We start from the raw sequence: 288358 nt of genomic DNA, 5'->3' as shown, positions 1-288358 counted from the left end.
GATTGGGAATGAGATAGTAGATGTGAGGCGGACCCCGAGATTAGGCTAGATCTCAGGCCACTGCTAGCCCCTGACTTGCCTTTGTAAGAATTAGAGCCCCCAACCGTGCTCCTGTGCAGCTCTCCTGAGCAGGGCGCAGTCTGTAGAGCTCCAAGTGAAGGCCCTGGGTGGGCCCTCTACCCTCTTTTCTTATAGTCCAGTGGAATTTTCTCTTATCTCACTTATTACGATTTAATGTCTTGACCACCTTTGTGTCCATGTGTGTCTCCTGTCTCTCCCGGCTGCTAGGCTGTAAGCTCTGTATAGGCAAGGACCACTTGTCTAGGTCTGTCTTGTTCATTGTCGTAAGGCCACCTCCTGGCCCAGTGCCTTGGGCAGAGGAGTTGCTCCATAAACGTTTGCTGGACGATTAAAGGAATGACCAGGATAGGGCTGTGTGTGTTCACATGTGTGTATCTGCCTGCAGAAGTGTGGGCCTGAGCCAGGTGTTGGTGTATATCTGGTGGGTGAGTGTCATTGTCGTTCCCAGAAGGCTCTCCTCTCCTGTCTCCTAAACCCTCACTCCCAAATAGGCCAAGGACAGGAGTGGCCTGGAGACAGGAGGACATTTGAGAAGGAGGCCAGCTCTGCCTTTACACTGTGACTGGGCAGGGGTGGAGGGAGCAGCAGGACTGGGCTTGTTGGCTGGAGGGACAGCAAGGGGTCAGACCCTACCCCACCCATCTGGGTGCTTCCCTGCCTCATCCTCCAGGCTTGTTTGAGGCTCTGGGAAGAATTCTTGCGTCGGACCACAGGCACCTGGGACTGGCCGGGCCCCGGCAGCCTTTCTAAGAGCTGAACTCAGGAGAAACTCCTACCCAGGCTGTGCAGGCTCCAGTCCCCCACCAGCCCTTGACACACCATATGCCCCACCCTGGGGTTCAGACCACCAATCCTGCTTTGGTCCCCACGTGACTTAGGGACATACTGAGGTAGACATAGGATTCCTTTTTCTTCCTGAATGTCACACTAGCCCCATGCCCTAGGCCTGGAAAGGCAGATAGCTTGCCGTTTGTTCTGGAATCTGACCTCAGGAGCAGGCCATCCCCTGCCTCTGGCCTCTGCCTTCTCTCCTAGGACCCTCAGTGCTTCCTCCACTGGGAGTGGTTTCCAACCTGTACAGAAACCAGCCTAGCTAGGAGAAGAGGTAAAAGATATTTTCTCTGCTCTGGCCCTAGGATACCACACCTCCATAGATGACTGGAACCAATTGTAGGTAATATCCCTGTCAGGGCATAGCTGTATTCATCCATTACCTGCCGGAATCTCACCCACTGCCCTCTCAGGGGGACTGGTTCAGGCATGTGGTTGACCCTTGACAAGATGGAAAGGCCAGGGGCATTTTTTTCTTCATTTCTTTTCAGTGACAACTATAGATTCCTTAAGGTTAAGAACCAAGTCTTATTCATCTTTGTGTCTCCAAGGTCTAGCTCAGTGCTCAGCACATAGTAATTGGTCAATGAAAAGGTAGAACAAATGAATGAATGAGAGAGTGGAGAAGGAATTACCCTCTCCTTCCTACATCAAACCCAGCCCTCTGATAAATATCATTCAGATCTAGAGATTGGAGAGCCATTACTTTTAGATACATGATCAGGTCAAGAGATGCACATTGGGATCAGAACTCAATCCAGATGCACATCCATTCTATCCCCATGAACCACATATAACTGGAGGGGTTGACTACCTGCAGAAAAGAAAACCTGAGTGCCTGTGGATCCCTGGGAGGGTATGAAGGTAACTGGAGCAACTGTAGCCAGAGTGCAGGGGTGGGGAGAGGTGAGAGCTCCTGCTGTCTCTGACATGGTCACCACCATCAGGAATACCAGAGGCAGTCCCTCTCCCAAAATGCTTTAGACCCAAGATCTCACTGTCCATGGAAGAGATGTGAATGTCTAGGGTCTCTCTACAGCCAGCTTTCCATAAAGAGCAGTGTCATCTCTGAGGTCAGTCAGAGAAGCATATTAGGACAATGGTCTTATTGTGTTCTCTGTTGGACAAACCAGGGAGAGCAAAGAGCTTGTCCCTCCCTCCCGACCTTTCCTCCTTCCTCTGACATTTTCTATCTACCAACTTCCTCTGTTGGTAAGTCCTGCCAAGAAATACCCTTTCCTAGCTTCCTCTGGGCTTGGGAGTCACCAAACCAGCCTTCAGGGACCAACTCTACAAATCCAGCCTGTTTTCACTCAGCAGAAATCCAAGAAAAGATGTTGGCAAGATGTTGGTCCCCTGAGAGCATGGCAATGCTGAGCTCCCCAGGCCTAGCCAGAAGACCTCTGTAACTGATGGCAGAATGCCCAGGGTTAAGTGGCCATGAGTTAGAGATAAACAACGGGTCCAAAAGCGAGAGAATCCAAGCAGGCAGAAAGGGATTGCAGGTTTCAGTGGACAGGGCAGGACAGGCAAGAGTCCAAAATCCAAAAGGTCAAATAGGGCAAAGAGAACTTGACCCTGAGGCAAGAATGGTTGAGTTAGGGGGATGCTGGGACACAATGGCTACGAGAGGTTATTTTGACCAGGTGGAAATTTGGGGTATACTCTGAGGATTTCTAGATAGGAAAAGGAGAGTCTGGGGGTGACCTTGCAAAATAAGGTGAAGGAGATGTTGGAGGTTCTAATACTTATTGTGATGGTGGAAGTGGCTGTCGCAGTGAGGCTGATGATGATAGGGATTGTGTGATGATGGTAATAGCAGCAGTGGGGTGGTGAGTGGTCATGCTGTTGTTATGATTTGTTAATGATCACTACCATGGTGATAAAGGGAGTTAAGTGATGGTAATTGTCATGGTGAAGGAAGTGGTGAAACTGAAGCTCACAGTGACAAACAATATTGGAGGGTGATGGTCGTATCAGTGGATGATGGTGACAATAATTATGGTCAGAAGTGAAGAAGGCTGTGACAATGCTAGAAATGTTGAATTGTTGTAAAGATGAGAGAGTTGGTAGTGAGGATTACGTTGGTAAATATGGACTCTTCATGCGGTATTTTTCTTTCCTTAATACCAATAAGTATATGAGGTAAGCCTGACCCTGTAGGCAAGCTCAGGAGAGACACGTCATGGCTCAGGGTCTCCCTGAGCTGGGAGGGAGGACCCCCTTCTCCTAATGCCTCTGTAATCAGACCTGCGCTCTTTCCTGTTCCACTCTGTTCTGATTACAGACAGAATAGAGGTTGGAGGGTAACCCACACTACACCTTTCCCTTCCCTTTCTCCATCTTCCTAGGGGTCTACTTGTTTCCTAAAATACCCCTTCTCCAGGGTCGAGTATAGAAACTAAGGCTCAGAGGCTTTTTCCTTGTGAGCTGGAGCCAGAGTATGATGGGTGTGCCAGACATCTGGCTGGAAATGGAATTTCTGCCAAAAGGCCCTCCTCACAGCAGTAGGAGCAGTGGTGACTGTGGCTGCTATATTTAACTCAGAGCTGGTCCTCAGTTCCCAACTGGTTCAGCCTCTGGCAGCTCCCTTGGACCTGTACTGGCCAATCCTGTCAGTATTAGCCAAATGTGGCTGTTGAGCACTTGAGAGGCAGCTAATCCAATTGAGATGGGAGTGTAAATATACATTGGATTTTAAAAACTTAGTATGAGAAAAAGAATGGAAACTGTCTCTTTAATAATTGTTTATATTGATCGCATGTTGAAATAACATTTTGGAAATACTGGGTTAAATACGAGATATTAAAATTAATTTTGCCTGTTTCTTTTAGTTTTTTACGTGTCTACTAGAAAATTTTAAACATACGTGGCTCACATTATGTTGGACAGGGCTGCCTTAGATCATTGCTTTTCCTTTGTTCAGGGAAGCAAAAGGGAAGAAACAAAGCAAATTACAAAATAACAGTGGATTAGGCACATAATGAGTTTGTTTCTCTCTCCCATAAAGTCTAAGCAGAAGCACTCCAGAGCAGACATGGCACTCCATCCCACAGTGTCAAGGCCCCAGTCTCCTTCTTTATTGTTGCTTCACCATCCCCAACACATAGCTTCCATCTTGAGCTCTAAGATGGATTCTCTAGTTCCTACGTCCATTTCACACCTAGTGAAAAGGGAAGAAGAGGATGTGGAGGGTCAGCTCCTTCTTTTGAAGGGCAGAGCCCAGAAGGTATAACATTACTTCCGCTTGCATCTCATTGGCCAGAATCTAGTTAAACTGAACAGACACACCTAGCTGCAAGGGAGTCTGGGGAACATAGTCCTAAACTGGGTGGCTAAGTTCCAGCTAAAACCTGGGGGGTTTATTATTTTTAAAAAGGGAGAGTGGATATTGGAGGACAACCAGCAGTCTCTGCTACACCCAGAGTGGGGTTATGCCCCTAGGTTCACACATTCTACACATAGTCTGAGGAGTGGCTAGCACCACTGAGCTAGAGCTTTGGCAGCAGGAGAGTGGAGCAGATAACTTTCAAGAAAAACCTGCTCGTTTTAAAAATGCTATTAATAAAGGCAGCCCAAGTCCCAGCATGTTGCCAGACGTTCCTTGGTCAGAAAGCTTTTAAGAGAGGGAAGAAAGAGGACAGTTTGACAGGAATGAGAAAGGGGGAGAAGGGAACTCTATGTGGCTGACAATGATTATTTGAATTCTAAGCTTTCTTGCCTGGGACAGTGACTGTGATTCTAATAATTTGGATGTTTATAGTCAAGGTCTTCACTGGTCATGTGACATAGGAACAGTGTTTGCAAACATTTGTTACGTTGGTTCTGTTCAGTCAAAGCCTGCTAGCCTACCTTCTTTCCTTCCACCTATGACCATTTCCACCTCTATCAGGTGCCCAGGACTGGCAGGGAGGTAGACCCAGGAGATACACAAGACCTGTGTTTAAGGGAATGGTCCGAATGGGGAGTCAGAGAACAACCAAGGACCACTGTCTAAACAACCAAGGAGTAACCACAGGCTATAATGGGACACTGGGCATGGCTTTGACTTTCTATTTTATCCAAGTCTTCTCAGTTAAAAGATACTCAAGAAAAGTAAACTATGGACTTCCTAGGTAGCGCAGTGGTTAAGAATCCGCCTGCCAATGCAGGGGACACAGGTTCGAGCCCTGCTCTGGGACGATTCCCCATGCCATGGAGCAACTAAGCCCATGCACCACAACTGTTGAGCCTGTGCTCTAGAGCCCGTGAGCCACAACTGTTGAGCCTGTGTGCCGCAACCATTGAAGCCCATGCACCTGGAGCCCGTGCTCCGCAACAAGAGAAGCTACTAAAATGAGGAGTCCGCGCACCACAATGAAGCGTAGCCCCTGCTTGCAGCAACTAGAGAAAGCCTGTGTGCAGCAGCAAAGACCCAACACAGCCAATAAACAAAGTAAGTAAATAAATAAGTAAATAATAAAATAAATTTATAAAAAAGAAAAGTAAACTAGGTCTCCAGGAAAGTAGGGTCTGTGTGTCCTCTGGCAACAAATGTAGTCCTGTTGCTTGGCACCTAGTAAGAGTTTGATAAGCATTGGGTTACATGGATGAACACTGGTCTTGAATTTAGTCTGGAGTCAGGTTCAGAGTTGAGCTGTGAGGAGAGCCTGGGAGAATATTTGGGTTTTGAGACTGGGGACTCCACAGCTGCCCCCCACCCTGGACACATAACCATCTTTCTCAGTGGCCCTGTCTCTGGCTCTGCAATGCCATCTTTCCCAGAATCTTCCTTTTGTGACTGTTGAACTGATGGCTCAAGCTCAGCATAGGCTGCTCACTGGGAACTGGGCATGTTGAGCAGAGAGACGGGGCAGGTGTGGGCTGTTCCTAGGAAGCCTGCTCTCCAGAACCCACCTCCCTGGCAGACCTATCTTTGTTCTTGGCCTCAGACAGGGCTTCCATGACTGTTGCCTCCTCCGTGCAGCTAACGTCTCAGTGAACAAGGGTCAGATAAGGAGACCAGAGTTATCTCTAGGAAAAGGCCTGGCCGGATGGAGGGGCCCACACTCTGGACGTCCCCCCACTCCCATACATCTTGGTGTCAAATACATTTTATTTCCTCACGTCTGGGGACTCAGGGCCTTCCCCTCCAGGATTACTTCCTCCTCTGGTTTGTTTTCCAGCTGGAGACTCTAGGAGCCCCACGGCAGGGGGGCGGCTCCTCTGCTGTGGCCCAGGAAGCTTCAAAGGGCCCAGAGTCGAATGCCAGCTGGGGAGACTGCCGGCCTGGAGGAGGGGCCCAAGGTGTGGGGCTCTGGATGGGGTCCCCCGCTCATTTTCAAACCCCCCATCACTGACTGAGGGGCTTTATCTATGGGCAGAAGGTAACTTCAAAGGTTAGGAATGGGGAACTCCTGCCACCCCCTCCCCTGGGGCTTGGGGCGGGGGGCAGGAAACGCCCCCCCCCCCCATGATGGATTAGGTGCCTAAGATCCATGGCGAGCTCATGGCTGGGGAGACCTTCTCCCTTTTCATGGGGCTCAGATTTCACGATTTTGGGAGGGAGGAGGGGGTGAAATAATTAGTAATTTGTGATTAAGCCTTTTCATGGATATTTTGTTTCTTTGTTCTGTGATGTCGCCTGGAGCCATTTAAAAAATGACTTAATGACAAAAAAAAATAATTGCTCTTTGTAACTAATGACTGTGTCAGAACTTAGAAATCACCAAAGCCTCAGAAAGTAGAAACCAAGACACAGACGGGGTGGGGTGCTGTCCTCCAAGGAATCTGATCGGCTATCGTAAAGTGGCCAGGGATCTGTTTGTAGCCGGGCGGCCCCCTTCTCTTGAGCCAGCCAGCACCCCACACTCACCCTCAGCCCGAGGGCTTCAGGCCTAGGATCCCCCAGGAGCCTTTGCTGCTAGGTCCAGAGGAACAAGCAGAATGCCTGACGGCAGCCGAGACTGTCCCAGGTGGCCTAGCCTTGGAGTCACTCCCTCCTCCATAAAACCCTCTAGGAGGGAATCCCCCCTGGGCGGGGGGTGGAGAGGTAGTCATGCCCTCTCCCCTCCACCCCAGCAGCCCAGACGGAGCCCCACGGTTGTCCTGGGATTGTCAGGTCTTGATGGATATACGCTAACAGACAGCTCTTCCTTAGACAGACTCCGGCCACCTGAGCAAGGACGTGCCAGGGCCCAAGCCCCAAGGACTCAGCTCAGCCCACGCTTCTTCTGCCACCGCAGCCTCTGGGGAGAGGGCTGGAGCTGGGGAACTGCTCACGCAGCAGATTCCGCTCCTGTGGCCTTCCCGGCCCTCGCTCTGATCTCTCCCGGGGGAAATGCTTGAGGGGGAAAAACCCGTTAACTTGTGCCTTCTATTTGGTTTTCCTCTGGTTATTGTTTAAAATGCAGAGATTATGAGGTCAAACTCTCCCAGCCAATATTTTTCTAATGAAAAATGTAGTAAGGCACGACTGAGTAATCTAATCTATAAGTTAAGCGTTCCACACAGCAGTGATTTTCACCGACAGAACTTCAATAAATCTTGTTTTGAGAAAAATGATATGAGGCTGATGTTCTATTTTTGTCAATTTGAATGGACTCCCCTCCCCCCACCCGCCCCCAAGTCCCCAGAAACACTGCATTGCACCCAGCCGATCTCCTTCCCTCCCCCAGAGCTGGCTGGATGAAAACGGGGACAAGCATGAGTTCTGGTCCAGCCAGGCTCCAGAGGTGTGGGGCCAGAGGCATCTGCTTCAGCCCACCTGGCCTCTGTGGCTCTCCTCCTGGTGAGGGGATCCTGTGACGGCGCTGGAGGTCTTGAAGGAAGAGGCAGCCCACAGTCTAGGAGATTGTGTCTTCCCTAGCCACAGGGTCAGGTTTACCCAGGTAAGCCTGTCTCCCCCAGCTGCCTCAAAGAGGAGCAAACAGCAGGCCTCACACCTTTCCTCAATCCCCAACAAGCCATTGATAGATTTGGCAAGAAAGGCCTCACCTCAGGCAGAGTTCTTTAGACCCATGCTTGGAGCCGCTGCTCCCCCCCAGTCTGACTTGAACAGAGTGGGCGAAGCAGAATGAGGTGAACCCCCCTCAGTGCGTGTGTGTGCGCACGTGCACGTGTGTATGCACCTGTGTGAGGGCTCTGGGAGGTAGGCTCTCCTGATGGACATGTGGGTCACAAGCCTGTCATGGATGATGGCTGCCAAGAAAAAAATCAGGAAAGAGATTTCGAGCCCAGGGAATATGTGGGAGGCCAGGAGAACGGGTATGGAGAGGCTGTTTCAAGAAACTGGAGAGGCAGTAAGGGCAGCCAGAAAGGATTACGGCACCTCATCAGAGAGAAATCAATTAGGAGAGGTTTCAGAATGCGATACTCCCTCCCTCTTCCCAATGACAGTCCACTGAGGGGAATGTACTGAGACAAATGCCAGGACAGAGAAAGGGTTTCCCAGTGAAGACCCGGCAGCATTTAGGTTTGAAAGAGCTGCCTCCGTCTGAAATCGGCAGGCATGGAAAGCCAAAACAGAGGACCTTGATCGCTCAGTGTCCAGGAGAGCTGAATATCGAGGAAGTGGGAGAGGTCCGCAGATCAGATAAGTTCTGTGGCCTAAGTTCTGATATTCCCAACAGTCTGACCTCGGGCCTCAGTTTTTTCATCTATAAACAAGGAAAGTAAGACCAGTCCTACTTACCTGATAGCAGTGTAAGCAGATCAAATGAGAAGATGTGTGTAAACAAGAACTGTTACGTTAAAGTGCTGCACAAAGTGAGCTCTTGACAGATGTTACTGCACTGGGCTGGGGGAAAAGACCCGGGGACAACTCTCAAAGCCTCGTTATTTCACTGAGCCAGGTTAGATTGAATGTGAGGCTGGGTATCTGTCACTGGACCTGCCTTTAGAGTTTGGGCTTAGCGATTTCCTCATGGGAGGGGGAAGTTCTCATTGGTCCATTGCTGCCCGAGTGTGCCAAGGCTCTAAAACATGGAGATCATCCTGGGAGAGGCTTTGTGCTGGTGGGGATGCAGTCAAGACAAGGGATCTAGGGGGGCTGGGAGGAGGGCTTGGGAGAGGAGTCTTCACTGAGTGGGGAGGGAAGGGCAGGGCCCCTTCATCTCTGCTGGATAAAGTTCAGGCACCAAGAGCGGGCCCATTTCTCCCCAGGTTTTACCAACCCTTCTGCCCTTGGTGTCATCGCAGGGCCATTCTAAGGCTCCCGGGCACCTTCTAGGTTGGAGGGGCCGGGGCTGGGTAACTACAAATGTCAAGTGCTGGCTCCAGGTCCTCTTTTGTCTTCTGATGCTTGCCCACAACACCCTCCCACTCAACTGCCCACTGACAGTGCTTCGGAAAAGGGAGCCCCAGCCCAGGGCTGCCTGAAACAAGGGGAGGTGGGGAGGTGGTTTGGGATGGTTAAGGCTGTTCAGAGTGGCCAGGAGCTGCCTGCAGCCTCAGAAACCCTGGACACCCACTTCTAAGGAAAATGGGGGGTGAGGGAAAACAGAGGACTGACCTCACGCATGACTGGGGGGGGTGAACACAAAGCAACATTTCCTCTCTAATTTCTCTCTGCCTGAGGGGGGTGAGTAGGTACAGCAGGGTCCAGAGCTAAAGGGATCTGCCCCCAGAATGTGTCTGAGACTCCTGGGGGCCTAGCCTCGTCCTCCTTTTGCCCCCAGAGAGGTCCCAAGCCCCTGACTAGAAAAGTTACCACAGTTATAGCTCCACAGGCCATATATTAGGACCTCTTGAAAACTGAGGGATGGAGGCGGGGATTGAGGTTGCAGGAGAGGGGAGCTTGTGGACTTTATGCTAACCTATATCCACTAAAAATCAGATTTTCAAGAAACTTTTAATCACACAAAGAACATTTGCGGGAGATGAGGGTGAACAGAAAACTAGGATACAAAGCATTAGGCAGAGAATGACCCCATTGATGGAGCAAAAATAAATTCATAGATTAAACAAAAAGACGAGAATAAAACCAGTAGAAGTATAGACAGTGATGGTTTCTAGGTGGTAAGAAGATGTGTGACTTTATTTTCTTTATATTTCCTATAGTTCCCAAATTTCTACCATGAACATATACATTTATAATTTAGAAGTTATGAAAAAGGTTAAGAAGATGACTCTGGAGTCAAGCTGGCACCCCAAAGGCAGACCCAGAACTTTTGCAGACCCCAGGCCCTCTGCCTACTCCCCAGGTCTGCTTTGGTCATCCTGGGCCGGCTTCTTTTTCGGCAGCCCTTGGGGGGAGGGGCTGAGGCCCAGCAGTTGGGAGTCAGCTGTGCCTGGAGACAATCCCGTGTCCAATGGGAGGCAGGGGGCTCATTTCCAAGCTGGACAGGGGCCAGGTTTTAGGGACCACGTCTGCCAAGCAGCTACCTGAGGCACCAGTATTTATAACTCCTTTTCAACATCTGCGCAAGGGTCTCCACCCGCTACCCCAGTGACTGGTTCTGGCTTTCAGATACAGGAGAGGGGGTAAAGGCAGCCTTATCCTTAGTTCCGAGTTCAATGAGAACCTGGATTTATGGACATACATTCAGGCCTATATTCACCCCTTTCCCTTGCTTCAGCTCCCTTCTGCCTCTGGACTCCCAAGGCCATGGACTCTGTCAGGGGAAGAGAATGGCTGGCTAAAGCTGGGAGGGGGCTCCACAGAATCTGGCCAAGGGGTTTTGGACCAAGGAGTCTCAGTTAATCCAAGCCTGGGGGATTAGTAAAAATATGGCTAAGAAATTCTAGCCCACCTTCAAGTATTCGGTTGTGTTAAAGAAAAAGAAAAAACACATAAAAAAGCCTTTTTAGACCATTTATTTATGAGCATGTGTCAAAGTTTTATTTCAGTCTTGCTGCAAGTGAAGAGACCTCTAAGAAGCCAATACAAGGATTACCTCTTGGTAGACACATTTTGAGGAAAGAAGAGTGGTTACAGTCATTGTTAAACTGGACATACAAAAATAATGTCTGGATAAAATGCATTAAACTCTCACTGACGACTGCAGAGGTAGATGGGAAACTGGTTTCTGAGAAGAAATCTGAATCCACGTAAAAGTTTATCAGAAAATTGCTTAAGTTTTGGGGTTTTTTTAAATTAAGAATGTTGTTTTCTTCCCCCAAAATGGATTGCATTGAGCAAAAAGGCTCTGTTTAGAAAGGTTTGGGAGCCTTTTGTCTTACGATTGGGAACATTGGCTTGGCTCCCTCTCCAAGGCTGGCGGCTCAAGCACGAAGCAATCAGTATAGAAACTCTGGATTCTGATGTGCCCAAGCCCGTGCCAGACACCAAGGCAAGAACAAGACAGTGGGCAGGATTGCAGGGAGGCTGAATTCTCTCCATGCCAGGGAATATTCCCTGACAAAAAAGGTCTGTCCCGGTAAGTATCTTCAGAAGTCCATGAAGTTTCCTCATATTGGAGGTAAGCAAAATGGCAGAGGAAGCAGGCAGCCTCATGATAGAGATATTTTAGAGCTGTTTCCCCAACTGTAGAAATTGGACCTCTGGCACAATGCCAGGCAATTTTTCGATGGTGCATTGACAAGACATTAAATCACACTGAATCCCATAGTGAGAAAGTTATTTCCTTGTCCATTTCTTTCTTTCTTTTCCTCTTTTTTCCATTGGACCCTGGGTTCACAGAACTGGATTAATCATATTCCTCTGTTCATGACACAATCTCACCTTGATCCTTGCATGGACCACTTTATTATATATTTAGTTAGTTTTTTAAATTAGTCACTTTTAAATAATATTGCAAACACCCCATGAATTTGTCACCCAAAACAAAATCTCAGACCTTGACAATATTAGCAACTAACCAAATGGTCCCTGTGTTCCCTTCCCTGCTTCTAACCTGAGGCAACTGACATCCTGAATCCCATATTCATCATTCTCTTGCTTTCCTTTTAATATATTTAATATAGTTAATATAGTGTATTATATTTGCACCTAAATGTATTCCTAAAAAGTATATTTAAAATTTTAATTTTATTAAAAAAATGGTGTCAGGCTGTATATAATTTTCTTGGACTATTTCACATATTGTATTGAGTCATGCATACTGTTTCACGTCACTTAAGTTCCTTTTTTTTAAAAAAAAAAATTTATTTATTGAGCTGTGCTGGGTCTTAGTTGTGGCAGGTGGGATCTTTAGTTGTGGCGTGCGGCATCTTTTAGCTGAGCATGCAAGATCCAGTTCCCTGACCAGGAATCGAACCCAGGCCCCCTGCACTGGGAGCTCAGAGTCAACCAGTGGACCACCAGGGAAGTCCCAAGTTCCTTTGTTTTGACTACAGTATAATATTACACTGTGTGAGGGAATTCCCTGGCGGTCCAGCGGTTAAGACTCAGCGTTTTCACTGCTGTGGGCCCGGGTTCGATCCCTGGTTGGGGAACTAAGATCCCACAAGCCACACAGTGTGGCCAAAAAGATAAATAAATAAATGATAATAATAATATTCTTCTGTGTGAGGATACCACAGACTATCGTAAAAGATATCACTTTCCTTACATCCATATTCTTAGGAGCATTTTTCATGAGAGCCAAAGTTAGAAGCAACCCTTTGGCTCTTGTGAATAATGCTGCTAAGAACTGTCCATTGACAGATGAATAAACACAATGTGATGTATACATACAACGGAATATTATTGAGCTTTTAAAACGAAAGAAATTCTGACACATGCTGTGACATGCGTGAACTTTGAAGAAATGATGCCAAGTGAAATAAGCCAGGCATAGAAAGACAAATACTGTATGATTCTACTTATATGTGGTACCTAGAGTAGCCAACTTCATAGAGACAGAAAGTAGAGTGGTGGTCAAATGGCTGGGGCAAGGAAGGAAATAGGGAGTTGGTGTTTAATGGATACAGAATTTCGGTTTGAGAAGATGAAAATAATTCAGGAGACGATGGCAGCAATGGTTGCACAGTAATGTGAATGTAGTTAACACCACTGAACTGACTGAACTGTACACTTAAAAATGGTTACAATGGTAATGTTTTAGGTTTTGTATATTTTATCACACACACACACAGATATTTCTTTCACATTGATGGGCATTTGGGTTATCTGATGCTTCCAGTTTTATCAAAAAGAAAGTCTCAGTTTGGTGCTAGTATTTTTTCAATCCCTTTGTGACATAGGTTTCTCTTCTTTCCCTTTTTAACAGAGAAGAGACCTTAGGCTCAAGAGTTCTCAGCAGGCAGTGGTATCCAGCTGGAATCGAATTTCATTGTTTTTTTTTAAATTAATTTCATAATTAATTTCTATTTCTGGCAACTGATGGTTGGTTTTCCAGTTACTGTAGTGCTGTAGGGTTTCTTTTTTTAAATAATAAATATACTCAAGTAGAAAATAGGAAGTTTAAAAAAAAAAAAGAAAATAGGAAGTTTATTTAAAGAAAAATATCAAGTAAATAATGTTATTGGCGGTACATGGATATGGCAAGAATTGTGAAGCTGGTGCGTGAATGCTGAGCTTGGGAAATAGATTTTAGAGCTTGGTCAGACTTTGGTTGAAACTGTGGCCCTTCCAAGGTTGACAGTCTCTGATATTCTGGATGTACAGACAGTACAGGCCATGGGAGCTCAGTGAGTGCTAGAATGGTCAGGGAAGGCTTTGTGTAAGAACTGGGATGTGATCCTGGCCTTGACGGGTGAGTAAGATTTAAGTGAAGATGAGGGAGGAGAGCCCTTCCCAGCAGAGAGAATGCTGCGAATGCAGGTGTGAAGGTGAGGCCAATTAAGGCATGTTTAATGGGCTACTGAGCTTGCTTGGCGGAAGCGAAGGGTAGTGATAGAAAATACAGAAAATAAATTTGGATTGAGTGGAGGAAGCTAGATTATCAAAGCCTGAAAAATCCAGAGAAGACTTTAGATGCAGTTTGTGAGGTAATAGGGGGCCACAGAAAGTTCTTGAGCAGGTAAGTAACATGATGAAAGGTACTCAAAGAAAGCACTATTTGATTTTCGGTGAAACTTCTCTTTGCCTGGCTTGAGACTGCTGATTAATTCATTCATACCTCACATATTTATCAAAGACCTCCCATGTACCAGATACTGCCCTGTGGATTCAATGATACACAAAAACATACTCTTTATTCTCCAGAGCTCTAGTGGGTGAACCAGACATTGAAGAAATTATCACATAAATAAATGTAAAATTATAAAAATAGACCAACCAAGCAGGTGTTCCTGATGCTATGAGCACATGTAGTAGGGGGAAGCCTTACCCGATTTAAGAGGCAAGGCAAGGCTGTTCTGAGGAAGTGACATCTGAGTTGATATTGGAAAAATGAGAAGGAGTTGAATAGGTGAAGAAAACAGAGAAAAGCATTTCAGACAGAGCAAGCAACATGCCCAAAGCCCCATGGCCTGCAGAGGAGGCCTGGAGAGTCCCAGGGGTAGAAAGATCCTTAGGAAGGTCATTGTGGCTGGAGTGCACAGAACATGATGGAGAGGAGGATGGGAGGTCATCAGAGGCCAGGCTATGCCAGAGCCCACCAGGCTTTAGGAAGAGTTGGGGCCTTTATCCTAGAAGAATGGGGAGCCATTGACAGGGCTGTGACATGATCGGATCAGTGTGGTGTTTTTGTTTTTGTTTTTTAAGAAGAAAAAAAAAGAAAAAGAATGGTGAACTTTCAGGAAGAATTTTTTTTAATAAATTTTAAAATTTTTTTGAAAGGAAAAAAAAATCAAACATTCTGGCACATGTAAGGAGGACAGGCTGACTGTGAGTGGCTCTCTCTGAGGCAGACCCAGAACCCTCCAGGCCCCAGGTGATTGGGAAGCTTGTCTAATGAGGTGTGCCTGGGGTGGTGGTGGAGGAGCAGCAAGGGGGAGGCAGTGACCATGAGGATCAGATGGAGGATAAGTCCGGGAGGGGCCAAAGGACACCTGCATGACTGGGGAAGGGCGACATGGAGAGGACTCAGGGGCCAGATCCTGCTGGTCAGTGAGGAGAGAGGCCAGAGCTTGGCTGAAGTCACCATCAAGAGGCAGAAGGCTGCTGCAGTGACTAAGTTTGCCCAGGAGAGGGCTCCACTTTGGGGAAATGGCTGCATCTCCACGACTCCGACGATCTCTGAAGTTCCCTAGAGAAAAGACGTCCAAGGGCAGGGCGGTGGGGGATCCCTGCCACGGATGAGGAAAGGGAGCCTAAGACAGTGACTGGGAGCTGGCCAGATGGTGATCGTTGAGCAAAGACACCAGGTTAGAGGCAAGAAGGGGGTCAGGAAGAGTACGGAGCCACAGTGGCCAGGATTCAGGAGTGGGGACAGAGAGGTGGCCCAATCAGTGTAGGCCATCAGCAAGCCTGGGGGCCTCTCGGGGGCCCTAGGATTTCCAGTCCTCAGAGGGCAGAGGCTGCTGTGTTTTGGTTTTGCTTTCTCCTAGATGTGGGTGGGGGCAGGACGTGGTGGTGGAGGGCAGGTGGAAGCTGGGAGCACACTGACCAGGATCATAGGAGCAGAGCTGGCCTGAAGTGAGTCCTCCTCATCTTACTCCACCGCCACCCCTCTTTCCTTCCTAAGGGTCCCTGGGCTGCAGAAAAACAGGGAAACTGAGGACAAAATTTCTCTCTAAAAGGAGCCAGACCTTGGGGGGGGGGGGGAGGATTTTTAAGAAGATGGGGAATAAGGTAAGTGTGGGGCATCCAAGGCTTGGGTGCCCGTGCATGCGTGTACACACGTACGTATACTCGCTCAGACACTCACCTGCACACTCATTCACACATACTCACCCGCGCTCAAACACACATGCCCTCCCCCTTCTTCCCTGACACACACACAGGAGGACCCCAGGCAGCTGGGGGGGGGGGGGTGTCACAAGCAGCCACTAGCACAAGTGAAAGCCTCCATAGTGTGCGGTGTGTGTGTTATTGTGAGTAAAAGATGCAACTCAGAGGGGTGATGGGGAGGAGGGGTAGGGATGGGGGATATCCCAGGATGTCATGTGTGTTTCTGAGACGAATGCAGTGATGTATGCATTCAATCATCTCTTCATTCATTCATTCAGTCCGTCGGTCACTGAACAAGGTTATGGGGGAGCCACCATGTTCCCCAAGCAGTGTGCTTGCTCAATGATGAACCACAGATGCTACTCTTGCTCACAATCTAACGGGCTTCAGAGAAGACAGACCTCAGGACACAGGCAATAAATGCTGTGATGAGGGCGTGCCGTGTGCTGTGGGAGCCGGGAAGAGGAGAGCTGACCCAGAGCGTTCCCAGAGAATGGGGTGTGTACCTTGGTGGGGTGAGTATAGACAGCGGTCAGGGGAGTGGCTCCAGGATGTGAGATGCATGTTCGCAGGTCGGACTGTGGGCATGTGGATTGGGAGGTGTGGGGTGTGACACGTGCGTGTGTATACGGCAGTGTGTGTGCGTGGGAAGATGTGAGGTGTGTATCATTATCAGAATTATCAGAGCAAACCAGCTCTTTATTACACGTATAATGTCCCTGCGTCCCATCGGGTCCCTCTGTGCAGGGGGAGCTGGAGTGGAACTAAACCAAATAGAGGATTTAGCAAATTCAAGGGACTGCGGCAGAGCTTCAAGTGCTGCTGATGGATGGTGTCGGCAGGCAGGGGAGGGGAGCGGGTGTCCAGCGATGGAGAGAGAATGGAGGAGGCGGTAGAGGGGAGTCCTGGCAGGGGAGAAGAGGGTGTTGGGGGAAGGGAAGTCAGCCGTCTGGGAGGGTGGGAGGCTGAGGCAATGTTGACTGGATTGGGGACAGGGACGGGTACCTCGTGCCTGTGCCTGCCGTTAGGGAGGAGGTCTGGGGACAAGTCCAGAGACTGGCAGTTCCCTGCAATAACCTTGGGGGAGAGAGAGTGCCCAGCTCAGCCCAGTCCTACTTAGGGTGGGGGGTCTGGGCCTGAGGGCCGGGCTGCCCAGCACCATCTCTTTTAGAGGTATTTCCTGCACCTCACATGTGGCATATGGCCTGGAGAGTTAGTGGAAAGCAGTCATTCAACACTGGGTTCAGATCTCAGCTTTGTGGTAGGACCTTGGGCAAGTTACTTCTCAGAATGATGTAACAATTAGAGTAATAATATTTACCTTGCAGGGTAGTACCGATGATTAGTTTAATATATAAAAACTCTGACACCTAGTAAGCACTCAGCGAATGATGACTTTTTATTAAAGATGTTGGATTTGTTTGTAGAGCTGAGTCATCGACGTGCTAATCAGCCTGAACCTCTCCTACTCTTTAAGGTTCAAACACAACCCCCTTCTGTGCTCAAGCCTCTGAGCTGAGCCAGGCCTATGGGGGTAACCCCTTCTCCCCGCTTGGAGGCTGGGGAAATGTTTCTGAGTAAGAGTGTCCATTTCTCTGGCTGCGCCTTCAAGCATGTTTCTATCACCAGTTTCTTTTTTCTTCCCTCTTTTACTTAATTTTTTTCCCTGCTTAGCCAAGTAATCCACGCTTATTGCAGAAAGTAAGTGTAAAGAAACAAGAGAAAGAAAACCTTTAACCCCACCCTCAGAAGCAACTATGCAAATCACTAACATTTCTCCAGTGCTACTATACATCAGGCCTTATTTCAATTTCTTTGGGTGCTTTATTTCATTTCATCTTCACAGTAACTCTGGGAAATGCGTACTATTATTATCCCCACTGACCTAGAAGGAGCCAAGGCACAGAAAGTAACTTGCTCAAGATCACACAGCTGTTAAGTGATATAGGAAAAATGCAAACTCAGGCAAACTACACTTCACTTCTTTTCAGGTTTCTGAGGACTTTCCTGCTGTCTTAGTTGAGCCAGACTCAACTAAGACTTCACTTTATAAATGTTTATTACTCATCTTCTCCATCCCTGGCACAGTGCTGGGCTCTGCTAGAAGAGAGAAGACAGGCACAGAGGAGCACTTTCCAGGCCCAGCTTCCAACAGTCCCTCAGATCAAAGACAGAGCTCAGTGCTCTGTGCCCAGTGCTGAAGGAATGCAGAGGAAGTGGCAGCATATGCCCCAGTGAAGGTTTGGGGAGGAATGTGTCTCCCTGAGGACCCCACCCTCAGCTGAGCCATCTCCTGATGCCCACTTCTCCTGACTCCCATCACTGCACCATGGCTCTTCCTAGGGCATGGCCCTGCCACCTAAAAGGACTGAGGTCCAGGATCCCAGAGCCCTCGAGACTGCAGCAGGCCCACAGGCCGTCTCACTGGGACACCCTGCCTTTTTCCCCTTCATTCAGCCAACCCACTTGCCGCCAGATGAATTTTGTTTAAGCACACTCCATTAAGTCCCTGTATTGCTCAAAACACTGTGGTGCCAAGTTAGGTACAAACTTCTCTGCTGGAGAACTCAGGGAGGGTCTTGCTGGTCTAATCTCAAACTGCCTCTGCAGCCTTCTTCCTCCTGTACACCCTTCACACAAGAGCATCCCAACTGGAAAATGCCTTTTTTTCAACAGCTCTTTCCCTCTCTACCTACCAATGCCCCATCTTTTCTTCAAGTCCCATACTAAATGCCTCTTCTTACAAAATCTTTCCTGATCATCTGCCTAAGCGCGATGACCATCAGGTCTGCCTCTTCCTTTGAGTTCCACAGTCCTTTTTACTCCTCTCAAGACATCGATCTTAAGCTGCCTGATAGCATAATTATTTTTTTAATTAACTTGTATTGTAGTCTAGTTGCTTTACAATATAATTATTTTTAATTGAAGTATAACATATACAGTCAAGTGTAGTAATCGTAAGTGAATTTTAAATGAGTTTTTACACACACACACGTAACCTCTAAGATCAAGATATAGCTCATTTCTAGCACTCCAAAGGATCCTTTGTGCCCCATTCCCTACTATCTCCTAAGTAAAATCATCCTAGAATAATTTTGCTTGTTATTAAACCTTATTTAAATGAATTGTACAGCATAAACTCTTTTGTGTTCAGCTTATTTCATGTAGCATTATATCTGTGAGGTTTATCTACATCCATGCATATTTCAGAAGTCCATTCTTTTTCCTTGCTTTGTAGTATTCCATTGTATGAATATATCAGATTTATTTACCTGTTCTCTTGTGGATGGACTTTGGGTTGTCCCCATTTGGGACTATTACAAGATCAGCTGCTGTGAACATTCTTGTACATGACTTTTGCTGGGCGTAGCATTTATTTATTTCTCAAGGGCATATACCCAAGAGTAGATTTGCAAAGTTGTAGGATATACATAGCTTCAGTAAGTACTGCCAAATATTTAGTCCAAAGTGATTTTACCAACTTTTACTCCCAACAATGAGTGTGAGTTCTAGTTGCTCCAATATTGTCAATCTTTTTAAATATAGCCATTTGGGCAAATAGAGTTCTTTCTTTATATTTCAAATAATAGTAATCATATTTACCATCCATTAGATGTGGCACTAGGAACAACTCTAGAAAGCTGGTATTATTATCTCCATTTTACAAGTGAGGCTCCGAGCAGCTTGTAAGTTGAACAAAATGACATGGATGATATATAGTAGAACCAGAATACAAATGCAAAACTACCTGACACCGAAGTCCCTATTTGTCCAAACACATCACGTTGCTTCTCTCTTGCCACATAGTAGAGAGCAATACTCTTGTCTTATTCCTCTTGAGATGCTCTATAGTGCTTAAGTAAGAACTTAATAAGGGATTGTTAAATTAAAGGAATCGATATCCAAGAAGAGGCTGAGCTTGGAAGCAGATGTCACAAATGAGGGAGCTCTTGCATCAGGGCAGACCCATCTAGGTGTTCTAAATTCCAGTGACTGACTAGATTCTGTTGGAATCTGACAGGCTGCCCTTGGAATCAGGAGACCTGGTTCCTTGATTAAAAAAAAAAAAAAAAAGAGAGAGAGATAGAAGAAGGGAGGGAGGGAGGCAGGAAGGGAGGAAGGAAGGAAGAAAGAAAGGAAGGAAGGGAGGAAGGAAAAACGACTACCTTTAATCAGCTTGGACCACAGTTTCCTTATCTATAAAATAGAGATAATAGTGTCTAGCTAAGGAGAGAACAAGAGGCAGTGCTTTGTCACTTGTAAATTGCCATATTAAAAACTGATAGAATTTTTAAACTATAGCCATCATCTTGTGGATGGACATTTGGGGCTTTATAAAATACACGGATTCCAGGGACCCAGCCGTGGAGATGTAGATTGGCTTGATCCAGGGTGGAGCAGGGGCATGGACATTTTTTTTTTTTTTTTTTGGGAGAAATTTTTTTATTTTTATTTTTTTTTTGGGGGGGTACACCAGGTTCAATCATCTGTTCCCATACACACATCCCCGCACTCCCTCCCTTCCTCGACTCCCCTCCATGGACATTTTTTAAGAGCTTTTCTGGTGGACCTCACGGCTTGGCTAAGGATGAAAGCTGCTAGAGTAAAGATATGTGTTATTAGCACTATCATTAAAGTATTATCATCTTTGTTACCTTCTGGGGGGTGGAGATGGGGAGATGCCTTTCAGAGGAGTCTTCTGTAAAGCACGGAGATCCTTTGTAGTCCTCAGATGAGGAACACTGCCAATGTCTTTATACCCTGGCCATCTCCAGCCTGGAGTCTTAGAGGCAGGTTTGTGAGTAAGGGTGTGTGTGTGTGTTTCAAGAATACGTGCCTGGAAAGGGCAGTGAGAAAAGAGCCAATCTGGGGGTTTCTATATTGGGGGCAGAAAGAACAAGCAGTGGAGTCCTGGGGGGCTCAGGCCCATGGACTTTTATCCTCAAGAGACAAGCAAAAATGACCCAAGGCTTGGCTCCTGGAGGGGCATGGCTGTTCCTGTCACCCTAATTTGGCCACAGCTGGGATCTGAGTTCACCACAGTGTCAGCCCTGTCTGCCCCTGAGTGCTGAGCTGGGGAGGCCTGGAATCCGGCCTGGAATCCAGCAGCCATCCCTCTTCCTGTTAGTTCTCTGCATGTCCTATGCACCCAGGAGACTGTCCATCCCTGAGAGGTCAGAGAGGGTCAGAGTAGGGCGAAGACCACCTTACCTATCCCCTTCCTGCCCAGAGCCCTCCGTCCCACTGCGCCGCTCCCTGTCCAAGGCCAGGAGTCCACGTCCTGGGTCTCTTCCACTATTTATACTCCGAAGAGGGACCCTGGGGACTCTATGGGCTCAAGCTACTGCCCCTGCTTGTCCTGGGGTGGGAGGGAGTAGAGGTCCTGCTAAAGCTTAGAAAAGGATGTGGGAGAGAAAAGAGGAAATAAAACAGAGGGCAGGATTAATGAAGTGGCTTCAAGAACTAATAGTGCATTTACCAACATCTCCTCCTTTGACTCCCATCCAGGGGGAACCTGGCCACAGCCCTGAGGCAGGCTGCCCAGCTCCCAGTCCACCTCTTAGGGATCCCAGGGCTGGAAAGAGGCAGGCAGTCTCTCAGATGATGGAGACAACCCCTCTTCTCTCACACCGCAACCTCTGGAAATGAAACTCTGGATCTCAGCCCCTCCTGTACAGTGCAGGCCTTCCCCAGAGCTACCCAGCTTCCAAATAGCCTGTGGGAGGTGCATTATTAGGCAGTGTTTTGGGGATCCTGCCTCTCCCCAGCCCCCAGCCACAGGGATACAGCCCTGGCCACCTTCAATAATTTCTTTCAGTGTGTCCCCATCCTATGCCCTCCTATTTCCCAGGCCTCCTCCCTGGAAGCTGACCTGGAGCTGAATTCCCAAATAAACAGTAACTAATTGGATTAGGAGCTGATAATATTGTTGACCTTTCTTAATGTCTGCTGGCTGTCTTTCCACCACACTGAGGCTTAATTGTATGGGGTGGGGGGAGGGTGGGGGACTTCCAGGAGTGAAATGTGACCCCTGTTAACCTCAGATAAAATGGGCTCAGCGTCTTCCCAACTGCCTGTCATCCCCCATGGAGCAGGAACACACACATGCTCCCACTCTCATCAAATAATTACACAGATGATACACATATGCATAGGCATGCATGCAGAGATGCAAACACACCCAGAGGCACACAGGCATCTCACCCAAACGCACACACAACTTTGAACACAGATCATACATGTACACAAGACATACTCAACTGCCACACATGCAACATCATGTATATGATAGACAAGTATATGCACATACACAGACACACAGTCACAGAATGTAAGCACAGGGATACATTTAGGCAAATATAATTACATGCCTGATGCAAATACATAATAGATTAATAGGTGTACACATGAATGCACACAGATACACACGCACACACTGACGTGCACATATACTCATACACGTGATGCTGAAATAAATGAGCGTGCCCAATACATGACACGTCTCCACACACCTGCTTGCCATGCACATACCCTTGCCCTGGCAAAACAGCCCCTGCCCCACTCCACATAGGTAGTCTGACCCACCCCACACCCCATCTCTTTCACAATCTCTGCTGCTTCGTCATTCCGCTTGTTCCTGTGTTCCCTGGCTGTGCTTCTGGGACCCTGAGTTTATGGGTCTCTTGGAGCCCGGCCCCGCCTCTCTGAGTGCTCCATCTCTCAGTACCTCTGGGGCCCTGCCTCTATGTGGATCTCTCTTATCCTGGGATGCTGAAGTTGAAAAGGGCCTGGCTGGCAGAGTGGCGGGAGGGCACGAAAAGAGATGAGATTAGAAGAGGAGGGTAGGAGCGGGGGCGGGGGGTGGGCAGAGAGGGTGGAGAAGGGGTCGGGGGAGAGGACCCGGAAAGAGGGGAGCGGCGAGGCAAGGGGAGCGAGGGGCGGGGGAGGGGCGCCTGCCTGCGCACAGCAGATGTTGCCTCTCCTCGGATGGAGCTGTTAATGTAAGTGGAGTTTGTGCAGCGGTAATTAGGAGGGCCCTCATTACCCTGGCGGAGCCGGCTGAGAGCCGATAAAGCCGAGGGGGAGAGGGGCCGACATCAGGGTAATGGGGGAGCAGGGCCATTGAGGAGCTGGAGCCGAGCTGGGACCGCTCCGCGCGCAGCTGGAGGCCGGCGAGAAGGCCGGGGAGGGGGGCGCGGACCCGGCCTGCAGCCCCGGGAGGAGCGGGGGTGAGAGCGGCGAGGGGTGCGAGCGGCTGGCTCTGCGCTGGCCTTCGTGCCGCGGCGCGGGAGAGGGTGCCCCGGAGCGCGAGCTACGAGGGCTGGAGCTGCCTGTCTCCAAAGGGGAGGCGGCGAGGAGGGTTGCAGGCCGGCGTGCCCGCCTCGAGCGCAGCCCTGGGTGGGGACAGTCCCCAGAGGCCTCTGCACCCATATTCAGAGACCCCTGGTGGGCGGACAGCGGTGGGGACGGAGAGTGGGGATGTGAAAGAACACCCTCCTCCTCTTGTGCCTCGCCTCCCCCTGCCCCAGTGCCTGCGGATCTAGGATACTCATCCAGAGTGACCAAGACACAGACTTCAGAATAGAATAGCCAGGACAAAAGTTAACGTCCAGATGGAAGGTTCCAGAATGTTAGGTCACAGACTGGAGGAGACCAGCATTCAGGGGTGAAGTGTAAACCCTAACTCCTGCTTCCTTGGTTGCGGGGGAAGACCAGTCCCCCCTCCTTCCCCTCACAGATCCTCTTCCCTCTCCCTCTCCCGAGACCCTAGGGGAGGGCCCCAAGCAGTGAGAATGCTGAAAGCAGAGTCCTAGCATCATTTCTAAGCACCTTGCTTCCCTTCCCTGCTTTGTAGAAAGGGGAAGGAAGTCAGGGAGAGCACTGACAGCTGAGCACCTTGCAGCTCTGCTCCCCAGCCAGGAACACTGGAGCCCCTCGCGGACCTCCAGATTGGGGTCCAGAGTTGGGGGCCCATTTTGCTGTTTACCCTCTTCATCCTGCAGGATAAGCCCCCAGTGCTTTTCAGACTAAGGAGTGAGAAAGCCCAGTCTTCTCAGCTGACTTAGAGCCATCTCTACACAACAGGTCAAGTCCCCCTCTCCTCCTGCTCACTTAGCCTCAAGGCCAGACAACCCTGGGAAGACTTCCAGGAGGCAAGGAATCTGCCACCATGGTAGGAAGAGGAGAATTGTGGGGGTCTTTGCAACCTCAATTCCTCCATTGGAGGGCCCATCATCCACTTTTTAAATCCCTTCTTCACACAGCCCCCACATGCAGCTGCTTTCCGAAGCCCAAGGTCATTGACTCCTGCCACTCTGGTCTGCCAACTTCCCAAGGACTGCATAAAGCAACCTCCCTGTCCGCCCAGGGCCCCCATTATGGAAAGGGTGCAACAGAGAGGGGGCTTCTTTTTCTTCAGGCTTTGAGGAAGGGAAAGTCCTGCCACTACCATACCAACCCCAGAGGTAAACACATCTCCCAGAGAACCAACGGGGATGTAGTATCTCTGAATAGACGACAGCTGAGGGGAGATCCCAGCAGCTCCTCCCCTCTTCGGCAGCGTGGCAGAGGAGGGGTTAACAGGGAGAGGCTGCGAGGCTGGAGCAGGCGGTGGCTCCCGCCTCCCCCCCCCCCCCCCCCCCCCCCGAGTTGCTGACTCTTCCTTTTTGTTCGGGCTGACAGCGAGCACCTGGTGTGCTCGTGCAACAATATTGTTCCTGCCTCCCTCCCCCCAGGCCCCAGGCTCCCCTCTCTCTCCCCCTCCCCACCCGCCAGCAGCCTTCTCCTCCGCCTCCTCTTCCCCCAGCCCCCTCCTGCCAGTGGCCTCCTCGGAGCTGCCCCCCCCAACCACCACAAGCACGGACCCTGCGGTGTCAATAAACACAACATATGCTGCCATTAATGTGAAAATCGTGCCCTCTACTCCATTCATCCCCTCAGCCTGCCTGCCCGCTGGGGGCAAGGGTTGGGGGGGGGGTTTTGAGGAAAGAAAGGTCAAGTGGGAAACATTAACTACCCTCTGTTTTGATCGCTTAGCCCCCACCCCCACCTCCAGCCTTGGGAGAGGGAGAGGAATTGGAGGAGCACGGTCGGGAAAGGGATAGGGGTGTTCTGAGACTCGTGTGCTTCCCAGAGCCTCCCTGATGGAAACAGGTGAGCACCTTCCTTCCTCCAGCCCACGCGCCTCTTGAGCTTCAGGGGGACAGGAGTAAGGCCCCATCGGCCTTCCCACAGACGGCCACGTTACTGACAGGTTTCTGGGGGCTGGGGTCGTCACGGGGGTCCCTATCTCTTGCAAGTCCAGCAATAAGCGCCTGGAGACGTTCTATCTACCAGGATTATAAAAGACAAACCAGAAGGGTTCTCCAAGCGGACTGGGCTTCAGAAGGCCCTCGTGAAAGGAGCCAGATACCTCAGATGGCGAAGGGAGTGGCCTGGCCTCAGTCTCCTCAGCTAAATCACCAGTTCCAAGGCAGCAGGGAATAATAAAGATAAAAATAATATAATAACAGCTAACATGTATTGAGGGCTTATTTATGTACCAGACATTGTGCTAAGCACTTTACAGGCTTTATCTAATTTGTTCCCCATAAGACCCCTATGGGGAAGTTACACCTGATATCCCCATTTTACAGCTGAGGAAAACAGGCTTGCCAAGGATAGCTAGCATGTACTGAGTGCTCACTGCACTCCAGGCCCTGGTTGGAGTTCTCTATGTATAATGTCGATGACCCTCCGAGGTTAGCAACACTCTTGGTGCCATTTTACAGACGATGAAACTGAGGCTCAGAGAGGTTCAGTAACTTGCCAAAGTTGCACAGCCAGTAAGCAGAACTTGGCTGGGAATTCAGGTCTGACAGCAAAGTTTATGATCTTAACCCCTACACTTTACCGTCTCCTTTCTCTATTTTTCTCCATCTCCAGAAGCCCCACAGCACATACACACACAGCCCACCCAAGCCCACCCTCAAGATTAGACACATAGTGGGACAATGGGGAAAGAAAAGCCAGAGAGTGGACAGAGCATGAGACAGAGTTGAGACTCCCCTTCTCTACCCAGGTCCTCGCTGGTTCCACTGTCACTCCCTGCTGCCTCTGAGCTGTACCCGCCCAGCCTGTATGCTCACTCTCCCCCCACCCCCATGCCCAGCCTCATTCTGGGGAGTCACTGTGGACAGGCAAAGTGCCCCTCTAGGCTCCCAGAGCACAAAGACATTGTGCTTGGCTCTGCAGCTCCTCACTTCTGAGACTCCAGTTGCTTTATTGATATTAACTTAACACATCCCCCACTTCCCCACCCGCCCCGGCCCAGTCTGACGGGCAGAAATCTGCTGCCTGGGCACCACCCTGACCTCTCTTTTCCTCTTTCATTATCCACTCCGGGCACCAGGGAGCCAGCACCAAAATTAAAACAATAACTAAGCCCGAAGTGGACCCAGCAGCCCCCACTCCCACCCAAGGGAGGGAAAAAGCCACAAAAACACCTGGAGAGGAGAATAATCAACGGAAGGGGAGGGGGTGACCCACTCCCATGCCAGCACCCCCCACCGCCTTAACCCTTTATCCCCTGCGCAGTACCAGGACTCCCCAACCCCATCCTATAAAGAAGCAGCAGCTTCTGGCAGCTGTTCAGACATTTAGTGCTTTGGGGTTTGAATAAACAAATCTGAGACAGGGAGGTTCCCCAGAAGACCACAGTTAAGGGCTAAGACCCCTAAAGGAAGCCAGTGTTACCATAAGCAGGAAGTTCCTCCTTGGGCAAATTCCTGGAGAACTGGTTGATCACTTAGTGGTGTGTGCTAAACACTTTATACAGTGCACTGCCTTATTTGATCTTCACAACAACCTCACCCGTAGGCATTCTTGTTCTCATTTTTCAGATGAGGAAACTGAGACTAAACAAATGAAATGACTTGCCCAAGTTCATCTCAGCTAATAAGTGGCAGAATCAGGTTCAAACTTACTCTCAGGACTGTTTTCAGAGCTTACAACTTAATCATCTTGCTGAGTTTTCTGCCTGGACCTTTCCCCAGTGTTACTGGAGCCTGGGTAGACAAGTAGGCTCCGTTCAGGGATCTTCCAGCCCTCAATCTTCCAGGCTATAGGATGGGCCTCCTGTAACAATCTCATCTCAACTCTGAACTGTCTGGAAGGAAGGGAGATCAGTGGAGGCAGGGCCCAGGTCTAGCCCTGCCTGAGGCCAGCAGAGGGGGCTGCTGTAGCTGAGGTCAAGTGTGAGAGAGGGAAGTTGGATGGACCTATCCAGGAAAGCAAAGGTGTTCAGCAGGGCTTCTCATGCACCCCTCTCCCTGCAACATCTATGGTGCTACAGCAGGGGCGCCCTTCCAGGGGAAGGGGTCAGACTTAGCGTGCTGAACTGTCCTAACTGTCCTAACTGTGGTGAGCACTGCACAGAGGACCTCTCTCCCCTCTTTGTGTTTCTGCCCTCAGCCTCCCCTAGAAAGAGTGTCTCAGCTACCCCATGCACCGCAAACCAGGATTCCCATATCCCCCAGCAGGCCCCATCACTGCCCTGATCCAACACACTCCAGCCTCTCAGCATCTTCTAACTGCCCCATTACCTTGTCCTTTTTCATTTTAATTCTGCTGACATAAGAATGGGACTTTTCCAAAGGCACTATACCAGAAAACTGAAGGAAAGATGAGAAAAGCCAACACGTATGTCCAGCCACTGTTCTAAGGGCTTTGCCTAAAATTTGCACAACAATCCTAAGAGATAGGTACCCCTATTTTACAGATGGAGGAAAGGAGGGCCTGAGAACTCATAAACTGAAGCTGGGAAATGACACAGCTAGCATTTGAATCCAGGCTGTTTGCCCTTATGCAACACTACTTTTTTCAAAAAAAGGAAGGAAGAAAGAAAGAAAGAGAAAGAAAATTCTTTATTCTGCTTCAGTCTGTAAGCTGCCTAAGGGCCTTCTTGCCCATCTTTACATTCCTATAGGGTAAAACAGAGTGGGACCTCCACAAAAGTGCACCAAAGGAATTCTAAAACAAAGGCCAAGGAGGACTGCCTGTCACAACCCACAGGGAGATGGCATAATGCTTCCCCTTGCCACAACCTTGGCTGACATGGGTGCTAGACCCAGCCACACAGACTCCCAGCCAGAGAAAGCCTCAGCCTAATAGGAGAGCCAGGTCTGATGAGGTCCTCAGGCCTTCCCATAACTCTTCCCATTGTCTCATTACTCTCCCTTGACCCTGTAGGTACTGACCTAGTCTTGGCTTCTAAGTCCTTACAGTCCCCCAGATTCCTGCCTCTACCTCCCTCCAAAGACTAGTCATGAGGGCCCCTCATGGCACTGCCCTTCAGAGGTCCCGGCTCCCCTGGCCCAGTTCTCTCTGCTCTGCCTATTACCCTGGAGCATAGCTGTGGTTAGGACTGGCCCTGCCCATCAGAAGCTTAGCTCACTCACCCCACAGCCTGGTTTCAAGTTGTCCTGAGGACAGATGCCTTGGTCCCAGGAGCCCATCCACTGCACACCTGCCCCCTGCCCACAGCTGACCAAAGACTTTTCTTTGCTACCCCCTCAACACAGCCCTCTATTGCTTTGTTCCTGACATGAGAGTTTCCTCCAAATCCCCACACTGCCTCCCCTGACCCACTTAGAATCCTAACTCTCCAGACTTAAAATAGAAAACACTCAACACAAGCTTTTACACTTCCCCGCTACCAGCTGAATAAAGATTGTGTCTAGCAAAAACAATAACCACCTATTGCTAATAATAGTTGCCCACCAATTCAGAACGGGTGGCCATTCATTTGCTCAGCTCTCCCCAACAAGCACTTCCTACCTGTACTCAGACTGTATAAGTGCCTTGGTGGGTCTTTCTTAGTGTGGGACTTGGGTGTGACAGTGTGCTGTGAACGACTGTTGTGTGCTATGTGTTTTCTTCTCCTTGGGAACAACTCTGAAGTGGCTGCTGGCCCTGGGCTCATCTGTAATCTGGGGCATTGATCGGGGTTCATTGATAGCTGATTGTTTTCACACGTGACTCGGTCACATTCCTCTAATCTCCATCCTTCTGCTCAGTTTGCATGACAAGAAGCGGCCTCAGTGGGGAGAGGTCGCTCACCTCTGACCAGGATATAATTGGAAAAAGAAGGTCATTGCTGCCTTTGCTTCTGGGGCAGATCGGCTTCGTTCCATTTGTGTCATGAGCTCTTGCCGGCACACATTCTCTGTGACATGGAGACAATGGCTGTGCCCCACAATGGAGCCCACAGAGATGTGCTTGACACAAACCACGGGACCCACATTTGCTCTCATCAGGACAGGCATGTACGACAACACACACACAATAGGTGCTCTCAATTAATGCTGAGGATGACACCAATGACACGCAGGACAACACGTGACATCTACACAAAGAGGACGCACAAAGAGATGCATAAAAACAATGCTTACTCAATGACACAGGTACCCAATGACATACACATAGTGAGACACATATAGACGTTTCCATGAGGGCAAAGAGCCCAGGCTAATCTACCATACCCAACATGAAAAAATGTTCAATAGTCATACCTTTCTTCAGGCAATGCCCATGTGGGAATATATCAGAATTACCTGGGGAGCTTTGACAAAGCGCATGTTTCCAGGAACCCCTGCCAGCCCACACACCCCTTACAATACGAGTGCATGTGGGTCGACACATTTACGTTGAAAAGCTCCCTCAAGTAATTCTGATATGCCCCCAGGTTGAGAACCATTGAACAAGGCTCCCCTCTACTGGGTGGCAGAATTTGCCAGCAGGGATGTTGGGCTGTATTTTATTTTCTCACTCAGTTTGGGAAGAGACAGGCAGGAAGTGAGAAACGGATCCTCCTATAGCCGGAAGATTAGGGGCCAAACAATGGCCGGGAACCGAAAGAGTTAAAACTGGGCATTGATCCCGGCGACCTTGGCTGGCCTCGTTAGCGCCCGCAAAGCACACGCAGAAGGACCCTTCGCGCAGGGACTGTCCCAAAGACTCGCCTGCGCTCCGCCGCCAGGTTGTGAAGGCCCAAATCCCACACCGCCGACGCCGTGTCGGCCGGAACCTTGGGTATCTCGGGGGAGGGGGGAGGTGCTGGTCAGCCCCAGGCCCAGTGATCCAGCCCCTGGGGCACTTTCCCGCCCCAGCGTCCCAGGGTGCCATGCTGGACACTATGAAAGCCAGAAGCTTCCTTCTGTTCGGGGCGCGGGGAGGGGGCGAGCTGCCCTACCCCCAACCCTGCCACGCAGGGAGGCCTCCGGGAAAGGGCAGGGGGCACCGCGCGGGGACCGGGCGTCGGAGGCGGCGGGTCACTCGAGCCCCAGCGAGGTGGCGCGGGGTCCGCGGGGACAGCACGGGGTCGCGCCGCCCCCTGGCGGCTCAGTGGCAGGGTCGAGGCCGGGGGCGGGCGGCAGCGGGGTCTGACAGCTCCGGGACAGGTTCCTTGTTGCCAGCGTTGAGCCGCGGGAAGGATGCTGAAGAGACGCCCCCGCGAAGACTCTGCTGTCCTGTCCCCTCCCTTCCGCTCTCCCTCTGTCCCTTTTTCCGTTTTTTCTCTCTCCCTCCTCCCCCCATCTCGCCCACTCTTCCTGCCCTTCCCCCTCCCCTTGTCCTGACTCCCTCTCCTACCCCCCCTTCCTTTCTCTCGTCCTTCGCCCGCCCCCTCCCGCCCCCGCGGGGCAGCGCCTCGGTGCGCCCGCTTGGCAGTTAGCCCATTAGATCTCGTACTATTGATCCGCTCCTGAGCTGGAGCTGACAGCCCCCCTTCCCGGTCTCTCCTCGTCCCCATTCCCGGCGCCCCCCACCCCCATCTCCCGGCGGTCCAGGCCTGCGCCTTCCCCCAACCCAAACCCCCACGCGGGCCGCGCCGAAGTCTCGCCCTCACGAAGGACAAGAACAAATGTAATTAAAGCGACCGGCGAGGGGGGTGCGCCCCTACCGGCGCGGGCTCCAGCCGGGGTCCCAGCGGCCCGCCCTCTGCCCGCCGCCTCCCTCCCGCCCCCGCCGCCGCCCCCGCCCCCCGGAGCGGGAGCATTTGGGTTGAGCTGCGCCTGTCCTATAAATCCACATGTAATTCTCGCCTTTCCTGTTCAGCTAAGGAAAATAAACGTGTAAGGCTGTTTCTGGGAGCCCAGCTCAGGGACCGCTCTAAATTCTCCTCTTATTGAGTCCGGGCTGGAAATCATTCAGTTCGGCGGCGCGCTCCCCCCTCCACCCCACCCCCCCGCCCCGGTCCCCCTCCGCCAGCCCGCGCCCGCCGCGCACACGCACGCGCGCACACGGAAGGCAGGAGCCGGGTATATAAATATCTCCAGCTCTCCCCATAGCCGGGCAGATTTATTCCGCTGCCAAGCCTGCAGAAAATTGACTTGTTCATGGAGGCGGCTATTGACACATCAACCGGGGGGAGGGTTAGGGGAGAAAGCAGTGGAGCCGGCGCCCCTCCATTATACGTTAATGTAATCAGCAGTGTGCGAAATGACTGCGCGGAAAATAGCATCACTGACATTTATATTAGAGGATATTGATGGCAGGAGCTGTGACCGCATCACTCTGCCTCCCGTTTCCACGGATTGACACAGGAGCCTCTTGTTGGCTCCATCCACGCTCGCCTCCCCTCCCCCTCTCCCCCTCCCGCGCCCTCTCCCCGGCTCTCCACCCACTGTGTCTCTCCTCGCCTCACCCCCACCCTCCCAATTCGCTCTTCCAGTCACTCATTTTCCAAATAATTCTTGAGCACCTGCTGGGTGCCACGTGCAGGGTCTCTCCTGCATGCCTCTCTCTAGGTTTCTGCCTCTCCCTCTCCCCCACCATGCCCTTGCCCTCTTTCTCCCTTCTCCCCAGCTCTGCCTCCCCCTCCCCCTTCCTTGGCTCGGTGGCTGGACCGCTGCTGTCACAGCAGATAGATAATTGAAAAATGGGCCTCACCTTTGCAGCCAGCAGGAGTGGTTCAGGCAGTTACAGCCAGGGTTACCTACTCCATCTCAGGCCCAGGCTCCAAAAGAGATTCTGAGGAAATTGGATTTTACATGGATGTTTTATTCGAGCAGAGGCTTTAGTGTATATAAATACAGGCGAGGGAGGCCTTGGCGGCAAGGATGAGTGAGGCGAGACAATCCCGCCTGGGGCCTGGAGGCTCAGGGGAGGCAGGCAGGCCATGTGCTCAGCTCTGGGTCCCAGACCTGGACATCAGTGCATTTCCTCCTCAGCATCTGAGACTAAAAGAGGTTAATGTCTCTGAACAGCTCCTCAAAAGCTGCCTTGGGAATTGTTGTCAGGACGATGTACTGAGAAAAGAAGGAAATATACTGAAGAAGTTTGAGGACGGATTCTTTCAATAAATATTTATTGAACCCTTAAATTGTGAGGTATTGTGTTTGGGGCATAGGAGTAAGTTAGACATGGTGCTGCTTTCAAGGACACTTTGGAGAATGACAACCTGGGATTTCAAGTTAGGGACAAGGAAGGGGAAAGTGGGTACAGAGATCAATTCTCTGACCATTTGATCACGTGAGAAGCCTGGTTGAAGAAGCAGAAGGGAAGAGGGTCAAGTTAGAGGATGGTAGGGAGGGAGGGTCCCACCAACTCTCCATTCTGTCCTGAGGCTGATTAGCAGAGCTTCTCAGAACACTTTAGACAATTGTGGTCATCAAATCTATAGGCAAGTTCACATCCAAGATGTTCACAAGGAATCTGGTGAAAGTCTGGAGGGCTAGGATGATAGATGGAGGGCCAACGTGAGGCCTTCCAGGTACAAGGTGTGAAGAGGGCTTGAATGAGAAACCCTTTGGGGAGGCCTAAATTGAAGGCACATGAGCAAGTGAGGGGCATCAGAAGACCAGAGAGGTGGGGATGTGGGTGTGGGAAGGAGGGAGTAGAAGCTTGGGGGCCTAGAATAAGGAATCCTCCAGTGTCTGAATGACCCTGTCCTCGTAGGAATGTCTTCATCTCAGTCACGGGCAGGGTCTTTTCTGTGCCTTGTCTGATCTCTGATTAGAGTCTGTGTGGTTGACAGATGTAGCTTGAATCATTTTTGTTTCTTGGAAGGAGAGCTCATGAACCACCCCATGATTGAAGGACTGATATTAAGGTGAGTATAACCAGGCTGAGCGCTCACTGAAGGGGCAGGGGCTCCTTCTGGGCTCAGAGCAGAGACGACAGCTGCCTTATCCCAGCCACATCACTGGGAACTGGACCAGTCCTCCCCCAGATTCCAAAGCCCCCCTTCTCCTCTGCCACATTGTTCTACTGTTACATCATCAGCCTGTGGGGGCAGGACAGGTGCTGGATAGATCATGGTCATCCCTCCAGCTGCCCCACACATCCCAGGCACTTCCAGATGGCTTCTGGGAGCTCCAGTCCATCTATAGGATGGGAGTACTTTGGGGTAACTGGACTTCCTGACTGACCTCCATCAGCATCTTCCCTCTTTCCTATGGATTACATTCACTCTGACAACCCAGTGGGGACAGACACCCTTCCCAGCTATCAGGGAGCCAGGCCACTCCCACTCACCTTAATTACCTGTATCTCCTCCTCACCTCTGCCGTCAGAGAACCACAGGAACTCATGTCTCCACCCCCCAAATCTGTTCCTGGATTTGTCTTCCCTTCCTTGTGACTCATTTGACATGAGATTCTGTGACCTGAGATTCTGGTCTCACTCCTAGTCTAGGAACCCTTGAACACGTTGGTGATGAGAACACGAGTATGTGTGTGTGTGTGCGCACGTGTGCGTGCATTTACCTGTGCTCACTTGGACGTTGCATGCCCAGGGCACTGGAGACATCATTCATGGAGCAGGACTTGGTCCCACCTTGCCTTCCAAATTAGGGAATTGACATCCAGAAGAAAAATGAAGGAGCAGCCAGGGAAGTAACTTCCCACAGCAGGAAGTATGCCTTTCAGTCCTCCATGCCTTATCAAACTGGAATTCTGGAAAGTCATTCCTCCAGGATCATCTGCTCCGTAAGTCATCAGAGAGGACCAAGTGAAATGGGGGGAGGGGTGTGTGTGTGAAGGTACGAGAAACAGCCATGTAAGGCTCAACCATTCATTATGATTCAGAGCCTGTCCATTCCTTCCCTCTGTATGAGAAGTCAGCTAGAGGTAGGGCTCAAAGGAGAATGGACCTTTGAAAGATATTTCTGGGGGCAAAGGAAGCCATTAGGAGCTGGAAGTTGGAGGTCTGGCTGGAGAAGCCAGGCTTCACAGAGGAGCATTTCCACCTTAGCAACAAAGCCAATGTTAGCTGTGTGACTATGGTGACAGTCACCTAAACCCTCTGGACTTCAGATGTCTCGGTTTAAAAAAAAGGGGGGTGTCCTTTTCAGCTCTAATTTCTGTGATTCTAAACTGGTGAGTATGTTTGGAGAGCCCAACTTGGGATGAAAGAAGGAATTTCACAGTTAAGGATTCAGTCTTCCAAAAGGGATGAAGAAAGGTCATTGTGGAGCCAGTGGGGTCTGAAATTGCTCAGAGAACTCCCTGGAGGCTGGGAACCTGCTGGAGCCAGGACAAGTACAGAGCAGAAAAGCAGACCAGGCTGGGGCAGAGAGAAGGCAGGGACAGATCTAGAAGGCAGTGCCCCCTAAATTGTCTCAAGCTCAGAGTCTCTGCTTAGAATCCAGCTAGTACAGCCCAGAGGTCTTGGGGAGAAAATCCAAGTGCCCTGGGAGCTATCAATCGATCCAAATGACAGTAATCTGTGCACTCTTATGTTCTGTACTTTGGAAGGGAATGGGTTACTTTGTTTCTCCGGAGTTTCTTATGAAGTTTCCTGGTTGAGAAATGTTAGCATCACCTGGGCTATCAGGATGGAAAAGGGGTCAGGGCGCCCCTAGTGGCAGAGCCTGGTGGTTGGTAGCAGCCGCACCTCTTCAAGAAGCTGCAGAGGCTGCAGACAGTGAAGCAACCAGAGAGACGCAGTGGGGGGCACTGTGAGTAATGGAGACACCACCACCCCCTTCCCATCTTGAGTTGGAAGAAACAGGACAGAGTGACCGGGGAAGCTTTGCAGCAGAAAGCTGCCTTGGAGGATAATCCCCCGAGGGAAAAGACTAGAAGCCCAGAGCACAGGAAGCTAGAAGCCTGCAGGCAGGGGAGGAGAGAGGAGGAGAGGGGAGGGAAGATATCCCTTTCCACGGATGTGCCTTGGCCCCTGCCCAGGGAAAGAGGGGCATATTTTCTGTCTTGTCCCAAGCCCCTGCATCTGCCACCTTGTTTACCTCGTGCCTATTTATAGTTGCAGGCTCCGAGCCCAGCATGGGACTCTGCGATTTATATGACTGTAAACCTCCAAAGGGCACTAAAAGCTGGCAGGGCATAGATAAAGACAGGGGCAGGCCTCCCAGGGTCAGAGTGGCCACCCTCCCACCCCAGCTGACCTTACACCCCACTGAAGGGCAAGAGGCCATAAGGCCAGGCTCAGGCAAAGAAGACATGGGCGGAAAACCATAATCACCTCTCCCACTCTTCCTACCCTGAGCTGGTTCAGTTTAGGATTGCAAGCAATTTAGAGAGGACCTGTTTGCTTTGATTTGGTTTTCCCTTTGGGAGGGGCTGGGGAAGCTCAGTGTGGGAGGGTGGATCTCAGCAGGGGATTATTGAATTTGGAGAGAGTGGCTGAATCTAGCCTTCCGGGAGGGCGAGGGGAAAAGGGCTCTGCAGCCCAACTCCCACATGCCCATCCTCTTAACAGCAGAAGGGAAGAAAAATCACTACCTGGAGCACTCCTGGCCCCTGGCTGTCTTCCAGAGGTGTCTTTGGAGGCCTGGGCCAGCCCACCTCTCACTTAGGACAGGGTATGCTGGTGCTCCCAGAGCCTGGGCCCCTGATTATCATGGGATTCTGCTAGAGCAGCTCATCGCCCAAAGCCTTCCCTTTAGAAGCAACCCATCCTTAGCCTCTGGCTGACCCTCTACTTTGTGTCCCTCTCCATGGCCGCAAACCCTCCAGCCCCCCATTTTCACCCCACTGCTTCCCCCCAAAGTATCCCACACTGTGCCTGCCGGCCCTGCTCCCTCTGCTGAGCATCCCAGCCTCCTGCTCGGCCCTCCCCCTCAAACCCTTTGCACCAGTCCCAGCCCCATGATTTATCACATGAGCATTAAGGCTGGCCATAGCTCAGCTGTGTGTGTGTGTGTGTAAGGATGTACTGGGTAAGTGGACAGTCACAAATCAGAGGCCAAATGAGTGTGAACAGGAAGGAGAGGAGAAACTCAGAATGACTTCCTTGACAGTTTTTCTCATTAACCTCTGGTCTGCTGGACTAAATCTGAGGGCTTTTAGAGAGGAAGTGCCTCTCTTAGAGTCCATGTGACCCATTAGCCATTTCTGGCCCTCCTTTTGCCTTCCCCTCCTCCTCCACCATCTTGGGTCTCAGCCCCCTCAGGACTGGACTATATCTGGTGGGAGGTAAGCAGATCTGGGGATCAGGGGGATGCCCAGCTGGGATCAATCCACCAGTGGTGGGAGGGGCACTGAAGGACAATGAACCATCAGTTAACATTGACTCCCTTCTGCCTGGGCCTGGCCTTGGTTTTGGCCTCAGAGAAGGATCGGGCTGTGGGTAAAGTAATACTCCAGGGGAAAGAAGAGGTCCCAGGGAGATAGATGAATTCTCCAGCCCGCTCTTCTCTCACCCTTTCCCATTGCAGCCCACGGGGGATGCAAATGAGTGAACCAAGTCAAAGTCTTTTCCTCCTCTGAGGAGGGGAGGCAGGAATAGAAAAGATTCCAGACTCCAGAGAGTGCCTTTCTGCTCATCTATTAGTCCGCTTTTTCTCTCATGCCTTCTGAGGGGTGAGGGTGGGGGATCTGGGGGACGGAGGTTAGGGGAGAGGACAGTGCATGAGGACCCGGGGAGAAATCATGGACTCAGATGGGGGAGGGGTTCAGTGAAGAGGAGCCAAGCCAGGAGGAGGGGCTGGGAGAAGGACAGGGCTGGTCCTCTTGCCCTCCCCCAGAGGGAGGCAGCAGAGGACCATGGGAATTGCCCCATCCAGTGATCAGCAATTCAGTTCCCTTGTGTCTCCTGTCCATCATGGGCCCTATTCCAAGGGACTCACTTGGATGGAGTTTGTACACTTCCAGCCCCTGCCCCTCTGCTGGAGAGAGATTTGGGGCAGTCGGCTTGTTCTTGATTTGGGCCCCACAAACCCCTCTGTTTATTCCTAAGCAGGGACTCCTCTCCTTCATGTCTAGAGATGAGAAAACATACTTTTGTCTGTTCCTCCACCTCCTCAACCTCCCCAATACCTACCTCCCCTTGGAGGCCATGATCCAGCCCTGAGTCACCACACTGAAAAGGCCCAGTCTGCCTGAAGGAACTGTGCTGGCATGACCGTGACAATTGGGCCCCAGTCTTCCCTAGGGAGTTTTGAATGAGGGTCAGGCCCACATACTCCTGAAGTCTCTTTTCTCCTACCCACATTTAGGTACTCACCAGGCCTGCTTACCTGGGTATGAGGACCAAGTCTGGACCTGGAGATGCACAAGGGCAGCAGCTAGGTGGAGGAGGTGGGAGCTGTAGCCTTGAGTGAGATGAAAAACCAAAGTCTCCGAGCCTATCAACATTCTCCTTTCTGCCAGCATGGCACCTCTCAGCCTGGTTGGAAGTGTGGGATGGGCAGAGCATAGCAGCTGGGGAGGGTGCCTAGCGGGGAGAGGAGGGCACTGATCAAAGAAACTAACATCTCAGTTGCTGGCAGCTCAAAGTTAGGAAATTAGAAGGAACCCAGAGGCTTCAGAGTTACACCCTGGGGTAGAGAGAACATCTCCTGAGGGGCCACCTGGGCATGGGATAGAAGGAGCTAGAGACAGAATGGCCTTCGTTTGAGGATGATCTTATCCAAAAGGAAGGTAAGACTGACCAGGTTTTTCAAGAAGAAAGAGGGCCAAAGAGTTCCTTTTGAACACTAACTGGGGTATGAGTGGCTGAGAGAAATGAAGATCTGAACTCTGGGAATCAGAGCTGGGATCCCAGTGGAAAGAAGCCCACGTGTTTGTAAACCAGTACAGATACAGGAGGCAGGGTGGTGGAGTGGCAGGATGGCACTTGTCTCTCTCACTCAGTCTCCTGTTGTTGGTTCTAAGAAACCTGGGGCTCAGAGCATCCAGGTGTAAGGCAGCAGGAACCTTACAGAGCATCTAGCCTAGGCCCATTTTATAGATAGGAAAAGAGAGGCTCAGAGGGGAAAGGGAGGCCATAGTTCCCAGACTGTACTGCCATCTTCAGTCCTGCTTGGCCATCTACCAGCTTAGTTCTCAGCCAAACCCCAAACTGTTCTGCTTCCCCATAGATTTGTTCCCAGATTAAGTACCCCCCCAGCCCCGCCCACCCCGTTGATGCTCTAGGTTTAGATTCTAGGGTCTGGCTGAGCGAGGAGCCCTGGTTGGGAAATCTCCCCTCTCTTTCCTATTCCAGACCGAGGTTTCTTCGGGGATCCCTTTGCACTTCGACATGTCACTGTCTTTCCATTAAAATGTCTTTCCCACTCTGCCTCTGCCTTTCCCTCTTTCTTTCTTCTCCAACCCTCCCCCACCCCGCATCCATTCCTCCTCTAGATAGAGCCCCTGAACTGCTGAGATGAATTCCGAGCTCGTGGTTCTGGCCTGTGTTCCTGGTAATTGAGCTGTGCTCCCTGGTCATGATGGGGGAGGGGGGAAGTGGCTGCCTGTGGTCCAGGCCACCTCCCGCCACCTGCCTGCCCCACTGTGATCCAGCAGAGAAGGTGAGGAGGAGAGAGGTGGTGATGCTTCCTCTTCCCCGGTCCGCCTTCTCAGCTCTCTGTCTCCCCCCTCCCCCTCCCTGCTTCATCTCCGGCACAAATCACATGGTGACAGCCCCATCCAACCTTTGGGGAAGGGTTTGTAAATGTGTCTTCCTTAGCTCTGATCTCCAAATTGTTCCTTTTATTGCATTTGTCACGGTGAAGATTAAAGTCCCTGGGTGGCCTGTACCACAAATCACAGAGTCTGCTCAGGGAGCAACTGCAGGTTGGGAACCAATGGAGGGGTCTGAGCCCTGTTACTGCACGCGTGTGTGCGCGCATATGTGTGTATGCACACGTGCACACACACGCACACACTCCTATCTGTGCTATGGACTTTTACCCAGGAACAGGAAGATGTGCTCTTGGTATCGTCATTCTGAGCTGTTGACCCCCCTTTATAGCACAGTTTGTCACCTCTTCCTCCAGGCTGTCTTCCAGGATCACTCTGTCCATTCCATGGTAGGCATTGCTGTCTCCATTGATCTTTCCTGTATCTTCCTTTAGACAGGAGGGGAAGCTGTGTTCACATCACAGATATTTCAAAATATCCCTCTGGATCTCTGGCTGCATCAGTCTCTAGATCCTATCCTGGGAAGACTCTGAATGGGTCAAGGGCAGCTTAGCCCAAAGTCTCCAAGCAACCCACATCCAGGCCCCCAAAGAACAGCTGAACTTACCCTGCCCCAGCACCCTAGACTCTGACTTTTTTCTCACCCTGGGATATAACTGGGTACACCGGGGGCACAGCTGAGACAGAGGAGACACAGCTGAGGGACCCAGAGGACAAAAGCTCCCTTGTACACATGCACTGAAAAACAGTCCGTTTCCTTTCCCCTTACGAGGTAGGCTTCCTGCTTGTCCCTCATGCACATTCATAACATTCAAATTTATGCCGTAATCTCCGCCACTCCATATGTATGAGCCTTTGATGGGTGTTTGGGTTTATGGGATGCACCCAGCCCTCCTTTCCCTTGCCCGCCCACCGCCTCCAACCACTGCAAAGACGCTCGTGCATAATTGACATCGGCAGATTCTTTCATTATACAAGATTTAGCATCTGCTCAGGGATCGCTCGCTCCTCACTCACTATAGATGACTTTTCCCTGCGTTTCCTATTATCAATTCAAATTAGCCCCATTTCCCCACCGACCAGTGCAGCGTTTACACTTGACAGTGAGAAAACAGCAAGGTTGTAATGGGCTCCTCAATTATTTAGGCCCAGTTAGGCCAGGACCCAGCAGGCCTCAACAAGGGGGTGTGCGGACTTGGGGTCATCATAGCAGGAGGGATAGCGTCGCCACTACTTGGTCTCTGGCCTTCTTACAGCCCTGCGCCCTCACTTTCCAACCTGGGGAACGCTTCCTCTCTCATCCAGGTCTCTAAGAGGTGGGGTAGTCCCTTCCTGCGCCCATGCTCAGCAGCAGCTTTTCTGCCTCCACCCCACCTTCCCCATTCCCCCCACCCCCATCCTGTATTTGCTCCACATGTGTACCTAAAGGGCTACCAGCGTAAACCAAAGAAGAGGTTAGCAGCAGCAGCCCGGCTGACCCCCTCGCCTTAAAATATCTATCTTCAAGCGCATCTCTGTGAAGGTTTGAGGTGGTGGGCTAGGAGTTCAGAGACAGTGGCCGAAAAAAGACAGACGGACATCAGGGAAAGACATTGAAATCGTGCTCTGGAGCCCTAAGAGGAGAGAGAAACGCAGGCCCAGAAATGGAGAGATGTGTGAGAGCCTAAGGGAGCTGACAGGCCACTGGGGCTTGGGGAGAAGTCACAGGGAAGCGAAAGGCTTGGGCAAGGCCCTTTTTCAGACCACGAAGGCTGTGCAGAGCTGTACTTGGGTCAGTGCTGCCCACCCACTGGTCTGACCAGTCCACGCCCAGTCTCCTGTAATAACTCTTGGGCCCAGTGACTATTCAGGAATCATGGGCCCCCCGAGCCCACTAAAGGGCCCAAGTACAGGGCAGAAGCTCCAAGCCAGCGTGGCGCTGGGCCTAGGTCCTGACTCCAGTCAACCCATCTCAAGGGAGGGGGAGGGGCCCTCCCTGACCCCCTCCTCGGTCCCTCCCCTCTCTTCTCTAGCCCCCAGCCCCTCCCCTTCCCCAGCCCAGATCAGTTTCCAAGGGCAGTCACGGGGGAGGTGGCAGGCAGGGTCTGAGAGGCTCTGGGATTAGAGGTGTCTTTCCCATGCTCGGCTTCCTCGGAATCAAAGAATTCCTCCGTCTGAGTGGATTTACCCTAAGTCACAGGCGTGTGGGACCTTCTTTCCCTCAGCAACAGCTGGAAACAGGCCTAAATATGATTAATTAATGCTGTAAAAAGCCCCGGACACAATTAAGATTTATGTGTGTGTGTGTGTGTGTGTAGGGGGTACAAGAGTAGGGGGAGACGGGTGGATTACCAACTACCTCTAGGGCCCTCCAAGGAGAATAGAGTGACATTTCCTCAGAGACATTCCTTTGACATCCATCTCAGGCAGGGGTCATTTTATCCAGCCTCCAGCTTTTGAGCAGATAAGCCCCTTCCTTTGCCCCAGGGGTACCGGGTGATTTTCTGCTTTATTCCTTGAGAGGGCAGAGGATGGGCGGGTTCTGGGGCAGGTGCCTCATCTCTTTTCTCTACCACAAGCAGAATGTTCTCTGCCAAACCTCAATTCCTCTTGCTGGGTCATTCTAGGGCTCAGGGACATATGCACAAATGCCAACATAGCTGCATAGACACAAGCCCAAAGGGATGTAAAATAGGAACCTCAGGGGAAGCTGAATAAATGAGCTTCCAGCCAAGCTTCCTGCCCTTGGAGATATCTCACTTTCACCCTCAAAGACTCATGCCTCCAAGACAGGACAGAGGTCATCTCTTTGGACTTCCCTCTGCATCTCTAAGATGACAAAACCTTATTCAGTGGGTCCTCTCCTGCCTCCTGTGAGATTTGGGTAATCATTCCCTAAGGTGTGGATGTCCCAGCTTTGATAAGATGCTGGTGATGATCAATGTTATTTATAATCCTGAAAGGGAAGGAGACAGGAGCACAGACAGACAATTCCCAACAGTGAATCATCATCTGAAAATCGGTTCTCAAGAATCTTTGAAAGAGCACTTGATTTTAATTTATTTTCTTTATTACAACTGATTGATCTTCTGTTTTGCTGAAATGACTGAGCCCAGGAAGAGGCTGCCCAGGTTCTAGCACTAATGGCCAAAGATGGAATGGACCAGAGGAGCATGGAAAAGTCTCAGACTTGGCATCCCCTCTCAGGATCCTTCTAGAGTTCATGGCCTGAGTGCCTGGGGCCTCTGCTTTATGGCTTAGTCCCCAGAGGAGGGACCCAGGAAGGCTTAGGGCTGCTGAGTGGTCCTTGGGAGAGGGCCATCACACATCCCGATGGAGTTTATAACAGGCAGGGACCTAAACCACTGGGATTGTAGTTCAACTTCCTGATATCAAGGCCAAGGAGTATGTGGACACTTCTTGTCAATCCCCTGCCCCAATACAGGCTTGTTGTGAGGATCAAAAGCAAGAGGGGTATTCCACGGGCCCCAGATGCATGTGTGTTGGCTCTACCATATGGGTTAACTGTGTGGAGTGCTCCCCCACCATTTCCATTTATACCCTTTGGGCTCTACCCTGGGTATCACCACCAGGGAGAGAGGGGACTGGGTGCGACAGAGGGGACTGGGTGCAACAGTGTAAGCAGCAGACTTGGGTCCCAGTGGGCAAAGACAAGGAGGAGGAGGCAGAGGATGGGAGGTTGGCAAGAGGCGGGCAGGAAGGCAAGCTGGGAATGAGCAGCTCTGTGAATGTCCTATGCTCTGCTCCTTTGGGTCTGATATTGGTGTATACACAGATGACTGCATGCATCTTTGTAGGTCAGTGTGTCTCTGATGTGTTGTATCTCTACTCTGTGTCAATACTTTGTGACCCTATGGCTAGGGATATGTGTGCCACCAAAAAGATCAAGAAACTAGGGAGTTACCCAATAGACCAAAATCAGACCCACCTGGGTTTTTGGTTTGCTGAGCACAGTACTTAAAACAAGCAAACAGGGCTTCCTAGGTGGCGCAGTGGTTAAGAATCCACCTGCCAATGCAGGGAACACAGGTTCGATCCCTGCTCCAGAAGATCCCACATGCTGCGGAGCAACTCAACCCGTGTGCCACAGCTATTGAGCCCGTGTGCCACAGCTATTGAGCCCGTGTGCCACAACTGTTGAGCCTGTGTGCCACAACTACTGAAGCCCATATGCCTAGAGCCCATCCTCGGCAACAAGAGAAGCCACGGCAATGAGGAGCCAGCAGACCACAATGAAGTGTAGCCCCCGCTCACCACAACTAGAGAAAGCACATGTGCAGCAACTAAGACCCAACACAGCCAGATAAATAAATTTATTTTAAAAATAAAAAAATAAAATAAAATAAAACAAGCAAACAAACATGAAATTGAGAGGCAGTGCTTTTGAGCCACAGACCCCACCACTCCCTATTACCTTTCACTGGCTGCTTCACATTTATATAATCTGCCTGGTACTGTAGTCTTGAGTCTTGAACAGAAGGAGACATGCTACTATTTCCCCAAGAATTGTCTCCAGAATAATTAGTTTCCTTCAGAGACAAAGGCTGTAGTCCAACCACCAGACTCCCTGGGAATGAGGGGTACTGAGAACTACTTTTTTTTTTTTTTCAGAATTAGGAACACCTGTATTGAGGGAAGGAAACAAGTTCCATCTTTCTGTGAGAGAGAGGTTCAAGATCATACAGATGGGACTGGAACCCAGGCTGCCTCAATGGGACTCTTCACACACTGCCTCTTCTCTTTACCAAGTCAGTTCTGAGCTGAGGCTGAGATATGAGAGAGGTAGAGGGAGAACAAACACAGAGACCCTGAGGGACTCACTAATTTCAAGCTGGTGTGTCCTGGACATGGACATCCTCTGCCAGAGGATGGATAGGGGTTTGGGCTGACATCCTGAGGGGATGGCTGTTGGGCAGACTGGTTGCTCAAACAGCCCATTCTTTGGCATCACAAGAGGGCAGGGCCCACTTCCTGTCCAGTATCATATCACCACCCTGCTCCACCGTCCATCTTCTTGGGAAAAAGGAAAACTTGGGAGCCCAAAGGAAGGTAGACTCTATTTTGTTCTCGAAGCTTAGAAGAGGTAGCTGGGAATGTGTGAGGCTTGATTTGGAGCTTGGGTTAGGACTTGCTCTTTGTTCCTGCTCCACCTTTGCAATCAGCCTTCCAGAACTCTCAGTGGATCCTGTAGGTTAAGGCCCCTGGGGGGACCATAGTAGGATCAGATCTCTCCCTGGGATCCTCCATTCAGCCAGCAGCTTCCAGAGTAGGAATCCTGATACAAGCCTTTAAGTTGACTTCCAAGAAGCCTAAGATAGAGATGGGAAGGGACTAAAGGGTGCCTTAGAGGTTATGTAAGGGGGGTGATATTTTGTAGTTATCATTTATTGAGTGTTTATTTTGTGCCAGATAGTGGACTGAGTATTTTACATACTCATGAATTTTACATATTAGATCTCAATTATCCTTTGAGGAAGGTATTACTATCTCCTAGTGCTCAGATAAAGGAAATTGAAGGTCTAGAAAGCTAAAAGCCACACAGCTATTAAGTGGTGAATCTGATTAAATTTGAATTTCAAATAAACAATAGTATCTTTAGCATAAGTATGTCCCAAATATCCCAAATACCCCAAAAAGCATGGGTATACTTATGCTAAATTTGTTATGTATCTGAGTTCAGATTTAACTGAACATCCTGCATTTTCTCTGGCAACTCCAGGGTGGGGCCCAGCCCTGCCCCGTTCCCCTAGAAAGCCCTGAGGGAAACAGGCCTCAAGTGAAAGGTGGTCTGAGCTCAACAGACTCCTCTGGCTGCAGTGACAGCCCTTGTCTCTCTTCCTGATTGTGGCTGATGCCTCCCAGAGCAGTCAGGGCTTGGAGTCTGGGCTCACCTGCCGCCCAGCGCCCCCCCCACCTCGCCCCCCCCAACCCGCTCTGCACTGGGGGAGTCAGAGATCACACCCCTTCACCAATCAGTAGAGATGGGCTGCTCAGTAGGAAGCAACAGACCACAGGTGGGGCACCAGCACAGCAGGGAAAATTTAAAATTAAGAAATTTCGAGAAATGTGAGATGGAAAAAAGCGTCTAAGCAGTCATCATGGGAACAGTGAAATCTTCCTGACACTTATTGTCGGGTTTAGCACTGAATTATACAATGTGGGTCGGGTAGGATCAAATTGGAGACTCCCTCAAGGTTTCCAGCCTCTGAAGGTAGCCCAGCCCTGGGCTGGCCTGGGGGGTGGAAGATGGTGGGAGCTACTCCTTGGCCCCATCCCCAGGCTCTCGCGCCCCACTCTCCCCCTTCACCTTCCGTCAGGCCTCGGTCTGGGCCCAGGCCCTGGTTCTGCCCGAACTCCCACTCCCTCCGCAGCTCCACGCAGCTCAACCCCGGGCTCCATCGCCCGCTCCAGCGCCCGCTCAGGCGTCAGCTCGCGTTCAGGCTCCGGTTCCCACTCCCGGCACGGCTTGCTCAGCTTGCTCGGGGCGTCTCCCTACTGAAGAATTATGTTGCATAAAGCAGCCGCCACCATCTTGAACTGGCAGTGAACTTTGCTTTCTACATATAAATACAGATAGCAATCACACCCCAATCAGCTCTGAGGCTTCAGGGCATCATCTCAGCAACTCTAACTTTCCCATTACGATAATGTGATTTTCACTCAGTCTGTAATATCACCAGCCATGAATAAAGCAACTGGCTCTTTCTGTCTCTCTCCTCCCTCCCCCCTTCCTCTTCCTCTCTCCCACCCTCCTCTGTCTCTTTTCTTTTCCTCCCTCACTCTCTCCTCTTCTGTCTCTCTCTGCAACCCCTCCTGGCGTCAGCTTTCACCTCTATCTCTGCATCTCTGAGCCTCTCAGCCTTCCTCTTCCAGTCTCCCTCCCTTGTCCTCTGGGACTCACCTTCCCTAAATACTAAAGGCAGGGATTTGCAGTGCCCCGAGGGCTCAGTTAAGTTCTGTTCCCCACCTCTGCCATCATCTGCCTTTGCCTGAAGGTGAGAAATTCTGTGGGGTTGGAGGTGGTGGGGGCGGCCTGCAAGGCTTTGGGGAGGGTGAAGAGATGTGGAGGGGAGGCCAGGAATTGGCTGTTTCCCTCCCCTCTCTCTCTTTCCTTAGGTAACAGGATGGCTCAGTGCAAGGATTCCCATCAGGAACTAAAGGATCCAGCAGGGAGAGCTGAAAACTACCTTCCTAGGAGAGGGTTCTGGAGGTTTGCTGGATATTGAGGCCCCAAACCCAATCAAATTCCACGGGCCAGACTGTTGTGAGTAGATACACCTGGTGAGAGAGTGCTCTGGAGAGCTCCCCGGGGGAAATGGAGGACCTGGCCCAATCTTGTAGGGCTACTTCTGAGTACACTGCGCTGTGACCTTGGCAGACCTATCCAGGCTGGCTTTGCCTTTGCCAGGACATGGGTTAAAAGTCCACTGACAGCCTTTAACGAGGTGTCAGCCACCTTGTCAGAGCTCCTGGAAAGGCCTTCTCTTGGCTTCGTGGGCATTCTCTAGGATGGTGGTGGTGCTGGTGGGGGAGTTGTCTATGCTGGTTGTTCATTTAGCCATCCCGCTGGGTTTGTATCCCAGGTCTTCACTGTCCTCATCTATAAAATGGGAATAATAATAGTACCTATCTAGTGAACAAAATAATGTATATGAAGTGCCTAACACAGCATTTGGCACATTGTTTGGTAAATGTTAGCTGTTATTATTCCTATTAGCAAATACTGAATAATCACCTGCCATATATGTGAAGCAGCGCACCATGGAGGTTATGAGCCTGGGTTTTTGGAGTCAGACTGAGTTTGGGTCCTAGCTTAGCCACCTTTCAAAGGCTTAGTGACCTTGGAAAAGTCACTTAGCCTCTCCGAGACTCAGTTTCCTCATCTGTAACAACAATAATAATAGTCCCTACTTATAGGTTGTTGTGAGGGTTACTCAGGCTAATCTAGTGCTTGGCGCAGTGCTGACATATGGCAAGGGCTCTAGAAATATTAGCGATTAAGGGTCAGGCATGGCAGATCCAGCCATGACTGAAGCAAACACTGTCCTGGGTGTCCCGGGGTTATTCTCTGGGAATTGACTTTTTCGATTCCTCTAGACCATTGATGGCCTTGACCTTTCACTTCTGTGTAGGATAAGGGCTTGCGTTAATTTCCGTGACTGTAAATTTTGCACCTTTTCATCTGCCCACCTAGCTGAAAAGAGGTGGGACTAGGATTCCTGCTTAGCCCCTTCTCTGGGTAAGAGTGGTGAGAGAAGGTGGCTTTTGAAAGTGCTATTTTAGGCAAGGGAGACAGTGTCCAGGTGACTCTTCAATGTGCTGCCTAAGGCAGGGGGTGACAAATTAGAATCAGACATCTGCATTCTCTCCATTTTTATGTTTCTAAGTGTTTATGGGTTGGTCTATTTGTTTGCTTGCTTGCTTTTAGTTTTTCTTGGTTTCTCTCTGAAGATTCCTTTGGAGGTATTCCCAGCCTCATCTCAGATGAAAGAAGGGAAAGAAGACTCTACTCACCTCAGTTGGGCCATGAAGCCCAGGCAGTCAGAGCCGCCAGCTCTGGGGCCTGGAGAGGCAGACCCAGAGGAGGAACCTAGGGGCACAGTGTCTGGCCAGTGGTTTACTTGGGTCTCTTCGCTCATACGTAGCCTCTCTGCTTGGCTCCAGGAGAAAGGAAGCTACCCTTCAAAATCCAGAGCCATAAGCTCCCTCCTCACCTCACTTCTCAAAGATAAATAAGACACAGTCTATCCCTTCCAGATGATCACAGTGCAGTAGGGGAATCAGGCATGAAAACAAGGAAATAAAAGAGTGAGAGACAACATAAGATAATTACAGGGTGCAGTGAGGACAAAAAATAAACAAACAAAGAACTGGTCATTTCAACCTGAGGTAACATTCAGGAAACAATTCCTAGAGGAACTGGTGCTTCAGCTAATTTGTAAATGTGGGCAAAATAGGAGGGGGAAGAGAAGGAAGGGCACGTAAGGCAGAGGGAAGAGCATATGCAAAAGCCTTGAGGCGTCAAACAGCCTGGCACATTTGGAGAAGTGCTGTATAGAGAGGGTAGGGTAGAGAGGTCATTTTGGGGGAGGCCAGGGGAAGGGGATAGATAGTAAAGGGCCATGCGAATTTGTGCTTTTATCTGGAAGGGTGTTAGCAGTGGAATGATTTGCATTTCAGAAAAATAGCTCTGAGGATGATGAAGGGAAGAGGAGGAGGATACGGCCCAACATGCTGGAGGCTGGGAGGCCAGTGAGGCAGCTCTAACAGCTGTGCAGGCAAGAGACAAAGAGGACCTGGGCAGTGGGGGTCGGGGTGGGAGTCCTGAGGAGTGAGACCGGGGGGGAGCCTTACAAGGGAATTGACAGGATTTTGTACCTGGTTGGATATGGGGGGTGATGAGGGAGAGGATTCCTGGCTGACCACCTTGGGTGAATGGTTGGAAGTGAAAGAGATGGGGAACAGGACGAGTGGAATGCGTTGGGGAGAGTGCAAAACACTGAGTTCTGATTGGAACATGTACCTGGGGGATCTGGAGGATATCTCAGTACAGACACCCAGGAGGTTAAGAGACTATTAAGAACAACTTTCTCTCTATACCTTTGGAAATTAAGATGTCTGGTAGGGAGCTAGAAATACGTGTGTGGAATTCACAAGAAGTCTTGTCAGGGTCTATGGATTTGAGTCAGCAGCATATAGATGGTAATTACGGCCATGGGAAGGAGGTCAGTTACTTGGGGAAGACAGGTGAGGAAAGAAGAGGGCCAAGAATACAGTCCTAGGGAGCATCGACACTTAGAGGAGTGGTTTTCAGCCTTGCAGCACATTTCCATGAGCCAGGGAACTTGAAAAACAAGTGTCTGGTCCCCACCCCAGAACAACTGGCCCTGAATCTCTGGGAATGAGTTGTAAACATTCCTCAGGTGATTCTAAAATGGAGTTGGGGCTAAGAACCAATGAGTCAGAGAGAGGGCAGAGGAACAGGGCTAGCAAAGAAGACTGAGAAGGAATGTTCAGGAAGATAGGTAGGGTTTCAAGAAGGGAGAGTTCCAAAGCATCAGATGATGCAAAATAGCAACGGTTGAACCCTACCCCGCCCTTATGACATGAACTCACTGAATCTTCCCCAGACTCGATGAGGCAGGTCCTGCTATTATCATCACCATTTTAAAGATAAGGAAACTGAGGCACAGGGATGTTAAGCACTTGCCCAAAGTCACACAGCTAGTAACCAGAAACCAGGATTTAAGCCAGGCAGGTGACTACTGAGCCTGTGCTCCTAGCTGCTCTGCTAAGAGTGACTCTCTTGCAAAGGGCTGAGTGAGGCAAGTACTGCCTGTGGCTTTAACAGTTAGCTGGTCCATACAGTCTTCAAAGGGGCCAGCTGTTCTCTTCTCTCTCCCTTCTTTCTCTTTCCCTTTTTCTTCTTGCCCTACGTCACTAAGGTAGCTGCCCCTCAGCTCTCTAGCCTTCCCCTGGCTGACGGGCCAGGCGGAGCTGGTTCTCCTCCCTCTTGGTGAGACCACACGGCCTGCCCCTTACCGGGTGGCCATAACTGGGAGCACATGGCTGGTGGCCTCTTCATTCATCAGGTTGAGCTGAGCATCCTTTTAAGAAGGGGGTGGGGAGTTGGGGTGATGCTGAAGAAATAGAGGCTCTGATCATCCTGGGAAGTAAGTCTTCCTGTAAGTAGATGCCGAGAGACCCTGAGGAGGAAAGAGACTGGAATCCACGTTCACATGGAGGGGATGTGAGCCTAATCAGACACCTGGGACGCCCCCATGCGCAGCTCTGCCTGACTTCGCCAGGCCTGGAAGCAGTGGTTCTCAACCAGCCTGCATGCTAGAATTTTAAAACGTACCACAAGGACCACCTTCAGAACAATTGGATCAGAATCTCCGCGGGTAGGGCCCAGGCACTGATGGGTTTTAAAAGCTCCACAGGGGATTTTAATGTAGCCAGAGTTGAGAACCACAGCCTCAAGAAAAGAGCTCTGGAAAAGTATAAAAAGATGCTGCTTCTAACCTGCACTTTATCATTTCCTTGGGCAGCCCATCGAACCCCTTTGAGCCTCAGTTTTCTTATATCTGTAAGATGGGGGTAGTAACCTTGACGCTGCCTACTTTATACAAGTTGTTATGATGCTCAGACTGTTAAATGTGGTGTATTTTGTTAATTGTATAGATCATCATATAAAAGTGAGGTGGAATTAACCTACACAGACACTAAAATACAAATAAGCACACTTGGCACAGTAGGTGCACTTGAGTGAGTACACACACGCACACACACACAACCAGACAGCTGCTGACTGCGTTCTGAAAGCAGAGTTGTGGTTCCCGAGACTTGGCCTTTTATGTTTTTAGCCTTCAGAATATGTCGTTAAAATATGGAGAGATGATCAGTGTGTGTGTGTATGAGTGTATGTATTTAAATGATTGCTAAAGTGTGGCATGATCTGAGTCTGCCTGTCAGCCTATCAGAAACGTCATCTATAACCTTCACTGTTTGCAGTTTAATCTCCCCTGCCTCCCCGCAGGCCCTGTTCTGACATTTTAAACCCCATAAATGACAGTAGTGCTCTAAGCCATTTTGAAAAAAGCCAAGCATTTGGAAAAAACACACATAGAGACATACCCCTAAATTCCCCTTCGCTTGAACACATGCTCACTCACGCTCATAAGTGGAATCACACACATGCTCACACCCTTGCACTGGCCAATTTAGAAGTCACGGATATTGGCCAACATAAGTGCACACACATGATGGCAGGACACAGATGCAGGAAGGCCAGCCGTGTGTGCGCTCCAAAAGACACACAGCAGACACACCTTTCTGCTCCCATCCTCAAGTCCCATCCATTCCTCTGCTCCTTGTCCTTGAAAGAGAATGGAAGAATCCAAGGTCCTTGGAAGGCTGGTGCTGGGAGCAATGGGGTGACATGGGAGGCTGAGGGGCCCCAAATCTTGGTTTAGTGTTAGGCGAGAATGTACATTAATAAGCTCGAGGGCTCCACTCTTGGAAAGCCCATGGGTTAGAAGGGGATAAGAAGCAAATTGTACCCCACCCAACCAGCAACCAGATAGCTCACCACATCTGGGGAACTGAAATGAAAAAAGAAACCCCAGAGACGCGTATTAAAGGGTTGAGCATGTGAGTATAGAAGGATGTGGCATAAGATGTTGACAGTGAGCTCCATAAGGCAGGGTCCTGTCAGCTTCCAGCTGTATCCCTAGGGCCTGGCACAGGGTTTACGACACACCAGAGGCTCATAAGTACTTGCTGAATGAATGACTGAAAGAATGTGGGAGATTGGATAGTTAAGGACAGTTTCTTGGAAGAGATGACTTCTGATCTAGGACTGAAAGAGAGGGGCCCACATGACATCTGATATCCATTTGTTCAAGGATAAGTGCCTGGCTTTTCTTGCTCTGGACTGTCTCTGACTTTGCAGCAAAATCTCCCTACTCAAGGACAAGACAGACTTTTATCCTTATATGTGAGGCATATGTACCGGCAGAGGATAGGGACTCTGGGCAGCCCCGCTTGACTCTGAGGGACTCTGTGAATTCTTTGTGGCAGGGCTGGCTCCCATGGCTCTCCCTCCCACCACCACAAGTCATCAAGCACTTTGAGGAACTTGTTTCCATGGCAACCAATTAGTGTCAGAAAATGAGGGCTGTGACGTCAGGATAGGGGTGTGGTGAGAAACCTCTATCCCCTACATCCCTGGCTCCCTGCTCAGTGTCTGCAACGTTGCAGGGAAAGCTCCAGAAGTGATGCAGGACATTGTACTCCTGAGGGGCACAGGTTCTGGGTCAGGCAGGGCCCAGGAATAGGGACTGGGTTGAAGACCTGATTCACCTGGCAGCATCCCTACCTGCCATTCTACTCCAAAATGCTAACAAGGCTGTGGGCCCAGTAGTGAGGCAGTGTGGGCATACTCAGAAGGGTAACAATAATCTGGGACCATTGCCTGTCCCCTGGGAGAGAGGGATGCCAGGCTTGCTTTGTTTGGGCTGCTGTAAACATGGCACAGAAGGAAGTCTTGGCTCTAGGAGAGGAGACCCTGCCCTCAGGCTTCACTTGGACCTGTCATCACCCCCTAGGCATGGATGCTTTGGTCTATGGGAGGAAAGTACATGTTTTAAATAAAAGAGTAGGGACTTCCCTGGTGGTCCAGTGGTTAACACTCCACGCTTCCACTGCAGAGGGCACCAGTTCGATCCCTGGTTGCGGAGCCCAAATCCCACATGCCACGTGGTGCAGCCCCCCAAAAAAGTTTTTTAATAAAAAAATAAAAAATAAAAGGGTAGGAAAACCAGCTAGGAAGGCATCTGGAGAGCGTAGGAGAGAGAATCCAATGGGCGCTTAGCTCACTGATTCTTGGTGCAGAGAATGAGATGTGGGTAACAGAACTTCAGCACTTTGAACCCCTAGATCCTTAGGACCACAGCTAGCTTTCTGAGGGAGTCTGGCCAACTTGGGAAGGTCATTCTGATCAGAAGATAAAAGGAAGGATGCAAAGGACATTGTCCTTAGGAGAAAAGAGAAGTCTGGGTGTTCATTTACTGGACTTCCTGGCCAAAGTGTGTGAAGCTCATCACACCAGCTGAGCAGGCCCCGCTGGGAAGATGATGGAGAGGACAGTGATGGTGAAGACGGTGAACAGCAGCAGCTGTGTTTCTCACGGCACTTTACAAAACACTTTCATGCTTGTAGTAGCCCAGTCAGCAGGTAGGTAGGAATAGAATTGTCTGTAGGTTGGGTCTGGAAGTAGACTCTAGGCTGGAGATTACTGTGCAGGAGCTTCACTGGGACCATCACCAGAGCAAGGGAAAGAACTGGAAAGAAGCAGGACTGAACAGAAGGAGAATTTGGGCTGTGCTGCTGTCTCAAAAAAGGACTTAGTTGACCACAAGGAGGGCTCTGAGGCTAGAATGGCCCCTCAGAACTGTCCCCAGTTGGGGGGAGGGGGCTGGGCCTTCGTATACCAGGGATGACCAGGCGTTGGATGCATGCTGCCCAGGGGAAGGGCATGACCTTAAGTGAGGCAGCTCCCTTTGGCAGAGACAACTCCAGGGAAAGTTGCCAGGCCAGGGCAGCACCTGGAGACCATCCTTGAGTGCTCGGGGAGGCATAGCATTGCAGCATAGCCTCCACCACAGCAACTACCACTTTCCTTTTGAAGATGAGGAAATGGAAGTTCAGAGAGATGCAGTGACCTGCCTTGTCACACGGCTGCCGTACAGGTACGGTCGGAGTTTAGTGTCAGCATCATAGACTTAGCCTTGGCTTCATGGAGAAGGGATTTCAGTGTAACTCCTCAGTGTGACTGCATGAGTAAATCATTAAGGGAACCCTCTCCCTGGGCTCCACGGAGGACAGGGCATTGGAGCTGAGGGTGCCCGGGGTAGGAGGCTGGAGGGAAAGCTCCGTGCACTGTACCCAGGCAGAGAGAGTCAGGGTGCAGCGACCCTGTGCCAGGCCTCCCAAGAGCCCACTCAGCTCTGCCGAGGTCTGGGGAGCCTTCTTCCCATCTGGAAAGGGGACACTATGGCCTTAATCCTTTTCAGTGCAGAGGCCACAGAGCTGGCTGATCTGGGCTGCGAGAGAAACTTTCCTGATGGTTGTATCAGGCTGACAGAAAGATGAGGGGCTTTGAGGAGATTATTCTGTCTGTTTCATGCCTGGCCCCTAAGTCCCCAAGGAATGGAATCTCTGAGCATCTCCCTGGGGGCTTCTGTAAAGGGGCAGAGCAGTCAGTAGGGGTGCAGCTGTGGTCAACCTCCCTGGCCAGGGGCGACCAGCTGCCTCAGGGAGGCCTGGCAGCAGACTTTTGTTTGTGAGGAATTGACAGAGGTGAGGGAAGAAGTGGGCAAGGTGACAGAAGGTGAGAGATACCAAGGTGGGGGACAAGAGAACAGAGAGGGGCTGACTCTCTCAGAACCAGCCATGACCACAGAAGCAAGCTGAAGAAAGGCAGTCCCTGGGCTGGGCCACCCAGGTCCTGTTGAAGATTCTGGACATCTCTGCAGTGTCATGTATATGTGTGGTAGGGTTGGGGTGAGGCCGTGGCAGGATGAGATGAGCGTGGGAAATGGAAATCAACCTGCACACTGGAATTGCAGGTCCACAGTCTGGGAGTCACCTGCTTCTTGCTCTTGTTTCTCACAAGTGTCCCTGGCTTGGAGGTGGGAGAGAGCCCTGAGCCGCCAGGGGGGTAAAGACCCAGAGATGCAAGAGGCAAAGGGACAGGAACCTGATGGCAGCTTGGGAGTCTCTGCCAGGGAGACTCACAAGGGTCTACCAGCCTCTACCCAGTTGTTCCTTTGCCCTGAGGGCCATGGGCATGTGCCCCAGGGGCCTGGTCCTTCTTGCTCTTTTCTGGGAGGCAAGGGTGAATGACCACAGCTTCTGTCCAGGAGACTCTGATCAGAAAGGGATGGTTGATTTTTTTTTTTTTAACTCAGTCACCTTGCCCTTCCCCCACACATTTCCCTTCGTGACCTTGTGACTCCTCCATTAGGTCTCCTTTCTTCCTGCTTCAAGAAAAAGCCAGGCGGGGAGGGCTGGGGACCAGGGAGGGAGGAGAGGAGGCAGAGAGGCTGAGCCAGTCGCGGGTCTGCAAGGTGCAAAGCAATCAGCGGAGCCGCTGGTGAGCGGGTCACTCAGTAGTGTGCGCATCAGGGTGAAATCCTTTCAGCTCTTCGCCAAACCCCTAGTGAAAGACAATCAGGCTCGCTGTCACCGAGCTAATTCTGTCTATATAAAAGCAGTAATGAAATTCACGGCAGGATTACCCTCTCCATCCAATGGGCCAGCGTCGTGGTGACATATCTCTCTTATTGCCCGAATGTAACACACCATCTAATTTACGTCGTGTAGCGAGCAGGAATGAAATGTTCATAAAGAATTGCTGCATCTCGTCACCTTAACTGCGGCCCGGGGCTCTGAGGCATCTGTCAGGGAGAGGAGCAGGAGGAGGGAGGGCGGGCGGGGCTCAGGGAGCAGCAGCCAGGGGCAGGGGTTCTGGGGGTGGTTGTTTCTTAATAGGGTGAAGTGGAGGCAGAAGGAGGTGGGGGCTGGGGCGTGGTAGGGAGAAGAGTGGGAAAGGGGGCCTTGGAGGACTTTGGGGAGGCAGGGATAAATAAGGGTAGGATGGAGTGGTCTGTAGGGAGTGTGTGGAAGTCTGTGTAAGTCTAGGGAGCCAGAGAGTCTGAGAGAGTGTGTGTGTTTGGGTTTGGGTGAGTTTGGGAGGATAAATTAGTGCCCAGTTCATTGGAAAAATGACCCTCTAGGTGCCTCCCAGATACTACAGGGCCCCTGGTAGTCTCATTCTCTGGAAGTGGAAATCCATCCACCTCTGAAGGCTATCAGAACCAAACTCTTGGGTTTGTGAGAAAGGAGATTTTTAACAGAGGTGAGCAAGGAGCAGACAGACATTGGAGGCAAGTTTGCAAACCGAGGAGCTATCCATGGCTCCTCCGGCTCCTGCCTGCTCTGCAGGGCCTGACCATCAGCTAGCCCTCTCACCTCCACTCTGGAGTGTTTGGCTCATCCACTCTTTTCTCTCTGTCTTCCCTCCAGTCCAAGGCCACTGCCATCTCTTGTCAGCTAACTCAACACCCTGCTGACGGGCCTCCCCGGTGCTCTCTTGCCCCCTCAACTCAGCCAGGTATTGGTCGTCTCACTATCATCATCCCTCAGCCTGAACCCCCACTATGGTGTCCCCTTGCTCTTAGGACAAAAACTAGAACCCATGTCTCCGAATTCTTTGCTGTACACTCTCAGTTTCATGCTGTGCTCCAGCCATATCGGCCTTTTCCTGTTTTCTGAACGTGCCATGTTCTAACCAGCCACTGGGGCTGTGCACAGGTTTCCTCTCCTCGGAAGACGCCTGTCGGTGGCAGCAGTACCACCCCCGCAAGGCTTTAACTCCCATTCTCACTTCAGATGTCAGCTGAAATGTTGTGGCCTGGAGGAAGCCTCCTGTGACTACCCATACTTCGTTAGCTGGCTCTATGATACACTTTCCCAGCATCATTTACTTCCTTTACAACACAGACCATGTATTGTAAGGAGATGTTTCCTTTTGTGACTATCTGATTACAGTCTGTATTTTCCCACTGGACTCTGAGCTCCATGAGGGCAGGGACCCTTATTTCTCCAACACCTGGTACAGTATTCAGGGACATTGTAGTCGCTCTATAAGTATTTGTGGAATGAATGAAAGAGGGGCCTGCACAACCACTCTCCAGGGCTAGAAACCCTGCTCCTTCCTTCTTGCATTCATTCAGCAAACATCTACTGAGTGCCTCCTGTGTGCCAGGCACTGTCAGAGGCACTGTGGTCACAGTGCTAAACAAGTGAAGATACAGTACCTACCCCTGAGGAGCTCACAGTCCAGGGAGGGGGACAGGCGAGCACAGAAAACAACCGGGGTTCTAAACATGTCCTGTGGTGGTTTTTTGTTTTTAAATTTATTGGCTCTGTTGGGTCTTCGTTGCTGTGTGCGGACTCTCTCTAGTTGCAGAGAGTGGGGGCTACTCTTTGTTGCAGTGCTTGGGCTTCTCAGTGTGGTGGCCTCTCCTGCTGCGGAGCATGGGCTCCAGGTGTGCAGGCTCAGTAGTTGTGGCGCACGGGCCCAGCCGCTCCAAGGCATGTGGGATCCTCCCAGACCAGGGCTCGAACCCATGTCCCCTGCATTGGTAGGAGGGGGACAAATACTTACAGAGCGGCTGCAACTGCTGCGCCACCAGGGAAGTCCTGTCCTGTGGTGCTTTACTCCAGAGATGAACCATGTCCTGGGCCCACTGTCAGCCTCTACGAGGAGGGGCTGATCGTCTGGGACTATGCAAAATTTCCCTAGACACAGCTCAGACAACTTTGGGGGGAAAATCTAGCAAAAGAAAGCAACTTTATTAAAGGGGCATAATTGGATTTCTCTTACTAGTGCTAATAACAACAAGAAGCATTTGCTGAGACTCAACTATGTGCCAAGCACCTCATCTCATGTAATCCTCACAACGACTGTGATTCCTATGGATTATTATCTCTGGTTTATAGATGAGGAAACTGGAGCCAACTGAGTTAAATAGCTTGCCACCAAAGGCCACACACCTGGGACACAGTTAATGCTTAATAAGTATCGAGTGAATGAATGAATGAATGAATGAGAAGCTGATTAGTGGAAAGAGCAGGCGTTAAACCTAGGCTTTCTGGATCCAAAGGCCCTGGGCTTTCTATTATTTATTTCAGGTAACTATTTTTGGACTCTCAGGGTCTTCAGTATTAGAGAAATAATCTGAGGTTGGATTCTGGATCTGACACAAACCCTAGTCTGAACGTCCATAGCCTTCCCACAGATACACATGATACCTCCGATACCAGGCCTGGCCATGGCAGGAAGATTAGGTTTAGAGGAGACCAGACCTTAATCCTTCTGGGGAAATGCCCATAAAGTGAAGCCTTCCCAATCCTGCCCCATCTTCCTCCAACACCCCAGACTTAGGTTAGCTTATCAAGACATCTAGGAAGGGGGAGTTCCCTGGTGGCCTTGTGGTTAGGATCCCAGGCCCTGGGTTCAAGCTCTGGTTGGGAAGCTGAGGTCCTGCAAGCTGGCATGCCCCCCCCCCCGCCCCCCGCCAAAAAAAAAGTCTAGGAAGGGATCTTTGTGGCAGAGAAAACATCGTTCTCATGTGCATATTATGAACCACATCTTACACTATCTGTTGTGCCTGAGCTATGGTCTTTTCTCATTGATTCAGAGATGTTACTCACCAGGTGATATGTAACTATGTGGGATGTTGTGTGTGGACATGTGTTCATGTATGTATATACACGTATCAGTAAACCCATACTTTCATTAGCTGTCTCATAGCCCAGTGGTATCTGTTCTCTGTGTATAGAGACACCTGAGTCTGCACCCTGAAGTTCCCTCCCCGACAGACATCTGTGGATGTGTGTCCCTGAAGCTGAAGCTGACCTTCCCTCTTGTTTCTACCCTCCACTCCTAAAAACGATACATGACCTTCCAGCTAATGTGGCAGGCCACAGAGTGGGATTGTGTGCCATGTGTTTCCTCTTATTTTGAGGAAAGTTCTGCTCCCTGGCAGTGGGTAAATTTGTCTTTATCAAAGAGCTAATGCATGGATGTATCATCAAAGAGATAATATATGCCTGGCACACAGTAATCTCTCAATGCATGTTAGCTATTAACATTATTATAGCTCATTTGTCCTCCCTGACCAGAGGGCGTCCCTCCTTCTCCCCACAGCCCTCCTAGGGCTGGAAGTACAAGTAACTATAGGCACTCCTGCCAGGGAGCTGTGTGAGGCTTGGTGCACGTGCAAAGATCTCCTGGGGTGAGAGGCTCCAGGCCACTGTTGTCTATATCTCTCAGTAGGACAAAAATCTCACACACTCCTGGCAGGTAGGACTTACTCATATTTTTTTTAAAGTTTCCGTAAAATAAGTCTCAGGAGTATCTTTAGACACCACATCCAAAACCTTAAACTTCTAAGACACAAATGGTTTCCTAAACCCATCCTCCTGCAGCTGACATCTTTCCTCCTAGACCAGACCTGAGGCCAGACCCACTGGCCAATGCCCACCAGAGAAGAGCAGTTGCAGTCATGACATCTGATAATCCTAACTCCTTTCCTTTGGCCCAGGTGGCCTATCCTTCCAGCTAGTGATCTGTTTTGTGGCTCTGCCAGGAGCTGACATTCTAAACCAGACCCACTTCTTCAGGTGAAGCAAGATATCATTCGAGTTGGGTGGATGCAGAGCATTCAGTAGCAGAGGCAGGGGAGGGGTGAATGAAAGAGAGAACAACACCACTGCAAAGAATCAGGATTCTCCCAACAATATCTATCCTTAAATTGGCATCAGGGGTTTCCTAGGTGGCACAGTGGTTGAGAATCTGCCTGCCATTTCAGGGGACACGGGTTCAATCCCTGCTCCAGGAAGATCCCACATGCCGCAGAGCAACTAAGCCCCATGCACCACAACTGTTGAGCCCATGTGCTGCAACTACTGAAGCCCATGCACCTAGAGCCTGTGCTCTGCAACAAGAGAAGCCACAGCAATGAGGAGCCCGAACACCACAATGAAGAGTAGCCCCCACTCACCACAACTAAAAAGAAAGCCCGCACACAGCAAAAAAGACCCAACACAGCCAATTAAATAAATAAATAAATAAATAAATAAATAAATAAATAAATATTTTAAAAAATTGGCATCGGGCATTCTTATCACGGTCTATGGAAACCCAGGGGTCTGCACCTAGAGGTGGATTAAGATAAAGATTTGTTTGACTGTTTTTAGACAGGCAAGAAAGGGAAGGAAGATTCTATGGAAGCGATAAACTAGAGGATGCTGGTGATGGATTAAAAATTGGAATTGAATCCTGTCAATGTGTTTATTTGATTTCCACATTTTCATCCCCCCTTTATAAAGAGAGGGGTGGGGAAAGACATCATAGTCATAAAAGAAGAAAGCAAAAAACATAGACCAAGTATTTGTGCATATATTAATTACGCTTATGCTATGGTAACCAATATGTTGATATTTTTATCATAGTTGTTTTGAGTAAGAGAATGTGCTTATATGAACTGTTTAGTGCTCAGATCATTATTTTTCAGTAAATATATTTCAAACCATGAGCACATGATTACGCCCAAGAACTTTGTTTTGCTTATATTTTAATAGACGTTTGCCTCTTATTACCGATTTTGTTTCATTCGTTTTTGATAATTTATATATCAGAAAATTCTTTAATTAAAGTGAGTATTTAAACTGTATAACTAATACATAAATATTTTCTTATTGTAAGAAATTAAACCTTACAGATAAGGCTGAAGAACCCTTGGAGCACCATCTGTGATCCCTGTGGCCACCCCAGGGGTAACCACTGGTGAACTGTAGTAGGGAAAAACAACCTAAATATTCATCAGAAGGGGAGAGGCCTGGCTAAATAAAATGTGGTAGAGTCATATGATAGATTACTATATTGGATTTAAAGAAATAAACTTTATATTATCATGAATAGATCTCAGAGACATGATGCTAAATGAAGATAAACAAGTTCCAGAAACATATGTACAAGTTATATCTATGTACAAGACAATACTGTACATTTTCTGTGGCTGTATATGTATGTAAATATATTTTTAAAGGTTCAGGAGAACTCATCCGAAACTCTCAACAGTGATTATTTGGGGGAGGGGATATAGATGGGAGAGAGAAAGGATGGAAACCAGGATTGGGAGGGTGGTCAAAGGGAACTTTAGCTTTATCCATAATGCATTAATTTTTTAAAAATAAAATATTTGTGTTTGACTTGTTAATTAAAAAAAAATTGGAATTGAATCCTGCCAATGTGTTTATTTGATTTCCACATTTTCATCCCCCCTTTATTCCCACTCCTCTTCCCCTTCCCCCAGACTGACATAAATGAAAACCTGATGGCTATTTCAACTGCAACTTTATATATCCAGGGAAGCCTGAGCTTCCCAGCTGCCGACCAGCTCTGATCCTCTAAACCGAGAGAGACCAGCTGGTCGGAATTCTCAGGGATGGCAGACCCCAAGTGCAAATTTGGCGCCTGCTACCAACAGACTCAGATCATGGCAGAGCACTTCACTTCTCTGGGTATTGGCCTTAATACTAGCCTCTTCCTCCCCCTCCACACATACCACCCTAGAGCATAGTAAGAAGCATCCTGAATTTCTTGAAAAACAATTCTAGAAATTCACCTTTCTGTTTCCCAGTATAATTGCCAGATCAGAATGTAGTCCTCACGAGGATTAGCTTGATCTTGGGTGGGCCAGTCCTCTGCACTGTTGGCCTGGACAGCTGTTGAGTCATCAGCTGGCAGGAGAGAGTGGGAGTGAGTGGGGCAGCTCAGCCCTGCTGCTGAGTGTATGACCCATTATGATAACAGCAAAGATCATTTTCCAGCTTCCTGGCTTGTCTGAGGGCTTTGTGTGTACCTCTAGATACCGCATGGTTTAAAACTGTGTCAGCCTAGGGAATTCCCTGGTATTCCAGTGGTTAGGACTCTGTGATTTCACTGCTGAGGGTCTGGGTTCAATCCCTGGTTAGGGAACTAAGATCCCACAAGCCACATGGCATGGCCAAAACATAAATAAATAAAACGGAGTCATCCCAAAGCAACAACCAACATCCAACCTGCTTGGAGTTTAGTATGATGGCGAGGGGGTATCTAGCATGTGGATAAAATGCCCTCAAAATGGAGACTAATTGATGACTTGAAGAAATAGGCATCAATTCCTGTTAAGTATAGCTCCACTCCCTTACTAGCCAGGCCCTCTCAAATCCAGAAACTTGGTTTGGTGGTCATTACCTGCTCAGTGTCATTAAACTCTCTGGTAATCTGCAGGGATATGTAATTATGCTGTAGTTAGTGATTGTTCACTAAGTAAACCCTTGGTGTAGTTACCATGTAAGTCAACAGTATTTACAGGGTATTTTTTCTGCCTGTAACTCAAAGCCTTACCGAAACAAATTGGAATTGCCTTCTGGAGGCCGTTGTTATAAATTACAGACCCAACATCTGTCCACATCTGCAATGTCTAGACAGCCTGTCTCAGCTACGAGAGAGGAGAGAGACGAACGACGGAAAGCGAGGGAGACATGAGGAGCGGTAGAGGGAAATCTCAGGCTCGCACAATTTTTCTCTGCAGAGGTTTACCCAGATGATTCCTGTGCTGGCTTCTGAAATGGGTCTGAATCTTCAGAAGCCTAACATCAAGCTCTGGAGAGTTCAGGACCTGACCATCAGCCCTGGGTGGGTTGGCAATGCAGCCACTTCCTTTGGGCCACATCTCCGGCCCGATAGGCTCTCAGGTCACGGTGGGGTCTGGAAGTTACAAATGCAGGGACTGATGATGGCCAAGTCAGGAGAGTTGCCTGCTTTTCCAAATTCCCTCCATCCCCTCACCGGCTGCTTCCTGACCATCACCCCTACCTGGCTCAGCTCTTGGGGGGCGAGGCATTCATTTGCCTGCCTTGCCTGTGGTCCCTCTCCTGCACCCAGGGTAAGGAGCCTGCCCGTCAGCTGAGTGATTGTATTTTTTTACAGTTCCTAGCACAAACCTTCTCATTTATATGTAAAGCAGCCATTAGTCATAGCTCCGTTCCCACACACTGCCTGATGTACAATCACATTTTGCAGCGGATGAATCTTTCCACACAGCTGCTCTGCTATGAATAATCCGTCTCCAGGCCCATAAATCAGAAAAAAATCATGCACCTCGTTCGCCTGATCCTTACACAAAGTCATATATTTTACATGAGGACGAGCTAAATATTCATGAGTCTTAAAGGCTTTTTTCACAGGCACTTGTTGGGGTTGTTTTCTACTATTGGGGGGATACCAAGGTTATATTTAGGAAAACCAGGGATTTTAGAGAGGAGAGAAGATGGGAAGGAGAGAATCTTGTTGTGTGTGTGTGTGTGTGTGTGTGAGAGAGAGAGAGAAAGAGAGAGATTGATTGAGATTCCAAGCTTATCTCTTAGTCTAGGAATCACGTGGGACAAAGAATGCTCATGTGAGGTCTTAAAAACATGATAAATACTTGTTCATCTGAGCTACTATCCTGCTCAGAGTCATGAATATTACCTCCCTGACCTTCAAGGTCATTTCATAACCTATGCCCTCTGACCTGTGCAGCAATGACTTTGGCCTTTCTCCATGTAGGGAGGTGCGTGGGAGCCCCACCCTGATTTAATAAAAGCAGAATTCAGGGTGAGGGAGGAGAGATGTGAGAAATGAGCAGATACAAAGGAAACCATTCTGATGCTAACACAGCCTCTGAGCCACTTCAGGCCTCCAGCAGCTTCCTGGGGTTTTTGTTTATACCCCATTCTGGTTCCGGGGAGTATTTAAGGTGGCTTTCCTCACTCTCTGCTTTATCTCTGAACCCTGGTCTATCTCCCTCCACTCATCCTCTTAGTCCCCAGGCCGTGATCCCCATAGTCCGCTCAGAGGGCCCACGTACTCTGCCAAGGTTACTTTCCCTGTGCGGATCCTCAAACTCCCCCTCTTTTCTGAAATGCAAATTTTCACCCCTCCAAGAAGCTTCCTTCCACTGTATAGAGGAGAGAGAGTTACTTGCCTTGCCTTCCCTAGGTAAACAACTCATCACACCAACTCGTCTGCTGGCAGGTGCTTTTTCATTTCATTCTGGCATTTGCTCAGCATTTGTCTGTGTGTTCAGTGGTGCTGTCTGTCTGACTCATTACTGCCTCGGTCTGCAGTGGTGATGATGATGTGTCCTTACTTCCCTTGGAAGGGTAGAAAATTCTCCATCCTGGATTTCACTGACTAGATGAAGAACATATTGATATTTCTAGGTAGATTTCTTGGATTTAGCTTTAGATTTGGAAACATACATAAGCTCTCAGACCCTTTCAGCCTTCGGTAGATGATGATGACTTGTGTTCGAGTAGATGTAGTTCTTCCTCAGACGAAGAACTGTCCCTAAACTATGGTGGCACCTCCGTGGGGAAGATCACTTCTCTGTTTAACAGATGGGCAACTGAGGCATACCCTTGGCAAATTACTTTCACAAGTCAAATCAAGAGAAGATGACAGGAAGTTGCAATTGCATCCAAGTTAAATTTTATGATTTTGACTCAGGGCATCAAGTTTTTTTTACCAACCCTCAGGGTGAAAGACCAGGCATCAAAGCCTTTTCCCATTTCTCTAAGTTCCATGGGTTTACCCACTGTGCTACCCTTTGCTTCTCCAGCTCTCAACCCACTCTTGCTAATGTTCAGAAAGAATTAAGTAAAAAACCTGCCAGAGAGGAGGAAAAAGTCCAAACAATCACAGATGGCCGACTCGCAAATTTAATTTAAAATCATTCTTTATTATCCAAAATATTAAAATTAAAGCTATAATGCCCAAAGGAAAACACAGATTAAAACCCCCTATGTTTCACAGCCTCTTCCTCAGGGGGTCCCCAAAACACTGAGTAAGAATGCGTTGAAAAGAAAGCAGGCGTGCAGGAGCAAAGAGCCAGCTATAGATCATTGAGCCAAACTCTCAGTGACTGACCCAATCAGCTTCCCTTAAAGCCAAACACCAACTGTTTCATATGCAATTAATGATTGCCCTGGCAAATGAAAGTGCATCAAGTCATCACAGGCATCGTTGAATGAGAAGACACACAGCAGTCACAGGTAGCTCATCCCTGGCATCTACATAATGATATTACCAGGCTAATCTGGGCTCAGAGATTTAATTCTGCAAAACACCATGCACTAAATATTTATATTCATAAAAGGGCTAAGGGAGGAAAAAAGCCCACGTGCTGCCTCTAGGCTCCCCATTTGTCTAGAATAGGCTGCCGGCTCATTTGCTGGGGTGTATGGTTGGGGGTCAAGGACATCATTCAAGTGTCAGTAGAATTCCAGTGTTTCTGGCCCCAACTTCACCCTTCGAAAAGGCTCATTGCTGGATTGGGTATTTAGAGGTACCCGAGAGAAGGCAAAGCCCCTTCCTTATCTGGAGATGTCAAAGCAGAAAAGGAGGCCCCCTCAATTATCAGTTGAAAAAGGGGCAGTAGAATGGATGCGAATGTCTGTTCCCCTTTCTTTGGTGCAGAAAAACAAAGTCCAGAGATGGATCAGAGACTGTTAGAATCAAATTTCAAATTTTCAATTGCAGATATAGTTCCAAGTCTTGGTACCACCACACTTACACTATAAAACTGAAGAAGAGAGCCTCTCCAAATAGTCATAAATAAACCAATGCTGATGGAAAGAACAGGTGTTTTCTTTGGCTTTTTGGATTTGTCTCCATTTCCTCTATTGGAGCCTAATTCTGAGCTACGATGGCCCTTATTCAAATGTTCTTTGTAGTGCTCTCCTGGGCCTGATACCTCCAGCATACAAGGCATAGGACCTAATTTGACTTGGCCTCAGGGGCTGCCAGGATCATTTCTGTGACCATCCTGGAGATTGCTCTCCTTTCCCCACTCTCATCTCAAACCCAATTCTTTTTTTTTTTTTAATTAAAGTACAGTTGATTTACAATGCTGTGTTAATTATTGTTGCACAGCAAAATGACTCAGTTATACATATATATATTCTTTGTCATATTCTTTTCCATTATGGTTTATCACAGGTTATTGAATATAGTTACTGACCTTGTTATTTAGCCATTCTATATATACCAGTTTGCATCTGCTAATCCCAAACTCCCAATCCATCCCTCTCCTACCTTTCTCCCCCTTGGCAACCACCGGTCTATTCCGTATGTCCGTGATTCTGTTTCTATTTCATAGATAGGTTCATTTGTGTCATATTATAGATTTCACATATAAGTGTTATCATATGATGTTTGTCTTTTTCTGACTTACTTCACTTAGTATGATAATCTCTAGTTGCATCCATGTTGCTGCAAATAGCATTATTTCATCCTTTTTTATGGCTGAGTAGTATTCCATTGTATATATGTACCAGCTCTTTTTTATCCATTCATCTATTGATGGACATTTAGGTTGTTTCCATGTCTTGGCTATTGTAAATAGTGCTGCTATGAACATAGAGGTGCATGTATCTTTTTGAATTATAGTTTTCTCTGCATATATGCCTAGAAGTGGGATTGCTGGATCATATGGTAATTCTATTTTTAGTTTTCTGAGGAAACCCCATACTGTTTTCCACTGTGGCTACACCAGCTTACATTCCCACAAACAGTGTTAGAGGGTTCCCTTTTCTCCACACCCTCTCCAGCATTTGTTATTTGTAGACTTTTTAATGATGGCTATTCTGACTGACGTGGGGTCATTGTAGTTTTGATTTGCATTTCTCTAATAATTAGCAATGTTGAGCATCTTCTCATATGCCTAATGGCCATCCATATTTCTTCTTTGGAGAAATGTGTCTTTTGGTTGACTGCCCAGTTTTTGATTGTGTTCTTTGCTTTTTTGTTGTTGAGTTCAAACCCAATTCTTTTAATTCAGCCCCTTCTGCCCTTCACTCTCCTTGGCAGAAAATGCAGATGATGGAGCCTGTTGGTTCTCTGTGCACACCATGACCTGGAGCCTTCAGCAACTTTTCCAGGGCTCTGCATGTTATAATCAAGATGAGATCAGCTAATAAAAATTACTTTGGTTACAATCCAAAAAGATTAACCAGCCTTAAGGGTTTCACGGCTATGCATTACACTTTTCAATTTTCCTACAATTAAGCTAACAACAAATAATATTGACAAATAAATTGCCAGATCTGCTAGCTGAAGCCCTGCCATGGCAAGGGAGGGTTGTTCTGCTGCTGAGTGATCGTTCAGCCATTTCCTACTCGTAAGGTCCAGCTTGTGAGTTCTAACACGCTGGGGCACTAGCACTTTGGCCTCATGGGTGAAAGGGCGATGAGGAATGGTTGCTGGCTTTGCTTTTAAAGAAGAATTTTTAAAAAGATGATAATCATGACTGTTGCCCTCCCGCCACCTCTGAAGAATATTCCTGGTTTCCACTGATTTATTGACCTCCTGCTAGAGAAAATCCAAGGTAGGGAGACCTATATTCTCGTGAGGCACAACTACATCAACTCATTAACTAATGAGGGGTCACAAATCCAGGGCCCAATACAAACTAGACCTAGCACTAATAAAATTTGGGGATGGGCCTAAGACTCTCAGTGAAAAACCTCTCCCACACAGATGCTGCTAGAGGTCTATGGAGGCCAGACTTCACCATGCCTGGCTGCCCTAGCATCAGGAAGGATAGGAGGCTGCAAGATATTTGGACCCTGTCTACAATGGTAAGGCCCAATTACTTCTCCAGATATTTCTATTATGCAGCATCGGAGAAGAAGACAGCAGGAGAATGGGCTAGGAGAGGAGGACAGCGAAGGAAATAAAGATCATTGTTACCATTTAATGAGAGTTTACCATGTGCCAAGCACTGTGGTAAGTGCTTTCACTCAGTAATTTATTTAATCCTCATAATAATCCTATGAAGTAGACCCCCATTTTACAGCTGAAGAAATCGAGGCTCGGAGAAGTTAAATAGCAGTTCCAGGAATTGAATCCAGGTTTTGGTTCCAGAGCCTGTGCTCTTTACCACAAAACCAATGAAAACTGCCAAATGATTATAGTACAGAAAGTATCTTTCTATAAGAGAATTTAAATTCTGATCTAAGGGTCTCCCTGGTGGTCCAGTGGTTAGGACAATGCTTCTGAAACAGGAGGGAAGGGGGCAGAGCACAACCTTTGAAAGAATGACATAGCCCGAGGACATGACATAAACTGATTAGAACCAAATAGGTCCAAGATGGCAGACTTCCACTAGACCTTGAGCCTCAGTATATGCTTATTGTAACACATCAGCAAGCTCAATGACACACCCTCAGACACCATGACAGTTCCAAGGCCAGATCATAAGGGTCAAAAAGTGGGCAGTGGCCCAATTCCTGGAAATCCCCACCTCTTCCTGAAATAGCTGGAATACTCCTCCCACTTATTAGCCTATGAAATTGCCCACCCCTATAAAAACTGACAACCCCATACTGGTGCCTCTTTCACCTTTTGAGATGGCCCACACTCTGTCTATGGAGCTTGTTCCTCTCTAAATAAATCTGCTTCTTACCTATCACTTTGTCTCTCACTGAATTCTTTTTTTTTCTTTTTCTATTTTTTCTTTTTCTTTTTTCTTTTTTTTGCCTTGCAAACTGGTTGATTTGTACCATTTTTCTATTCTGCATATATGTGTTAATATATAATATTTTTCGCTTTCTGACTCATTTCACTCTGTATGACAGTCTCTAGGTCCATCCATATCTCTACAAATGTCGCAATTTCATTCCTTTTTACAGCTGAGTAATATTCTATTGTATATATGTATCACATCTTTATCCATTCCTCCTTTGATGGACATTTAGGTTGCTTCCATGTCCTGGCTATTGTAAATAGTGCTGTAATGAACTTTGGGGTGCATGTATCTTTTTGAATTATGGTTTTCTCTGGGTATATGACCAGTAGTGGGATTGCTGGGTCATATGGTAATTCTTAGTTTTTCAAGGAACCTCCATACTGTTCTCCATAGTGGCTGTATCAATTTACATTCCCACCAACAGTGCAGGAAGTTTCCCTTTTCCCCACACCCTCTCCAGCATTTATTGTTTGTAGATTTTCTGATGATGCCCATTCTAGTGGTGTGAGGTGATACCTCATTGTAGTTTTGATTTGGATTTCTCTAATAATTAGTCTCACTGAATTCTTTCTGCGATGAGATATCAAGAACCTGAGTTTCATTAAGTCCTGAAACCAGATGTGTGATCTCAGTTGGAAGACCTTGTGTTTTGGCTGGGTTCGAGTCCCAGCTGCGAGGGTTCAAGTCCCAGTCAAGGTTTTGGCCGGGTTTGAGTCCCGGCCCTGGGTTCAAGTCCCAATCTGAGGTGCATAGTTTCATTTCCGCTGCAAGGGACACAGGTTCAGTCCCCTGTTGGGGGAACTAAGATCCCTCATGCCATGCAGTGCAGGACAAAAAATAAAAAATAAAATAAACGAAATGTAAAAAATAAGTAAATTTTGATCTAAGAAACAGGACATCTAGCCTCAGTCACGTTCACTTTGATACAATGTTTGATCTTCATCAGAATCAATAAATATCTGACAAGAACCCAGGCTCCTGGGCCAAATGGGAGAGTGAGAGTGTTCTGTTTCCCCAATTATGAGAAATGGGGTAACCTTTAATTAAATCACCTGAGAAGCTTGTTGAAAATGCAGGTTCATGGGCCCCACCCAATCTTCTTGATCAGAATAGGGGGCTCATGAATGTGCTGTTGAACAAGCTCTTCATGTGGTCATTACGCATCCCCAAAAGGCAAACCACTGACATAGCTATGAACACTGCCCTCAGATAATTTCTAATCAAACCCAAGCCCGCTGCCCTGGCATCCAGGCCACTAATCTGAGCATAGGCAGCCCTCACCTCCTTCACTCTCCCTCTTTCTTCAGTCTTTCATTCAGGCCAGCTGCATTTCTTCCTCCTGTCTTCATTCTAATTCACCCTCGTCCCCTCATCTGTTCTCTCCCCTCTACTCGTCACCTGTGTTTGGGTTTTGTACACCCTGGCCTGCTATGACCTCTTTCTCTCCTTCTTTCTTTTTTAAATGTAATTTTTATTCAAGTATAATATACATACAAAAAAGTACACAGGATAATAAGGTTACAGCTCAATGAATTTTTTCAAAGTGTATATACCCATGTAGCCAGCATGAAGTCTTTTGTTTAAAAACACAAATTTGACTCTAAATAGCACTGAAGAGTAATGTAAGTCTTTCGTCTCTTAAAGGGGCAGCAGGAAAGGGAAATTCCACCACACATCTCTCCTTAAAGACCTCTCCTCAGAGAATCTTCTCCCACCAAAAACTCTCTCCCTTCTTCCCTTCCTTTCTTTCCTTTCACAGGTATTTATTGGGCACCCACCATATTACGTGCTGGGCTGATGATGATGAACCTGGTCCTGCTTTCATGGCGCTTACAGTCTCATGAGGGAGACAAATGAAACACAGAAAGGAAACAATAATTATAAATAAATTGTGACAATTGCTCTGAAGGGATTAACTGGGTGCTCTGATACCTGGAGGGTGAGGAAGTAAGGCAGGGGAGGAGAAAAGGGCAGCTTAGAGCAGAGTACGAATAGCAAGGGCAAAGGCCCTGAGGTGAATGGAACACACCTTGGCTCGAGGCAGGAATTCTTTCCTTTCTGCTCTGACTTTGGCAGCCTCTCTTCAGCCCTCTCCCATCTTCACAATCTCTTTTTCACCAGAAGCTTTTTACCTTGTCTGCATCTTTTTATAGGAACAATTTACTGTTTTCTCTCTTACAGCTTAATAAAGGTTCATCAACACAAACCCTGACTGTTTAGTGAGGTAGGGAAGGGGGAAGAGTGTGAACTTGCACTTTAATCTTTTTTTTCTCTCTCTTTCTTTCTTTCTCCCTTTCTCCCCGCCCCCCCCGCCCCTTTTCTCCCCAGAAACGTTTGCGCAGGATTTATCCACTTACTCTTTGCAATCAGCCCTCAGTCCATCCTCAGTGCAATGGAGTTGTCCCTGAACTAAGTCTAAAGGAAGCCTCTGGGTTGCCTCCTTTCTCTGGTTTCTCACAGTTATCACTGTGAGACTCACAGGGGAGCTCTGTTCAGGAGCTCAGAGGTTTAGAATCAAGAGGTCTTATCAGTGGTTTTAGGAGATACACTGCTTTGTTCCTGAGCTAACACTGTCACCACCAGTAGCCCTGACATAAAAGGAGGGGGCAGCACAGTCTGTGCCCCAAAGGATTTGGCTGTGAGCCGTTCAAATTCTCACCTGACAACAATGACTTGAATAAAAGTGTTACAAGCACAAAGAGACCTGAGGATTCAAGAGTGGCCTGCTGGCTCTGACTTTCTTCCTGCCCATGTCAGTGTGGGCCCTTTGTGCCCTCTGACCCAGAGGGAGGAAGAGCAAGTCCTTCTACTAGTCTCTTCTCTCCCTTTCCACCTCCACCCCTCAGCCCATCCTCAGATCCTCTTTCAATCCTGTCTGCCATGAACTGGCCTCTTCCCTGAAGGACTCCCTCAGTCAGACTCCCTGTCAGGTGACTGAAGTAGGGAGAATGTTGGGAGGTGAGCCCTCATAAGAAAATAATTAGATGTTTCAAAAGCCCAGCTTTACAACCCTTTGCACTTCTCCAGTATTATGTGATAGAGCATCTCATTCTGGTAAATTCCATGTTCTGGAGGTGAATTAAAACAAATTAAAAAACTAACAAACAAATTACTCTTCCACACTGAGATTCAGGTTAAGGCCTCAAAGCCAAATCTTGGTATATGAATCTTCTTATGTCCTTTCTGTGTCCCAGTCCTGGACAAAATTCTACCCTGTCCTTATCACCATCATCACCACCATCTAACATTTACTGAGTCCCTACAACGAGCTAGGGCCTGGCAAAGTGCTTTATGTGCATCTTTTCCTCCTGGACCAGCTAAACCTGGACTGCTAAGCCTGACCCAGGACAGTGGTTCTGAAACAGGAGGGAAGGAGGCAGGGCACAACCTTTAAAAGAATGAGATAGCCTGAGGACACAGCATAAACTGATTAGAACCAAACAGGTCCAAGATGGTAGACTTCCACTAGACCTTGAGCCTCAGTATATGCTCATTGTAACATCAGCAAGCTAAATGGCACACCTACAGGTGCCATGACAGTTCCAAGACCAACCATAAGGGTCAAAAAGTGGGCAGTGGCCCAATTCCTGGAAATCCCCACCCTTTCCTGAAATAGCTGGAATACTCTTCCCACACATTAGCCTATGAAATTACCCACCCCTATAAAAACTGACAGCCTCCATACTGGTGCCTCTCTCACCTTCTGAGATAGCCCACACTCTGCCTGTGGAGTGTGTTTCTCTCTAAATAAATCCACTTCTTACCTATCACTTTGTCTCACTGAATTCTTTCTGTGATGAAACATCAAGAACCTGAGCTTCATTAAGTCTTGAGACCAGGTGTGATCTCAGTTAAAAGACTGTGGGTTCAAGTCCCAATCTGAGTTTCAGCTCTGAGGGTCAATCTCCAGGGCTGTGCTATGAATGAGGTAAACCCTCAGGCAAGCTCTGGAAGCAACAGGGAGAACCCAGGGACTGGGGATAAAGTTTAGATCTTTTGCTCTCTGATAGTTGAGACATGGCTGGGACAATCCTCTGACAGAGACTAGAGAGTAGCATTTGGCCATGTGTCCATTTAATAACTAGGAGAAAGATACAAACTTAGGATGGGGAGTTCTGAGTTCAGGGAAGCTTTTTTTCCTTGTTCTTGAAAATTTTTTTGTGACTATTTTTAATTTATTTTTACTTTTTGGCTGCACTGCATGGCATACAGGATCTCAGTTCCCCGACCAGGGACCAAACCCTCACCCTCTGCAGTGGAAGTGCAGAGTCTTAACCACTGGACCTCCAGGGAAGTCCCCTTATTGAAATATAAATGATTTACAATGCCAAGTTAGTTTCAGGTATAGAGCACAGTGATTCAGTTTTATATATATACATAAAACATGTATAAATGTATATATGTATTTTTCAGATTCTTTTCCCTTGTAAGTTATTACAAAATATTGAATATGGTTCCCTGTGCTATAAGGTAGTTTCAGGAAAGCTTTGAGATCAGAAGTCAGTAAGGAGCTTTATGGCCTTATACATATATATTGCAAACTACCAACATATTCATAGCTGAAATGATACGAGACTTGCATCAATATAATCCAAAGGATGGGGGAAAGAAGTAGGTGGGGGTACAAATGAAATACAAGTAGCCATAAGTCAATATTTTTGAAGCTGAGTAATTGTTGCAGAAGGGGGAGCAAGAGAATGCTCATGTCCCAGGTCTCGGAATAGTTCCTGGGATGGGCCACCAAGTGAGGGTCCTTAGCATTGTGCAGGGAAGAATTCAGCAGTGAGCCATAGTAAAGTGAAAGCAAGTTTATTCAGAGACCACATTCCATAGACAGAATGTGATCCATTTCAGAAAGTGAGAGCAGTGACTTCCCTGGCGGCCCAGGGGTTAAGACTCTGCAATTCCACTGCAGAGGGTGCGGGTTCCTACATGCCTCCAGTGTGGTCAAAAAAAAAAAAAAAAAAAGAAGCTGAGAGCACCCCTGGGGTATGGGGTTATTAGTTTTTATGAGTTGGTAATTTCATCTGCTAACAAGTGGGAGGGTTATTCCAACTATTTTGGAGAAGGGTTGGGGATTTTCAGGAATTGGGCCACTGCCCACTTTTTGGCCTTTTATGGTCAGCCTCAGAACTGCCATGGCGCCTATGAGTGTGTCATTTAGCATGCTGATATATTAGAATGAGCATATAACGAAGTTCAAGGTCTACAGGAAGTCTGGTCTTCCAACATCTTGCGCCTAGTTGATTCTAACCAGTTTTTGTAGTATTCTGTTTTTCTCAATGGCTGTGTCATTCTTTTAATGTTCATTCCCTGTCCCCTTCCCTCCTGTCTCCTAATGAGTAGAAGGAAATCACTATATTTTTCTCTTTACCTTTCTATGTGTTTGAAAGTTTACATAATTGAAAGTTACACACACACAGAGTCAATGGCCTTTCTTTGTAGCATGTTTACTTCCACGTGTTTTCTTTTTCCCCTTCTGTCTTTTCTCCTCTCCTCTCCTCTCCTCTGCTCTCCTCTTCTCTTCTCTTTCTTCTTTTTAGTTGTTTTGTTATTCTCAAGTAAGTTTCCTTCATTTTTTAAATGGCAGCCTATTTTAGCTGTGGTAAGGACAAACCAAGTCAAATGGGGCCAGTGAGAAAACGGTTCCTAGGACCCTAGGGGCAGTAGTGGTTGAAGGAACAATCATGCACCAACCCCAAGAAGACAAATATTCTGGGGTAGGGAATCTAGACCTCTTTGTATAGCTGTCCCGGCTCCCACCTATACACTGCTGCCCCTCAAAACTATTTGCCTCAAACATTGTCTATTGATACATGGAGGAGATTGCACTTGATTTAAGGGGTAATTCCTTGACACTGAAGTCCTGACTCTACATACCACCACCCCCACCCTGCCGCCCGAGTCTGATCCCAGACCTCTCTGGGGCTGACAGCCTGGCTGTCTGGATTGCTCTCTGTTTAGCTGCTGACTAATATGTCCCATATGGAAGCTTTTTCCAGCTGCAAGTCCCCCTGGATTTTCCCCTGGGGCCTCCGTGAATGACCTGCCCTGCCCTGCAGGGCTGTCCACATTCCAGATTCTCATCTATCCCCCCCATCCTCCTAAGCTGGTTCCAGGCTGAAATCTTATATTTGCCCTTCTAGGGACACCCTCCAGCCTTCCCACCCTAGCTGGACTTTGAGAAATAACCTACATGGACTGTATCTTGCTCTCTGGCTCTGTTTTTTTGGCTAACAGGAGATAATAAGATTAGAGGGTAGGAGGAGAGTGATGTTTGGCTGTGAGTCTTTCCAGATCCCTCCCTGTTAACAGCGAGGGGCTCCATCCCCCTTTTTAATTAATTAATTAATTTATTTATTAATTTATTTATTTAATTGGCTGTGTTGGGTCTTCACTGCTGCACACGGGCTTTCTCTAGCTGTGGCGAGCGGGGGCTACTCTTCGTTGTGGTGCGTGGGCTTCTCATCGCAGCGGCCTCTCTTGCTGTAGAGCACGGGCTCTAGGTGCGTGGGCTTCAGTAGTTGCAGCACATGGGCTCAGTAGTTGTGGCTCACAGGCTCTAGAGCACAGGCTCAATAGTTGTGGCACACGGGATTAGTTGCTCCACGGCATGTGGGATCTTCCTGGGGCAGGGATCGAACCCATGTCCCCTGCATTGGCAGGCAGATTCTTACCCACTGCGCCACCTAGGAAGTCTTCCATCCCTTTTTTTGTTTAAATAAATTTATTTATTTATTTATGTATTTTATTGGTTGTGTTGGGTCTTTTTTTGCTGTGCGCTGGCTTTCTTCAGTTGTGGTGAGTGGGGGCTACTCTTCATTGTGGTGTGCGGGCTCCTCATTGCTGTGGCTTCTCTTGTTGTGGAGCACAGGCTCTAGGCACGTGGGCTTCAGTAGTTGCAGCACATGGGCTCAATAGTTGTGGCTTACAGGCTTAGTTGCTCTGCGGCATGTGGGATCTTCCTGGACCAGGGCTCGAACCTGTGTCCCCTGCATTGGCAGGCAGATTCTTAACCACTGCACCACCTAGGAAGCCCCCCCTCCCCCAATCCCCTTTTGAAAGCTATTGTTATTGTCAAGTGGCCCTCAACCCACAGCTACCTCAGGGTCTTGGTAACCACTCCTTCCCCTCAACCCCTCAGGCTAGGAGTGGTATGGCTCCTGCAGTTGCTAGCCCAGGGGTATGAACTTCCCTTGTTGGTCTCCCTGCCACACCTTTGCAAATAGGCCTTTAATTAAACCCTACTCAAATTAATCAAGTTTGCATGTGCCAGGCCCATACTGTTGCCAAGAGATCCCTGAAGTTAGTATATATTTTGTTTTGTTTCCCTTACAAATAGAAAGCTTCTTGAAGGCAGATCCTCTCTCTTAACTATCTACAGAGTGATAAACACATAGTAAGTTTTTTGTTTTTTGGTATTTTTGGCCGCATGGCGCATCTTGCATGATCTCAGTTCCCCTACCAGGGATTGAATCCAGGCCCTCCGCAGTGAAATCTCGGAGTCCCAAGCACTGGACTTGCAAGGAATTTCCCATATTTAGTTTTTACCTGATTGTCCCACGGATATCTTTTCTAGCTGTTTTCTCTTTCGTGTGTCAGTGTAATGTGTGTGTTGTTCTAGGGCCCAATCAGAGATCAGTCATTGAATTTAGTTGTCATGCCTCTTCAGTTTCCTTTGAAATAAAGCCTCCCCCTTTTTTGGGGGGGGGTATATCTTAGTTCCCCAACCAGGGATCAAAGCTGGGCCATGGCAATGAAAGCACTGAGTCCTAACCACTGGATTGCCAGGGAATTCCCTCCCTTTTTTCAAACAAAACAATGAACACTAGACCCCCAATTTCTACCTCTAACCACTGTGCTTTCTCTTCCCTCCTTCCCTTGATAGCCACATGTTTTGTAAGAAGAGGTTCAGCAGTCTCCATTTCCTCACCTTTTCTTTTCAACTCACGGCAGTATGGTGTTTCACTGTGATCCACACTTGCCAGATTTTCCTCCTGTCTCTCTGGCCACTTCTTCTTGGGCTCCTTTGCTGGCTCTTCTTCTGCTCCTCCTGTAAATCTCTGTCCTTTTTTTTTTTTTTTTTTTTTTAAGATTTTTGATGTGGACCATTTTTAAAGTCTTTATTGAATTTGTTACAATATTGCTTCTGTTTTATGTTTTGGTTTTTTGGACTCAAGGCATATGGGATTTTAGCTCCTGGACCAGGGATGGAACTCGCATCCCCTGCATTGAAAGGTGAAGTCTTAACCACTGGACCTCCAGGGAAGTCCCTCCTCCTGTAAATCTTCAGGTTCTTCAGAATTCTGTCCTAGACCTGCTGCTCTTTACACTGCTTGCACTTTCCCTGGATGATTTCATCCTTTCCTTCAATTGCCACCTATATGTTGAAGATCCCTATCTATAGTCCAGGCCTTTCTCTTCAGCTTCAGTTCCAAATATCCAACTGCCTCCTTGATGTCTGAATCTATGTGGAAGTCTCAGGCATCTTGAAGCAATATGTCAAAACAAACAAACAAACACAAAAACTGATTATCTTCCTACCACCTGTTCCTTCTATTGTGTTCCCTGTCTCAAAAAATGGCACTCTTCATTTATTCTGTTAACTGAACCAGATACCTAGAAGTTATCTTTGACACATCCCTTTAACGATATCCATGACATACCTAATTAATCACCGTCCTATAGATTCTATCTCAATATCCCCATCTACTTCTTTCTTTTCTCATCACCTCCCTCATCAGACCTCCGTCATTTCTCCCAGGAAGATTTCAGCAGCCTCATAATCCTTTTCCCAGCCTCCAGCTGTAAGTGATTTTCTAAAAATACAAATCAGACCATGCTGCAGCCCTGCTTAAAAATGTTCAGTAGTTTCTTACAGCCCTCAGAATAAAGTCCAAATTCCTTAATTTGGCATATAACCTGGGACGAAAATCAAGATATTTTATAGTTGGTAAGGTACAGGCACTGACCCCAGTTAGAAAGGATGTCAGGTGACATCTGGTGTATGCCATACACATCATCAGTGTATGTCAGCTGAATAATGGCTTGCCATAGAGCCCTATGCTATTGTCCTCTTCAGTCTCATTTAGTGCCACTCTTCTCCTAAAATCACACTAGGCTTGTTTTGGTTCTCAGACTGCACCACCAAAAATGCAACTTTTCGGACTTCCCTGGTGGTACAGTAGTTAAGAATCTGCCTGCCAGGGGACTTCCTAGGTCGCGCAGTGGTTGAGAATCTGCCTGCCAATGCAGGGGACATGGGTTCGATCCCTGCTCCAGGAAGGTCCCACATGCCGCGGAGCAACTAAGCCCGTGCACCACAACTATTGAGCCTGTGCTTTGGAGCCTGTGAGCCACAACTATTGAGCCCATGTGCTGCAACTACTGAAGCCTATGCACCTAGAGCCCGTGCTCCGCAACAAGAGAAGCCACGGCAATGAGAAGCCCACGCACCAAAATGAAGAGTAGCCCCCACTCACCGCAACTAAAAAGAGAGCCCGCACACAGCAAAAAAGACCCAACACAGCCAATAAAATAAATAAATAAATAAATAAATAATAAGAACCTGCCTGCCAGTGCAGGGGACACGGGTTCGATTCCTGTTCCAGGAAGATCCCACATGCCATGGAGAAACTAAGCCTGTTGCGCCACAACTACTGAGCCTGCACTCTAGAGCCCGAGAGCCACAACTACTGAGCTGACGTGCTGCAATTACTGAAGCCTGCATGCCTAGAGCCCGTGTTCCGCAGCAAGAGAAGCCACCACAATGAGAAGCCTCAATACCGCAACAGAGTAGCTCCCCCCACCCCCCGCAACTAGAGAAAGCCTGTGCGCAGCAACAAAGACCCAACGTAGCCAAAAAGAAAATAATAATAATAAATAAAATAATCTTAAAACAAAATGAAACTTTACCTGAAATGCTCTTTCTAGCAGCCTCACCGTCACTCCACAATGTCCCCACTACACAGAGCTGCCCTGAAGGGAACTGACCACTCTATCCAGATAAGAATGACTTTGGCCTAGGACAGTGGGAGTATCTGTTGAGGGAACCTACACTGCTAATAATGACTCCTTCTACTTAGGCACAAGAACACAGAGCCCCAGTGGGGTTAGCAAACTTTCCTAAATAGGGAACTGACTCATGATGTTTTTTGAGGACAAGGAAGTAAGGGGACAAAGGGGAAACATTCGTTATTTAACTCCCAACTAAAACAGTATTTTGCCTCCCAACTGAAATACAAATAACCTTTCCCACCTCCACCAGACCTCTTGATCCTAGGATTAAGCCTATCAGATATTCAAATAGTTGATGGGTTTTTAATCAGTTAATCACCTTGCTTCCATTCAACTTTGAGCTTTGATTGGCTGTTCTTCGAAAATAGTGGATTTGGGGGGTGGGGGTTGAGTAGTTCTAGAGTTTGGAAGGCAAGGTAGTCATAGAGCGGGACTCTGGATAGCCAGAGGTCAGCAAGAAGGCACTGAGCATCTAAACTTCAAGGCAGTGATCTCAAATCTGGCTGCAGAATAGAACCATCAGAGGACCATTTAAAATTACCATTGCCAATGGCCTACCACAGATCTATTAAGTCAAGGGTAGAGGACTTCCCTCATGGTGCAATGGTCAAGAATCCGCCTGCCAGTGCAGGGAACACAGGTTCGATCTCTGGTCTGGGAAGAACCCATGTGCCATGGAACAAATAAGCCCGTGTGCCGCAACTACTGAGCCTGCGAGCCACAACTACTGAATTGACATGCTGCAGCTACTGAAGCCTGCATGCCTAGGGTCTGTGCTCCACAACAAGAGAAGCCACCACAATGAGAAGGCTGAACACAGCAACAAAGAGTCGCCCCTGCTCACCGCAACTAGAGAGAGCCTGCGTGGAAGCAACAAAGACCCAACGCAGCCCCCACCCCTCCCCCCAAAAAAATCAAGGGTAGAACTTGGGTAGCAATATTTTGTATAAAGTTTCTCAAATGACTCATGAGCAATTAGGGTTGAGAGGGGAATGCCAATGGGATGAACAAAAATCACAAGCATGTGTGGAATAGCTCTAGCTCTGGCCTGCTATGTATTATAAGCACACACTACAGAAGGGGGGTTAGAGGGGCAGAATACTATGCTTAAAGAAGGGCATAATCCTTGTGGGTTGGAGGTTGTCCAAGGTAAAATGTATAGACTGGCAAAAACAAAGGGGAAAGTTTGATGATGCTGAGTGTGGTAGAGTAGTGTGGTGAAGTGTAGACTGCCCTTGTCTTTCTGTACTGCAGTTCAACACTACATAGTCCAATTAAGTGTCCTTAATAGCCTATGAACCAGCAAATGTGATCGCAGGTATGTATTCCCAAAGGTATTCATGGGAGCATGTAGGAAGTTGATCACTGCAGTGTTACTGGGAGTGATTGGGAGCTGGAGTCTTTGCTGGGAGAGTGAATAGGTAGAATGTAGGGGATACACACCATTAGACTACTATTCAGCAGTTAGAAGCAACAGGTTTGAGGTACACATAGCAACATGAGTGGATCTTAAAACCATAGGTACTGGGTGCAAAAAGTATGAAACACAATGGGATATATAACAATATTATATTTGTGAGTTAAAAATGTAGCACACAAAATAATATCTATTTTGCAAGAACCATGCAAACAAAAAGACTGCCAGCCTCATCAGGCAATATTTTCATACTCCTCTACGGATAACAAAGTAAAACAAATGACTTCTCAACAGAATAGAACTTTAGAGTTTGAAAGATCTTAATCTCCCACCCAAGCTGAATCCTCCTAGGCAATCCTGTCTCTGTGTTTTCAGACAATATGGTCATCCTGTCTCTATATTTCCTTTGTCAGGACAGCTGTGATTACTAGAACGCTCTGAATCTGAGTCTTACGTCAGTACAGTGTGGTTCAGTGAAAATAGCACAGGCCTTGGAGTCAAGCAGATTTGGGTTAGAATCCTGAGGATGTAATTTGCTATGTGAGTTGAGCAAGTTATTTATCCCCTCTCAATCTCACTTACTTCATCTGTAAATTAGGGATAATAATACTTGTTTTACAAAATTACTCTATATTAGAGATTATGAATGTATACCTAGTACAGTGCCTGGCACAAAGAGCTAATAAAGTGACAGCTGTTATCAGCAGCAGCAGCAGCATCATTATTATTATTATTACCCCACCCATTGGTCCTAGTTTGCCGTATAGAGCTATATACATACACATTTCAATACTTTCAAATACTTGAATTTAGCTGCCATGTTATTCCCAAGTGCTGTTTTTTCCAGTGTAAGCATCCATCAATATTTTTTCTTTCAGTTATCTTGTCCTTGGCTATGCTCCAGCATATGATGTTTATAGAACATGGTGCCCATAACTGTACAAAGTACTCCAGGTGTGGTCTTAGTGCTTTAAAACAGAGTGAAACCATAAAACTCTATTCCCCAGACATTAGTCCCTTCAAGCTGCCTAGGACTGCTTTGGCTTTTTGGGCAACCATGTCACATTATGCCTTAGTCCTATGAAAAGTTGCAGGTGGTTTTCATATGAATGAGTTTTGAGCCTTCATTTTGCAGTCATGTAGAACTTTTCTCTTTTTTAAATTCAAGAGTAAAACTTTTTTTATTAACCTAAAGTCTATTATGTATCAGGCATTGTGTTGAGTTCTGAGGACATAGGGATGAGTAGAACAAAGTATCAACATACTAGAAATGTAAGCTCCATAAGACTGGCTCTATTGTGTCACCTGAATCCCCACCTCTTGGCAAAATGTCTGCACGCGATTATATGGGTTATATGCTGTTTGTTGAATGAACGAATGAATAAAATAGTTTACAATGGAAAATTGCCCTATAGCCAAAAAGACATTTCCCTAATTCACTTATTTTATGAACTCAGATATTTTGTACAAGTCTATCACTTTTAGCCCAACCCTAGTGTTTTTTCCACTTTCGGTAAACCCAACTTCCAAAATAAATTCGTACTGTCCCTTTTAAGGCCAAACTAAGTACTTACATGCTTTATTTGCTGGACGGCCATTATAGTCCACCATTAAAGGCCTTTTGCAAGTACCTGTTTAACCCTTAATGCAGGGCTTACATATCAGGGGTAGCAGCAGCTGGCCATGGTGTCTTTGTGCTAAACACCCAAGAATTTCCTGAGCCTAGTTCTATTCATCCCTAACTTTCTGTGGGTTAGAATAAGGTGACAGGCAGAAGTGTGGGGCGGTGACTTAGGAAGACCTTGAAATACTGCATTGGCCTATGAGGCGCTGCCAGGTGCCCATAGGCCCAATGCCTCTGGGTCGAAGTCCGTCCCGCAGACGCCAGATATATGAATTCTGGGGGCGTCACAGTTAGGGAGGCCCTAGGACCTCCGTTCTCTCACAGCTTTTTCCAGTATTTGGGCTACAGGTGAGGCGCTGGTCGCCATCTTGATACCATTTACCCCGCAAGCCGCCACTGGCGTCGCTCGGTAACCACGGAGACACTAACGCCCCTCCCTTTCCCAGCCCTAGAGGCTGTAAACTACGACTCCCATACGCTGATTCTCTCTACTTGACCGCCAGTTGTCTAGATTTGGCTTGTCAGCCACCGTGACCCTACCGCAGTGAACTGCGGAAGTTGCAGTTCGCGGTGTGGCCTCACTTTTTGCAGCGGGAGGCTCCAGAACTAAAAATCCCGTGAGCCAGAGGGCTCACGCATGCGCACGGAACAGCTAGTCCTCCCTGGCCCCCCAGCGGGTGCCTGAGAGGTAAGAGGGCGGGGGAAGGAAGAGGAGGCGGGATCCGGGCGCTGCGTTGGCTGCGGCCTGGCACCAAGGGGGCGGCCCCGGTGGAGTGCAGACCCAGTGGCCTCTGGCAATTATGGACCCGGCCGAGGCGGTACTGCAGGAAAAAGCGCTCAAGTTTATGGTGAGGAGAAGGTGCAGGCCGGGGAACAGTGGAGGCGGTGGCGTTGGCGGCGTCGCTGAGGCTCGGGCCTGGGCCGCCCGCCCGCTGGAGGAGGGGGCAGCGGGACTCTGGGCTGAGGCCGGTGGCGGGGGCGGCTGAAGGGATGGGACGGGAGCTCCTGGGAGGTAGGAGGGGTTGCGGAGAGGACCCGGGGGGTGGGGGCAGCAGCTCCGCCATCTTGTGGATGAGAGGCCAAGTGACAGCGGGAGCTTAATCCGGGAGGGGGCTCTGGGCGGCTCGCGGAGCTGTGGAGGGAAAGGGGCGTAGGGACAGTTACTGAAGAGCGGAGGAAGCCAGGAGGAGAGACGCCGTGAGGCCGCTGGCAGGGCCTTCCCGGTGTGAGGGTTACGGGTGAGGCCCGGGAGAAGAGGTGCATTCAGGAGTGGGGAAGGGGAGAGCGGGAGAGTGGGAGGAAAGATACTGGAAGTGGGAGGTGGGTGGGAAACGGGCAGGGCTGGATGCAGATGGATCTAAGGGTGGAGGAAAGACAGGGCTGGTGGGAGACTTACAGTTTTGTAGAGTGAGGTGGGAGAGATGATCTTTGCCTTCACAGTACAATCCTAGCATGGCAAAACTAATGTTGACAAACTCTGGAAAGGACTAGGCCTTACTTAGGAAGAAAAGGACTGGGGATGGGGTCGAGGGCTAAGATGACAGTCTCTGGGAAAGGAAGGGGTTTGACTAGCAGCCAGAATTACAAACATTAGAGATACTAAAATGTGGGGACCAGGTACTGTATCACTTTCTGGGAAAAGAAAGGCCATGGAAATTAGAATCCAGAGACCCCTGAGAAGTGATAAGAGCAGTGGAGGTATTCAGGAGATAAAAGGGGGAATGCAGGTAGTGACAAATGGGAGATGTAAGGATTGGTAGTTACTTAGGAGTTTTAGGTTGAAGCACAGTATGAAATTGGATTGGATTTTGTGGGTGTGTTTAAATCCTTTGGAGTCTAGTTCTTTAACTTTGTATCATACTTTTTTTTATATGTGTATGTTTAGCAAATTTGTATAGTGTGATATTTAATGCTTTTATTCTGGTGCTTCATTTGTAAATCCTAGATGTAAAACCAGACTTTGTGGTTACAGCTAAAGAAAGATGGAAAGGATAGACTTACTTTTATCTTAACAGTTGTCCTTAGGGACTTTGATATTATTTGCAATGTAGTTTTGCTTTTTCGGAAGTAATTGTAACCTGCCACTCCAAATCTTATTTCTTTTGTTACATAGTTATTTTGTGTCTTTGCCTGAGATACAGAAACAAATCTAAACAAACATGGACACTAACTTAATTGAATTTAGACTTTAAACTGCTCCATTTACAAGAATACCTTTTCAGAGACTGGTCAAATTTACTATAACTTTTTTTTAATTAGTGCTTTCAAAAACACCTAACTAAAGTTCAGGTGTATCTTTAACAAAATTCTATTAGGCCTGAAGAAGGTTCTTGAGTTTCTGTCCTATGTTGAAATTCTAAAATATTAAGAAGAGGCTTTGACATTTTTTTTTTTTTTTTTGGACTTTAGAAGTGAGAGGAAGTTGCTTTGTATCTACAGCCAGTTTCTAGATTTAAGTCAGAAAAGTGGCATCTGCTTATTTTTGTTTTCCTGCAGAGAGGTTGACTCAGTCCTAATCTTGACACGTGTCAGGTTTATGGAATAATGTGGTTTACAGATCATAAAGAGACATTATGAGATCATCTTCTTTACTCCCCATTAGACCTCAGCCTAGGAGCATTTTCATCCAATTGATCTCTGCTTTGTACCAGTGAATTGTTTTGATAATGGTCTCCTGATTGAGTTAAAGTGGAGCTAGAGATGGCCATGTCGTAGTTTGCAGCTTTTGGGACATCACGTATTATTAAATGTTGAGTCAGTTTCCATAGGGAGAAACCAATTCTTCAATCTTACAATAGTTACTTTCATTTTTGACCTTGCCTGCTATTGTGGCCGCTGTTTGAGAAAAGGCCAACTGGAAGAGAGTCACCAAGAATGACACCTTAATAACTGAAACAGAATGGAGAGTTGGAGATTTGGTATTCTTTTTCAGCTCAGTAACAGTCTTATTATGAATCTGAGTAAGTCACAACTTGCCTTTGGTCCCACTTACCCTGTTATAACATGTCTGTTTACTTAGTCAATTGAGACAGGAAGATCTTTTATTTGTGCTTGCACATAGTAATTAGTGCACAGTACACATGGAAGGACTATCCTTTTAATCAAATTGAAATTGTTGATAGTATTTGGCTTTATTTTGTCCTTATCCCTTCCCTCAGTTGTGAGTTGTGAATGACAATTTTTGTACAGATGCCCTGATTTCCACAGTTTAACCAAAATGTAAAATTTGTTTAAAATGGCAACATGAAATGGATATTCTCTTTCATGAATTTTGCTCATTACTATATAAATGTAGTACTTTGATTAGAAATTTTATAATAAAATCTTATCAATGAGACTGCTAATTGAGATTTGGCCATGATTCACACATGGTCTAGACTTAAAGTTTACCTTTGGATTTTTGTGATATATCTATATCTGTCTATCCTTCTATATCATATCTGGTCTGTCTATATGACAAGTCAAGGGATGAATTTGAAGTTTATTTTTAAATGGACAGCATAAACCAGTCCCAGGATCTTAGAACTGGGGAAATTTGACACACGGATGAAGTAATTTTAGGACATATAAAATAGTTTTTTAGAGAATTGAAAGATAAGTGAGACAGTGTAAAGGATAACTTGCTGTGTAACAAACATAAATCTGCGGTTTACTGATGCATTTTCTGTTTCACTTTGCTGGAAGGTTTAAAATGGCCACACTCTCTCATGGCTGGCCACTGGCTGAGAGTTCAGCTAGCAGCAAGGCCTTCTGTCTTCCTTTACGTGGACCGCCTTTCTCCACATGGCCTTTGGATTTCCTTAAAGCATGGTGCCTGGGTTCTCAGAAGGAGCATTCCAGGAGATAGGAAATAGAAGCCAGTCAGCCAGTTCTCTTAAGTCCTAGATTTGGAAGTTGAGAATGTCGCTATTGGTCAAGGACAGTCAAGGCCAGCCCAGAGTCAGAGGAAGTGAAAGTAATCTCTACCTGTAGACAAGAAAAGTGGCATGCATAAACAGAGAGAGGGAAATTGCTGGGGGCCATGCCCTTTTGAGCTTGGCTACCATAGATGCTATTCTCATTGGATGCTCAGGCTAAAAATACAGATGGGTTCAGCCAAATTTGTGGGTAATAACACTAGGAATGCTTTGGAGGCATCTCTTTTTTGAGGTTAACTTCTTAAGGAACTAACATGATCTCCCGCATGACTTGTCTTAATGTTACTGTGGAGATAATGTTGGATGAATTGATATGATTCAGGAACTTTTCTTATTTGCCTGAGAACTATATGTGTCTAAAAGCAAGAAACTGCATTTTAAAATAAGTATTCAGATTTTTCACTGTGTTGGGCTTTTCTTTAAATCAGTGAGATTGATTACCAGCTAGTTGGATGGACATTTGAAACTAGTTCTTAGTTTGTCAGAGTTTCTATATATCTCTTAACTGTTCTCAATTTAAATTAGCTTTCAGTTTCTTTTATGAATACTCTTATATAGGTATTGGGGTATGAAATTACAAATTAATGATAATTCTTTGTGCTCATTTTCTTGATTCATGTTTGTAATAGATGTACATAATAAATTATTGGAAGTGAATTGTTAGATGTGGAGTAAAACTTCTACTTTGAATGATTGCCAGAAATTTTTTATTGCTAAATTAGAAAATGAACTTTCAAAGGAGACTACTTGTTATTCTATATTGTTTGTGTATTGTTTAAATTCTAAAAGACAGGAAGCAATTAAAAATTTTTTTCCCTTTCGAAAGGGAGATGGAACATTATGTAAGATCTTAATCATGTATAGATAAAATTATTTGTGGTAAATGGCATTACAATTAAAAAGAAAGAAGGAGAATAAAGAAAGAAAAAAGAATTTTTGTGATATTAAAAAGTTTAAAAATATAGTGTGCTTTCTACCAATATATATTTTTTAAAATATTTATTTATTTATTTATTGACTGTGTCAGGTCTTAGTTGGGGCATGCAGGATCTTTCGTTGTGGCACATGCTTAGTAGTTATGGCCCATGGGTTTAGTTGCCCTGTGGCATGTGGGATCTTAGCTCTTGACCAGGGGTTGAACCGGTGTCCCCTGCATTGCAAGATAGATTCTCAACCACTGGACCACGAGGGAAGTCCCTCTAGCAATATTTTAATCTGGATTTTTTTTTTTTTTTTTGGCACACGGGCTTAGTTGCTCCGTGGCATGTGGGATCTTCCTGGAGCAGGGATCGAACCTGTGTCCCCTGCATTGGCAGGCGGATTCTTAACCACTGCGCCACCTAGGAAGCCCTAGCAATATTTTAATACATCATGAAAGTGCTTTCTAAATGTGTATAATAAGAATTCATTGTGGATGAAGTAGAAAATATTTACCAATGTTTAACAATTTGGTCAGTATGAAGAAAACTGCTTTCTTCCTTAATAAATCAATTCCAGCATCCTAACATTGGCAGTGGGGAGTGGTGTGGGGAATCTCTGTGGGAAAGGTCCATCTGATCTTACCATTTCAACTAGTATTCTGTAAGATTCATCTTGTACTGGTTTTCCAAAGCCTGATTCAAACAGAGATAGAACATTTCACAGAAGACTCGCGATAACAGCAGTGGAATAGATACTGAGAGTAATGTTGAACTAAGAATATGATTTGTTCTCTGGGGCACTGCTGTCATAGTTCCTGGATTCCTTTGTATGTGTCCAGGGTGAGGATGGGGAGCAGGTGAGCAAAAGTCACAGAGCTGGGAGAGAATTCCTACCTGCTTAAGGTGAACCTTTGAGTTGGAATTTCCTGCTGAGGTCTTGCTCCTTTCTGAGATTTGGCTCTCCCTTCAGGGTATACTTGCCTTCCTATTATTCCTAGGCTTGTGACTGACCTGATCTGACTCTGTCTGGTTTAACCACAATAAAAATGGGACGGTTGTGTTTGTTTATTTTTCTTTGTTGTTGTTTTTTTAAATATGATCAGCCATGAATCGCTAATGTGTTTTTATTTAGTGTTTACTACTTGCTATTCTAAATTCTTTACATATATTATTATTTCATTTAATCCTCCCAATAATCCTGAAAAATAGTTTCAATACTATTGTTACGCCTATTTTCAGATAAGGAAATCAATTCCAGAGAGGTTTAGTAACTTGTACAAAGTCACTCTGCTTAGAAGAAGCCTGAGATCAAACCCAGGCAGTCTGGCTTGAGACCCTCACTTGCACTGTATTTCATCCTTGAAGAGCAAAGAAATAATGGAATATGATGGCACATTTCTTTGCTGGTCAGATGGGTGAGAGTGGAGAGTTACTGTCCAGACTTACATATAGATTTTCTGATTATTTGAATTACTGAGGAAGTGAAGTTGTCACAGTATCATTGTATTGATTGCTATTGCTGAGTAATAAAGACCCACAAAATGTCATGGCAATAAAATGATATTATTTATTCTCATGAATATGTGGACTTGCTGAATATTGGATGCTATTGACTGAATTTTGTTGGGTCACTCTGGATTTGGCTGCTCATTCAGGACTGTTCCATGTTATTCTGGCACTCAGAGCTGTCCTCATAGCTATAGTAGAGGCACAAGAGAGAAGGGAAAACCCAGTTGTTCAAACACCTTTCAATCCTTGGTTTTATTATACCTGCTGATAGTCCATTAACCAAAGTAAGTTACATCGTCAAGTCAAGAGGCGGAAAGAAGGAGTGGAAGAGAGAGCAACTTGGACAATAATTTACTATAGTAATAATAATAATCTATAATAATCTAATATACTTGATTTATAGAAGAATGATAAAATGCTTACTGTTACAACTATTGTGCTTTCTTTCTGTTCTCCCTTGCACTATTCTGACTAGTACTTTCACGTTTTGGTTACTGAACAACACTTGTTGGTTGGATACTTCCAGAATCACAATTTAATACAGCAGGTATCTTTATATTGTGTTGTGTAGAAAAAAAAAAGTATAAAGAAATAATCAGAATCTTGACTTTAAGCCACAGAGATGCCCTGAAAAGTTCATCAATATCGCAATATCACAGTTTTTCTGCACTTGGAAGGGTTAAGGTTAATGTTACTCCAATAGCATTTGTAACAGAATTTGAACTGTAACAGAATTTGAATCAAGGTCATACATAATGCCCTAACAACTCCCTTGGTATTAGGATTAGAGCTCTTAAACCCTTCTCTGCACCTAAACTTAAGCTGCAACGATATTTTCTGATGTCTGGGGGACTGTCAGGCTTTCACTGAAAAGTCATGAAAACAGAATTGTAGCATGTGGGTAATGTTTTTGCAGCACAGGTGTGTAAATCCTTGTACTTTTTAGGAAGTACTACACTAAACTGTTGATGTGGTTATTTGTGCAATATTGGATTGTGGGTAGTATTTCAAAATATTTAATAGCATCTGAAGAGGTATTAGGAAACATACCAAAAAAAAGCATTATTTAGGCGATTTTTCTTTTCTGTATATTCCTTAATGTTTTTTTACATTTTTACATTACAGTGAATATGTATTGTTTTCAATCAGAAAAATTAAAATTTAATATATTTAATGTATACATTTATAAAACAAGTACACCAAATGAAGACATGCACTTGATCATGGACTACAATGTAGCAAGTGTACTGGCCAGTGGACTGACAGTGGTGGCTTGAATAGACACCTCACTCTGAGCTCATTTTCTTTTTTTAAATAAATTTATTTATTTATTGGCTGTGTTGGGTCTTCCTTGCTGCACGCAGGCTTTCTCTAGTTGTGGCAAGTAGTGGCAACTCTTCATTGTGGTACACAGTCTCCTCATTGCTGTGGCTTCTCTTGTTGTGGAGCACGGGCTCTAGGTGCATGGGCTTCAGTAGTTGTGGCTCACGGGCTCTAAAGTGCAGGCTCAATAATTGTGGCACATGGGCTTAGTTGCTCCGCGGCATGTGGGATCTTCCTGGAGCAGGGATTGAACCTGTGTCCCCTGCATTGGTAGGCGGATTCTTAACCACTGTGCCACTAGGGAAGCCCTGAGCTCATTTTCTTAACTGAAAAGTCTTAACTGTTAGTTTTACCTACTTAAGAAGGGTTTTCTCTTTCTCTTTCCCTGCCCCACCCCAGTTCATTTTAAATTGTAAATTGCCATGTATAATGTGTTAATTGATAAGTTATACTACTTAAACTCCTGTGTGTGTCCAAGGTTTTCATTGGAAATTTAGAACTCTATGGTCCTAAATTGTGCTGGAGCACTGCATTTTCCTGTTTAGTAGTACTTTGCAAAATCATTGAGCTGACAACTGGAAACAAGGCCATGACAGTTGGCATGCAACATGATTTGATAAAAATATAAACATAAACCAAATGCAAAACATTATGTTACATGTGGAGGGAGGTGGTTATGGGAGCAGGAGGGGATGAAGACACAAAGTTTAAGTATTGTAAAACTTCTGTCTTCTCTGGAACTTCACAGTCTGTTGAGAATATAGGCATTTATAAATATCTCTTAAGGCACACTTTGTTAAGTGCTAAAATAGAGGCACAAAGTGCTATAGAAATTAAGGGAGGGGAAATTAGTTTTAACTGGAAAGATGTTTGGAAGGTTTGAAGAAGAAAGCTTCATATTGGGTCTTGTGGAATAGATAGATTTTGCCAGAATTGTTTCTGAAATGGGCAGTTGCAAGAAGAGGGAGTAGTTTGGGTAAAGGCCAGATAAGGAGATGGCCAGCACAGTGTGAGTAGATAGGTAGGATTTGAACATAAGGTGGATAACAGACAAGAAAGAAAAGATAGATTGGGAGGCTAGGGAGTTTGAATTGAATCCAGTTTGTATTTAAGAATAATATTCTGGTGTGCTTGGTATGTGTCTTTGTAAGCTTTTATTGAAGTAAAATAGATACACTTTTTAAAGAAAGTATACAGCTCATTGAATATTTTTTTCTTTAAGAAATTTTATTGAGATACAATTGACATATAATAAACTGCATATATTTAAAGTGTACAATTTGATTTTTTTTCTTATTAGTAATGTATATATGGCAATCCCAATCTCCCAGTTCATTCCACCCCAACTCCACCTACCCCCCCTGCCCCCCCCCCCCCCGCCCCAGCTTTCCCCACTTGGTGTCCATATGTTTGTTCTCAACATCTGTGTCTCTATCTCTGCCTTGCAAACTGGTTGATTTGTACCATTTTTCTATATTCCGCATATATATGTTAATATACAATACTTGTTTTTCTCTTTCTGACTCACTTCATTCTATATGACAGTCTCTAGGTCCATCCATGTTTCTACAGTTGTCCCAATTTCATTTCTTTTTACAGCCAGCTCATTGAATTTTTACCCAGGGGTCACTTCTGTGTAATAGTTATCTAATACCTATAGATTAGTTTTTGCCTTTGCTGGTATTTAACTTCATGTAAATAGAATCATTACAGTATATATTCTCTAGTGTCTGGCGTCTTTTGTCCCACATAAGAAGATTCATTCAGGTTGTTGTGTTAGGTGTAGTATGTTCATTCTTATTGCCGTGTAGTGTTCCACTCTGTGAATATACTTCAAATATTTAGCCATTTTATAGTTGATGGACATTTGGTGTTATTTCTGTTTTTGGCTACTGTGAATTATGCTATTATGAATAATCTTGTGTCTTTTCTTGTGCATATGTATATATTTCTGTTGGGTATATACCTAGGATTGGAATTGCTGGGTCATAAGGTATGAAAAATGTTTAGCTTTAGTAGATTCTGTGAATTTTTTCCATTTTATACTTTCTACAGCACCGTAAGAGAGTTCCAGTTGCTGTACATTCTTGTAACATTTACTTGTCTTTTTTTACTTCAGCCATACTAGTGGGTGAATGGTATTATCTGACTTTTAATTTGCATTTTCTTAATGACTGCTGTAATCAAGCGCCTAAAAAGATTATTGAGGTTCTTGGCTTTTTTAGGTTTACTGACTATTTATTTAAAAACTTTATTTTAAAAATGTATTTGTTTATTTATTTGTTTGTTTATTGGCTGCATTGGGTCTTTGTTTCTTTGAGCGGGCTTTAGTTGTGGCAAGTAATGGCTACTCTTGGTTGTGCTGCACGGGTTTCTCATTGCAGTGGCTTCTCTTGTTGCAGAGCATGGGCTCTAGGTGCACGGGCTTCAGTAGTTGCAGTACACGGGCTCAATAGTTGTGGCTTGCGGGCTCTAGAGAGCAGGCTCAGTAGTTGTGGCGCATGGGCTTAGTTGTTCCTCATGTGGAATCTTCCTGGCCCAAGGATTGAGCCTGAATCCCCTGCATTGGCAGGCGGATTCTTAACCACTGTGCCACCAGGGAAGTCCTTATTGACTAGATATCCTCTTTTGTGAAGTGTCTATTCAGGCCTTGGTCATTTTTTTTTTTTAATTGGACTGCCTTTTTCTTATTGATCTATTCCCTAGATTCTGAAAAATACAATACAGATCTTTCATCAAATATATGGTTCTTTTGTAGGAACAGTGTGTTTTGTTTTCAGATTTTTTTCATTTAAGGGATCAGTAAAAAAGTCACACGATTTTGTGGCTATGAAATACCTACACAGGATTTACAGGGTTAACAGTTTTTTTTTTCCCCTACACAACCAATGCTTGAAAAAGAAGCACCATTGTCAGCACCATCATTTTATAAACAAAAGGAGCTTTTTAATGCCACAGAAGTAGAAAACACATAGTCTCAAAATAAAGGAAACTCTTTGAGGTAGGCAGAATTATGCCCCCGTCCCCACCCCCCATCCAAGATAGACAGTCTAATCCCAAGGACCTGTGAATATGTTAAATAGGGCAAAGGGGAGTTAAGGTAACAGATGTAATTTGGCTCCTAATCAGCTGACTGTATTTTTTATTTTTTTAACTTTTTGCCATACCACGTGGTATGTGGGATCTTAGTTCCCTGACCAGGGTTCAGACCCGTGCCCCTTGAAGTGGAGATGCAGAGTCTTAACTACTGGACCACCAGAGAAGTCCCTCAGCTGACTTTAAAATAGGGAGATTATCTTGGGTAATCCAAGTTGGGCCCAGTGTAATCACAAGGGACCCTAAATGTGTAAGTGGGAGACTGAAGAGGAGGTCAGAGTGATAACATGTGAGAACTCAACCCTCTGCTGATTTTGAAGATGGGGGAAGAGAGCCATGAGTCAAGGAATGTGAGCAGCCTCTAGACAAGCTAAGCCTCCAGAAAAGAACATAGCCCCGCTGAGGCCTTGATTTTTGGCTCAGTGAGACCCATTTCAGGCTTCAGACCTGCAGGACTGTCAAATAATAAATTAATGTTGCTTTAAGCCACTAAGTATTTCGTAATTTTTTACAGCAGCCATGGCAAACTAGCAGTCTGTCTTAAGATAGTTACCCTAATTAGGGTGTGTGTATGTGGATAAAATACACATACATATAATATCATTATCTTTATTTTTAGTGTTTGGTAACCACCAGTGTGGTTCTTTCCCTTAATATTTTATTTTATTTTATTTTATTTTATTTTTTGGCACACGGGCTTAGTTGCTCCGCGGCATGTGGGATCTTCCTGGAGCTGGGATCGAACCCATGACCTCTGCATTGGCAGGCGGACTCTCAACCACTGCGCCACCTAGGAAGCCCAATATTTTATTTTGAATCAACTCAGAATTACAGAAAAGTTTCAAGTACAACACAAATGACATTTTTTCTGAATCATTTGAGTAAGTTGTCATATCACCAAATGCTTTAGTGTATATTTTCTGAAAACAAGGATATTCTATATGACAACCATCAAAATTCAGAAATTGACATATAGTACAATTACAGATGTAACCCCTTAGACCCTCTTCAAACTTTGCCAGTTGTTCTAATAATGTTCTTTATTACAAAAGGATCTAATCCAGAATCACATATTGAAATTAGTTTTCATGTCTCCTTGGTCTCCTTCAGTCTGGAACAGTTCCTGTCTTCTTTCACTTTCATGACTATGGCACTTTTGAAGATTATAGGCTAGTTATTTGGTAGAATGATCCCTCAATTTGGGTTTATCTAATGTTTCCTCATGATTAGATTTGGGTCCTGTATTTTTGGCAGAAATACCACAGAAGCGTTGCTTTGTTTTACTTGTTGCCTCCTATTGGGTGACAAAATTTTTGTCTTATAACTTTTTTTTACTTCATTAAAGTGGCATCTGCCAGTTTCTTCTTTAAAGCTAATGTTTTTCTCTTTGTAGTAGGTATCTTATGGGAAGGTATTTTGAAACCATGTTACTATCTTATTCTTCATCAGATTTTCAATCTATTTCTAACAGAATGGGCTTATGAATTCCTGTTTTGTTTGATGCGTTGTTATAATACTATCATTATTTCTTTTGACAGTTAAATTGTTCCCTGTTTGGCCAGTGAGAGTGCTTTCAAACTGCTTTCTTTGTCTTTTTGATGTATTTCTATCTTCTTTGAGCATTTTATTATTTTCTGATATAAGATATTTTAGGCTTACCTTGTACTTTTTTTGCCCCAGCCCTGGATTCAGTGATTTCTCTTTTATTTCTGGTTTCTTTTAGTAGAGAATAATATGTAGAAGTCAATATCTGGGTGTTAGGTATACACATTGCTGTTGGGGTGTCACTGTTCCCAAGTCCTCTCACTAGACAGAGGTAGGGAATATATGTATGTGTAACATGTGCATGTGTGCACACATTTATATTGCTATTTAAATTTTATCTACATATTTATTTAAAACCATTAGTTCACATGAATATCTCCAATTCTAGTCTAATACAACAGGGTTCATTCAGCAATTTCCTTTCATAATTGTAACTCCCTTTTCTGATGGTAAGTTGATTCTCATTATCCTGAACATATTTTCTTAATCAATCCCCCCTGTATGTGATCAGTCTCTTCTGTTGCTGCTCTTCCTGACACCCATCTTGTGGATACCATCCTCACCTTATCAGCCTCCAAAATCCCATATTAGGCTGCTCCTAGCCCCCATTTGAACACTCTCCTCGTTTCAGACTGATACTATGTACTAGGTTGCTCTCCTCACTCCATTTGGACTCCAGCACCTTGTGCAGGGCTACCAAGGCTGTCATATTCCTATATAGACATTCTCTTTATCCTGCTAGGGTTCTGATAACCTACTGTAGGTCACTGCAGATCCCACCATCCCATCTAATGTAGACATCTGTTTTGCTTGACCCTAACTGAACAGATTTTTAGAACAGAATACAGCTTTTTCATTTTGCAAAACTGAAACTCTGTACCCATAAACAACCCTCCATTTCCCTCTCCTTCAGTCCCTGGCAACTGCCATTCTACTTTGTTTCTATGAATTTGACTACTCTAGATATCTCATATATGTGGAACCATACAGTATTTGACTTTTTGTGACTGGCTTATTTTTCCTAAGCGTAATATCTTCAAGGTTCATCCATGTTAAGGCATGTGTCAGAATTTCCTTCCTTTTATTTTTTTTTATTTTTTATTTTTTATAATTTAAAATGCCAAATAAATTTTATTTTATTTATTTTTTAATTTTTAATTTTTTACAGTAAACTGCATATATTTAGAGTGTACAGTTTGGTATCCCAATCTCCCAATTCATTCCCCCCCAACCCTCCCTGCTTTCCCCACTTGGTGTCCATATGTTTGTTCTCTACATCTGTGTCTCTATTTCTGCCTTGCAAACCAGTTGATTTGTACCATTTTTCTATAGTTCACATATATGTGTTAATATATGATATTTGTTTTTCTCTTTCTGACTCACTTCACTCTGTATGACAGTCTCTAGGTCCATCCATATCTCTACAAATGTCCCAGTTTCATTGCTTTTTACAGCTGAGTAATATTCCATTGTATATATGTACCACATCTTCTTTATCCATTCATCTGTTGATGGACATTTAGGTTGCTTCCATGTCCTGGCTATTGTAAATAGTGCTGCAGTGAACATTGGAGTGCATGTGTCTTTTTGAATTATGGTGTTCTCTGGGTATATGCCCAGCAGTGGGATTGCTGGATCATATGGTAGTTCTATTTTTAGTTTTGCAAGGAACCTCCATACTGTTCTCCATAGTGGCTGTATCAGTTTACATTCCCACTAGCAGTACAAGAGCGTTCCTTTTTCTCCACACCTTCTCCAGCATTACTGTTTGTAGATTTTCTGATGATGCCCCTTCTCACCGGTGTGAGGTGATACCTCCTTGTAGTTTTGATTTGCATTTCTCTAATAATTAGTGATGTTGAGCAGCTTTTCATGTGCCTCTTGGTGATCCATATGTCTTCTTCAGAGAAATGCCTATTTAGGTCTTCTGCCCATTTTTGGATGGGCTTGTTTGTTTTTTTGATATTGAGCTGGATAAACTGTTTATATATTTTGGAGATTAATCCTTTGTGTGTTGATTCGTTTGCAAATATTTTCTCCCATTCTGAGGGTTGTATTTTCGTCTTGTTTATAGTTTCCTTTGCTGTGCAGAAGCTTTGAAGTTTCATTAGGTCCCACTTATTTATTTTTGTTTTTATTTCCATTCTAGGGGGTGGATCAAAAAAGATCTTGCTGTTATTTTTGGCGAAGAGTGTTCTTCCTGTGTTTTCCTCTAGGAGTTTTATAGTGTCTTACATTTAGGTCTTTAATCCACTTTGAGTTTATTTTTATGTATGGTGTTAGGGAGTGTTCTAATTTTGTTCTTTTCCATGTAGCTGTCCAGTTTTCCCAGCACCACTTATTGAAGAGGCTGCCTTTTCTCCATTGTATATGCTTGCCTCCTTTGTCATAGATTAGTTGACCATAGTTTATCTCTGGGCTTTCTATCCTGTTCCATTGATCTATATTTCTGTTTTTGTGCCAGTACCATACTGTCTTGATCACTGTGGCCTTGTAGTATAGCCTGAAGTCAGGAAGCCTGATTCCCCCAACTCCGTCTTTCCTTCTCAAGATTGCTTTGGCTATTCGGGGTCTTTTGCGTTTCCATACAAATCGTAAAATTTCTTGTTCTAGTTCTGTGAGAAAAGCCATTGATAGTTTGATCGGGATTGCATTGAATCTGTAAATTGCTTTCAGTAATATAGTCATTTTCACAATGTTGATTCTTCCAATCCAAGAACATGGTATGTCCCTCCATCTGTTTGTGTCATCTTTGATTTCTTTCATTAGAATTTCCTTCCTTTTAAAGGCTGAATAATATTCCATTGTATGTATACGTCACATTTTGTTTGTCCATTCATCTCTTGCCAGACACTTGGGATACTTTCACCTTTTGGCTAGCATGAATAATGCTGCTGTGAACATGGGTCTGCAAATATCTCTTCAAGACCCTGAAATGCTTTATTTTACCTTTTACATTTAGATCTACAGTCCGTCTGGAATTTTTGTGTTTGGTGTGAGATAGAGGACAGAATTTGGTTTTGTTTTGATTTTTGTTTTTCCTCTGTTGCATTGCATGGTCTCTTCTGTTGTGTACCACCTGTCTATATATATGTGTGTGTGGGCCTGTTTCCAGGACTTTTCTGTTCCAGTGGTCTATTTATCCTTATGCCAATATTACACTTTCTTAATTACTATACTTTTATGCCAATTTTTGATATTGGATACTGAATGTCCCTCAGCTTTTGCATGTCTGTATATGTTGAAATCAGCTTAATTTCCACAAAACATCCTCCTATGACTTTTATTGGAATTGCATTGAATCTATATATATGTTTGGGGAGAACTGAGATCTTAACACTATAGAATTTTATAATCCATGAAAATGGTATGTCTTTCCATTTTGGGGGTCTGTAATTCCTCCGTGTAGGGGTTTTTATACATCTTTTGTTAGATTTATTCCTAGGTATTTGGTGTTTTTAGATGCTATTTTTAAAATTTAATTTTCTGTTTGTTGCTGAGTTTAAAGTTGTTTTTTTTTTTTAATCTGAGGTCCATGGCCTCCGTTCGGTGTAAACACATGGGAGTACATTTTTCTGAAAGTTGTAAAATTTACATCTGAATCTGATTCCCACTGGGGCCATAACAAGAAAGAAGATTAGAAGACCACTTTAGTTATTTGACTTAGAGTGGATTGGACTAGGGACAGTGGAACAGACAGGCAAGGAGACTGCTTAAAGGCTACATGATAGTCTAGGCAAGAAGCCATGTGGGCTTGAGCTAAGACAGTCGATATGGAAAGAAGGAAAGATAAATGGAGATAAAATGAATAAGGTTTGCGTGGAGTAAGATAGGAGAAAAGAAAAAAAGAGAAAGGAGAAGAGTAAAATATGGCTGGGGTTCATGTTCAGGGTGATTAAAGGGAAGGTTGCCATAGCAGTAGGTATGGCAAAACAAGTATTTGGTGGGTAAAGGTATCAGTGTAGTCCCTAACTTTAATACGGAGACTAAATTTAAGATATATGTAGATAAAAATGGGCAAAATGATATAATCTTTGGGATTTGGAAGATGGAAAGCTGAGTGATGGGGTTTCATTATATGCTGTTCTATACTTTTCTGAGTATATGAAAGTATCCATAATAAGAGGTTAGAAAAGAAAGATAAATCCACATAGAGAGTGAGCCAAACTGAAGTTCTCAAATTGCTGTGTGATAGATCAGGATTCATCTAAATGTTACCTTTGTGTAATTTCATAATCACTGTCTCTTGTACTGAGAACAGTGTTTTAAATCAAGATCAGTCAGATAAGGAGGCTTTACATGCTGAGGTTGGCCAAGTGCTTGGGGGTAGCTAGGAGCTGAGGAAAGGAAATTTAGCCAGGCAGATGGAACATGGTATCTGTTGGCAATCCAAACAGATTTGGGGACTCAGGGAAGTTTATAAGGGGAGGATATAATTTCGGCGGTGGGGGGAGGATAGTGTCAAGGAGTCTGGGTGCAAACATTCTGCGGAGATCCAGATAGGCAGACAGCATCAGTGAGTACTGAAAAGAGGCGGCAAGTCTTCAGTTTCAAGTTTGGGCTCAAAGGTAGAACTGGAATACCCAGCAAGGAACTAAAGAATTCAGCCTACTCATTAGTGCCCACTGCAGTAGTACTGTACTTTATTAAGCATAAGAATTATTTGGAGAGCATGTTAACATGTAGTGCAGATACTCAGCTCTTCTTCCCTCCACTTAATTTGGTAGGCCTCAAGAATCTACATGTTTAACAGGCATCTCAGTGTTTCTGATAGAGATATTTCTCAGATCACATTTTGACAAAATGTCTGGACCGATGTCCTGGCCAGTGTACCAACACAGAGGGATTGGGGGAAATATTGTGGGTAGAACCAGAGTAAAAGGTGAAGCCTTGTATATGGGGAACATAGCAGGAAGCAGCTGAGTTAACTGGATTCAAGAGTGGAGGCAGGTGGTAATCATTTTGTAGTATGTAAGTGTATTAAATCAACATGTTGTACACCTTACACTTGCGCAGTGTTATGTCAGTTATATCTCAATAAAGCTGGAAAAAAAGAGTGAAGGCAGAATGAGACAAACTTCATGGCTGAGTTAGAATCTCTTTGAATTCCAACTGATTACTGATACGTTGGTTTCTAAAAAGAATTTACTTCTGGGTGCTGTTTGCAGCTGGAGAATTTGGTGAACCATAGGAGCAGAAAAATTAGCAACATAATGCCATTTATAAGAGGTATATCTAGTAGAAGAACAATAGCAACATCCCCAAATGTGGCCACTCTAGGTATGTTAAAATCATATCACAATAAACTGGTAGTCCCTCTTGGTGCTATGAAAAGTTTGTGGATAGTTCTGACATTACTTTTATTGTTAATATTCAATGACCCTATCACATATGTGAAGATAAATGACAACAGACTACCTCAACAGTTGTTTTATAGTGCTCTTAAAGTAATGTCTTGAGGTAATGTCAAGAAGTGAAGGGAGAAGTTTGAGGAATCACTGAAGTGTTCCTTAAACCAATAGGCATAACTGAATGGCAGGGAAACTTATGGTGAAAGATTAGTCTCTTCTACAATTACATAGACTAGAGTTGTTCTTTTGAGCAGGTTCCTAAGGCTGAACTCAGGTGAGAGGCACAAAGCCACAGGCTTTCTGGGTAGTGAGAAATTCTGTCTGAAAAGATCTTTTTATCTTCATCCCTTGGATTATAAGCACCATCAGCCACAGCATCTTTAAAGTAGAGGAAGATGTAATTGGATACAATTAAATGAGGTAAATGTGAAGGGGCATTCTAGACCAAAAGGATATGGTGGTGGTGATAGTTTCACAACAAAACTCTAACTCAAAATAATTCACACAAACTTCCAAGGTTTATTGAATAGACATTCCATTCCTTTTCCATTTTACTGTTTAAACATGTATTTATTCATGTCTGCTGTGTGCACGTTTTTGGTCTTAGTTCTTTCTTTAAAAAACTCCCTTGTACTGTCTCCCCATCTCCCTAACTCCTGGGAACTGTAATCTGTTCTCCTTCACTTTAGTTTTATCTTTTTGAGGATGTCATATAATGGAATCATACAGTATATAATCTTTTGGTACTGACTTCTTTCTCTCAGCATAATACCTTTTAGATGATTCATCCAAGTTTGTTGCATGGATCAATAGTTCATTCCTTTTTATTGCTTAGTAGTATTCCATTGTATGGATTGTACCACGTTTTGTTTATCCATCTGTTGAAGGACATTTGAGTTGTTTCTGGTTTTTGATGATTATAAATAGAGCTGCTATAACACTTGTGTTTAGGGTTTGTAGGAACATAAATTTTCATTTCTCTGGGGTAATACCCAGGAGGGGAATTGCTGGGTCATATGATTAGTGTTTGTTTAACTTTATAAGAAACTGCCAGACTGTTTTTCAGAGTGCCCATTTTGCATTACCACAAGCAGTGTATTAACATTTAGTAAAATCGACTTTTTTTTAGTGTACAGGTCTCAGAATTTTAACACATGTAGATTCATACATTCATGTAACCACTACCACTATCAGGATACACAACAGTTCCATCATCCCCCCAAAAACTCCATTTTGCATTACGACAAGCAGTGTATGAGAATTCTAGTTCCTTTTTTTTTTTAATTTTAATATTTCTTTATTTATTTGGCTGTGCCAGGTCTCAGTTGTGGCATGTGGGATCTAGTTCCCTGACCAGGAATCGAACCTAGGCCCCCTGCATTGGGAGCACAGAGTTTTAACTACTGGACTGCCAGGGAAGCCCCAGAGTTCTAGTTCTGCATCCTTGTCAGCACTTGGGATTGTTAGCATTTTTTATTATAGCCATTCCAATAGGTATATAGTAGTATCTTATTGTGGTTTTAATTTGCATTTTCCTAATGCATGCCTCAGTTCTTGGTGACTTTATCTATTGGGGTCAAACACAAAAGCTAGTCCTCATAAGAAGAATCAGAAGAATGGTCATTAGAGTGATGTAACTTTTTTTTTTTTTAAGAACTTTTATTGAGAGACAGTTAACATACAGTAAACTGCATATATTTAGAGTGTACTGTTTGGTATCCCAATCTCCCAATTCATTCCCCCCCAACCCTCCCTGCTTTCCCCACTTGGTGTCCATATGTTTGTTCTCTACATCTGTGTCTCTGTTTCTGCCTTGCAAACCGGTTGATTTGTACCATTTTTCTATATTCCACATATATGTGTTAATATACGATATTTGTTTTTCTCTTTGACTCATTTCATTCTGTATGACAGTCTATAGGCCCTTTCATGTTAGAGTGATGTAACATTCTATGAAACATTCTATGAATGTTTGTAACATTAACATTCTATGAAAGACTTTTTGTAAGTATTTAATTTATTTATTTATTAAGAGCCAACTCCTATTCCATTCAGGAACAACCACTTTTTTTGTTTGTTTGTTTTCATCCTAGCAAATTTATTCTTTTTTTTTAAAAACTTATTTTTGGCTGTGTTGGGTCTACGTTGCTGCATGCTTTCTGTAGTTGCTTCGAGCAGGGGCTACTCTTCGTCATGATGCACAGGCTTCTCATTGCACAGGCTTCTCATTGCGGTGACTTCTCTTGCTGTGGGGCTTGGGCTCTAGAGCACAGGCTCAGTAGTTGTGGTGCACAGGCTTAGTTGTTCCATGGCATGTGGGATCTTCCCGGACCAGGGATCGAACCCACGTACTCTGCATTGGCAGGCGGATTCTTAACCTCTGCGCCACCAGGGAAGTCCCTGTAAGTATTTTAAAAAGGAGTTTGTGCTAATGAATGTTCATGGCTTTTCAATGAAGTGAGGGGTACTTTAAAACCTAGCTACAAAGTTTCAAGTAAGCCCCGTGACAGAATGAGAGAGTGACTTAAGAGTATTTTTTTTCTGCTGGCATTTGGTTTTATGTAGAGCACTTGTGGCTTTTAAACTGAGGAGATAGGCAAATGAAAAAGAAAAATATGTGATTACCCTATAGTTTTTTTTGTTTTTTTGGTGAGATCTTAGTTCCCCAACCAGGGATCGAACCTGTGCCCCCTGCATTGGAAGTGTGGAATCTTAACCACTGGACAGCCAGGGAAGTCCTGCTACCCTATAATTTTTAAAAACAAAGCAAAATAAGTGAGAAACACTCATGGTCATCATGATCATTATCAACATGTACTGCTCTCCTATTCTTGGTATAATTTTGGAAAACTTGCTTATTCAGGGAAATAATTTAGTTAGAGGAAAGGAGGGCATTCCTTTGAGTAACATATTTGTTTGCCCCCCTTCTAAAATCCCTTCATGAATCATCCCAAGCAGAAGTTTATATTATAAGAAGCAAATCAGTTGATTGCTAACTAAATTTTTAGTGTTTTAGTTGGTTACTAGCTTGAGGTCAAATTTGTTTAATGAGTAAATGTGGAAGAGTTACTTTTTTTTTTTTAACACTTTGAACACATACTTACTGATCATTAGTATGTCACTCCCATTTTATGAAGCTGGAATGTAATTTCTTTATTTTTAATAACCATAGAGGTTTATAATTATCGAATCTTTGTTTTGATTTTTTCTTTGATACCAAGTCCTCAGTTAGGAAATAGCCTCCCGATTAGAACTTTGTTTCCCCGGGAAAATATATAGTCCACTTGGAAGCAGTTTCCAGTAACATTGCTGCAGAAATAGTCAAGTAGTGACTCAGGTTTAGAAAAGATGACTTAAGTAGAGGAACATTGGTGCATCTGTTTTTCAAATTGCAGTTAACTACAGTGACAGCTTATAAGACCTACTTAAATCTCTCTTGGAATCTTGCCTAACTTTACAAATTTTACATGACTTAGGTTAGAAATGGACAATTTAAAAGTTAGTCAAATGAATTAATAGAAAAGAAGCCTGCCTTATGAAATCATGATTCTAAAGGTTTTTCACATCCTCCAATCATATCCGAGTGTGACCTTTTGAAAATAAGAATGATTGTTTTAGCTTTTATCAGAGTTTGAAAATAGAAACTACTTTTATGCAGGTATGTATCACCTTTGATTATATGGTAGTCTTCTGGATATAGTCCCTCTACTTGACACATAGCAACTGCAGCAATAAACTGTGATCCTTGATACGTTTATATGTGGTCATATTAAGAAGTGTTTAAGTATTATTAAATGTGTTTTACCAATATCTTATGGAAGAGTACTCATAATCTTTTGAAAGCATTCATGTTAAAAAGAATTAGAAATGATGTTTATCTCATTTGGAACTCTTTCAGTGTCTCGTTAAAGTATAGGTACAGTATATAAGAATTCATACTATAGGATCAACCGAGACTTTGATTTAAATGTATTGCAAATTATACACAGAAGCCTGCATAAGATACTACACATATATATCTTTTTTTCCAAAGAAGCTTCTTTAAATGGTTCTGTTAAGTGTAGGAATGTTCTGATGATTATCTTTTTAATTAAAATGAGAAATCTTTGTTTAAAGTGGCATTCTTTTTTTACGGCCTGTTACAGTCTCTGTAACAATCATTTCTTAAGTCTGAACGTTTTATTTCCAGGAATCCATTTATATAAAACTATGTTTAGACTTAATTAAGGAACGATTCTTACAAAGCTTGTAAATAGCCAGGGAAAAAGGGGCCGAAGATAAAACTGACATTCACATTTAACAAAATGATCGTTACAAGGTATGTAATAAGCTATAAAAATACAATAAATCTCTTTTTATAAGAGTTCATATTTTTGGATCCTTGTTTTCAAGGGTATTTAAGGAAAATATCAAAGCTTTGTAAAGTGACATCTGTTTTACTGAATGGACTAGTGATAACTTTTTTTGTCTGTAACTGACAATACAGGAGTTCTACCTGTCTTCTTGGTGTGCTTTCTTTGAAATACCTTCTAATCAGTTAAGATTGGGATGTAAATTTTATGTTGTGCTATAGTGAAAACAAGACCTAGTTCTCATCTCACACTACTTTCTAGAAGTCAGAAAACTTTGGGCAATTTGCTTAACCTCTCTGAGTCTCATTTTCTTCATCTGGAAAGCAGCAATAATAATTATCTTCCTACTTCAAAGAGCTGTTGTGAGGACTAGGTGAAATTATAAATAGTGAAAATATTTTAGAAGTTATATATGGGACTGTGAGCATCCAAGCTACGTTTCTTTCTCTCTCTAACCTTGGGTTGTGGTAGTAGTAGTAATAATAAAATAACAACAAGAATGACAGAAAACACTTATACATCAGTATGTACAGTGTAGGATTCTAGGCACTCAACATATATTAACTCATTTGATCCTGTCACCTTATTAGGTAAGTATTGTTATTATCCCTAATTTACAGACGTGGAAACTGAGGCACAGAGAGGTTAAGTTACTGCCTTAAGATCGTATAGTTGGAGGGACTTCCCTGGTGGTCCAGCAGTTAAGACTCCTCGCTCCCAATGCAGGGGGCCCGGGTTGGATCCCTGATTGGGGAATTAAATCCTCCATGCAGCAACTAATGATCCCGTACAAGGCAACGAAGATCCTGCATGCCACATGCAACTAAGACCCAGCACGGCAAAAAAAAAAAATTAAGAAAAGAATCATACAGTTGGAGAAATATGGCTTTGAAGAGGGGAATGGGTGGTATCAATCTTTTTTCAAATCTATAGAAAAATTGAGAAAAGCATAATAATCATTTATATACCCCTCACCTGGATTGGCCAAGTGTTAATATTTTGCCACATTTGATGTTTTTCCTCTCTATATAGCTATACTTTTCTTTCCAAATCATTTGAAAGTTGGAGACATCCTGATATTTCACATCTACTAAAGCATGTATTTCCTAGGAACACTGGCATTGTCTTTCATAACCACAATGCAAGATCCCACTCAGGAGATTTAACAGTGATAACATTTTATTATTCAATATATAGTTCATATTCAGATTTCCCCAGTTGTTCCAATAGTGTCCTTTATAGCCTCCTTTTTTAAAATTCATGATCCAATCACGTTATATATAGTTATGTCTCTTTAGTCTTCTTTAATTTACAATAGTTCCCTATTGTTCCCAATAGTTTTCATTCTTGAAATTGACATTTTTGAAGAGTCCAGGCTAATTTTACAGAATGTCTCTCCTTTGGATTTGTCTGATTGTTGTCCATGGTTAGATTCAGGTTAAAACATTTGGCAGGCATATATGTTGTAGTTTCTTTCTCATTGCATTACATCAGAAAGTACATGATGTCATTTTGTTCCTTTATCTGTGATGCTAAGTTTGATCATTTCATCAAGGCTTTATTCACCAAATTTCTCCATTGTAAAGGCATATTTGGAATTAATAAGTGCTCAGTGGAGCGAAACTTTGAAACTGTGTAAATAACTTGTTTCCCAATATTGTTTCTCTCAGTAGTTTTGGCATCCACTGATGATTGTTCTATAGAAGTTGTCAAATCAGCCCATTTGTTTTCAGGCAGTTCTAAGTGTATGTTTGTTTTTCTCCTTGGCTTTGAAATGGTGACTGTTTCCTATTTTGAGAAGACATTGTGTAAACTTTGTCATTTTTATTTTGTTTTTGTTTTTGAAGTTAGACTAATTAAAATGTGCTTTTTACATTCTAATGTATAGGTTATATGCTTTATAGTTTTTATCTAGTGGAAAACACTGCTAAAGCTGCTTAAATAATTGGGTTTAGTTTTTAAAGGCTTATGGTAGTAAAAGCTGCATCAGAAGTTCCTGGAGGGCTTGTGTTTTCCATCCCATAGGCCTGGGCTGGAGCCTGAAAATCTGTGTTTCTAGCTAGTTTCCAGATGATGCCACTGGTTCTGGGATCACACTTTGAGACTCACTGTGGCTTCTCTAGGGCTTTCAATTTGCTCATAATTATTTGGGCTTTTTTTTTTTTTCCCCTATTTGTTTGCCTTCTCTGGTAGACATGAGAGTAATATGGATATAGTATAGTGGAATAAGTTAAAGATTGTATTAGTTGATTTTGGTAAATGTTGGAAAAATTGTGGAAATTGGCTAAATTACTGAATAGGATCTCATTACTTTGACTAATCCAAAATTGTGTTGTAATGAAAATGGCTATAGGCTATTTTAAAACTTACTGTGGCATTTATATTTGTTGGAATTTTCTTAACTTAATGAAACACTGATCCCTTAGTTTTGACTGAATGAGATATTCATAGTGGTCAGTTTGGGCTCTCAGCACTTAAGTGATCCCCGCGTACATTTCACCAACTTGGTTCTGTAAAGTAAAATAAGTGGCACATTCGTCATGTCATAGAGATATTTTTGCTTCTATAGAATTTGACCAGATTGTCCTCCTCCCTCCCTTGCTTCCTCTATTAGAAATGCTATAAACATCAGAAAGAAAAGGATGACCTTACTATTTGCTTCCCAGACTAAATCACAGCCTTGAAGCAGTTATTTCCTTCCGAATAAAAAGTTTAATTTCACGCCCTGATTAGTGCTAGTACGTGCAGGTAGATATTTATTTTATGCAGCTAAACTGATCTGCTTTTGCAAATTACTTGCCAGTCAGCAAAGCTATAGTTTCTTAAGAGTAGTTGGTGGTAAATTATAGTTCTTGTTTTGTGTGTGTATGTGTTTGTTTTCAGTATGTACTTATGAAGTAGGGGTGGGAATCAGTCACCAAACTTTGGCCAGACTAGGATTTGACTAGTAGCTTTTTTCAAAAGCCTAGGGATTGATGAATTTGGACTAACAAGTCCATTTAATTATGTAAACCAGTAAGAAAAAGTGAGATCTTTGTTTTCAGTTGATGTGAAAATGTACCCAGAACCTAGAAAGAGTGATGCCTGGTGGAGAAGATTAAAGAAGAGATTCTCTTTCTTATTGAGAAATAGAATATATTGTAGTTAAAATTTGAGTTTTGAAATTGGAAGGCACTATTGAACCGAATTTTTAATTGCTTGACACCATGAAGTTGAACAATTTTTTATTTTAAAATGAGACAGGCTTTTACTGAACTTGAATTAAGAGAAAATGGCCATGAATCAGAAGGAGGCAAAGTTCTACTTTCTTAATAAGTGGGTCAGTTATTTGCTTTAACTGAGTTGTCACTAAATTTGTGTGAGCTTTGAGTCTGGAGGCATCATCTAACTCAAAGCTTCAAAACCTTTTTTATTCATGGACCTCACTGAAAATCTTCTGTATGTCGTGAGATACTCTCCATACACATGCACATGCATATACCTTTTGAACGTGATTTCAAGAGGTTCAGAGATCCTTGAATCCTATCCATGGGTCCCGATCTCACCTTATTTTAGTGTTGTTACATAATTATTTTAATTTAAAATTTGTTGTGGGTAATTATCATTTCAACATAACTAGTTGTGACACTTAATAACGGTATGACTATAAAGTCTGAGCTTCATCATAAAATGTCATTTTGAGAAGCTAATGAAATATTGAGTATGTTATTTGGTAGTATCAGGAAAAATGGTACAGCAATGACTTGACTGGTTATCAAAAATCCTACTGGAATGTCCTGTTCTTAATTTTCTCACTCCCCTAGCCACTCAGGCAAGCAGCCACAATTTATCCCTGTCTGTGATGATGGAATTTTACTTGTCGGGAATATATGAATAGATACACTGAAATCCTTTAATTGCTACTGTATTGATATTTCCAGGCTCTTTCTACTTTTATCAATTCTATTAAAGAAATAGTATGACCAAGCAAATGCCCAGCAAGGTCAATTTACCCTAGTAAATGCACTTTACATCTAGGAGATTTGGAATACACTCTTTTCTATCAAGGTGAACCTTAAACACTGTCAATATGTTCAGTTATTTATCCTCTGCAGTTCTGGGATGGCTGGGAAACATCATTATCCCTTTTTCTTCATCCTCTTAAGGCGTCAGCACCGGAAATCCATCCACCTGCTTAGCTCATTCAAGAAACAGTGGTTTGCGGTCGTTTTAGATCAGTGGTGGTATATTTTGGGCAAAAGACCTTGTTTGGATTGTAGACCATGACTTCTTCCTTTTAAAAATGAGCAAACTGAGACCCAAAGAGGTCTGTGTGACTTGTTCAAGGTTACAGTTGATGACAGCCTGGATTAGAGCCCATATTTCCCTAATCAGAGCCTAGATGGTGCCCTTTTGACTCTTTTTTTGTTTATGGTTGAGCTTGTGTTTCCTCCACTGGATGTGATAGATAGATGAATTGAAGGGTGTGTGTGTGTGTGTTTAATTAGTACTTCTATGAAACTAAAAACAGAATTATCATATGACCCAGCAGTCCCACTACTGGGCATATACCCAGAGAAAACCATAACTCAAAAAGACACACGTACCCCAGTGTTCATTGCAGCACTACTTACAATAGCCAGGTCATGGAAGCAACCTAAATGCCCATCAATAGATGAGAAAGAAGATGTGGTACATATATGCAATGGAATATTACTCAGCCATAAAAAGGAATGAAATTGGGACATTTGTAGAGACATGGATAGACCTAGAGACTGTCATACAGAGTGAAGTAAGTCAGAAAGAGAAAAACAGATATCATATATTAACGCATACACGCGGAATCTAGAAAAATGGTACAGATCAACTGATTGGCAAGGCAGAAATAGAGACACAGATGTAGAGAACAAACATATGGACACCAAGTGGGGAAAGTGTGTGTGTAGGGGGGATGTATTGGGAGAATTGGATTGCCGTATATACATTACTAATAAGAAAAAAATATCAAATTGTACACTTTAACTATATGCAGTTTATTGTATGTCAAATTATATCTCAATAAAAGTTCTTGAAAAAAAAGAAAAAAAAATACATATGCAGCTCCTGAAAGAAAAAAAAAATTAGTGCTTCTATGACTTCTTTAAGAAAGCCTTTTCTACCCTAGGGTTATGAAAATAGTCTCATATTTTCCACTAGAAGCTTGATAGTTTTGCCTTTTACATTTAGAATGTTAGTCTGTAGAATTGATTTTTGCATTTGTGAGGAAGGAATTTCATTTCATTTTTTTTCCGTATGGATTTCCAATGTTCCCCAGCATCATCTACTGGAAGAATATGTATTCTTCACTGATCTGTAGAGCTACCTCCATCATAAATCATATCCTTACATTCATTGGTCTGACTTTTCATTCATTATTCTGTATATTGTTCTATTTACCTATTTTTCCCTGTATCAGTACTATGCAGCCTTATTCACATAGCTTTATAATAAACCTTGATATATAGTAAACTATTGATAGAAATCAAAATATGGAGTTATTTTTAAAATATTTGTTTTTGAATATGTAAAACATGCAACACAGTACAAAATTAAAAAAAAAAACAGTAGGACTTCCTAGGTGGCTCAGTGGTTAAGAATCCACCTGCCAATGCAGGGAACATGGGTTTGATCCCTGCTCCAGGAAGATCCCACATGCTGTGGAGCAACTAAGCCCATGTGCCACAACTATTGAGCCTGTGTGCCACAACTATTGAGCCTGTGTGCCGCAACTACTGAAGCCTGCATGCCTAGAACCCGTGCTCCACAACAAGAGAAGCCACCGCAATGAGGAGTCCGTGCACCATAATGTAGAGTGGCCCATACTCGCCGTAACTATAGAAAGCCCATGTGCAGCAACGAAGACCCAACGCAGCCAATAAATAAATACATTTGATCTTAGCCAAAAGGCTGAGAAGCGATGCCAATAAATAAATAAATAAATAAATAAATAACTTTTTAAAAAAGGGTATATATCAAAAAATCTCTTTTATGAATCTTTTTAGCATTTATTTTCCCTCCCCAGAGGCCACCACTTTTTCTTGTTTTTTTGTAGATTAGTTTATATAAGATTCTATAGGCAGTTTTCTAGGACCAACCTAGAAGACACCTACCATGGATTAAATACTAAAGTTTGAAAATTTGGTTAGGGAAGATGGCTTTTTTTTTGTTGTTTTTTGATTATTATTTTTATTTTTTTATTTTTTTTTAATGTTAAGAGGCAATGGTGTATAATGAAAGAGCACTCTCTTGAGCCAGATCATTTAAAATCATTTGACCCTTATACAAACGCTAGAGTTTCTTAGCCCTTGGTTCTGTTTCCTGTCTACAACTTTCTTCCTATTTCTCATCTTGTAAAATGGGGGTAATAATAAACCATACATCCTACCTCATGAAGTCATTGTAGGGAGTAAATCTGACACTATTGTTTATCAGTTTTGATGTTCCATATGATAATTTGATAAATGAGCTTTTTTTTATTTTTTATTTTTTTTAATTAGGCTGTGCTGGGTCTTAGTTGCGGCATCATGTGGGATTTTTTTTTTTTTTTTTTTAAGTTGCAGCATGTGAACTCTTAGTTGCGGCATGTGGGATCTAGTTCCCTGACCAGGGATCGAACCCAGGCCCGCTGCATTGGGAGCATGGAGTCTTAGCCACTGGACCATCAGGGAAGTCCCTAATTGAACTTTTTTTAAATTAGAACAATGGGACTTCCCTGGTGGTCCAGTGGTTAAGAATCTGCCTTCCAATGCAGGGAATGTGGGTTCCATCCCTGGTTAGGGATTAAGATGCCACATGCCGTGGGGCAACTAAGCCTGCTAAGCCTGCTAAGCCTGCATGCCACGACTACTGAGCCTGTGCGCTCTAGAGCCCCTGTGCCACAACTAGAGAGAAGCCCTCGAGCTGCAATGAAGAGACCACGCACCTCAATGAAAGATCCTGTGTGTCGCAACTAAGAGCCAACATAGCCAAATAAATAATTAAAAAAAAAAAAAAGAAGCAGCAGCATTAAAAAAAAAACTGTTAGATCAAATTTGAAAAAGTAGAAAAAATAATTAAAAAACAATGAACAAACAAATGAGGGGCCACCACTGCCAACCCCTTTGTGCTGTGGAACACAGTCTTCCACTGGAACAGTTGGTTCATAAGTGACATTTGACTGTCTAACATCAGATCAAATGAAGCAACCATTTTTTGTGTATGGTGTTAAAGAATGTTCTATTTTTATTTTTATTTTTTACATGTAGCTGTCCAGTTTTCCCATCACCATTTGTTGAAGAGACTGTCTTTTCTCCATTGTATAGTCTTGCCTCCTTTGTTGTAGATTTATTGACCATAGGTGCGTGGGTTTATTTCTGGGCTTTCTAACCTGTTCCATTGATTTATATTTCTGTTTCTGTGCCAGTACCATACTGCTTTTAATGACTTTATAGTATAATCTGAAGTCAGGGAGCCTGATTACCCCAGCTCCATTTTCTTTCTTAAGATTGCTTTGGCTATTCAGGGTCTTTTGTGTCTCCATACAAATTTTTAAGATTTTTTGATCTAATTCTGTGAAAAATGCCATTGGTAATTTGATAGGGATTGCATTGAATCTATAGATTTTCTTGGATAGTATAGTCATTTTAACAATATTGATTCTTCCGATCCAAGAATATGGTATATCTTTCCATCTGTTTGTGTCGTCTTCTATTTCTTTCATCAGCATCTTATAGTTTTCTGAATACAGGTCTTTTGTCTCCTTAGGTAGGCTTATTCCTAGATATTTTATTTTTTTTCATGCAGCGATAAATAGGATTGCTTCTTCAATTTCTCTTTCTGATCTTTAGTTGTTAGTGTATAGAAATGTACCAGATTTCTGTATATTAATTTTGTATCCTGCAATTTTACCAGGTTCATTGATGAGCTCTAGTAGTTTTCTGATAGCACCTTTAGAATTTTCTATGTATAATATTATGTCATCTGCAAATAGTGACAGCTTTACTTCTTTTCCAATTTGGATTCCTTTTATTTCTTTTTCTTCTCTAATTGCCATGGCTAGGACTTCCAAAACTATGTTAAATAAAAGTGGCGAGAGTGGGCATCCTTCCTTGTTTCTGATCTTAGAGGAAATGCTTTCAGCTTTTCACCATTGAGTATGATGTTAGCTGTAGGTTTGTCATGTATGGCCTTTATTATGTTGAGGTATGTTTTCTCTGTGCCCACTTTCTGGAGAGTTTTTATCGTAAATGGGTATTGAATTTTGTCAGAAGCTTTTTCTACATCTGTTGAAATGATCATATGGTTTTTATTCTTCAGTTTGTTGATGTGATGTGTTACACTGATTTATTTGTGAATATTGAAAAATTCTTGCATTCCTGGGATAAATGGCACTTCATCACATCGTGGTGCATGATCCTTTTAATATATTGTTGGATTCGGATTGCTAGTATTTTGTTGAGGATTTTTGTGTCTATGTTCATCAGTGATATTGGCCTTTAATTTTCTTTTTTTTGTGGTATCTTTGTCTGGTTTTGGTGTCAGAGTGATGGTGGTCTCATAGAATGAGTTTGGGAGTATACGTTCCTCTGCACTTTTCTGGAATAGTTTCAGAAGGATAAGTGTTAACTCTTCTCTAAATATTTGATAGAATTAGCCTGTGAAGCCATCTGGTCTTGGACTTTTGTTTGTTGGGAGGTTTGTTTGTTTTTTTAAATTTTATTTATTTATTTAATTTTTATTTATTGGCTGTGTTGGGTCTTTGTTGCTGCGTGCGGGCTTTCTCTAGTTGTGGCAAGCACAGGCTACTCTTTGTTGCAGTGTGCTGGCTTCTTATTGCGGTGGCTTCTCTTGTTGCGGAGCATGGGCTCTAGGCATGCAGGCTTCAGTAGTTGTGGTTCACGGGCTCTAGAGTGCAGGCTCAGTAGTTGTGGCCCATGGGCTTAGTTGCTCTGCGGCATGTGGGATCTTCCTGGACCAGGGCTCAAACCTGTGTGCCCTGCATTGGCAGGCAGATTCTTAAGCACTGAGCCACCAGGGAAGCCCTTTGGGAGTTTTTTAATCACAGTTTCAATTTCAGTACTTGTGATTGGTCTGTTCATATTTTCTATTTCGTCCTGGTTCAGTCTTGGGAGTCATTCTTTAACACCATACACAAAAATAAACTCAAAATGGATTAAAGACCTAAATGTAAGACCGGATACTATAAAACTCTTAGATGAAAACATAGCTAGAACAGTGTTTGACAAATGACAGCAATGTCTTTTTTAAAAAAATAATTTATTGGCTGCTTTGAGTCTTCGTTGCTGTATGTAGGCTTTCTCTAGTTGCAGCCAGTGGGGGCTACTCTTCGTTGCAGTGCACAGGCTTCTTGTTGTGGTGGTTTCTCTTGTTGCGGAGCATGGACTCTAGGCACGTGGGCTTCAGTAGTTGCAGCACGTGGGCTCAGTGGTTGTGGCTCGAGGGCTCTAATGCGCAGGCTCAGTAGTTGTGGCCCACGGGCTTAGTTGCTCCATGGCATGTGGGATCTTCCTGGACCAGCGATTGAACCCGTGTCCCCTGTGTTGGCAGGTGGATTCTTAACCACTCTGCCACCAGGGAAGTCCAGCAATATCTTTTTCAATTTGTCTCCCAGAGTAATAGAAATAAAACAAACAAATGGGACCTAATTAAACTCAAAAGCTTTTGCACAGCAAAGGAAACCACAAACAAAAGGAAAAGACAGGACGGGGTATTCTGGATGAATCATAGCTGTCACCAGGAATGCTAGACCACACATGCACAGATGATTCACCAGTCCTATCAAAGTGCATCACAAAAATCCAGTCTTGAGACGCCATGATTCCAACAGCATTAGCACCTAAATTCACATTATTGCACTATAATAGAATTACATCCTCTTGCTTACAGCCTAAGACCTACTGGCTTCAGCTAAGTCTTTGAAAGGTAGCAATTACTTGGGAGTTTAAGCATTAGAAAGGAGGATTTTCTTGAGGTTCTCTGCCAGTAATGTGGAAAGCATAAAGCAGGGTTAGAGAGAGATGGGCTTTTGTGTACAATTTTAGCCTAGTTTGTTGGTTTCATTTTCATGTGAGAGTCTATCCAGGTTGCCCAGGATTGGAGTCCATTCATTCCTAGTTCCTCTCCTTTTCTGTCAACACCCTCTGTGATTGCCATTCCCCCTCTCTCAACCCCTCTTCTAAGTAGTGTAACCACCCTTTCGCTCTAGCTGCTTTTTTTCTTTTTTAATTATCATTGTTTTGGAGTTCCTCATTTTCCTATGTGGAAAAGATTCTGAAGAAAAGATATTGATCCAGTCATTATTTTTGCTCTTTACATTTGTCAACCCTTTCCTCTTTTTAGCCTTTAAAAAAACTGGCTAAAAACCTAATTGTTGTTTTGAAGTTCGGAAGAGTAGTAGATTTTTTCTTTAAAAAATGAACTGAAGAAAATGATTGTGCTATGATCCTCAGGTTTGGTTAAATAAATCATCTTTTTCAGTTCACTGCAAACTACAAAATTTATTAAATTATCTCAGCTGTGATTAAAATTAAAATGTCTTGTTACGTTAATATGTGAAAATTAGTTCAATCCTGTAAAAATACTACAATGTTATAAATAATCTTTTATATGCCTGTAGGGAACTAAGGGGGAATTTAGTAACACTTGCATATTTTCTCCTCAAATAGTAATATTTCCATGTTTTGTTTGTAAGCAATAAATATGTATACATACTCATGGATATTTATACTATGGGAAAAATTGTTTGGGTTTTTTTTTTTTGGCTGCACTGCACAGCTTGCTGGGGGGATCTTAATTCCCTGACCAGGGATCAAATCCGTGCCCCCTGCAGTGGAAGCGAGGCATCCTAACCACTGGACTGCTAGGGAATTCCCACTCTGGGAGAAATTTTAATGAATCTTTGTCAGCTGGTCAAAGGGCTTAAAAGATCTGAATTTAGTGATTTAAGCTATTAAATTAAGATAACCTTTTGCATATACAGAGTCATGTTATAGCACATACAACAAGGGGTTGTAACAATTGATAGTTGGTTGTCTTTTTTTTTAAACACACTTTTATGTCCCAACATGATGGTCCTAGTAATGGATATGGTGATCCAGTAGCCACAATATTTAACAAATTCTGTTGCCGACTTAGAACAATAAATGCTTTTCTTTCATCTTTTCTACAAATGTGATTTTTTATAAATACACAATTTGTACTATAAAATAATTTGAACTACATGAACTTCTTCAGGATTCTATTATCATGGAGAGCCTTGAATTGAAGGTAAAGATTTTAAAATGGAGTTTACCTAGTATAAAGGCCACTACTCTGAACTCTGGTATTGCTAACAAATGATGTTGGATTGCCACAGCCAAGTGTGCAGTATAGAACTATATTCATTCTTGATTGTTCTACTTGGGACAGCTATTAATGGACACTTTGCCATAGCTCATAATCATCATAATCATGATGATATTGCTATCTTTTGCTTGGGGAAGTCTGTATAAAAGTAAGTCACTGCTAATGATGGACAGTCTTTAGATTTCAGGTTTTAGGTATGAGTGTTTTTTAAATTTTTTGTTTTGTATGATGAAAGTTCCTATCAAAATAACTCTTCCCTCAAAAGATTTTAAAATTGGATTTTTTTTTTTTTTTTGGCACATGGGCTTAGTTGCTCCGCGGCATGTGGGATCTTCCTGGAGCTGGGATCGAACCCTTGACCTCTGCATTGGCAGGCGGATTCTTAACCACTGCGCCACCTAGGAAGCCCATAAAATTGGATTTTTATTAAATAAAATTCTTATATAAATTCTGTTACTTACTTTCTTCATGGGGGAATCTTGTCCTTAAGAATACAATCAGAGAAAGTTGTTACATATTGGAGAAAGGCAAAATGATTGTGTTGTTATGGCAACTCAAATGGAGAAAATGAAAACAGCACAAAGCTGCATCCTGTTGTCATAGCAACCATAGTTGTGAAAATGATAAAAGCTAGTCTAGAAAGGATGTATTGCAGCCTTAGTCCATCATAAGTAAGTAATGTAAGAAAGGATAGGGAGAATTGGTTTTAGACAAAAGTTAAGTCCCTCTGGTTTCACAAGTTGCTAGTATCACTGCATATAGACAGATCTCTGTCCTTTCTAATTATATTTCAACTCAGTTTTATTGCCTCAGATCATAATAATGGTATGAAGGAAAGATAAATGTAATAACTATATGAAAATCTTGTGAACAAAGATTTTTTTTTTGTAGCACATTTAGAAAGAAATTGAAGCCACAGAATTTTAACTGAAAGGGCTTTAAAAGAACAGTAGAATGTTTTCAATTTCTCCTCTTTCCCTTCTCTTTCCCTTATTTCTTACCCAATGCTTTATTTTCATTCTTTTCTATAACATCTTTCTGTATCATTCTAGTTTAAGTTTGAACTGCAACATAAATGCCTAATGACATGGCAGTTTGTAAAGCATCAAATGCAGCATCATGAATGCAGATGAACAGATGGGTTTGATGATAAATGGTAAGCATCTTGTAGGTGAAATTTATTTTAGCTATATCCTTCAGACTTTTTCTGTAATCAAAGCTTCTTAATTATTTTATTTTATTTTTTTCTTAATTATTTTAAGTGCCATTATTTCTTTCCCAACTTCTTGCCCACCGTAGCAAAATATTTCCTCCCAATGGAGTGGAGACATGTTAGGAATGAAAGCTGTGTTCTTTGTTCAGCATCTGGCTATTTGCACAGGTTTCTGTGGTAATGGAATCGGCATCTCTGTGTTAGAGTATTGATCTGCTGCTTGGTCGGTACTGTGTAAAAGAAGTATTTCAGTAACAATGTGGTAAAGTGGTTTAAGAGCAGTTTCTATTACAAATGAGGTGGAGGAAGATGGAGTTCTGCAAGACTGGACACGTGCCATAAATATCCATAAATCTGAGGGGTTGATCTAAAAACTGTGATCTTGAAATTCCCAATTTCTTCCACATTTAATTGCAAATAGTTGAACACTACCTGAATGTGAGTACACTAATGCCATTGCCCTTTTGCCCGTTAGTAGAAGTTTTTACATTTAATGTTCCTGTGTTGTAGTTGAAAACTGTGGTGTGAATGTAAGTCAGTTATGAGAGATAATATTGACTGACGGTAAAACCAGTGTTTTAAAGTAATCCATTAAATATTTTCAGTCAAAATCCAAATATTAATGTTGACTTGCTTAAATATAAGCTGATTTTCATAAATAGCTCTTTAAGCAATGCTTGATTTTGCCTGACTGGCGAGAATCTGTTCATGTAGGCACAGGGAAGAAACTTTTTATAAAATAGGAAAAGATAGGGAAAGAGAAGTGAGAACTAGAGTTTTTTCATTTGTTTGTTTTGAAAGATTTGTAAAATACTCATCCCTTTTATGCTGTTATTTAGTAGTAGTAGATCATATGTGACTCATGTGACTAAGACAGCTTAGGCTAGTAAATGGTTCAGATACCTAGCAAACACTTCAAAGATTCCTTCAAGAGGTTAGCTAACATTTTGTAAAGGAGTTTGAAAATGAAAGCCTACCATAAGTGCATGTATACTGTTGTGCCTAGATATTGTAGCACACTGGTATATAACAATGCATTAATTTGAATCTCCCTTTCTCCTAACTTATCTTGGTACAGAACTTTTTGAGGCTAGTTTGTAAATCTGTAAAACCGTTTTACATTAGAATCTGATGTGCTGATTTTAAGATTGGTGTCTAAAAGTGGACAATGTCATCATCACATCAAACATCAGTGTGCACTTGAGATTTACTAGTTTGCGTCTTGGCGTTACTAAATTAGATTGTAAGATCAGGTAGTTAATTTTCTTGGAAGAAAAAAAAAGTATTAGCTGTACTCATCACTTCCCAGTTCACAGTTTCTTGTCACATTTCACTTGCTTCAGAAATATTCATTTTGGAACCTTCTTGTGAATATGTAACTCTTAATAATGATGTCTTGAGAGAAAGGGGAAGAATTTCTTATCTAACCTAAATAATAACCACACCATCACAGAAAATGTCCTCATAAACACATCAAGCAATCAAATAGCCAATAAACCTATTCTCCTGCTAAATTCCATAAACTGAATGGGGAGGATAGATAATGTTCATTTTTGTTTCTTACTAGGGAACATGAGACTTGATCTTTGAAATGGTTATTTATTTCATATATTGTAGCTGCCAATCAGCCAGCCATTTGCAAATAGTGAAATAAACACACTTTGAAAATGAGTTTCTTCTCTGTGGGTCTGTGATGCCCAGGAAGTCAGATGTAATATGGTTGCATTTATTTATGTAGGCATTTATTCTCTTTCTAATGAGCAAGTAATTTTCTTTTCTCTACTCCTACACAAAAGTTAAATAAAGGAGTACCCAAGGAGGGCTGTGATACTTGGTTTGTAGTCGTTGAAATACCGTTTGATATCGGGGATCTTTTCATGAAGGGAGTTTTCCTCTCAGTTAAGAAGAAAGCTCCAGATAGTGCTCCCTTTTGATCTCATTGTTAGAGCAAATACATCTGTAATGCAGAGGGGGATGTTCCAGAAGTCCAATGTGAGGATTTTTTTCCTCTCTCCCCACTTCCCAATCAAAGGATTTTACTCTGTGGCTTTTTTTGCTCTTTTTGCCTGTGAAGTGAGGGATAAGAGCTGATTGCTTGTATGGCAGCCAGCCTGCCTTAATATGTGGGTTATTAACATGATACTGGCCTCTGTTGAGTCATAGCAACTGCTATGAACAAATGTGTAAATCCATACTGGAAAAAGTGTTGCAAGTGCCTTTCATCAAAATAGGAGATTGCTTCAACTTTTGTTTACTCCTCTAGTTGCAATCAAGCTTTCTTTTTTCTTTTTCCTCTCTTTTCCCTTTCTCCCCTCCCTACCTCTTTCAGAAATACATAAAGCCTAATCCTCTCAATGAGTACTGTGATCATTTGAAGTCTGTGTATAGGCCAACCCCATATCATCAAAAATTGTTGTGTAACCCCATGATTCCCAGGCCTCAGCTGGTGGCCTAGTTATATCAAATAATATTTAATGCAGTAAATTCTAGTGCAATGAAAGAATTTGGACAGTCCCTTAGAGCTTATTGCAGTGGGACTTGATTTTAATAAAATGAAATTCTAGTATAACCAGATAATTTCTTTGTGGCATGATTTAAAAGGTCTTTAAGTACAGGTATAGGAGATTGAGTGTGTAAAACCTAATCTGAGATAATTGCAGTTTTATTCTTACTGAGTAAATGAGCACTTCAGAAACACAGGAATTCTCCTTACTTTGCATAAGGTGATTTTTAATAATGTAGCAAAGAAAATGTAAGTGAACAACCTTACTTGTTGTACTGTTATGGGGAGAATAAAGATAACACCTGGCTGTATGCATAAATTTGTTTACTAAGTTGGTTGATTTCCTGTGGATGGGTATTAAAAATGACTTTTTTGGTACAAAAACATGTGGCATCTAGGTATTATTATGATGCCATGCCTGCTAATGTTGAATATTTTTTGTGTTTTTTTTTAAAAAAAGAAAATTGTTCTTACTCATTCAAATTCAACAGTCTAACAGTAGAGTCAGTCATAGACCAAATACTTAGAACTTACTATATTGATGCAAATGAAAGAAAAATATAACACAAGTATTAATTAAGAAAACCAGAATGTCAGTGTTAGAAAAATTTGGTCATAGTCTTGTACTCTGGAGTCCTTATCTCAAGGCAGTGACTTTTTTTTTTTTTAAGGCAGTGACTTTTAAGAGCTTTTGTTTTCTGTACTGAAACAGAATAGTGAAAATGTTTTTATAGAAAGTTATGGGAAAAAAAAGTATGTATTAATTTGCTTTGGGTCATTCTAATCTCTCTGGTAAATTCATAATTAGGAAGCCCTTTTTAGGACTGTGTTCTAGTCTCACAGGTACACAGCTACTCCATATCTGGTAAATCTAAATTCATATGTGAGGAGGTTATGTTTTTTTAAAGCATATTATTTACACAATTCACTGGAATGGCTCCTTTGGAAGTTGGGTGGCCCTCTTATGTAATTATGTACTTAGTAACCCTGCGCTACACAGCAGTAGAAATTCAAGTAAGAATAATTTACTGCTTATGCATAGTTATTAGAATTTTAAAGCATTTGTTTGTTCAAAATTCTAGTTTATCAGTGTTATATTTGACTAATTGCATACTTAATAAGTAATAATGAATAAAATTTATTTTAGAAAGCAGCCAGGTTTGAATCCTAACAGTTCTAAATAAGCATCAGGAGCTGCTTTCTCCGCTCCCCCTTTACCTTATTGTTTAAAGGGATTTCCATCCTTTTAGGCCATATTTTCTGGTGAAACTAGTAATTCCTGTTAAGAAAATCCATATTAGATGTGTTGCAGATGGACTTAAATTATAGAATTATGGAATTTTGTTGATGCAGGGTATTGTTAGAAATATTTTACTCTATTCCATTTTACCAGGGAAGAAGCTGAAGCACGTGGAAATTAAGCGAGCTGCTCAAGATCTTACAGTTGGTTTGAGGATGAGCCTACACCTTGTCCTGGATTAGTGTCTTAACTCTTGGATTAGTGTCCCACCTATTCTCAGTTGTTATGATAATTCAACAGTTCTCTTCACCAGGGATTTCTTGCACCCTTCTTCTGCTGGACTAGGCAGTGGACTAGGCATCCAGAGATTATGAGAAAAGTGTGAGTTTATATGGGCTAACAATAATGATATCAAACTAGTAATATTTTAAATTTAAACTCTGATTTATCTAGTGTTTTTCTGTTTATAAATGTTATAAATGTTTAAAGATGGCTAAGCCTTTAAAATGTTCTGCTAGATTATAATCTCCTTTAAGGCAGGGACTCACTTGCTTTTCATAATGTTAATCCAGTTTCATTTTGGAAGGCTTAAACAAAAATTTTTTTGGAGCATTGGTGGCTTTGCTGGAATAAGTGTGGCTTCCCATGGTGTCTACTCTGCGGATAATACTCATTTTATAATTATATTGAATATTTCATTGAATACTTTTGATTTCAAGTTAAAAGTTTTCTCATTTTCCCCTTAAGCAAGAAGGAGCACCTATTTTTTTTTTACAGTAAACTGCATATATTTAGAGTGTACAATTTGGTAACCCAGTTGAAGGAGCACCTATTTTAAGGATACAGAGATAGGTCATGGAACTAAAGGGGAAGATATCAGGCACCAAAAAGACATCGGAAAACCTTTAGGGCTCAAGGCAGCCACCTTGTACTCTTGGGATAAATCTCACTTGGTTATAGTGTTTAATCCTTTTTATATGTTGCTGGGTTTTATTTGCTAGTATTTTGTTTAGGACTTTTACCTATGTATTCATGAGAAATATTGGTCTGCTAATCTCCATTCTGCTATTGAGTCTGTCCAATGAATTTAAGAATTTCAGTTATTTTCAGTTCTTATATTTCCACTTGGTTCTTCTTTATATCTGTTATTTCTTTGCTGATACTTTCTATCTTTCCATTTCTTTCAAGAGTGTTTCTGAGTTATTGGAATATTTTATACTATTACTTTATTTATTTATTTTAATTTATTTATTGGCTGCATTGGGTCTTTGTTGCTACACACGGGCTTTCTCTAATTGCGATGAGCGGGGGCTACTCTTCCTTGTGGTGTGCAGGCTTCTCATTGTGGTGGCTTCTCTTGTTGTGGAGCATGGGCTCTAGGCGCGCAGGCCTCAGTAGTCGTGGCACGTGGGCTCAATAGTTGTGTCTTCCGGGCTCTAGAGCACAGGCTCAGGAGTTGTGGCACGTGGGCTTAGGTGCCCTGCGGCATGTGAGATCTTCCCGGCCCAGGGCTCGAACCTGTGTCCCGTGCATTGGCAGGTGGATTCTTAACCACTGTGCCACCTGGGAAGCCCTGTACTATTACTTTAAAGTCTTTGTCTCTAGAGATAATTCAAAGCTGTGTCATTTAGTATTGGCATCTGTTGATATGCATTGAGATCCCCCCCTCCCTTTTTTTTGTATGCCTAGTAGTTTGGGGATTGTATCCTGAATGTTTTTAATATTACAAGGCTCTGAATGTATTTACATCCTATTGAAAATGTTGGTATTTTTGATATCAGGCTCTCAACCCTGTTGAGTTCAGCCTACAAGTTCAAATAGCCATATGTAGGGTTGTGGTTTCAATGTCTCTTCCATTTTTAAAGGCTTTGCACTGCTATTGAAATTTGTTCCATGTTTGTGCCACTCAGTGGCCATTCTGGGATCTGGATGGTAGTCTGTCTTGCAGTTCATTTCTCAAAGTTTATGGCTTACTGTTTTGTTCACATTTCCATGTATGAAGCTTGCAGGTGAGCCCAGGAGTTATAAAGCACTTTATGGGCTTATTTTTCTGAGCTGCCCCCTCTCCATGATCTCCCTGGTACTATCTAGTTCCCTGGGATTCTCTTTTTCAGTCCTCCTGCCAGAAAGCTGGGGTTTTATTTAACCTTCTCTACCTGAATATGTTACTGCATCTGAGGCTAAGCAAGGAGAGGATGGAGAGGGGGAAAAAAAGCAGTGAGGTTTCTTCTCAGCCTTTTAGGATCATAACTCCTCTGATCAAAAAGAGTTTCCTTAATTCAGAGCTTTAGGCTCCTATGGGGCCCTACTTCTACTGTGGTTTTCATCATGGGATTGCTTGGAGGGAACAGAGAGAACTTTAAAGAAAGAAAAATAGGAGATTTCCACTATTCTCTCTGAGTGTTAGGATACCCTTTCTACACTTCAGACCAGACCTAGAGGGCTTCTCCTGGATCTTTCTTTGCTTATACTAATACCTACTTTTGGGTTTCAGGCTGCAGTCTACGCTGGTGGATACTGGAGGAATAAACATTTTAAAAAGGTAAATTCATTGTTGGGATCAGTGCTTATCTTCCCCAATCTGCTTACTCCTGTTCACTTTTCGGAATCCTCAAATAGCTGCACCCTGCATTCTGTCCATTTTTAGTAGTTACATTCAGTGGGAAATAAAAGGAAGGAGTGTGCTTATACCATCTTACCTGGAACCTGAACCCTTTCCAGTTATCTTTTTGATACTGATTTATAGCTAATCGAACAACATATTCTTTGCAAGTTCAGTCCTTTGCAATTTGTTGATACTTGTTGTTTCATGGCCCATCTTAAGCTCTGTTTGATAAGTGTAGCAAGTGTGCTTGCAGACAACTGCAGTTGTTGGGTACATTGTTCTAGATAAGTCATTAGGTCAAGTTCATTAATTGTGCTCTTCAGTTCTTTTTTTAATTAAGTAATGAATTAATTAAGTGGCTGCATTGGGTCTTTGTTGCTACGTGTGGACTTTCTCTAGTTGCGGCGAGTGGGGGCTACTCTTCATTGCGGTGCACAGGCTTCTCATTGTGGTGACTTCTCTTGTTGTGGAGCACGGGCTCTAGGTGCATGGGCTTCAGTAGTTATGGTGGGCAGACTCAGTAGTTGTGGCTCATGGGCTCTAGAGTGCGGGCTCAGTAATTGTGGCTCATGGGCTTAGTTGTGTCCCCTGCATTGGCAGGCAGATTCTTAACCACTGTGCCACCAGGGAAGTCCCTCTATCAATTCTTTTTTGCTTATTCTATCTAGTAGCTAAAGGAGGAGTGTTAAATCCTCAAACTATGAGCTTAGATTTGTGTGTTCTCTCTTTAGATCTGTGTATTTTGGTTGTTACATTTTGAACTTTGTTACTAGCACATATACTCTTAAGATGGTCAGCCCTTGGGGGTTTCCCTGGGGGAATACACCCAGGAGTGGAATTGCTAGAAGTGGTCACATGGTAATTATATGTTTAACTTTTTGAGGAACTGCCAAGCTGTTTTCTATAGTGGCTGAATCTTTTTGTATTCCCACTAGCAGTATATGAGGGTTTCAGTTTCTCCACATCCTCACCACAACTTGTTATTTTCTGGTTTTGTTTTGTTTTGTTTTTAGTTGTAGCTTCCAAAGCTTTTGAGACTGAATAGGACTTTGATGATAAAGCTTCTTCCAGTCTGTCTGGATCTCCTGGCCTGCTTTTTTCCTGAGGTATCTAGATAACTCTGGGTTTTCTTTGTTTTTGTTTTTATTTTTTAACTGCCATCCTAGTGGGTGTGAAGGGCACAGTGGTTAAGAATCCTCCTGCTAATACAGGGGACGTGGATTAGACCCCTGGGCCAGGAAGATCCCACATGCTGTGGAGCAACTAAGCTCGTGCACCACAACTAGTGAGCCTGCGCTCTAGAGCCTGCGAGCCACATCTAGAGAAAGCCCGTACACAGCAACGAAGACCCAACTCAGCCAATTAATTAATTAATTAATTAAAAAAAACTTCGCAACTCAATAACAAGAGACAACTGAGCCACCAGGGAAGTCCTTCTGATGATTTCTTGTGATTAGATATAGACTGTGTATCTTTGGCAGAAATATCACAGAGGTGATGCCATGTTCTTCTTATTGCAGTCTTTCAGGTGACACATGATTTTAATTTGTTAAATTATTGGTGACATTAATGCTGATCACTTGATTATGGTGTCAGCCAGGTTTTTCCACTGTAAAGTTACTGTTTTCCCCTTTGAAATAAATGTTATATGGGAAGATATCTTGAGACTCTTCAAGTATCATATTCCACAGCACACTCTTCAGTTTATTTTTTATATCTCTATATTAATTGAGTCATGGATTTCTGTTTTATTCTGTGGCTTATTGTATTAGTTTTTGTGACATACCAAATTACCACAAATTTAGTAGCTTAAAATAAGATACAGCACACATTTATTATCACATAGTTTCTTTGAATCAGGAGTCTGGGTATGCTTGACCTGGGGTAAGATCTCTTACAGGATTATAATGGGGACTTCCTAGGTGGCACAGTGGTTAAGAATCCGCCTGCCAATGCAGGGGACACGGGTCAAGCCCTGCTCTGGGAAGATCCCACATGCCATGGAGCAACTAAGCCTGTGAGCCACAACTAGTGAGCCCATGTGCCGCAACTACTGAAGCCCACATGCCTAGAGCCCATGCTTGGCAACAAGAGAAGTCACTGCAATGAGGAGCCCTTGCACCACAATGAAGAGTAGTCCCCGCTTGCTGCAACTAGAGAAAGCCTGTGTGCAGCAACGAAGACCCAATGCAGCCAATAAACAAATAAAACAAATAAATAAATAAATTTATTAAACAAAAAGAATATAATGAAGGTATTGGACAGGGCTGCAGTCTCATTTGAAGGCTTGATTGGGGAAAGATTCACTTCAAGTTTTCATGGTTTTTGGCAGAATTCCTTTCCTCAAGAGTTATTGGAGACTCAGTTCCTAGCTGGCTGTTGACTGGAGGACACCCCCATTCTTGCTACGTGAACCCTTCCAGTATGACTAGTTGTTTCATCAAAGCATGCAAACCAAGAAAGCAGTAGAGTCTGCTAGCAAGATGGAAGTTACAATCTTATATAACCTAGAAGCAAAGGGGACAAGATTACTTACAAGTGTTATGAATATCAGGAGGTAGGGATCGCTGGGGGACATGTTAGAGTTTGCCTGCCAGTATTAAAATCCATTGTTATCATTATTTATTCTGAAGTTCAATTTGTTGCAGAATTAGCCTGTGAGAGCCTTTTGCACTGGGCCCTGTATCATCTTGCCATGTCTCCACCATTCTTTGAGTACCACAAGAAGATACTCTGAGCTCATCTTAAACTTTCCTTGCCCAAGTCCTAGAATTAGCCATTGTTCTAAGGAGCTCTGGTTCCTTTTAGTAGAGAGTGATATTTAGAATCCTCAAATGTACTCATTGCTATTAAGGTGTTAATGTTACCAGACCCTCTCAGTTGATAGAGCCAGGAGGTATGTTTGTGTGTGTATGTGTATACGTATATATACATCACTTACCTAGAAATTGTCACTGTCTCTGTCTCTTCAATTCTAGTTCCACAGCATAGTATTCACTCTCGCTTTCTTCCTTTCTAGATTTGTAACTCTTCTCTGATGAGAATTCTCGCCCTTACTATGCTCAATATTTGATCTATCCCCCTCATTTGATGGATCTTGGTATAACACATCTCCCATTGCCAACATAGCTCTCTCTCCATTTCCCACCCCATACTCTGTGTGGATGCCTTCCTCACCCTTTTGGGATCTGTTTGCTTTGGGCTAACCCTTCTACCCTTCTCTCCCTATTGAGTCTGAAACTCTGTGCTGGGTTACTGCCCCTCCACCCTGCTCACTGCACTGGGTCTGAAATTCAGTGCTGTGCCACTATCCCTTCACTGTGAATGTCTTCTGCCTACTTTGGAAACCCTCACTGCCCTGCCCTTCCCCATCACGTGGACATGCTCATCATCCTGCTCACTGCCACTTCAGTCGCCCATGTGGATGCTCTCCTCACTCAACTAGGGCTATAGAACCCCACGCCAGGCCACCCTCTTGTAAAGATTTTTTCCCTTCACTCTACTTAGGCTCTGAAACTCTATGCCAGGCCTTTTATCCCTCAGGGACACCTTTCTCACACCACTTGGACTCCAAAAGACTGTATTGGGTCATCGTCACCACTTATACCATTCAGTTTGATACCTACATAGCTTGTACTCACTTAATGGCTGTTGAAGTGAATTTTTCAGGAAAGGAGATGAGAGGGAAGAGGAATTAAATTTTACTTTTTATATTGAAAAAATCTTGCTAGTATTTTTATAGCAAATTCTTTCTACCTAGTGCATTACAGTTTATACAGAAGCCAGTGATTCCCACATCTATGTAATGCTTCCAGGTTTATACGCATGCTTTCATGCAATAGTTTTACTCACATACTAGAGGTTTATTATCATGTTTATGATTTCTGAGGTTACCTACTCCACCCCCACCCCAACATCCAAAAACCCACAGGTAGTTTTCAATTTACATGTGTCTGTCAGTGCTCCAACTATTCTTCCAGTCATTCATTTGAAATGTTGGGTTATTTCTGACTCATCTTCCTTTGTTCCTTTCCTCAATCCTTAAGTCCTTTTGATCTTTCTCTTTATGTAAGTTTGTCTGCTCTTCGGGCCATTACTTTGATGATTACCATGACCTCTTGGGTGGGATTCCTTTTCTTTAGTTTCTGAGTCAGTCCAATGCCCCTAAACCATCTTTGGCTCCACTTTTTTTTTTTTTAAAGCTCTTTATTGGAATATAATTGCTTTACACTTTTGTACCAGCTTTTGTGGCTCAACATTTTTTAATAAATGAGATTAACTCCATGTCTGACTTTTTAAGTGCCTTTTTTTTGGCTGTACCATGGTAGCATGAAGAACTTCCCAACCAGGGGTCGAACTTGTGCCTCCTGTGGTGGACGTGCAGAGTCTTAACCGCTGGACCACCAGGGAAGTCCTTAAGTGCCATTTTTATGTGGCATTATCCTAGGCGGTCAGAGTATCTAGTTTTGAATTCCATGTTTACCACTTGCATGGTACCCATTCACTTTTAGTAATTTATTTAACCTCTCTGGATCTTATTTACTTACTAGATTGTTTTACAGGTGAGTAAGATAATGAATTGTGAAAGATATTTATCCAACACACATACCTTCCAGCCTGGTAAGGTCAGTCTCAGTAAACAGTGTTGTTTTATCAGTATTCTCAGTGTTCTATAAGCAAAAACTGTTTCCTTCTCTTTGATATGTAGCTTTCACTGATCTCTTGCCATTAAGAGAACATTTATTAAGCATCTACTATGACCACATGCTGGAGACTTAAAAACAAAAAGACATGACTCGTATCTGAGAAATACAGTCTGATAGAGGAGGCAAGCATATAATTAATTTACATACAGTAACAAGTGCTACAATAAAATTAAAGCCTTTGGGGACTTCCCTGGTGGCGCAATGGTTAAGAATCCGCCTGCCAATATAGGGCACAAGGGTTTGATCCCTGGTCCGGGAAGATCCCACATGCCGAAGAGCAGCTAAGCCTGAGAGCCACAACTATTGGGCCTGAATGCTGCAACTACTGCAGCCTGCGCTCCTAGAGCCGGTGCTGTGCAACAAAAGAAGCCACTGCAATGAGAAGCCCGTGCACCACAACCAAGAGTAGCCCCTGCTTGCTGCAACTAGAGAAAGCCTGCAGGTAGCAATGAAGACCCAATGCAACCAATAAATAAAAATAAATAAAATTAAAAAAAAAAACTAAAGCTTGTGTCTGAACTTTTCTAAAAATTAGAAATTTTAACTAAACTTAAATAGCAGCTATTGTCTAACACAGTTTAGTACGTTATTATATTTTTCTTTGTAATTACTATTTGGGTTAGTTAACTTATCTCCCTCAATAGAGTGTAAAGTACTTGAGAATTGGTCTTTATAGTGGTGAGTGTGGATTTTGGGAGACAAATACATTGTGGTCTTATTTATGCCACTGACATTCAGTCACTGTAACTTCTCTGAACTTGAGTTTACTCTCCTGTTCAAGTGAAAATACTAATAATTCTTTGACAGGGTTGTAATGATTAAGTGAAATAATGTTTTTAAGGCTCTAGCACAATGACTGGCAAACAATTTATGCCTGATAAATTTTGGTCCTCCACTTGTGTCCATTCTGTACTCCACTTGGGTCTCTTCTGGTCCACTTGTACTCCACTTGTGTCCATTCTGGTAATGAACAATATTTGATTAATGGATGAATTTATTGATTCAATGATCTGCAGTTCATAATGGCTTCCCAGAACATTGTGAAATGCAAGTGGCATTCATGGAAGCCTGTTGTTGGTAATGATGGCACTTTATCTTTTTCTCTTTTACTCGAAGTTTTTTGTTTTTTGTTTTTGTTTTTTTAATATTTATTTATTTGGCTGTGCTGGGTCTTGGTCTTAGTTGCAGCATATGGGATCTTTAGTTGAGGCATGTGGTATCTAGTTCCGTGACCAGGGACTGAACCGGGGCCCCCTGCATTGGGAGTGCGGAGTCTTAGCCACTGGACCAGCAGGGAAGTCCCTGTACTTGAAGTTAAGATCCCTTATTTTAATTTTACCGAAACCTTGTGCAATAAGGATAGGCAGATATGATTATCCTATGTGACAGTTGAGAGTTTCGTTTTTGAAGTGAGTGAATAAATTGGGATTCTTAAGAGGCAGTCATTGAATTTGTATAGGTAGAGTCTGAATGTATTACATGGCTTTTGGAATACTGTAGTTCTCTTGGCCTGAATTTTTTAGTTGATATAGTAGTGAAAAGGGAATTCTTCTATTCCATGGCTTAAGGATACATAAACTCTCAATGCAGCAATCTTTTTATTGTTGATTATTATAGCTTCTGTTACTCCTAGAAGTTGACCAACAGGGACCTGAGTTTAGGAGATTTTGTCATTCAGCTTCATATAGTAAATGCTAAGGCCAGCCCTTTGCCTGCAGGGCCTTCTATCAGTGAAGAGGAACTGTGGCTTTTTCCAGGCAGCCAGATAGGGGGAGGTTTTGGTCAAGATTTTCACTGTTCTCTGTGAGAATGAATTTGTGCTGTTGAATCTGATGGGCATCAGATACTATATTCTCCTTAAAGCACTGCAGGCCCCTTGTCGCAACATTTCAGTCTCTTCCTGATTCTTTCAAGCACTAGAAAACATGTTTCAGGCATTTTTTAAAAAATACTGTTTTTTGTTGTTGTTGTTGTTTTGGCTACATTGGGTCTTCGTTGCTGCGCGTAGGCTTTCTCTAGTTGTGGTGAGCGGGAGCTACTCTTCGCTGCGGTGCTCGGGCTTCTCAGTGCAGCGGCTTCTCTTGTTGCGGAGCATGGGCTCTTGGGTGCCTGGGCTTCAGTAGTTGCAGCACACGGGCTTAGTAGTTGTGGCACACAGGCTTAGTTGCCCCACAGCATGTGGAATCTTCCCAGACCAGGGATCAAACCCGTGTTCCCTGTGTTGGCAGGCGGAGATTCTTAACCACTGTGCCACCAGGGAAGTCTCAGAACCTGCTTTTTTTTTAATTTTAAAAATTGTTTTAAGTGTCAAAAGAAAACCTTAAGAATTTAAATATAATTTGCAAGGAGAAACAAACTTTTACAGCCTAAACTTTAAGTAGAAAACTTACGTGGGTTTTGGGCATTTTAAGGGAGATTGTTAAATATTGAAGGACAGAAAAAGTCATACATTTTTGTCAGAAATTAACCAATCAGGATGGCCCTGAAATATATGGAATGCATAAGAATAGTAACCACAATGGCACTCCTTCCTACTCTGTTGCTTATTGCCTAAATTTCCTTTGATTTCCTCCTTCCTTCAGAAAATGCTGCTAAATGTGAAGTTGGAAGGGAAAGAGGTAGAGTTAGAAGTTATAGCCTATCCCATTAATTTTGTAATTATATTTTTTTCCTCAATGTTTTTAAGTGGCATTTACCAGTATGGGTAAGATTAATTGTTACAATACAAACCAATTTGAAAATTGGTTTTTAAATTGAGCTATAATATATAAAATCTTATGGTAATGTGCAGATCAGACTATATTCAAGTGCAGTTACCATACCCACACCAATTGTCTTGTAATAATCGGGAATGCATCCTCTGTGTGGTGTTTGCAATTTAATGCTGTTTTAGAAATCCCAGTATATCTAGTGGCTTTCCTGGGTATATGTGCCTTATTATTGATTATAATTTTATTTTGGAATTTTAGTTTAAGGGGATGGGATAAGCCCTTTCAAATTCTTAGTTTTTAGGAGTTTTGATGAAGGATAGGGATGAATGAATGAGGAAGGGCATTAGGGTGCATAACAGAAAGGGAAGTTGATAATAATTAATCAAGTACCTACTGCAGGGACTTCCCTGGTGGTGTAGTGGTTAAGACTCTGTGCTTCCAATGCCGGGGGCCGGGTTCAATCCCTGGGCAGGAAACTAGATCCCGCATGCATGCTGCAGCTAAGAGCTTACATGCTGCAACTAAGGAGCCCATCTGCCGCACCTAAGACCCAGAGCAACCAAATAAAAAAATAATTTTTTTTTAAAGTACGTATTGCAAAAATAACACAGGATATAACATAAAATGAAGGAGACAAAAAGAGGAAAGTTTTAAAAACTTACCAGGGAGCATTCATAAATATAAATAAAAATGCATGTTTTAATTAAAAAGTGGAGATTATGCGGTTGATTCAGTTATGGCTGAAACTGTATGAGCCATCTCCCTCTTTTGAAGGGAAGGCAGAGAAATGACAGACTATCTTCCAGTGCCTACTCCATTTTCTTCACTATTTCCTTTTTTTCTCTTCTCTATTTTTTCATTCTCCCTTTTTAAATTCTCACTTATTTCTCTCCCTCTTTTCTCAAATTCAGTCCCTTCAGAGTGAGACTTTGTTCTACCCAGCATACGCAGAACTTTTAACCATTTGCTTTATGATGTATATTGTCTCATTAACAGTGAGAGAAACTCACTAACAATGAGTTTCTTTTCCATTAAGCGTTTTAAATATAGAAGAATTTATGGTTGAGAGACTGTCACTAGAATATAAAGGATTTTTGTCTCTTTTGTACATTGTTCTATCCTTAGTGCCTAAGACACTGCCTAGCACGAGGAACATGCTCAACAAATACTTGTTGAATAAATGACCAAAATATTAGATTTAGAAACTTTTAATGTCATCTACTTACAAAAATTGTTTTGGCTAAGAACTTGGTGCTTCCAGGGTAGAGCAGTAATATGAGTAGAACGGTGGTTCTCAAGGGGAAAGAAGCTTGTTGTTTGAATCCTGCTCTCCCTTGTTCTCTTCTCCCTGGTGCTTTCTCACAAAATGAGACTATCTGCTACTGAGAACCACTGGATGACACTGAAATTAAAGAATTCTTAGGAGACATAGATGTAAATGGTAGATGTCAGGGTGAAAGGAAGAAGGAGATTACAAATGCAAAAGTATGGGATGTGATGGATATTTGAACAAAGCATCAAGGTAGTTAATTAGAGTTCCAGGGCCAACTGGAAGGACAGAGAAGGTGAGTTGATATAGGCAGTGGGGAAAGGTCAGATTAATGGAGTGCTTGGATTTCATACAGTAGTTATAGGGAGCCATTGTGAATTATTGATGAGTGTGACATGATAACAAAGTGAAGACAATTCTATTTAGCTGCTGTTTGTAAAATGGATTATAGCTTAAGGTGAAGAAACATTGGAAACAATGAATAAAGTTAGGAGATTGTTGTAGTTCAAAGCAGTTTAGCTGTTTTGGTTGTTAAATTACCCAGAATTGCCTTTAGCAGATACCCGTTTTTGAAATCTGATGTCTCCACTTTATGACCTAGGGGTGGATAAAGGCAAGAGGAAGAGTTCTGAACTGGGAAGCAATAGGCCAGGATTCCAGTTCTCTACTTTCTAATTTCATGATCGTGGATAAATACTTAATTTCTCCAGGGCATCAATCACCTGACCTAAAAAAATAATTATCTGAAAGCAGGAGTTTACACCACTTTTTGGAGTCCTTTGCAGCATACTATTCTTATATCAGTTATATATAGTGTGAACAATGAATACCATATTTTGTTTCCTTAATATTTCTCCAACTAAAGTGTTTTAAGAAGAAAAAAAGTCCCATGATGATAGTAAATATTTCAAAACTTATAAAGTTTAGTATTATGTGCACTGTTATATTTCAAAATGTTGTTTTTATATGTGCTGTGATCAGGTATTTAGTTTTTTAGTATTATTAGACTGTAACAGCACCCAAGTTGATAGACAAAGCTTCAGCCTGGGATACATTTAGGGAATCCTAAAGATTGTAAAAATTCTTATAAAAGATACAGTGTTTTATAAAGCTACAGGAGCAGTACCACTAATATTGTTTAATTAGTACTACTAGAACTCATAATTTCTACCTTTTTTTTGTTTGTTTTTTTGCTACTGAATACACTGTATATATTTTTACACTTACACTCTTTTTCCTGTTTGTTCAGAAGGTTTTAGGACCAGCAGCTTTGGGGGGTTCTCTTTTTTTTTTTTTCTCTTTTTCTGTCCCTGTCTCTCCTTCTTTCTTTGTTGTTGTTTTCCCTTCTGTTTGGATTGTTTCTTGCCTCCTCCCTCCCTTCCCCCACCCCCCTTAATCCATCTGGAAAGATGAAGAGGCAGCTGCTATGGTAACTATGCATTTTGGTTAATGAACAGCAGACTAACAAGATACATAAAACATATGCAAACTGTGCAGAGTTAGTTGCTGTCAAAGCTGTAGGGGTATAATACTTTTTCTTTTCCTTCTCTCCACCTTCTTAAAAAAAAAAACACTTTAACTTTCCTGTGATATTTTGATTTCTAATTTACCATTTCTAATATTGAAATGCTACCATGAACGATTCCTTTTTTCTGCTTAGTCTGCACAGTATTTCAGTCTGTGGTGAGTTTATGGGAGATGAGTTGAGGTGCGTAGAGGAAAAGAATTGATTAATTGGGTTAAGAAGTAGATTTCCTTTAGATTCATACTTAGAAGGACAGGGATAAAATTTTTTATTAAATATTTGGCTTTTTGACCTGTAACTTCTTTTTCTTGCTTTTTGGCCACTAGTGCCCTTTATGAATTTCCCTCTGGCGTTAGAACTAGTAGGTAGTATGTTTCTTGAAGATGTTTCTGTCATAAAGGCAGGCTGCAACTGGAATATTGTATTTAGCCAGGCCTTGAAAGTTCCTGTAATCTGTGCCATCCTGTCTCATACTGTCCCATCTCATAGTTGTCCTCTCTCTGCAGTGCTCTATGCCCAGGTCTCTGTGGCTGGGCTGCTCCAGCCTGGCGGACAGCATGCCTTCGCTGCGATGCCTGTATAACCCAGGGACTGGCGCACTCACAGCTTTCCAGGTACTTTCTCTGTCTCTGTGGGTTATTTGCGGGCATTAGTGTGAGTGTCTAATTCATTAGTGTGTCTCTCCTTCTTTCCCATCCTTTACTTATGTTCACTTTTCTCCTTCATATTATCTGTATTTCACATCACTCAGTTCTCTAATTTTTAATGTAGATCCAGACTGATTCATTTTTGAGACATTTTTATTATCATGATTGGTTTGCCAAAATTGACATAGCACAACTTGATTTGTTTTTCATATCTAGTAGAAGTATGATATGAATTTTAAAGTAATCTCAATAAATAGCATTCAATATGTAATGTTTGCTCTGGACCTGTGTAAAGCCAGTTAATATAATCAGTTAATTATAGCCAGTTGCCTAGGTACCTTCTTGTGTTTTTCTTATGATTACTAAAAATGTAAAGGGCTCAATTCAGAGTGTATTGTGGCTACTATACTATTATATATGTGTGTGTGTGTGTGTATGTATATGTTTATGTATATATATGTGTGTATTTTATATATATAAGAACTGTGTTTATTTATATCTTGATTAACAGGTCTAGTTTCAAGGTGGAAAGGCCTTCATGACCTTTGAGTACAGCATTCAGCTTGAGACAGTCCAGCTGGTCTTGCACAGACCATCAGATTCTAGTTCTCTTCAGCCTTTCTTAGAGGCCGCTAGGACAGTTTCAGGATGTGAGAGAAAACTATAGAGGGAGAGAGGAAAACTTGTAGAGGAATATGTAAGACAGTGCTTGGTGCCCATAGTTTACAGATTAGGGTACCACACATGGTGATTTTCTTGGCAGAAGTGTTATATATCCACCTCAGGTACTTGAAATTTGTATTTAGCATTTGATAGTAATATGTAACAAATTACTTATTTAAATTTGTTTTTAACGTACATAGCTCATACTCTATTAATAAGAATTTCAAAGACAAGTTGTAAGTAAGCATCAGAATGCTTGACTGAGTGTTAGTTAAAGGTAGGGAACTTAAGTATTCCATATTCCTGAACAGTGCTAACAGTTACTTGTCTTTAGTGATACTATTTTAGTGATGCTGCTGCTGGATATTTGTCCTTTGCAAAATACGATATTAAGCTTCCTTTGCTTGTCTTATGAGATACAATATGGTGAAGCGCATAGGCTTTAAAATTAGTTAAATCAAGGCTTATGTACTGTCTGTCACTAGTGGTATGATTGTGAGCAAGTCATTTCACTCTGAATTCATCTGCGAATGGAGACTGTAGTAAGGCATGCAGTAAGTAGCCGCTGTTTTTATCATCCTCATCTTCATCATCAACATTATTGCTTTTAACATTAGAGAATATTGATATCCTGAGAGTATCAATGTATTTCAAATATTGCTTTTTTTTTTTTTTAAACTATATATCATATTGATGAAGTTTTAGCTCTTAAGGAACTCATAGTCTAGCCTGTTGGGTTTTTCAAAATCTTTTTGGGGTTGCAGTGAGTTTTGCCAGGCTGCAGTCTGAGAGAACAGTCCCTACAAAACTGCCCTCACTTCAGATGCCAGTTGAAAGGAGCCCCCCACCCCCACCCCACTCCTCCCCTCTAGTTTGATAACTAGAAAGGACTCACAGAACTCACTGAAAGCTGTTATATTCACGGATTATTACAGGGAGAGGATACAGGTTAAAATTAGCCAAAAGAGAGACATTTAGGACAGAATCTGGAGGGAACTAAATGTAGAAATTCCTGTCATCCTCTCCCCATGGAATCCTGGCTGGCATTACTGCCTCTGAGCCACTGTATGTGGCAGTACACACAGGATATTGCCAATCAGGGAAACTCACCCAAGCCTTTGGTGTCCAGAGTTTTATTGGTGCTCAATTACAGACTGCCCGCATGGCTGACTTTTAGTCTCTAGCCCCTCCTGTAGGTTACACTAATGCTTTTAGTCTCCATTTCTTCTCAGGATTGGAACTGAGTGTGGCTTAAAGCCCCCATCATGAATCACATTTGTCCTGCGGCCAAAGCCACCAGGCAGAGTTGTGTTAGGTAAGACGTTCCAGGGATCTAGATACCACCTCCTAGTAGCGAAGGCGATAGACCAGGCCTCTTTTTGGGTAAGGTTAATTCTTCAGTATACAAGGGTCATGTACTCTGGATCTGATGAGAACTACTGAACTTAGAAAAGTACTCATGACACATAGGCAAATTTTTATTTAATAGTTTTACATATTATGATCATTATATTTATGTTCTCTTAAACTGTTAAATTATGTAACCCCCAAATCCCCCAAACTGATAAATTCTATTAAGGAAATGTTGCAGGAAGGGGAACCCCTTCCAGGACCTGAGAATGGACTCTTGTCTAACACTTGGAAATGAATTGTCTGAGGAGACTCACATGCTGACAAAGAAAGAGACTTTTTTGGGAGGGGTGCCTGGGCAGAGAGCAGCAGGGTAAGGGAACCCAGGAGAGCTGCTCTGCCACGTGGCTTGCAGTCTTGGGTTTTATGGTAATGGGATTAGTTTCCAGGTTGTCTCTGGGCCAATCATTGTGACTCAGGGTCCTTCCTGGTGGCATGTGCATCGTTCAGCCAAGATGGATTCCAGCAAGAAGGATTCTGGGAGGTTGGTAGGACATATGGACTGGTGTCTCCTCTCTTTTTGACTTTTCCCGAATTCTTCCAGTTGGTGGTAGCTTGTTAGTTCCGCTTTCCTTACCAGGACCTCCTGTTGTAAGGTAACTCATGCAGGTGGTTACTATCAGGCTTGGCCAGGGCAGGTGGTTTTGGTCAGTGGTTCCCATGACAGAAATGTGCAGGGAGCTATAAGACTATATAAAAGAGGAACCCAATTTAACTTGAGGGTGGGGATAAGGAAGATCCAGGTAATCAGGGTTTGAGTTAAGATTTGAATGATGAGTAGTGGGGCGGGGGCATGACACATTTCAGGCCAGTTCAAAGGCCCTGAGGACTGGTGGGGTTTTGTGCATTTAAGGACTCTGCTGGGGAAACAAACAAAAGCAAAACCTATTGTAAACCTATTGTTTCAGAGAATGAAGAGAATGGAGTTAGGAAAGACTGGGGAAGCTTGATCATGGCAGGATTTGTGGGCCATTGATAGTTTAGTCTTGATGCTAAGTGTAGTAAGCTGTTGAAAGTATTTAAACACAAGTTTGACCTGATGAAATTTGCATTTAGATATATATATATATTACTCCAGTTATCATAATTTCAGTAATTGAGGGAAGAGATGTGGACAGTTTAGTTTTTAGCTCAGGACTCCTTTGCACTCCTAAAAATTATTGCGGACTCTAAAGTGCTTTTGTTTATATCGGGTATATCTATTGATATTTACTATATTTGAAATTAGAACTGAGAAAAAATGTAAATGTTAATTTATTCATTAAAAGTAGCTATAAAATAACTACAAGTCCATTATACATTAATGGATATGGAGTATTGTTATTTAAAAAAAACCCTATTTTCTAAAATAAAAATTTAAGACTAGCATCATATTACATTTTTACAAAACTCTTTAATGTCTGGATTAATGACAGCTGGATTCTCATATCTGCTTCTGCATTCAGTATGTTGTGATGTGGTGTTTTGCTTGAAATACATGAAGAATTCCAGCCTCACACAGGTATAAAGTTTGAAAGAGTAGAAGTGTTTTAAATATCCTTTTCAGATAATTGTAATTTCTTAAAGATTAGTTGCAGTATAGAATCTGAAACTATATCAATGAACTTCTTGTGCTCTGTGATATTAAAAACATTGGTCTCAGTGTTTTTAACAAATCATGCTGGAACAGTTGGACATCTATATGAAAATAATGAACCTTGACTGATACATTGCACCATATACAAAAATAAACTCAAACTGGATCATAGACCTAAATATGAGCTAAAATTATAAAACGACTAGAAGAAAATGAGGGAGAAAAAAATTCATTGTGACCTCAGGTTAGGCAAAGATTTTTTTAATAATACACAAAAAACATGAACCATAAAAAAAAAAATAAGTTGGACTTCATCACAGTTTAAAACTTCTGCTTTTTAAAAAGACACTGTTTAGAAAATGAACAACTAAGACACTGACTGGAAGAAAATGTTTGTAAAGTGCATATCTGATGAAAGGCTTGAATTCAGAACTCTCACAAAACAAGATAAACTACCCGATAAAAATGGGCAATTAATGAGCAAAAAATTTGAATGGATATAATACCAAAAAAAGATACACAAACAGCAAATAAGCACATGAAAAGATGCTCAATATGTTTAGACATCAGGGAGATGCAAATTAAAACAACAGTGAGATACTACATTGCCACCCATATGCTTCTTCCTACCCTGGAATGTGGGGATGGGAATTCGGTAGATCCTAGTAGTTATTGTATCCTAGCCTAATATGAGAAATGTTAGGCTAGAAAATTCCTTGAAAGCAGAGGCAATCTCTTACACTTATCCATTGACCTCCTTTGTAGTAGTTGGGACTCAGTAAATACTGATGATTTGAACTATATTAGATAAGTGGTAAAGATAATCATATGCAATTAAAAATTGTACAAGTTAAAATCATCTGACTTGAATGCTAAGATACTAAGAACAATTCAAAATTTCTTTTAGCCTAAAACAATTTTGAATCTAAGGCCAGTGGAAAGAATTGTGAACAAAATTACCATCACTGTCAGGGCTTTCTCTATTTAGTCTTAGTCAAAAAATCAACAATTTTTTTTTTTTTTAATATTGAGTCCCTTTATAAATTACTATACTTCTAGAGTATATTTGGCAAAAAGTTGATTTAGAGATTTTTGCTGGAAAATTCAGAATAAACTGATGTGTGGGCCTTGAATTGTATTGCAGGGGTGAAATTGTGTGATATAGGCAGAAAAGAGATGCTTAAAAATCATCTTAGAAAAGAAGCCCAGAGGCCAGTATATGGTGTAGGGATTAAGAGCCCTTGTCAAAAGCAAGTTCTTTTATCTTATGCACAGTAAGGCCAAACAAACTGAACTGTCAGAGTTTGGAGCAAAAAAGGCTTATTACAAGGGCCAAGCAGGCTTCCTACATGGCACAGTGGTTGGGGATCCACCTGTCAGTGCAGGGGACATGGGTTTGATCTCTGCTCCAGGAGGATCCCACATGCTGTGGAGCACCTAAGCCTGTGTGCCACAACTGTTGAGCCTGCGCTTTAGAGCCAGTGAGCCACAACTATTGAGCCATGTGCTGCAACTACTGAAGCCCACATGCCTAGAGCCCATGCTCCACAACAAGAGAAGCCACTGCAATGAGAAGCCCGTGCACCACAACGAAAAGTAGCCCCCACTGGCCATAACTAGAGAAAGCCTGTGTGCAGCAATGAAGACCCAACACAGCCAATTAATTAATTAATTAATTAAAATGAAAAAAAAAAAAAAAAAAAAAAAAAAAACAAGGGCCAAGCAAGGAGAATGGGTAGCTCTTGCTTAAAATTTGGTGGGAAGGGCTGCAGGGTGTGTGACCTTCCTCGGATTGGTTGGTAGTGTGATAACAGAGTGGTGTTTCAGGAATCTCAATCATCAGCCTTCTAGTTCTAAGCAGTCTGGGGTCCATGTAGTTGTGCTTAGCTTGAAGTTACCATCTCCACCTGGGTTGGGGGGGGTGTGGAGAGGTGGGGGGCGGGGCTTAGTTCCTGTAGAAGAACTCAAGAGATGTGTATCAGACTGTTATGTATATCCCTTGAGGAGGAACCAGGACCCTGCCCCATTGCTGCGCTATTGTTTCTTGACTCCTTTCCTTTGTTTCTGCATTCCCTCACTTAATTAGTGCTTGAATCCGCCCTTTGGAACTCAGGGAAGGTCTAGGAGGCTGATGCCCTTTTTCCTGAAAACAAGAAAAAGGCTTTTGTACCAGGCAGGGCAGGGCCCTGTAGGGTTCTGTTCCGTTTCACCCTGGCACCAGACTGCTTGAGATTTGAGCCTGACTCTGTGTAGGTGTAACGTTGGGCAAGTACTTGACTTCTCTATACCTCAATTTCCTTATCAGTTAAATAGGGTTGATAGTAGTATCTGTCTCATAGGGTTGCTGTTAGGATACAATGAGTTGATTTTTTTATTAAGTCCTTATGAAACCATGCAGCTCAGATTGGGACTTGAACCCACGGTCTTTTAATTGAGATCACACACCTGGTCTCAGGACTTAATGAAGCTCAGGCTCTTTTTTTTTTTCTTTTTTTTTTTCCTTCCCCTTTTTTGAAGCTCAGGTTCTTTGTGTCTTATCACAGAAAGAATTCAGTGAGAGATAAGGTGATCGGTAAGAAGTAGAAGACACACTCCACAGACAGAGTGTGGGCCATCTCAGAAAGCAAGAGGTCCTGAAATATGGCGTGGTTAGTTTTTATGGGCTGGTTAATTTCATAGGCTAATGAGTGGGAGGATTATTCCAACTATTTCAGGGAAGGAGTGGGGATTTCCAGGAGTTGGGGCACCACCCACTTTTTGGCCTTTTATGGTTAGCCTCAGAACTGTCATGGCGCTGGTGGGTAAGTCATTTAGCATGCTGATGTATTATAGTGAGTGTATAATGAGGCTCAAGGTCTATTGGAAGTCAGATCTTCCACTGTCTTGGATCCGGTTTGTTTGTTTTTTAAAAGCAAGGTTTATTTTATTTTATTGTATTTTTAAAAAATTTATTTATTTTTATTTATTGGCTGTGTTGCATCTTCGTTGCTGCACACGGGCTTTCTGTAGTTGCAGTGAGTGGGGGCTACTCTTTGTTGCGTTACGCAGGCTTCTCATTGCAGTGGCGGGCTCTAGAAAGGAGGCTCAGTAGTTGTGGCTCACAGGCTTAGTTGCTCCGTGGCATGTGGGATCTTCCCAGACCAGGAATCAAACCCGTGTCCCCTGCATTGGCAGGTGGATTCTTAACTGTGCTACCAGGGAAGCCCAGATCTAGTTAGTTCTAACCAGTTTTTGTCATGTTCTATGCCTGTGTCATTCTTTTAAAGGTTGTGTCCTACCCCCTTTCTTCCGGTTTCACTTAGAACAGGGTCTGGCAGATTAATGAGTTCTATATTATCAGAAAAATTCAGAGGACTAGATTTGGAAGCTTTCAGCAAATGTTTCACCTTGATATAAAACAGTACACTATTAAATTAAGTCATTATTATTTGTTTTTATACCTTACAACTCAGTTCTGTATCATAGCAAAGCCTACTCTTGGTTCAGGTATTGATGAGAAAATTTTGCTTTCCCCAACATTGTTATAAGTATGAATGTTTATTTTTCTTTTCTCATCTTCAGAGAAATCATTAAGTTCTATGTAGCAAAAATGGAAGAAATGAGCTTAAATGCTGGTTTTATTCTGTTGATATAGACTTAAGTCTAGTCTTTCCTGTTTCCACTACTAGAATTACAATAATCTTAGTACATTTGCATCTTTCTTGTTTGCATCTTACCTTATTTGCTTATTTAGATTTTTGGTTATGTAAAAATTACATATGTAAAGTATACACATCTTGTGTACTCTTAGATGAATTTGACAAATGTATACATTTGTGTAACCTCACTCTCAAGATATAGAGTATTTCCATAATCTGAGAAAGTTCCTTTGTACCCCCTTAGTACCTATATCCCATATGGAATTACTGTTCTGATTTGTTACCAAAGATTAGTTTTGCCTGTACCTGAACCTCATATAAAAGTAGTCATATAGTATACATTCTTTTGTGTGTCCTCTCTCTCTTTTATTTTTTTTTTTTGCCACACTACACGGCATGAGGGATCTTAGCTCCCTGACCAGGGATCAAACCTATGCCTCCTGCAGTGGAAGCGCGAAGTCCTAACCACTGGACACCAGGGAATTCCCTGTGTCCTCTTGATCAGTGTAATGTTTTTGAGATTTATCCATTTTGTTATGTTTGTCTGCAACTTATTATTTTCATTGCTAAATAAATTCCATTGCATTAATATGCCACAATTTGTTTTTCCATTCTCCTGGTAGACAGTTGGATTGTTCCTATTTTTGTCTACTATGAATAAAAGCTACAGTGTACAGTTTGTATGTCTTTTTGTGGACATGGGTTTTTATTTTTCTTGGCTTAATCCCTAAGAGTGGAATTGCTGGGTCATAGAATAAGTGTATTTTTAATTTTAAAAGATACAGTTCAAGTAATTCTTCAAAGTGGTAGTCCCAGTAGTAATACTCATTTCTACTAATATTGCCGAACATGTTTAAGGAAGTAACTTAGTAATCGCTTCATAGCATTTTTCTTTGAAATTATTGCATTCCTTTAGCACCTTCAAAGTAACTATTCTATGACAATAGAAAAGGAAGAGCCATAGAGTTGTTGCTGAATTTGTTGGATTATCCTCAGTAACTCATATGGAAATGGAAACATTGGGATGGTTTGATTATTGACATTCCAAACCACACATTTTAAACTAGTGGCAGAAGGACTTTCCTGGTGGTCCATTGGCTAAGACTATGCTCTCCCAATGCAGGGTGGCCTGGCTCGATCCCTGGTCAGGGAACTAGATACCACATGTTGCAACTAAGAGTTCACGTGCTGCAACTAAAAGATCCCACGTGACACAAGTAAGACCCAGAGCATCCAAATAAATAAATAAATATTTAAAAACAACAACAACAAAACCTAGTGGCAGGAAGATGCTGCAAATATTGTTTAAATAGATTCTTTGAGGACCTGTTCATTTTTTTATTTTTATTTTTAAACATTTCTTTGGTTATTGGCTGTGTTGGATTTTCGTTGCTGCACGTGGGCTTTCTCTAGTTGCGGTGAGCGGGGGCCACTCTTTGTTGTGGTGCCTGGGCTCCTCATTGTGGTGGCTTCTCTTGTTGTGGAGCATGGGCTCTAGGTGCGTGGGCTTCAGTAGTTGCAGCACATGGCTCAATAGTTGCAGCTCACTGGCTCTAAAGCACAGATTCAATAGATAGCTGTAGCACACAGGCTTAGCTGCTCCACGGCATGTGGGATCTTCCCGGAGCAGGGATCGAACCTGTGTCCCCTGCATTGGCAGGCAGATTCTTAACCACTATGCCACCAGGGAAGTGCCTGAGGACCGGTTTAGTTTGAACATATTTTCATTTTCATTATTCCATTGTTTTGTCCTGGAAAGTCTATAGGTGATTAAAAGGATTTCTGTTGATTAACAGTAGGTGTATTTTGGGGAATCACTTGTTTATCCTGAACAAATGGCAGTTTCATAATCTGTGCTATTGAATGAGATTGAGCAATAGAAAGTGCTTAAAAACAGCTGAGTAATTCAGATGCTTTATTTCTTTAGACATTAAAGAAGAAGAGAAATTCTAACAATAAGAATATAGGTAGATTTATACGATCCTAGAATATTTTGTGTCAAGTATAGTTAGTAATCTTAAGGAATTTTTAAGCTTGAACCATATAATATTTTAATATTAGCTAGGATCCCTTGTCAAAGGTTGAAATTGTTGGGGGTTGACTTCAAGAGATTATGTAATGTATTTTACTGTTTAAGAATACTTAGATGTCAGGGAACTATATTCAATATCCTGTGGTAAGCCATAATGGAAAAAAATATGAAAAAGAATATATACATATATATGTGTAACTAAGTCACTTTGCTATACAGCAGAAATTAGCACAACATTGTAGATCTACTATACTTCAATAAAATTAAAAACAAAAAATACTTAGAAGTTTACTGAATCTTACCATCTACCATGTGAAATGTTAACATGGAGCAATACTAGAAAAATTAAGCATTATTCAGAATATACTTATGTATACATGTATGGAAGACTTATTTTACATTTGGGGTTTTAGGGGAATGTGGATTATCACATTCAATGTAAATGAACACGCAAAACTTGTTACAGAAAATACCATAAGGAAAATTATCTGATGGTAAAAATGCTTACTTATCAAGTCCTAATTGATGCCCCCCCATTGTATATAAATCATCTCAGTACTGCACAATTTCTGGTTAATAAAAAATTCAGTTCGGGACTTCCTTGGTGGCGCAGTGGTTAAGAATCTGCCTGCCAATGCAGGGGACATGAGTTTGATCCCTGGTCTGGGAAGATCCCACATGCTGCAGAGCAAGTAAGCCTGTGAGCCACAACTACTGAGCCTGCACTCTAGAGACCTTGAGCCACAACTACTGTGCCTACGTGTTGCAACTACAAGCCTGTGCGCCTGGAGCCCATGCTCTGCAACAAGAGAAGCCACCACAATGAGCAGCCTGTGCACCACAATGAAGAGTAGCCCCCGCTCACCACAACTAGGGAAAGCTCGCACACAGCAATAAGACCCAACACAGCCTAAATAAATAAATAAATTACTTACTTAAAAAAAATTCAGTTCCTTTTGAACGCTCCCAAAGACATTCTATGAAGCCACCGTCACCCTGATACCAAAACCTGACAAAGACACTACCATAAAAGAAAATTATAGGCCAGTATCTGTGATGAATACAGATGCAAGAATTCTCAACAAAATATTAGCAAACTGAATCCAACAAAATGTAATACCATGACCAAGTTGGATTCATCCCAGGGTCACAAGGATGGTTCAACATGTGGTAATCAGTGTGACACATCACATCAAAAAGAAGGGACAAAAGAAGGGACAAAAACCACACAATCATCTCAGTAGCCACAGGAAAAGCATTTGCTAAAATTCAACATCCATTCATGATAAAAAAAAAAGTTATGAAAATGGGTATAGAGGGGACATATCTCAACATCATAAAAGCTACTTATGACAAACCCACAGCCAATATAATACTCCATGGTGAAAAGCTGAAAGACTTCCCTCTAAAAGCTGAAACAAGATAAGGATGTCCACTCTCAGCACTTCTCTTCAGCATACTATTGGAAGGGAGAGAATCAAGATGGTGGAGTAGGAGGACGTGCACTCACTCCCTCTTGCAAGAGCACCAGAATTACAACTAACTACTGAACAACCATCGACAGAAAGACACTGGAACTCACCAAAAAAAACACCCCACATCCAGAGACAAAGGAGAAGCCACAATGAGATGGTAGGAGGGGCACAATCGCGTTAAAATCAAATCCCATAAATGCTGGGTGGGTGACTCACAAGCTGAAGAACAGTTATACTGCAGAAGTCCTGAGGGTTCTGAGCCCCACATCAGGCTTCCTCACCTGGGGGTCCAGCAGGGGGAGGAGGAATCCCCAGAGAATCAGACTTTGAAAGCCAGCGGGATTTGATTGCAGGACCTCCACAGGACTGGGGAAAACAGAGACTCCACTCTTGGAGGGCACACAAAAAAGTGTGCTCACCAGGACCCAGGGGGAAGGAGCAGTGACCCCATAGGAGACTGAACCAGACCTACCTGTTGGTGTTGGAGGTCTGCCTGCAGAGGTGGGGGGTAGCTGTGGCTCACCGAGGAGACAGGGGCACTGGCAGCAGGGGTTCTGAGAAGTGCTAATTGGCATGAGCCCTTCCAGAGTCCATCATTAGCTCCACCAAAGAACCTGTAAGCTCCAGTGCTGGGTCACCTCAGGCCAAAGGACCACCAGGGTGGGAACACAGCCCCACCCATTGGCAGACAAGCAGATTAAAGTGTCACTGAGCTCCACCCACCAAATCGGATTAAAGTTTTACTGAGCTCCACCCACCCAGCCCAACCCACCATCAGTCCCTCTCATCAGGAAGCACCCATGAGCTTCCTAGATAGCTTCCTCCACAAGAGGACAGACAGCAGAATCAAGCAGTATCAGCAGTATTTCATCTTGTGGAACTGAAAACCACAGCCACAGAAAGACAGAGAAAATGAAAAGGCAAAAGACTTTGTACCAGATGAAGGGGCAAGATAAAACACCAGAAAAACAACTAAATGAAGAGGAGATAGGCACTCTTCTGGAAAAAGAATGATCCAGGACTTTGAAAAAAGATTGGCTGCAAAGATCAAAAAGTTGCAAGAAAAGGTTACTAAAGACCTAGAAGAATTAAAGAACAAACAAACAGAGATATGCAACACAATAACTGAAATGAAAAATACACTGGAAGGAACCAACAGCAGATTAACTGAGGCAGAAGGACGAATAAGTGACCTGGAAGACAGAATGGTGATAATCACTGATGCGGAAAAGAATAAAGAAAAAAGAATGAAAACTGAAGACAGCCTAAAATACCTCTGGGACAATGTTAAGCACACCAACGTTCGCATTATAGGGGTCCCAGAAGGAGAAGAGAGAGAGGAAGGACCTGAGAAAATATTGGAAGAGATTCTAGTTGAAAACTTCCCTAACATGGGAAAGGAAATAGCCACCCAAGTCCAGGCAGCACAGAGAGTCCCAGGCAGGATAAACCCAAGGAGAAACACACCAAGACATATAGTAGGCAAACTGACAAAAAGTAAAGACAGAGAAAAGTTCTTAAAAACAACAAGGGAAAAACAACAAATAATACACAAGGGAACCCTCATCAGGTTAACAGCGGATTTCTCAGCAGAAACTCTGCAAGCCAGAAGGGAGTGGCATGATATATTTAAAGTGATGACAGGGAAGAACCTGCAACCAAGAATACTCTACCCAGCAAGGATCTCTTTCAGATTCGATGGAGAAATCAAAAGCTTTACAGACAAGCAACAGCTAAGAGAATTCAGCACCACCAAACCAGCCTTACAACAAATGCTAAAGGAACTTCTCTAAAGGGGAAACATAAGAGAAGAAAAGGACCTACAGAAACAAAAACAAAACAATTAAGAAAATGGTAATAGGAACATACATATCAATAATTACCTTGAATGTAAATGGACTAAATGCACCAACCAAAAGACACAGGCTGGCTGAATGGATACAAAAACAAGACCCATATATATGCTGTCTCCAAGAGACCCACTTCAGACCTAGGGACACATACAGACTGAAAGGGAGGGGATGGAAAAAGATATTCCATGCAAATGGAAATCAAAAGAAAGCTGGAGTAGCGATACTCATATCAGATAAAATAGACTTTAAAATAAAAAATGTTACAAGAGGCAAGAAAGGACACTACATAAAGATTGAGGGATCCATCCAAGAAGAGGAGATAACAATTATAAATATATATGCACCCAATATAGGAGCACCTCAAAATGTAAGGCAAATGCTAACAACTATGAAAGAGGAAATCGACAGTAACACAATCATAGTGGGGGACTTTAACATCCCACTTACACCAATGGACAGATCATCCACACAGAAAATTAATAAGGAAACACAAGCTTTAAGTGGCACAATAAATCAGCTGGATTTAATAGATATCTATATGACATTACATCCAAAAACAGCAGATTACACATTCTTCTCAAGCGCACATGGAACATTCTCCAGGATAGATCACATTTTGGGTCATAAATCAAGCCTTGGTAAATTCAAGAAAATTGAAATCGTATCAAGCATCTTTTCTGACCACAACGCTATGAGATTAGAAATCAATTACGGGAAAAAAAGTGTAGAAAACACAAACACACGGAGCCTAAACAATATGCTACTAAATAACCAAGAGATCACTGAGGAAATCAAAAAATACCTAGAGACAAATGACAATGAAAACACAATGATCCAAAACCTATGGGATGCAGCAAAAGCAGTTCTAAGAGGGAAGTTTATAGCGATACGATCCTACCTCAAGAAACAAGAAAAATCCCAAATAAACAGTCTAAACTTACCCCTAAAGAAACTAGAGAAAGAAGAGCAAACAAAACCCAAAGTGAGTAGGTGGAGAGAAATCATAAAGATCAGAGCAGAAATAAATGAAATAGAGACAAAGAAAACAATAGCAAAAATCAATAAAACATACTATTGGAAGTCCTAGCCTCGACAATCAGACAAGAAAAAATAAATAAAAAGATATTCCAATTGGTAGGGAAGATGTAAAATTGTCATTATATGCGGATGACATGACACCACATATAGAAAACCATAAAGATTCCACACAGAAACTATTAGAACTGATAAACGAATTCAGCAAGGTAGCAGGACACAAAATTAACATACAGAAATTCGTTGCATTTCTTTACACTAACAATGAAATATCAGAAAGGGAATGTAAGCAAACAGTCCTTTTTTAAATTGCTTCAAAAAACAAAACAAACAAACAAAAAACCTTAGGAATAAACCTCACCAAGGAGGTGAAAGACATATGCTGAGAACTACAAAACATTGAAAAGGAAATTAAAGTTGACTCAAAGAAATGGAAATATATCCCATACTCTTGGATTAGAAGAATTAATATTAAAATGGCAGTACTACCCAAAGCAATCTACATATTTAATGTGACCCCTAGCAAATTGCCCATGACATTTTTTCACAGAACTAAAATAAGTAATCCTAAAATTTATAAGGAACCATAAAAGACCCAGAATTGCCAAAGCAATCCTGAGGAAAAAGAACAAACAGGAGGCATAACCCTCACAGACTTCAGTCAATACTACAAAGCTACAGTAATCAGAACAGTGTGGTATTGGCACAAAAACAGACACAGGGACCAATGGAACAGAATAGAGAGTGCAGGAAAAAACCCACACACTTATGGCTGATTAATCTTCAACAAAGGAGGCAAGAATATAAAATGGGAAGACCATCTCTTCAGCAAGTGGTGCTGCGTGTAAATCAAAGAAGTTAAAACACTCCCTCACACCATGCACAAAAATAAACTCAAAATGGCTTACAGACTTAAACATAAGATACGACACCATACAACACCTAGAAGAGATCATAGGCAAAACATTCTCTGACATAAATCTTACTAATGTTTTCTTAGGTCAGTCTGCCAATGCAATAGAAATGAAAACAAAAATAAACAAATGAGACCTAACCAAACTTACAAATCTTTGCACAGCAAAGGAAACAGTAAACAAAATGAAAAGACAACCTATGGAATGGGAGAAGGTATTTGCAAACAATGTGACTGACAAGGGCTTAATTTCCAAAATGTTCAATCAGTTCATACAACTCAACGACAACAACAAAACAACCCAACTGAAAGATGGGCAGAAGACCTCAATAGACATTTTTTCAAAGACATACAGATGGCCAATAGGCACACAAAAAGATGCTCAACATTGCTAATTATTAGAGAAATGCAGATCAAAACTACAATGAGATACCACCTCACACAGTCAGAATGGCCATCATTAAAAAGTCTACAAATAACAAATGCTACAGAGGGTGTGGAGAAAAGGGAGCGTTCTTACACTGTTGGTGGGAGTGTAAATTGGTACAGCCACTATGGAAAACAGTATGGAGGTTCCTCAAAAATTAAAAATAGAGTCGCCATATGATCCAGCAATCCCACTCCTGGGCATATATGGACAAAACTATAATTCGAAAAGATACATGCACCCCTATGTTCACAACAGCACTATTTACGATAGCCAAGACATGGGAACAAACTAAATGTCCATCAACAGATGAATGGATTAAGAAGATGCAGTGTATATATATAGTGGAATATTACTCAGTCATCAAAAAGAATGAAATATGCAGTTTGCAGTAACATGGATGGACCTAGAGATTATCATACTAAACGAAGTAAGTCAGAAAGAGAAAGACAAATACCACATTATATCAATACAAATCAACATACAAATCAACATATCTATGAAATGAAAACAGATGCACAGATATAGAGGATAGACTCTTGGTTGCCAAGATGGGTGGGTAGGGGAGGGAAGGAATGGGAGTTTTGGATTGGCAGAGGCAAACTATGTATATGAGGTGGATAAACAGCAATAGCCTACTGTGTAGCACAGGAAATTATATTCAATATCCTGTGACAAACCATAATGGAAAAGAATATGAAAAAGAATATATATATATTTGCACAATTGAGTCACTTTGCTGTGACTGCAGAAGAAATTAACGTTGTAAATCAACTACAATAAAATTTTTAAAGATTCAGTTCTTTTTTTGTGTACATTTGACCTATGTTTGTCCTAGCTTTACATTAGGACTTTGCATAGTTACAAATCAAAAATGTTTTTGTTTTGTGGGGGGAAAACCCTACATTTTCGTCTGCTTATAAAACTAATGTATTGTTTATAGTAGAATATGTAAATTATTTGGTAAATACATAAAGTATCACTCATACTCCTTCTACTTTAAGAAAATCATCCATCAACCTGCTAGTTTCCTTCAATCTAGAATGACTTATCCATTCCTGCATGCATGTACACACACAGGCATTGCCCAGACAAATATAATTTTGTTTTAAAACATATTTATTGTTACCATTTTATTATAAAATTATAAAACAAAATAAAAATTTAATAATTATATAAAATACAGAGAAGTAGAAAAAAAATATTTTAAATGTCCTCCCAGGTATTACTGTTTTATGGATACTAATACTTTCTGGTTTTCAACTTTATTCTATACTTAAATTCTACGTTTGTCACCAGGTTACACTGATTTTGGTCACTCTTTATCCTGTGTAATTTTTAGCCATTTCAAATTCACAGTTCTCCAAAGGTGCTGTATTCTCCCATGCTCTGTCTTTGCATATCCTGTTTCCCTGCCTGGAGAATGCTACTGAAAACACCTTTCCTCCCTTACCCCCTGCCTCCCACTTTTATCTACCTGGCTAATTTCTAAATTCCACTGTTTGGCTCAAGTTGTTTCACCTCTAGGATAAAGGCCTTCACTGATCTTTTCACAACCCCCACCCCGCAACCTTAACCTAGTCAGAACATCTGTACTAAGGGCGTGCAGTAGATAACCTCTGTCATAAGCACTGATATGCTATTGTAATTGTTCAGTTCCTCACGAGTAGGACTATATTTTGTTCATTTTTGTATTTCCAGTGTCAAGCACAGTATCAAGTGTTTGATACAGAGTATGTGCTTTATGAATTGTTGCCGAATGAATGGACTTAGGTAATATGAAGAAAATTATTAAATAACATATTGTGTGGGAAGAGAGAAAGCTTCAGTGCACTTCAGTATTGCTGGTGGTACCTTTACATACATACACACAAATCGTCTCTATATTCAGGAAGAAATCATGATAATTAAACACATTTACATGGAAAAAGGGAAAACATGCTGAGTCTGATTTACGCCAGTCCTCAAATTTTTATACATTTGGCTTTTATACAACTCACACTATGATGATCCCTTCTGAATTGGATTTTGTATGCTGAATTTGGACTCTTGTTGATGAACAAATGCACATTTCAAGCTATTAAATTATGGCACTGCCAGCTAGCTAACAGTTCAGTTTCAATGATGTCAACATCTTTATCTTCACAGTAGTGTATTTGTACAATTATTTGACTATTTTATTGAATTTTACCCTTATTCTGTACAAGAATAGACAGTGGGAAAAATTAAAATGGTAGTAGTGATAAACAACAGTCTACAGTAAGGATGGAGATCATTAGGGACACTGAAAATGACCCTTTAGCCTTATTAGGAACAAAATTAAAGTATATGTGCAAAATGTTGGAAATACATTATTGAAGATCATTTATTAAAAAGAAAGTATTATGGATTTTAAAACATTTTAGCTAACATTGAAATTTATCATTCAGCTTCTCCCCTTTCAACTTTTATATATATTTAACTGAGAAAAGTAAGACATGAACTGAATGTGGTGTATTTTACTTTATGCTAGAAATTGTCTTGAAATTGAGATGCCTACTTGGTTGTTTATTTATTTTTAAACCATGTAACTTTTTTTTTATATACATATGTTTTTATTTTGGGGCTGTACACGGGTTTTCTCTAGTTGTGGTGAGTGGGGGCTACTCTTTGTTGCGGTGCTTGGGCTTCTGATTGCGGTGGCTTCTCTTTTTGTGGAGCATGGGCTCTAGGTGCACAGGCTTCAGTAGTTGTGGTTTGTGGCCTGTTGAGTGCAGGCTCAGTAGTTGTGGTGCACAGGCTTAGTTGCTGCATGGCACATGGGATCTTCCTGGACCAGGGATCGAACCTGTGTCCCCTGCATTGGCAGGCAGATTCTTAACCACTGAGCCACCAGGGACGTCCTACTTGGTTGTTTTAAATAGTCCATTTCAAGTTTTGTAATAATAGATTCCTCCATTGCTAAGTATTTTGATGTGTCTGTGATGCAGGTAATGTTCATTTACAGACTCATATGCAATATTATCTAATATTTAGATTAAACCAAATCATCTTCTTGTGAGGTGATCAGATTTCCTTAAATTTGTGTGTGTGTGTTTCCTGATGATCTGAAAAATTTAAACTTTTCACAAAGAGGGGTTATTGCTTTTCTGTTGAATAATGTTGGATTTTACCTAATTGTCCTAACTTCAGCGTGACCCCTAATGGCAGAAGGGAGAGTATAGGTACCCCCAGGGGGCCTGGAGTTGCCCCAATATAAGAAGCACAGACCAGAAAAATCGAATAGATGAAAACTTTAAGGGTGATGGGAGCCTTTGTGAATGTACTGCCCTTACCAGACAAATTCTTCCTGTGAGCAGTTAAGACTCACCTGTATCCTCTGGAGAGGTACATATTACTTTCTTTATATTCCAAGATTACCTTCTTGTTATTGCCATCTTTGTGCTGAGTAGAGGCCAAAGTACCACAGGAGTTCTTTATGTGCTTTTCAAGAATCATTGTTGGCTGTTTTGTGACTGCCACAGCCATTTGTACCTTCTTTCACTATTGTGCTGTTTTATGTGGTAGTGTTTTATTGTCTTGCTGTCCTTCCTTGTGTTAGTTTTTAGACTTGGCATTTTATGTGAACTGTCAGGATATGGAGTCTTGGTAGATAGACAGCATTTAGGAAACTCTTTTCTTTGTCACTTTTTATGAAGAGAGAAACCTAGGTTATTTATGTCGGCCTCATTGGGAAAAAAACAACCAAACAAACAGAAAAACAAAAAATCTCTTGACTGTTTAACTGCTTAGGCCTCTAAGAATTGCAATAGTTTACTGTATTGGGAGGTGATACCCATGAGTTGTGGTTTTTCTAAGAGTGATGTTGAATAGCTGTGAGCTGTTCTGTATTCTCTGGCCTAGTCTTCTGGAAACCAGGTCTATATTTTGAAATGGTTATTTGGGCCTAGGAGGTAGTACATCATCATGAAATGGGATTTTGCAGTGTACCTTCCCCTGCCAGTTATCTGTCACCTGTCTTTTGAAGTTTTTAGGTGTACCATTCAGATTCTTAAGACCTTTGTTGCAAACCTAGTATCTATGGCTTGGTGTGAATTAAATTGGAATTCTGTACCCAGTGTAATTGACATAAAAAGAGTAAATTCATTTCTATATATGACCCTTTAGCAAAAAGTTCACGTCTTAGCCTGATTTAGTCTAATTTGTGTGTGTGTGTGTGTGTGTGTGTGTGTGTGTGTTTTAGAGATCATAAACAGAGGGGAAGGTGTAGAGGGATAAGTACTCATTTTATCTTTTCGCGTTTCGCACACACAAATGTATATTGTAGTATTTAAAACTAGTTTATACAAAGGTTTTGTATATGAACATGTTTTATATTTGAAAGAAAGCACATGATTAGTTTTACTAAATATAGTTGATATTGTTCATTCCAGTTTCTATCCTTTGCATGAGCCATATTTTGGGGAGTGCCTATTTCTTTACTGGTAATAAAACATAAGGGAAATTTCTAGTATAATATTAGTATATTTCCCCTAGATTTTTACATTGTCAGATCATTAATTTTTTTTAAGCATTTCGGTTGCAGCATAGTGCAGTCCGTTGGGGAGAATTGGTAAAATGAGGATAAACTGGATACAGGATTCCAACAGCTTGAAAATAACACAGTATTTGACCAAAAATCTCTTTTGTATTCCCTACTCTGGTTCTATTCCAGTAGTCTTGGAAATGTGCCTGTGGACTATTTACAGTGAGATTATAAAACTGAATCATGATTTTAGTGAATAGAAGCCAGAGCATGTGGCTCCAGCACCCCAGCTGGCAGTAAGCTCTCCCTAGGTTTATGAATGTAGTTAGATGGCCCCCAACTGTTTACAAGACAGCAGAGGTGAGATCTTTGATTGACAAGTTAGAAATGCATTAGATCATTCTCTCTGCCAGTCTCTGGTTCATGCTGTTAAAAATGTCAGCCTCCAAGTTTGAATGGCAGCCTGAGGGCCTTAGAAGCTTTTTGTTTTCTGAGATGGAAACACAAATTGGATGTGTGCCTGAGCGCTTCATCCTGGGCTGTAATTTCATCTTTTAGCTAAGAACCACAAGGTACACGAGCAAAGCACCCTGTAAACAATAATACTGTGGAAAAAAAATAAACAAGGTCGTGTTTCTGGTACGTTGATCCGATGGTGTCCTGACCTCTATCACGTTGAACATCTCCACTCTGATTGCTGTTCCCTTTGGCATTACAATGAGAGAAAGAGAGACTGACATAGGAGGAAAAGATTTAAAGTTGCAGTGTCGTTGCACATTCCTTGTATTGGGTATGAAATATTGAACTGTCAGAATGTGACACTTGGTTTTTTAAGCAACCTTTCTTGTTTGAGGTGTTTGCAGTTCATTCCTTTATCCCCCATTTGTCTGCTTTCATTGATAGGGTTGGAAGTAGTTGCCTTAGATGCATGAAAAGGGACAATGTTAAAGAGAAGTGGTGCAGATGGAGCCAACAAATAAACATAACACTGGAACATAAATGCAGGCTGTGAGGCGTAGGCAAAAGGAGGCTGCAGTTGGGTTAGTAAACTAATATTGGGGTTTATGGAACACATTCTATTCCCAGGAGGAATCCACTTAGGTCCTGCTTCTGTTTTTGTAGAGGCAGGAAGTTGGAAAGGCGGTAGTGGATAAAGATAGGAAATGGAGTTGATGTAGTTTGTTAAACTGACAGCCTACTATATGGCAGTATTGCCTGTCAAATAAAAATTAACACAGCTATGTTATTTATTCCTCTAATTATCCAGGGTTTTGGCAAGTGGTTCATTATTGAAAGCCTTAAACTTTTGGCAAGAAAAAAAGTACCTTTTTTTAAGTGCAGAATTCATATTTATAGTTAGAAGGTTGATGAATAGATAATATGGAAGAACCATTATGTTTCTGTTAGTACAGCTTAATGGCACATGAATAGAAAATTCTTGTTGAAAAAGCCAAACTAGATTTCTTGGAAAATATTTTCTAGTAACAGAATGAGTTTTCTATTGCTATTTGTTTTAAGTTGCAATATATCTTAAGGCTTATGTCTTAAAATATAAAACATAGAAAAAAATTTTTTTCATTCTAAGAAAACAGCTCTATTGACAAATATGTGCTTTTGTCTTAATTTATTTGGGGGGCATAGACCTTACAAGTAAAGTTTTAAGTGAGAATGACCTTTTGGAATTCTTCTGGAGTAGAAAAAGTAGGAGTTTGTGTTGAAAGTACTTGAATTAACTCTTACTGATGCTTTTAAAGGACAGCTGTTTAGCTTAGTCCTCTCCCTCTGCAAATGTGAAAGGCAGGAGCTATTCTCTATCATGAATACGTAGTGAAATGCACTGGAAAAATGGTGGTCATCATTCCTGACGTTTCTTAATTCTGTGCTTTGAGGTCATGTGGGAAAGAAAAGAGATAGTATTTGTGAAATAACGTCCTGCTCCCTTGTACCCAGAATTATGTCTTCACTTGCTGCAAAGTACAGTGCAGAGAAAACAAGACAAAAGGGAGGGATATTGAGAATTACTTACTGTTGTTTTAAGTATTGCTCTGTATTTTTAAAGCATAACTATTGATGTAGATTTGCATTTAAGATATGAGAACCCATTGTCTTGACTCAGTGGGGGAGTTTTCAAAAGTCATTCTTCTAAAAATTGATTTCTCATTGGGTGATTTCCAGAGAATAAGTAAAAACAAACTATTCTTTTCAATCTTGGAAGAACAGGAGTAGTGCAAGTGTTTATCTAAGAAATAAGACTAGAAATATCTACATTTATGGGACCTCCTAAATCTTGACACAGAGAAACTGTACAAATTTTCTTCTTCCCTTGGTGTATTATTATGCAGCAATCACTATGAAAATGCCTCGTAGCCCATGGGCTTTTATACAGCCACTCCTCCATAATAATGATTAGCTTTATTAAAGTCCAGGCTTGCCTTATAAGCAAAAATCAGTTATGTTCATAGAACCATAGAATTTCAGTGTTGGAAATGACGTCAGAAGGCCCATCTAGTCATATACAGGAATCCTTTATGAAGTGTTTTTGGTCAGGGGCATCTAATCTCTGCTTGACCATTATTGGCAAGCTGAGCTTCTTGAGGCATCTTGCTTTCTTCTTCACTGTTGGTTCTGTTACAAAATTTTCTCTCAAGTCAAACTTCTTGTTCACCTACTGATTCTAATTCTGCCTTTTGTGGTAATATAAAGTAATTAATTTCTTTTTCATGTATTTATATGTTTGAGGATAGCTATCACGTTGCTTATATTTGCTGTTCCCAGAGTGAATGTTCCTGGTTCTGTTAGTATTTCTTTGGAAATTGCTAATAATGATTCCTGCTGTTTTCATAACCCCGTATTTTGATGGAGGGTGTTAATCATTCTGATTGTCCCTCCTTATGAATGCATTCCACCTTGATAGTGTCCTCGTTGCAGTGTGGCATGAATAACCAGAGACAGTGCTGCAGAAGTGTGTTAATAGTGTAGTATACAGTGATACATCTTGTTTTGAACATATTTTGGCTTATGTAATTTAATTACTGCAGCCTAGAATTGACTATACTTCTTTGGTGTAGATGATGGAAAAATCTCTGGGAACTTAGCCTGAGTGTCTTTCCTCACCTTTTCTTTGAAGTCAGAAAAGCGTATGTAGGTACTTTGACAAATGACATAATGTAGTGGCGTATCTGAGTGGTACAGGTATTTTAAACCTAGCTCTGGTTCCTGAAGATGGTGAACATCTGCTTAGAGGTATTGTAGAGCTCCACAATGCTCTAATTGAATTACTGTTTTCTGGAGTTGCCGACTGCACTAATTGAATTAGAATCTGTGTGTGTGTGTGTGTGTGTGTGTGTGTGTGTTTGTGTGTGTGTGTAACTGAGATAATTCCAGCCTTAACGGGAGAGACTATGGGAGATATGAATGATGGTGTGTACTGTGCTGCTATCTAATGGCAGCACATGGAACTACTGCCTGGTCTCTAGGGAAGACAGAATGTAGCCATCTGATCTAGCGTGACCTTAGTCTAACCCCATCCAGTTTAGTTCAGAAGTTCCCAGGATGTATTTTTGTAGTTCTATATCTAAGAAGAGAGAATGTGATTAATTTACCTATTAAGAATTAAGATATGTTTTATTAGGCATAAAGTTTTTTACGAAGTATGAAGTCTCAAATACTAAACTGAATTAAAAACATCTAACTTCTAATATCAATATAATTGGTGAAAACAAATCCAAATGTACTGAGTCAGTGGGTCATGTTCTTTTTCATTTTGCTTTTCATATGACATAATATAAAAAATTACCTTAGCATAACAGGAAGTAATGATATAGGGCTTGTATTCTTAAATAGTACAATACTGAGGTCAGTCAATTTAAGGGTGTTATCAATTTTTACTAAACATAATTATGCTTACATAAAATTTAAAGATTATATAGGAACTATTTTAATTATGGCAGTCACAGAGCAAAAGTTCTGCAGATTTCTGCTGCTCTAGTTAATTGTTTAAATTAACTTTATCACAGATTTGGGCAAGTTTGAAATTCTCTGAAGTGAAATAAAGAGATAAAAAGAACCCATTAATCACAATTTAATGATTTTTGTAAAACATCATGAAAATATAATTCTGTACAACTTTAAAAGCAAATACACCGAGAACAACTCAGCAAGCATGAACTATATTTTGATTCAGTGTAACTCTGAGCATTCTAATTTATTAAAAATAGCCATTAACAGAAAAATACACATGTATAATCACTTGATTTATAGAGTGTGTATGTGTAACTGTAATACCACTTCAACAATAGAAAAGTGCTGTTGGATACCTTTCTTATATAAAAGTTTCAATCTCATATATATGGTCTTCATTATTAAAATAAAAAGTTAATTTTAATATTCTAATATTTTATAGGCTAGTTTGGTTTTTATTGTAAGATTGAGCTACTTAGGTTTCTAGTCTTTACAAATAGCATTGATTAAAATGACTAAAATATATGATATGCACTCTTTATATCCGCTTTTAAGGGCATTTTACTGATTTAGAAAATGTATTTTGATAGCTGTAGATCTAAAGCTTTACAAATAACATTGCCATTCATAACTAGCCACAACTCAATTTAATGCATATATAGAGTACCTTCTGTGTGCCAGGTACCGTGCAAAGTACTGGGCATAAATTAAGATTCAGACCCTGTCCTCAAGGAGCTTATAGTTATTTATTAGATATTTATTAAGAACTTATGTAGCAGGTATTATGCATATAATTTGGGGGGACTACAGCTGTGAATAATCATTAGTTTCATGTATTTTTCCCATTTGTTGAGCTAGAGGTCTGGCTTAGTAGCAGCCCTAAGGAAGCAGTATACCTATTTTCATATCTCATATGAAATATGAAATTTTCATAGCTCATCTCAGCAAGAAGAGTCATCTTAAATGGTTTTCACTTCTGCCTTTACACACCTTCTAAGGGAGCAGTGATGTTTTTGATAGCTTTACATGTAGCTTTAAAAAAGAGACGGGCAACATTTATTTCAGTGCCTCCTGCTGGTAGATCATAGATTTTCAATCCTGTTGTCTCCAGAATTTGTAGTGCCCACTTGTGGTTTGGTAGTTACTTCAGGGCTTCTCCTAAGGCTATAAGTGGGAAAGTGCTTATGGGAAAGCATACAAGGTATAAAGTGCTTCCTTTAACAGTCTGTTTCTGGAACTTAAATTGTCCTGGGACCAGCTCTTGATATAAAAATTCATAGAAACCTGTTTTTCACAGAGTGTGGTAACTCCTTGCCATAGTGCTGTAGTGTTAAAATTCACATTGGCCAGGTTGTTCTGTAAATTAAACACTGACAGCTACCCTCAGGGGAACAGCCAATGTATTTATGATGATGTGCTGATTACACAAAATACACTGCAAGCAGAAAACAGCTGCAGAGAACAAACCTCTTAAAAAGAATACAATTACAAATAGCACCCTCAGTATTTCTAGTGGTGAGTGTAGAATGCAGCATGCTAATGCAGGTTTCTTACTTAGTCTGCCTGAAAACAAAAAATCTGAAGGAGATAAGTTAAATTATGGTTGGTTGCACATGTGGTGCCAACATAGCAGTGAACAGTTGTTTCTGAAGAGCACAGCTATGAATGCATGAATATAAGGTGTGGAGTAGTTTTAACCCCCCCCCCCCCCGCCTTTTTTTGGGTAGGCTTTATTAGTGCTTTTCTCATGTATAGGAGGGCATGGCCTTGAGGTGATAAGGATTCTGGACATTTGAAGGATATTACACATGGATTGAGCAGGAGAGTATCAAAATTGTGTTTTAAAAAATTCAATAGGAATTCCATATCTTAGGTCTTGGATATCAACATTTTGTTTGAAGATACAGCTCTGTATTTTCATTGTTATTAATGGTTTTGAAGATGTTTGCCCTTGAAATTAATAAAAGGAGTCACGACTCTGAATCTATGGTAAAGTCTCTGATTTCTTAGATTCTCTTTTTCAAGAATTTGGTGTTTTAGGATACTGTAATAGCTGGGCGATTACATATTTTTAGGAGAATCAGTTCGCAAGTATGTGCCCTTTCATCCGTGCATGTTCCTGGTCATATGCGGACAGGTAAGAAGATTAGAAAAAAGTTTAGTTTTCCTTGTTGGAGATTTTCTCTGTTACAGTTTAGCGTCTGTATCTATAAAATATTTCAACCGCTGAGCATGCTAGCTTCTGTTTAAATCAGTAGAAAATGTGTTGATCTTCCAAGACATAAATTTACTCAAGCCAGTGGTAAGGTGTAGCAGGGGGATATGGTGATTGGAAACAGTTCACTTCACCCTCCTGAAACTAAGAATCAACTCTTCAGTATATGGATCACTGGTATGTAATAATCGACTATTATTGGTCTGTCTGTTGGTCTCTTTCTAAATCAGTTTGGAACCTCCTGGAGTTATTTTCTTGCTCTGCTGACATCAATCCCATGTGGCAGAGGAGTTGTGCATAACCGCTTTGGTTTAATCAATAGAATAATTGATAAACCAGATAAGATTTAAACTGATTATAGCCCCAGCAGAATTCCCCAGAGGCCTTGGACTCTCTTAATTTTGACGTGTGTTGTGTACCCTGAGGATGAAGTGCAGTTTGAATTATCTGTTTTTATTTGCTTAATGACGGGGAGGGTGTTAAAGTCAAATGTTTAATTAACCCAGCAATGGGCTGCGTTGTCACTTACACACAGCTGATTGAGATATCTCATGGAGAATACTGAATAGGAATGATAATGTGGCATTGGGACGGAAGATTGCTTTTTCAATCCATTTGCTGGGTCACTGCTTTGAATGTCTTATTGGATGAAAGGCATTCAGCCTGGAGAAAAAATTCAGCATTTAAGTACATTTTGTTCTCTTCTCCCCCTCTAACCCCCCCTGCCCAGAAGTTAACTAAAACAGATATGTTCTAGGTTTAATAAGCCATTCATGCACTAGTAAGAGACCAGAGTAGTCAGTAGCCTCAAGCTACATAATTTCCCGTGGAAAGGGAAAAATCCTAGTAGCCTCCAAGGTATTCTAAATGTGAGTTCTTTTGTCCCTCATATCCCTTGTCCCTTGCCGTTATTGTGGAGTTGTCTTTGGTTACTTGTCTCTTGCCTCTTTCTGCAGTGTTTGCTTGATGTGCAGCTTCCTCTAGGGCCACAGGCAGACTTTTTTCTCCTGAAGAAGCATATTCTCCAGTACATTTTTGCCATTTCATGCAGCTGGCTTCTACTTGGTTGTATTTCTGATCAAATAGTATAGTCAGATTGTTGAACTGTTTAAAGAGATGAAAGTGTGAAGCATATAGATTCTTGTTCCCTTTGCTACCGCTATTATAAAACAGTTGGTTCCATGTATATTTTATTTTGTTAAGAAGCAGTTTGCTTTCTGTATGGACTAAAATCTAGGCCAGGAAAGATTCTGATAGCCCACATATCAAAATTGCAGTTCAGGCAATTGGAGTTTTAATGACTTGCTACCCACAAAAAATTCCTGACTAGCTTTGTAATCAATGTAAAATTCTTTGGAGGCATATTGAGCAAAACTTTAAAAAAATTTTATCATGACTTTCCTTCTTTGTAGTTTGTATGTTTCTTCTTCTTTCTGTCCCCCAAAGATCTAAGCTTGGAATTTACTAATTTTTTTTCTTTGGTTTAGTCATTTGTATTCCATAGAGCACAATAGGGAGAAGGATACAAGATTGATTTGTGTGTGTGTGTCCTCTTGAAAGCATAGTCTGGGGCATGACTACTTGGAGGTGGGGAGGGGTTTTGCAGAACAACAGAAGCATTCAGCTAGTTTTCAGGCACAGGTTGGACTTTTGCAGGTCAAGGCAGACCATATGAGTAGCTTATCTTGAGGGACGCAAGTAATAGACCAAATATAGAGCAGCTATTTCAGGAATCATGTAGGTCATTTAATTATCCATTATGATTGAGTGGCTAATGCACTTTTGGCAATTACATGACCTCTGTTATTCTTGAAACCTTTCCAGGCCCCTGTGGGTCGAATGACCCACCAGTCAGTGCTTACAGACTTTATTCTACTCAAAAGGAAAGGAGATGCTGGGAGCTACTGGCATTTAGAAATGGCTGTGCTTTCTTTACCAGCCGCTACTCGGAATATCCTTTGTACTGCAGTCAGTGATAGTTGAAGTCTACCATTCCTTCCTTCCTTGTCTGCAAGAGCATAAGGTACATTGGTTTCCACAAGAGGAAACTGTGGCAAACAAACTTTAATACCAAAGTTGGCTATTATGGTATTCGCAGGTTCTGTACTTCAAAGAACGAGTACTGCAGTATTAAAGCCAACGTTTGATATCTGTCACATCATTCATTATCAAACTCTGAAGTTAGTGATTTTTTTCATTTCATAACTCAACAAAATACCATTGATGATACTAATAACAGATTATAAGAGATCATTGATTAAATTAAATTATCCCAATCTGAATTGGTGAATCATTATTTATTCAATTAAATAATCATGCTTACATGTGAAATCTAAAAAAAAAAAAGATGCAGCGACTTCCCTGGTGGCGCAGTGGTTAAGAATCTGCCTGCCAGTGCAGGGGACGCAGGTTCGATCCCTGGTCCAGGAAAATCCCACATGCCGCAGAGCAACTAAGCCTGTGTGCTACAACCGCTGAGCCTGCGTTCTAGAGCCTGTGCACCACAGCTACTGAGCCTGCGTACCACAACTAGGCTGAAGCCCACATGTCTAGAGTTTGTGCTCCACAACAGGAGAAGCCACTGCAATGAGAAGCCCACGCACTGCAATGAAGAGTAGCCCCTGCTCACCACAACTAGAGAAAGCCTGAGTGCAGCAACAAAGACCCAATGCAGCCAATAAATAAATAAATTAAATAAATTTTAAAAAAAGATGCAGATGAACTTATTTCCAAAACAGAAGTAGACTCACAGACATAGAAAGCAAACTTATGGTTACCAAAGGGGAAAGGGGGGTGATAAATTAGGAGTTTGGGATTAACAGGTACACACTACTATATAGAAAATAAAATGTGTATATATACAATAAACAAGGATCTACTCTAATATCTTGTAATAACCTATAATGGAAAATAATCTGAAAAAGAATATATAGGTAGCCATATCTGAATAACTTTGCTGTGCATGTGAAACTAACACAACATTGTAAATCAACTACACTTCAGTTAAAAAAAATTATGCTTAAATGATTATCTTTTTTTAAAAATTAATTAATTAAATTGGCTGTGTTGGGTCTTTTTTGCTGTGCGCGGACTTTCTTTTTAGTTGCGGTGAGTGGGGGCTACTCTTCGTTGTGGTGCACGGCTCCTCATTGCCGTGGCTTCTCTTGTTGCAGAACACGGGCTCTAGGCGTGTGGGCTTCAGTAGTTGCTGTGCATGGGCTCAGTAGTTGTGGCTCACGGGCTCTAAAGCTCAGGCTCAGTAGTTGTGGCTCACGGGCTCTAAAGCTCAGGCTCAATAGTTGTGGCGCATGGGCTTAGTTGCTCTGTGGCATGTGGGATCTTCCTGGAGCAGGGATCGAACCCGTGTCCCCTGCATTGGCGGGTGGATTCTCAACCACTGCACAACCTAGGAAGCCCAAATGATTATCTTTTTTTTAAAAAAAGCCACTTTAAAATTGAGATGCTGCTCCAAGGCAATATAATTCTCAAGCATTTAGATTAATGTTTCTGACTTTTTTTTCTTTAATCAATAAAGGGTCATTAATATTTTTAAAAAAAATTCTGTACTGCTAAATGACAGTGAAACTTTTGCTTTTTATAATTGTAATGACTTATCAAGTAATTATGAGAAAAGAAAATAATGTAGATTTCTTGTGATTCTTTAGATTAAGAACAGTTATGGTGTGGAAAGTAATGACACCACAATCAAACTATTTATGGGATTTGCTGGAAATGTACAAACAAAATTCTATATACTTAGTAAAATGGAAGATTACCATTCTCTAGGTAATTTAAAACCATAGGCTTAAGAGAAATACTTTTGTTAGAATAACATACAAACATATCCTTTAAGTAGAGACCATTTGCATTGTTATAGGAAAAATAATCTTCTATTGAAGAAAAAGAAAAATCTTTTTAAATTTGTTACTTACACATCAAAGAGCATTGTTAACAACAACTCTACAAGGTTGTTTGTCCCTGGGGTAGTAAAATTAGCCATCCTCCCAAATAAATTTATCAGACCACTCCTGGTAGAACTCAAAGTTGATCTGTTTTCTTTTTATTTTGTTGTTTGGTAATATTAACAAATGAAAAATTAAAGACATGAAATGATGTTTATAACCTTTGACCCTTCAGAAATAGAAGCCTTCTTACTTAAATTTTAAATCCTTTAGGCCAACACTTCCTTGGTGTCTGGCTACTTAGAGACCTGTGAGAATGTAGTCAGTGTGAATTACATTAGTTGTTTTCTGTTTAAAAACATATTTTCCCTCATTATATATAAATATATGTATATATATATTTAAAAATTTCTGTAGTGGAGATGAGCAGAAAATGAGAAAACAGAATTTAAATACAGTAAAAGCAAAAGTTAGAGCTTAAACTCAGGTATCCTGAATAAGGAGTATAGTTTACCTAGTTGGCACTTTAAGAGGAAAGCAAGGGCTATAAAGCAAAGTATGATGTTTGATTTCATACCAGTAAGTTGCTATTCTTAAGGCATACCTTTCAACACCTGTGTTGGACCATGTTATTCACCCTCGGAAACCAAAAATCTATATAAGTCAATGAGTGGAGATTGTATTTGTAATTTTAAAGACCAGAAAATTTTGTATAATAGACTTTGTATAATTCGTGGAAAAGTCCATAGGATAATAAGCCCACAGAATAATAATTTCTTAATAATAATAAGGAAAAAAGAGTAATTAAATAAGGGATAGTGCACAGTAGAAATAGACACCTAAACACAAATCTTAACTGAGCCCAATCTGATTTCCATAAATTTACTTATTGGGATGATTTTATTTTCATTCCAAAGTGGATTGGCATTTGGGGATATTACAGTTTATCAATTTTAAAGGAATCCTAAATTTCTTCTACAATATAGTTGAATTGTAATAAAATGGGAACACCAAGGCAGGGAAGTTATCCAAGGTGGTAAAAGTCATTTAGCAGGAAAAAATCAGGAACAGGAATGACAGAAATAACTATTCTGCAGAGAGAACGGATTTTGGCACGCATCCTAAGGATTCTGTAGTTCTCAACCCCATTTTGAGAAATCAAAAAGATCTACAGAATGCAGATGTCTTTGAGTTACAAAAATAACCAGATGTCCTTATTAGTAGAAGCAAATGTTTGTCTCTTAATTCACACAAAACTATATACATAGGTTCACTGGATGAAATATTGTGTAAATATGGCAGCAAAGAAAATTGTGGCATGAAAGGGTCTGTTCTAAACATATAAGCATGAAGGTTCTATCTTGAAAAGGAAAAAATTTTCTTTTATTTTTAAATTTTTAATTAATTAATATTTTTTGGCTGCATTGGGTCTTTGTTGCTGCTTGCACGCTTTCTCTATTTGCAGCGAGGGGGGTCTACTCTTTGTGGCGCACAGGCTTCTCATTGCGGTGGCTTCTCTTGTTTCGGAGCACAGGATGTAGGCATGTAAGCTTCAGTAGCTGCAGCACGTGGGCTCAGTAGTTGTGGCTCTCGGGCTCTAGAACGCAGGCTCAGTAGTTGTGGCACACAGGCCTAGTTGCTCTGTGGCATGTGGGATCTTCCCGGACCAGGGCTTGAAGCTGTGTCCCCTGCACTGGCAGGCAGATTCTTAACCACTGTACCACCAGGGAAGCCCCCGAAATTTCTTTTAGATTCAGGTGGATTTAAAGGTAAGAGAAGTAAATTAAACTATTTATACCTTCGCTCACCATAATAGGTGAGATTGTTTTTTTTTTAATTATGTATGTCTTTCTATCCTAAATCCCCCTGGTTAATCTTTATTCATTTTACTGTGCTTGTTTAGTTACTTGTACATTTTTATTGTATTTTAAACAATGAAAGCATATGCATGAAATTCATTTTATTCTGAACGGATGATAGTCTTCTTGGTTCTGTCGAGAAAAAACAAACAACCTGCAGAAGTATATATATGCTCCCTTTGCAAACCTTCTAAGATTTTTAAAATATTAAGCCCCATTGTTTTAAATAGATGAGGTTTGGTGACTGCATTGGGTTGTTAAGCGAATAAAATGTGAAAAAAAAAAACTACTTGAAAGGGCAAGGTATGAAGTTTTTCTGTTTGTTTTTAAATCAAGCCTTTAGAGTGAAAAAAAGAGAAAACTTTAGAGTTTAAATGGACTATTACTTCTGATGTGGAGCATATTAACATAATTACAAACTTTTATATAGTACTCATAGTCATTGCTAAGTTAATGTTCAAACCTTTGGTTAAGAAGTCACAAAGCTGAATGTGTTCAGACAGCTGTGTAATATCTCTCCTATTCACAAAAGAGAACTATTTTAGTTTTTTTTCCTGTTCCTCATATTTATTGATAGAAATCTCCCTTCTTGAACTAGCTATACTTTTAATAGTGAAATATTAAAATGCTGTATTATGATACATTCTATAACTTGAAAGTTAACAAAAGCAGCTCTGCTCCTTCATGTCCTTGCCTTGTCACTCCCTGGTGCAGCTCGTCTCTTCCATCTTCTTATCAGAATATCTCAGTGCTTAGTTGAGCTTGTTTATCTTAAAAGAGCAGGAGGCAGGCTTTTAGGGAGTAAGCTGCATGTTCCAGTATAACAGGCACCAATGCTGTTTGACTTGAAAAACATTTGATCTCTTACATTAACAGCCCATGTCACTGTAATAGGACTACAGCCGGGCTGTTGTTCAGTTTTCTATTATTTTAGCTTTGAAATAACTGTTAGAGCTGCTCCAGAATCTCCGTGTTTAAAATTATATATTGGCTGTCCCCCCAGGACTCGTAAGTAAACAAGGTGATGTGTGTGGCCAGAGGGAACATATTTTGTTACCTTTGTTTTAAATAAGAACCTTCCCTATCTAACGATGGTTTTTGTCTGATCCTCGATAGTGTGCTGCATGACTTTGCTTTTGTAAATTTGCACATCTTAAAACAGATTTTTATTTGTTATTAACATGTGTGCTCAGTAACTATTCATTATGAACTTTACTATTTTTTCTCAAATGATGAAGCATTTAGTTTTCTCATGAAGCTCAACTTAAGATGTCCTGCACAATTTCCCTAAGTACAGCAGTTTGTGCAGCAGTTGTTGGAAATGGGCAAGCAAGAATTTAAGGGGTATGTTTGTTAGACTTAAATATTACTTAGTTTTATTTTAAAATATTCAGTTATTGGTAATTTCTATGCTAGAAATAGTTTGACAGTTGGAATCAGGTAGCAGTATTTAAAGAATAGAAAACAAAATTTGTAAAATCAGATGGTGGTTTTCTTCCTTTTTTAGAGTACCTTATTGTAATAGTGACAGAATGGTAGCTTATTGTAGTAGTGGTGGAATGGCAGCAGACAATTTTACTACTTCCTTTCTTCCTTCCTCTATTTTCCAGAACCTAGTTTGTTTTCCTATTCTAATTCTTTTCTGATATGATACAACATTGCCAGGCCACCCAGCACTTTCTTTGCATTTAACCTAAAATACATACATCAGCCAGCACAAGCATAATTGGTTCAAAGGCAGCCATCTATCTGGGGAGTTCTTCTAAATACTGAATGTGTCATGCGCTTTGAAATGACATATCTGTAACATCTGAATACAGAAAGCACTTTTTGCGTTAGCTGTAGGTGTTAAAGCAGTAGTGTGTTTTAAGAATGTCTGCTGTGCAAATTCTGGCTTGTGAGGTAATGACAAGTGTTTGCCTGCATAGACAATATATTTTTCCCCTTGAGGTCCCCACACACCTAGTTTCCCTCAAGCTCATCATCTCTGTCAGGTTAATCAATAGGCACCGTATGGCAGAGGGTCAGTAATCAGTGTCATCGTGCCTTTAAATCGTGTTGAAAATTTGCTTAAAGCCTGGGCCAATTAACATCGAGATGATGAATGGATGGGAAGATGGGAAGAGCCTGACGCTCAGGGGCTTTGTGAGGAGGAGATGCTCAGCTGTTGAGCAGCAGACACCAGCGAATAAAATCAGCCATTCATGTGAGCTCAGTCCACCCACTCTTAATGATAATGTCAATCTAGCAAAATATATACACATTGGAGTTGTCACGAGTTCATAAATCAAAGGAGTTTGTCAAAGGCATTCAGATTAACGAGGCAGCAGCAATAACAAGTCAAATTTGCATAGAGAATTGCTTGAATCTCAGTAAATTATGATCCTGTTTTTCATTTGATTATTTGCTAATGTCTCAAGAGGGAGAATGATTATATTAGCATGCAAAATCTACTCCAGAAGTAGAAATCTGAGGTATAGAAGACCAGCACACTATGACAATTAATCAGTTTCTGCATACTAGCATAAATGCACAAGGCCCAGAAATGAACTTCTTTTTTATTATTATTTCTCCTTGCCACTGATCCAAATGGTTCAGCTTGACAGAGACTTTATATTGCTTTAACAGTGTTTTGAATTGTGCCTGCAGGCAAGACATAGTTATGCAGCTATAACCAACCTATCCATCTGCCAACCAGATTGGAATTCTCCTATCCAAGGCTTCCATTAACCCCCACTGACAGCTCCAAACAGGATTAAGAATTTGGAAGCATAAAAAATAGCCGTTCTTTGCAAATATACACAATGCCTTTGCATTCTGAGAAAGGCTGCATCTGTGTTTTATAATTAGTGTTGGACACTGTAGCAGAGGGAAAAACCTACTTGGTGTTTTTTGGACTTTTGTCATAGGGAGTGAGGCAGTACTAATGGAAGTTCTGTGTTTGGTTGTCCCAGAGAGTGCTTTCCATTCTATCCGGTTCCTAGCACTATGCTTGGATTGGTGTTATTACTAAAAAATACCACTTCTTGAAAGCTTTAACTAGTGGATCTTGTTGAAGTTGAGCAGTATAGGGAGGCTTTGATATGGCTGTGGTTTAATAGAATATGTCAAATGATGAACATGCTGGAGCAGCAATGTGCATGAAAACATGCCAGAGAGTATTATCTTTTGAGGATACTTGAGGCCCTCCCTAAAACTGGTCCTTGAGTAGGATTCTTCAATCAGCTTCTGAACTTAAATGACCTAAATTTTCTCCATTGTATCCTAGAAGAATTAATTAAAATTTGTTTAAACACCCCCCACAGCTCCCCCACAATGTTTTGTCACCTTTCATTGAAAAGTTTGAATGATTTTTATTTATGTAGCTAAATCATCTTTTAACCTTGTAGAAGAATAATTGTTCCTGTTTTTGAAAATTGTAAATCATATATATTTGGAGGCTATAATCAGCTCCAAATCATGTAATAAGGTAATGGAAAAAATATTAATCCAGTTACTAATTTACAGGTCAAGCCTATGATATGATGTTTGTAACTAGCTATAGAAATTGGTCTCAAGATTTTTCTCCTCACATGGGTTGTCATTTTACATGATGATGAACAAGTGATTGAAAATCATAGTTTTAATTCACAACAATTTACTTGCTTTGCCAAAATGATACAATTTTCCTGGTTACAGAGACCATTGAATTCTCACAGTGAAGAACGTGGCATAGGTGGAAAATGTTACTTCTAGTTTTAGAGCTGGTTATTTTATTTATAACAGATGTCTATTCAAACAGGCTCAGGCTCTGTTGCACCATCCAACCTTGAGCAAGATGCTTACTCAAAGATTATTATAAGTCATTATGAGTGGCTTGACTTTTCATCACTGTTTAAATTAGTGTAGTTTTGTATTTGATTATATAATCAACTCTTAATTATCCATGTCATCAGGAGTTGTGTGTTGGAATAGATAACTGAAAACAGTAAATAAGCCACTTACTAGGTCGTGGAGAATATTGCTCCAGCCATAAACCTCTGAAAAGTTAGGAATGCTTTGCTTATCAACAGAGGAACTTTTCTTTCTTAATGAAGCATTGACAAACTTTATTTGTAAAGGATAATTAACATTTGAGATTTTGTGGGCTATAGGATCTCTGTCCTGACTACTCACCTCTGCCATTGCAGTGTGAAAGCAGCCGCGGACAAAAGGTAATGAACAAGGGTGGCTAAGTTTCACTAACACATTATTTACAGAAACTTTATTTAGAGCAGGAGCTTGCAAACTCCTCCTCTAAGTTATACTGGTATTAAAGTGATGGGATGGGGACTTCTGTGGTGGTCCAGTGGTTAGGACTCCATGCTCTCAATGCAGGGGACACAGGTTCGATCCCTGGTTGGGGAACCAGGATCCCACATGCTGCGTGGCATGGCCAAATAAATAAATAAAGTGATGGGATGATAGGACTGTAGTTGGGCTTTCACTTTTAAGTTTTTCTACTATGAAAACCATTTTTAAAGCTAGCTGGATGATGTGGGTGTAGAGTTTCAATTATTAATTAAGCCCTTATTATCTGTATATTATGTAATGTGTTGGGAGGTAGAGGGAGCCACAAAGACTGCCCAATAAGCTTGCGGTCTTATTGGGTAGTTGAGAGTAACATCTCTACTTAAGTGCCAAATTGTGTGGACCAAATCAAAATGTTAAGGAATTTCCAGTAAAATAAGATAGAGTAGTTTTATGCTTTCTTAGAGAAGAAGACAGTTTAAACAGGATTCAAATCAATTAAATAATTGTGTTTATAATTCTAGACTAGCATTAAGGATCCTTCTAGCCTGAAAATTTCAAGATCAGATCACATGTTTATGAGACTATGAAGAGACTTGCTTAACTAGGGCAGAAAAATGTATGGGTTTTTTTTAAATTAATTTATTTATTGGCTGTGTTGGGTCTTTGTTTGCTGCACATGGGCTTTCTGTAGTTGCAGCGAGCCGGGGCTACTCTTTGTTGCGATGCATGGGTTTCTCAGTGCAGTGGCTTCTCTTGTTGCAGAGCATGGGCTCTAGGCATATGGGTTTCAGTAGTTGTGGCATGTGGGCTCAATAGTTGCGGCTTGCAGGCTGTAGAGCTCAGGCTCAGTAGTCATGGCACAGAGGCTTAGTTGCTCTGCGGCTTAGTTGCTCCACAGCATGTGGGATCTTCCCAGCCCAGGGATCAAACCCATGTTCCCTGCATTGGCAGGCGTATTCTTAACCACTGCGCCACCGGGGAAGTCCCAGAAAAATGTATGTTGGGGGAAGTAACTTGATATAATGTGGCAGGAAATTCTGGAACATCTAGAAAACAAGGCCTAGAAATTTATATTTAATCATCTTGAAAACCAGGCCTAGGACTTCATATTTAACTTCATGGAAACAAAGAGCCACTAAAAATTTTTGAGGAAAGAAGACCACCACGACAGTAGTGGTGATTAAGGAAGATTAATCTGGCAATAGTATTCAATCTAATAAACATCTAAAAATTCATATTTTGCTCTCAGTCTTTGTGCCGAGCCACTGGAAAATGAAGATGAAAAACAAACTGGCCCTGCCCTGAGGAAATCTACAGTGCAAGGTTGGAGTGGAAAGCTTATTCATATAGGGATATAACAGAGAGATATAAAGAATAAGTTTCCAAATAGAAATAAAGTGCTAATTCAGAGTAATTAATTCCAACTAGGGATAGGTAAGGTGGGAGTCAGGGGAAGAGGGGGTAATACCTTCTCAGAGAAGGTATTATTTTAGTTGGCTTTTGAATCAGGATTCTAGTAGATGAAGAGATTGGAAAATAAGGCTATTACATGTTGAGGAAATAGAATTCGTGAAAGCACAAGGATGAGAGAGTGCTTTTCTTATTTTGGGGAATGATGAATAATATGTAAATGGTATAAGAGAGTTTGATGGAAAGGTAAGTTGGCCAGATTGTTGATGGAAAGGTAAGTTGGCCAGATCTATACTAAGAAGTTTGGACTTATGCTGTAAGTGACCGAGAGCTATAAAAGGTTTTTAGCAAGGGAGTAACCTCTTTTTAGAACAGTGATTTTGACAGTAGTATATGGAATGGAGCAGATACATATTTAGGCAAGCATGCCAGAAGGCTATCTCAACAATAACAGCACTGGTAAGAAGTGCTGGCAGTCTAGACTAGAGCAAAATGCAAAATTATGGTTAGATGTATTAAAATAGATGACTCAAGGAAAAATTGAAGACCTGAAATTGGCTCAATCCATTCAAATAAAAAAAAAAAGGTGGGGGGGGGTAAATAAAAATTGAGAATTTGTCTGGGATAGAAAGAAAAGTTGAGAAGGAAAGAGCTAGCCTAGAATGGTTGAGAATAGTAAAAATTGCTTTAAATTTGGATATGTTGGACTTCCCTAGTGGTCCAGTGGTTAAGACTCCATGCTTCCACCGCAGGGGGTGAAGGTTCAATCTTTGGTCTGGAAAGTTCCGCATGCCGTGCGATGCGGTCCAAACCAAAACACAAAAAACAACAACAAAACAAATTTGGATATGTTGATTTTGAGACTTTTTTTTTTTTTAATGTGATTCATTTTTCTTTTTTATTCACCCCCAAGTAACTTCTGGAAACATTTTATCCACAGTACATCCCTGAGATCTAATGCATGAGCCTTAGCAGTTTTTCACTTTGACTTTTTCCTACCCAAATTTCTGTTACCATGTCTGCATGTCTGCAGATGTTTTAACTCTAATGCTTCCAGTTTGAAGTTAAGTTCAAAGTTGTCAGTGAGGCTTTTATTCTACCCTTTAAAATTCTAACCTAGTAAATGCTGGGTAAATAGATAAATATTCAAGTTAATATGAAAGGTAACAAGTTATATAGTATCTTTTACAGAAATTTTTTAATATAATGCTAATATTTATACTCTGTTGTTACTCCAGGACTATAGCACATTCTGCAAATGATTTACTATAATGAAATGTTCCATCTAAGTGTTGTGAATGAATTGTTGTGAGCAGTCAGGTTTTTCCAGTTGGCTCAGAGTTAAGAGGTAGAATATAATTTTTATTTTTATTGAAGGATTTTTTTCCCTCAATTTATTTTTCATTTATCTGACTTCTGTTTGTCCATTTCTTAACATATTTTCTTCTAGGTTTCATTTGTTTGGTTAATTTTTGACAGATTTACAGAAAAGTTGAAAGAGTAGTACAAAAAATCCCCTTATACTTTCACACAGATTCTCCAGATGTTAACATGTCACCATGTTTGCTTCATCTTTATTTATACACATATATGTGTGTGTGTATAACTATATATATATATATCTGAACATCCATTTACTTATTTTTTCTGAGCTCTTTGAAAGCTAGTTACAGACATATGTCCTTTTACCCCTAAATGTTTCTGTATTTCCTAAAACTAAGGACATTCTTTTAAGTAACCACAGTACAAATGATACAAATGAACTTATTTACAAAACAGAAATAGACTCACAGACATAGAAAACAAACTTATGGTTACCAAAGGGGAAAAGGAGGGGAGGAATAAATTTGGAATTTGGGATTAACACTACTACGATATATAAAATAGGTAAACAATAAGGACAAATAGCACAGGGAACTATATTCAATATCTTGTAATTACCTGTAATGGAAAAGAACCTGCAAAAGAGTAGATATAAATGTATAATTGAATCGCTTTGCTATACACCTGAAACATTGTAAATCAACTGTATGTCAATTAAAAAAAAATAACCACAGGACAAATTGTCAAAATCAGGAACTTGAATGTATAAACAAAAACTTTGGTACATCCATACAGTGATACTACTTGCCAGTAAAAAGGAAAGAACTGCTGATAGATGCAAGAACACAAGTGAATCTCACCAATGTATTATGTTAGGTGAAAAAAGACAGACTCAAAAAATTACATACTATATGATTCATTTTATGACATTTTAGAAAAGACAAAATTATTGAGACAAAAAAATCAGTGATCGCTGGGGAAAGGGGTTGTAACTATCAAGGGGGATTTGGGAGGTGAAGAAATTGCTTTACATCTTGATTGTGGTGGTGGTTTTACAACTTTATGCTTTTGTCAAAACTCATAGACGTATACAACAAAAAAGAATAAAATTTTCCATATGTAAATTTTAGAAGTGGGGAAACAATCAGGAAATTAACATTGATATGGTGTTATTAGTTCATCTACAGACTTGTTTCAAATTTTTCCAGTTATTCCAATAATGTCATTTATTCAAACCTTATGTCATAATACCCACTCAATAATTACCCATCAAGAAGAGATAAAGTAAAGGGTGGGGAGGAAAAAATTGTAGATATAGGCTAGATAGTTATTACTTATCCTGTTAGTCTCAGATCTCTTATTTTTCACTGTATAATTCAGTGCAGAGGAGTTTACCATCAATTTTGTTTCAGCCCCCCACTGCCCCAGCCACTCCAATAACCTCAAATCACAAGCTGCAGTCAGTTTATGTCTCTAATTTTCTTTAACCTGAAACAGTTCCTTAGTCTTTCTTTGTATTTTATGACCTTGACATTTTTTTGTTAAGTACAGACTAGTAATTTTATAGGATATCCTTCATTTTGGGCTAGTCTGTTGTTTTCTCATGATCAGATTGAGATTATGTGTTTTGGACAAGATTACCTCAGAAGTAATAATGTGTTCTTCTCAGTATATCATATCAAGAGGCACATAAGATTAAGGTGGTGTCTACCAGATCTCTCCACTGCGAGGCTACTTTTTTTTTCTTTTGTAATTATTAAGTATGTTATGGAGAAAGATTTTGAGATTATGTAACTATCCTGTTATTTGTCACCCGCTAATTTGTGTGATACGTTTTACTTGCATCTTTTAGATACCTTAAGTAGAACTTATTGGACATAATTTAGGTTGATGACCCAGGGCAGTTATGAACATTGCTTATTGGGATGCATCATAGTTAAAGATACAAGGAATAACTGTGCTGCTGAGTAGCTCTCCTGGCTGACGTTGGAGAGCACAGGCTTTGAGAACTACCGAGGTGACTATTAGGTATACACAACTATCCCATCATTCCCAGCTACCATCAAGACTGTAGAGTATTAATTTCTTATTCACTGGCTTTCAGGCTCTCCTCTTCATTATTAGGAAGGTACCTTACTCCTTGTTCCTGATATCATGACTGTTTAATGTCTCTACCTCTATTTTTTTTTTTTTTTTTGAAAATTTATGTATTTATTTATTGGCTTCGTTGGGTCTTCATTGCTGCACACAGGCTTTCTCTAGTTGCGGCAAGCCGGGACTACTCTTTGTTGTGGTGGAAGGGCTTCTCATTGTGGTGGCTTCTCTTGTTGTGGAGCACAGGCTCTAGGCACGGGCTTCAGTAGTTGCAGCACATGGGCTCAATAGTTGTGGCACATGGGCTTAGTAGCTCTGTGGCATGTGGGATCTTCCTGGAGCAGGGATCAAATCCGTGTCCCCTGCATTGGCAGGCGGATTCTTAACCACTGCTCCACCAGGGAAGTCCCCCTACCTCTATTTTATGCAACAAAAAGAGTTGAATTTTTTTGTATTGATTTGTTTTCTCATGGTGGATTGTCCAGTAAAAGTAAAAAATGAGTAAAAAGAAGTTGGGAAAAAAGAGTAAAAAATGTTGGGTTAATCTATCTAAAAAGAACTAGCTGTAACAATGTTTTTCTCTTTTTCCTGCTTGTTAATGTTGAGTTACTTTAAAATAAAAATACAACACCACCACAATATATAATATATCCTTTGCCCTGATGGGGCGGAGAAGGAAAAGGAGCTTCTCTACAGCTCTGTGTTCTGCTCTCAAGTAGTAATTATCCTTTAGCTCCTTTCATCTTTTAATACCTTAGACATTCTTATAATACCCACTCAGTAGTTTACCATCTAAATCAGATAAAATAGAGGGTCAGGTGGAAGACAATTGTTGATGTGGGCTAGATAGCCACTACTCATCCTATTAGGTTCACATCACTGTTTTTCACTATATAATTTAGTATAGAGAGTTTGCCATCAATTTTGTTTCATCCCAAGCACCTGTAAAATAAAAATGTGATTTATAATGTCTTCAGTGTAACAAACTTCTACCAAAAAGTAATTAGGCTTCCAACTTTATTATAATGACATTAAAAAAAACAGTTTTGAAGTATGGCACCTTACATTGAATTAAACAGGTTCAGGTAATCTGAAATGGCATTTTATGGGTGTAGAACTTCATGGTCTGAGAAGTAGTTACTTGCAAATTTTAAGTTTAAAAAGTTGAATACCGGCTTAATTGAATACAGTTAAAACTGAATACTGGCTTAAGTTTTTATTATATAAGACATTTAGTTTTGACATTTAAAACATTTGATCTGTACTTTTTTTTTTTTTAAGAAAAGTGAAATATACAGTTGATTTTATGGGTTTAATGTTGACCTTTGCCTTCCTTTGATTCTCTTATAATGGTGAATATTGCTAATTTCCTTATCTGGAATGCTTTATTTTACTTCATTTCATTTCACTTTATTTTATTTTTTAGTTTTGAATTTTTTTGGCCATTCTGCGTGGCTTATGGGATCCTAATTCCCTGACCAGGGATGGAACCCAGGCCCTCGGCAGTGAAAACATGGTATCCTAACCACTGGACCACCAGGGAATTCCCTGGAATGCTTTATAGTCATTAACTCAACTGTATCTCTCCTTCATTTTTTGGTAGTCTGCATTCCTTTTTTTCCCTAAAATGGAGGAGAAAAGCAGAATTCTGAAGTTATTGAGCCTCTGTCCCTTGCTTGTAACATACATTTCTTATTCTTCTTTGTCTTAATTTTAGGGACCTTTAATTTAAAGTGATCATTGCAAATGTAAAATTATCAAGTTAAACCTTATAAGAGATTTCTGCCCAAAAGGAACACCTTAATGTCCTGGCCTGTCAAGGTGACATACAAGACACACATGTTAGCCACAGAGGGCCTTTGGATACTATATGTATGCTATTTATTCTTTAATATCTTTTAAAATGTAATATTTGATACAGAGCAAAAAATGCATAATATCTAAATTTAAAACTGTTATGATCCTATACTCTATTAATGATTTTATACTTGTATGAAATTTTTCAGGTAAATTCATATGTTGGATATAATTTCTGGATCTAAAAGTAACTCCTCAGTTAGAATGTGATGAATATGTGTAATGTAATGAGTAAATCAGCTGCAAGTTGTAAAATATTAACATTACACATGTACAAGAGTGAGTCAAAAATTATCAGTACTCTGGCTGTAGGATTTGTTTTAATTAACTTTTAGAAAAGACAAATACATCATTTTTCGACATACCCTCCTTGCTTTTCAGTACACTTTGTCCATCTGTCAAGCTTTCGTATTCCTTCATTAAAAAATGTTTTAGGCTGAGCTGTGAGCCATGAATGCACCACTGTCTTCACTTTTCCATTAGAAGTGAATCTTCATCCTCATAGGGCTGCTTTCAGGGGACTAAACAGGTGGAGGTCTGATGGAGCAAGATCAGTACTATAGGGAGGATGCTTTAACACCTCAAAACGAAGTTTTTGCAGAGTGTCGACAGTGTGGGCAGAAGTGTGTGGACATGCATTGTCATGCAAGATCATAGTGCCCTTGGATAGCAGTCTTCTGCATTTAATCGGAAGTTTAGACTTCAGCACAAACTTTTTGAAACCTAAGTCTGTTGTGGATTATTTCATAGGCAGAGCCATGGCTGATTTGCAAATGATTTGCCACATAATCCACTGTTAGCCATCTATTTGACAGAATCATTTCATGTGTAAACTCAATATTGTCATCAGCTGTGGACTTGGACGGGCATCTGGCTCCTACTTGATAGCTAACACTTGTGCAACCTTCCATTCATACACACTTCTTTGCAACAAAGCACTTTCTCCATACTGCGCACAAAGTCTTCAATAAATAACAGCACCAGGTACACCCTCAGACCACAAAGAACATATCACTGCATGCTGCTCTTCTTTCGTGCAGATCACAAGTGGGGCATCTGTTTTTGCTCACACCACAGTTACAAATGAACTGACATAAATATGTTCATACCTGCACAGCAGTGACTGGGGAGGCAGTAGCTTTTAACACAAAGCACTGATAGGACAGTGTGGCCAACAAAAGTTTTAGTATAACCAGAGTGAGGGTAATTTTTGACTCACCCTCGTGATTTGTGGAAAATAGAGCCCAAATAATGTATATTTGGATTTCCTGTATTTTGCCTTGCAGATAGTGATTTACGTATGTTGATTACCAGATTTTTTTCAATTATTTTTTAATGTGGTAAAATATACATAACAAAATTTGTCACCTTAACCATTTTATTTATTTATTTTTTAAAATAAATTTTATTTATTTATTTATGTATTTGTTGGCTACATTGGGTCTTCATTGCTGCACACAGGCTTTCTCTATTTGCGGAGAGCTGGGGCTACTCTTAGTTGTGGCACATGGGCTCCTCATTGCCATGGCTTCTCTTGTTGTGGAGTACAGGCTCTAGGCACGTGGGCCTCAGTAGTTGCAGCACACAGGCTCAATAGTTGTGGCTCACAGGCTCTAGAGTGCAGGCTTAATAGTTGTGGTGCACAGGCTTAGTTGCTCCGCAGCATGTGGGATCCTCCTGGAGCACGGATCAAACCCCTGCCTTGGCATGCGGATTCTTAACCACTGCACCACCTAGGGAGTCCCACCTTAACCATTTTAAAGTATAAGTTTTAATGGTATTAAATACATTCATGATGTTGTGCAGCCATCAACTCTGTCCATCTCCATAACTTTTCATCTCATAAAACTGAAACACTTTACCCATTCAACAGTAACTCCCCATTCCTCCTTTTTCCCAGCCCCTGGTAACCAACATTATACTTTCTGTCTCTATGATTTTGATCACTCTAAGTTTCTTATAGAAATGGAATCACACTGTATTTATCTTTTTGTGACTGGCTTATTTCACTTAGCATAGTGTCTTCAAGGTTCATCCATGTTGTGGTTTGTGTCAGAATTTCCTTCCTTTTTAAGGCCGAATATTATTCCATTGTATGTATATACCACATTTTGCTTATTCATTCATCCATCAACGTACACTTGCATTGCTTCCATGTTTTAGCTGTTGTGGATAATGCTGCTATGAACACAGACGTACAAATCTCTCTCTGAGACTCTGCTTTCAATCCTTTTGAGTATGTACCCAGAAGTGGAAATTGTTGGATCATATGGTAATTTCTTTTTTAATTCTTTGAGGAACCATACTGTTTCCTATAGCAGATGTACCATTTTACATTCCCACCAAAGGTGCACAAGAGTTCCAGTTTCTCAATATTCTCATCAATACCTGTTATTTTCTGTTATTTTATTTTTGATAGTAGCCTACCTGATGAATGTGAAGTACCTTGTAGTTTGCTGTGCATTTCTGAAATGATTAGTGTTATTGAACATCCTTTCATGTGGTTGTTGGCCATTTGTATATCTTCCTGGATAAATGTCTCTTCAGGTCCTTTGCCCATTTTTGAATCAGGTTGTTCTTTTTTTTTGTTGCTAAGTATTTACAACTTCTTTGTATATTCTGGATGTTAATCTTTTATCAGATAAATGATTTGTAAGATTTTTTCCCATTTTGTGGGTTGCCTTTTTACTCTGTTGATATTTAGAACTCAACTCACTTCCAGTTGAGTTTTTATTTCCCTCTTTTTAAGTATTTAAAAATATCATTGATGTTGTAGGGTCTTCTAGCTGCTGTTTGAAGTGATAGTGACAAGAGTGGACTGTAATCATAAACCACTGATTAAATTTTACTGCTTTGAGCTAACTAAGCACTCTGCTATTTTTAATGAAGAAAAGAAAATTAAATCTGAGAAGAGAGGAAGAGAAATAAAATTTTTTAAGGATCCAAACATGAGAACTTGGACCAATCAAACCTTTACTATGGTTTAAAACTAAATATCTGAAAGAGAAGGCAATAATCCTGGTTTAAGCCGTTATCAGCTAAGTATAGACTGCAGCTTTTCTGTGTCCATTGCCAACCTGCATTTTCAAAGAACAATAAACTAGACTTATAATGAATATGATCTACTGGGCAGTGCTTAAATATAGATGAAATACTTTTCCACCTAGATCCCTACATACATTTATTTATATACATGGGCATATGTTTTCCTTTACATTAAGTGTATGTCTGTATGTATATAAATCTTCAAATGAACAAATGCATAAATATACACGGTACTCTAGCTTACAGAATTAGAAATGTAATTCAGTTTACTCCCACAGAATAAGAGTGAAGATAATGAGAACTGAATTAAAGCTTACTTTCTTTCACAGAATTCCTCAGAGAGAGAAGACTGTAATAATGGCGAACCCCCTAGGAAGATAATACCAGAGAAGAATTCACTTAGACAGGTATGAAATTCAGTCTTACTTAAAATAAAAAGCTACCAACAACAAAACAAAAGACAGGAAACACTCAGTTTGCCATTCATTAAGTACTGGAGCTTAAATTAAGAGTACTCTGAAGTTGGTCTGGCTCTAGACATCAATTTCAATTAGTTAACATTGTTTTCCCAATCATTTAAAAAATATCCTAGGTGTACAAGTACAGGGCAGTCAGTTGTTTTCATGTAGTGAAAACAAAATAAAAAAAAAGGTTTGTTTGGGAAAAATAACTTGAAATGCATCTTAAGTGCAGGTACTAGAATAGTTGACTTTAAACCTCACTTTTCTATTAAGATTCTTCATACATTAAAAAATAATAATCAAAAGGGATCTACCTATGATGAAGTTAGCTCCTTTTAGTCTAAGCATTTGTTTGCTTTTTCTAGAAGTAAAGGCCATTATTAATGACAACCTTAAAATAATTTTTACTCACCATGGTGACCCCACTCCTCAAAGGTAAAACATTTTTCTTTGAAAGTTCAATTCCATGGTGCTCTGTTTTTAAAAATTAAAATGTTCAAAAACATTTGGTCAAAAAATTAGCTTTGCTTACTGCCTGTAGCAACCTCTAACATCTTCCATCTCCCACTGGCAACAAAAACAAGTTCTTACAGTGTTGTCAGAGAACAGGTATACACTTACTTATTTTACATATAAAATTGGATTAGGTGAGCACCAGCAGTAGTAAAAATAATTTTAATTTACTTGCATTTACGGCATTATTCTAAGAAAAAGAAGAGATATATTTGTTGAGCACACACCGTGAACTTGATTCTTATTTTACTTAACCCTCACAATAACTTTGTAAAGTTGCTAGATATGATTTCCAGTTTATAGTTGAAGAAAATGGAAGCTGAGAGAGGTTTGATGACTTGTTTAAGCAAGTCAGTGATTTGAAACCCAGATCTCAGTCTTGCCAAAACATTTCTACCTCTGCCTTCTAACTCTAGTTTGTAGACAGTTAATTTAGGGGGAAAGTAGTTGAAATTGTGACACATTCATTTTTTATTTACTATATGTTAAAACATTTTTGGATGGGCAAAATTTTTTTATAAAAACAATTGTGTAGTAAGTAGAATTGAATCAGTTCAGGAAGCTTTGTTAAATAGCCAAATGATCAGGGATTGATACTGTTCAGTTAGAGCTTTAACTATTTGGAGATAAACACCTGATCTATAAATCTAAATATATAGGACAAAATTGAATAAGATAAATTTGGAGGTGGAAACACTCTGCCCACTATACAGAAACAACTGTCAGAAAACAATGACATGACAAAAAGTTTTGGCAACTTTATTTAAGCTAACAAACGAATTTTCACTCTGCAAAGTTATAAATTAATTTTAATAGGCTGATCCAGATGGTCCATTTGGAAAATGGATAGGCTGATCTGTTGAAAATTAAACTAAATTTATCTCTCTCATACTTCAAACTGAAGCAGAAGAGAGAATCGTGCCGATTAAGTCCAGCACATACAGATGGACCAGCAGGTCACACATGGGACTAATCTGATTCATTTTAAAAATAAATGCATACATTATTGAATCATTTTCTACTCGCAAGATCTGTTGTGTGCAGTATTTGAAAGGGATTTAATGTTGGTTTTTTTTTCATTGCTTTTTTAGCAGGTTCTCTCTACCCCCTCTGCTTTAATTTAACAACCATTTTTCAGTTTGTTTTTGTTTGTCCTCCTAGTGCTCCAAAATGATTTTTCTAATATCTGTCATTCAGTGCTGAGATCCAAGCTCTGGAGATTAATTAGGTCATGAGGCTTTCCCCCTCCTTTCTTTGTAAAGGGTTTTATCTCCATTCTCTTTGTGAAGAGCATGAACTCAATGTTCTTGGAAAGAGAAATGGTCTTTAGAAATGGGGAAGTAGGAGATCCTCCTGGGGCACTCGCATCTTTTAGCTTCTGGGTGTTTTAACAGCCCCATGAATGCAGATTTGTAAATTTATTGCAGTGCCATCTGGTTTTTTGCTTCAACCAGATTACTGTTGGCTTGTGTCTGTCTATTGTGGTGGTCACTCCCTAGGAGCTTGCCCTCTCAGTCTTAGGGATGAGTGATGAATAGCAGGGATCAATAGAAGCGGGTCACAGGGCAGCTATCCAGGACTGCCCTGAACTTGATTACTCCACTGCCTAGTTTTTTTTAATGTAGGATGTAGTGTGTAAGCTGTTTAAGCTCCCTCTTTTTTCTAATGCAAATGACAATAATGAAGTGTCGTTTGCTTCCCCCGCCCCACCTTTAGTCAGGTTATATAGATAAAAAGATGTCAAAGCTGCCTTTTACCTAGTGTTGATGTAAGTAGGATTTGCATCATGTGGGCCAGTTCCTTAACTTGAGATTCTTTTGCAGACTATTTCTAATGGGGTTTTAGGAACTTTCACCACTGATTTTAAAATGCTAAGTTATGTTCTAATAAATTTAGTGTTGTTTTAAACTAATTTTAGAGCTTATATATATTATTCTAAAGTATAGTTTTACCATTGTTGATAGGATATAACCACTGCCTGTTAACTTGGAGTTATTTAACTATTGGAGGAGCTGAACTATTATCACTACAATTCTTACAGACATTAAAAGGGTAAAAGGGAATATTATAAATAACTTTAAAATTTTGGCATCTTCGATGACATGGTTGAATTCCTTGAAAAACACAACTTACTGAAACCAAAACAAGGTGAAACAAAGTTTGACTAGCCCTATGTCTGTTAAAAAAATTGGAATATCAAAAGGCCCATATGGTATCCTGGTAAATGCTATCAAACATTTAAGGAATAAACAACACCAAAATAGAAAATAGAGAAGGAAAGAACACTCCCTGACTTGTATTATGTTACCATAACCATAATTCCAGAACTTGACAGGCATTAGCAGAACAAGAAAATATTGAAGGAGGAATTCAGGAGACATTACTTCCTGTGTCACCAAGTCATTTTGTAAACCTGCTTTTCCATTTCATTTCCAACATCAGAAGGCATTAGAGATGGGGGTGGGGGGAGAAATGCAGTGTATTCTTTTAATTTTCTAAGTTTCTGAATAATCTTCTGACCTCTTGGCATTAAGTGTAAACTTTTGTTTAAAGGATGTACAAAGTAGCTACAATTTTCTTTTTATTTTTATTCCTAGAATGCGAAGCCAAGAAAACCATAGCAACTGTGATCCTAGCTTTTATTCATATCTGCAGACAAGGGCAAAGGCCTGGGAGGATACATGAAAAGTACTCATTACTTTTTGAAAATGTAGCCTTACAACTGGCAACTCCTTCTTTGCTTCACGTTGGTGCTAATAGGATCTGTCAACCCTGCCTTTCTCTGTAACTGAGTAAATTGTGACCTCCATCTAATCCTTCCCCCATCCCCCATTCCCTTTGTGTATGTGTCCACTTACCATCCTGAGACCATGGGTAGTGATAAATAAAGCATTGAGTAGTGCTCTCTCAACTCTTTGAAAGCAGCATGATGCCAGCCCGCTAGTTATATTTCTTTAAGTGTTTACGTTTTTTCTGTATTCTTTCTCTTGTGTAGCTGGAACCCTGGGGATGCAGAGCCATGAGAGAGGCCAAGAAGCTAACAAAGTAGCTGTCTCCCTTGTTAGCTTGTTCCTTTATTCTTTAAAAACAAGATAAAAACCATCTGGCTCAGGGCATTACATTTTCCTCCCCCATGCACCTCTATAGATGGAGACTTCACCTGCAGTGAGCGTTTACATTGATTAGGGAGGGAGCAGTAATTCAAGCTTCCATCCTCTTCAAGGATACTTTGCAGTCTTTAAAGGTGCTGACCCACTGAGTTAAACTGTCAAGGGAGGATAAAAAAGTATCTTCATCCCAGGAGGTAACAGCTGCCAGGTTTTCAACACCTTGCACGCTGCTGGAAAAATGTCACAATTGTCAGCTGAAAGAAAAATGACTCTGTTGTCATCTTCTGTTAATGACCGGGCCTTATAAAAGGAACTGCATAAGCCTTTTAGAAGGAATAAGTAGCTGTTTTCCTTTTCTGCCACCTCCCCCCTCCTCTCCCCCAAATTCCTGTGTTCTAAACATTACCTTGGAGTAGATGCACAAAAAACAGTGGTGAGGAACTTAAAGTTAAAACAACCCAGTGTAAGCATGGAGATCTGATTGGCATAGCTCCTTTATACAGTTGGATGAATAGGAGGAACAAGCACATCACTGACACAGAAAATGACATTATTGTGTGTATTAACAAAGCAACAACAACAACAAAAAGTCATTCATAAGCCAGTGAACTGAGAGAAAACATACTGTATTTCTGCTCTTTGGAGGACAATTTGTTTTCAAGCAGCATCCAGATGGGTAAATACCACGACATTTCTTTTTTCAAGAGAGCCACTTCTTTTCTTCCTTTTAAAAAAGGGGGGGGGGGAGGCGGAGAGAAACTCACTGAATTTACGTCCTTTAATAGCTCTGTGATGTTTGTATATAATAGCATTCCCTTCTTTCTGATTTGATTGATGAGGGGGAAAGTTCTAATGAAGTCCCTGATATCAGGCAGGCAGATTTTTTTCCTGTTTGTTTTAGGTTAGTCATTTTAATTGTATTGAGTAATTAGAAGGTACACACAGCCAGGGGAGCTTTGTTCTGATAATTGCTCAAGAAAATCCATTCTCTATCTGCTGTTGCTTTGTGTTAAGACATTTCTCCCCCTAGTGGCAGTAGAAAGCACTTTGACTTGGCAGTAGGCAAGGTGTAATTGCAATATGACAAACTATGCTTCAGGGACTATCTTGTAACTACCTTAGTTTGGGGTTTGGCATTATTTCATTATATATGTGTGTTTTTTCCCCTATGAAACTTCCTACTTTTTTTTTTTTTTCTTGAAGTGCTTTGGGCTTTGGATGGAAAAAAATTGCCTGAGATTTTTATTAAAAAAAAAAACACAAGAAAACATAGTGCATCCTGGGTAATGTTTTGCAGCTTGACTTAATTTTAGTCATCTGTTTTAATTACCTATTTATAAAAATGCTTTTGCATTTGTAGACATTATTTAATGCTTTGGAAGAGGCACCTCATTTGAAATAAATAAATAAATTGTACTTATTTTAAATAGTCCATGTAAAAGACCTTAAAGGTAATTAATGTAGGTCTCTTAAGTAAGACAAAAATGATCTTTCTAAGTCTGATGAAGTGATTTGTTTATTTAACTTCCCACTTTGGCTGAATCCTTCAGAGTCTAATAACTTTTTTTAAAACATGGTTTTTGCAATTTGTGTCTAGCTACAAAAACCCTTCTTCAAAAATAAGCAATTTAATAACCAGCTTTCTTAAAATTACTTTGAGGAAGGAAGATTGTTTTGGTTTATTTTTATTTCAGTGTAATCATTCTTTGATAAATGGTGTAATCACTGACTTAGTAGAAAAAATATTATTGAACTCCTGGGTTGCATTGACCATAAAAAGTGTATTTTCATATAGAGACTTGCGATATTGTGAATAAATTATAAAGGAAACAGCTTATATGCTGGTTGAGGTCCATATGGGCCCAATTCATTTTGTGTTCAGTGCTTAATCTGGATGTACCATTAAAAAGGTGGGAGGGGCTATTGTACCCAGTTGTGTGAGTCCTTAAAAAATCTGCCCTAAGAGCAACATGGAATGAGATCATACAGCTTTGCATCTATTGAAGGAGATTCGGTAGCATTCATTGTGGCATTTTTAAAGCCCAGTTCTACCTTCCCTAGATGTCACTTTTTAATTTGCCTTTTCTATCCCACATTCTTGCTGGGGACTTGATTTGATGTTTATATATCTATCTCTATCTCTACCTCTGTCTCTTTCTCTATCTCTGAAGGTCCCTGTATACCCCTCCTCACCTCTCCAATCACTAGCCATTTTCATTATATTGTATCTTGTTTTGCTATAGGGCTGCTGAACAAATTTCTTAAGCAGCTTTTTGCAAGGTTAAAAGAATGCAGCCTGGTAACAAGTTTGTGTCATTTTAAATATATACCTTCTAGTAAATAAGGAGAAGTCTGGCAATCAATCCCTTTTAGTGTGTTATATGTTTCACCTGACAACTAAACCTTCTATTGATTAGCCATTACTTTGTTAGATAATCCTATGTCATTGAATCCATTGTAAAAAATTAAACTCTTTAAAATGTTTTACCCTAGCAGCAGTGTGAAAATTGAAAACTTGTTCAGAATTACAGCCTGCTTTCACAAAGAAGGTAGTTTTCAGCAAGGCATCTTACTGGTTTATGCTTATGTGCTTTATATGCAATATAAAAACGTATTAAAGTACTCCAACGCAAAATTCTCTGCCTCTGGTTTGGCAATGAAGCTACCTTTTCAGATGTTGCATGGGGACAGAACCTATCTTGCCTGTAGCTGTTATACTTACTAGTTTATTGTAGTTGGAAGGAGTCTTATAATAGTAAAATACTGAATGTAAAATATTTGATTCTTTAGCCTTTTTATTCCAGAGTGATCTAAACTGTGACCAGTTATAGTTTACTAATCTACGTGATTTTCTTTGGAGAAAAAGAAGATCATATACCCATTTTACAGATGGAATGTCTAGAAAATAAAACCCTGTATATATCCTTACTCTAGAAACTCCTGGAGGTTTCCTGAGTCTATCTAATGTTCCCCCTGAGTGTGTTATACTCATTTCTGAGGGGAAAAGGAATTTTGGAGGAAAAATTAGTTTTCTACCTGCCATGACTATTTTTTTCAGAAAAATAAAATAACATTTTTTATTAATTAACTGGACAAACCTCTAATACTTTATCCCCTAAATGTTAACTGCATGCTTTTATATCCTCTCTTTTATATTTATGATGAAAACTCAAAGTTTTCATGCAGTGAATTATATAGATATTAATTGCATGTCAGTGAATTTTTGGTAAATCTTTCCAGCTGTGTCACCACCACCCCAAACAATTATAGGACATTTTCATTACACGAGAAAGTTCCCTTGTTATCCTTCCCAGTTTCCCCACCCACAGTGACTCAAACATTGATCAGCTTCCTGTCATAGATTAGTTTCGCCTTTCTTGAATTTTATGCAATAGAATCATACGTGTTGGGGGTCTCACTGTCACTCAGCATAATGCTTATGAGATTCATCTGTACTGCTGTGTTTATCAGTAGTTTATTCTCTTATCGTACAGTATACTCCATTGAATAAATATACTACAGTTTGTTTTCCATTCTTTTGATGGACAATTGAGCTATTTCCATTTTTATAAATGAAGTTGCTATGAATGCTCTTTAAGCTTTTTTGGTGAACATGTGTTAAATACTTTTTCATGTGCTTATTGGCTATTCAGATATTTTCTTTTGCAAAGTATCTGGCTTTTTGTCATTAAAAATAATTGCATTGTCTTATTGAGTTCTAGATGACTGTCCTTTGTCAGATATATGTTCAGAATGTTTTCTCACAGTCTGTATCTTGCCTGTTTATTCATGGTGTGTTTTGATGAGAAGTTTCTAATTTTTGAATGAAGTCCAGTCAATCAACCTTTACCCCATGATTATGAAGATATTCTAGGTTTTGTTCTGTTGATAGAAGCTTTATAAGTTTTAGCTTTTACCTTCAAGTCTGATCCATTTCAAATTAATTCTTAAGTATACTGTTAAGTAGAGTTTGGGGCTCATTATTTTCCCCATACTTTTTTTTTTGACTGAAAATTATTGATAATTTTTTCCTGCAGTTCATTGTTAACATTTTATTGTGCTTATTTTCTGTTTATTTGGTTGACTAGTATTTATTTGTTCACTTATTATTTATATTTTTTATTGAAGTATAGTTGATGTACCATATTATATGTTACAGGTGTATGGTATAGTGATTCACAGTTTTTAAAGATTTTTATAGTTATAAAATATTGGCTATATTCTCTGTGTTGTACAACCCCCATACGTTTTTTTAAGCTCTTTATTAGAATATAATTGCTTTACACTCTTGTACCAGTTTTTGAGGTACCCCAAAGTGAATCAGCTGTATTTATACATATATCCCCATATCCCCTCCCTCCCACAACTCCCTCCCACCCTCCCTGTCCCGGTCCTCTAAGGCATCACCCATCATCGAGTTGATCTCCCTTTGTTGTACAGCAACTTCCCACTAGCTATCTATTTTACAGTTGGTAGTGTATACATGCCTCATACTTTTTTTTTTTTTTACATAGTGGGTTTATATTTAATACAGTACTTCTCATCATGGAGATGTTACTTAGTTAATATAAAGATTTTGTTTGTTTTTGTTAAACATTAATTCTCTCCATTTCAATGTCAATATCAAGTATTTTTTTTAACATTAAGTCTTTTCTCCATTTCACTATTAGATACATTGAATACATTTTCTAAACTTTTTCCCCCACAAAGAGATAAGTTTTAATTTTTGACCGATTGTACTTAATATCTAGGTACAATATTAACTTGGAAGACAACAAAACAAAAATTCAATAAAAATATTACGAAAAGACTCCTCAGTGATGCAGGAGGCAGTGATTATAATTGAACAGTGGCAATTTCCTAGGATTCTGGACAAGAGTTTCCATCTTCCTACTGAGAATCCTGAAACTATGAAATATTACTTATGCAAATTTCAGCCGTCTCACGTCTTTGACCTTCTTTCTAACTAGCAAATATAAATTACAGGTGGCATTTTTCAGTGCATTATTTGTTGTGAAGAAGACATTTTGTTTTCCATTTAACATAGTATATCAATTTGTTCCTACTTACAGGGAAATAACCAAGACTATGAAACTACCCAATTTACTGTTTCTTGGGAACTTTCAGACACCAAAGCTCAGTTCTGAACCTCAACAGCACAAAGGTTTTCAGGACAAGGTTTGATTTAGGAGGCCCTTCAGAGTCACATCTGTCCATTTCTCTTTTGTGCATATACTCCCAAACAAGCACAAATGCCTGTAATGCTGAGAACCACACCTAATGAGAGCGATTGCATCTCCCACTTTTACTGCTTCAACAACAGACAGCACCAAAAGCAATGAAAAGAGGACCAGGAATAATTGTGTTAAAACTGAGATCATGATGTTGAGATCTTGAGTTGGCTGGTTCTTGAAGGCTAAAGGTTTCAAAGAAAGAGGTATTTAATTCTGACTCCCTTCCAGGCGCTCCGGATGCTGAGGCTAAGAGATTCCATGTGACAGCGCCTTCAAGGAAGCAGCCATTACAGGAAGCCCATACTTTTTTTTTTAAAGAATACAGGATTTATTTTATTTTATTTTATTTTGCATTTTATTTATTTATTATTTATTTATTTATTTATCTCATTGGCTGTGTTGGGTCTTTTTTGCTGTGCGTGGGCTTTCTTTAGTTGTGGTGAGTGGGGGCTACTCTTCGTTGTGGTGCGCAGGCTTCTCATTGCCGTGGCTTCTCTTGTTGTGGAGCATGGACTCTAGGCACGTGGGCTTCAGTAGCTGCAGCACATGGGCTCAATAGTTGTGGCTCACGGGCTCTAAAGCTCAGGCTCAATAGTTGTGGCACACGGGCTTCGTTGCTCCGCGGCATGTGGGATCTTCCTGGAGCAGGGATTGAACCCGTGTCCCCTGCATTGGCAGGCAGATTCTCAACCACTGCGCCACCTAGGAAGTCCTCCCATACTTTTTTAAAAGAACTTTTATTGAGATATAATTGACATACAATAAACTGCATATATTTAAAGTGTACAATTTGATTTTTTTCTTATTAGTAATATATATATATATATATGTGGCAATCCCAATCTCCCAATTCATCCCACCCCATATCCCCCCTCCCCACTTTCCCCCCTTGGTGTCCATATGTTTTTTCTCTACATCTGTGTCTCTATTTCTGCTTTGCAAACTGGTTGATATGTACCATTTTTCTGTATTCCACATATATGCATTAATATACAATATTTGTTTTTCTGACTTAATTCACTCTGTATGACAGTTTCAAAGTCCATTCATGTCTCTACAAAATGTCCCAGTTTTGTTCCTTTTTCCGGCTGAGCAATATTCCATTGTATGTATATACTACATCTCCTTTATCCATTCATCTGTTGATGGACATTTAGGTTGCTTCCATGACCTGGCTATTGTAAGTAGTGCTGCAGTGAACATTGGGTGCATGTGTTTTTTTGAATTATGGTTTTCTCTGGGTATATGCCCAGTAGTGGGATTGCTGGGTCATGTGGTAATTCTATTTTTGGGTTTTCAGGGAACCTGCATACTGTTCTCCATAGTGGCTGTATCAATTAACATTCCCACCAACAGTGCAGAAGGCTTCCCTTTTCTCCACACCCTCTCCAGCATTTATTGTTTGTAGATTTTCTCATGATGCCCATTCTAACGGTGTGAGGCGATACCTCATTGTAGTTTTGATTTGCATTTCTCTAATAATTAGTGATGTTGAGCAACTTTTTATGTGGCTCTTGGCACGTGTCTTTGAAGAAATGCCTATTTAGGTCTTCTGCCCTTTTTTTGATTGGGTTTGTTTTTTTTTTGATATTGAGCTAGATGAACTGTTTATATATTTTGGAGATTAATCCTTTGTCTGTTGATTCGTTTGCAAATATTTTCTCCCATTCTGAGGGTTGTCTTTTTGTCTTGTTTATAGTTTCCTTTGCTGTGCTAAAGCTTTTAAGTTTCATTAGGCCCCACTTATTTATTTTTGTTTTTATTTCCATTACTCTAGGAGGTGGGCCCCACACTTTTTATTCAGTTGTTTTGGAACCATTGTTGAAAAGACTTTCCTTTCCTCCACTGAATTACATGGGTGCCTTTGTCAAAAATTAGTTGGCTATACAAGTGCAGTCTATTTCTGAATCTTCTGGAAAAGAGACTGCAGAGCAAAGGATAACAGTGGCTGAGGCACTGACCAGGTCCTACTTCATGTCCCTGTGTGACAAAGACGATCTCAAGGTCCTCTATTTTTTTAGAGGTCTCTGTCCTTGCACCAAATACTACACTGTCTTGATTACTGTAACTTTCTTTCTTTCTTTTGCTGGGTTGGATCTTTGTTGCAGCATGCAGGATCTTTCGTTGTGACACCTGGGCTCCTCATTGCAGTGCGCGAGCTACTCTCTAGTTGTGGCAGGTGGGCTCAGTACTTGCCGTGTGCAGGCTTAGGTGCCCTGCGGTATGTGGCATCTTAGTTCTCCAACCAGGGATTGACCCCATGTCCCCTGCATTGGAAGGCAGATTCTTAACCACTGGACCAGCAAGGAAGTCCCTATTATTGTAACTTAAGTAATTTTTGAAATCAGGTAGTGTGAGGCCTACACATTTTTATTTTTAATATTGTTTTGGCTATTTAAAATTTATCTCTTTTTAAAATATTTATTTATTTATTTATTTTCTTTTGGCTATTTTAGATACTTTACACTTCTATATAAATTTTAGAATCAAGTTAGAATTTCTATTAAAAAGAAGTCTGTGGGGTGTTGATTTGGATTTTTTTTGAAACTGTATATCTGAGTAGAATTAACCTCTCAATAATATTGTCTTCCAGTTTGCAGAGATGGTCTATATCTCCATTTGTCTTTTTAAATTTTTCTAAGCAATGTTTTTTAGTTTTTAGTGTACATTTCTTACACATAGTTTGCTAGAGTTATTCCTAAGTATTTAATATTCTTGAATGCTATTGTAAACTTTTCTCATTCTCTGATTGTTTGTTGAGTATATAAATGCAGTTGATTTTTGACTGTTGACCTTATTTCCTGTAATTTGTGAGTAAAGAAAATTTTATTTTTCTTTTCCAACCTATTTGCCTTTTGTTTCTTTTTATTGCTTTATTTGAATGGCTAAGGCCTCACATATAACATTGAACAGATTTGGTAAGAGGATATCTTTGCCTTGTTCCCAGTTGAGAGAGAGTATTAAGTCTTTCACCACTAAGTATGATGTTAGTTGAAATTTTTCAGATGTCCTTTATGGGACTGAAGAAGTTCCCTTTTATTCCTAGCTTGCTGAATTTTTTTGTTTTTTTTTGTTTTTTAAATCATGAATGAGTGTTTAATTTTGTCAACTGCAACCCCATTCTATTAATATGGAGAATTACATTAATTGAGTTTATTAAGTTTTGTGTCTGTTCATGAGGGATATTGGTCTATAGTTTTTTTCCTAATGTTTTTGTCATGTTTTGTTGTCAGGGTAATGCTGGCCTTATAAAGGGAGTTGGGAAGTCTTTCCTTCCTCCTCCATTTTCTAAAAGTGTTTGTATATGATCCTGATGTTCTTCTTCCATAACATTTAATAGAATTCACCAGTGAAACTGTCTGCGCCAGAAGTTTTCTTTGTGGGAAGATTTTTTTAATTTATGTGGAATGGTTTTTTAATAATTTCAACTTCTTTACTAGATACAGAGTTGTCTAGATTTTCTATTATTGTGTCAGTTTGGTAATTTGTGTCTTTCAAGAGTGACCTATTTTATTCAACAGATTGTAATCTATTAATATCTTTTATTGCATTTTAGTACTCTTCCATTTTGGGCAAATGAGAGCCCATTTAGGCTGGCATCTGTGCCCCTCTAATATATGTCCATCATTCCCTGAGTATTTCCAGGTTCATTTTGTATTTTCCCTGTCCAATCCTGGAATCAACTATTTCTCCAGGGAGCTATGGCTCCTTTTAGTGCAGAATGGTATTTAGAAACCAAGATTTAAACATTAACTTTTTTTTTTTTTTAGCATTTGGCAATATTTATTGTAATATAATTTGATATAAAAATATTTAATTTCCTCTGGATAATCAGACCTCAGATATCACACCTGAGGAAGGCAAAAGGGAGCTTGGGGGCCAGGGCAGAGAGAGGCTACTCTACACAGCATTCAGGGAGCCCAGGGCCTTACTCAGGACTCTCCTGGGCTCTGTAGTTCAGGAGGCCTTAGAACATCTTCTCTACCTGCCTTTACCCCACCCCAAGTCCTGGGAGAAATGCAGGCAGCACTGAGATGGTAGTGACCCGGATACATGAGACAAAAAGTCTGGGGGTGGTCTTGAAACCAGTTAATTTTCCAAAAGTGTAACTTTAGCAAAAATGCATTGTTGATGTTTAGAAAAATTAAAAATTTTAGTATGTAGTGTTGTGTTACACTTGACTTTGCTGTGCTGTGCTATTGCCTGTGGGGACCAAGAGGGCAGGAGTGGGTGAGGAGGTTGCTTCCCTCTACCACCCACAGTAGGGGGCAAGGGCAGGAACCTGACAGCCCTGCCCTGAGCTGGCCAGAGAAAACTCTGGCCTCACCTTGGGCTGACCAGGCAGCCCTAGCCTAGGCATGAGGCTACCTTTCACCCTTCATGGCTGTGGGAGTTTCCTCTTACTTCTTTCTTCCCATCTAGCTACTGCCAAAATGGCGAAACTTGGGCTAAATGTTGCCAGAGAGACCAAAACAGGCAAACAGTAGTTACCAATATGAGCAGAAATCTGAGGCTTAGAAAAAGGAAGAGGCCAGGAGCTCTTTAGGGTACCCAGAGCAGACCCCATCCTGAGGACTTCTGGAGGGGGGGTGTGTAGACTAGGTAGGTTTGAGATCTATGGTCAATATAATAAATTAATCAAAGCTTTTGTAATAACGCCATCCCGGCCCCATTGAAGATGGGGCTGGGGGAAGGGGGAAGCTGGGGAGCCAAACACTGAGGAGAAAGCAGCTGACTGCTGTGCAGTGTCGAAGTCCAATCTCATAAGCCCAGTGGCTTCATGGGCACGTAGGAGACTCAAGGCCTCTTGTTGGCTGTTCTGCGGTTTCCAAGAGCCGGTCAGTAAAGCTGATTCTTCAGTTGGTGCAGGACACCAATCACAATCTCCCGTAGGGTCTGAGGCTTACAGTGCTCCTCAGTCCAGCTGAAGACACAGGCCGACAGCTCCTGGAAGCTGGCCACGGAGATGGAGGCATTGAAGGACTGGAAGAGGGAGTCCATGATGCCTTGAAACACATTGAACTTGACCTGGCTAGAGACCTGGTCCTCCCCCTCATGGGGATTGTCCTGGTGTGCCTTCACAACCTATTCATAGTTCACTTTCATGATCTTTAGGGCCATAACGTCCTTGCATAGTGTGGATACCTCCTCCTCCTGCTTTTCCTTCTCCTTGTGCAAAAACTGGATGTAGTCAACGGTCTGCAGAACGATGGCCTTGCTGAGCTTTTGGGAGCCAGTGGAGAAGTCCTGCTGCTGGCAGATGGGGACGATGGTCTGTAGGTCATCATAACCTCTCTTGATGGCATCCCTCCTCTTCTGCTCAGCCTGAGTGTGTGCTCACCACTGCTGGTCCTTGTAGGACTCCTTGTAGGATTCCTGGTGGTAATTGCTGTCCTTGTCATCTGTGTTGGGGACAGAAGAGGCACTGGTGGAACAGATGCTATTAGCTGTGGACACTACACTCCCCTTGTAGGTGCTTTCTACAAAAAGCCCAGGGTCCAGGCTGTTGTTGCTGTAGGCATACTCCACTTTGACCCAGGGGTTCTCCAGAGAGGCACCCAGCTCCATCATCTCTGACCCACCAAACCGGAAAACCTCTTAACTTTTATTTTACATCTGTGTTATATATTTTGAAAACCATGAGTTCACATTGATACCTCCAATTCCAGTACAGTGCCACAGAGTTTGTTTTAGATTTCTCCCTTTTCATATTTGTAATTCTCTTTTCTAATGGTGAGAAACCTGGTTTGAGTTTTTTCCTTTTAGCACTTTAAAAAATCATGTTCCCCAGGAATTCCCTGGTGGTCCACTGGTTAGGACTTGGCGCTTTCACTGCTGAGGCCCAGTTCAATCCCTGGTCTGGGAACTAAGATCCTGCAAGCCACAAGGCGCAGCCCAAAAGATAAGATAAAATAAAATAAAATAAATAAAATATCGTGTTTCCTTGTCTTCTAGCCTTCATTGTTTATGATGAAAAATCTGCCATTATTTTTACTGTTGTTTCCATGTATGTAGCATCTCTTTTTTCTTTGGCTGCTTTTAAGGTTTTGTCTTTGTTGTTGGTTTTCAGCAGTTTTGACTGTTGGGCCTAGGTCTTGTTTTCTGATTTGGGGGGTTTTTTTTTGTATTAATCCTCTGGGGTTTGCTGATCTTAGATCAGTAAGCCAGTGGTTTTCACCACATTTTAGAAATATTTGGTCACTATTTTTATAACTTTTTGTGCCCCATTCTTATCTCTCTTCTGGGTCTTCAGTTACACAATCTGAGATCATCAAAAATGTCCCACAGGTGACTAAGACTCTTCTTTTTTTTTTTTCTTTTACTCTTTCTATTCTTCAGATTATTTCAGGTGATCTTTTAAGTTCATTGGCCTTTTCTTCTGCCATCTCCAGCCTGCTTTTAAGTCCATCCAGTAAAATTTTAATTTCTAGAATTTGTTTTGTTCATTTTAGTTTTTTATTTTAATGGTGAAAATTTCCATCTGTTTACTCATTGTGATTGTATCTTTCTTTAACTTGTTGAACATATTTGTTATAGCTTCTGTAGAACTTTTATGTACTGATTCCCATAACTAGATCACCTCAGGGTCATATTCTTATTTTTTCTTTTTCTTTTTTTTTTTTTTTTTGTGGCTGTGTTGGGTCTTCGTTGCTGTTCAAGGGCTTTCTCTAGTAGTGGCAAGTGGGGGCTACTCTTTGTTGTGGTGCACAGGCTTCTCAGTGTGGTGGCTTCTTTTGTTGCGGAGCACGGGCTCTAGGAGCATGGGCTTCAGTAATTGTGGCATGAGTGTTCAGTAGGTGTGGCTCGTGGGCTCTAGAGTGCAGGTTCAGTAATTGTGGCGCATGGGCTTAATTGCTTCTCGGCATGTGAGATCATCCGGGACCAGGGTTCAAACCCATATACCCTGCATTGGCAGGCAGATACTTAACCACTGCACCACCAGGGAAGTCCCAGGGTCATTTTCCTTTTTTTTTTCCCCCCAGGGTCATTTTCTATTGATTTCTTTTTTTTTTTTTTTAATTTATTTATTTATTGGCTGTGCTGGGTCTTTGTTGCTGCACACGGGCTTTCTCTAGTTGCTGAGAGCGGGGACTGCTCTTCATTGTGGTGAGCAGGCTCCTCATTGTAGTGGCTTCTCTTGCTGTGGAGCACGGGCCCTAGGCGCGTGGGCTTCAATAGTTGCGGCACATGAGCTCAGTAGTTGTGGTTCACGGGCTCAGGCTCAATAGTTGTGGCACACAGGCTTAGTTGCTCCGTGGCATGTGGAATCTTCCCAGGGCAGGGCTCGAACCCGTGTCCCCTGCATTGGCAGGCGGATTCTTTACCACTGCGCCACCTAGGAAGTCCTATTGATTTCTTTTTCTCTTTACGATGGGTCCCGTTTATTTTCTTCTTCTGTGTTTAGTAGTTTTTGATTGTATAGTGGGCTTTATAAACAATACATTGTGGAGACTCCGGTTTCTTTTATCTTTCTCTGATTATCTTACTGGCTCATCAATGTGACTTCAGATAGTCTTGATTTTGTTTGTTAGGGAAGGTGTGTTTTGGTTTTGCCCTTAGTCCTGAGGCACATCCCTTAGTCCTAAAGACTTACTCTTTAGTCTAAATGCAGGGTCTAAGTTTTCAAAGGAAAGTTTGAGATGCTTATTAAGCCCCTCTAATTTAGCAGGAATCAAATTCAAAACCCCTCATGGGCAGCATCTGGAATCTCTGCTCAGATCTTTCAGTCTTCTAGCTGTTACTTTCCATTGGGATATTTGGAGTCTCCCATTCATGTAAGTAGTTTGAGGGTTAGCTATGGATTTGAGGGAAATTTATATGCATGTTTTGATGCTTCCTCCCTGCCCCCATAGCTGGCGTTTTCTATTTTCTATTTTTCTTCTCAATATCCAGTCCTATGGCTGCCCTGAACTCCATCTTCTGACATCTCAATCCAGTAGACTGTGGCTTTCTAATTGAATGTTAGTCACTATGCACCAAATAGCCTAGTGAGTACCCTCAGGGAAAAAGCACGTAAACATGGCTCTTACCCACTGTGCCTCTCTTCTTTTAAAGTCAGTCCACTTCTCCCCCAATTTCTGCCTACTTTTGGTCAACCTCTAGTGCCTTTGTCATTTTAAATTATTTTTTCCTGGTTTATAATTGTTATCTGAAGAAGGTTAATCTAATACAAGCATCTCTGCTATTATTGGAACCAGAACTCTTTGGCTTAATTTTATTTTATTTAGTATATACCAATTGCTTCATAAATGTCTTAAAAACACAGTAAGTTTCCTTTTTAAAAAGTTGTGTTGTCTGTACATGAATAGTAAGTGTTTGTGATATTAGAAGTTGCAAAAGAAGTACTGAACCCTGAGTCCAGGGTGTATTATTAATACATGTACCAATAGTGCCTGTACACTAATGTCAGATGATCCAGTTTATTCTTTTAAAACATGTGTTTGAAATAATTTCTACATAAACAGTATAAGAATAAAACAAGTGATAAATTTTTAAAAGTTTGATTTGTTTAAATGGGAAACCAAATTTATAATGTTATTTTTCTCTATTTTCTTAAATTTTATTCTTATTTGCTCTTTTCCAAAGGATAATTGACCAGAAATGACTTATTTAAAATATGTATGTGTCCGTTGTTAATATAAATACATAAATGAATAAGTAGACAAAAGAGGGAAGAACTCATAGCACTTCCTTAAGAAGAATTACAATTAATAAATGTAGAAGGAAAGAGAAATATAAAAGTCACCATTAAAACACCACAGTAAAAATTGCAATAGGCAGGATCCACCAATATGCTAAAATTAGCAGGCAAAAGTTGAAGCAGTAGCAAAATAGTTGCATAGTCTTAAAGTATTGAGTTGGCCAAAAAGTGCCTTTGGTTTTTAAGTAAAAATAAAAGACACATTTTTCATTTTCGCCAAGAACTTTATTGAACAACATATTCACCGCTTTGTTCCCAAAACTTTTTATCTTTTTGAGCAAAGAACTGTCCCAGGTGCCTTTTACAGTCTTCCAGGGAATTGAAATTTTTTCCATGAAGAGAATTTTGTAAAGACTGAAATAAATGGACATCCAAAGGTGCAATGTCTGGTGAATACAGCAGATGAATCAGAGCTTCCCAGCCAAGCTGTAACAATTTTTGCCTGGTCATCAAAGAAACATGTGGTCTTGGGTTATCCTAATGGAAGATTATGCATTTTCTGTTGACTAACTCCAGATGCTTTTCATGAAGTGCTACTTTCAGTTGGTCTAATTGGGAGCAGTACTTGTTGGAATTTATTGTTTGGTTTTCCAGAAGGAGCGCATAATAGAGGACTCCCTTCTAGTCTCACCATATACACATCATCTTCTTTGGATGAAGACTGGCCTTTTGTATGGTTGGTGGTGGTTCATTTCGCTTGCCCCATGATCTCTTCTGTTCCACATTATTGTACAGTATCCACTTTTCATCACCCATCATGATGAGATTTTTAATTTGTTTTAAAACAACAGAACATTTTCATTACGTTTCAATAGAGAATAGCATGTGGAAGTACAGTCAAGAAGGTTTTTTTGTTTAACTTATGTGGAACCCAGACATCAAAGTAATTAACATAACCAAACGGGTGCATATGATTTTCAGTGCTTGATTTGGATATTTTGAGTATGTTGGCTATCTCCTGCATGGTATAATGTTGATTGTTTTCAATTAATATCTTGATTTGATCACTGTCAACTTCAGCTGGTCTACCCAACTGTGGAGCATCATCCAGCGAGAAATCTCCAGCACGAAGGTTCGCAAACCACTTTTGACACCTTCGATCAGTCACAGCACCTTCTCCATACACTGCACAAATCTTTTTTTTTTTTTTTTGCATTTTGGTTGCATTTTTACCTTTCTTGAAATAATAAAGCATAATATGCCTGAAATGTTGCTTTTTTCTTCCATCTTCAATATTAAAATGGCTACACAAAAATTCAATTTTGATAAGCCTTTTTTAAATGCACGCTATGACAGCTGTCACATACAGTCTAACAAAATTGTTTCAAATGAAGTTAAAGACAACTAAGTGCTACTATAGCCATCTTATGGAGAAAAACGAACAAACCTTTTGGCCAATCCAATATTTCCCCCACTATATTTAGTAATTTCTAAAGGAAAAATAATAAGCTTATAATAGAGAATCTTGGCAGACACAACCTTAGACAAGTGGTTAAGGTTAACATCGGCAGAAATACTCAGCAACATACTTCTTGACGTGATGCATTGAGAAGGGCACATCACCTCTGTGGTATCCTTCCTAATAACATATAACCTCAATTTGATCATGAGAAAACATGAGACAAACCCAAACTGAGGGACATTCTGTAGATTAATCAGTACTCTTCAGAAGTGTCAGAATCATGAAAGACACTCAAAGACTGAGGAATTGTCACAGATTAGAGGAAACTAAGGATACCTGGCAACTAAATGCAATGTGGGATCTTGGATTAGATCCTAAACAGGAAAAGGATGTTAGTAGAAAAGCTGGTGAAACTCAAATAAGTTTTTAACTTTATATTATACCAAGGTTAATTCCTTAGTTTCGATAAATATTCTGTGGTTGTGTAAAACATCAACATAAAGGGAAGCTGGGGAAGGGTATACAGGAACTCATATCTATTTTTGCAACTATTCTGTAAATCTCGAATTTAAAAAAATTGATTCCTTTTATTGTTTATGAGATTGCCCGTGTCTTAAGATTTTTCTTTTTAATGTCAACACATATTTATATCAACAGTTCTCAAAGAGTGTTCTTAGACCAGCAGCATTAACATCAACTGGGAACTTGTTAAAAATGCAAATTCTCATAAGCTCTGGGGATGGGACCCACCAATCTGTGTTTTAACAAGCCCTCCAGATGATTCTGATGTGCACTAATGTTTGAGAGCCATGACTTGTACTATCAGTAAAAACTTAAGACTAGAAGGAAACCATTTAATTAATATCTTGGCCAATTTGATTATAATAAAGTATAACCAGTGTTTTTTTTTAATTGTGGTAAAATACATGTAGCATAACATTTACCATCTTAACTATTTTTAAATATGCAGTTCATGGTATTAAATACATTCACATTGTTGTATGACAGTCACCACCATCCATCCCCATAACTCTAATAAACATCTTGTAAAACTGAAACTTGGTACTCATTAAACAGTAACTCCCTATTCCCCCCTTCTCCCAGCCCCTGGGCAGCCATCGTTCTACTTTCTGTCTCTATGATTTTGACTAAGTATCTAAGTGGAATCATACAGTATTTGTCTTTTTGTGACAGGCTTATTTCACATAGCATACTGTCCTTAGGTTTCATCCATGTAGTAGTATATGTTAGAACTTCTTTGCTTTTTAAGGCTAAATACTGTTCCACTGTATGTATATACCACATTTTGCTTATCCATTCATCCATCAGTGGACACTTGGGTTGCTTCCACATTTTAGCTATTGTGGATAATGCTGCTATGAACACGGATGTACAAATATCTCATCGAGACTGCTTTCATTTCTTTCAATTCTGTATATACACAGAATTGGAATTGTTCATCATATGATAATTCTATTTTTAATTTTTGGAGGAACCACCACTATACTGTTTTTCACAGTGGCTGTACCGTTTTACATTCCCACTAACAGTGCACAAGGGTTCCAGTTTCTCCACATTTTCGCCAACACTTGTTGTTTTCTGGTTTTGTTTTGTTTTGTTTTTTAAATAGTAACCATCCTAATGGGTATAAGGTGGTATCTTATTGTAGTTTTGATTTGCATTCCTCTCATGATTAGTCTTGTTGAGCATTTCTTCATGTGCTTTTTAGCCATTTGTATAGCTTCTTGGATAATCTCTATTCAAGTCCTTTGCCCATATTTTAAGAACTAACACCCCTACCTTTTATGTATACAGTGAAGTCACTACTGCTCACATACTTGTTCATGGGCACATCAGTGACACTCTGGGGCTCTCACTTTCTTTGCTTCTGCCCTGTCCCTCAGCTCCCATAAATCTGGAATTTACAGGTAGGATCTATTTGTGTGTTGATTTTGAGAAATAGGGCAGAATTTGAAAACTACACAACAGTATTTCAGTATTTAAACCTATTTCCAAAAAATTCTCTTTACAGACTTACAACAGCTGTGCCAGACTCTGCTTAAATCAAGAGACAGTATGTCTAGCAAGCACTGCTATGAAGACTGAAAATTGTGTGGCCAAAGTAAGTAATATTACATATCAATATATATTATACCACATCATAACAATGGTTTATCTGTAGACATCTTTACTCAGTATTGCTATTAAAGACTATGGTAGAATTTTTTAAAAGAATACAGAAGGCATCATTTTATCTAAAGCAAGATTGCAGTTTCAAGTCTCTGACTCTTCAGCTGCAGCAGAATTTTTTGATTATGTATTCTGTTCACACATTAGTCTAATTCACATTTGTTGCTTGACACTAGTTATGGTTTATTACAAATAAGATTTGTGTGGGACTTCCCTGCAGGTCCAGTGGTTAAGACTCCACGCTTCCACTGCAGGGGGCAGGGGTTCGATCCCTGGTTGGGGAACTAAGGATCCCATGTGCTACACAGCATGGCCTAAAAAAAATTTTGTGTGAAAAAATGCACAATTATTTTAATAAGTTTGTTGGTGGTTTTAAAATGTAATTAAGTATAGAGTACCCCATTGTAGGATTGTGAAATATACTATAGAAAATCCAATTATTATATCATTATTATTTATTGAGTGGTTATTGATAAAAATAATTGCTTTTTGTGATCTTGATCTGACTGGACAAGTATATTTAAGCATGCATATAGAGCTACTTGTTTCTTACGTATAAATGTGTGCCATATCTATAGCCTAAATACAAAAATAGTCTTATGTATTAGAAATCTTACAATCTAATAATTGTATCAGCTGTGCCTCAAGTTTTCCATCTCTAATTACTCAGGAGCTTTGACCTAAATTTAGATATCAGCCATTGTGATTATTCCAAGAGTAAGTAAAATTCCAATATGGGCTCTGTTTCTACTTACTCTGTGTATCTGCAAAATTACTGCCTTTCATAACTATTCAGGGATTTGTCACTTTTACAATATTCCCAACTTTAAGCAGTTTTAATCTATTGTGTTATACACTCAAGCTTTCTTTTACTTATTGTTATTATTAGAGCCAAGCCTGGTATCATGTGTCTCTATTCTTTGCTACAAAAATCAAAGGACAGCACAGCAATATTTTTTTTACTTTGTTTTATTTCTTAAAACATGAAGTAGGGGGACTCGAGGAGGGGGAGTCAAGGAAGGGAGGGAATACGGGGATATGTGTATAAAAACAGATGATTGAACCTGGTGTACCCCCCAAAAAAAATTAAAAAAAATAAAAAAACAAAAAAACATGAAGTAGTTTCAGTTGATAAAGGACATACTTTATCAACTGAAAATGTATCGTATAAAATGTAACCATTGGAAATTCTCCATATAAGAAATGTCAGAATGTATTAAAAATCATAGTGAAAAAGGTAGAGTTAATCAGTTAAGTTCTTAAATTAGAATGTCTAAATAATTTACTGCAAACTATGAATATTATAAATTAACATGTATTTATTTTTCAGTCATATAGTCACAACTAGCAAGTGCTGATTGACCCTATTTTGTATCCAGCGTTTGTACATTGAGATGGGGGACCAGTTATTTGGGCCTTTGAAAATAATCTTTTTCCTTTTTGGCCATGCTGTTCTCAGTTTCATCACAAGTGGGTGACTTCTGGCTAAACAAGGTAAAATCTTAGCATGAGCACCGATCCAAGGACAGGGTGACAATTTTAATGAGTTTCATTGAGAGCTGGCCAAGTGAGCATCTGTTCCTTTTGTTTTCTCGATACTTTGTAAGCCAGAATCTCTAAGCTACATAGTTGTGTTGGTGTATGTCTGTATGATGGTTTTTTCTTCCCCTCCTACCCTCTACTTCAGTGGTGCATGGTTAGAAATCTTGCAGCATCTGGCACAATGGCATAATTTCTTCTATGCTCTTGGGTGAGGAAATAAGTTTGCTCATTGCTGCTCATCAGTCTGTTTCCGTTGCTCCCAGATGGTGACCCTCTCATCCCATTCTTGCTTATTTTAAGATTATTCTGCCACCTATATCCTTTCATCGTCTCCTTAAACACCCTAATTTAATAATGATTTCTATCGTTTCCTATTGGAACCCACCTAACTTTCTGGTTCTTTGTATTGGCCCACATCTTCGTCTTTTGGTTCATTGCTTCAGATTTGAGCCAGATAATCAGTTGGCAAATAAAAATATGTAGCTGAAAAAATTTCTTTCTTGCAACAGTCACCAGTGAGGTGCCAATAACATAGGAATAGGAAAAGAGTTTTCTCTTTTTCATTTGTATGTGTTATGTGTATCTCATGATTCTGAGCTGCTTCTATTGGCCTCATTTATTGCTTGTCCTTTGAAAAGTAATGACTTGCTATTATTTTTGTAGGCCTGTAAGCTTGTCACTATTTCTTGCTCTTCACCTTTAGCCCTTAACCGGATGGTTTCACCTGCTATACTTGATATGGCTGCAGTGATTTTTAAACTTGGTACAGGTATCTGTTGTTGATTCAGATTGTGCTCCAAAGTGGCCTTGAATGTCCAACCATCTCCATGGAGTACAGCTATAATACAGTGAGTGATATCAACCATTTTTGTCCTCTAGTTCCAAACAGCTAATTCTGATAGGAGTGACTTTGGTTTGGGTGGAGATGGTAATTAACATCTAAGACCTTATTTTGAATACTGATTTGATGAGTTTTAGAGAAGACACTAATACCAGTTAGTCCCTTTAAAAACAGCAATACTGTTATGTTTGGACCCCTAGAGTAAATTGTATGTAACTCTTCTTTGCCAGAAATAACTTAAAATAAATATTTTATAATAGGTCTATGAAAAGAGACCTTTAGTCCTCTTTAGAATACAAGAAAACAAAGTTGTAAGGCAAACTACAGCCACCCTAGGTTAATAATCTTATGAATCTCTAACTTGAAGAATGAGTCTTAAGAAAATATTTTAAAATAAAAATGGAGGAAGTGCCATTTTATAGTATAACTTAATCCAAGTAATATTTGGAGACATTGAGATGCTTTTTATTTCTTCCAAAGCCTTCCTTCTTACTAATTATAGCCCTGTAGTTCATGAGATTTGTGTTTGGAACATGATAAGCTCTGTGTTTATTGTAGCTTTAAATGGACAGTCATTATTGACTGCCAACTTAGTCTTTAAAACCAATAATCATGTTGTACATAACTGTCAACCTTCATAATGGTTTTTAATTGGTAAAGAAAGCTAACTGGAAAAATAAAGAGCATTAAATTTTTTGTTATATTTTTACTGACTTTAAATATTACTGAAAATTTTTGGTTTCAGGCTTTTCCCTAATTTACCCTTTTACACACACACACACACACACACACACACACACACAGTTAAACTGTATTGTTTTGAACACATCTGCCTAGATTCCTGCCTAGGTCAGAGAAGTTCTGCCTCTTTATATTTAGAAAATAAACCCCTTCCATAATCCTTTGTAGATGTGTTCTGTATTGTAGTTGTTGTTGTTTGTTGTTATTGTTTTTTACTTCAGACTAATAATCTTTTTGCAACTGACTGAGACAGAAAAATGTGGTGTTCCTTTCCATTCACTCCAGATTTTGATAGAAGACTTGTTTTATTTATTTCCAAAATTATATCCGCAGGAAACAAGCTGTTTAAATTCAGATTATGCTGAAGCAAAATGGTCCTGGTATGAGAAGCAACGTGCTGTTTTACGAGCACAGAGTCCCTTTTCTCATAACTGATTGATAGTAAATATTTTCCTGAAGAATTATTGCCAACCATGAACAGTGCAACTGTTTCACTTTTTTTCTGTGCTACTTGCTGTACCAGCCATTGTCGGTAATTAAGATCTACAATTCACAATGCAGACGTTTGCACTTCCTCTGGGTCTGTGCTATTTATAAGGCATTTCAGCTGTTCAGAGTTTCTTTTGAGTTTTAAACTACATGTTAACAGGCTTCTTTAATATACTGTTCCACAAGTAGCATGTCAGATGGTCCATTCTACACACAGGCTCCTCTGTTGGGTCTAAAGAGTAGCTTTGTGGAGAATGTATTAAGATTTAACCATATCATTGAGGCTGATGTGCTTGGAAAAACTGAAGTATAATGTATTATACGTTAGGCTTATTGCTATTTTTAAGAGGCAGAAATTAAGTTCAGAAGTAATGTTTTTTCTTTCATCTTTAAATATTTATATGAATTTAATGAGTGTTAATGGGGTTTACAGAGAGGTTCTGAGAAATACTACTACAGTGACTTTTCCAAGCTCACTTTGAAGTAATAATAGAATCAGGGATGCTCATTATAGACAAGAGTTTGTGTGTTTGTCAGATGAAGGGTACAGGATGGATGTGCATGATATTTAAGAAGATAAACATGGGGCACTAAAATGGATCAGCAGGTTGACTGCACATTTGTTGTGTAATCAGCTTCAGGAATCCTAAGTAGCATATGCCACTGGAGGGGAAAGTGTAAACAGGAATGCTGGTCTGTATTAAAATCGGTAAAATTTAAAGTCCTTTTCAACAATTTCAAGAAAGTTAATTTTTAAAAAAAGTCAAGACCCCCAGTGAGGATCTTCATGAATTATGGTCTAGAGTCACAGTAACTATTGTGCAGTCTCCTTGCTACCTGCGCTCATTATTAAACATACAAGAAAAAGAAACAAGAAACTGAAAACTGTTAATAAAATATGTTAAACTTTTGCCCTGAGTGGGAATCAGACTGACTGCTTTTAAGCCTGAAGCCAGAAGCACTGATTCTGCCCATCGGCCGCCAGCATCTTCCAGCAGAGCAGAGAAAGGCAGGACATGGGTTTCAGCGCTGATTTCTTGATGGCCTCTTGAATAGACAGAGCTTATAACAAAGCCTTTCCCAAGGCAGTTTTATTTGCCAAAACCTAAAACTTTCTGTAGTTCTTTTGAACTACAGTGTTTCTGTAAACTTTTTCCCTTCAGTGAACTCATTATGAACCTTTTTTTAGATAGCAGCAGTGGTTCAACTGTTGGGAACCACTGATATATTTGACTGAGGCGCTTCAAGATGCTAGAACCTATTCACATTTCTATCTAGCCAGGGAGCTAATAAGATTGAGTTTGTCTTTGTGGGTTAATCTAGATTAGCATGAGATGAGCCCAGTCAGTATCTCCCTCAGTGAAAAAGGAGAGGTTGGGAGAGAGCGGGATGAAGGAAGAAAGTTTTTCATCAAGAACTGACTGCAGTATTGCCTGCTGATGCATGTCAGATCACCCGCACGGAGAGATCACATGGCTTCTCCAAAAGTCAAACGATCAATTCGCCTCGTTTTGGCTCTGTACTTAATGCACAAACAGTGCGATCTGCGGGGCTGTAATTGCATTGTTAGGGCCAAGGAACAAGCCTGTGCCTTTTCAGCAGACAGCTGGCAGGGAGAGAGGCATGTTGTTAGGAAAGAGAGAGGCAAGGCAAATAAAATTACTGCTAACGCTCAGAGATCGGCAGGAGTCCTACTTGCCTAATCTTACCGGTGGGAGCAAGCGGCTGTTGTAATCCAATTATAGCAGCATAAGCAATTTGTTAGACACTCCGCATAATGTAACAATTTCCCAATAAACTCTGACTTGTAATAACGTCGGCAAGAGTCCGCATAAATCTGCCCGAATGGTGGGGGCTGGAGCGTTCGGCTGGGGGCTTGTAATTGGCGCCATCAGCACGTTTTGCGGAGTGCAGTATGGTGCAGTCTTTTAGTGCAGGAATTTTAAGGAGAAAAGCGTGGCACACGTTTCTTAGGAAAAGAAAAGTGGCCATTAAAAGGGGAGCAGCAAAAAGGGCATACTCTTGCCTTCACATTACCTAGGAATCTTAGTATAGGAAGAAAACAGGAGGAAGCCATGTTTCCTTCTAATACTAAAAGGGGGGATGGGGGTAGAATGTGTGGATTAAATTCCTTTATTTAAAAGGCATCAGTTTCTATTATTTATACCCTCCTCCAGCTCCCCAAAATGCTGTTCAGGCAGCATTTAGCTAACATATTTACAAAATGTTCTTAGTTAGGCAAGCCTAGAAGTGCCAAATTAAAATATATTTTCTTTTGGAGTTTAGCATTTTCTTTACAAGAGAAAAATATATTTTCTTTGTGCCCAGGACAAATCTTTTAAAGATATTATCTCATTGACTATCAAACCTTCGTGCAGAATTCTGTCTTCTGCTTTAAGACACCATCTCTTACTGAAGGGTTTAAAACCCAAATTGTTGTTTGCTGACATTATTATGCTTCTTATTTTCCAATTCTGAAATATGTTGTGAATTTCTGTGATACTAAGATTAGTAATCTTTCTTGTTGAACACTTACATTGTATAAGAATACATTTTTTATTATTTAAACCTATACCTGTATGATCATTATAGAAATCATTTTGATTCCTAAGTATAAAATTGCTGCTTTAGAAAAATATTTGTTGTGGTGTTATGCAAAGTAGAACCTCCACTATTTATTGATTGATTAGCATTTGTAGTCACAGAATAGAGCTTCTTATTATATAGGGTATAGTAGGTGAAGAATGCTCACATATTTGAGTTAATAGATTTTTATGCTACTGTGTGTGTATTAAATGTGTGTATTAAATGTGTGTATTAAACGATACCTACTTTCTTAATTTGTGTCAAAACCAAGCTTATGAAATAAGAACAGGATTCTTCAAAATATCATGTTGCTGTGGGTATTATTACAATAAATATTTACTTTCAGTATAAGCATTTCCTTCTACTGAAACAAATGCTGCCTTGTTTAACTGGAGCTACATCAATAAACTGCAGTGCCTCTAATAAAGCCACTCAGTGTCTGGGTTTAACTAATGGCTGATTTTCATGGCTTTGACAGTGAGCTGTGTGCGTTATTTTCTCCTGATATTGTAAAAATAATGAGAGCAAATTAGAACAATCAGTTTACACAGATAGCTGCTGATTGGAGGCGATGGGCAATATGGCAGCAGGTAATCCATCTTCGGGCTCCTGTCACATTAACTTCAGCAGTGTGAAAAGATCAGGTGGGGTAAGCAGGGATCCTGCCCAATCGGAACACTGAAATTAATGAGAAGAGCATTGTTCTGTGATCAACCTTTTAATTAGCAAGACTGGAAACAGAGGGAATGATGAAGGCAACACCACAGCTGCACAATGCCAGGCACAATTCCTGAAAAGAGAATGAAAAAAAAAAAAAATCTTTGGGTTTTACATCACACTTTTATTGCAACATATAGGCATTGTGTTTCCACTCTAGAGCTAGTTTACAGACTTTAAGAAATACTGCCTATATACTCGAAACTAATATAATATTATACGCCAATTTTACTTCAATTGAAAGAAAGGAGGAAATACTGTCTACTTTCCAAGGTATTGTCACAAATATGGTTGATGTATCAATGATCTACAGACAGTAATTCTATCAGAGGTCATTTAGAACTTTACACTTTCTTTGGCATTGCACTCTGGGTTTTAACCTTTGATTTTTTTAAAAATCAGGTAACCACGGGGAGGGTGGGGGGGACTCGAGGGGGGGGAGTCAAGGAAGGGAGGGGATATGGGGATATGTGTATAAAAACAGATGATTGAACCTGGTGTACCCCCCAAAAAAAATTTTAAAAAAAAATCAGGTAACCAGAGAAATTAAAATTTTAAAAGGTCTGCCTTATCAGCCTCCCACCACCCTACCCCTCCAATATAACGTTTTCCTCGCAAGTAGCAAGTTTTCTGGTTTGGAGAACTTCTGTCACTTTGAATTACTTAAAAGAGGACCCTAATCTAGGCAGTAAGCTATGGCATATTTAAATTATGTTCTTTTCCTGATTCTGTTTATTAGGAAATTCACTATTTGGTTTTTTTCCCCCTATGCCATTGACTTCTCTGTATGGGGGACTGTGTTATTTCAATTTATATAATTGAGAATTGAATATCAATGAATGGTGTTTATAGGAGGAAGGGGGAGAAATCTATGCAGTAACTGAGACTAAAGGCTGGCTCATCCACTTAAAGCTCAGTTATACTAAAGTTGTAACCATGTTAATCATCCCTGGAATATTGGAAAATATGGTATAAGGCTGTGGAAGACATTAATGAGCCATATTTTTTCTACCAAATCAGTGCCTGTTTTCTTGGCCGCCTTTGGCAGACTTTCACTTTGGGAGAGTATATAAGGCCGCCAGGATTTGCAGTATTTTAGTTTATATCTTAAGTTGAGTGGCTTACTGTGAAAGCAAGTAATATAGGCTATGTAAATGAATCCAGATATCTTCCAAAGATTTATAAAATAAATTTGTTTTCTTGATATTAACAGTCAGTTGTCTTAGGCATTTATTTAAAGTATTAATACGTAAAAGTCAGTTATCAGGTACACATCTGAGTATAGAATTAACAGGAAAGAACCTAAAGTGTAGTATGAAATATTCAGGTTAGGTATAAGCTAATCTTTTATTATAGTTAATAGGACTTTTATTTTTTTATTTTTTGAGAGATTGTCAATTGTATTACATAGTTTCCTCTGAAAGGACATTTTCAGGAAGTTCCTCTTTGTGTTCAATGTTTCTGCTGTCCTTTTTCCTTTTTTTTTTTTGGCTGTGTTGGGTCTTCCTTGCTGTGCGCGGGCTTTCCCTAATTGTGGCGAGCGGGGGCTACTCTTTGCGGTGCGGGGCTTCTCATTGCATTATTGGCTTCTCTTGTTGCGGAGCATGGGCTCTAGGCACACGGGCTTCAGTAGTTGTGGTACAGGCTCAGTAGTTGTGGTGCACGGGCTTAGTTGCACCTCAGCATGTGGGATCTTCCCTGACTAGGAATTTAACCCAGGTTCCCTGCATTGGCAAGTGGATTCTTAAACATTGTGCCACCAGGGAAGTCCCAGGCTTTTAAAATAATATATATAACTAATGGAAATTTTTTATTGCTGCCCTAAGATACTATATTTGCAGAATATAAGTCCCTGATGGTCTGCTTCTTTGCAAAACTCATAGGACAAAGGCCCTTCACGTCCTCCGAGTACCCATCTCCCTATCTTCCTTCCCCCTCTAAAACATTTAGTATAGCTCTTGAAATTCTGTCAGAAATGTGATTTTTTTGTTGTTTGTTTACTAATAGTGAGCTTTTCCTGAAAATATTTATTAAGACTTACATATATCAGTATTTTAGGATCAGTGACTTAATACTAAATAGTCTCTGGGACTTCCCCCCACACTCTCTAAGAGAATGGTGCTACTGTGCATGTTAGTCTTTTAAAGCCCACTTGTTAGAATTTTGCATGATAACTTTTCTGCATTCCTTAATCTGAAAGAGAGATTTTTATTCTCTGAGTTTTTGTGGCTTTTTGTGGCTTTTTGTTCTCTACTCTCCTGGTTTGACAGTTCCAGAAGCCTGGGCTCATAAGCTCTCCATGAATAAGTATGTTTTTAGTCATACGGTGTAAATAGATCACTTACAAAGCTTGTGAAACCTGAGCTCTCCTTTTGAACCTTTCAGTACCCATGAGCTCAGGATTCATACATGTAAAATTTTATTCTTGTGTTGTGACTGTAGCTTCTTGTAAGGTAAATGAGCTATGAATTTAAATGACTGTTCTCTATACCAAGTTTCTACAAAAATAGAATTGTATTTTTCCATTTTCCTACGATTCTGGAATTCCACCTGACTTAGTGACCTTGCTAATATTTGTTCTTGTTAGAGCTCTTTCCCAGTAAGATTTGTTTCTTAAGATCAGTGTTAAAATAGATGTCTCTTTTTTTGAGGGCATGTTTTTTGTTTGTTTATACTAGTAATAACACAAATGTCTAACTGGCTGAATGACCAAGGAACTCCCTTTTAATTTCCTAACAGAGGTAGAGTTGCCAAGTCATCTTAAATTCTACTAATTCAAAATCTCATCAGTAGGGTTCATTTTAGAGAAATTTTCATTAGTCTAGTCCTTTGGAGCTCACCTAACACACCCTTATTTAAAGTTCTTATGTATGGAACCAGTTGTATCTCTGAGGCTATGATAATCTTTTCTAAGTTCCTCATTCCCCTCAGTTATTAGTTTGGGGTATATTCAGATATTTATTTATTTTTACTTTTGTACTACTCAAAAGTTTGAGGAGGAGAGACAATATGTTAGTATTTATTAAACCCCTGTGTTTAGGCACTTTTGTGATAGCTGTGTTGTCTGTTTCAATCCTTATGTGAACCTGATGAGATGGATGGTATTATCTCTATTTTGCAATTAAGGAACCTGAAGCTTAAAGAAATTAAAACTTTTCACATCTCCAAGCTGTAGAGTTTTGAGTTAGATCTCTCTCACTTCAGAGTCCTTGCTCTACTGCATCTGGTTGGTTTTCAAGCAGTATTTGGAGGCCTTGTATATCTCCTCTGTTATACTTGGCCTCACACTACAAAGCACCTATATATAGCTTTTCTCCGTTTGATTTCTATAGAACTTTGGCCATCTAGCAAATATTACTTCTTCATCTCCCCCCTACCCCTCCACGCCCCCCCCTTACTGCTTGTAAAATACCGTGTTCTGACTGAACTGTGGCAAGACTGTCTCCAGAAAATTTAACTAACTGGGTTAACTACTCTGGGTTACCTGGTCAATAATTCTATGCAAATTTAAATGCTTACTCAATAATAATCACCTACCTTATAAACATAGGTCTTTAAAGGATTGAAGATGACCTATGTCACTGGACTTAGTTTGAGTCCAGTACAATCAGTTCAAGGTGGTAACCTTACTTAGTAATTGTTTTAGAAGTTGTTTTGGAATACAAATCTTGGGGCTTCCTAGGTGGTGCAGTGGTTAAGAATCTGCCTGCCAATGCAGAGGACACACGGGTTCGATCCCTGCTCCAGGAAGATCCCACATGCCACGGAGCAGCTAAGCCCATGCGCCAAGAAAAAAGAAAAAATGGAATACAAATCTCATCTGAATCTCTGTGTCAGAATTTACAGTGTAAGCATATATTGGCAGTCCTTTTATACCAAAAACTTATTTTTCCTGGTAGAACTTGGTAATTAGTTTTATCAGTTAACAACAACAACAAAAAGTCCCTTAGGGCCTCAAAGCCCAGGCTCTGTCTGATTACACTTCAGTAAATATCTTTTTGTAAGTATGCATGCTTTTAGATAGGTTGATGGTTGTAAAGACATGATATAAGGGTATCAGAATTAATAGTTGGACCTTGAATCCCCTATCTGTTTCAGACAGGAGAGAGGAAGCTTGGGACAGGAGTGAGTAATTCAGAAATGGGTTCATCAAAAGCAAATAAACATAAATATTAGTGTGTGTGTGTGTGTGTGTGTGTGTGTGTGTGTGTGTAAAAATCTCCCTGGGTATTCTCTAATGGAAAGAATAAAAGTTTTTATAGTTAAGGTTGACACATAAGTATACGTAAGAAGCACTTGCTCACATGGAGCACTAAGACCATGACAAACAGAAATGTTGAGATATTTCTAGAAGAATGACCATAAATTTAATTATGTTTTGTACCTCAGACATCAATTCTTTAACTTTACCCACATTTTCTTGGAATATCTAATAGCATGAGAAATTTAATTATAAAGATTTAAAAAACAAAACAAAACAAAACTTGGGAGCAAGCCTAAAGGGAAATATATAGAGAAAACCGTGTTTAAAAAGAGATGGTTTCTACAGTGTTAACTGTGGAGTGTGTAGCGTGACTCTGTAATGGAATATCATGGCAGGGGGTATAATACTGTAAATAAGATGAATATGCCACTTGTGGATTAATGGGCAACCTAAAGAGTGGCTTTATTTACATCTATGTGTGAGGTTCATTTCCAGTTTGTATATTTTTTCTTATTCTTATGATTCGAGTACTTAAAACCTGATGGTTTAATTAGGGAACTTTAAAAAAAAATCAGTTTCCTTGAATCTTAATATGTGTGGGGTTTTGTTTTGGTTTGGTTTGGTTTGGTTTTGGTTTTTTGGTAGGATTAGTACAGTGTCATTTTTGACTTTAAAATTGGTAGGCTGAAGGAGTTCTAACTTTTTCCTCTAGGTAATACTTAAGGAGAAAAGGTGGGTTCTGAACATAAGTCCAAGAAATTCATCTGTTTCTTATACTTTACATTTTGGTAAGAAGTAGGTGTAGATGTCACATTATAGATTATAGGAAATTCCATTTGCAGTGATAAAAGGATATGGGATGCTTTTCAAAGATTTGAGTACTAAGTAAGGTAAACTTGAATACATCTAGCCTGAGACACTATAGGAGCCACTATCTCAACATTATAACATGAGAACATGCAATAAGAGTACATTCTAAGTGAGAGCTTTATATAAGTAGTTTTTTAAAAATTTATTTTATTGAAGTAAAGTTGATGTATAATTTTGTGGTAATTTCTGCTGTATAGCAAAGTGATTCAGTTACACATAAATATACATTCTTTTTCATGTTCTTTTCCATTATGGTTTATCACAGGATATTGAATATAGTTCCCTGTGCTATGCAGTAGGACCTTATTGTTTTTCCATTATATATATAATAGTTTGCTTATGTAACTAATTTTTTACTGTTTTTTAAAGCTGTTTAGACTGCTGTTGGTTTCAAATTAATGCTATTATTTAGTGCTCTTGAAACTTCAAAAGTTTGAGAGTTAGACTAGTTTTTACTCCCTGCTTCCCCTCAATTGAAAATGTGTGGTAAAAAGTTACCTGTGAAAGGCAAATTGTGTGCAAAAGTAAATTGCCTTCATTGTAGAGTTTGAATAGGACTGATTTTCACTTGCAGAATATAGATTCTCAAATTATATTTGTTGAGTCTGATATATATTATTTAAAATATTGAAATTCAGAGATTGTGTCATCAAATTTGACAGCCTTTTTGCACCATTATTTATTGAACGTTTATAGTGTGCCAGACACTAAGGGTTAAGGGTTTTATATACGCTCTCACTTAAATCCCCACAACAATCTCATTAACCATACAACATTTTACATACAGATTAACTAGAACTCAGAGATATCAAGCAATTTGCCAAAGGTATGTTGCAGAACTAGAATTTCAACCCAGACTGTCTGACCCCATGGCCATGTGCTTTCTATCACTGTTTTGTGAATTTCAGTACATAGAAATTAGAACAGGTGTAGCAAATGTGGGGGGATTATCTAAAAAGTTCTCTGTGGTGCCTATTTCAGTGTTAACAGTTTATTAACAAATAGCAATGGTTTGGAAAACACAGAAGTATGCACATTGGTTATATAAAATCATGATACAGTAGTACATTTTAGGTTTATGTTCTTTTACATTTATAGTATTTTTCTTTTCAGCATTCCATATGAGATGATAAAAATTAAAAATACCTCAATTAGCAACCACAAAAAAGTAAAACTGTTAATTGAACCTTGTAATCTCCTCTTACTGTCTGTTAGGCTTTTCTTTTCAGGCTTTGATTGTGTGTAATAAAACTGTTGCTTAATTAATGCCAGGGTTCTAAAGCCTTTGGATGCCACAGAAGAGAGTGAAGTGGAGAAAACAAGAGGCAGCATCAAATAGCTTTTCTGCTATGTTAATTTAGATCTGTCATTCTTGTTCTAGTTCATGATGTATGGCTCCCAGCAGATACTAGGTGAATTAAAAGAGAAGCAGTAGTGGATCTTGTCTTAGGAAAAACACAATTCATGATTGAAGCTCTCAGTAGCTTAATGAATAACTGTTTTCAGATAATATTTCACCCCTAGTTTGAGCTGCCCTTGGAATGAATGTGGCCATGTTAATGTGACCAGCAGACATGATACAAAACCAAACTAAGTGATAACTTGGCATCATGCCTTTGTGTTATGTGCAGGAAAGATCCAGGACTGATGTCCATGCTGTACTGTCTTTGGCAGAGTGGTGCTTGTGTGTAACCAGAATATGAGAGAGGAAGTCGTACTGACTTGTATTAATCTCCATTTAGAATGTTAAAAAAAAAAAAAAAAGGTAAAAAATTTCTCTTAGAAATTGCTAAAGTTTCCTTTAATTGTCAACACACTTTTTGAGGGATCTGTATGCTAAAAAAAAAGGTTGATGGGACATGTTTGTTTCTTATTATAACTCAAAAAATTTTGTTTCTTAACTTTAGAATGCAGAATAATGAGAACACAATAGTCTTCGCTAAAATGAATTTACTTTTAAGGTGATTGTTTATATTCTTTTTTTCATTCTCCTTGATTCAAGGGACTTATCAATTAGCTGGTTTTGTATTTGTATTAATTTTAACAAGAGTGTTGAAAAGCAGTGTTTCTTTCAGGGAGGGGAAGATTTGAAATCCAGCAGTGAAAAACAAAGCCCTTTTTATTTCTGGCTGCATTCCCAGATAGTGTGTATTATAATCATTGAACTTTTAGAGACTACTCACATTCTGCCTGAAATGTATAGGATTACAACATCATAACTAAATTATACTCTCTGGCATACCCGAACGTGACACAGACATTCTTGAGTGGAAGCATTGATAACATAATTTCCATTGGTTAAGGTGTCAGTGGAAAAGAGAGTTTACAGGCATGGGAAAAGCCTAATTTGAATAGGCCTCTATTGTCCAGGGGGTTATTTAATGCTAATAAATACTTGTTTTAGAATGGATGGAACTAGGTTAAGTGTTTACAGGCAAACCTTCCTCTTCTCCTCCACTGAAGAGCAAGGTTCTCCTAACATTGACCTACTTTGCTCTTATATGGTACTATAGGTACAGTATATAGGTATGAAGCCATGAAGAGAAAAATTGATGAAGACCCGAAGAATTTTTTAGTAGGAAGTGCTTGGTAGCATGTTTCTTTGTTGGTGAGACATAATGTTGCCACAAATCATGAATAAGTGTTCCGAATTCTCTAATATTATAGCAGTTATAACCATTTTCAAGCCTCCTTTCTAAGTAGATATTTCTCTCCTGGCTTTCTGTATTGTGAACTTTACAAAACTGGCTTAGGCAGCCTATTAATTATTCATATCATAGCAACAATTAAAGCAAATTAAAAATAAAAATCGCCATATTGCATTTAACCGTGGGCAGCACCAAACTGTGTCAGCTCTGTAAAGGCCTGTGACGTTTCCTTAGTTAAAAGTGCTAGAGGGAGCTCTAACCTTGTTCAGAGTAGTGGCGTGTGGGAGCAGTTGTCTGTATGTGGCAGAAGGGTTGTAAGTGGAGAGAGAGGCTAAGGCTGTGCCATAGCAAAATTTTAAATCTTTTTTATAGAACTCCCTGTTTCCTTTATATCAGAAAATAAGGGTTAGGACTATGTATCTGTAACCAAACAGGGCTTTATTCACCCTTATTTCTCTTTTTATGAATATAATAATCTGTTCCTAATACAGTATTCAGGAGACCCTGAGTTTGGCTCAGTGAATTTTCACAAAGTGAACACATCTGTGTAACCACCAGCAAGATTTTTTTTTTTTTAAACAAATAAGGAAAGGAAAAGAACCTTACCAGAAACCCTGCCCGCTTTGTCATTCCCTTCCAAAGGTAGCCATTATCCTCACTGCTAACAATGTGTGTTACTCTTGCCTGGTTTTGAACTTTGTGTAAATGGAATCATACAGTATATATTCTTTACTCTCTGACTTATTTCACTCAACATAATGTTTTTGAGAGTCTTATTATTGCATATAGCTGTAATTTGTTTATTCTCATTGATGTGTAGTATTTAATTATGTAAATATGCCAAATGTATGTATCCATTTTACTGTAGACGAACATTTGGGTTGCTTTCAGATTTTGATAACTACAAACATTTTTTGGTATATATCTTTTGGTCAGTATGTACAATGAATACATGTATTCTATTGTGTCTGTAAGTAGGAGGAGAATTAGAATTTCCTGACTGGTGGTACCAATTTATACTCTCTCCAGCAGTTGAGAGTTCCATTGTTCCTTTTCCTTGCTACTCAACACTTGTTGTCTGGCTTTTTCCTTGAAGCATTCTGGTGGTGTGTAGCAATATCCCATTGTGGGTTTTTGGTTTTTTTTAATTGTAAAAAATTTTCATGTAACATAAAATTTACTATCTTAACCATTTTTAAAGTGTACAGTTCAATAGTGTTAAGTATATTCACATTGTTTGTTGTCATGTTTTTAAATTTAACTTTCCCTTAACACTTAAAATTGAGCATTTCTTTATATATTGATTGACCACTTAGATCTGAAGTGCCTGTTCAAGTCTTTTGCCCATTTTTCTACTGTGTTTTACATATTTTTCCTAATGATTTGTAGGAGTTCTTTATAAATTCTGGATATAAGTCCTTTGATACATGTGTTATGAATATTTTCTCCTACTCTGTGACTTGCCTTTGCACTTCTAGAATGATGTCTATTGATGAACAGAGGTTCTTAATTTTAATATAGTCCAATTTATCAATCTTTGCCTCACATAGTTGTGCTTGAGAAATCTGTGCCTACTCCAGTGTCATGAAGATATTCTCTTATGTTTTCTCCTAAAATTTTTATTGTTTTTACCTTTAATGTTTAGAGCTGCGCTCCATTTGATTTCCCCCCCCCACATTTTAAAGCTCTTTATTGGATTGTAATTGCTTTACACTGTTGTACTTCATTTGATTTTTGTGTGTGGTGCTAGGTAGAGGTGAGAGTGCTTTTTTTTTTCCCAATAGAAATATTTTTTTCTTTTTTTTCAGTTTTTGTTGGAGTATCGTTGCTTTACATTGTTGTGTTAGTTTCTACTGTACAGCAACTTGAATCAGCTCTGCATGTTAGTATAGTCCCTATTTGTTGGATTTCCGTCCCATTTAGGTCAGTGCAGAGCATTGAGCAGAGTTCCCTGTGCTATACAGTAGGTTCTCATTAGTTATATATTTTATATACAGGATCAATATTGTATATATGCCAATCCCAATCTCCCAATTCATCCCACATTTTCAGTTGACCTAGCACCATTTGTTAAAATGTATATTTCCCACTATACTGCATTGTTTTCTTTGTCATAAATTACATGACCATACATGTATAGGTCTTTGTCAAATCTTGAACTCTGATAGCAAGCCCCCTAGCTTTTTTGTTATTCTTCAATATTACCTTGGTTATCCTTGGCCATTTGCATTCTCATATAAATTTTAGAATCAACTTGTCAGTATTTACCATCTATGTGACCTTTGCATTGCCTACTGTAGCACTTGCACATAGGAAGTCCTCAATATATTTGTTTAAATGAGATAACTCAGTATATACAAAAATTGCCTAAGTTGTAATTTCCTCTGATATCACCCAGAGCCTTTGAGCCTGGCTCTGCTTAGCTGTTCTTACAATGTAATCAAATCTTAAAATTTTCTCTTTTTCTTCACAGTTCTATCCCCAATCGCATCAACTAATGGTGGCCAGACAAGTTAGCATATTTTAAAATATTCCAATTCATAATTCCCCTTCCTGGGGAATTTGGTATTATGGAGTTTCAGTTAAAACTTCGTTTTCAAAGTTTGGTGGGCAGGTGCTGATACAGGTCGAGTTGCTCAGATGGTTTCTACATACTAGCAGACGATAACAACTACCTTTATTAGGCATTTATGTGCTTAGCATTTTATATGTAATCTCCTGTTATTTCTTTTAATAACCCTGGGAAATATGTGGTATTATTCCCCTCTGCAGGTAAAGAAATTTGAGGCTTAAAGAGGGTAACAAGTTGGCGCAAGCCTACATAGTTTGTATATTGCAGACATAGGGCTTGAACCTAGGCTTGTCTGGTACTGTGTAGTACTGCCTCTAAAATCATAATTCCTTTCACTTAATCTACAAGGAGCCCAGGCTCCTTGCTGTTATCCCTAAGAATATATCCTCCCAAATGTCTTGATTCTGTCTTCTTCCCAACCCCACCCAACATAGTCACTGCTACTCTCGTAGTCCATGTCCATTCTGATATCAGCCTACTCTTCCAGCTTTATTTATTTACAGTGTAGGCCCATTAGATTGCTCACTATTGAAAAATACTGTCACCATGGAAGATGGTGCCACAAATTATGTTTGCAACTTCCAGTGAAACAATCTTTTAAATGGAAATTGAGGCCCAGTTCTTTTCCATATATCTTAATTTATTACAGTAGCTACTATATCACCTTTGCCTTGAGGACACTTGATGGCCTTTGGTATCTGACAGAAAAGGTCTCTAAGATACAGCAGGCTATGGGCTGTAATGCTGAAAATTAAACTGGCAGAGAACAGCAGCCATCTGATCATGACCACTATAACCTTGATAAAGCATTAAGAGAATCCCAGTAGGCTTCACATACCTATTTGCAGACTCTTCATGTAGCCCTACTACTTTGATTTGGCCCTAAATAAGACAACTTGGTGTATTAAATTGATATAATATTTTACCTCCACGTGAAATAAAGGAAATTTTAATAGAGAGATACATTCATTTATTGACAGTTTTTTTGAAAACCTTCCCTTAAATACTGGGAACTATAGAGAAAGATGGATGGGGAAATAAGAGAGTAAATTATGAAAGAAATGAGGCACATTGAGACACAAAACTTGAAGGCATCATTAGGTGTTCAGATCCTAGTGTCAGCCCTGAGAAAGGTTAATACCGGAAAGTTTTGAATTCTTAGTTATAGAATATTTTAGCATGTAGAAAAGTAAGAGAATAATAATGTTACCTGTGTACCTGTCACACTCAGGATGATAGCATTTCTTTTCATTAAAAACTCAATTGTTGCAGAAAAGTTTGGCTTATTGTTGAGATTTTGGAATATATTTCTTGTCCAAATAAATTATGAAAAATACTTCTTTTTACTTGAGGTGTGTACTTAAACTCTAATGTGTTAGTTTTTTAGTAAGAAAACGTGAAGAATGATTCTCTTTTCAAATGTATTCACTCAGCTCTGTTTCAATTTACCATGGAACTGAACCATAAACTCAAAATATAAAAGCCACACTGAGCCTCAGATTATTCCATCCACCCACTCATTTTACAGATGAGATCCCAAACAGTCCAAGACTTACCCAAGATCACATAGCTAATTAGTGATGGGACTAGGCCAACATGCTGTCTCACATTTGCTGTGGGGTTGTTTACATGTGAATCAACTATAAGAAAACTTTTCATAATGGTTTGCTTCCAAAGCATCAAATTCCCAAAGCCTCTGTTTATTCCTTAAACAGAAAATGGAAATAGAGTAACTTCAAAATATTTCGCACACAGGAAAGCCTCATTGGACAAAGTTGTTACCCTTGTGTTTTGTATTTATAGTGTTCCATTTGAGCTTAAGCCACACCCAGGTGAAGTAAAAAGTTGAGTAGTAAACCAGGAAATGTCTTTATAGAAACTATTTCATCCTTCAAGAAAAGCCAAGTTCTGCAAAGAAAAGATACAAGTCCTATTTCTAAATCAATCACATAAACAGTATGGAAGTAACTATCTTTCTCATTTTCATTTTTTTCATCCCACCTTCACTCCCAACAAACACACAAAATCCCTGGTTGGGGATCTGTCCCATTTTGAAAACAGAAAACTTTTGTGACATTCAGGATTCAGTATTTCCTCCAAAACACCAAAAATCAGCAGTCTCTGACCCATGAAACCCCATAAAAATAGTGCCCAAGTGGGGGAAATGTAAATAACCTTCAGACAAAATCACAAAGTAATCATTTTTCTGCTAACTTTTGAGAAAAAGGAGGGTGGGTGCTGATGACAGTTAGAATTACAGTTTGATTTCTGTCCTAGCTCTGTCTTTGCTGATTACTAAAAAGAAGTACAAAGTCTGAAGGAAGCAAAATATACTCTGTACCCTACAGGATGTAGGAGTCATCCTGTACTTACTGTAGAAACCAGTAAAGTGGATTTTCAAAATTTGGGTACTGTATTGAGAATCTTATTACCATTCTAATAACTTTCTTACTGTTCTTCCTTCACTAAATTTGAGCATTATGGGAATATGTTTTGGCAATTGCTCTGAAAGATTGAAAATGAAAAAAAATCAATGTTCAAATGTCTTTTATTTCATATCATAAAACATATTTCAACGTCTTCCTTTTGCTCTTTCCTATCTTCTCCAGTTGTTTTTTTTTTTTTTTGCTTGTTTGTTTTTATAAATTTATTTTATTGGCTGTGCTGGGTCTTTTTTGCTGTGCGCGGGCTTTCTTTTTTTTAGTTGTGGTGAGTAGGGGCTAGTCTTCGTTGTGGTGCACGGGCTCCTCATTGCCGTGGCTGCTTCTTCTGCAGAACATGGGCTCTAGGCGCGTGGGCTTCAGTAGTTGCAGCACACGGGCTCAATAGTTGTGGCTCACGGGCTCTAAAGCGCAGGCTCAATAGTTGTGGTGCACGGGCTTAGTTGCTCCTCCGCATGTGGGATCTTCCTGGAGCAGGGATCAAACCCATGTCCCCTGCACTGACAGGCAGATTCTCAACCACTGCGCCACCTAGGAAGCCCCTCTCTGGTTGTTAAATGCCAATCTTCATTAGTTCAGTTTTACTCTCATTTTATTCTCATTCTTTTCACATAGTAATATTTTATATATTTTATTACTTAAAAATGTTGAAACTAATCTTAGAAAACAATGGATTAAAGATTATCAAGTTAGAGTACTTATGGACAAAGAATCAATGTAGTGATAATAGCATCCTTGTGATAGTAGCATCCTTGTTGGTAAGAGAAGGGAACTCTAAATTTACCATTGTACTCCCAAAAAGCAATGTGCACTCCTTATATTAGCTTGGATTGAAATTTCAATTTGCCTGATATTTTTGAGCTGCTGCTACGTATCTGTGTAGGGCTTATGGTATATATCCAAAGGGCTTATGTCAGTCTCTGCCTTCAGAGTTTAAAATGTAGTTTGAAAGTGAAGGTTGTTGGGTATGTATTATTGTAAAAGTGAAGAAGATTGTATTTAATAAAAGTGTTAAGCTAATAAAAATCAGCAACTATGTACACTTCAGTGCTCTCTAGTTAAAAGCATAATGACAACTAATGCCTTTACTGTGTGCTGGGTACTCTTCCAAAGTGCTTTTTCATGTGTATTACCTTATTTATATCCTGACGTTAACCCTTCCAGTTAAGTACTATAAGAATCACCATTTTACAGATGAAGAATTTGAGGCACAGAGAGATTAAGTAACTTATCCAAGATCACATGGTAGAGCTTGGATGGAATCAGTGTAAAATCATGCTATTATTTTTTACAGTATTCTATTACATAAACATGAACTCCTTCAGAAGCACATTTGAACTGACTTCAGTGTGGCACTTGTGGTCTTGGTGTTCATGTAAACTGCTTGTGGCTATAGAAAATGTCTTTATCCTATTATACAAAGTACTCCTAGTCTTCTATATTTAGTTTTAGTCATTGACTTGGAGCTTCGTTGTCATTAAAAAGCCCAAGGTCCAGAATTCCATTTTAGAAAAACTGTACACTTTATGTAACAACTGCATTTTGAAATTTAGTCTGAACTCTACTAACTTATGTGAATTTGAGCAAGTTATTTTGATCACCTCTGCTAAAGAAAAAAAACACAAGTGCTACATCCAAACTAAGCTTTTCCTGGATAAATTAAGAAGACAATTACCCACGTATTCCAGAGAGAAACGTCTTTTGTCCCTTGATACTCCAAGGGTTATTAAAGTTTTACCTGCAGATAACCAAGACTTCCAGAAGTTACAAGTCATTTACTTCATTCACTGCAGCTAAGAGAGGCCTGTGCTGCTGTCTCATAGGATTATTTCTTGCTGCATTTAACATGCATTAACAAGCATTTGGAAAGAGTTGAATTTCTTCTAGAAAGTTGAGTTGGCTTCTTGAGATCCTATCCCCAAAAACCTTGTATTTTCCTAATCCGGGTTTTAGATATAGCTTCTCAAAGGCTTTCTTCAGGAGCAGGTTTTACCAAGTCATTGAGACCTTTTTATTGGACCGAAAAATGTAAGGATTAGAGCACAAAGAGGAGGAGGGTAGTTTTTTCTTCTTTATTTAAAACTGACTATATTTTTCCCATGTCCTTTTTAATTGCGTTTTAAGTGTCTCTTTGTTTTCCTCTGGCAACCAGTGCCTCCATCATTCCCTGTTATTTATTGGTAGAACTTAGCTTTCTGTTGCTAAAATAAAGGGAGGATATGAGGGGGAAGTCAGACTCTTAGTTAAAACTTTCTCCATCACAGAAATTTTATTTTGGTGATATTAATATTATTTAACATCCAGATGAGCAACTTCTATCTGAGGAAGTTTACAGAAAGAGCAACAAGATTCCAGACAATTAAACTTTATTACTCTGCCTGAAACATTAAGTAGTGGTTTAGAAAAACAGTTTTTCATCCCCCTCCCTCTTGATGTTTATTGTTTATTGTGTGGGAGAGGACCTTTTGGTCCAACAGGCATATTGCTTTTCTTGGGGCAGGTGAGCTTGGTAATGCTAGGTCTCTTTTGCATTTGGTTGTATTTATTCCTTTCCTCCTCATCTCTCTCCACCTTATCCCTCCCCTCCCCCTCCATGTCTCCCTCCATCTCTTTCCCAGCCCCTCATCTCTTTCCCCTTTGCCATCTCTTCCTAACCATGCTTATCCGTCCTGTCTCTCTCCTACCCACTCTCTCCTGTTCCCCATCCCTGGTCACTTTCATTTCTCTCCCTTCTCACCTCTCCTCTCCTCCTCGCTCTCTCCCTTCTTCCTGCTTCCCTTCCCTTTCTTCCCACTCTTCCCCTTCCTTCTCCCTCCTCCTTACTCCTTCCCTCCTCTCTCCCCTTCTTCCTCCTCTTCTCTCCCCTCTTTTCGATACTCACAATCACTTATAATTCTGTACCCTATGAGATCAGATCTTACTTCTCTGACGTGTTCAGCAAAGGAGATGAGTTTCTCCTGCTCTGATTAATTTGGTGTTATAGACAAAGAATTCTCTAGATGACACAGAAACACTCTCCCCAACATCAAATAATTGACTAATAATTTTTTTTTAGACCAGGAAGATATATACCCACCAAAATGTGAACATTGTTTATTTGTTGGTGGTGGAAATTATGGGCAATTTCTATGTTCTTTGTGCTTCTGTATTTTTCGTATCTTCTAAAGTTTGTCTATTATAAATGCTGTTTTTTTGAAAACCAATTGATCTTTCTTTGCTTGACCCCAATAATCCTTATTTAAAGAAAGTAAAAACCAAAAATAAAAAACCCCCAAGGAATCAAATTTGATCCTCTAGTGAATATGAATTTGATTTGCCATTTAGATATTCAGTTTTCCACATCCTTTCAACTTTCAAAATGGTGGCGCCTTGATTTCAGCATGAAGCCTTTAGCTGTTGCCGCTAACATAGTAAATAATGGATATTAAAAGAATCTCACAAGTTAGGCTTAAACTCTAAGTCCTACAAGACCTTTTCTGCCTTTCTCTACCTTTCCCAAAATTTAGTTCATTTTTTTTTTTGTAATATTTCTGTGCTATGAGGGTAGTCAGTATGACAGACTTAGCAATTTATATACAGCTTTGTTTTCAGTCCTGGGGGATAGAGGGGACTGACATTGGTGACCAGCCATTCTGTTATTGTTATACCTTGTCTATTGTCCTTGCTACCATTGGTCATAAAAGGCTTAAAATTCATACTGTACTAGGCCATGGTACCAATTTGCTCACAATTAAATGTTAGAATTACAAGTTCAGATTCAAGTTTGACAAAAAGAAAAAAATTCCAGCCTGTTTCCTTCTCAGTTGGCTAGCTTAGGTGTGGAAGGTGAACGTAAGACTAGATGAAGTGTTCTAGACAAAGTTATGCATTTCCTAGCTATAGTGTACTTGTTTCAGAAAGGGTTAAATGGTGTAGTTAGTAAATGGTTTTCTAGCTGCAGGGGTTTTTGAAAAGAGATCTAGGAATTCTGCAGTTAATTGGATTCTTCAGGCATGGACTTACGGTCATTGAAAAAATTTGAGTGAGGGAAATTTTCTTGCTTTGCTCCTACATATAGTTCATAGTGTCTTAGAAGTCCAGAATTATTATTTTTTTAAGGATTTGATGCCTATTTGTGCTGGTTGGACATTTTATATGATAAACATGACATTTTAAAAGATTTTACACAATATTTTCCCTTGCTTTGCCCTTCTCCTTTTTTTTTTTTTTTTTCCTTCCTTCTTCCCTCATTTCCCCAAGACTGCATCGCTGGTGCTTTTTCTCATTTTTCCCCATCTTGTGAGCAAAGTTTTAACAGTATGTAGAAAGTTAACTGCCTGGAGTCTTTTAAATATAAGTAACACGCAACCAGTAATAAGCTGTCGGTTGTTTTTTTGCTGCCTGCAAAGAAACATAAACACAGTGCTCATTTCTGGCAGGTTTTTACTGTCAGAGTTTCTCCTATTATATTTATCTTACAATTTGCCAGGGGGTGAAGTTATTAAGTTTTAGCAGCAGCCATCGATCAAGTTCACAAGTTAACACGATAAAGGCTCTGTGCCGCTCCGATCCGGGGAAATGATGATCCTCACTCGGTAATTAACTAAATGAGAAAGTTAAATCTTACTTGAGAGCTGGGAGAGATGAAAGAGAGGTGTTTGTCAGTTTCTCAGTGGAAATTAGAAGCAGTTTTCTGCAATTCCCTTAGCTGCTGCTCTGTCATATTTTACATAAGCACTGGGAAAACGTCTTGTAATTAGTGCTGTCATGGAGGATTTTTTTTTTTTTTTTTTTTTTTGCTGAAGGATGTTGGAATAATTCATTAGATTATCAAGAAAGGCTTGTGTCCTGAAATGATTAGCACAGTGAAATTTAAACCATTAACGATAACAAGTTTAGAGCTTGCTGCAGTGCAGAGGCACCCGGGGTACGTCTGTGCCTATTTCAATCATTTCTTATAATTAAACATTATGTCCTTTTCTCCCCCCATCACCAAGACCCATCCAAAAATCCTTTTAAGGTGGCGCTGTCTACATCAGTGGGTTTACCTGCCTTGGAGGTGTGTGTAGTTAGTTGCTATAATAATGCAGCAGTAAATTAAACTGCTGTGAGCTTCTTCGTTTAGAACAAAAGAACCTATCACCCTGGAAGCTATGAAATTGCATGAGGCAACCCACTACAGAAACTACCCACTACAGAGCCCCGATTTGAAATCTAAAAATGTTAAGTGACTATCCTGTCCCTTTAACTACCTCAAAAATCCATAAATAATAAAAATGGCTTTGTTGTGATTTTGGTGAATTTTTTATATGGCTTTTCCTATAATTAGTAAATAGAACAAAAGATTGTCAAGTGTCCAGTCTTTAAATAATCATTTATACAGGGGCATTTGTGAGTTCGTTTCCTGGTGACTTTTATTTAAAAGAATTGGAGTGATTGCAAGCTTTTTCTTCTTGGTTATTAGAAACCAGTCAAATTCATAATGTGAACTCTCCTTTTGCTACAAATTTGCCCCTTCCTGTCTTCCACGTTCACTAATCAGATCTGACATATTTATGAGTTTGCCTAATATGTAATCATATTTAGTAGAAACTGTTAAAATATTAATGCAGTAATCCCACTGAGAAATGTGATGTTTACTGTTGTTGAAATGTTTATCCCATTCTATACATACTGCAACCATTTTCTTTTCATTTACACTCTTACCCCCCACCCCTCAGAAAAAGATAATGGACTACTTTTTTAGTCACTGAAAGTTATAGAGGTTTTTTAAAACTGAAAACTGGAAATGTTAAAAGTTATGGTCCCACTTTTGAGTATTCATTACCTTTTACTCTGTATGTTCAATTTATGGCCAAATTCATTCAGTTTCTCTTGAAACTCTCTTGTTAAAAGATGCTCAAGTGCCAGTAGACTCTATTGAACCTTCTGGGTCCCTTTTTCTTTTCTACCCTGCCTCTTTGTAAGTTCTAGAGCTGTTCTGGATCTCCCTATCACCATCTCCAGCCTTAGGTGTGCTTACTTATTTCTTTCAGTCCTAATCAAAATGTAGACAATATCATTTCCTCTTAATTTAACTAAGACAATGTAGACTTTTTATATATTTCTTTGGAGATATTTTTACAAAGAAATCAAGGGGAAACAGTAGGAAAAAGAAGTTTTAAATCAGTGTTTTTGTATTGTTATTTAACTAAAGCCTGGCAACAGTATAGTATAGAACTTTAAAAAACTCCCCCCTTTCCCCTGCAAAACTCTTGAATGTTTTACCTTGTTTCTCCTGGCCGCAAGGAGCAAGAACCCTGGTTTTATCCCTATCCAGGTTAATGTACCAGTTTAAATATTTGAAGGATTGGCCCTACTGAAGAAGTAAATCACTATACTGAAATAAATGTGTATTATAACCCAGATTTATAATTCTCAACAGGGCTTTTCTCCTCCCTCCTCTCTTGTGAGGGTAAAATACCTTTCTTCTAAGCACTTCCTTATCTGCCTCTTATAACCGTAGCTGTGATCACTTCTTGCCTGGATTATTTTATCAGCGCTAATTGGTCTTCCTTCGTCTGCTCTTTCAACTTGCTCTTGTTATCCCCTCCCCACTGTCCCAGATGCCCCCCCGCCCCCCACCGTGTGGTATCTAGTGTAAGTATTCCTAAAGTGTAAATCAGATGATGCCATATTTAACTGCCTCAAAACCTCCAGGGGCTCCCCTTTACACTTAACAAGAAATCCAAACTCCTTACTTATGACCCAGAAGGCTTTATATAATCTGGTCACCTTACTAACCTCAGTTCCCACCACTTTCCCTCTCATTCAGTTTGCCCTAGCCATACAACCACCTTTCTTTCTTTTACTTGAACACACCTTTGACTTGCTTTCCTTCTGTTTGGAGGCTTTTCCACCAGATCTTCACAAGGCTTGACTCTCATCTTTCAGATCTCAGCTCAAATGTTACCTGCTTCAGTGTCATTTCATAACCACCTCAGTTAGAGTAGGCTGTACTATTCACTTGCTATTTTTTGTTACCTTATTTTGTTTTCTTCACAATACTTACTGGTTTCTGAGATTAAAATATTTATTACATATTCTCCCTCTACTCCTCGCCAGAGAAAGTAAAGAAACTTTGTCTGTCTGTTCACCAGTTTCCCTAGCACCTAGAAAAGTGCCCAGCACAGACTAGTAGCTCAATAAATGGTTGTTATAATTATGGTTACTGGGGGGTAGGAGAGGATGGATAAATTGGAATATTGGGATTGACACATACACACCACTATATATAAAATAGATAACCAGTAAGGACCTACCATATAGCACAGGGAACTCTACTAAATACTGTATAACAGCCTATATGGGGAAAGAATCTAAAAAGGAATGGGTATATGAATATGTATATGTATAACAGATTTACTCTGCTGTACACTTGAAACTAACACAACATTGTAAATCAACTCTACCCCAATAAAAATTATTTTTATAAAGGTAACACAGGGAAGCCCAGGGCAGGCCAGCCCAGGCCGAGCCATCACTCTGATCCAACCCAGGTGGCCCTGTGTCCCCTCCCTGTATGTGTGGAGGTGGGGGTTTATGTGGGATTGGTCTGCCTCAAGCAAGAGCAGGCTGGTGAGGGGTTAGAAGTCTGGTGGGTTGATTATGTCCACACCCCAGGTGTGGCTGAGTGGAATGTAGAACAGGTTTATCCCAAGCCCTCTAGATGTATATCTTTCCTCCCAGGCACATATCTGAGCAGACACAGGTCTGTGCCTGATCTGGGAGCAGAGGGTCAAGTGGGCAAAAGAAGCAGTGATAAGATAACGGCCGTGCAGGGCTCTGATACCTCAGGCCTGGCCGGCTGCTGGTCACTGTCACTGAAGAGCCCCACCCCAGAGATTGGTGAGGAGCTGGTTGATGGAGACAACCCAATCCACCTGCCTGAGTGAGGGGCCGGTGCACCACACTGCCAGCGAGAGCCAGCGCTGGCTCCCGGTGAGTGTGGCCATGGAGGGTTCTCCAGAACCAGGGCCCAGAGGTGAATAGGGAAAGCCTTGGCTCCGAACACCACCCAGGCTGCTCCCCAGTGTCCTGTCCTGGGCTCACAGGGAGCTCAGCACATCCAGCTTCAATGTGGAGCACTGTGTCAACCTTCTCCTGAGTCAGCTGGGGGACCTGGAGCCCACCAAGGCAGAGCCTAAAGCTCCAGCAGGAGACCCAGCGCCAGATGTTGATTCACCACCCGGGCAGGAAGAACCTGCAGCCGCTCCTGCAGAAAACTCAGAGCCAGGTCAAAATTCACCACCCCTCCAGGGAGAACCTGCACTGGCTGCTGCAATAAACCCAGAGCTATTTCAGAAATCCCCACCCCCACGGGCAAAGCAGGCTCTTCAACCACCATCATTGTCAGCTCCTGATCTATACCATCAACCTGCTACCCCAACCCGAAATTTACTTTCCTTCCTCAGTCTTTGTGTTTGGGTGTTTTGTAATTTTATCTTTTTCTTCTCCATTATTTATGGCATTCTGTACTTTATGTTTTAAGTGTAAAGTAATAAAATTTCAACGTTTCAAAAAAAAAAGGTTGTTGGCCTTAGTCAAAATTTTTGTCCTATCTCTCTTAGGCTACAGCCTTATCCTGAGCACTACTTTTGCCCATTTTATTCTTATATTCATTCATCATTTTAATCATTATACCCCTTTTCCCCCACCAGGGGTTTCAATGCCAGAGTCTTTCCTCAGAGCCCTACTTAAGGCCAAACAATCCTTAAATATCATTTGCCTCTCCCTAGTCATCAATGTTATTCTTTTTATCTAGTCCTTGCACCCCCAGTTCCACATGTTGCCCTATATCTGGAACATTTTCCTTTCTCTACTTAACATACCCTTCCTTGTGATTAAAGCAGGGCTTACATGCAAACTAGAAACATCTGTCATCTCACCTTCAAGTTCAGCCAGTCCATGCTGTATCTTCCAGCCTACACATAGTACAGTTAGCAAAGTCAGCACACTTAATGTTGCCGTGGTGGTGGTTAGGCTAGTTGGTGTCTGCAAGTGTATATTTCTCCCTCCTGGCCCAGGCAGCAGCTTCAGAGAAATTCATGGTAATTTTGAAAGTGATGTTTTAATATATTTTCAGGGAGGGAAATGTTAGCCCTTGGCCTTTGAGGACTAAGCTGAGGACAGTTGTATAAATACTTAAGTCCTTTCATTTTGTGTGCTTGTCACCTGACAGCTTCTTTCTTTCTTTTGGAGATAACTGTTCATTGTAAACAGAAAAGCAGAACAGGAGATGTGCAGGGGTGGCAGAAAGTTAGTGTTACCATTAAACTGAGGTTGTTTGTCAGCTTTCTCAGACATTTGAACAGTAGTGGTTGAGTCATCAGGCTTTTGCTGGGAAAGCCAAATCAATTCTATTGCCACAAGTAACCATTACCCTCTCTCCCATACACTCTAATATACAACCTTTTGGTTTTTTAATAATTGAACTTTTTCACTGTACCCCTGTGGATTTTCTAAGGTTCCCAAATTGAAATTTTGCTGCATTTACTTTAGACATTAGTAGAAAAAATATGTAAGGGAGAATGACAGAGGGAAGAGGCTTGATAACAAAGACCTTTAGCTCTGGAGTTCTATACAAATATAATATCTTAGTTATGAATGAAATTAATATTACAGTGGCATTTATCCTTAGAAATATCCTATCCTTAGAAGTTTTTAAAATCTATTTTATTAAGGTATGATTACATACAATAAGATACACCCATTTTAAGTATACAGTTCGATGAATTTTGGCAAATGTATATGATCAATCTGTAAAACATTTTCATTACCGCCAAAACTTCACTGGTGCCCTTACCTAGTCAATCCCATCCCCACATCTAGCCCCAGACAACCACTGTTCTGTTTTTATCATTATAAATTAGGTTTGTTATTCCTAAAGTATAGTATAAGTAGAATCATAAAATATGTACTTTTTTGGTGCCTGGCTTCTTTCATTCAGCATCTTTTTGAGATTCATCCTTGTCATTTTGTGTATCTGTAGTTCTTTCCTTTTATTGCTGAGTACTAATCCTTTGTACAGATATATCACAATTTGTTTATCAATACAACTCTTTTTTTTTTTAAATACAGTTTCCATGAACTATATATTTGAAAGTTACTTGGATCTTTTTTTTTTTAAGATTTATTTATTTTTATTTACTTATTTATTTTGGCTGCGCCGGGTCTTAGTTGTGGCATGCATATGGGATCTAGTTCCCCTAACAGGGATCGAACCCAGGCCCCCTACATTGGGAGCTTGGAATCTTACCCACTGGACCACCAGGGAAGTCCCTATCAGTTCAACTCTTAATGGGCATTGGGATTCTTTCAGTTTGGGACTGTTATGAATAAAGCAGCTATGAACATTCATGTGCAAGTTTTGTGTAGAAATTTTGTTTTCATTTGGGAAGGGGTAAACACCTAGGAGTGAAATTGCTGGGTCATATGGTAAATACACATATAACTTTATAAGAAAGTGTCAGCCTGTTTTCTAAAGTGGTTGTGCAGTTAAACATTACTGCCAGCAATGTATGAAAGACCCAGTTGCTCCTCATTCTTGCCAATACTTGGTATGGTTAGTCTTTTTAATTTTAGCCATTCTAGTAACTATGTAGTAGTGTCTCATGATTTTTAACTTGCATTCCCAAATGACTAATGATATTGAACATCTTTTCGTATGTTTATTGGTCATCCCATATACGGATACTTTTTTGTGAATTGTCTGTTCAGGTCTTTTGCCCTTTCAAAAAACGAAACAAAGCAGGGTTACTTGTTTCATTTCCTTATTGAGTTCTAAGAGTTTTTAAAAAATAAATGTCTAAGAGTTTTTAAAAAATACATGTTTGTTCTTTTTTGTGCTTTTGTGCCCTGTCTGTGAAATGTTTGCCTATCCCAAGAACACCAAGATTTTCTGTTTTCTTCTAGAAGTTCTGTTTTCTTCTAGAAGTTCAGTTCCTATATATAAGTCCATAGTGTACTTTCGCTAATTTTTTTTTTTTAGAGTGTACAATTTGGTATCCCAATCTCCTAATTCATCCCCCCCCAACCCTCCCCGCTTTCCCCACTTGGTGTCCATATGTTTGTTCTCTACATCTGTGTGTCTATTTCTGCCTTGCAAACTGGTTGATTTGTACCATTTCTCTATATTCTGCAACTTATGCTAATTTTTAATAAGATCTAAAGTAGAGAACAAGGTTCATTTTTTTCTATATGGATATCCAATTGTTTCGGCATCATTTGTTGAAAAAGGCTATCCTTTACCTATTGAATTATCTTGGCACCTTTCTCAAAAATCAACTGGCTATATATGTGAGGTTGTTTGTGAATTCTCTGTTCTGTTGATCTATATGTTTGTCCTTACACCAGAGCCATGCTATCTTAATTACTATTACTTTATTGTAAGTCTGGAAATTCAGTAGTGTGAGTCCATCTTTGTTTTTATTTTTCAAGATTGTTTTGGCTAAAGTCTAAATTTTAGAATCAGCTTGTCAATTTGCCTGCGAGGATTTTGATTGACGTTGCATTGACTTTATAGACCAATTGGAAAGAATGAACATCTTAACAATATTGAGTCTAATTTGTGAACATACTATATTTCTCCATTTATTTAAGTGTTTTAAATTTTCCCTCAGCAATGTTTTGTAGTTTTCAGTTTACAGGTATTACACATACAGTATTAAACTTATTCCTAAGCATTATACTTTTTTAAATGCTTCTATAAATTGTATAGGCAGGTTTTTTTTAATATGTATTTTTTTAAATGAAGTGAGTATAGTAGTTACCCTTAGGGGGGCTAGTGACTTGAAAAAAGAAGCACAAGGCAGGGCTTGTGAGGCTTGTAATAATGTTTCTTGCCTTGGGTGCTAGTTACATAGTATGGTCACCTTGTGGAAATTCATCAAGCTGTACACTTAAGATTATGTATTTTTACTTATATTATACTTCAGTGAAAATTAAAATAGAAAAAATATATTACATACTGAGAAAGAAGGATATATTTTCTAAAAGAGAGAGAAGGACTAACTCCAGCAGTGTCATAAATTCATTAAGTGTCAATTTACTGAGCACTTTACTGTGTGTCATGCTTTTCTTAGATTATTGTATTTGATCCTCACAAAAACCCAGTGGAATAGATTCTATAATTAGCCCCACTTTACAGATGAGGGAAACAGAGACTCAGAAAAAAATCACGTTATTTATTCCATGCCACATAGCTGGTAAATTGAGGAGCTAAAATTTAAAACCAGGTCTTTCTACTCTAGGGCCAACGCTTTTAAAATAATGTGGTATGATATAGTGGTTAAGAGTAACTCATTTGAAGTGTTGATGGATCCGAGGTGTATGTCTTTCTACCTACAAGGAAATACTCTGTTTTGAGGTGTGGTGACTAGAATGTAGCACCAGCGGACAGTTGGCAAATACCTGAACTCTCAGGTTATATACTTCATTTCTAATAGCTAGTGTTTTACGTCCCATTTATGATTGGATCATTGAAAGTATGAGAAAGTCTTGACTGAACTTTAGCTCCTGCAGTGGGATAAACAATTTGTGAAATTCGTAGGCATTTTTATCTGTTAATGTCTGATAGCCACTGATCAAAGCATGAATCCCATTATTATAGAAACATCTCATTTAAAGTTTAAACAGAATAATTTCATTACCTTGCTGATTATTATTCTCTGTTACTGGTGTTTCTGGTCTTTAGCCAGAATACAATACTCTGGTGGCATCCAACTCCAATCCATTTCTACCTTTTAAGAGACAAAAGACAAATATATAAAAGATGATGGAGTGAGAGGATTTGGTTGTTGGGATGAGAAGTGGCATTTGGTCAAGCTTGTAAACCCACCTATTTATTAGCTCTCGAAATCTTACTCCATATTTTACAAGTTTTCCTTTTCTGAGATGCAAACAAATAACCTACACAACACAGCCCAGAAGTCCCCCAAGGCCTGTGTCCAACAAGGTTCTTATTAATCATTTTTGGTCTCATATCATAGACAACAGTGGCATTTCTGCTAGAAAACATCCAACTCTGTGTACATCAGGGCTTGCTGTTCATAGTGTCTGATCCTGCTGTGTAAATAGAATGGCCAGTGCCATTCTTGGACATATGCTTTCAGCTGTGTACCTGGAATCATTTGTAAAGAGGCCTACATGTAGGAGTTAACCTTTAGAAATTAAGGCAAGTCTGTGCCTTTAAGAGAGAAGTTGATTATCCAAATTTGATACAGTTTTATAGCACATTCAGTATGTCTAGGCAAATATGAACTCCATAGTAGCACAGGTGTCCTTGCCACATTGGGATTGCCTCAGGCAAATATGCCCAAGATCCATCAAGTTACTTTGAAAAGTACAAGTACCTAGTTGTACCTACCACTTTGTGGTTATCCTCTAAAGAAAAAAATCAACTTTCTTTAGAGCAGCAAAAGTTTCAGTTGATTTCTGAATCTTCTCTTAGTGTTCCCCAACTTCAAACTTGAGTATGGTCCTTGTCTCCCTTTTTCCCCTCACACCCCATATCCAGTCTATCAGCTCATTCAGTTGGCTGTGCCTTCAAAATATAGGTTGAGTCCCAGTTATTTCTCACCATGTCTATAGCTACCACACTAGTCCCAAAGATTGTTGTCTCCTCCATGGACTACGGTGAAGTAGTCTTCAGTTAGTCTCTGGATTTCCATTCCTGTCCCCTACAGTCTGTTCTCCACATAGCAGTGATCCTTTATAAGGTCTCAGATCATGTCATGCTCAGGCTTCTAGGTGCTTCTCCATGTGACCTCTCTGTCTGCATAGCTTCTCATCCTCCAGACTGCCCTCTCCAGCAGGATAGTCTGAATTTCTTACATGGTGGCTCAAGAGTCTAAAACGGAGTAAGTGAAGTTGCCTGGACTCAGAAGTCCCAGAATGTCACTTTCTCCACATTCAAAGACTAGGACAAACTACTTCTTGATGGGAAGAACAGAATTCATGTTCAGAGAGGGATGAAATTGTTTGGGGCCATCTTTGGAGATGGCTACTACCACCCAAATGACCTGGATCATCTGGTTTGGACTAGTTCTCCAACTGTATTTCTCCTTGCTTTGCTCACTTGGTTCTAGGCACCCTGGGCCCTTTTATTGTTCCCTGAAGATGCCAGACAGACTACCACCCAAGACCTTTACTCTCAAAATGCCCATTGCCCAGACCATTCTTCTGCCATGTAACAAAATGTCTAGTTCTCTCAGTTCCTTCATGTGTCAGTTCAAATGTCATATCTTTAGGGAAACTATCTCTGACACCTTAGAATTAAATAATTGTTAGGTTGTTTTTTTTTTTTTTTAATTGCTACATAACAAATTACCACAAACTTAGCAAGTTAAAATAACACCCATTCATTAGCTCAGTGTTCTCTAGGTCGGAAGTCTGATATAGTATGACTGGGTCCTCTGCTCAAAGTATCACATGGCTGAAGTCAGGTTGTTGGCTGGGCTGAGTTCTCAACTGGGGAAAAATCTTCTCAACTCGTTGTTGGCAAATTCATCTCCTTGCCTTTGTAGGACTGAGGTCCCCATTTCCTTACTGGCTGTCTGCTGGGAGCTGCTCTCAGCTCCTAAGGCTGATCAAATCCCTAACCAGGTAGCCCCCTTCTCTTCTGCAACCAGTTGGAGAAAATTTTCTGCTTTTAAAGGGCTCATGTCATTAGGTCACACCCACTGGAGTAATCTCCCTATCTTAAGGTCCTGATATGGGATCTTAGTTAAGTCATGGCAGTACCTACATGTTTGTTCGAATAACTAAGAGAGATGATTGTACATCAGGGGTCAAGAATTTCTTGGGGGACCACCATCACAATAGCATATATTTATTTTTCTACCCCTTTATCCTACTTTATTTTTCTTCAAAATGCTATCTACATTATATTTTCTGCTTGTATAGTAAGTAAAGTGTTTTTACCTTGATGTACTGACTACAGTGTAAGTTACTAATAGTAGAAACTATGTTATTTTTGTTAAGTTGTTCTATCCCTAGCACCTAGGACCTTGTTTGGCACGTTATAGAGGCTCAATTAATATTTGTTGAATGAATCAATTAATCTAAAAGACCTTATGGCATATAATTTTGATGACAGCAGAGAAAGATTGGGGGGGGGTAGGGTATATTGAGCATTGATGTTATTTAAGCTTTATCTCCAAAGGTACCAGGGTCTCAAATTATTCATTGACTTTTCTTTGCATGGAGGATTTCTTACTTGACTATTAAAAAATAAGTTGTGAGTAAGTAATTGTATAAACGCCTGGTAACTGGTATATACAAGAAAAAGCAAATTAGCTTTTTTTGCTTACTAATAATAACATGCTTTCATTGGTTTTCATCTATATATCTCCAAATAATGTTTTCCTACGAAGTTTTGGAAATGGATGCCTCATCATCCAGCAGTATTCCTGATTTACCTACTTACTGTGGCTTTTTCCATATAATTGCTATTTGCAAGCATCCAATTACTAATAGAGTAACAGAGTGAGCTCCATCATATCGACATACATAACATAGCATGCCAGACTGGAAAATCAAATATTTCCCTTATTTTCAATACTTACTGTTTTATGTTTCTTTCAATCCACCTCTTCTACAGACAAAACTTGCCAATGGCACTTCCAGTATGATTGTGCCCAAGCAACGGAAACTCTCAGCAAGCTATGAGAAGGAAAAGGAACTGTGTGTCAAATATTTTGAGCAGTGGTCAGAGTCTGATCAAGTGGAATTTGTGGAACATCTTATATCCCAAATGTGTCATTACCAACATGGGCACATAAACTCGTATCTTAAACCTATGTTGCAGAGGGATTTCATAACTGCTCTGCCAGGTATGTCTACAGGTGTTTGTAAGCCATTAATTTGCCTGGAAGATATGTTACAATGGTAATTATACTGAATCGTCAGCTCTGTATTCTCTCCTTTTTAAAAAAATTTTGTTGGCTTGATTTTTACAAACCGAGTATTTTAATCGTATCTTCTTGGGATATAAAAACAAAAAATCAAACTATAAAGAGACTTCTCTTTTTCCTCTCTTCTCCCTGTCTCTATTCACCCTATTTTTACTCACACTTAGGTTTAAATAAAATTTTTTCTGAGGTGTTGTCTGGTTTGAGGTGTGTCTTTTATAATGTGTCTTAGTTTTAAGGTGTGTTAACAACTAACATATTTGGATTTGAATTTCTATGGGAATTTGTCAACAGAATATTTATGTTGTAGAATGAATGAGACATTTTTAATTGAATATTTTAGCAAGAAGAGTATCTCAGGAGTCTTGCTGTGATATTAAATATGTAAATTCCAGGCTTTATAGTCTCACTGCTCAGTAGCTAAATAGCTATTGTAAACTATGTATTTTTAAATATATATATATTTGTACATACACACACATACACACACACACTTAAAATACTTTGGAGAGTGCTGTGGTTGTTTCACTGAATGCTTAAGGGTGATCTAGGATACTACATAGACATCAGTAGTTGGGGGAAATGCTGTTTCAGGAAAATACAAGGTTCTTACCTGTGTTAAAAGCTTATTTTAGAAGAAAAATAGTACAAAAGTGAGTGAATCTCTAAAATAGCATATCTTGTTTGTTTGGTTTTTTTTTCAGTTGTTTCCTGATCATAGCATTTATGTTATAGGAAATTTAGAAAATTCAAAAAAGTTTTTAAAGTATAAAAGTAAAATTTCCCAGAACCCTGCCATTCAGAGAGAACTACTAATGTGCTATTAATATTTTTCCTAGGTGTGTATATTTCCCTCGTAAGTGTTTGTAACATTTTTTTCTTACTATATTTTCTTAATGTGTTTTCCTAAGTGTTTTTTTAAATTTTTTATAGTATTGTGTATTATTTGTGATGGTTGAAACATATTATTTAAACCCTTTATTGAACATTTAGGTAGTTTAAAATGTTTTTTTCCATTATAAACTATGCTGTGGTAGACATTCTTATTCATCTTTTGGGCATCCTAGGAAAAAAAATACCAGAAGTGGGATTCCTATATTAAAGAATTATGAACATTTTTAAGACTCCTAATACATGTGCCAAACTATCCCCTAAGAAAGATATACCAACTTACACCCTCCCCCAAACTGCATATTACCACTTTGCTTAACTTGGCCAATTATATCTTTTAAAAATTTGTTTTTCCAAAATTGGAATTTAAATTGCCCTTTAAAACAAAAGAAATGCCTATTTATATCTTAGAAATAAGCATTTTCAAGCTGAATTTGTACCTGTATCTTTTGTTAAATAGAATAGATTTCTGCCCCTTCTTCACTCACTGAATTTTATTTTAGCCACAGGCAAACAGTTTCCTTTGTACGAACAATCTGTGTGTACCTCATTACTGTGCTCTCCCCAATCACTGAGACATGTTACGATCTCAAGCATATACCGCTAAGAATTGAACAGGAGATGATTAGACTTGTGTATTCTTTGCCTTAGACTGATCTCTGATGTATATGTGTTGACCACTTTATAAGATACTAAATCATCAGTCTAATGCTTTATGGCCACTTTAACTTATGAACCTACACCATCTGGCTACATTTAGTAAACCAAACTACCTCAAAAAATGCCTGTAATCCATTAATGTAATGGGTTTGTTTGGAGTGTTAGGTGAAATTACTTCTAAAGACTTATTAGAGGGACATTGTGAAAGATCAGGAGCAATTTGATGCCTGCCATTAAAAACATAGGAATGTATTTTGGGAACTTTTGATGGTGTAGAAAGTTTCAATATAAAGATGTAGAAATTGTACCATTACTGTATTTTGTGTGAAGAACTAATTATTATATCTTTAATTGGCTTATAGTCATGTTTCTTTAATAAGAATTAGGTGATGGATGCCCCCATCTGCTTGTGCTTAAATACGAACATGTGATGCCAGCCAAACAAGATCCATTTAATGCTTTCTTTTCCATATCTGCTGAAAAATGTGACTGATAGCCATACAATTTTTATAATTAAAATAACGTTTAAGCACATTTGGATTGTTGCTAATGTGTCTTTGTATGACTCAGGGGAAAGACACAAAATGAAATGTGGTATTCTCTCTCCTGTTTGTTAAGTTTGTGCCTAAGCGAATCAGTGTATGAAAGGATCTTTCTGCACTATTTAAGTCTTTAGCAAACCTCTGATATGTAACCTGTAAAGAGAAGTAACTTTGAATTTTTTTGTCTCACTTGTGAATTAGAACATCAGCCAAAAGGTTTATTAGTGCGAACATCCTATGTTATAGCATTTGTTCCTCTGAGGCCCCAGTACAGATTTGGGTGGTAGAGAATTTTAATTGGGAAGCCCATCCAGTGAATACAGTCCAAGATCTACTTCCATTGTTTATCTCTATATATCCTACAAAAATAGTCTTCGGAACTCTAAGTTATCTATTGGTCTGGGATTTTTTCCCCCCATTTTTGGCCAACTGTCATTTAGCCTTTATAGCAGCAACAGTTCTCAAATATATTTTTTAAACATCTAAAATTAAACTCATACTTGAACTTAAATATACCTCTCGGTCATTCCTCTTGGGATGTTTCTATACCAATCTGTATTTCCTTCTTCTCTTCTTTTTGCATGCTCAGAATTCTATAATCCAGAACATTCTGACTTAGTGCCTCTCCCCCAGTACATTTAAAGGATATTTCTTTTACTGAATAGCTTTGGAACTGCAGCAGTAATAGAAACAGAATGAGAAATGGACCTAATATAGAGAATTGGGGTGGGGGGGGGTCTGAATCACAGAGTTTGAGATGCCATCCATAGAACATCCCCTAGTGCTGAAATCCATATAGATAGATGTGAATTGTTTTCTGGAATCCTTTTTATTTTTAATGTCTTGGGGGGTTTGCTGGTTGTTAGTTTTCACTTCCTTATCTAAAGGAAGATGGAAAATACTGTTCATTTCTATAACCTTATAGAAAAATTATTGACACTCATTTTACCCAAGTCTGTTTGAAAAAGAAACTGGACCACACTAGGGACAGTGATGTGCCTTCATAGCAGAATAAATGCTGTTCCGATTTAAAGGACCTTTTGTGAAAAATCATTCACCACCATCTGTGTTCTTTTTCTTTGCCTCCTTCCCCCACGGAAAGCTCGGGGTTTAGATCACATTGCTGAGAACATTCTATCATACCTGGATGCCAAATCACTATGTGCTGCCGAACTTGTGTGCAAGGAATGGTACCGAGTGACATCTGATGGCATGTTATGGAAGAAGCTTATCGAGAGAATGGTCAGGACAGATTCTCTGTGGAGAGGCCTGGCAGAACGAAGAGGGTGGTGAGCCTTTTAATGTTCTTACCATTATAGAGCTTCAGGATCTGGCCTTTCGGTCTCTAGAATACAGTATTATTGGGAGCCAGTGAGACTACTTATCTTTTGATACAGCAATTTTGCTGTTTTATAGCCAAAAATGTTAAATAGTTGTTCTTGTACTTGGTAGTTTTTCTTCTGACCTGTCACTCAGAAGTGACATAATAAATAATTATTTTCTTTTTCTGATTTCTTGCCTTTAGCCCTTGCCTGTGGTGTTTTATCATCTTTGTAATCAAAATTATTTTTATGCCCAACAAGAATAAGAACTCAAGCCATCAGAAAGAGGGAAAATTGGAATTTAGTATAAATCATTGTTTCTTTTTAAGACTCTTAGATTTTCTCAAGATTTTACTGCTTAATCCTGAATCCCTTAAGGCATTATATAGTTAGCAGCCTAAGAGATAGTCACCAATTTTGTTATTCTCTTAATGAAATGGTACCATTTCATTAGAACTTCTGGAAGATTTCTTCTATATATAATTTTCTCTCAGAGGATGTCTCTGTAATGTTACTGTAAGAAAGTTGGGTGTGAATATTTCATAAATAAAATAAAGGTGATATCAATATTTTAGTTGATACATATGCACCAGCAGGAATGTGTATGCTCCATGATATCCTGAGCAATTAATTTTATGAATTGTTTATTTTGGATCATAAAGAGATACAGAACAGTTAAGAATGGAGGATCAGCTTTTCTAAGCAATTTTCATGAAAATATAGTTGACTTCCTTTCTTTTTTTGCATCTTTGAAATTCATTAATGTGTAATAAACATAATGACCTCTAAATATTATACCAAGTGCTTCAAGAGAGTTCTGTCATTCCAGCTATTAGAAAGACTTTAAAATTTCTCCCATATTCAATTAAATTAGGAAGCAAATGCCAGGCGATTTTTGGCTATATAAAAATTGCAAAAGTGAAAGTTATTTCTCCTTCCCAAATATGTTTTCCTTATTCTCACTTATTTCACTATATAGAAAAATAGAAATCTTATCTTTCATAACATTTCATAACTTGGAAATAAACTTTATATTGCATAAAAAAGCAAAAAAGTATATATTTGTATGGCATTCAAAGTCCATCATTTTGCTAAGCAAGCCAGGACCAGCCTTAGAAACAGAGGAGGCAGTTGCTTACATGGGAAAATTTTAGGGCCACTAGAAATATTCCTCTACCCCTCAGGGGGGAAAAAATGAAAAGAAACCCTCCTCCAAATAACTCCTGACCTGAAATTTCAGTTATAGAGACTCATTCCCATAGCTATAAAGATTTTGTTCCCTGTTAAAATGTACTTTGTTCCCATTTGGACTGTAAATGACAATAAACCTTTATTAGACATTGGGACTTTACAAAGTCTCTTTTTTTGAAGGCAGGGAGATCAAGAAGTAGATGGGCAGATCTTGACAGATATGTGTGAAAAAGCCAAAGATAAACATAGGCGCCACAGTTTTGCTTTAAGGTTGGCACTAAAGATCTATTATGTTAGTTACATAGAAGAATAAACCAAGTAAGATCATTGAACACATGGCTTTTTGGCCTTTTAAAAGGGCATGTGAAGGTATAGCTGAGAAATAATTCAGGATTCAGCACTAATTATCACTTTTTCCCCTATCTCTTCAACCACAGAAACTCATTCCTGCTCTTTTGAGTATCCTTCAGAGTTCTGACTGTACCCCTTTGTCTTTGGCCGTAGTTATCATCTTAGCTGCATATAGGCCCATGGAATTTCAAATATTTGTTCACCCTATGAAGACCACCTCTGGTGTCCCCTTGACATTCTGTGGCTGCTTGTTTTTACATGTTGCTTTTCTTCCTGTGTTAGTTGTCCTTCCCCACTTAAAAAAAAATTTAATCTATGATCACTTTTTCATTTTTTTCTTGCAAGTTGTCTTACCAATCCTCCTTTGTCAATAAAGTCTTTCTGTTATATTACCTTTCCCCAAATTCTGTCTTAGAAGTTTCTTCCATTTCCTCCAACCAAAAATAAATAAATACAGTTTTCTAAAAAAAACTTTGGGTTTAATTTCCACTCTACTATTGTATTTTATTTCTAGATGAATTTGACAGTCTGCCCCTAGGACATGAACTCTTGAACTAGGACAACTCTTGAATAATACTGAATATGCTCTCTCTGCTCAGTAATGGTAAAAGTATAATAAAAGACCCCTTGGGAAAAGTCCATTTTCTTAATCAGCAGATCACATTTTATGATAACATTCTGAATTTAATATTTAGCATTTATCATGTCCTCACACTCTCAAAAGTACTAGGCATTTCACATAGAAGTGGTCCCTGTTGTCAAAGAGCTTCCATCATAAAAGGTTTTGACTTACAAAATAGATATAGACTGAGACACCAGTTTTCAACACTTAGCCACCCTTTTTTGTAGCACCTTTGATTGGAAGAAATTCAGATACTTTAGTAAGGCATGATAAATACAGTGGGGTAGAAAATAAGATCAGAGGTTTATATGATTTCTCTTTCCTTAGGATGTAGAGATAGTTTCATTGCATATGAAGCAAATCCTGGGGTGCCTGTATATGATTGCCAGAGATTAAAAGGAGGACAGGAATCTCTGAGGAATGGTGGGCATTGAGAGACAATAAATAGTAAAGAGTGTGGCCTCTGTAGTCAGACTTAGATTCAAATCCCAGGTCTACTCACCAATTGTGTGACCTTGGGCAAGTTGTTTAATCTCCCTGACATTTGATTTCTTCATCTGCCAAATGAATATAGTGATTCTTACCTCATTAAAGGATGTTGACGTTGAAACTATTAAATTGTAATTATTGACCAGATATTTTTCTATTCCTTCTTTTCCTTTTTTTTTTTTTTTTTTTGGCCGAGCTGTGAAGCTTGTGGGATCTTAGTTTCCCGACCAGGGGTTGAACCTGGGCCCCTGGCAGTAGAAGTGACAGATCCTAACCACTGGACCGCCAGGGAATTCCCGATTAACCAGATTTATAACCTTTTTATTCAAAATCTGTTTGCCTGAAATGTGTTTATAGAATAGTATTGTTCAGAGAAGTGTATCTTGAAGCCCAAACTATCTCATGTGTCTTGTTTGCCCTTTTCTTTACCTTGGTGTATCATGTTTCTTGCTCCTATTTGTCCCTTAAAAAAAAAAAAACTGTTATTTCAGCTTCTCTGTTGCAGATTTCCCTTTCTGTATCACCAGAAGTCAGAGCCAGCTACCTTCCTGATAGGAAATTTTCTCAACTAATTTTCAAGGTGTATAATAGGAAGAGGGCAGGGGAGAAGTGCTCCTGGAGACATTGAACAATTAATTATATCGTAATGGAGCTATAGAGGGAGGAGTGGATGACTGGCCCAGAGAAAACATGATTTCTCTGGTGCCAGGATTACACTCAGAGGCATTTCTGCCTGTCTCCACTTTGCAGGGCACAGTGCCAGTGAGAACAGCAGTTAGTACACCCATAGTGGGGTTTACTAGCTTCCACACCGTGTTGGGTGGGTTCTTAACTTCAGGATGCGGAATTAAATTTTTTACCCAGCAGGAAGTGATTGCCATTTACTGATTTTTTTTTTGTAGCAAAGATCTAGCTTGGGATATGAGTATTCCAGAGATGTGCTGTCATAAGGAAGGAGATGCTAACAAATGTTGCTCACTGGAATCAAGGAAGGGCAATAAAATCCATGTATGTATGTACATAGCCAGGAACACACCTGTGAAAGTCAATTTCGTGCCTTAGACTTGACAGCACAGTGCTCTTAGGCATTTCTTTTTTTATCTGCTTTCCTACTTGCAGCTGGACACTCCTGTGATCCCTTTGTTTTCTGTTGAAATTGCTCCTTTTAAAGCATAGCTACATTGATCACCAGCAGCCTGGGTGCCTGAGCTGCCAACACACCTTACCTGATATAACTGGAGACTAGAAAAAGGGATCTCTGTGATAGAGCCGTTCCTGCTACCCACAATGCTAGGCTTCACTGACACTGGCACAGCTTTACTCAGTGAAAGAAAGTCTGTGGGGCATGTGCCTAGTTCAAAGGTGGTAGTCATCATCACTGACAAATCTTCAAAAGATAAGGCCAATGAATCTGTCTATACAGAGGTCTATAGTCAGTAGACGAATTCTGACTATACGCATTCCATTTGTCTATTGACATAATATTCCTGAAGGCCTGACATGCTGATATTCTACACTAGAAATCATCATGTTTTACCCCAAAGCAGATGAATGTTGGCAGAGTTCCTCTGAGCCCAGAAAGCTCCTCCTTGACTTGGGACTCCTGAAATCGAGCTTAACTTCACACCTCTCCAGGCTAGTTATGGCGATTATATGGAATAGTAACTGGTAAAACACTTTGAAGAAATAAGAAGTTTCTTGTAAATGTATAATATTATGATTTTTATTGGGAAATATTTGTTGTTTTTTAGGGGACAGTATTTATTCAAAAACAAACCTCCTGATGGGAATGCTCCTCCCAACTCTTTTTACAGAGCACTTTATCCTAAAATTATACAAGACATTGAGGTAAGAATCTATGTATATTTGGGTATTTGCCAAATACTAGAGAAATATCAACATTCTTCAGTAACAGCATTGTTACAGCAAATCCATTAGGGTTTATTGATGTGGGTTAAAAATCAGTTTCTTTTTTTTTTTTTTTTTTGTTAGAAATCAGTTTCTTTACAAGTGAATAGGGTAGGTAAAGTATAGTAAATTGCCAGGCAAAAAAATTTTAAGCTTTAAAAAATTGTTTACTGATAAATAAATAGATGAGAGAGAGAATATGATAATAGCAGTGAAACTGTTAAAGTTGCACTTATAAGCCCTTATTCAAATATCTTCTGAATTGAGTCTCTGTGGCAGTTCACTGGTAGAAATGGCCACCACAAATGTAAGATGAGCACTGAGTAGGTAACCTCATGTGGTTCATAGCTTGCCCTCTGTTGGTAAACTGTCTCTTTCCGGCAGGTTTATTATTTAGTTGAACGAGTTATATACAGGAGAGTTCTAGGAAATAAATCTTCAATTAGTTTGCAAATGGAAAAATGTTTCACAGTGTTAAATAGTGGCTTTTTAAAAAGTGCCTTAAGTTCTATATATCCAGTAGAGTAAAACATTGAGCATTTGTCATTGGTTGCCATGAAAGTCAGATAAGAGTTTAGTTCTAGTCTTTTCCTAATTACTGGTTCTATACCATTTCATCTTCTCAGACAATAGAATCTAACTGGAGATGTGGAAGACATAGCTTACAGAGAATCCACTGCCGAAGTGAAACAAGCAAAGGAGTTTACTGTTTACAGTATGATGATCAGAAAATAGTAAGCGGTCTTCGAGACAACACAATCAAGGTGAGGTCTCTTCAGTTATGGGAAGGTAGCTGAAGGGGTGGGGATGACCACAGTATATAAAGCAATCCAAAGCATAAACTCTAAGCAGTATTTACAGGAAGTGAGAGTTTTAGATTGTTTCCAGTCCGAAAGCCAAAATCATTTCCTTAAAGGAAAAATGTGTGCTTCCCCCCAGAAGCACATACAAATGGATAGTGCTAGGGTTAAATTCTCTTCTTGAAGTGCACTGAATGGGCTGTTACTCTTTTGGCCCTCACATAATTATAGGCTACCCCTGTCACTTAATGAAAAGGATAAAGTCTGCATTAGTACTGAAGCCGCATATATATAGGTGCTTAGCTATACCTGTAGGAAAGAATGCATTCCACACTACTCTGGGCTTTGATTCTTTTGGGGAATCAAACACATAATAGAGTCAGCAAGTCTCTGCCACACCCCATTATCACCGTGATCAAAAGGATCTTGTTTGCCATCCTAGATCTGGGATAAAAGCACATTGGAATGCAAGCGAATTCTCACAGGCCACACAGGTTCTGTCCTGTGTCTCCAGTATGACGAGAGGGTGATCATAACTGGATCATCGGATTCCACAGTCAGGTAGAGAATTTCAAATGATCTTTTGAACTTTGAAATATCAGATTCACTCTGTTCTGTCTTAGATAGTAATTTTGTATGTATCTGCATGAACACAATTATGAAACTTCGTAACCAAAGAAGAATAAACCATCAGCTCTCCCCATCATTGTGTCAGTCTAGAACTAGAAAACTTGATTTCGGAATGGTTATGGTAAGTTTACCTTTTTGTACGTTTAAGAAACTACATATTCTGTCTTAATTTGAGGGCATCATCTATTATAGAAACTTTGTAAACCTTACATTTCTTACAAAAACCACCTCACAGGGGAATGACATGAATGGAATGAAGCCTTCCTTTGGGGTGGTTATAACTGTAGTACAGGCATGCATTATCTCCTTTAAAATGTGTACAGGTGAGCAGCACTCCCCCTTTGCCAGCCCCTCCCCTGCTGTCCCTGCAGTTTTTAATTGCAAGCTTTACGCAGGGAGGGGCCTTCAATTTCCAGAGGCATTAGTGATTTGATGACACAGCCATTATCCTGCTGGAGTCCAGTGTAGCTTGAGTTCTGGGTACCAGCAGCACTGCTGGAAACCTCTGTTAGGAATTTTGCCTTGAGCTAAAGGGTTTAGCAAACATAATGCATCAAAAGTAACTTTAAAAAAATAGAAAAAAAAGCAGATAACTGCATTGTTAGATTCTCTGAAGTTAAATGTTTACCATTCCAAGTTATCCTCTGTGAATAGAAAAGGCCATTCCTGTTTCTTGTCTTTTGACTTAAAGGCATAGCAAATTCAGTTCTTAGAGTTATCAACATTTAACATTTATTGGTGCTTTGTGGAGCTTGTGGAGTGCCTCAAGGAAGCTGAAAGATTGTAGAGGCTAACATCATTTATAGGACAAGGGAAAAAATGATTTTCTAAAAGAGGGGGCTAAAAAAATAAAAAATAAAAAAATAAAAAATAAAAGAGGGGGCTAAACTGGAAAAAAGAAATAAAATGTGTTATAAAAAAACGAAGTAAATATACAAAAATAGAGTGATCAAAGTAAAATATACCTTCACAAAAAATTTTCAAGCTATCCAAGGGTCCCACACTCTGCTGTGAAGCCCATATTGATATTGGGATGCCTATTCTTGATCCCCACACTCATTCAAAGCACAAAAATGGGACCTTACATTTATTAGAATCTAGATAATTTTAGGCCTTGACCTATGTGGTGAAAACTAAGATCCAGTCATCAAGCTCACATCCACAGTACAAAGTCAGAAGCTTCTTGGCTTCTGTCAGTTCTAAGACCTGAGGGCTGTCTGTGGGACCACCAATGCTGTAGTTATTAATCAAATTCCCAATTTAAAATGTATCAGATTGAATGTCAGAAGGTTTATAATAATCATGAAATCGGGGGCCACCTCACTGGTGATGGTCAGTGCAACCTTATTCCAACCCCCTGCAACTAGGCCAGATTTCAGCAGTGTGTCTGAAGGATTTCACACTAACTATGGGAATAGGGTGGGAATGGTGGGGAGTGAGCTGGTCCCATAACTTGTAATAGACTGTAGCAGGAGTTCCATCACAATTTCAGATAACCTTAATGTTGTTTGTTCCAGGGTGTGGGATGTAAATACAGGTGAAATGCTGAACACATTGATTCACCACTGTGAAGCAGTTTTGCACTTGCGTTTCAATAATGGCATGATGGTGACCTGCTCCAAAGACCGTTCCATAGCAGTATGGGATATGGCCTCCCCAACTGACATCACCCTCCGGAGGGTGCTTGTTGGACACCGAGCCGCAGTCAATGTTGTAGACTTTGATGACAAGTACATCGTTTCTGCATCTGGGGATAGGACTATAAAGGTAATAAGGCATTTTTCAGTAAGTCACCAACTTGGAATAGGGGAATTCACGTGGAAATCTCCCCAAGGGCAATTTCATATTTAACCATCACTGTAGAGTACTTAATATTTAAATCAGATACTATGTGTAAAAAGGTAATGAGTGAGATAGGTTGTGTGACAATTTAAGGTTTTTATTCCTGTAAATAATGCTGAGTATGAAAAGGACGGGGTAAATTTAGGTTCAAGAAAATTTGTCGTAAGACCAGACTAACCCCATAAGAGTACATCAATTTGAGGAATTCTAACATGATAGCAGCCAGCTACAAGTTAGCCCTATATTACTGTGAATTAAACTTTTGTAATTTTTTGGTTTGATTTGGATTAGCTGGAGAAATTGAATTCCCCCTATTAGTTCAGTCCTATTTTCTGCTTCCCTAAGATTTTACTAGTTGCCATAGATTTTACTAGTAAAAGCACCAGATCAACTGCCAAATACTATTTCTGTTTCAGGTATGGAACACAAGTACTTGTGAATTTGTAAGGACCTTAAATGGACACAAACGCGGAATCGCCTGTTTGCAGTACAGAGACAGGCTGGTTGTGAGTGGCTCATCTGACAACACTATCAGGTGAGCAGCAGCTGCCTTTGCCCAGAAGGGATCACTATTATACTGCCATTCATTGTTTGTGCACAGATCAAACAAATTTCAACTGTGTTACATTTATAATAAAATGCTTTTCAGTTTCTGCAGCTTCTTACAGGTCAAAAGTTTGCCCCAAACAGAGAGGAGCACAGCAAAGCCTTTTGTTGATGTGTTTCCTTCCTGTAATAGTTTCATCACCAGATAGACCTATTTAAAAGGTACTGCTTGAATGAAGAAGTGAGCAAGAGAGATAAAAATGGAGGTTGAAGGCCCTTCTCTTTAAATTTCTCCTGTCTGCAGTTGAAAAGTGCTAATAAATAGCTAAAGGCCTTTTCTCTTTGCCACTGTTCTAAAAAAAGAAAAAAGATTTGTTTCCATACTAGAAATTGTGCATTTTGTTTTCTTAGCATTACATAATTGGCCAGGAAGTTACCAGTCTTTGAAATTATGAAGAATCCACAAGTTGAAGTATGTTTTGGTGTTTTCCCTTCATGAAGATGAATGACACACATATGAATAAAATTTGGAAGATTTAGCAACTCTGTCCCCCTCTTTCAAAGAAACACTAAGGGAATGAAAAAGCCATTGAAAAAACAACAGATAGAGATATTGTTATACCTAAGGAAATTATCATTCCTAGGAATCATTTGGATTGGTCAGAAAGCATACATAAGTTTTTGAGAACTTACTTTGCATTTCCATTATATGAGAAAAACTGTCCTGGACAGTGGAGTTGAAAGCAGAGAGTGTCCTCAGTGACAAAGGTGGACATACTTTCTGAGGGCAGGATGTCACTGATACTGCGTCTCATTCTTATTAATTGTGATTTTAGGAAACATTATTTTTCTTGGCTTGGTCATTTCCTTCATAGGCAACTATGTACATTAAATTCATCTTTTATATTCCTTGGTAACCCTGATTACAGAATTATATGAAGCTTGGTTCTTTGAAAATATATACTACATATTTGAACTTACATCGTACGTCTTTGTGTTCATCTGGCAGAAAGGAAGTAAATTACACTGAAAATAATACATCTGTGTATGAGTGTTGACTGATTTTATTTTTTTGGATATTTTAAAAGACTTATGAAGTATGTTATTATACCATTCCAAGCTTAGAAAAGAATACATGAAAATTCACTTGACTCAATTTTCTCTTTTAGATTATGGGATATAGAATGTGGTGCATGCTTACGAGTGTTAGAAGGCCATGAGGAGTTGGTGCGCTGTATTCGATTTGATAACAAGAGGATAGTCAGTGGAGCCTATGATGGGTGAGTTTGCTAACAGGGTTTTTAAAAAATCTGCCTCTTAATCCCTCCTGCCTTAGAATGTTAAATGTAGCCTTTCCTTGTCTCTAAAAGATTATAGATATCACAGAAAGAATCTGATACAATATTTCTTGTGTCTAGTCCATATATTCACCTCTCCTTTGTTTACTCTTTTCCAAAATATTCTTCCCAATCATTTAATTATTCGTGTTCATGATTTTCATTAATATTTTGGCTTTTTGATTATATTTGTCCTTTTTGCCCTATAATGCAAAGAACCAGATAAACCCAGTATATCAGGATATAAATATAAAATAGTGACTTATTAAAAAAGCTGAAATGTTGGAGGGCAATATCTTTGGTGTGGGGGCTTAGTATGGTAGTCTTGAATTTGTTTCCCTTTGAGTGATTCCTAAAAGTACAGCTCTTGTCTTCACTCCTAGCATTTCAGTTACAATCAGTTAAGTAATCTTTACTTTCCTTCAGTCTAATTTCCAGTGGTTATAGAGTCCATTCATGTTGTGGATGGATCCCACGTCCAGCAATGCTAATAAGCACACAGTAAATTCTTACAAAAGTGTATTCACTTGTGAAGTCCTCTCTATCATTTCTGCTCATCAAGGTGCCTGATTTGGGGGAGTAGAAGGCCACAGTTCAAATATTGGCAGCTTTTTAAATATCAGAAACTAACTTACAACATTATCTTAGTTTATGAGCTGGCTATGCTGATATATTAAGACAACTCAAGCAGCAGTAAGTGTTAACAGACCCACTTCCTCTGCTTTGAGTCAGCCATCACTGTCAAACCTTTGGGAAATTGTTTGGGGTATGATGACGTGTTCTAGCTAAGTCCAAGGTTGTATTTTCTCGTTGCCCTGGTTTTGATCTGTACCCACTTTTCTTGGGTTTTTCTGTTATTGATGCTTAACTTGAGGAGACATGACCCATAATTGATTTATAGACTTTTCTTATTTAAATCAAAATATGAGGATTTGCTTATACAAACTCCAGAGCTCTTAAATGAACCCCAGTCCTCTGATATGTGTGACCTAAGCCGTTCTTAGAATTGACCAGAAAGAAGGTGCCTCAGAGTTGTAGGTTTCTAGGTCTAAGTGATCTCTTCTATCATGAAGAGTTCTAGTGTATCGATATAAGAACTCCTTTTGGCCCCAAAGTATGGTGTAACTTTACCATGCACTCTCTTCAGTTTGCTTAAAGCTAACTTATTTCTCGTTTTTAGGTTAATCACGTACGTTTTCCCCTTTTAAGACTAATAATCTCTACCTAAGAATGAATGCAAGAACTGAGTCTCCAAAACAAAAAAGATTTTCTATATTCCTGTGAGCTGCATTTGTGATATAAACTATCTTCACCATACTTATTTATTGCCATGACTTTTTGCCATTCTTCCTGTGTTCCCTTAATTTTACTTTTAACTAAGATTTTTGTCCTCTTTTTGATCTTTAGAAAAATTAAAGTGTGGGATCTTGTAGCTGCTTTGGACCCCCGCGCTCCTGCAGGAACTCTCTGTCTACGGACCCTTGTGGTAAGAGCCTTATTATTTAGAGGGATTTCGGGAGCAGGAAGGGGAAGAAATTAACATTGATGTGCTGTGAAATACAGAGCTGGATTTGATAGTTAGAACCTCACAAAGCCTACTACTAAGTGGAAAGGCAACCAATACATGACAATAAAATATGTTTATATAGCTGCCTTTCATCCAAAAGTGCTTTAGAGACTGTATATGGAGAAGAATGTGGCAGCTGTTCAACAGCTGCACAGCAACTCTACACAACAGTTTAGTACAGGAAGTGAATAAGAATTCTGTATCTACCAGAAACAGTAGGGGGTACTTAGGGAGAGAGAACATAATTACTCAAATTGGAACCTGTCCAGAATCTGAGGACCTGCACACCTGTGCCTGCAAAAAGTGCCACGAGAGTCTCTGTGAACCCCCTGGTCAGCCCCTGAGTTCCACTTCCTATTTAAGGCATGCTGCCTCCAGCAATTTGAATCCCATCTCTTTTATTCTAATATACCCCCTTGCCCAAACATCTTGACATTTGGGAAAGAAGTGACTTAGAAGGAAGAATTTCACCTCGAAAGCACCAAGTTCTTTATGGTAGTGTTATCCAAAGGCCCAGATCAGAAAATGCCCTAAGGTTTCAAAGCTGCTTCCATTAGAAAAAGATTAGGTGGGGCACCAGGGAGGACAGAATCTTTTGTACAATTCAGGAAGAAGATGAGAGCAAGCATTTGAAGCCTAGTGTTCTGAATCTGACTCTCAACACTTAGGCAGCCTCTGCTGTGGAGAAGAGAGAGATGCATTTCTTTGTCTTCCTTATTGGATTTAAAGCTCATTCTTTTAGCACCAGACCTTCTTTACCTGCATTTTCACACACTGTTTTTTAAAATGTGTACTTTCATTCATTTGGTTTTTGAAGTATAATTTGCATATAGCAAAATTTGTCCTTTTTTTTAAGTGTACTTCTATAAATTTTGCAATTGTGTAAACACCACAATCAAGATATAGAACATTTCCATCACCCCCAAAATGATGCCCTAACCTATTAATTCCCTCTCCCCAACCCCTAGCAACTATCCCTATAGTTTTGCTATCTTATGAGTGTCATATAAAATTTTGCTTTTTTCACTTCTTTTGAGATTCATCTACATTGTTGCATGTGTTAATACTTTGTTCCTTTTTTATTGCTGAATAGTATTCCATTGTATGGATGAACCAATTTCTTTATTCATTTACCAGTTTAAGGACATTTGGAATGTTTTCAGTCTTTGGTAATACTGAAAACATTCCCATACAGGCTTTTATATGTACATTTTTTTCTTTCATTTCTCTTGGGTAAATACCTAGGAGTATGATTTCTGAATGTATACTTAAAATTAAAAGAAACTACCAAACTATTTCCCAAAGTAGCATTTTGGGAGTTTGCAAATGCAAACCATTTTACCTTTCCACTAACAATATGTGAATGTCCAATTTTTCCACATCCTTGACAGGACATGGTGGTGTTAGTTTTTAAAAACATTACAGCCATTTAAGTGGGTGTGTAGTGGTTGTAGTTTTAATTTGCGTTTCTGTGATAGCTAATGGTATAGAACATCTTTTCATGTGCTTATCTTCTTTTGAAGTGTCTTCACATCTCATCCTCATTTACTTACTGAGTTGTCCTACTAAGTTTTTAAGAAAAGATTTATTTTGATATAATTGATATACAATAACATGAACATATTTAAAGTATACAACTTAATAAATTTTGACACATGTACAGAACAGTGAAAATATCACTTCAACCAAATAATGAACATATCCTCGTGCCTCCTATTACACAGTAATCCCTCCTTCTCATCCCACCCCACTTTCCCCTGCTCCAGTCCCCAGGCAACCACTGATCTGCTTTCTGTCAATATTGATTAGTTTGCATTTTCTAGTATTTTGTAAATGGAATCATAACAGTATGTACTCTTTTTTTGCCTATTTCTTTTCACAAAGAGTAATTATTTTGGGATTCACCCATGTTGTTGATATAGAGCAATAGAGGTCATTCCTTTTTGAAAATTGCTGAGTAGTATCCCATTGTATGGTTATATCAAAATTTATTTATCCATTTGCCAATTACTGAAAATTTAGATTATCTCTAGTTTGGGACTATTACAAATAAAGTTTCTATAAACATTTATGTGCAAATCTTTGTATGGACATATATTTTCATTTCTCTGGGATAAATCCTAGGAACAGAATGGCTAGGTTACATGGTAAGTATATATTTAATATTTGTTAGCAACTGCCAAACTGTTTTCCAAAGCATTTGTACAGTTTAACATGGTAGAAGTAGTACAACTGTGCATGAGAGTTCCAGTTACTCCGTGTCCTCACTAGTACTTAGTACAGTCTTATTTGAGTCCTTCTAGTAAGTCTGTCATTGTACTTCATTGTGATTTTAATTTTATATCCCTAATGTTCGTAATGTTGAGCATCTTTTCAAGTGTTTATATGCCATCCATATATCTACTCTGTTGAAGTGTTTGTTTGAATGTTTTGCCCATTTTAAAAATTGAGTGGTTTTCTGATTATTGAGTTTTAAGATTCTTTTGCATATTCAGGATATAATATGTCCTTTATTAGATATGTGATTTGCAATTTTTTTTCCAGTCCGTGGTTTGTTTTTTCATTCCCTTTATCTTTTGAAAAGCAGAAATTACTTTTGATTAAGTCCATTATGTCAGCTTTTTCTATTAGGGATTATGTTATTAGTTATCATATCTAAAAAAATTATTTGTCTAATCCAAAGTCACAAAGATTTTCCCCTCTACTTTCTTCTGTAAGTTTTATACTTCAGGTTTTACATTTTGGTCTGTGATTCGTTTTGAGTTAGTTTTTATGGGTGGTACAAGATATGGATCAAAGTTCATATGGATATCCAGTTCCAGCTTCATTTACTCAGAAGACTGTCCTTTTTCTTCTTAATTTCAGCTTTGTCAAAAACTAATTGACCATATGTGTGTAGGTCTACTTATGGACCTATTCAGTGCCATTGATCTTTTTGTCTATCTTGATGCCAATATCATACTATCTTGGTTACTGCAGCTGTTTAATAACCCTTGAGGTCAAGTAGTGTAAGTCCTTCAACTTCGTTCTTTTTCAAAGTATTTTGGGTTCTTTGAGTTTTCATGTGAATTTTAGAATCTGTTTGCCAATCTCAACAACAACAAAAAATCTGAGATTTTCATTGAGATCATGTTGAATCTAGATCAATTTGGCAAGAATTGACTTCTTAGCAATATTGAATCTTCTAAATAAAGACCATTTATTTAGGTCTTTTAAAATTTCTCAGCAATGTTTTATAGCTTTCAATGTAAAGGTCTTATATATCTTTTGTCATATTTATCCTTAAGTATTTCTTATTTTTAATGCTATTGTAAATGGTATTTAGCATTTTTGATCTCTGGATTGTTCACTGCAAGTATATACAAATACACTTCTTTTCCAATCTGTTTATCTTTTGTTTTCTTTTTTTTTTTTTTACTGTACTGACCATCAGTACAATGCTCAAAAGAATAGGTAAGAGTGGGTGTCCTTATCTTTGGGAAAAGGCATTTGGTGTTTTACCATTTTATATATTCTTTTGAATAGATATATGTTAGCTATAGGTTTTTCATAGACACATTATCAGGGGATTAGGAAGTTCCTTTCAGCTCCTAGATTGCTGAGAGCTTTTATTAGGAATGGATGTTGGTTTTTGTTAAATGCTTTTTCTGCATCCGTTGAGGTGATTCACTTTTATTCTGTTAATTGCTGTATTACATTGATTTTTGATATTAAACTTTGCATCACTACAGATCCCATGGACATTAAAAGGATTATAATAAAGGAATATTATGAACAACACTATGCCCCCAAAATTGATAACCCAGGTGAAAGGGACTAATCCGTTGAAAGATGTAATCTTCCACAACTCAGGAAGATATAGACATTCTGAACAGACCTATGCCTATTAAAGACATTGAATAAATAATTAAAAACCTTCCAAAACAGAAAGCACCAGGCCCAGATGGGTTCACTGGTGAATTCTACCAAATGTTTGGGGAAGAAATTATACCACTTCTCTATAATTTCCTCCAGAAGATAGAAACAGAGTGAAAACTTTCTACCTAATTCTCTGAGGCCAACATTACCCTAATACTGAAACTAAACAAAGATATTACAAGAAAAGAAAACTGCAAACCTATATATCTTATGAACACAGATGCTCATCTATCTAATGAGCTCATTTACATCTTGTAAAGAATGTAAAATAGTACAGCCTCTATGGAAAACAGTATGGTGGTTCCTCAAAATATTAAAGATAAAATTACTATGTGATCCAGCACTCCCACTTCTGGGTATATATCCAAAAGAATTAAAAGCAGGATCTCAGTCTTTGCGTGCTCACATTCATAGCAGTATTATCCACGATAGCCAAGAGGTGGAAGCAACCCAAGTGTCCTCTGACAGATGAATGGATACACAAAATGGGGGGGGGGGGGGGGGGAGAGAATAGAAAAGAATATTATTCAGCCTTAAAAAGAAAGGAAATACTGTCAAATGCTGCAACGTGGATGAAACTTGAGGACATTATTCTAAGTGAAATAGGCTTATACCTGCTTATGAGAGACAACTGTTAGATTTTCATGAATTTTGCAAGCTGGTTGAACTCAGATGGGTAGCTTGAAATTGGCCAGGATAGAAATTTTCAGACCGTAAAATGTGCAAATGCTTTTACAAATTGGGGAGAGTTGATTGATAAATATATACCAGCACACTACTTATTATTGCTCATCAGTCCTTGGCCTCTGATCATAAAAGAATCCTAGAGATACAGAGAAGAGGATAAAGCCAGGGAGGTACTGAGGGATGTTCTCATTCAGCCTAAGTCTAGGAGAGTTAGCAATGAGAAACTAGTGTACTATTTGACATGTATCAGCTCTAGTAAATATTACTTTGATTGTATATGAAATCAACTACCCAATATTTGACTTTTCCATCCTGCCTTTAATCCAAATTAAGGTTTTTCTCTTTATTCTTGAAACAGCTAAATGGTAGAGAAAACTATCAGCATAGCCTTTCCATAGACTCCTTTTGGCAAGTTGCTGAATTTGTGTCCTTTCGATTTTGAGTAGTTCAAAAGTTTTGTTTCTGCTTCTTTAGGAGCATTCTGGAAGAGTTTTCCGACTCCAGTTTGATGAATTCCAGATTGTCAGTAGTTCACATGATGACACAATCCTCATCTGGGACTTCCTAAATGATCCAGCTGCCCAAGCTGAACCCCCCCGCTCCCCTTCTCGAACATACACCTATATCTCCAGATAAATAATCATACACTGACCTCAGACTTGCCCAGGTATGAAAAAGAATTGTGTACATAGCACTGTGGGTAGGAGATGGAACATTGGCTATAAGGTATTTCAAGTTCACAGAGCCTTCTCACGCCCTGTACATCTCCAAGTCATATAAAGCAGAAGCTGACACCAGGAGACGGCTAAGATTGCACATTGGGCACTGCCTGTGATGAGGTAGCCAGCCTCGGTTCTTAGATGATTCTTGAACTAGATCTAGATGATCCTTGTGTAGTAGAACTAATAGTCCTGCCTTAGTAATCTAGTAGGATTGTTAAGAAAATTAAATGAGATTTGAATCAGTTTCAAAACTAAGAGTATTTACCTGAAAGCCTGCGACTTTGTAATTCCCAGATTAAAATAGTACCTATAATGGAGACCCTTTAACCCAAGTAGATAATCTAATGTGTGAAGGGAAAAATCTCTTGGTGAAATATCACGCTGCCTTATCACAGCTTTGCCTTGTCAGTGTTATTTAATTATAAAAGGTAGCTTTTTTTTTTTTTATCCTTATCCACGTTCCCTACCCCCTCCAGAAAGGAAAAGAACTGTATTTTGACCTTGAAAGTAGCTCTGGAGTTGGTGAGAACTCCGTGTATTCTCCCACTCAAGTCTCCATCCTCTCTCTGGGGCAGGAAAAGATCCTAATATTCATCTTAATCCATAGCCATGGTATATTCAGATCATACCTGGTGTCCTAACCAGTTCAAAAATATGTAATCACTGGTTTGGGAAAACTGTCCTAGCTACTGGGGAGTATTGCCATTATTGTGATTTCTTGTTTCCCATACTTGCTTCTGTTCTTGTGGCAGAAGTACACATTTAGTACACTTTTCTGCACATATTTCTGCAGTGGTTCTTCTGAGTAGGGTGTTTCATGCCCTGCTGGGCTTGCTTCAGTGCTCACTTCTCTCACAGAGGATGTGCTGCTTCCTCAACCAAGGCACACAGACCTAGCTGAGAATCCTAGCCACGTGCCCTTGGGCAGATAACTTCCCAGAGCCTTAGTTTCCTTATTAGTAAAACGAGGGTTGCAGTACCTACCATACAGAGCTGTTGTGAGAATTGCCTTGAAATGTTATATGTAAAATCCTTAGTGCTTAGTACAGTGCCTAGCACACAAGGTCCTCAATAAAAATCAGCTATTAATTAGTATTAATATTATAATCGTCATGTACCTATTCCCTCCTTTTGCCAAAATTTTCTCCTCCTTAGATTTCGATGGCATTTTGCCATTTTTAATATTCTTCCTGGCTTTCTGATTGTTTGCCATCTTCTTTCTCTCACCCCTAAAATGTAGACATCCATTAAGAGTCTGTCTCAGGCTTTTCTTCCATATCTGAGTTCCCTCCTTTGGCTCCCTTTTCTCTTCCCGAGGCTTCAGCTTTCATCTCTAATTTGTATTTGTAGTCCCAACCTTGCCTTAATCTCCAGGCCACATTTCCAGTCACCACCTGCACACCTGTCCTTGAAGGTACCAGGAGCACTTCTAGTGCACCCATCTAATAACAATCAGGCTCTCCCTTCATCTACACTGCCAGTTTCCTCCAGCCAAGCAGCCAGACAGCTTCACCCCACTCCCCTACTTTTGTTAGTGGCATACTGCGTTCATGGCCACTAAGGTTCAGAACCTCAGAGCTGTCTTCGCCTGCTCTACCATTATAGGGAACAGCTGAAAGCTTGGTGCCCACCCACGGTAGTCATTCCTAATCTCTAGGTGTCAGAGTCACTCTGCATGAGCATTACTGCCCTGAGCATGTCAGTGAGCTCTGCTGAGTCCCTAAACAGGCCATATAGCCTTTGACAGAAGCTCCTGCATGGCATGGACAGAAAGCGGGTATTAGGGAGGACCTCTGAGCCTTTCCCCCAATTGACAGCTAGTTTAATATTCTTTTCCTCCTAGAGAAAGTGAAAACTATAGGAAAAGGGACTAATGACTATGTGCTCTGTTTTCACACAGGACTCATTAAAGTTGCGGTATTTAACGTATCTGCCAATACCAGGATGAGCAACAACAGTAACAATCAAACCACCACCCCCTTTCCCCGGACTAGCTGAGGAGCGGGGCTTTAAGACTCCTGTTGGGACACAGTTGGTCTGCAGTCGACCCAGGATGGTCTACTCAGCACAGCTGACTGCTTCCATGCTGCTATCAGAAGATGTCTTTTATCTTTTGTGAATGATTGGAACTATTAAACCTCACCTCCCTCGCCTCCCCTCCTTCTTTCCCCTCTGCACCTGTTTTTTCCTCATTTGGTTCCAGACAAAGATGACTTATAAACATATTTAGTGTTTTGCCAGAATCTCTCTTGCTTTGCCGTTAAGCAGAAGAACTAGTTTCTCTGTGTAGCCTACTGGGAGAGAGCCACTTCTAGGGATGGGGGATACATCTTCAAGCCAGACAGCACCCAGTGTCTCCCTGTAAACTGCAGGAATGCCCAGCAGCTGCCAAGATCTCCCAGCCCCACTGCGCTTAGGAGGAGATAGCGTCTGGGGCAAGAAAGAAAGAAAACAGTGTACGCCCTGGAAGATCTGGGCCTCTTTCCTTCTGTCTCTTTCTCTGTTTCTGTCCCTCTTGCCCCTTCTCTGACTCCCCTTCAACATGTTTCTGTGCTGCACCTGGGAAGAAAGAGTGTGAAGAAAGTATCACCAGTTGGCATGAGACAAATGAGAAAATGCAGTACTTAGAAGAGTTAAATGCTCTTCAGTCAGAATTTCAAACCCAGGCTTTTGCTGCAAGTGACCCTATGTGGCAATGATGGATTCTCAGACATGGTACTCTCATCATATTTGCAACTCTTCTCTCTCCTCCTTGTAACACCCACCCCCACCTCCCAAAAAGGGGTGGGGGGCAGAAATTTCCTGGGCTCCATCAATGGCCACATCTTTTCTGGACTCAGCAGTCTCCTCGATTCCATGTAGAGTGTGGAAAGGAGTTGCTGATTGCATTTCCTCTCATTAACAATTAGATGTGTAATAAAAAGCATTGTACTTCATCTTAAATCACTGCTAAGGTTCAGCCTACAGAAAGGGTTGAAATGGCCAGAGCCAGTCGCTCGGTGCCTTCTGCATAATGGTTCGCATCTCTGATTCCCTCATCAGGGCCTGTGAGTACCCAGGCACCTCTGTCTTTGCCAAGACCATGATCAGACTAGCTTACCAGGTGGTCAGGACTAAAAGGTGTTGTCTTTTTCATTTAAGCCAGTAAATATCACCTCTCAAAAATCAAGATAATCATCTCAACCTTGCACTGCAGAACCTTCCTTCTGCTTTTCCATACCTGATATTTATAAAAGGCAAAGCTACCAGAGAGAGAGAGAATCAGGGTGAAATTTGGCACACAGGGTTTATTAATGGCGCAGAAACTGCCTTCTCTTTCCTTTTCTTCCTCCTCCTGGCCTTATTTTACTCTCCACTGTCCCAAACCAATGAAATCTCTCCTGCAGTTAGTAAGCAACATAAACAAATGGACTTCAGCAAGGGCCAAGGCTGACCTGCCACTTCAAAATCGGCTGTAGGGGCTTCAGGTGCAGGGCACATCACAGGGAGTACTATCAGTGTGTGCCCAGCTTGTTTCCCAGGGCAGGAATGGACCTGCACCAGCCATCTCGTGTGGCACGGACACACCACAGTGTGTCAGTGGCCCCAAGGCACGGGAAAGTCTCAAGTTTCCCTTGGAAGCTGAGCAGACAGGCCCATTGTTTCCATTAACTAATCAAAGCAGTTGAGTAAAAGAAAGGCCCCTTTTAACCAGCTGCTGTAAAAACTTCAGAATGAGAGCCTGTTGCAGGTGACCTCAAAGCCAGGCCGCCTTTAGTTCATAAGGGGATGGGGAGAGAGAGAAAGCCACCCTCACTTTTTCCTTTGCTTTGCCAGAAGGAATCCTCTTCCCAAAATGTGCCCGAACTGAATGTTACTACATATTGAGAGACAGCTTGTGCATATGCATTTTCCCTTCCTGCTTTATGAGTGCTTTTAAGCTTTTAGTTCCAGGTTATAGTCAGAAAATATTTCCCAGTGAAATGATATGTCATTGCCTGGGAAGTATTTTCTGAGTATAATTCCCTTACTGACTACCCACATGCTAGAGAAATGTCTTCTATTTAGCCACTATCAGGGTTCCTTGTCTATTGTCTTGACTATTAATGGCTTTTTGATTGGTAAAGGATTTTGCTATAGATGAGGCAGAGGGCCGTCCACCCTGAAAAATACCCAGGTCAGAATTACATGAATTTTGATCTGTTTCAAAATATTGTCCAGTAGCCATAACTTTACCAGCCCTTCTGTTATATGCTGCTATTCAGAAGTGGAACCGTGGAATATTCATTGGTGCCCGGAGTTTTGCTGTCCCATCTAGGTTCAGTTGAAGGTATGTTGTTTCTAAGACTGTTTTGGAGCTTGTCCAGTACATCATAAATGAAATGCAAGGTGGACCCTGCAGTCTGGAGCCATTAGCTCCATTGAGGATATTCTCCAAGTTGTCCTCTGCTGCTGATGGAAATGGGAATGAAGTTAAGTGGTCTGAAAAACTTGAGTCAGTCACATTTCTCAGCTCTGGGGGTCATTTACCAGTTCATTGTAGAAGAAATAATCAGGTAAGTAGAAGTTCATTTCCAGAGAAGGTAAACCCCACTTACCATCTCTGCATGATTTCAGTGGGAATTGATTATCACTAATCCCCAACTGGGCTAGAATAAATGTAAAGTTTGACCTTTTTAAAAAGAAAAGAGAAACAAAGAAAGTCTCAACAGCTCCAAAGGGATGGTAGAAAAGGAACTGAAGGTGTCTCTGGGCTCTGAAACAAAGTGTCCCCATTGTAGATTAGTCTCTTCTCACTAAAATTCCACTGTGGGCCTGAAAGGAATGTTTCATAAAGATGGGAGGAATCCTGTTCAAAGGCAGGCGAGGAGCGTGTGCATGCCCCTGCACCTGGTTGCTCTGTGGGCACCTGTGAGCTCTCTGTTCACACTGGGGCTTCTTGGACAAAACCAGCATGCCTTGCTATGTGTGTGTGTATTTCCACTGCTGAGAACATCCTTTTACTTTCTTATGTGCAATTTGAAAGTGGATATGAATTGTGAATGGGAGGCCTTTTACACTTGTCCCTTGGCAAAATTCTTTCCAGTGACTCTTCACCAGAAACTTCAGAGACAGGGACTCTCTGGAATTCTATTGACAAGTAATAAAGTCTGGCCCTCATAACTTGTTTCTGGGAAGGACCCTGGGACCCCTAAATCATTCTGCTTTCTGCTCAAGTTAGAAAAATCCTTTTTATTTTTCTTTTGTAAAATCAAAAACTGAAGAGAAGAAAATATGCACTCTTCTCCTTTGCCGTCTCCTGGTACCCATTGGTCTGAACAGCTGTGGTTGGTCTGTTCCTTACTTAGCACTTGGTTATACGTGGAAACACAGGGCTTGTGATGGAGTGGCGGGGGGCATATTGGAATAATTAAGGCAACTTTTTCTTCCCTAGAATTAGACACCTTGGTATCGTTGACCTTCTTGGCATCTTAGTTGGTAATACCTTCCCACCTAGAATAGTGCAGGCTGGAGAGGCTAGGCTACAAGCTTGATTCTGGAGGAATCCAAGGTACTTCCAGGTGTAAAAAGGACTGCTTAGATGCCCACCACTTGTTTGATAATCAGATTTGCCGTATGACTTTAATCCATATTTCTGATCTCCTCCTCCATTTCTCTGAGTTCAGCAGACTTCCCACGAGCTGGAGAACATTAAAAGGTGCCCTTGCTTCTCTTTGCCTTCCTCTCTTCCCTCCTAGAGTAACCCTCATTTCTACCAAGCGTACCTGAACCTGCAGGTTGAGTTCTCCCCAGACTTCATCCACACAGCTGATCACTGGCAGACCACAGCCCCTTACATTATCCACAGTCTCAGCATAATCAGTGCCAAAAAGACAGTCGTCTCATAGTAGAATAAAGCTGTTTTGCTTCTTATTTTTAACCTGTAGTTCATTTGTGACTTCAGAATCCTTGGAACTGAGGAGAGAAACCAAAAAAGTGTGATTATGGCTGCTTGATTTCAGGTGGAACTTAATGCATTGATATCCGGAAACCTCTTCTATTAGAAATTGAGTACCTATGATCTAAAATTTCCTGGAGGCAGATGACATCTGGCAACAGCTCTCCAGCCCACCCAGCTGGCTCTTTTAGCTTCTCATTTGCTGTGTGGATGTTTAAGGGTCAGTGCAATAAACAGCATTATAAAGCATCACCTCCCCTCTATCCCTTTCTCTTCATGGACACTGATGGCAGAGACCAACAAGAAGGGTTAGATCTCTGGGTACCAAGGACACTAACGCTTTCCCAAATCAGTGATCACTCAAGCCCAATGCAGACTGTTCTGAGGGATGTTCACTGGACTCCAGCTGTGGGACAAGCCTGGCCACAAGTGTGAGCCTCCCTGAGAGCTTTCGGTTGGCTCAGCCTTTGTTCTCTAGACTCTTCAGTACTGACTGCTTTGACTTTTGTGATTATGTTATGGTGATGTATAGTCAATGTACCAATATGTTCACAACCTAGGATCATGGTAATATAGTGTGTTTTTTTTTTAAACTGTTCAGAAAAAATAACTTAAATTACAAATATAAGATTAAAGTGAATTTTCTGGGTGTCTTGTCTCTTTACCCCAACATCAAGAGGACAGTGACATTTTCAATATAGAAATTGAGGGAGTGAACAGAGACCTCTTTAAGATAATCTGATACGAGAAAACAACATTGAGAGAAGTCAGGGCCAAATTGTATGAATAAATATGGGTTAGTGTACCATGTGAATTAAATTGAAGCCAAAGTGCTGTCTAATTTGGGAACTGGTCACCACAGCCTTGGCCTACCAAGGTGAGCCCAGAACTTTAGTTTTCTTCTGCTTTCTCCTTAGGTGAAAAGACTTGAGTTTCCCCTGCATCCCATTTGATCAGTTTTGAGACAAGAGAGCTCACATTTGGGAGCAATTTCGGAAAGATTCCAACAAGCTATAAAAATGAAGGGAGCATTGACTGGGGAAACCCACCCCCCTTCTCTCCTTAAATAAAACCTAGGAAAGTGGGTACCAGGTTGCAACCAGACCCCTGCCCGCCCCCCTTTCCTCCCTCTTCCCCTCTGGTGCCATAAGCAGGAACCTCCGCAAAAGTTACCCATCCCTGTTTTACATCTATGGGCTTTTAGTAGTGGTGGCCCTCCCTGCCTGACTAGGCTCCCTGGCTCTGTCAGCCTTGTGGTCTCAGTGCCTATTGTACCTGGATTGACAGTTGCGGTTGTTGGAGCGTTCTCAGACTGTTAGATGGCACGGCCCCAGTGCAGAAGTATCCCTGCTAGAACAGGAAGCATGTCAGAGCATCAGGTACACCTGACATTGTGCAGTTGAGGAATCTGAGGAACAAGAAAAAGGGCTCCCCACACTGCCCAAGACCACACTGGAGTCTCCTCTCTAAGAGCTAAGGAGAAGTAAGGGGAGGAGCAGCAGACTCTGCTGGGGCCACTGGCATCTACTCAGTTATCACTTGTAGGCTGGACTCCTCAGCCCAGAATGGAGCAGAGGCTAGGCCCGGGGGGGTTATGGGTCTCACCTTGAAACCCAGTGTCAAATCGCTCCTCCCAGGAAGACCAGGGTGTAGGGCACACCCTTGGAAGACTCAGCCCTGAAATCACTGTTTCCTAAAGCAAGGCTGGGCCTGGAATCCCTCTCCCCTTGAAACCTATAGCTGTGCCACCATCAGCAATGACTATGGGGAGGAGACCCCTCTTCATGCTGATTGGCTCTTGCCAATTAAGGGCATTTTATTAGTCTGCTAATTAAAGGCACTTTGTTAGCAGCAGGAGAGGCCGGGTGGGTGCCTGGTGAGATGGAGCCTAAGTCAGGAGAAATTGTTTTTCTCCCCGCCCCCCCCCCCCCACCTCCCCTCTTGGAAGCAGAGCCTCTCAGGGAACCCTCTCGGTCCCCAACCTCTCCCGCTGCGCCTACCACACCCTTTGCTTTCAATTAGTGGCTTTGAGGGGAGTGAGGTCATTACCAAGCCCAGGTGGAGAGCCCTCCCCTGCCTCAGGCCAAATGAGGCCTTCCGGGTACAGTCCCGTGTACCTCCTTTGGAGTCTGGGCCCAGGAAAGGAGAAGCCCAGGGGGTTGTGTTTGTTCTCCCCACTGGGGAAAGGTCCTTGTGTCCCCACCACTCAGACTGTGGCTAACTTGGTCACATGGTATGAATCTCCATGCCCCTTTCTCACCAAAGGCTCAGGAGGTTATTAGGAAATGTGACCTTCCTATCACTTTGCAAGAGCTGAGCCCACTTAGACCCAGAGTGAGTCAAGGAAGAGGGGCTGCTGGTTTTACATTCCCAGCCATGCAGACCCTGAGACTCTTCTGGGCGTAAGCTCACCACACACTTCAGACACTTAACCCTGCCTGGCCCAGTTGGGTGCTGGGAAAGTCCCCTTCCTCCAACAAGAGAGGAGGGCCTGGCTATGACTTAGCACATAAGGACTGCCATGCAGGGTCAGAGATACCCCCTAGCCAGAACTTTCCCTGTCCCATCTTGCTGCCCTCCTCACCCCCTCACTTAACTGCAGAATTAGCACCAGCCAGGCTGGGAGGGCAGATTTATGGCTAGGCCTGCCTCCTTCCATTTAACCCGAGGCCGGCCCGGGCTCCAGACACTAAATTAGATTTTTGACAATTAGAGAGACTAATGGGCACAGAGCCATCCCCAGAGCCAGATATCCAGCAAGGCCGTCCTTTAACATCCACCACTGGCCAGCCAGCCCCTCCCTGGCCGCCCTCCTCTTCCCCTGGTGGGCATTTCTCTCCCCTGCCCTGTCTCTCTCTGCCCAGGCTCTGAATGCACTCCAGAGATTTCTCTGATTCCCTCTCTCTCCATTTCTTTCCCTCTCCTTCCCACCCCTGGCCCAGCACCGGCTGGGCTCTGGGGCTCTGCTGCTCCTTGCCCTCCAGTCACATCTCTCCATCTCTGCCTTCCCGAGGGCCCATCCCTCTGTAGTATTTCCATTGGCCCCTAGCAGACGACAAGCCCCTTGAGGGCAGGGGTTTGTGCCCTACCTGTGTTCAGCATGCCCGTAACCAATGGGTGCTTAGTAAATGTTTATCGTTTCCTGGGCCTGTCTCCCTGCCTTCTCCCTCTGAGTCTCTGGATCTCTGAGGCCTGCCCACACTGCCCTCCTGGCCCCAAGCCCAGCCCTGGCTCTGGCCTGGCTCTGCTCCGTCGTGGGCTGGGTCCTCTTTCCTTGCCGCCCCTCAGCTCTGGCCGGTCTTGGGCTGGGCGGGTGATGAGATTGCAGTAAGTGGTGTTGCGGGGGGAAGCTGCTCACATTCACTCAGGCAGACTCATAGCTCTGTCAGGCTGATGGGTCCTGAGTGGAGGCACAAACGGCCCCCCACGGACACGCCGAGATTGGTTATAAAATTACAAGCATTTGTTCTGCTGTCAGGGGCCTTCCCTCCCTCCCCTCTGCCTGCTTGCCTCGGCTCCCCACCGGCCCTCACCCAGCCCTCTCTCCCCAGGGGTCAGCCCATACAACCTGAAGGACCCTGGCCAGGGGCCACCAAGGCAGATAAGGCCAGGAGACTAAGGCCACCGAGCTCCCCACCTAGGCTGGTCTTCTTGCCTTGGCCCTGGGATTGTCACAGTTCATGCTGGCCTCAGAGTGATCTGACCTGCAGGGTTTCCTGTTCTCTGAAGTGTGGGTAAGTGTGGGTGGGGGCCCAGGGCAAATAGGCCTTGGAATCCAGGCATGCAGGTCGCAAGTAGAGGAAGATGTCCCAAGTCCAGGCCTCCCTGGGACAACCAGTGCCCACAGCCTTTGAGGGAGTCCAAGGCAGGGGTGGGGATGGCTGGGAGCCTTCTCTGCTAAAGGAGGGAGTAGCAGAAGCTAGGTTGGTGGGAGGAGTCCATCTCTCTTCCCTTCATGTGGCCAGTACCGTAACCCCCAGGTAAGGACAAATCAGCTCTCAGAACAGTCCTCCCACCCCAACCCCAGTCCCTAAAAGCCAATACGGCCCACCAGATGCCTGCTATGGTTGCCCTCTACACTGAGTCCCCTCAGCCTGGCCCTTGTATTCACCCTCTAGGGCCAAGGGTCAATCAGTCCTGGCCTTTTCAGGTGCCCAATTACCCCAAAGCAGATGTGGCTTGAAATCCTGGTTTGTGCTCCTTATCGGCCCCACTCCCCTGCCTGACACAGACAGATCAGCCAGTCCCTCTTACTCTAGCCTCTCGGCCTCCTTCCCACCCTCATTCCTCCAATAAGGCCCCAGGCCCTGGCCCTTTCCTAGCCCTCAGCTCCAGCTTCAGTCCCTGCTTGACCGTCAGCCTCCTGTTAGGAGGCATCGGGGTGCCGTGTGGCCAGGTGCTGGGTCTCCAGCCTGGAGTGGGAACTTTAGGGAGCGTCATCTCCTGGCTGATGCCTACTAGGTGCCTTCCTGCCATCCGTCATTCATTCTCAGCCCAGAATGTATTTGCTGTAATTACATCTTTAATTAAGGTGGTGATGGCTCATTGTTCACCAACAATGATGGATCAGATCCTCCTACTTGCCTTCCTCCCTCTGTCCGGCACCCTCCAGGTCAGCTTTCCCCCAGCGCTGGGGTTGGGAAGGGTGCACAAGAACGTGCCCTCTTCTAGGGACCACCAGATGTCTGCTTGGTCCAAAGTGGCCAGGTTGGGGGGTGGGCCGATGTTGCCCCCATACACACACATGCCACCATCACCACCCGGGCTGGGCTCTGAGCCACACACTCCTCATCCAAGGAGCTGACAAGCACAGAAAACCTCACAAGTCCTGAGTGTGGAGTGTATGAGGGGGCGGCCCTAACTCCAAGCTCCCCTGAGCATTAACCAGGGTCTCTGGCAAGGGCTCCACTCCCATACACTTGCACCCACTCAGGCCATAGGCCCAGGTCCAAATCTGCATGTGGTGGCTATTCATTGACAGTGTTCAGTGAATGAACACGTCAGTCAGTGAGGGGAGATCTGCTCTGAGAGGGTGGGGCTCAGAGCTCCTCACTGGAGGCCCTAGGCTTGTTGGAGTCCATGGTGAGCAGGGGGGCGAGGATGGGCAGTGAAGGCCCAGGATCCTCCAGGAAGCCTTATAGGATAAGACCCTAATGTGGGTTAAAATCCGAGTTTGGCACCTAGTGACTGTACGACACTGGGTGAGTTTCCTAAGTCTCAGTTTCCTCATTTATAAAACAGATATGAAACCAGTACCCTACCTTGTGTCATGGCTGCAGATTCACGAGACACTGCACGTAAACGGAAGAGTCCAGGATGAGGGGTGGTGGCAGCTGTGGGGAAAGGTGGGAGCTGAGCAGCTGTGGGGAACCCGTCTCTACTGTGACTGGCTAATGGCACCAAGACCTGGGAGGTAGCCTCCATCTTGGTTTGAGGAAGGCCTTGCCCACTCCAGGCACTGTTGGGCACAAGGGTGGGGTTGGCAGGGCTGTGACAAGGCCGGTGTAAGATTAGGTGCACAGTAGTTGCACAGGACATGCTTGCTGATAGGAACTGGCTGACCTTTCAGAGCTGCAGGGGTTCTTCCCCAGTGTGGTCAGGGTCTGCTCAGAGCAGGGTCCTGGCCTGACATAGTGGGAGGGGCTGAGAGGGAGAGCCTGGAGGCCCAGCAGGGGAGCTTAGTCTGCACCTTATCTTTAAGGGGGCTTGGCTTCAGGAAGGTGGGGAGGGGGGACAGCTGGGTAGGACCTCTATCCCTTCTACCTTTCAGCTCTAAAATTCTATGACCCTCCCTCCATGGGACCCTGTCATCTCCCACAGAGCTTCCCCACTCCCAGGGGTCGCCTCCTCTGCATTCCCCCTTCCCCAGTGACCCTCTCCACCCTGCAGGGCCCACCTTCCCCAGGGTGACTCCAAGGCCCAGGCTGAAAGGTTGAGCCTACCTAGCGGTAAGTATGCACAACATTACATATGTATATTGGAGAGTAAATAACCCCAAAAAGCGCCTTGTAAATAGACTCCAAGTTTATCCTTTATTAATGAGGCACCAAGTGCCCCGCTGTTTTAGAGCAGCGAGACTTTCATAATATCAAAACCTAAATTACACTTGCGTCTCTCATCCCAGGGACGAGCATCTTTCGGCTCCGTTTGCAGAGTGAGTAAGCAGGGATCCCTCTGTCTGTCTGGGATTTGTTGGCACCTTTCTTCAACTGGAGGGAGGGAGGATGTACACACATGCATGTACACACACACACACACACACACACACACACGCACACCCCGAGTTCCCTAGAGAGCTTCTTGTCTAAGTCCTCAGGGCCCAGTGTTTGAGGGCCACCTGGACTCTGGCCTTCATTCCATGTACAGAGTTTACAGAATCAAGGGGTCACCCCAGGCCCTGGAGTGTGGAAGTGGGGATGGGTCACTGGACACTTACAAGCCCTGTGACCAAGCTACTCCCTGGCTCTTAGCTTCAGTTTCCTTGTGTGCAAATGGGGACGATAATAGCTTCCTCCTAGGATGGTTGTGAGGACTCAGTTAATGGGTCAGAAGTGAGGTTTGGTGTAGAGCAAGTCCTTGGTAAATGTGAGCTGTGGTGGTGAGGATGATGAAGACGCGATGAGCCCCCTCTTTGGAGTGGGCCACCAATGTCTTCTCCGTTCCTGGAACACACCACATGTGGGGTCACAGAGTTCCAGCCTCATCCTGGCACCGAGGTCCTGCACTGACCAGGGCCCATCTCACCCTCAGCACATGCAAGACCTGACCTTCCAGAGGCCCCCAACCCTGAGCTCAGCTGGGGCAAGAAGCCCGGACCCTCTTGGGCCCCGATTCCCCAAGTCCAAGGCTCTTCTCAGACCCCTTGAGGATTGTGCCTACCCTAACCCAGTCCTAGACCAAATGGACTAGCTGGGCAGGTGGACAGGTGGGTGCTGTGTGGGCAGGATTTACAGCCTGGCCAGCCAAGCTCCCGGTGCTCTGGTGGGCGTCGTGTTGAATCTGTCCCATTATATGGACAGTTGAGTTTAATAGTCATTGTGTGCTCGCTCAGAGCCCAGCAAACATCGCGGGGCGACACCCCCTCCATGCGAGCAGCCCGCTCCCCAGCCACACGGCCCATCCATACAGTAAATTAAAAATATGAATCACTTCTCCCCACTGCCTCCCCAAACGCTCATCTTGTCAGCCTGTATGTTGCCTTCATTTGTATTACCTTAATTTAATGTTAATTATGGTCTTCATTTACAAGGAACAAGCGAGCCCTGCTCTGCCAGGGGAACTTCTCCCCACCCCTTCCCCCTCAGCCCAGGAGGGAGAGGCTAGGGGAGAAGGGGAATTTGGGGGGCTACCAAGGAGTAAGGAAGGGAGTTGGGAGAGGGCAGGAGATGAGACCTGGGCCATCAGTGGCTGATGGCCACTCAGGGAGGGACTAAGAATTCCCTCCCCCATGCACACACACCCTGTCGTCAATCATTTATTCATTCAACAGTTATGTATTGAGCACCTAGTAAGTGCCAGATAACCAGGAAACAGAGAGATGGGGGGAGGGGGATCTTCTTCCCTAATAAGGGCTCTTCCATCCTGAAGTGAATGTGCTAGAAAGCAGCATCAGGAAGACATGTCATCCATGCCCCAGTTGGGCTGGTGCCTGACCCAGCCCAAAGGGCACAGGACACAGGCAAGAGATCTTCTCTTCCTTCCAAGTTCCCTTCTTGGCTACTAGTGCCATCCCTACCCCAAACTGCTTCATACTCTTTCCAGGCAGGAAGTTCTTTCTGAGGTCTTTCCCGAGTCCCTCTTGTTGCAGATCATCCTAGGCTCAGAGCCTGCGTGGGGTCAGAAGTGGAAGGGTGACTCCCAGGCTGGAGGTTTGGGAGGAAGGCACTGCGGGGATCCCTCATCCCCCACCACCTCCACCACCCCATCTCCCCACCACCCAGCCCTCTTGACTTGCCCAAAGTCCTGTGTCTGAGAGGCCTGGGAGGCCTGTGTGTGACCATTTGGCTGTCCCTGTGCTGCCACACTGTCAATGGGACACACAGTCACACACAAGCCTGTAGAGCCTGTGGGGGGCTCGATAAGTGTTGGTGGCTCACGTCACATGTTTGCACACAGGGAGCTGGCAGAGGGCCACCTGCACTCAAGCTGCCATTAACCGCGAACACCAGCCCCTCCCCCCAGCACACGCCTCCTCAACTGGGGAAGAGGATCTCCAGCTGGGAATATCTGCTTGACAGATGAGGCTGTTCTGAGTGTGTGTCTGCATGTGTGTCTGTCTCCAAGGAGCCTTGATCCACACACAGGGACATGTGTCTCCCCAGGTTCGGTGTGCCCCCTCACGTTCCGTGTGCCTGTGTGTATGTGCAGGAGCGTGTGTACAGCGGGGCCCACGAGTATGTGCGCGCGCCTGTGCTCATGCCCGCGACACCCCCCTCCCCCCATCCTTGCCTGTCAGCGGCGCTGATGACATTGGCGCAGAGGAAAGTGATGACAAATGCCCGTTATCAGCGAACGAGGCCGATGACAAATGGGCGGGCGCCTGAGCAGCCCCATTACGCTGTAATAACAGAAGATGGATGGCCTGGCGCCCCGCCCCCCCAACCCTTACCCCTCCTTCGCCGGTAACGGGAGCCCAACCGGCTCCGCCCGCCCGGGAGGGAGCCACGCCGCCCGCCGGGCCGCCAGTCACTGCATGGCCGAGAAGCCCGGGCCCAGGCCGAGGACCGGAGCCGGGAGCCCACGCGGCTGCCCGCGGCGGAGGAACAAAGCGGCGGGCTCGGGGTGGGAGCAGGAGGCGCACGGGGCATCCGGCCTGCCCGCGGCCAGGACACGCAGCTGTGCACACACATGGCCTGCACACGCGCCAGCCGCCTGCGCCCTTGGTTGTGCCAGGACAGGTGCACCTGCAGCTCCCGTCCAGGCACAATCCCCACGTCACGGAGCACGGACACGTGCTTTCCTGATGTGCGTGGGCATGCAACTGCCGCCCAGATCCCGGTACACACCCATCGACATAAATCCATGCACACGCAGCCATGCAGACCCGGGCACCTGCAGTTCATGCACGGGACTACAGAAACCACTTATGTCTGTGCACATGTATGCTGCCAACATGCCCGCACATGGATGGATATGAAAATATGCACTCACATAAGTAGAGATGCTTATGCATGGACACAAACTCTTACACTGAGTTCTGTGCACACAATTCAGGGCCTCCCAACACATGCACACCCACACGCCAAAGATGCCCACAGATATATCAACAAATGTTAACTGGGCCCCTACCATGCAAGTGTCAGCTAGGTGCTGATGGAGTTACAATGATGAATATGGCACTGGCCCTGGCTTCTAGAATTTTAGTCTGCTAGATGGAGCAGACAGACGGCTGTGAGTGAAGGAGGAAGATGATATGTGTTTTGACCCAAGTACATAGTTTGTGATGTGAGATTTCCAACTGGAAAATCGGAAGAGTTTTCCTGGAGGAGGTGACTAAATAAATTTTCAAAAGGAATTGGATTTTGAAAAAAAGTATGGAAATGGGAAAGTGTAGGGAGTGTTTGGGGCCAACCCTAATCTAAGGGGCCACTAGTCCAGGCAAATAGCACTGGGTGAGCGCAGGAGGAATGAACCTTCCCAGACAAACTGGGGCCAGGAGGCTGGAGCTGGCAAGAGGCTGGGGCAGGCCCACATGAGAGACCAAGGAGGCCTGAGCTAGTTTCCGGCATAGAAAAGGAGAGGACCAGGAGGTCAATGAATGGGGAAGTAAGTGAATGAGAGGTGCCAGGTAGGGCCAAATTCCTAGGATGTGACCTGAGCAGTCCCAGGGGGCTGTTGTGTTTAGAAGAAGCCTGTGCTTGGTTTAATGCTCTGTCTTGAAATTCTTTATAATTTTATAATAAGGGGCCTGCTTTTACATTTGGCATTGGGCCCTGAAAATTATATAGCCAGTCCTGGAGCTAGGGATCTCGCAGGTTGATGGAGTAAGACAGAAGGAGCAGGTTGGGGGAAGAAGACAGTGAGTTTGGGGGGCCCAGGGAGTATATAAGAGTCTGGATATGGAGTGAGCAGTTGAGATGATGGCTAGTGTCTCCCTCCCTGGAGTGGGAGTTGGTGCCTTGCTTATGCCTCTACCCATGCTCGTTTCTACTCCTCAGTGAGTCCACACACTGCCACATGCCATAGAGGTGCCTCCTAAAACATGCCTGTGTACCCCCATGCTGGAATATAAGCTCTCCAGTGTTGCTCTCATATCCCCAGGGCATGGAAAATGGTTGCCACTCAATACCTGTTTGTTGAAGGAATAAGTGCATGTATGCATGACTGAGCACATGTGCGCTGACACATGTACACACACTGGGCATCTGGTCCCCCACCATGGTGGGGGGGTACACATAGGCCCAAACATGGTGCCCTACCCCATTACCACTTCCCTGTATTTCCTCCAGGGTTGTTCTGTCACCCTGTGTCTACTTTGGGGAAAGAATGCCCTTGTCCCGGGGCGCCCTCTTTGGGTGTCTCTTTTGTAGACACAGCTGGGCAGGAGTTAACGGTGAGCCCAGAACCCTGGGGTGATGGTCAGGGAGGGGCTGTGATTTGGAGCCAGAGGATCAGACTTCAAGTCTCAGCTCCTCCCTTGGCTGACTGCTCCTCTCTCTGAGCTTTAACTCTTCATCCACAAAATGGGACTATAAGATGGAAAAGTATGCCAGCACCATGATGCTGACAGAGATAATTAGGGGAGATAAGCTCAATCAGGTCAGGTATTGAGAGAGCTGCTCCCTTCCCCCGCAACTCTGGGTTCCCTGGGGTGTCAAAAATAGCCTGGAGATGACCCAGGTGACCTCAAACAAGGAGAGGGGAGTTGGCAGACTGGTAGAAGGACGCTTTGGTCTACTCAATAGGAGCCAGGTGATGAAGGAGCTGAGACTCAGGCCCTGCCTTCCACAGCTCACCTGCAAGCAGGGACACATACGAGGCAGGGTAAGTAGGAGGTGCCCTCCATGGCTAAAGTAAACACTCTCACTTTGGGTGGGGAGAGGCAGAGGACATCTCCAGACATATGGACCAATTGAGAGAGCCAGGTGGAGGCGAGTGAAGGGGAGTGCAAAGCCCCAGGGTTGCTCTGTATTTCTTTCCCAGGGTGCCCTGCCTTCTGCTGGACAGGAACTCCACCTGCTAATTTTGACTTCCTAATATGTGACTTTCTCCCGTCTACAGAATGGGGGTGGGGGAGCATTTCCAGGAGCCCCCTCGGTCTCCCTCACCCTCATGTGACCCATTTTGGGTCTCTCCAATATGTCCTGATCCCTGCATCCACCTCTCCTATTTCAGCTGTGTTAACCATCACCTCTCAGACCCTGGTGAAGAGGCCCTCGGAAAACCCTGTAGGGTCCTGTAGCGAGAGGCACCGGGATTAGAGAGAAAATGCGGATTAGAGAGAAAATGCCGGGAGGAAAGAGATGGGCCAGCTAATGGGCCTCGTTCCTCCTCCCTTACCAGTTCACTTTTTCTGTGGCGTTATTGACCTGTCATTAGTTATCCGTCCAAGGTCGCTGGACCTGCCCCAGCTATAAATCATGGAGGCCAGAGGTGGGCTACCAGTAGAGCGATGGTTCCCGGGATACAGCAGAGAGCTCAGAGCCCCTGCACAGCCCCGAGGAGGCGCAGATGGCCCCAGTCTTGGGAGAGCTTCCGCTGAGAGGGCTAAGCCCCTCTTCGTACTCACCCACCCCTCCCTCCTTCCGTTCCTTTTCCTCCATTCTCCCCTTCCATTTTCCTTTCCAGCCGACCTCTCCTTCCATCACTCACTCTTTTCTCCTCTCCCCATCTTTTTCTACTTCCCCCCAAGCTCTGCGTTCCAGGTTGGCGAGGTCACGAGAATGGAGGGTGTGGGAACTGGAGCGTACTAGTTCCCTTTCATTGGGTGGTCTCACCCCACCTGGTGTTCCAATTTAGAGCTTCCAGGAGCAAGGACAGAACTCACGCAGGGGGAAACTGAGACACAGAATTTCGACCAGAAGTGAGTCTGAAGAAAGGGTCCCAGCAGATTCAGCATCAAGGTAAGCAGTCCTGAATACGCAGACCCTGCTCCCTTGCCCGGTAATGGGGAGAGTCTACCCACCCGGGAAGGGGCGCGTTGGACCACATCCCGATCGGCTGCCTCCTCCTGAGGAGCAAGGGCCGCGCAATCCGGACCCTTCCAGCCCCAGCTCCCACCCTGGAGCTCGGAGAGAAGCCCCTGGGAGGTTGCTCCCCGGCACCTGCCAGCCTCTCTACCATACCCCTATCCCTGGCCTTCGCACACTCCGGGCCTCTTGGCCGGTCCTCGCGCGCCCTCTGCTGGCGTCTTCTGGGACGTGCTCCCGTCGGCCTCCATACCTGCCCCATCCCCAGCCCAACACACCTGACGGCGGCGCCCAGCCTCCCCCAAGGCCCCGCCCTCCGGCCCGGATTCCCATTTGCAGTGACGCCCCGCCTGCGAGGAGGCCCGCTGGAGCACTCCTCTATCCCGCCATCCCCTGCTTCGGAGCAGCCGCTGCCATTCCAGATCCCAGAGAAGCCCGTTTGTCTGTTCCAGGGGAGTGGAGGGAGCGAGGTCCAGCAAGACAGAACTTGAAGCTTGGAGTGGAGAGAGCGTTTCTCTTGCGTGTGGAGCCAGGCTCTGAGGGGCATCTGCAGCCACAGGGCAGCAGGTGGGGTTCCTTCAGGGCACCTCCCTGGAGCCCTCCTCCTTCACTTGGCCCTGCAACTTCCAAAGGTACTTCGGTGAGGGAGGGTCAGGGAGGCCCTCAAGGTAGGGGGGACTTGGTTCTCAGAAGCTCTGAGGTGGGGGCTGCAGTCCTTGGCCCCTGAGGTGGGAAGCTGGGACTGCTCAGCACTCCAGGACTGTTCTCTGGCATTGAGAGGAAGGGCATGGCCTCTGGGAGCCTCTCTCCGGGGGCCAGACCCTAAGGGTCCTGGGCTTTCTCCCCATTAGGCAGCTTGGGAGGAAGAGGGCCAGGCTGGCGGGGTGGGGGTGAGGGGGTGAGCGGGTGAGCCTTTCCAATGGGGTGTCTGGCCTGGCAGTAGGGAGGGTGGCTTGACCAGAGGCCCTTGCCACACTGGCCCCAAAGTTCTCCAGTACAGCAGAATCCAAGGTCATGATGATGAGAGGATTCCTCAGGGGAAGCCTGGAGCTGAGGGGAGGAGATTCTCAGGCCAGGCTGGGCCCCCATCAAGCCCTGTGTGGAGTCCATGTGGGAACACGTCAAGTATGTGTGGCGCTATGAGGGAGGAGTCCGGTGTGTGCCGGGACACGTGTGGGGGCTGTGGGGGACAGGCCGGGCAGGTGTAGGGATAGATGTGAGCTGTAGAGCCAGGACCTTTGCCTCCTGCAGGGCTGGAATTTGAGCGTCAGTGCCCCCACACCACTAATTCCCTAATGGAGATGGGAGGTTGGGGGTAGGGGGAGGTCCCATCTTGGGGCAAGTGGGCATTTGCTGTTTCGAAACTCCAGTTCTCAGGGCCAGGGACTGTGTCCTTCAGCATCAGCATCAGGAACCTCCACAGACTCTGAAAAGCTCGGGACTCTTTGTTTTGGTTATGTGGGAGAAGAAAGGAGATCTGGGCTAGAGCCACTTCCAGAGGGGAAAGCTGGTTTCTAGGGAAACCAGCTGGGCTTCCTGGGTCACAGAGATCTGAGATGAAACCCAGCTGTTCTCACATGCTGTGTGACTTAACACAAGTGAATGAATCTCTCTGGGCCCCTCCTCATCTGCCAAATGGGGATAATACAAGTACCGGTAGGGCTGTTGGGAAGGTTACATGATATGGTCCATATGCAGGACTGGGTTAAGGGTGGACTGGCTAGGCTCAGAGTCAGTCCATAAGTGCTGCTGGAATAAGCCAGAAATATGGTGCAGCTAACCCAGGTCTCCTCAGTGCAGACTCTTTCCATGACTTGCAAAATGTCAATTGGTCTTCCTCAAAATCCAGCGATTCTGGGACCTTCTAGTGGGAATCAAAAACATCTGCCAGCACCCACCCAGAACCCTGGTTTGGGGAGAAAGGGAACTCTGGTTTGAAAGTACATTAAATTATCAGCCAGTCCCTACCCACATCCTAGAAGCCTCTGCCTGAGCCAATTCCGTAGAGGCTCCTCCTGTCAAGGACCCATTCCTATGAAGTGAGTTTGCTAGTCCTCATTATCCAGCGGTCCAGACTCCACCTGGCAGGAATCACAAATTTAAATACTTACAAGGGTTTGGTCCCAGGTGAAACAATAGGGAGTGGTGAGGAGAACTTTGGCAACCAGGGAGCAGCGCTAGTCAATTGTTGCCATGTGGGAATATGGGGAGAGGGAAGCAGCATTAGGATAGAGCCTCAGACCTCCCCCAACTTTATCTCCCTCCTCCATCACAGGACCCCCACCCTGCCCCCAAGATATCCTTCCCCTAAGTCCTGCATTTTAGGTTTCTATTGCTAAACAAAAAAGTGATAGCAAATCACAGACTTAGACCCTAAAAACCAGAACCATTATTTCACAATCCCGTAGACCGGAAGTCCAGGCAAGCTCAGTTGAATTCTCTGATTAGGGCTCTACAAGACCTAAATCAAGGTGTTGGCCGGGCTGGGCTCTTATCTGGGAGCTCTGGGAAAGATCAGCTTCCACACTCATTCTCGCTGACAGAATTCAGTTCCTCATGGAACTGAATTGTAGGACTAAGGTCCCCATTTCCTTCTGGCTGTCAGCCGGGGGCTGCTCCCTGGTCCTTGCACAAGTCCCCTTCCATCTTCAAAGCCAGCAAAGGTGCGCTGAATCTTCATGATTTTGAACCTCTCTGCCCCTTCTGCTAATAGCCAAAGAAAACTGCTTTATTTAAAGGGCTCATGTAATTTGACCAGACCCACCCAGATAATCTTCCTTTTGCCATATGAGGTAACATAACTGCTGGGGTAACACCTCATCAGCGTTGAAGGCTCCACCCATGCTCAAAAGGGAGGGGGTTATACAAGGGCAAATTTCACTAGGGGTTTTTCAGAGAATCCTGCCCACCACACCCAACTTCCAAGAAGGGGTAGAAACAGCGGCACCCCCACCCCCCGACTTCCATGAGACCTTGGGTCAGTCACCTCCCATTTCTGGTCCAGTTTCCTCATCTGTAAAATGGGGTAAGGTGGTGGATACAATCTAAATCCCTCCTAGGTCTCACTTACTAATTATGAGGCAAGAAGACAGAGAATCTGAACTCTTGGACTGCAGGGGCCCCACTGCTCAGGAATGGCATAACCCTTCCAGAAACACCCCCTGCAGTGCTTCGAAAGGGCCTTACCAGAAAAAGCAGTACAGCCACACAGCACAGCCAGGGAGCCCAGTGTAAGAGGCCCAGCCACCTGGCTGGGCTGGGTGGAAGTGGCCACTTCTGTTGGTCAGAGACTATGGGTGCCTGTGAGGCCCCATAGACTAGAATCTGTCCTCCCTGGAGTCTGCACAGGGCAAGGCAGCCTACACCTACTTGGTGGGGAAGTAGGGGCAAAGACCAGGTCCCTTCCCCCCACCTCTCAACTAAAGCCGACCTTCAAAATCCATCTCCGACCTTCAAAATCCATCTCCCAAATCCATCCCGTCTGCCCCTAGTCTCAGCCTCTGGGTCCCCAAAAGGGCCTTCTTGGCCTCTTCCTGCTCCTCCCACCCAGACCTAAGTGGGCAGGGATAGTTAATTCTAGCATCACCAGACCCTCTGGGTTGTCCCTGCCCAGGGAGGTCTCAGGAGTCTCTCATCTGGGATCCCCAATCAATCACCCCACATTTCCTCCCCCCCACCATGGTAACAGTGCCCCTCTTTTCCCAGGCTCCCCTCCAGCCCTCCCCAGGCTCCACTTTCTGTTCTGCAGGCTGCATGGGTCCCCACCCCCCAGGCTCCCACCGAGGCCTGGAAGAGGGGCTGGAAGGAGACCCTCCCCAACTCCATCCAGGCGCGGAAGCTGGGTAAGAGGCGGGGAAATGAATATTAATTTATCATGATTAGGCAAATCCGGCAGGGAGAGCTGATTCCGGAGGAGGCTAAAAAGATGAATTTCAGCAATAAAATTAAATAAGGACGGACGGGCGGCCCCTCCTCCCTCCCGCTTTGCTGATCTCTCTCTTTCTTACAATTTATGAGGCCAATTATGAAGATGAGGTTGGAAGTTCCTGGAACTTCACTAAATGCAAACGGCGGTCCCTGCTGTTCCCATCAAATTAATTAACCGCGCGCTATTGATGGCCGCCCAAGGCTGACGCAGGCAGCCCGCCCTGCGGCCGCCTCCAGGACACAAGGGCTCAGAGTCCGGAGCCCATTGGGCCTCCACCACCTTCTACAGTCCCTGCCCAGCACCACAGGGGACTCTGGGGACCCCCTTCCAGCACCAGGTCCCGCCTGAGCCCTTGAGGATCCTGGGGCGTGCACACCAAGGTCTAGATTGGCGGGCGCACTGATGCACACCGGGTTGTCCACACACGTGTGCAGATGCAAAATCATGAACTCGCAGCACACAAACACAGGGCCGGGGATGTACTTCAGGCACACAGGCAAACGGCCACTCAGTCAGACACAGGCACAGAGGCAGCCGAGCTGAGGAGCCTGGAGCCTGGTGGATGAGGGCAGTGGGGCTGAGGGGGTCTCGCTGCAGGAGGAACACCATGTCTGGGGCCATGGGCCTGATCCGTCAGCGCCAGGCCCGGGTCCGCCAGAGCGAAGGGTCAGACAGAGGTTCCACAGCCACTCAAGCAGCGAGCAGTGGCCCGTTGCCCAGTGCCTGTACTGCCCTCCCATGGCATCCTCAGAGCCCTGCCCCCAGTCCCTCCACCGCTGGGTCCTCTCCTCACCTCTGGGACCTTTTTCGGGAGTGTTCCCTCTAGGTCTTTCACTGGGGCTCAGCTTCTTCACTGACCTCCAGTGTGAGCGACCAAGGCTTGCAGAGCCCCTGGTTCAGACGATGGGGATGAGGCCTGGCCAAGTGCCAGGCCAGTTTGGGGACTTAAGCCCTAAGGTTCCCCCTGTTCCAGAGCTCAGAAACAGGGCTTCCCAGTGGCTCAGGTGTTCTGGAAAACTATCTGGCTGGTGTCCAGACTGAAGGACAGAGTGGACAGAGGACTAAAAGTCTGTGGGCTGAGCCCGTCCTAGGCCTGGGGCAGCTGGTCTGGGTAGCAGCAGGTGCCCCAACAGCTGTAGCTGCATGTGAGGTTGATCTCTGGGATGGTGGGGAGGGCCTGGAAAGGGGCTCTCCTGTTCGAGGAGTGAAGAGAGGAAGTGAGGCTGACGTCTTCTCCAAGCTGTCATCCTAGTCCTGGCAAGAGGCATCCCATTCTGTTGAAAGGGACAGGAACTCATAACTCTCCTGTGGAGAAGCAGGACAAAGGGCCTGGGTCTCCCATTCCTAGCCCTTGGGTCCCGGAGGGCAGGACATGGCTGGGCCTGGCCACCTTGCCACGTCCACTCCAGGCCCTGTGCCCACACCAGCTCCCCCAGGAGCAGCCAGAACCCAGGAGGGAAGTTTGGCCTGGTCTTGTTCCCCTTTCAGTGCAAGTCTTGGGCCAATGTTATGAACCTAGGGCCTGGGAAAAGATGAGGCTCCCAGCGTGGCAGGGTTGGGGCCGAGCAGCCCAGAGAGGATTGCATGTTAGGTACAAGGTGTCAGCAGGAACCTGGGAGGCTGAGGCTGAGCACAGGCAGCCAGCTTTGCCTACCTCCTGCCCCTCCCCTACGCCAGGCATATGAGGAGGCCCCTCCCCTTCCCCCACCCCACTGCACTTCCGGGGACCTCCTCCACTTACAGCAGGGCCTGCTCACACCCGCATCCCTCTGCTCACTTTGTACAGGGAGAGAACAAGACACCTGTCTATTGGTCCTCTATCGCTGCAGTAATAAATTTCCATATGCTTAGTGGGTTAAAACAACACAGAGTTATTACTAAACAGTTCTGTTGTTTAGAAGTCTGACACAGGGCTCCCTGGAATAAAATTGAGGTGTTGGCAGGGCTGCGTTCTGTTATGGAGGCTCTAGAGTAGAATCCATTTCCTTGCCTCTTCCGGTTTCTAGAGGCTGCCCACATTCCTTGGCTGGTAATCCCCTTTTTCTGTCTTCAAGGCAGAAACACCACATCTCTCTGATCTTCCTTCGTCACATCTCTCTCTGTAGCCAGGAAAATTTCTCTCTTTTAAGGGCTAGTTATTAGATTGGACCCGCTGGCTAATCTCATCTCAAAATCCTTAACTTCAATCACATCTGCAATGTCCCTTGCTTACCAAGGAGGGTAACATATCCACAGGTTCCAGGGATTAGGCTGTGGACATCTTTGGGAGACCACTGCCCTGCCCCCACACCTGTGGTCTGGCCAGAGACCACCGCGGCTCAGGACGAGGGAACGGCGAGCCGAGCTAGGGGCAGGAAGCAGGCCTGGGGCCCTTCCTCCTCGTTAGGACCAGGTGGTGAGTGGGTGGTAGTTTGGAGGTGCTCAGTTGCTAGATGGGATGCCTGTCACCTTTGTTCACGTCCTCAGATAACCTGTTCTAGGGCAGGGCCCACAGAATATACTGGTACCCGGTGCCAGATCCAGAAGTCAGCACTATCCCTCCCTATGGTTCTGAAGACTTCCTGTGTATAGGAAGGGGTTACTTGGCCAAGCTATCCTGTGACCCATTGGTGCCCTCTTCTCCTAGCCCTGGAGGCCCTGCTCCTCTGGGTGTGGAGAGGCTGCTGAGCTGGCTGGGGCACTCCAGTGGGAAGCAAAGGGAGGGGAGCAGCAACGTCCACACTGGGACACAGACACCCCAGGCTTTGGGCTTCTGACAGCTCTACCCTTGCTGGGGATGGTGGCGGGTTCGGAGGGCCCAGCCAAGTAGACTAGCAGAGCTCCTAAGAGGGGCCAAAGCAGCCCTAACACCTGCGGGGCCCAGAGATGGCCCAGCTTCTCTTGTCCATTCCAGGCCTCGGGCAGCCACACCTCCCTGGGAGTAGAAGCTCCGAGGAGAGGCTCGCCCTTCACGAAGGCTTCTGGCCCTCTGATGTGGCTTCTCTGGTTGGTACTGAGCTGTGAACAGGGCCCCCCAGACTCCTTGGCTTTTGATTCCTTCCCTGGCACGATCCATGCAGGCAAGGCCCCACAGCTTGGACTTCAAGTTTCTGAACTAGAGATGGGGGCCCATCCTAAGGTTGCTGGGATCCCCCGACTGAGACCAGGCCAACAAAGGCCAGCCCTGGGACTCTGCAAGCTACCAACAGATGCAAGACTCAGTGCCCGCCCCCTCCCTGCCTCACAGCCAGCACACTCAGGGGGAGCCCATCTCTGCGGCCCGGGCTCCTTGCTGCTCCTCCAGTGCAGTCACCTTCTCCTGCCTCTGAGCTGATCTTCTTTACGTTGTACTTGGTATGCCCAACCCTTCGCACTCCCCAACCCCCCACCAAATGTTTCCTGTCCTGCAAGGTCCAGCCTCCAAAACCATCCTGATGCCACTAGCTGGACTCTCGTCGCTGCTCTATCAAACTAAGCCCCTCAGCTCAACTTTCACTCCTCTACCAGCCCAGCCTTCTTCCGACTCCCAGCACGCAGCATCCTCTCTAAAGCAGGTTCCTCAGATGTCCCCAAACAGAGCTGCTTACCCCTCTCAAATAGGCTATTTCCTGCCAGGCTGCCCCTTACCTCCTCCAAGCAGCCTTCCCTGACTGCCTCAGCCCTGTCAGTGGCACAAAGGTCACTATTTAGTTGTTCCTAATGAGCCTTGTCACCTTTGTTCATGTCCTCAGATAACCTGTTCTAGGGCAGGGCCCACAGAATATACTGATGGGTAGACAGGTGCTCCTAATTCCCGACTCCATGAATTCTCCCTTTTAACGTCCATCCCTGCCCTCTTCTGAGTTGTCCAGGAGCTGACTCAGGCCAGCTAACTGGCCTCTCTGGGTTCCTGTTCACCTCCCATCTCTGTCCCCACCTGAGAGAAAGAAGGCAGGCAGAGGCTGCAGCAGCTCACAGACACACGAGGCAGGTTGAACGTCAAGTGCACTTTACTGGGTCCCTGGGCCTTCAAATGGTATCCTCGTCAAGCCTGGGGTGCCCCTTCCCCACACTGTCAGCTGCACGGGAAGCGGGGTGGGTAGAGGGAGCACACGTGGGATGGCTCATCCTTCTGCCCTGAAGGGCCTTGGGTGACACTGGGCCACAGCTGTGTGCCTCTCCCCTGCAGCCCCCATCCCACCCCCAGCAGCTAGACCCTCCTTGCGGTAAAGCAGGGGGAGTGCCTGTGCCTTCAGCACAGGAAGCTGGCCTCCAACCAGGCACCAGTTCCTGCTTAAAACGGGGCAGGGGGCCACGTGCAAAATTCTCCCAGGGGCGATGGTGAGGCAGAAGGGGCAGTGCCCTGTTCCTGTTGGGGAGAGGGCTGGGTAGCCCCGGAGCCAGGCTGGCCTTTTCCGTCAGGCCCAGAGGAGCTGGTGGTTGACGCAGTGAGATTCAGCCAGCAGAGGCTGGAGGAATGGCCAGGAGGGGCAGCCGGTCCAGCTTGGCACCCCCTCCCCGGGTCATGGGTCACCAGTCACGCTCAGCTGGTTTTCGGTAGGGCAGGCCTAAGAGCCTGAAGATGTCCTTCTCCGTGGGGGTCGGCAGCACTCGGCCAGGCCCCACCTTGAGGCCTCGGGCGTCCCGGACCACAGCTGTGCTGAGGGCGTGCTCCGACAAGCTCATGCCCTTGGTCTTGGCCAGAGCCCGCATGGAGCGGTTGAAGTGGGCAGAGCCAGTGAAGTAGAGCAAGGCGCAGGCAAACTCGCTGTAGGGAACTACGATGATGTCCAGTCGTCGGTGCCGCCGCCCTGGCCCTGGGAGCTGGCATACGCCCAAGTACTTCTGCTGCTGGCCGTTCTGCTCCTGGCTCACCAAGTCATCCGTCAGGAACCCTGGCCCAACACAGGAGGGCTGCTGGAAGGGCCGGTAGCCATGCCCTGCGCTGCCCAGCCCTGGGCCACCTGACCTCCCAGGCATCTCCTGATCATCCTTGGGTCCTCTATTCCCAGCTCGTCTACTTATTTGCTGGGCAACCTTGCCCTCTCCAGGTCTGTGTCCTTTTCTGTAAAACGTGCACAGTAATTCCTCCCCATGTCCCCCACAGGGGCACAGAAAGATCAGACAAGGCACTCAGACTGCAGGTATTACAGAGCACCTCTCGGGACGTATGCGGAGCTGACCCATCTCTTCTCTCAAGTGGCTCTGGCCAGAGGAGAAAGGTGGACTTCTCACAAAACAGCCTTCCCCTGCTTCTGCCTGGAGACTGCAACTTTGAGGCTCTCCCTCCTGGGGGTCACTGTGCCCCTGCACCACTGCTCACCTAGGGGTGGGGCTTATACCTTGCTGCCGGAGGCTGTCCAAGAGGCGGCTGAAGATGCCCCTGTGAGACCGGCTGTCCGGGTGGGTGAGCAGCACGTCCACGTCACCACAGGTTGCCTTCTCCCGTCGGTACGAACCACATGCCACACACAGTAGCCCGGGGTTGAAGGCCTGAGCTGCTTCCCGGACCTGAGAAAGGACAGCAAGGTGGGTGAGGACTGTGGGCCTCAGGTCCTGCGAGGAGCTCATCTCCACAGCAGCACAAAGGTCTTCCCTGACCAGGGAGCTCGCACGCCCCCTCCGTGCCCAAGCCAATCCCCGGAAGCGTGATTCAGCCTGGAGGAGAGAGCCCCAAGGAACAGAGGCAGAGCTCCACCCTGGGGAGTGGCAGTTCTCTAGCTCAACTAGGACAGAAGAGAAGAAAACGCGCTCACAGCACCTGGGGCGGCCTGAGGAGAGAGATGAGATGTGCTCTGGTTCTGAGGGAAGGCCCCACTCTTCAAGAGCAGAGAGACATATCTTCTCCGGGCTTCTGTCCCAGCCCACGCACCCAAGTCTGTGAAACTCCACTAAGGATAAAGGGCCAGGTGCCAAGAAGCCCTCAGCCAGGTCTTGGTAGCCGCAGGTATCTTTGGATTTGGAGCTAAAGGCAGAGTGTGTGAGTTGGGGCTTGAGGCCTGACAGGTGGCTGGCAGGGTGCCTCGGGCCCAGGCCTCGGCGGACACGGGCCCCAGAAATATAGCCACACGTGTAGGAAAGGATAGGAGAGAAAGCAAAGAGGGAGGCAATCCTGACCCAATGCCCACACCCTTACTTGGAAGCATGGGGCTTGGTGGGGTGGGAGCTGAGACAGAGGAGACTGTCAGCTGAAGGATCATCCCGCACTGAGCGGGGGATGAGCCCATCAGGCTCCACCCCAGAAACACGGAGGCCTTTCATATGCGGATGGCTTCCCTGTCTCCACCCCAGGACACCGAGATTCCTGGGGCCCTGGATACCTCAATTCTCCTGACAAGCAGGCTCTGCTAATCCCCTCAACTCCCTTCTTGAGCCTCCCAAGAGGATGGGAGGAGGCCTAGGATGAGTAATCCCATCAAAACCTCCTAAGGCTGGAGACCTTAAATGGGGAGAGTGGGCCAGGTGGGGAGCCATTTCTGTTCCAGTGGGTTGGGGCTGGAGGCCTGCTGGCTGTGGCATCCTCTGTGCCCAGATACCATGGCTGAGTGACAGATCATCACTAGCACCAATGCCTGGTGATGGGTGGACAAAGGGGCTTGTCTGTCCCTCCCACATCAGCCTCTAAGTCACGTGGTGGGGAGTAAAGCTGGAGACTGATTTCAACTAAGCTGGGCCAGAGTCTCCAGGGAGTCTACTCTATCAGAATCACAGACCAAAGTGAAAAAACCAGCCCCTAATCCTATGCCAACTGAACTAATGTCCTCTAGTCTCCCTCTGATCTAGGTTTTATATGAACCTAATCCCTAACCCAACTCTAAACCAAACCCTAACCTTGGCCAAACCTTATTTCTAGGACAATCACAAATTTTAACTAAAAGCATCCGACACTAAGAAAACCCTACTCCTAATTCAGGCCTTCTTACCTCAAGTCTTGATCTAGATTTCTTCTAACCCCAAACCTAGTCCTACTGGCATTGTGCTTCGACACCAACCCTAACTCAAACCCTGAACCAGCCTTGGGTGGCCTGCAGAAGGTGCGTACTTCTGGGAAAAGATATAAACCTTTATACATTTTAAAAAATAGTGGAGAGAGAGAGTCCATGGTTTTCATTAGGTTCTGAAAGAAGTCTATGAATCAAAAAATGTTAAGAACCTCTGCCCTGATCCACCCTAACCCGGCCCAGTTTACATCCCAATCTCCTCAAGTCGTTCTGACCACAGTCCATCTCTGATCTAGTCCTAACATTAACCCAGTCCGAACACCATTCTAGCACCTAAGCCAGTGCCAACTCTGCCCGATACTGAGAACCCTACCCTGGAGAGCTGGTGTTGCAGCCCTTCCCCACCCAAGCCACCTTGCTCTTTCCCCAGTAGTTCCAATCTCTGGTGGCCTGCAGCTTCCTCTGCCTGCTGGGCTCCCCTGCTGAGGGATCAGGAGTTCTTGTCTTTGAGCTGGGCCCTGACCTTATAGTAGGACCTGGCTCTCCTCACTGCCCTGGGACACCTGCTTACTGTCTGCTCAATCTCTGAAGCCTCCTCCCTGGGCATGCGGTCCAGGAAGTCATTGTAATGTTTCAGGCCAATGGCCTGCTGGGTAGTCAGACAGGCCTGGCTTCGGATGTCTTCTAGGCTCCGGAAACCCTGAAAAAAAGAAGCCAGATGGGAAGGCTGTGAGCATCCAGTACCAATGAAGAAGCAGTGAATGAGCACACACACAAGGCTCCTATCACCACGACTCCAAGGAAAGCCTGAGGCAGGACCAACCCCAGAAGTGGCTGGGTTTGTAAACAGTGGGACTTGGGAAAGGAAGGGGACATGGAAGACACACCTCAATCCAACCCTGCCACAATCCTAAAACACTGGTTCACGACTCCATCGATCTAGGGGTGATTCTGGGCATAGCTGGGTTTGGGAACCACTGTTCTGGATACTCAGCCCTGAGGCCTGGTCTCCTTAGGGAGGCCCTTGCTGGTCTAGGGGACAGAGAAATATACTTCTCATCTCTGCCTACACCACAGATTAAGCCTCAAGGATACCAAGCAACAGGGCAGTTCTGAGAGACAAGAGAGGCATCTGCATGGACCCTGGTCCCTTTGAGAAGTGGTCTCTCTATAGTCTGGGTTCATTCTCATCAAAGCACAGGGTAAGAGAACTGTGGGACAGAAGCTCTAAGATACAGTAAAACTGAAGTAGGGGCTGGTGTGACCTGATGGTACCACATCTGGGCAGTCTTGGTTCCAGCTCCCCAGATGTTGGAGAAGAGCTCTAAGACAGGCACGCTTTCGCTGATGTGGTCCAGCTTCCGAAGATGCCCACTCTCCAGGATCTCTACGATCTTCTCAGCCATCCGCTTTCCAATTCCCGGGATACTGAAGGCCTCCTAGAGGAAAAGGCAGAGGCAGAAAGGAAGGGTGAGAAGATGGGAGGAGTAGAGCCAGTAGTGGGGAAACTGACTCCTTTAGCAGATGTCTGTGTAAAAGCCAGTATGGCCGGTGGGCAACTGATAGCTGTATAAAGCTTGGGCGCAGTTGAAGATGAGAAGTTTGGATGGAGTGGGCTGGCTCCTGGAAGGATGGAGATCAGCACAGGAAGCAGAGGAAAGGCAATGATGATGATACTAGTCACCATCACCATTGCAACACTGGAGCTGACATTTATGGGGCTTTACCCTGTATCAGGTCCTGCACTACAGGGCTCATCTCCTGAGTCCTGATGAACAGTTTGTTATTCTTCTTAGTCCCTTTTTACTGATGAGGAAACTGATGCTCAGAGGGTTTAAGTAACCTGCCTAAAGTCATACAGTTTGTGAACGATGGGAACCAGAATTCAAACTCTGGTCTGTTGACCTTCAGAGCCTAAACTTTAAAAAAAAAAACTTTATTATGGAAAAAATTACAAAGTGAAGAGAACAGTATACTGGACCCCAAGTACCCATCACCCAGCTTTTGTAATTATCAAGATTTTGACAAGCTGCTTTCATTCATCTCCCTGGTTTTTTTTCTTTTGTGCAAGTCCCAAACATCAGAAAATCTTGTTACTCCACCTGATCCTCCTTGTGACTGGTGCTTCCAGCAACCTCTGGCCAGTAAAGAGAAGACCCCCTGCAGTCCCCCACATACCCTCCTCTGGTCCTCGGGTACCTGGTAGGAGGTGACGGGCTTGTGGAAGCTTTTGAGGGCATTGATGGCCTTGGCATAGCCCAGGGCCCTCCACTTGTCTCCCTGAACGCTGTAGGCTTTGGCCAGCACTTCCAGCTTCTCTGTGATGTGGGGGTTGTGGTTGGCTGCCTTCTGGCTTGAAGGCTGTGCACAGACCCACTTATCCAGGCCCTCGGGGGCTGGGCCAGGTTCACCATCTCCCTCAAGGAGGGTGGGGCAGCAGCCGCTGATCAGGGCTTCCAGATCAGCTGCGCTGACCTGGGTCTCTTCCCCATCACTGGTTTCACCATCAGAGCCGGGCTTGAGATCAAGAAGGAGAAGAGACAATAAATTCATGCCCCCCATGAGGAGGGCTCCTCAGAGGTGGGGGCTGAGTTTCCTAGTCAGACCCAAGAATGACGCTGGGTCTTCTACAACAGACTTGGGTCTCCTTAAGTGTGGGGCTGTATTCCGTTTGGCTCCCCCCAGTCCCCAGCCCTAAGATCCCCAGTGATACGTGGTAGATATAGTCTGGGCAAATGCAGGAGTGATGAGTGTTGGGAAGAGTTTAATGGCTTCACAATAAAGACAGCCCTCCTCTCTCAGGGACCTGGGACTGAACAATCACCAGGCTCTCCCTGTTTCTGTGATCTAGTTCCCAGGAAAAGGGAGCTGTTGGGGCTGGGAGGCTCCTGACCTGGGCTTGAATGCTCGCAACCTTCTCTGTCCTCCAGGAAGGAGATACAGGTCTGGTGGAAGGAGAGGGAGGAGAGAGGGCTGTTCTGAGTTGAGCCTCACTGGTTCCAGGAGGAGTAGAAGAGTCTTGGTCTGCCTTGCTGAGCTGTGCCTGATCCAGGTACCTGCAGGATGGTGATGGGAGGTTAAGACACCAAAGTCTCATCCTATCTCTGTTCCCAATCCTTTACTCTTAAATCTTGATTTTTTTAATGTGTCCAATTTAAGACAGTGAGAATTTAATAGCTCAAGAAAACATCTGGAAAGACTAGGACCAGCCCACCTCTTGGGGATGAAGATGCTGAATTCTGCCGTGTCCACCAGCCTTCTCTCCTGCAGGCACAAGCTCAGCCAGGCTGACTTTACCAGCTGAACACCTGGTGGCATCTGGGGCAGTCTAAGTAGGCGGAGGGCTCGCTCACAGTCCATGCCTTCATCCACCACAATGTGAGTGACCCCTGGGGCCTGGGCAGGGCATATCTGGCCACCGTGCTGGACAATCTGCTTCTCAAAGAGTTCTGCCCGGGCTCGCCCAATGCCAGTGGGCACAACATGCGCCCGCACGGAGCTGAGCCACTCTGTGGAGGGGACATCCAGATGCTTATTGTCACACTTTCAGACATGGTCCCAAGGAACCCTTCACAGTCCCCTTCCCCCAGTCGTTTTCCTCCACCCAGACAACATGCCTTCTGGGGATTCCACCACAAGCATACAGTTAATTTTCTCATGGGCCATCACTTGATGTAAGGGGCAAGGATTCTGATATGTCCTGTTCCCTGATGTAACTTAGAACAGGATCTGGAACATTGTAGGTATCCTATAAATCACTTCATTTGATCATTTATTCTTTCAACACATATTAGTAAACACATTATGTATCAGGCACAAGGCGCATGTTTTGCCATTGCAGGCCTCACAGTCTACTAGATTCCCCTCCCCCAACCTAGCCCACCATGTAAGCTTCTGCCATCTATTTGTCAATTTGCTGCAAAATAACATAAGTCTGGGGACCTGAGAAGGATCCCTTCCCCCACCAGCAGGCAACCTCCTAGAGAGCAAAGGATTTTGCCTGCCATTCCTTTAGAGATCAGGGAGTATCTTCTAATTTATAGAGGTCTCAGGGTGGGGTAGAAGATAAAACAGCAAGTCGCCTGTCAAAGACTGGGGACCAAGGCTAGGACAAGGCAGGTACAAACAAACCTGCAGGCTCTGGGTGCGCAGAGTCGGCTGCAATATCTAATTCTGGGCATGAACGATGTAAGAAGCCAGAGACTCAAACACATGAGGGTTCTGAGGGTGGGTCCACTCACCTCTTGCTTCTTCTCTGTCTTCCCTCTTGGGAATCTTTGCAAGTGCTGTTGACGATGGATTGGTATGAATTTTCTTCCGCTTGGGAAATGCCTTCAAGATGCCCCTGGGGTCCATTGAGGTATGGCTGGATCCTGGCCTTTCTGTTGGAGAGCTGATCAGGGCAGCTGTCATGTGGAAATCCAGAACTGAGGCTTCCCAACCCCTTTGACTGTGAGGGTGGGGGTCCCTACTGACCAGGCCTTGGGGACAGTAGCCAACTTCCCAGGAGTCTCCCAAAACCCGACTGAACTTGGGTGGTTTAGCCCAGCTCTACACTCACCAGTCTTTCAAAGTCAGAGTACTGGGGAAAATAAGGGGAAGAGTGGAACTACTGGGGGAACTTTTGGTGGGTACCAAACAATATCATTCCTCAGGGAGTTGCTCTGAAGATTCAGTGTGCAGTGTCTGCTCCTGCTGCATCCCACTTCTAAAAGGCTTTACCAAAACGGGATGCCAGGCTAAGAATGGAGCTCCATCTTTAGCAAGGACTTGGGCTCCCAAAAGGCGT

General features: G+C 42.1%; 2 protein-coding genes and 2 pseudogenes across 19 annotated transcripts in view; 1 reads left to right on the top strand and 3 right to left on the bottom strand.

The window, feature by feature from the left end:
* Positions 1-80925: 80925 nt before the first annotated feature.
* On the top strand, positions 80926-256940 carry BTRC (beta-transducin repeat containing E3 ubiquitin protein ligase). 16 transcript variants are annotated; one of them, XM_057734596.1, is made up of 17 exons: positions 80942-81072; positions 118708-118935; positions 121049-121096; positions 131878-131985; positions 177811-177888; positions 198935-199024; positions 234363-234594; positions 237868-238054; positions 242492-242588; positions 243275-243412; positions 243891-244009; positions 245596-245845; positions 246337-246455; positions 247636-247746; positions 249211-249289; positions 254450-254642; positions 256598-256940. In XM_057734596.1, exons 4-16 carry the CDS (start codon positions 131884-131886, stop codon positions 254609-254611), a joined length of 1764 nt encoding a protein of 587 aa, XP_057590579.1. In that variant the 5' UTR covers positions 80942-81072; positions 118708-118935; positions 121049-121096; positions 131878-131883; the 3' UTR covers positions 254612-254642; positions 256598-256940. The 16 variants fall into 16 exon arrangements, with proteins under 16 accessions (XP_057590576.1, XP_057590577.1, XP_057590583.1 ...); XM_057734593.1 differs by lacking the exon at positions 118708-118935 and having other exon boundaries at positions 80926-81072; XM_057734597.1 differs by lacking the exons at positions 80942-81072; positions 118708-118935 and adding an exon at positions 81325-81462.
* LOC130853190 (small integral membrane protein 30-like) lies at positions 186769-186946 on the bottom strand (annotated as a pseudogene).
* LOC130853189 (max-like protein X) lies at positions 191639-192370 on the bottom strand (annotated as a pseudogene).
* A 23691-nt stretch (positions 256941-280631) lies between the features above and the next one.
* POLL (DNA polymerase lambda) overlaps positions 280632-288358 on the bottom strand; it is an 8234-nt gene continuing 507 nt past the window's right edge. The window contains exons 2-9 of one of the 3 annotated variants that reach the window (XM_057735768.1): positions 287811-287962; positions 286784-287078; positions 286463-286625; positions 285769-286086; positions 284835-285008; positions 284093-284269; positions 281971-282139; positions 280632-281523 (exon numbers count right to left, since the gene is read on the bottom strand). In XM_057735768.1, coding sequence (XP_057591751.1) covers positions 281159-281523; positions 281971-282139; positions 284093-284269; positions 284835-285008; positions 285769-286086; positions 286463-286625; positions 286784-287078; positions 287811-287925 — 1776 coding nt within the window. In that variant the 5' untranslated portion in view covers positions 287926-287962 and the 3' untranslated portion in view covers positions 280632-281158. Of the gene's footprint in view, positions 281524-281970; positions 282140-284092; positions 284270-284834; positions 285009-285768; positions 286087-286462; positions 286626-286783; positions 287079-287810; positions 287976-288358 lie in introns of all 3 variants that reach the window. The other 2 variants (XM_057735766.1, XM_057735767.1) reach the window with 2 other exon arrangements.

Source organism: Hippopotamus amphibius, chromosome 5, assembly GCF_030028045.1.
Source record: "Hippopotamus amphibius kiboko isolate mHipAmp2 chromosome 5, mHipAmp2.hap2, whole genome shotgun sequence".
Lineage (NCBI taxonomy): Eukaryota > Metazoa > Chordata > Mammalia > Artiodactyla > Hippopotamidae > Hippopotamus > Hippopotamus amphibius.
Note: the sequence above shows the minus strand (reverse complement) of the source record. Positions and strands in the feature narration are given on the sequence as shown.

Excerpts from the sequence above, each read along its gene's own strand:
- BTRC (XM_057734593.1), top strand. The coding sequence starts at position 81,025 with ATGGACCCGGCCGAGGCGGTACTGCAGGAAAAAGCGCTCAAGTTTATG. Across the intron at positions 131,986-177,810 it reads GCGCACTCACAGCTTTCCAG|AATTCCTCAGAGAGAGAAGA; the intron begins GTACTTTCTCTG and ends TTTCTTTCACAG. Across the intron at positions 234,595-237,867 it reads TTTCATAACTGCTCTGCCAG|CTCGGGGTTTAGATCACATT; the intron begins GTATGTCTACAG and ends CCCCACGGAAAG.